At 40.7% G+C, this 246,260-nt stretch overlaps 6 protein-coding genes across 8 annotated transcripts; 3 read left to right on the top strand and 3 right to left on the bottom strand.

Moving 5' to 3' along the window:
* Window positions 1–8,044: 8,044 nt before the first annotated feature.
* LOC310938627 (transmembrane protein 132C) lies at window positions 8,045–156,741 on the bottom strand (the record flags this gene model as incomplete). Its single annotated transcript, XM_083903167.1, has 9 exons — window positions 8,045–9,127; window positions 9,654–9,845; window positions 17,130–17,436; window positions 20,137–20,345; window positions 24,392–24,535; window positions 42,970–43,159; window positions 70,588–70,731; window positions 104,376–105,300; window positions 156,675–156,741. 9 exons carry the CDS (start codon window positions 156,739–156,741, stop codon window positions 8,045–8,047), a joined length of 3,261 nt encoding a protein of 1,086 aa, XP_083759293.1.
* Window positions 156,742–201,758: 45,017 nt separating this feature from the next.
* Window positions 201,759–204,461, top strand: ube2g1b (ubiquitin-conjugating enzyme E2G 1b). Its single transcript, XM_083903004.1, has 6 exons — window positions 201,759–202,146; window positions 202,926–203,028; window positions 203,118–203,215; window positions 203,541–203,719; window positions 204,119–204,229; window positions 204,336–204,461. Exons 1-5 carry the CDS (start codon window positions 202,104–202,106, stop codon window positions 204,203–204,205), a joined length of 510 nt encoding a protein of 169 aa, XP_083759130.1. The 5' UTR covers window positions 201,759–202,103; the 3' UTR covers window positions 204,206–204,229; window positions 204,336–204,461.
* Window positions 204,462–205,395: 934 nt separating this feature from the next.
* Window positions 205,396–209,657, bottom strand: arpc3 (actin related protein 2/3 complex, subunit 3). Its single transcript, XM_083903003.1, has 7 exons — window positions 209,552–209,657; window positions 209,072–209,171; window positions 208,123–208,199; window positions 207,711–207,779; window positions 206,977–207,103; window positions 206,383–206,477; window positions 205,396–205,829 (listed from the first exon to the last, which is right to left on the bottom strand). The coding sequence occupies exons 1-7, from the start codon at window positions 209,555–209,557 to the stop codon at window positions 205,767–205,769; spliced, it is 537 nt and encodes a 178-aa protein (XP_083759129.1). The 5' UTR covers window positions 209,558–209,657; the 3' UTR covers window positions 205,396–205,766.
* Window positions 209,658–209,758: 101 nt separating this feature from the next.
* On the bottom strand, window positions 209,759–212,118 carry gpn3 (GPN-loop GTPase 3). The gene is made up of 8 exons (XM_083903283.1): window positions 211,879–212,118; window positions 211,633–211,741; window positions 211,204–211,371; window positions 210,976–211,100; window positions 210,746–210,861; window positions 210,420–210,516; window positions 210,192–210,320; window positions 209,759–210,095 (listed from the first exon to the last, which is right to left on the bottom strand). The coding sequence occupies exons 1-8, from the start codon at window positions 211,924–211,926 to the stop codon at window positions 210,030–210,032; spliced, it is 858 nt and encodes a 285-aa protein (XP_083759409.1). The 5' UTR covers window positions 211,927–212,118; the 3' UTR covers window positions 209,759–210,029.
* A 213-nt stretch (window positions 212,119–212,331) lies between these two features.
* rnf170 (ring finger protein 170) lies at window positions 212,332–215,889 on the top strand. The gene is made up of 7 exons (XM_083902191.1): window positions 212,332–212,482; window positions 213,446–213,588; window positions 213,705–213,780; window positions 213,871–213,985; window positions 214,082–214,155; window positions 214,255–214,386; window positions 214,959–215,889. The coding sequence occupies exons 2-7, from the start codon at window positions 213,449–213,451 to the stop codon at window positions 215,238–215,240; spliced, it is 819 nt and encodes a 272-aa protein (XP_083758317.1). The 5' UTR covers window positions 212,332–212,482; window positions 213,446–213,448; the 3' UTR covers window positions 215,241–215,889.
* A 1,467-nt stretch (window positions 215,890–217,356) lies between these two features.
* Window positions 217,357–235,240, top strand: hook3 (hook microtubule-tethering protein 3). Of its 3 annotated transcripts, XM_083902996.1 has the most exons (25): window positions 217,357–217,498; window positions 220,801–220,886; window positions 221,154–221,226; window positions 221,369–221,419; window positions 221,510–221,642; window positions 221,746–221,813; window positions 221,924–221,986; window positions 222,133–222,216; window positions 222,922–222,984; window positions 224,836–224,999; window positions 225,094–225,234; window positions 225,622–225,709; window positions 225,830–225,943; window positions 226,028–226,138; window positions 226,239–226,323; window positions 226,420–226,489; window positions 228,337–228,477; window positions 228,817–228,904; window positions 230,705–230,739; window positions 230,918–231,000; window positions 231,121–231,221; window positions 231,327–231,431; window positions 231,522–231,593; window positions 231,962–232,098; window positions 232,304–235,240. In XM_083902996.1, the coding sequence occupies exons 1-25, from the start codon at window positions 217,442–217,444 to the stop codon at window positions 232,314–232,316; spliced, it is 2,226 nt and encodes a 741-aa protein (XP_083759122.1). In that variant the 5' UTR covers window positions 217,357–217,441; the 3' UTR covers window positions 232,317–235,240. The 3 variants fall into 3 exon arrangements, with proteins under 3 accessions (XP_083759122.1, XP_083759123.1, XP_083759124.1); XM_083902997.1 differs by lacking the exon at window positions 222,922–222,984; XM_083902998.1 differs by lacking the exon at window positions 222,922–222,984 and having other exon boundaries at window positions 231,962–235,240.
* Window positions 235,241–246,260: the final 11,020 nt, after the last annotated feature.

Raw genomic sequence — 246,260 nt, 5'->3', positions numbered from 1 at the left:
TATAATAAATGATCGTCATCCCGACCTCATTCAATAATTTTCAAACATAATTAGTTTTATACTGACACCTGGAATCATTAGTGTGGTATGGATCTGATTAATATTCAATACTGAAGCGGATATTGCTTACTCTGTACGCTGGGTACAGACTAAATACTGTGGAGCAGCTAATCACATTCACTCTCGACATCTTAACGTGTATTTTTTTTTCCGTGATTAAAATTTGACACGCTGAAATCCTAACTCAAGTAACACCCTGTTGTGATTCACTGGTGGCTTGTAAAGAATTACAGGTCAGGATGTCAAATGGTGGTTTTAAACAGCTTTTAATATCTGTACTTTGTATTCTGAATGAATGAGCCATTGTGTGGTCTCACTTAACTCCCTTTTGAATTCAAAACAGCTTTAATTCAGCACGTTAAAACATACAGCTGAGATATTTTGTGTTATACACTTGTATTGGTAGAAAAAGTCTTATATGAAAAGTGCTCACTATGCTCCAGTGTAGACTGACGTGGAAAACCTTCCGCGTGTGCAGATTGACATATTTTTGACATATCATGTCTTTTTTAACCGCCAATTATCTATTAAATGCAGCTCAAGATCAACCCATGCAGGCTGCAGCAGGTTCCTTGATTCCTGCACTCGACAAAACTACTTCCACCAGCAATTTTCCTGTCAGTGTAGCATTGTGAGAACAAAGGAAACCAGCGAGCAAGCCAACATTATCATTTCAGGAAGCCAGCATACACTTCACCCCTATAGGATGATGGGAGGGAAAAAACTAGACCCAAAACCAAAATTAAATCTCCCATACATTACTTACAAAAACCTCCTAGTTGCTGCAAACGAGCGGATCAAAATCTCTCCTCACTGAAGCTCTCGTCAGTCGCGCTGTTTCAGACTGAAATCTCACCCCCAGACTGTGTTGTGATTGGCCAGCCAACAAGAGCTTTGCCAACTGTCTTGTGATTGGCCAGGTACCCGGAAGTGACGTAATTAGCACGTCAGCTCTCAGAAGCACAGCTCCCCCCTCTGGAACTGTGGATGCACTGCTACTCATTATCAAAACATTGTTTTAACAATGTTTAAAAATGGCTTCGTCACGACTCCCCACTGCAATCCCTTTTACGACTTTGACCCGGAGTCGGACCCAGAGTCAGAAGACACTGTCGCTCGTGAAACACCTCCACAACGGACGTTCTTCTTCTGTGATTCAATATACCCAACCGGATGTGCCCGGACTAGTGCCCGGAGCAGGAGGATCTGCTGTCCTTACATCACAATTTCAGGCTTTTTCTTGCAGAGCCCGAGAATACAATAAAACCCTGCGCTCTCAGCAGTGGCTGAACTGTTCGTTTCATAAGCGAGGTAATGGCACAGATACACACCAAGAAACAGCGCTAATTGGAACTTCCGCTCTATGGGAGCTTTCAGCAAACATTTTAGTCCAAAGCAGAGCAAAAATGGTGTTCTGTTTTTAGCGACAGTGTGTGTCTGTAAACAGCTACAGCAGCCTCTCGTTCTCGGACCACAATGACGCCATTACCACAGGGACTTTCAGTGATCAACTGCACATATCTCAAATGCCATGATTCATTTCCCTCAACTGTTCACCATCTTTCAAGGCTGCATCACATCTGTGAGTGACATTTTCCAATTCTCCAAGGTCTAATGCGTATAACGTAGATTTGTGTGTAGACAGGGCTGAGGGCTGAGTCACAGAAATTCTCCCAAATAACAAATAAAACGACTAAATTTTTTTTGTTTCTTTGTTTTTTTTTTGGCCGCCTTTATCTACACCGAGAGCTGTGTTTCGGTGTCTGCAGAGTAAAGAAAGCAATCCATTCAAAACTGGCTTTAATTGCACCACATATAAGCCATAAATCATGTTGACACGCACTCAAACGCAGAGAAAGAGGGTGCAAGATTGAGAGAGAGAAAAAGAGTTTTGGGGAGTTTGGAGAGACTTGCATCAATTTTCTCGAGACCGGTCAGCATTTAACAAATACTTGTCTAAGTCAAACCTTTCTTTTATAGCAACCACACCCCAAATGCAGCTTTTTCCTTGCAACTGGCACCTCACCATCTACCTGCCTTTATTCTGAAATTGGCCCCCAACTCAACTCCAAAGGTTGTTACATACATCTCAATGGAAACATCATCACTGATGTTGAGAAGCCTCTACATCCAACAAGAAGCCTCTACATCCAACAATGGAGTCACTCCAGGTCCATCCTTTGCTTCGGCATTCGCATGCCACCTCCTCATACTTGGCCTTCTTCCTCTCAGTCAGACCCAGTTCTCTCTTCTTCCCCAGAGAACGGTCAACTCCAGTATGACCACTTGTCTCCATGTTTCCGACACAAGAACTATGTCTGAGTGATGTCTCTGCGATGGTATGTAGCAACCCTGGGCTGTTGGCCCAAATATTCTCAGCTCTCAAAGTAAAAATAAAACATGAAATACAACGTTTTTATGTCTAATGAGACGAGTGAAGCAAGATAAATTCTTAAAAGGATGTTGATACAGCGCCTATAAGAATTTATGCGAGTATGATGCCATGAAATAAAACGATATTTCCCTCACATCTTGAGTGCACTGGCATAAAAGGACAAGGGTGTGTTCCTTTCAGTGTAGAAGGAACTTACTGTGTTTGGCTTGTGTGTGATCCCTGAACAAGACTTGTTTTAAACAATTAAACCGTTATCTACAGGCTACACAATTATTTGAGTTGAGTTGGGTGGGAGATCATTTTCTTTTTTACTGTATTGCTTAAAAATCCTCTTCACAACCCAATTGACAGTTAACGCAGCAACGTTATGGCAGAAAAGATGTGTTGGTCGCAAACGAAAGACAGTTTTTGGGTGAACACCGGCTCTGCGTTTGAACGGTGGCGACAACTGAAAGCTCACAAAGCCGTTTCTACTGGACAGGTAAATTGACTTTATGTCTTTGAGAACTTTGTGAGTATTTGTTGGTTTTCGGCATCACGTTGTCATTCGAACAAGTGCCCAAAAAAGTGAACGTCACCAAAAAGTACCGGAAGTTACCGATACTGCGCAGCGCTGGTGAATCTGTGTGCGTTGGGCGTTCCTGTGCTCTGGAGGTGGCGCTTGGGAGGGAAGTCTTAAAGCGGACCTAGACCGGACGTTCCAATTAACGCTGTTTTTTAGTGTGTATCTACGTCCTTACCTTGTTTAAGAAACCCTGGTGGGTTCTAAACAAACATTTCAGCCACTGCTGAGAACGCTGTGTTTTATTGTAATCTCGGGCTCAGCAAGATCTCTGAAAAAACCTGGTCCGGTTATGTAAACACCGGTTCTCAGGATCAGCAGATCGTCCTGGCCTGGGCACTAGTCCGGGCACATCCGGTTGCGTACATTGAACCGCAGAAGAAGAATAACGTCCATTGTGGAGGTGTTTCAAGCGCGACAGTGTCTTCTGACTCAGGGTCTGACTCCGGGTCAAAGTCATAAAAGGGACTGCGGCGGGGAGTCATGACGAAGCTATTTTTAAACATTGTTAAAACAATGTTTTGATAATGAGTAGCAGTGCATCCACCGTTCCAGAGGGGGGAGCTGTGCTTCTGAGAGCGGGTGTGCTGAATATGTCACTTCCGGGTACTGGCCAATCACAAGACTCTGTCTTCTGGGTGAGAGAGTTGAGTCTCAAATCTCGGGGCTGGGAAACACCGTCAGAAAATAGGATTTCCATCGGCTCGTTTACAGCAACTAGGAGGTTTTTGACCATAAAAACAAGTTAATGTATGTAAGTAGACCTCCATAACTCACATGTATGTGCAACAGGACCACTCTAGGTCCGCTTTAAGAAAGGGGCTTGGACTTTTAAATTCAAAATGTAGCCCTCTCTAATTCTTTTCCCAGGATCGCCAACTCTACCATTTCAAGTAATACATCTGTAATTATTAAAATAAAAAAGAGCCTTTACTGTATTTCTGTGGTTTTGTCATAATTTTACTTTCATTTCAAGCCAAAATAGAGCTGCTATACATCGCACTTGTTTTACTGGAAACCTTGCTGTATTTTGTTATTTGGTATCAGCTTGTAAATTGTAAGCATTTTTGTCAGCATTGACAGACAGATATGACTAAAGGAAAGGATTGATGCTCGCTCCAACCGGCACGTCAAAGAAAATGAGAAACAAAGGGGGAGAGAGAGGTTTATGCTGAGGATTGTTGGCATAGCAATGATAGGGAAATCTGTGAAACGGCACACTGGCAATATATCAGCGGAGTGAATGTCAGCAGAGAGGGGTTGTAATGGTGACAGGTCTCTGTTCCACTATACCTGATAGGAGCTGTCAGTTATTGGCCCAGACCTAGAGATCCCTGCATCAGCAAGAAGAGAAACCTGGCAGTTCAGTGTCGAGGACACAGGCACAAGTCTAAGTGATTTAAGACAGAGAGGGGGGAGAGACAGTTGAGCAGAGTTGGGTGTTTGTGGTTCAGTGTGATAAGAATGTCCACTGAGGTGTTTGTTAAAAAAGTTTTGGGAAAAGCACAAAAACTGAAGTTTTTGAAGTTCTTGCAAAGATGGGTACATTAATGACTGGAGTCCGGTTGTATATAGGGTACAGCGAGAGGCTTTTAAAAGGAGAAGTTGACATAAAAAATGAGTAGTTAGTTAGTGCTGGCCTGTAGGTGTAAAGAGAGGCAGACAAGCTGTGGTACTTTATCTGGCGAGAGAGCGAGAGAGAGAGACGGAACAGTCTGCGGGGGAATAACAAGACATACTTTGAAAAATGACAGTAGAGCCAGAGGCTCGCTAATGGTAGATGACAGAGTTTATCCCAGTCTTTCACCCTCCGCTTCGACTGAGCCCTTTTTTTTTTTTTTTTTCTTAAACTGCAATACTTCATCTTGTAATTAATAATGAATACCTCCAGAAGAGCACATAGCAAAGCTGTGAAAAATGTGTTAAATGTATTATAGAAACAGTAACCTTATAGATATTTCTCAACTTTAATTATTAATAAAGCATTAAACTACATTTAAATTTATGTTTGGCGATCACATAATCGTTGTAAGACCTTGTTGAGCTGCCCCTTATTAATTTGAGCGTATGAGACTGTATTGACTGTTATTGAATTACAAACTACCGACTCGCCCCAGGCAGGTATGTAAAAATACCATTATTGATGATGTGCTTCTTCTTTTAAATGAAATGTTTAAAACCTTTAAACCCCCCCCCCCCCCTTCCTCATTGTAACCTGGGGACATCTCTGGTGCACGGGTCCTTAGGTTGACTTTAATTACCGAGCAAATTATAGCTGCTTTTAAACGTACAGTGTAAGTGGGCAAGACAAATTGTACTGGAAATTCCATATTAACATGTAATAAGACTGAACTGAGTAATCTCTAATGAGGTTGCCCTTTCAGAAATGGGAGCTTGTCTGTGATCCTGCAGTAAAAAGACTTAATTGTCTGAGTGGCTTCGAAAGCTTTTAAGAGTTCTGACACGACACGGCCTACAACTTTTTAAATGCAAATTATGATAAACAAATTTCACTAATCAGTGGGATGTTTTCTGCCTTAGTACACTAAGGTAAGATACTTCACCGATTTGAATGTGGCTTTGTATTGCTAGAATAGCAGTAGTATTTTTTAGAAAATGTGCTTCCCTCCCTCAATTTTTCACTGAGTTGTAAAAACATCTGTTTTCCATTTTCAAAATGTGCCCTACTGTGATGCAAAACTCGTCATTTGACTCACAGTAGGGCACATTTGGATAAGGGAAAACAGATTTTTTTTACAAGTCAGGGAAAAACTGAGGGAGGGAAGCACATTTTCTAAAAAATACTACTGCTGTTCTAGCAATACAAAGCCACATTCAAATAGGTGAAGTATCCCTTTAAGTTTAACATAAAAACCCGGTCCCTAGAAAACGTACCGAACCCTACAGAGTCTGGCAGGTGACGTTGTTTGCAATAATAATGCGTGGGATCGATACACATCACTCGTTGCCACACATTAATAATGCATGTTATTATGTTATGGTTAACGTTAGTGTCTTTCCTCCTAAACTAAAGTAAACAATCAGCTACAACCTAAATAAGCTCCATTATGAGTGAACAGGGACGGTCTACAAATTGCAAAACCGACAAAGCAAATGCTCCCCATAATCCATCCTTTTTGTACCGCTTATCCGAGGTCGAGTCCCTCTTCCTCGGGCCACTTCGTCCAGCTCTTCCGGGGGAATCCCAGGCCGAGCCAGAGACTCTCCAGTGAGACCTGGGTCTTCCCCCCGGGGGGAAAACGGGTATAAACTTCATCAGTCTCCTGTAGATTACACTATACCTACAGTATTAGGCAGAAAAAAGAAAAAAAAAAAGTTATTCATGCATTGCTACATGATTTTTTTCCCTCCCTACATATGTCCATACTGCACATTCCTTTTACATTTTCTATTTTGCATATAAAGACCTTTGCATTATGTGTGCGAGTATGAGTGGCGACATTCACATTTCAATTTGTTTGTTACCTTGGCCTGCAGCTCTGATCACACACACGTTTGTGTAGCTTTTGTCCTGCCATTGCCTTGACTCACTCGCTCCTCCATGTTGTGGGCGATGCTCCTGTCGCTCTCTCACCCAGACGCACTTCCTGGTTCTGAAATTAGGCATCAGTTAATTTGATGTGGATCTCCTGCTCAATAACTTATCTCGTCTGTGTCAGCTGACAGCTTGCGCCGACCGCTCTCCGACAACACCAGACACTTCATTTTGATATGTGACGAGGCAAAAGATCACAGACTAAAAAAAAGAAGAATATATTAGACAGATCAATGACTCAGACGGCAGCGTGATGGAGAAGAGTCACCTTCAGTTTTAATTAATCCAGCAGCCAGTTTTAAAACAGAGAGATTAAAAAATGGGCTTGACTGTTACTGACATATGACAAAAGTAGTGAAGTGAGATTTTAAGCGTTCATTTCACAGTTTGTTTCCATTTATTCGGCGACTCCTTCTAAATATCATGTAAAGTAGTCAAAGAAACCACATATTACCAACTTATGTCCAGCATATTAGCCGCAAAATAGACTGTTTTTAATGGAACATTATGAATGAATGCAGTTGAGTCATATGTGATTGTCTTTTGATAGTCATGATGGTTGTCAGTATACACATTTTTTTTTTTTTTTGAAGGACGCAACAGAATCAAAGGCGGATCACACATAAAACAACCCATTAATAAAAACTAATGAGGGAAATGCAGGTGCTAACAAACAGAAAACAATATCAGCATATTGAACCAATCCAAAACTCAGCTCCATAATTAATGCAGTAACACTAAACCGACTTGTCTCCAGAGGTATTAGCATTAGTTATCTATACACTTTCATTTCAAGGACCAGTCCAGACACACATGCCTCATCTTTAACAACATCATGCATGGATCTGGTTTCCGGAGACGAAAACTGAAACAAAATAACTAAAACCAAAAAAACGTAACTGAACAGCACTTTTACAAAATGTTACTGTACATATAATATCTGCGAATCAAACTTGTCTATATACAATACAAAATAGCTTTTTTAACTCTTCTCTCCTAGAGTCTATAATTGCGGACAGGTGGCTCGGGTCATATAGCAACTCTAAAAATAAAAAGCGACAGAGTGCAAAAAATACCAGAGATACAACACTAAAACGTGACAATTTCAAACAAGGGAAAATTATATTAATTATAATGGTGCATAGTGAAGAAAACTGAACTGCAATTGAGGACAAAGAACAAACATTAAGCAACAACTATCAAGTTCACATTTCGCCCCTTTATAACTACGCTGTGGTGTCATGGTCGATCATGTCCTGTTTCTCGGCCACGTCTGAGTGCTGTCATTCTGACAGAGGCTGAACGCACCACGCAGCTGTTTACATTAAACAACAGCCCGGTCTCTTTTCTCTCTTTTCTCTCTTGCACCCTTACTCTTCTTTCCTTTAGTCTCTCCGGCCCTCATTCCCTCCTTAGTCTGAAGGCATTCAGGTGAGTTTCTCTGTAGTTCGTTAGAAATACCCAGTGCCGCCTACGCAGTGCTCTTAATTGCATTCTCATTCAGCTTTTCCATGTAGTTCCTAAGATCCTTTGAGTCCCCGAGCTCAATGTCCGGACATACCCATTTTATCTCACTAGTCTGCACTAGTGCTAATGGGCTGAGCACAGGACATCCATTACTGGACTTGACGTTGGAAAAGGTCGTGAACTTCACCCTTTTTCTCTTTGTCGTGGGTGAGTTAAGTGACTCACTCCTGTGATCCTTGCCACATGAGCTAAAGCCTCCCACACCGGCGTTACCGCGCTGGGCACCTCCGTTTAATAGCTGGCTACCTTCCTCTAGAGTGCCTCCCAGCTCGTCATGCTGCTGTTGCTGCAGACACAGCCCTTCCTCTTGGCCCAGCCAAACCCAGTCATGGGCATGTGGCATGGCCTCGGGGGCCTCCAGGGACAGCTGCTTGCTCCGGTATTTGTATGTGTAAGATATGCAGTTGATTAGAAAAACCAAGATGGCCAGGCAAAAGACTCCCAGCAGGGCGTACATACCAATCTCCAGGTCCGTAAGACCTCGACGAGATGGTAACAAGTCCTCATCGGTGCTGCGGCTGCGAGGAAGCTCCGCCTGATCTGGAAATTCAGAGAAATCACTCGGGACTCTTGCCCCACTGTCTGCTGCTAGACGGCCCCCGTTAGGCCTCACTGGAACCTGGCCCCGGATGGTAGTGGCTCCCCGGTTGATTAACCCAGTTTCCATGTCAGAGATAGATCCACCATAATACGGAGGGTCAGGCCTTGTTCGCCGATCTCCTGGTTGTCTGTACGGCCCGTCAGGCTGACCAAACCTCACCTGCACGTTTGCCATTCCAGTGGCGAGAACAGCACGCCGCTTGCCCCTCTGGCAAACATCAGATGGCGTCATTTCAACACGCACAAGCAAACCTTGGCCTTCGCCCTTGGCGACAATAATAGGCCACTTCCATGCCGCAGTATGCTGCACCGCCACCACTCGTTCATCCAGAGAGGTGGCTGCCAGACTAAAATGGGCAGGGTTGTAATTGTCTAGTGGAGTCATCGATCCATCACTGAACTGCAGCCAAGCACTGATGAGGGACTCCTAAAAAACAGACACACAGAACAACAAGAATTGGTACAACAGGAACACAATGGAGCAAATAGCAGACAGAATAACTCCAAGCTCCAGCAACGTGTACAATTCCTGTGAATGCATAATAGCAACTGGAAGCAGAAGTACTTGGTAGAGTGAAAAAAAAGAAAAGAAGCTTTAATTACAATAGACAGCTAGTTGAAACAATTGGATAGAGTGGATTTGTAACTATTCTCCTGAAAGCCAGATATTTCTCTCTCTAAGGGAAAAGACAGTAGCCATCCTCCATTTGAAATTATAATTGCATGAATAACTGAGCTGTTCAGTGGCTGGATATGGAAATCAAAGAGATGGCTTCTCTATATCAAGAGTGAATTCATTATAGAAGGAAAATAACCCTGATCCAACCCTGAGCTCATAACCCACAAAAGAATGCAGAGTACGATGCAGGTGCAGTAAACATTAGACTACCCCCCCCCCCCCCCCCCGTTTATGACAGGTTAAAGAATGATTAATTATGTGAAGTAGTGAATACCTGCTTGAGTGATTCACTGACTTCCTGTGTGGTTGCGGTGGCGACAATGGCCCTGTTACTCCCTGGGCTGAGGTGCAGGGACAGAGAGAGTCCTGACACCAGCTGCACCCCGAGCTCTGTCACACTCACTCTATCATCCCGCACCCTGATGCTCTTCTCAGCCAAGACGGATGATGTCAGTGGGGACAGCACCTGCAACACAGGCAAACTCAATTCAATTCAGTTTTACTTGTATAGCACCGAATCACAAACTTACATTATCTCAAGGCACTGTACATAGACGACGTTATCGAGAGCAGAGGAACCCAACAATTCACACAATGAGCAAGCACTGGGCATCAATGGAGAGGAAAGAAGAAGACATCTCTGACAGAACCAGACTCAAAGATGTGCGGCCGGATGCCTCAACCGGTTGGGACCAAAAGAAAAATGAGGGCCAGAAAGAACAAGAGGGACCTAACCCTGAGGTAGATATACAACAATTATATCAAGTTATACAGTTCTGAATCAGTTAAGCCATGTTTATAGAACTACAATGTCATGTATACAAGCAGCAGCAGCGATTGTTGATACATTATACTGCTATCAACTTTAACTATAGCATAATAATAATGGTGATATCATCATATGATAAAAATAGTAATAATAATAGCCTCGAAAATGGATCTGGATCCTGCAAGATGAGGACACAAGATGAGGTCAGGGTTAGGAGAAGACCATGGAAATATGTGACGTGTATAATATAAAGTCTATAAAGAGATTGAAATGAACTTAAACTGAAACACTGGCTTCAGTAATAACAGCGGTGCAGTCAGCGCGTTCACAAATGCATTTTCATCTGCGGGCAGCACACTGTGCTTAGGTTTTGGTTTGGAGCTTTGGTCTGTTGAGCCACCCATTAATGCAGAGTGAGCAGAGAGCAATTAGCTGCTTTAAATTACACCACACATAAAAAGGCCTAAGTACCTTTCTCAAAAAATGGTCCTAACCAGAGGAGAAGTAAAAACAAGGGTCTGCAATGGACATGAGTAAAAAATACGAACTCTGAAAATGCAGGGGAAGCGGGAGACAGACTGCGACAGACATGCTAGAGTGGATACTCTCGGACAACGAGGCAACATACAGAATTTTGATGAGGTTTAACGCTCTCTCTCTCTGTCATATACAAGTCTATTACATTTTAGTTAATACATTGTCCTAAATGTTACCCTTTGAAGTCATGAAAAGGTATAAAAGGCCCTGGTATACTCCAGCTCGAAATGCCCAGATTTTGGAACTGCGTGCAAAGAACGTATTGGGTGCACGTGCACTGAATTCCCACCCAACCAGTAGGTGGAGCATTAAGCCCCACTCACCAAGCAGAAAAAAAGATTTCAACAACAGAAGAAGAAGTAGTCGCCAAGCATAGTCATCTGAGTCTCGCCCTGGCAACCCTTGAACCGGCTGACACCACGACTCCCCTGCACGGCGGCCTTTCAGCTGTGAGCTGCTCGAACCAGCCGATCGAATCCGAGGGAGCTGTAGCATCGTTATCTTCTTCGTTGGTAGGAATGCGTCATATTCCCTGCGTCCCAGCGACTCGAACCGTCACCTGATGGTAGAGTGGGATACTACAGGACCCTGACGCGCATGTATACCAGAGTCCGTGTTATCCGACACAGATTTAAGGGCATGTGGCATGTAGTAGTTAAGGCCCAGGGACCTACAAACCATTTTTACTATAACATCATAACATAGTTTGGAGGCCTTTATTGTTGTGGTTAAACTACATTGCTGTTACCACTTGATACAAATCGAAGTATCATGGATAAAAATAACAAAAGATGGCAGTTTGGACACCTCTGACCGTTGATCACTTCTCTACACCTCATACTCAACGATATTAGCACCTGACTTCTTCCTTTATAGCTATTGACAAAGACATTACATTGTTTACGAGCAATTTCTCAGTCTGGAAGGTCAGACTGCACTGCTAATAAAGATCTACATAAATGGGGAGAAAAAAACAAAGATTAGATTTTCCGAAGCTAATTGAAATTCATGTACACTGCTTTTTTTTTTTTATTAATGGAGCCTACATGCCCGAGAAGCGCTTCGATACAGAAACATTGTGATTATATAAACAGGCACACTAACACAATCTCCACCCTCCTGAGTTGCCAGAGGTGCACGCATATAAATTGTTGTGATATTGTTATGAGGAGAGAATGCCTCCCATCCGCTCCAATTAGGGCTGCGGTCTCTTCTCCAGCTGCCCCTGCACAGCAACATTTAACAGCCATAATGAACTGTCAGCACGGATCACTGCCTCATTTGTACAGACACTTTCTCCTGTTTTCTTTCCTTTGGTGTACCTCTTTTCATCCCTTTATGGCCCCCACACTGTCAAAGTGATGTCTTTGAATGATGAAACGCATACGGTCTCCAAATATTGGAATATGGTCTAACCTTACGTGATGTAGGCACAGACGGGTGTTGTTTTCAACACTAATAGTTCAGTGTGCAAACAAATGATTTTCATACAGATGAAAGGAACTCAAAATAAGTAATGGAACAATATGAAAATTGAGATATATTTCCAGCTATATAATTTAAGTTGGCAGCCATCAAAATACTTGATGATTAGGGAACACCTATTCACCATTAAGTAGGCGCTTATTAACATAACATAAGTAGCATTGTAGCCCTGTAGCATTAGTAATCGTTAGGCACGTAGTAACGCCTTATTCTACATAACCTTGATCTACCTCTATTACAACATGAAGTAAGATTTTTCCAACATAAGGTGTTAATATGTGATTAATATACTAATAAGGGCTAGAATGCTACTTATATGCATGATAGTAAGCACCTAGTTAATGATGAATATGTATAATAATAATATGAATATGTGTTCCCTAATATAAGTGTTACCCTGTTCATATCGTAATAGGTGAACATTGTTACTCGATAATTGATCTTTAAGTAAAAGCCTCCCAACTTCCTACTATGAAAATAAAGCACCGTCTTTTAACTTTTAACGATATCAGGATACAAAATCTATAAAAGTAGCTCTCAGCAAGGTCAGACACATTTTTTGTATCCCTCAAATTGATCAAAACTGACAAATGTTCAGAATGTATACCATGGTGTCAAGACTATTTTCCTTCATCCTGTGGAAAAAAACGTCTGCTCCTTTCTCATCCCCCTTTATCAAAGAGTCCTTTGTCCAGTTTTGTGGAAATGTCGTGCCTCTTATCTCCTCCGTTGGAAAGATAGCAAAATCTGTCTTTACCTTGAACATCCATAGTTGTAAAAAAAAAAAAATGGAGTCAGGTCCCTTCCTCACACCAGTCCCAGAGTTTCCAGGTTTGCTCCATTCCACCCCCAGAGATCAATTAACTTCTTCCCATTCAAAGCTGTCAGAATTCTGTCTTGTATGATATCTGTCTACAACTGCGAATACTTCCATTGTGCTGAAATCCCAAAATCCCATTTGCACCTGGATCTAGTCATGTGCGACCAACAACTTGAAATCCAAACTTTCCAAAAGCCACTACTCGCGACCCACGATGTAAGGACTTTGTTATGAAGGGTATTGTGCATGCAAGTGATGGATCCATAGTACATAGTCCACAATATTACGATTTAACTACCAGCCTATTATATTCATGATCAAATTGTAATCACTGCACAAAACGAACCCAACAATTGAGATTCTCCAGTTTAAGAAAAACAAAATTCAAGTGGGTGATTAAATCCTTGAGAAATGTAGACATATGCTGTTACGAGAGCCGTTTTTCTTGTGTGTTTGACAATAACAGAGGAGAAAGGACAGAAATGGGGGAAGAAAAAAAACCTTCAAAATTCACAAAGTCCTTGTCACAGGGCCTACATTTGCTCATTGTGTGTCTTCAGGGTTTGGCTGTCTAACGGCACAGCTCATGAAGACAGTGCTGGGTTTGGCAGCCCACTCTCATCTCAGATTTTGGGAGCTTCTCAAACGGCACATGACAATGCAATAGGTGAGTGAGCGGGGGGAGTGTTGAAGATTTACATCTCGGACATAAAATGAAAAGAGACAAGTTGAAGACCGTGAGACACTGTATAAGTATAAGACTGAACCACCTTGGTCTAATAAGACGTTAATTACTTACCCAAATATGACAAATATTGAAGATTTAGTCAAAACTACTCCCAGCGTCTTATACAGAAAATGTAAATGTTATACAACCAATATGCAATATGTTTTGGCCAGATGTTTTTTTTTTATCTTTTAAGGGTGATGTCATGTAAAATATGTACAAAAGTGACCTTTATCACTGAAATCGTAGTTAAAAACATTGCAGGAGTGTGCTTGACTTGTTACATATATTTTCATGAATGCATAAATACGACTTGCATATAGTACAACAGACAACTATTTGGTTAATTTTCAGTGTGACAGCAACACATTTAGACTGAAAAGTGAAAGTGTGTCTGTTGCTGGTGTTGCTGGCATCTCAAGTGATACTAGCTGTGTTAATGGGGCGGGTGGGCGGCGAGTGTTACAACCGACCAAAAACACCAAAACCAAAACATAAACAGAGTTTGAAAATGTGTTTTGTGGAAAACACTGGCTGCACCAATAAGCCCCCCCCTTTTTCCACCAATAGGTTGGAGCCACAGTGGCTTTAACAGCTGCAAAATGTGTTCCACCAATCTTCTAGGTACTTCTTTGGGTGAAAGTTTGGGGTCTAAGGAGAGTTTTTCCCCAGGGAATTTCGGTGGGAAACTCATCAAAGTTTTTCCAAATCCTGGGTAAATGAGAGAAGTTCCTGTGGTAGAAAAGGCGGCCTTTGTTACCAGTGAAGCCATTATCAATTATTTTTCTTCATGGTCATTTTATGTGACTATAATACATTTATCACATATGCCACCTTTAATAGTGTGGCTGAAATGCACTGACAGAATCAATAAAGGGAGGAATGTATTTTTTTTTTTGTCTTTGTCTTTCACATTGATCAAGTAAATGACAATAAATGAGAAATAAAAGGTCACAGAGAGTGTGTTGTAGTGTTGTTTTTATGAAAATTGGGAAAAGCTATTGGAACATGTGACCCCAGTCAGTGGTTCACCCATTTCACTAAGTGTTCACACAATGTCTCTGGATTAAACCCAAAAGCTTTGTCCTAAATCAGGAGCATGTTTTCATTTAGAGTGACTTTAACCTTACCACAGACAGACTACCTGACGGGCATACCAACGGCTAGAGGGAGAACTTCGCCGACTCTTTAAACATACGAACGGATGATTAAATAATAGAAACATTCACAATCAAATCATGATTGTATTTAATGGTACAATTAACCTTTATGTTCAGCGAAGCAATTTGCACAACTGGCAATTATGCGTTGATAAATGAGATCTAAATCAAGCCACACTGTAGATAAGAAGCAAAAGCTCATTCCAATCACGGCTGCTTGGACCGGCATTACTGTGACTGTCAGTCAAAACCCAAACGGCAAAGAAGAAACTTCTGTCTGTCAACAGCTGGAAGGCAATTGATCCGAATCAAAACCCTCAAAGATCAAATGTCTTCACAAATGTACTCGTCAAAAATCTGGTTTAAAATCAAGGAAGCGATCATGAAGTTTTATGCATTTCAAATGAGAATTCTCAATTTCAAAAGTGAGCAGATACCACGACCATGAACGGAATATGAAGGCAACGCATTAAACTGGAAGGTATTCTGTATTAGGATGCACCCACAAAGTAGGAGTTTGCATACATTAGTACACGAGATGAGCGGAATGCTTAAACGCAATTGGGTCCATTATGTTGTGAGCCGAGTTTGAAATACGGTCTACATTAATCCCTCTGAAGTAAATCATGTAACGTCATAGTAGAATGACAAACAAATGGCTGCACACATTTTTTCAATTTCCCAGCCATTTTCCCCTCCCAGTTTCATCAATATGGAACAGAAACGCAAGGTGATATCGTCCATTTCTTTGACCTTTCATTCGGATCAAACTGCGTCCTGGACCGTCAATGAGGGCGGCGGCATTAACACAAAATTAGTCTCGCAGTACAAACAGCTCTGTTGATAAATAAAGGCGAGGGAAGATTATGATTGCAATCCAACGTTCTGTGTTGTGCTGTCTTGTAAATGCCAGATTGGCATTTATTTACAGTGCGAGTGGGCACTCATTCTGTCCTTGAGGCGAGGACCTGGTTGTTTTAATAGATAAATAGATTTCTCTTTGTGTGTTTGTTTGTGTGTGTGACAGAGGGAGAAAAAAGTGACCGTGGAGATGCATGTTTGTCTGTTTTTTTGCCATTCCACAGTGTGTAGTGTGCCCGGCCTTCTACCAATCTCTTCAAAAAACGTACTTACGCTTGCATTAATTAACTTTTGCCGCAGCGCCAGAACTCAACAGCCACAATCCGAAAAAGGCACAGACGCTAACACGTTATTGCTTTATGAAGTTATTATGTATAAACCTGACCACTTCATACATCCAGCAGACACACAGAGCGACATTAATATTCATTAGGCGTTATATTTTTTTCCCCTCACAACATGATGAATGTGGGGGGCCACAAACCCGCTGAAAGAAAATATCTAGGTTTCTTATGATTACCAGCTAGTTGTCATTTTTGTTGACTGTGTTGTAGAAATGATCTGATGTTAGTGAAGAACGAAATAGGGAAGTTCTGCCGGCTAACACGAGGAAAAGGCCAAGGAGTGATCCTAGCTGGAGAAAGACCCAGAGCACTGTGAGCCTGAAACATTTATACCTGGGGAACATCCCTTTCAGATCTCTTTGTCTAGGGAAGGGTCTGCCTCTCCAGGCCATGCTTTCACACCCCTTTGTCTACAGGGGGCGACTCCCACAGAGGTATCCTGCAGATGTTGTAGTTAGATGCGAGTTGAGTCTGGACATCCTAATTTGAATACACAAAAGGACCTGGTATCTTGTGTTAGAAATATTAGAGCTCTATAAACAAAATAGTGACTCAAATATATAATATTTAACATTTCTGTATTGAAATCAAGATTTATGTTAATTCTAATGTTCTATAATTCGTCTGGTCATATACTTTCATTGGCCGGAATGTTTTCGCTCTTTAAATCTGCAGAAATCTGTATTTCTGTTCGAGGTTTTTTCACGGATTGTTACATTTTATTCGCTTTTAAATGGCGTCATCCACTTAATCCGTCTCTGCTATAACTTCCAGGGCGAACCCCTGAGTGTGTTTGTCACTAATGATGGATTCCATGAACCCGCACAGCTTCGCAGTGTCATTATCAAACTATGTTTTTGTTATTGTTTTGATTGAGAGACCATGCAGCAGCAGCAGCAGCAGGAGCAGGAATGATGCACTCTGTGTTTAAATGAGGACCAAAAACAAGCCAAATAAAGGAAAGGCAAGATGGAGGAATGAGGTTATTGTTTACCTATGTTGGAGTCAGAAATGGGAAGTGATGCATGCACTACACAGATGTACAACCTGAAGCTTGGAGGTCCCTGCGCTCAGTCCGATGAGGACGTCGCCCTCCAGCAGCTGAGCGACCTTCGGGTTCTCCACCCTCAGCGAGTCCTTCACCAGCTGCGTCACATCCACTTGCCAGTCGCTGCCCAGGAGGAAGTTGGGCTGGCCCGCGGCGTCTTCGTCCATGGCTCCTCTGACGTCTCCGGTATCGGCCACGAAGTGCGTGAGGACGCGCAGCGTCGTGCTCTGGTACTGCGCCGTACAAACGTTATCTGTCCTCTCGTCGGGTGGATCGCCTGCCTTGTCATCTGTGACTCTCTCAAACCTAACGCAATATGGGAATAAAACAAGTATGAGTAAAAAGTGCAGAGGGAAATAAAGTTTGAAGGTTAACACCATTGAATTTCTACTTTAAAAAAAAAATCACTATTAATTATAATTCTTATCATCCTAAATGCCCACAAAGTCTCAGATGTATTTTCCCGCAGTCAAAGTCTACACTGTCTATTGTACTGACCTCCTCAAAAGTCACTGGCTCCCACTGTTTTTCAAAAAAAAAAAGAAATCCATTATAACAGCTCGCAGAGAGACAAACTGCTGCTTTGCTTGGTTTCTCATTTCCTTTAAAAGGGCAGTGTATATATTGCTGTATGACTGCTATTTATTTGGCCAACTGCAGACACTTTGTAGTCGTACATCTCGGAGTGTGCGTACGTTTCGGAGCAAATGAAATGTTTGCAAACCCAGCCACTGAATTTTCTGCATATATATATATATATATAATATGAAAGGCTATTCTATCTGCAGTAATGAAAAACAGCAATTCATATAATCGGGTGATTGTACACTAAGACATTTCTTCCATTTCTGCTAAAAAAAAAAACAATAATTTCAGGCAAATTTACACTGTGGACAAGAACCAAAGTGGTGGGGTGGGATGGGAGGAAATGGGATTGAGCAGAGTCATGACGTTTAATAGTATAGAATACAGATCTGCTCCCCAGACTCAACTATGTTGACGACGTAGAGACACATTGCTGTGGTTGTTAGACGCGTGGATGACTGTTATCTACCCCACTCTTCGTCATCTATCACTCACTCTCGTCACTTGTACGGTTCCGATTGCGTGCATGCCCATCGCCACACTCTCTCTGTCTCCATTTCCCTACATCAATTCTTAACATGACTGTCTCTCCCCCTCACCTTTATTCTCTTTCAAGCACTGCCTTCCTCCCTCTCTCTCTCTACCGTAGCAGAGGGGAAGTGACAGTGACAGTTTTCATTAAGTTTAATGAGGCACGGCCGGTCAGGCAGAAAAACACGTTGACAGGTTAACATGCTGTGGCCCAATGGCTTGGCATACTTCCTAACCTCCCTTTCTGCGTCCTCTCTTACCCCCTCCACCCTTCCCTCCTCCCTCTTGCCTGAGTCCACATCAGTGAAGGGACGGCAATCTAAACCAAGGTGACATTTGTGGCTGGGAACAAAAACATAGGGTCAGGTCATGTTTGTATCGGTGAGTGATAGGTTAGCCAAAGTGTTGTTGGAGTGTAATGAGGTGGCTTATGTGCTTTATTTGAATGAGTGCACTCATAGTTGGGGAGCACACACACACACACACACGCAGAGAAAGACACAGAGAGAAAGACACAGAAACCTCTGGAGGTTTCTCTCTCTCCTTTTTTTAAACTTGCAAATATGCAGATTAACATATTCACATATTATGCAGTCTTCACATGCAGTGATAGTATTGACAGACATGACTGATGTGACCAATCATGCGTTACAGAAGGGGGTATTTGTGTTACACTGCCACCCTGTGGGTTGAAGGACGTAATAAGTCAATGGCAAAAAAAATGACAAATGACAAATAAACAACAAATAAAATAGATAGATAGTATCAAGCCTTTAACGCTTGAGCCTCAAAATGTCCATCTGGCCTTTTTTTTTTTGCTTATTCAAACCATAAAAGGGCCATAAAAAAATATAAGTGCTTTTGTCCATTTTTTCCAGAATAACTTTCAATATCTGGCAGTAGTTTACAATTTAATGCATGTTAAAATAGTGCATTAACAACAAAAACACTGTAGCTGTACACGGACACCAGATTTTTGTCCGTTAAATTTGCAATATGAAGGAACATTTGTTTCAGTTTTGTCTCAGGCCCAAAAAATGGAGACTATGTAGAGGTGTTTTTCCATCTCTCTCCTCTCTGGCGGCTAAGAAGCTGATTCTTGGGCTTCCTGCAACAGCACGAGGGAAATTACCGTAATAACCACATGTTGACTTTGATGCGCGACTTCTCATCTTTCAGAAACCGTTGCGTATTACTTACGCAAAACGCGTCGTCTGTGATACGCTTGGTGTTAAAGGGTTAATCCGATAAGGAAAGTTTTATACATATATAAAGTTTTATATATTTATATACATATATAGACATGTATATATATATCATCAACATTATTTAGCATTTATAAATAGTATGTTAACAAAACACACCATCACTGACTGTGAATATTGTCATCATATTCGCATTAGGAGGAAAAGAAAAAATCCAAAGACTCTCTATTCAAACTGACGTGTGACACAGATCACTGTGCACTGTGTGACTTCTCTTTAGTCTCCGGAAATTGTGTGTGACGCTGAAACCTATTACTCATTTTCTTATAACCTTTTAGGAGATGAGGCGGGTGAATTACAAGACACTCGTGACACTAACTCTGCCTCTGCACCTGCATTTAATGCCTCATGTGTCCGAATCCGTATATTTTGCCATGTGAAGAATGCTATTCGGGATTCTTGTGGATTATTAACGACTACATAGGTTACTGACCCAAATAAAGACATTTTCTTTTGCTGTTTTGCCTCTGCAGCAACAAAAAAAAAATCAGTATTCAGTATTGGTTCAGTATTAAATTTTGTTGTGTTGTAAAGTGCCTCAACAATGCTGCCATCTTACCAATATTTAAAAGTGGGTTTCAGTTTAGTACTAAAATGTAATACAGCATGCTACAGTGCTACTAACCTCCTGTTCCCGGTGCTGACAGGGACCCTCCAGCCTTTAATCTGGCTGAGATCAGGGTCAGCGATGTCGATGAGCAGCGGCAGGTGAGGGATCCATACGCTCATCTCCAACTGTGCACTGAGGAAGCTGTAGGTAAAGTTGAGCATCACGCTACTTTTTCCTCTCGACTCTTTTCCGTTGACGTAGACGTAGTCACATCGCTCTGACACCTGGAGGTAAAAGGGAAAGGCACAAAGAAAAAGAATACTTGGATTAAGTATTTACCCTTACGATAAGACCATTTTTAATTTCCGATAGCAGCTCTAAGAGTCAGATTTAGTCACTCTGGTCAGTAGCACTATAGTTTCCCCTGAGTAAAAAAAAAAAAGCTTTGACATTTCTTCAAAGAACACCATAAGTCTGCTTACTATAAGCAGATACTTTTTTCATGCATCTGGAAGAATGTGTGTGTAAGTAGAAGGACTGCGACAGATCAACGTAACAGATGGACCAGAGAGAGGAGGCACAAACCTGCCTCATCTTTACAGGGGGGAGGGGGGTACAAAACAACAGCTACTTTCTCAAACCTCACAAAGATTGGCTGGATAAAGTACAACTCGGATCAATGGCTGAGATTTCTCAGATGCGTCTCCAGCGAGGAGAGATTTGATGCGGCAGGGACATCACAAGTGTCTGCCTTTATCTTCAAAAGCACCAGCGGAATCTTCTCATCGCACATTCTTATCCTCGCAAACGGCCAAGTCGTCGAACTTTGTTTGTAATCACTCGCATTTTTAATGCGTTTCTATATCAAACGCCAGCGTAAGCTTGACTGGCACAAAGGATAACTTCAGCTCGTGCCTTCAATACTGAGAAATGCTTTTATATATATATATATATACACACACAACCTGTTAAAAGGAGAATGTCATCTGTCTCCACTTATTTGTATAAAACCTGGCAGCTTTACTCTCAAATGATGTCAAACCAGCGTCTCCCTGACAAACAAAAGAGCTTGGTATCTCCCTTCTTCTCTTCCATCTTCCTGAACAAGAGAGGCTGATGATTCTTAGGGCTGAAATTAAAAGAACGTGAAGGCTTCAACTGGACGATTTTTGCTCAAATTTTCATTTTCCTAGATCAAATTATGGTAAAATACAAGTCATATACGTTTTTATTAGTTGGAATGCAAATCATTTAAGCTATTACTGTATCATTATTATTACAATTTCTACCTTTCGGTCTCGAGTTTTGTGCGATTTTATACAGTTCCTGTTGTCGCTTCACCGCGGAAACAATCCATCATAATAAGATCCACACATACTTGGAATCTACCCAGAGTGCAGACACAGATTAGGACATCACTGAATCCAATTGTAAGTGAGGACTTGGAGGACATCTGAGTCAAATGGACTCAATGAACAGACAAAGATTATCATTATTTATTTGTTTTTACTTGAAGATTGTGTGTTTTAAAGCTTCTGTATAGGCAACTTTTTCATTTTTTTTGCATTATTCTTGACTACAGAAGCAAACGTGTGCATTTTCATTCATTATTTGTTGAGCTTACTCTTTATTAACACAGGAGTTAAGTTTTTTTTTTTTTTCTTTTCAATATTCTAACAACATTTTGTTTTGCCCGGTTCTGAAACAGCGACGGTGGAAGCTGGTGAAAAAAAAAACTCAGCAAAAGGTCAACTGACCTGTGTGAACCCGTTTTTTTGAGATACCGTGTGCTTTCTGACCAAGTCTGGCATCAAAAAGGAAAAACACACAAACACAGTGGCTGTTTCAACCCAGCTCATCAGCATGGATCAGAGGGAAGACCACGGCGTGCACCCCCCCCGCACTACATCACGTCTCGCCGAGGACATTTGGACAGAAGAGGGAGGACGTGCCACCACCAAAAAGGCAGAATTGGCTGCAACTCGTGCCGCTAATTGTAACACATTTGCAGAAACGGGGGCGATGATGTCTTTGTCATTGAGAGACATGACCACAAACTATTCTTATTCTCACCACATTTTCAGTGTGTGTGTGTGTGATTTGACCGCTAATATTGGATACTGCAGCTTTCTGGAAAATTCCACAAAAGAGAGACTTTTCAAAAGCAGTTCCCCCGGGGGAAGCGCAGCAACAAATCAAACTCTGGTCGTGTCTTTTAACCTTGGCAAAAACAAAATAATAAATAAATATATACATATAAGCTAAAATGTAAACATACAAAAGAAAGCTCTCACTGTGAAAGATTCTATACGTCGAGCCACTGTTAGTGCCACAGTGTATAAATATGTGTTTCTCAATTAATACCCATAATAATTAATATCATATAATATAGTTTGGAGCATAATTAGAGGCAAAGAATTTGCATCATGTTTTATAACAATTTAGTTAAGTTAAAGATGACACTAAACCCTGACATTTAGGACAGTAATGTTGTCTAATAATTAAAGGTGCATTATGTAAAAAATCGAAAGCGACTGGCCGTAAAATCCTCCTAATATGTCACAGAGACTCAGGAATAATGTTCATATAACATATTGAACTCACCAACAACAACAGTACAGCCAAAATATTTGCATTAAAAATAATATTTTGCAGACTGCAAATCAAGTTTATGTTTTGAAATCATGTTTTGTCATGTGGCGCCACCTACTGCCGTCTACCAATCATTACAGTCAGTAGAGTCTCAGCCCAGTTACGTCTGAAAACGAAACCTAAAAGACCTCGGTGTTTTGAATTTGAATGTAGTCACCGTTTTTGGCCACATTCTTACATATGGCGCCTTTAACCAAAATATTTGAGCGCTACACTCAATAAGAAAACTATTGCATGTGTTTGGTGCTGTTTATAGTCGAGGTAGAAATGAGAAGGACGTAACCATCAAAACCTCGGCATTACCCAACAAAGAATCATAAAAGGTCTTTATTTCGTGGTTTCTTTGACGAAGAGATGGAGAGAGAGGAGGTAGAGCGTCCCTCGCTGTTCCATAATCAGATGGGTATAGGGCTGTGGCGAACGCTGCCGAGGTCAGCGTCACTATGTGTGCTACTACTTAAGAGGATAATTAAACCCTTTGAGAGATCTGCATGCTCTCACCCTCTCTCTCTCTCTCCGATATGCATGTGCACAACACAGACAACATACAAGAGCAGCTCCTCAGTGATGACACTACACACAATTAACAACTGCTCCCACTTTATCTTTTGCGTCGTACAACGGTGACAACGGTGAAGGGCAGATACTGAATCTGAATCTTGATAACATTACTACATTACTATTATTATTAAGTACTGTATGTGTTACTGCGTAGAAATATGGAGCACTTTGAAAAGCAAAAACCCAGGGAGATGGATGGGAGTGGCAGTAAACCACCACGGGGCGACTCCATATATAATATATTATTATACTGAGCTTTCTGATAGCCAATGGAAATCCATTTCTTTGAGACAGGAACTTAAACGTGGGTCATATTTTGTCAACCTCATTGCTTGTCTTTTGTTGACGTTAATGCAGTTGTAATTTACAATCACATTTTATGGTGCAATATCCTTTATAAGTATGTCGAATAAAGATAAATTCAAGTTCTGATTATGTTATATTTGTAATGAACTACATTATTCATTGATAAGTTATAAAATGTTATACAACTAATAATAGGACTGATCAATAAAGAACAACCATCAGTTGTATCTGATCGTAATACGTAAATAATCTTAGAGGTTAAGGTGCTTCCTTCCTCCCTTCTGTCCTTCCTTGTCTAATTTGTTTGCCAAATAACGGTAATTTATGGGTTACAGACTTTATCTTTATCAAAACATTTCTTCACATAATTGGTCCCTATGAGAAAACCCGTGCGTCGTCGATAAGAATAATGGCTTCCAGTCAGTGTAGCAAAACATGCGTTTACAGGCGCCGTTTCCCCCCAAATGATTGCTAAATACGCCGCCGATTTCACTCTACATAGAATTTCTGTGGTATTGATTTGTTAACTGAGGAGCAAAAAAAAAAAAAAAAACTTGTTGGCATATTGTTTCTCAAAATAAATAAGCAAATACATAATTTATTCATTGGCAGATTTTCAGGACCTGCCTCCGTAACGATGCGCACAGAACTACTTCTACACCCCAGTTACTCTTTGTTCCTTCTGCTGGCCTTGCACATGCTCCACCACCACAGAGCTAACAACCAGACAGAAGGCAACAAAGATAATTAAAAAAAGGAAGAAGAAGAAGGTAAAATTAGAGCAGCTGCTCAAAGCGCACTTTCCACCAACCTTGATAACCTGCTCGTCGGTTGACTTGCACTCCACCGACTCTGTCACGTCAGAGATGGCGCCGTCTGTTCCAACGGTGACTACCTTCACTGGCATGGCGACTGTGCGGCCAGTGAGGACGGCCGTGTTCAGGATCTCTGTGTCCTGTGAAGACAAAATTCGTATTTTTTACAACTGACTTTAATGTAGAGCTATTGCAAGACTATTACTACTTTATACCAGGGCTGTGAAAGGAAACAAACTATAATCAATCGCTGAAGTTCAATAGAATAATGGCATTTTTTTAATCATATTTTGCAATTCACAATTATTTTTATAGTCCACATCAGAAATGTAGAGCAACTTGGAATCCAGAGAGAGCTACTTTATGAGCTTGACTTTTAGATTTATTTAATTATTTAAAGGTCCCATATTATAGTTAGCATTTAGCAGTTAGCATTTTGGAAAAGTGATCATTTGCAGGCTCTAGCAGGCACATTGCTGTCATATATAACACGTATCCACTGGACAGATAAATCCTCTGAGGCTGGAAGTTTGTGTAGAACTCTGTGCTGCACTGTGGAGCCAAGAATAGGACTTTTTACTTCCGGTTTTCAGATGCCGTTGCCCTCACCAGCACTCTTGCGTGTTTTACGGACAAAAGCAACATCGTGTGTTTTATCTCCTGTACTTAGACTGAGGAGGACCACAAACACATGAGTGAGTCATCTTTTTATACACATTGGCGAATGGTAGGGCCTCCAGAGTCCCAAATATAAGGATTTAAATGATTAAAAAGTTGATTTTCCATAATATGGGACCCTTAAAGAAATGCATATGCAACAGTATTTGTTTTGGTTTAATTTTCTCTTTCATACAGGCTGTATATTAGGGTCGGACAGATGAATGAACTGGGCTCAAGTGTTGGTCTATAATGATGCAGGCAGAGGGTTTCTGTACATGACAAAAACAGCAGCTTTATAGTTCTCAACCATTCTCAACAAATGAAGCTTATTTTCCTTCTTTTTAAAGTAACAAACATCAACTGTTTTTAAAGGTGTGAAACCCACAAACACCGTCTTTCCTTGCATCTCTCGGTCCTAAATTAACATGTTAATGCTGACAGCCCCAGTTCATCCCAATGAGAGCGATCCACAGTGGACCTCACCACTTCTAAGAAGGAAATCGCCTTCATCAAAAGCAGAAAAACATAGCAGAACAACAGCTCCAAATATCTAATTTTCAACATGCAATTTAGTAAAAATTTGAGAGAAACTGTTAACCCCAAGTGCAGTCTGTCTTGTGCCGAGGAGAGTGCAACACTAACTGTGTTTAAAGACTCATTGTTGATAATCTTATCTCACAATTTTTTTTTTTTAGTTTAAATGAATATTTCATTCACATTTGCATTAATACTGATTGCATTGGATTTCTTATGAGTGATTTCTTATGAGCTCTCTGTCAGTCTGCTTGTGTTTTGGACCGACTTGATCAGATCGGAACGTATCTGCGATGAGACACTTATTTTTTGTGCACTTCAAAACAAGAATAACATCAGTTCAATAACAAGAAACAAAGCGGGACTTGAACAACAAGACCCCCAAACAATTTACTTTAAGTGCAATGGTTCTTGAAATACAACCACATAAACAGGGTAAGGAGCACCACAATGCGTAACATATACTTTGAAAGAGTATCTGCACAGTATTTGACCCCACATGTTTATTTGTCAGGGGAATCAATGCTGATGTGTGTATTATACACACAAATAATCTTTAATCTCATTTCTTTCAATGCCACATCAATGTTTATGCTGTTGCCATCGTCATTCATGATGTTGTTATGAGTCCATTCATAACAACTGTAATAATGAGCAGACATGAGCAATAATATATATATATATATATACTACAACATTATTATACTGCATAAATCACATGGATGCTCCTGTTTATGCAACTTTAATATATATGATAGTGTAGCATTTACTAAATGAAGGACAAACACTACTTAAAATGATATTAATCATGGCATTAATCAAGGCATTTACTGACATGATTTTCACATTTTGTATATTAATTGATCAAAAACTAGTTCAAACGAGAGCTAGTTCAAATCAAAATGCATTAGGTAGACATTAATACACAATTAGATTCTTCTTCTTTACTCAACTTCTCCTTTTAGTGGCTAATCTGCCTCCATGTTGCCCTTATCCCCTGTTACACCAACTCTCCTCACAACATCCCTGAACCTTCTCTGTGGTCTTCCGCTTCCATCTTCAGCGTCCTTTATCCGATACGATCACTGTCCCCCACTCTCTCCCGACTGCACGTGACCAAACCGTCTCAACCTTTACCTCCAAACCACTCAACCTGGGCCGAATATGCTCTAATTTCTAATCCTGTCAATCCTGGTCACTCCCATCGTAAATCTCAGCATCCTCAGTCTCTGCCACCTCCAGAGCCAGCGTCTCCAGGTCGTACATCACAGCAGTTTTCACTACTGTCTTGTAGACCTTCCCTTTCACATTCCATACCCTGTTATTATTCATGATCCTATCGGTCGCTGTATTTGATTTGCTGTGTTACTTTGCTTCTTTCTCCATTTAGCCTTTTTTACTTTGGGCTGACGGTTGTTAAATGTCTTTATAAATGACATGCTTAATTGCAGTTTGGTGCTGCTTTTGTTACCGACGATAGATATTTTTAGATGAATAAATTAGAAAGCTTTTTTACCAAAGCATGCTTTCGTTCAATTAGTTGTTCATTAATTAACCGCTTTATTACCCTTTATCCATAAAACATTATTTGGCAATGTGTTCATTTTCCTGACAATTAAGAACTGGGCAAAAAAAACATGATAAATCTAAGGTTTACTAACAAAACGTTCGTTTCAAATTTCTCTCACTCCACACTGTAATTTTCTCTCATCTAATATCTCAGTGATTATTGTCATCCACTTGACCACCTTGCATATTAGTAATTGACCGTGTTTAGTTTGGAAAGATGTTTTTTATAAGTACCTAATTGCATGAAGCTTAAATCATTTTTTCCCACACTCTCTTAGAAATAAAAGTGCTAAGTGGAACCATATAAGGTTCTTCGGCTTGTCCTCATAGGAGAACCCTTTTTTGGCTCCAGGTAGAACCTTTTTTATAAAGATTCCACCTGGAACCCTTTTGGAGGGTTCCACCAAGAAACCTTTTAAAACCCTTTATTCAGGAAAGGGGTTTTAAAGGGTTCTCTGGATCAAAATGGTTCTTACTGGAACCATTAGTGTTACCAAGAACCCTTGAAAAACCCTTTCTTCGGGAAAGGGTTTTTCAGAAGCAAATAGTTCCAGGTAGAACCTCAGCCCTTGTAGAAGGACCCTTTTGGAACACTTATTTCTAATAGTGTATTATTTATCAGTCTGACGCATCATGACATGCTTCATGGCAGGAGTTGGGGGTGATAAAAAAAGAATAACCTCACTGAAATGTGTGTGCAGCTCCTTCTGCAAACATTACATAATAAAAAAAAAGTAAACCCTCGAAGACCTGTAAACATTGTTGAATGTGCGCTGGAGTTCACCGCTCAACTGAAATGATTAAAAGTAGAATCTACTCTATATTCAGTTTATTCCCAGCACTAATTTGAAATGAGTGGAAAAAAACAGGCAAACAAACAAACGCTGACAGTCAAACTGCAGGCATTTCAAGGTATCACGCGATCATTTTCGGAAGTTTAATGCCTGTGGAGAAGTGAGGAGAAAATGAGATCAATTAACATAATGTCTGTAATCCTTGAGCTCTCACTTAACTGGTTTTTTTGTTTTTTTTGTTACAGAGGATTTGCTTTACAGTCTTTTTTTCCCTTCAATAAAATAGTATTAAGAATAGTAAAACATAAAAGCTGGTTGACAGATAGCTCAATCAAAACTGATGCCGATGTTTGCTTTCTTCCTTCAATCCATCGTCATAATATGCCTAATTTCTCCTGTCAGCTTTTCGCGACTCTCTGTATTTCTAATGTACAGCAGTTCTCTTGCTGCACTATAGCTGTATACACAAAAAAACATGCTCCCTCCCCAGTTAGGTCTGATAGTATTGCTTGACAGAGACAGATTGCGGATAAAGGATGCAGCAAACAAATAATATTTGATTGTTTCTGTCCACGACGACCAGACAGAGGCAGAACTAATGTGAAGCTACATTATTTTGAAGAATTGGTGTTTCTTTTTGTCTTCAGCCCTACTCTGTTCGTAGCGCACAGTCCATCACGCAAGAGTACTCCAAAATAATGGCAACAACAATTTCACCACAGTAGATAAACAAAAGGCTCCTGTGTTTTGTTAACTCTGACCATGTATTGAAAGTAAATTGCGAACCTCACACTTTGAGTTACTTATCAAATATATATATAAAAACACCTTATTTAACCACTACCTTTTCAAATCAATGAAAAGTGTGAACTGAAAAAAAAAGACTGCCCTTTCTCATTCAAATAAAAATCTCCTTGAAAACCCCTCAAAGAAACCTGCATGCTCTTGACACGTTATTATAACCTGTTCACTATAGTTTTTTTCCTGGCATGTATTCAGGATCTTCTGTTGTCCAGTCTGAGTTTTTTCTTTAACTGAGGTTACCTGGATAAATCAATTTCACCTTGATCATGCAGAATATATTTTCGTGCTTTCCCTTATCGCACGCTTGCGGTTCAGTGATTTGTGAGCAGACGACCTACAGAAGCACTGCTTAGTTCTGAGCATCTGCAAACCCAATAACAAAATCTGCTCTCGGTACACAACTGGAGGATTTCTGAATGCACTTTTTGGATTTGATTTCCCAGTCTGCGCCCGAGCCGTTATGGTTTTTACATAATTTCAAAAACTGTCACAGTGTTTATCACAAACCTTTCTCTCTCTCTCTCTCAAAGCATCTGTGAGTTTTGTTTGGTCTGCCAAGAGGGAAGGAAAATCTGTTTCTGAAAAGTTAGGAGGGGGGCAGAGGAGAAATTACTTTAAGTATTTTCGCGTGTTTTTCCTAAAGTGAGCTTTTTTAGCACTCTTTTGTGTTGAGGCAAAATCGTGCGTCCATTTATCCACTTATCCTCTGAGAGTAGCGGGCAGACTGGAGACAAATCCAGTGTCAGTGAATGAGCAGGGACCAACACAGAGACTAACAAGCGGTTACGCTCATGTTCACACCAACGCATAAGTGAGGGGGGGGGGTCTTCAATTTACCAAACCTACATGTCTTTGGACTGTGGAGGAGGTAGGGGTGGGAATCTTTGGCTGCCTCACGATTCACATATGATTCAGGGGCCGTGATTTCGATTATAACACAATTATTGATGCATCTTGACGCACTTTCAAACAGCCTTCAGAAAGGCTTTGTCTCACTGTGTGATCCCTCACCACTTATACACCGTTATTTTTATCAACAGAGAGTTTAACTCGTTTACATTAACTTTTTAATAAACTGAATGAAATGTGTCCCCATAAAGTGCTGCACCATTCAGAATAATCCATGTCTGAATCGCGATGCATCTAACAGTCAATGTTTTTCAGAACATGCAAATGCCTCAGAGAAATGTGGATTTCAGGTTTCATAATGACATCTTAAGAGGTTTTTATGGTAAGCTAGATGTGTTTCGGTGAATGTGTAGAGGCAACACAACAGCTGCTGTCTACATTTCACACAATTAAAGTTAGTATTTGTTCAGTTAAGGTTGCTCTCAGTTTCCTTTAACAAGTAGACGACGATGATGATAATGATGATGATGATACTCCCTTTTAGTAGGAAGTCTTTTCAGTTATTCCTTGTATATTTGTAAGTTTTAGTTGACCTCTCTTTTGAGGTTTGGGCCCTAATCTTTATTGCTTACTTACTTCAAATAACATCCATGCACATGTTATAAAGCTGACATCTGAGACATTGACACCTGTGAATCTTTCATATCATAATAACTCGAAATGCACGGTGTCCAGTATAACAAATGTTTAATATAAAACGTTCACCTCATTAACCTAAATTATTATTATTACTATACTACATTAACAGTGAAACTGCACCACGAAGAGAGAACTTCTCAAGCTCCAATAACTGAAGCAGTGATTCGAATTTCAAGTAAAAAAAGATCACAAATACACAATTAACATATGAATGATGCTCAGATTCGACAAGACAGCTAGCAAGAAGCACCAGGTTCAAAAAGCAGTATCTTTTTTTCCCATGAAACCCCTCCACCTCTCACCAGGCATCGCCTTGGTTGTCTAATACCCTCCCGAGGTCATGGAGGGTGTAAATGCTCGTCTTACTCCTGAAGCCAATTTGTGCTCAGCGGCAGATAAATACTCCAAATGTGCGTCTTATTATCCAGCGCACACACACAAACGATTCAAATTTATGCAGAGTCAGGACCACGCCACACATGCAGACATGCTAACTTTGACACAAACACATCCAGGCCGCCGGACCTTTGAGAAATATGATACGGCTTTCTCCTCATGCAGCAGCTTATCTCAACAACCTCTCATTGCGGTGCAGAGAGCGGAGAAAGAAAAGAGAAGGAAGGCGGCGAGAGGAGGAAGAATCGATAAAAGGCCATTATGCTTCACTGCTGCCAGGGTACATGGGTGGAGTGTGGGGGCTGTTGTGGTTGTGGATGAATGATGTGTAAGGCAGCAGACGACCTACAGAGGTGCTGCTTAAGGAATACTTAGTGTATGTGAGCCTCTGCACAGCTCAAGGACAAACTCTGCCAGTTGAACACAACTGTAGAGCAACATATTCCACCGATCGGTTGAATGGGCGGCCATGGAGGAAGTTTGAAGTCACTTCTGGGGGTGTCATACAACAAAAATGTTACTAGCAACCACCTGTAATGTGTCATTTTAGATTTAAGTCGGACTAGGACGAAAAATCAACAACAAAAAAACAAAGAGTCTTAGTCAGACTAACATACACGGATAATGCGATTCATAGTCTGATTACTCCTGTATGTATACGCTTAGTAGGACTGGGTGTTCTGTGCATGCTCCAAAACTTACTCTTCATAGAGTAAGGTTAGGGTTAGGGTTAGGGTTATTGGGTTAGGGTTAGCCTAACCCTACGAGTCAGCAACCACAAGAGCCATGCTAGCCCATCTAATTTGATGAGCAGCAGGTACGGAAGATACAGAACCACAGCACGATACAATTTCACGTGACATAAAGGTCAATAGAAAACTGATTCAATACGCACTAGCTTACAGAAAGATACAGCGCCACCTAGAGAGGTGGAGTCAGATGTACAAGGACGATAAATCAATTTTCTCCTCCGCATGTACACTCGGACTCTGCAAGACGTCCGATTGCCTGTCTTAGTCGGACTATGGCCTTAGCTTGATTAAACTGTGCATGTAAACGTACTGACTGATGAGGTTTTATTAGCAGTGCACTAGCCTCATCAGACAAACAAGTGAGAGCTTTCAGTTTTCAAGTGGACGCTTACTGTGCAAATGAAGAAGAAGGACATCCTTTCTGCAATGTGTTCTATTTTATTCTTCAATAATGAGGCAGATCCTCATTTCACTGTGTGACAAATAAACATCCAAATTCTAATCAGTGAGTCCTAGTCAATCTGTTGATATATTTCCTGAAGGAGTTTTTGCTTTTTGCATCGGTCACATCGACCTTGATCTTTGACCAAAATCTTGTCAACACATCCTTGAATCCAACTCAAAGTTAAAGGAAATCCCTGAGGGCATTCTTGAAATAGCAAGTTCAATAGAATAAGACATACCTACTTACAGAACATACAGAAGGACGACCTCAGACAGTAATGGCCACAGCCATTTGCTGCTGCTGCCAGATGTGGAGGAAATAGGAATCTTTATTTTCCATCCACCGAGCAAACACAAAGTCTCACCCTGTCACGCACAAACATGTAAACATCCCACAGCATGTAGCCGGAGATAAAATGAAAGCAAGGCTGGGGAAAATCAACACCTCCTACCATTTGATTTATTCATTTCTTTTCCCCCTGTCTCACTTCTTTTTCGAGCAGTAGTGATACAACAGCAGTGCTCGTAGAACGTAATCTTTTTTTTTCTGGTTATGGCATAGCATGCAGTGCACTGTGGAAGTCAAAGAAAAGTCAGGGCAAGGTGCTGATAACTGAAAATGAAGTGGCACATGATAGAAAAAATACTTTCTTCTCCACCAGTGAAGAGAATGTCAGTGATTTCAGCAGCTGAAACTTTTTTTTTTTTTTTCTGAGAGAAAGGTGAATAAAACACTTTACTACACAGATACTGCATCCTTACTTCAGGGCTTTATCATGTGAATGAAATTAGCTAAATAATAAACGCCTTTGTCTCCACTGATTTAACACAACTGGCAAAGCAGATACGACTCTGCAGTGCTTTACCATGACCACGGTGGTAAGGAATACCACTACTGATTATTAAGTCCTCCAGTGATTTATACTCTCCTCATTAATTAGATATTGATTTATTACATAACTTGTTGGCCTGACAATCTGTTGGATTTTGTTATCGTGTGTACTGCGAGTTCTACGTACTTTTAGCGAGATTAAATATTAAGTGCCTGTGTTGTTCTTCCCTCCTCATATTTTTACTCGCTCTCTATCATTAGGGAGAGGAAACGCCAAAGTCAGCAGTGGTAAATCGGCCTCTGCTGACCGATAAAAGACTCGACTATATTTTAAAGAAGTCTCTCCTGTTGTTGGAGGTCATTTGGTTGGAATTAGTCAGAGAGCTGCTACGCCGCTGCACAGGCTGCTGGACCTTTGCCGGCCAAAGTAACGATTCTCGAGCCAGGCTGACATGAGTCGGTGAAAGGGTAAGGCAAGGCCAGCCAACGGGAAAATAAACAAACAACACAGCAACAAATTACAGAATGGACAGGCTTAGCTTCAAAGTAAAGCCTGACTGACAAAGAAGCTGCAGCAGCGCGGGTTCCCGAGGGAGGGAAGAGAGAGAGAGGGAAAGATGTTGGGCGGCAGCAGAGAAATAAAGTTTGTGTTGCGGCTGCTGTGTGGAGGACATACGCGGTCTTATGTGTGGGGTCTCCATCAAAGGAGAGCTGCAAACACTGTCCTGCGCTCACACAGTTAAGAATGTTCACACTTGGACGACGCCGTACTTCCCTGGCTACAGTGTTATCTGAATTCAAGGGCCGTCGTCTGCTGTGTTGTGAATCAATCTACCAAAACATTTCCCTGCCCTACTAAATAGCTTGAAAGCTAATTTCACTTCCATTCCCGTGGAAACGTGTTGAGAACAGCTGCGTAATAAAGACATTATACGCCTGTAGTTTGTTGACCACGGGGATAAGTTGTGTTCACAACCTTTCAAACTGCTGATTTCTTATGTGAGCGTTAACTACTTTTAAACCACGTTTATTGAGAATGGTTTTTAAAATTCAGTAGCACGGTGATTCTTTGCCTCTCTGTTCTTAATTGTACATTTTCTTTTTCAATTTTATTGATTCGTATTTTATTGGTTTCCCTTACTGTTTAATGGCTGTATTTTACTCCTGCAAACGTATTGAGTGTTTTTTATTCCTTCCTTTTATGTGAAACACTTTGAGTACCTTACAGATATTGTAAAGTGCTTTGTAAATAAACATTGATTGACTGATTGATTGATTTTTATGATGCAGTTGTGTAAATCATGTCTCCACACACGTGTCCCCATGGAGTCCCAGTCTTTCTGCTGTAGGAGGTTATACGTCCCTTGTGCTAAAACATTATTATGTTAAGTTGGTGAAGGAGAAGCACGGCTTTCTATGGAGGGTATAAATCTATCTATAAAGCAAGTTGTGTCTGTGACAGGCATTTCTCACTGACCGTTAGTCAGATCACCCTAAGACTTTGGATATGGGTTGAGCATGGCCCGATGGTGTGCATCATTGATATTCGATTTTTTGGAGGAATTTAAATTTTCACTGATTTATCATGCTGCACTTTTGCTGTTTATCACGCTACACCAGGCAGGCAGAGGCTCATCAGCAGCAGCTGCGCTGTCTGGAGCGGGGAGGTGGAGGTGGAGGTGAAGAGGCTGTCCTCACGGTGGGTGAGACATTTTCACACGGTTCACCACAGAACATGGTGTTATACTGAAACAACGGGGTGTCCATTCACCAATATGCAAGCACATATTTATTTAGCATTAGCATGTTACTACTTCGCGGCTAACTTGGCGAACCTGTTTCCAAACGCAAGCTAGCAAATCTAGGATTAGCATTAGCATAGGGCTAACATAATATGTATAATATGTGCAACCTCATTAGGCACAATGCAAATGTTTTCATTTTCGATTAGCCTTAGCGTAGCTAGCTGTTGCAACTGTCAGCCACTCCACTAGTAATATTACAAAGATAAAAGATATCATTTTATATTATCTTAGATCCATATCTTGTATGCACAATGCATTATCTTGTGAAAAAATACTTTTAGGGACTTCGTCCTACATGTAGTCCATCCTTTGAAATCAATCGTTCTTCTTGCATTTTTCCAAATGCAAAGCAGGAAAGACATACATCGATTCCCTGGCTTTTGACTCATGTTAACAGGTAATTCAATAATGAATAAATTATTAGGTTTCAGGTGAAAACAGGGACTCTGTAGTAATGACTTCACAGAGAATCGTCATCTGATGATGTGGTTCATCTCAGGGTTAAGGAGCTTTGCAGCTATGCTGTGTTGGCTTTTCCAAATCCATGACTGCACAGTTTTTTTGTTTGCAGACCAAATTAGAGAGTGTAGCTGGTGAAAATAGTGGGGCATTCAGTTCTTTTTTCTTCAGCCTAAATAAAACCATCTAGTAGTAAACAAACAATGGAAAAAAAAAAACTGTCATTAGGCTGAACAGAATTCTGTCTTTCTGTCGCTCTCCCTCTCTTATAGCTCCAGTATTGGCTGAATCCACCAGTGGGGGAGAATTAAATGGAGAATTAATGTTGTCAAAATGCACAGGAGAAAAATAGAGCATTTAATTAGACGCCCATATACACACAGGGACTTAATCAAGCTATAAGGAATGTAATGGCTGCATGCAGATGGCTAATGCTGCCTTGAGGACACTTAACATACCAGTGGATAACTTTTCTATGCAGCCTATTATTGCTCTGCCAAGCCATTTCCAAACACAGCTCCAGACAGAGTGACAGTGTGACTGATGGCCGTGGCAAGAATATCGCTGGCTCCTCCTGATGCTGCGCTAGCACTGTGTGTAAATTACAGATATGAGAGCTGCTTTCTTTTTTATCGGCTTCTCTTGCCTGCAGAGGACACAACTTCTTAATACTGCTGCCGTCCCTGCTGCCTCAGTCTGTCCGACAATGACGCGGAGACCAAACTCTAATCATCACTGGAGACAAAGCAAGGACTTTAGATTAAAAAAACGGTCCAAGTCATCTGGTTTGAAAAAAACAGCAGGAGTCTCTAATGACCCTAATTCTTACTTGATTTGCAACAGTGGACAATTCCTTGGGAAGTTCACGGTCTACTTAAAATGCATTTTCATTTCAAATTTTGAAATTATTTTCCCATTTAGAGGAAATGATGATAAAGTACAGCACATACGAGCGGACACCAGTGTGACGACAGCTGGTTTGGTGCAGTAGAATTAGTTTCATACATGGCAATAAGTAGAACCATATAAGGTTCTTCGGCTTGTAGGAGAACCCTTTTTGGCTCCAGGTAGAACCTTTTTTATAAAGGTTCCACCTGGAACCCGTTTGGAGGGTTCCACCAAGAACCCTTTTAAAACCCTTTATTTAGGAAAGGGATTTTAAAGGGTTCTCTGGAGCAAAATGGTTCTTACTGGAACCATTAGTGTTACCAAGAACCCTTGAAAAACCCTTTCTTTTAGAAATATGTGGTTTTTCAGAAGCAAATGGTTCCAGGTAGAACCTCAGCCCTCGTAAAATGACCATTTTGGAACCCTTATTTCTAAGAGTGTAGTGAATTTGACCTCTGCATCTAACACATACATTTTAAACACACCAGTAGTGACCATGCACAAACTGGGCACAGGCGCAATAGAGGGTTGGTAACTTGTTTGACCGTTCACTGGATTTGAATTGAAGTACACACCATTAGCATTAGTTAAGCATGAATAAATATTGAATTCATCATTTATAACACATGGATACTCTATTAGTATGTAGTTTATAAACACAGTTAAACACTGTTCCTCAGCTGATGGGACGAGTAAATAACTGTGTTTATAAACTACAGACTAATGAGTATTCATGCGTTATAAATGATGAGTTCAATATTTATTAATGCTTCACTAGTGTGTACTTATTATAAAGTGTTACTCAATTCCCTTCTGCTTGACCATCGGCTGCCTATATGATTTGAATTCCTGCAGAATCTTGAGGCACCACAACAAAAAAAGAGTTTGTTTTGCAACCGAATGACACCGCCCCCTTTTTTACATACGGTCCTTGAGTTCACTGGTGACCTAATTAAATAAAAAAGGAAAGAGGAAAAGAAAAAGAAAAGTTACAGTGAAGCTTCCTTCTCGTGTCCCCCGGTCGCAAAGTTGTGTGCCAGTGATCACAAAGCTAATGTTACCAAGTCTGAAATGCAGTGAGTTTTAGAGGCTATGAATATATAAAAAAACTAATGATTGCATTTGGGATGTACAGTAAACAGTGATGGGGCCACACTAGCTGTCTCTTTTAATGAGAGAACAGAGAGGCACGGCGCAGTGAGAGAGAGAGATCAAAAATTCATGGGAGGATGCAGTAAAAGCAGTGTTATCTCTCTTGGCATGCTCTCTGCATGTGCTGTCTTTCAAGCTTAAGAAAGAAACAATGCCGCCGCTACCTTGTTGCGTTTTTAGTTGCACTCTATCTCTTTAGAATCCAAGTAAACAATATCATAATAGGCAAAGAAGACACAGGCGCTGATATCTGCGACCCCAGAGCAGGCTTTTTCAAGAGCAGTTCAGCGAGGTCTGTTAGTCAAGTCTCTAAGAGGTAAAAGCTATAATGGGGCAGTGTTTCTATATGTAAAAACAGTTTCTTCTCATCCTCTCTCCTTCATTTCCCACTTTTGATCATCCGAGAGCCCTCGTGTCATTAAATCTATTTTAGAACATTTCAAAGAAAAGTATCCGAGGAACCGCTGAGGGGGTAACAGCCTCTAAAAGATACACCACGGTACAGACAACTCTACATGTGAATACAATATTCAATTTGCTCAAATCCACACACACACACAAACAACGTCTTATACCAATTCAAGACTGAGTCCTTTTTTTTTTTTCAAAACAAATCAACTTGATATTAAAAGTTCTTCAATATAACGTGTCATTTCCTGATATCAGCAGAGCGATCTCTCTTACTCCGCGCAGTCGGAAGATAACGATTCATCGGACAGCTCTGACACGGCAAAATTGCTTTGAGAACAAAACAAAGTTAAATTGAATGTTTAATTACGCTGTGTTTTCTGCAGCATATTGACCACTGAGCTCGCATTTCCAAAAAATGCAGTCAAGCCACAAAAGGCACAAAAATAGTGACTAATTGATTGAACCACAGCCTACAACCTTTTTTTCTGAATTGATGGGCTTTCTTTATTGCGGCAGGGTGAAGGCTTTATTGTTTGCTGGGAAAATGGGTGTCCTGCTCAAATCGCCACAGATTTTCTGTCTAAAGTCAGACAGACTTAGATTACGACCGTTTTTACCTTTATTTTACCTTTGTAACAGTTTGACGCGAGTTATCCTCGAGCACAGTTTGCAGCCGTTAATTCGAGACATTTAGAGAAACCTCAGCTCTCTGTTTCATGTCCGGCGGGCAGATATCACAAGAACATGTGTGTGTGTGCACTCTTCTGGTGAAGCCCAGAGGTGATCAGATTGTATTCTGTGCACAGACAAACTCTGCAGACAACTAAGAAAGAAAACAGGTTGTCTGCTCACAGGCTTTGCTGCAAAGGTGGAGTCCAATTTAATTGTTGTTTCTGATTAAAATTAAGTACAGAAAACTCTACTACCTGACTGTGCAAAATGCCAGGTAGATGTTTTTTTTACTTTACAGATGTGCATTACATTCAAACCATTGTCAAATGAGTTCACATCACATCAGCTCCATATGACTCTCTTTTAAGCATGACGTGTTTGGATCGTGTGTAAAGCTCGGCGACAGTTTACCGTTCTTCGTTTTATGTCGAGACAGATGGTGACAACAGCGACATAAACGAGTAAAGCGAGGTGGCCGCAGGTTGTGGCATGACTGAAAACACAAAAGAGGCGCTGACAAAAGTCTGCTGCTCAAAAACGACAGCTATGTAGCAGCTTCAAGGGACTCCGGTTTCTTGAAACAACATCCCTCCCACATCTCCGAAACACTGTAAATTGTTTGTGTGTAATGTAAAAAGTCACACAGTTATCTGAAGTTGGAGCAACATGTAGCAGCGTCAGGGGACTCTGTTTCTTGAAAATGGAAAATCTCCAACCTTTCCAAAATAATGTAAAATTGTTTGTGGTGAAGTAAAAATCACGTTAACTTGGAGCAACAGTTGAAAAACTGGTATTCTACTTATCCAGTATTTTAACGTTCAGATTGTACTGCATGTGTATTATCACATAAAATAGCGCAATTCATTACAGGCATAGAAATAATTTTCATCGTTAATCTCTTTCATTTGTCTCAGCTGATATTACACTCTTAGAAATAACAGTGCTTAGTAGAACCATATAAGGTTATTCGGCTTGACCTCATAGGAGTAGCCTTTTTGGCTCCAGGTAGAACCTTTTTATAAAGTTTCCACCTGGAACCCTTTTGGAGGGTTCCACCAAGAACCCTTTTAAACCCTTTATTAAGGAAAGGGGCTTTAAAGGGTTCTCTGGATGGTTCTTACTGGAACCATTAGTGTTACCAAGAACCCCACCCTAACCCTTTTTCGGGAAAGTGTTTCTCAGAAGCAAACGGTTCCAGGTAGAACCTCAACCCTTGTAGAAGGACCCTTTTAGAACCTTTATTTCTAAGAGTGTAGAGAGCTGAACTCCACTGGTGTCTTTACCTCTAGACTTAAAAAAATCTCTATCCATTTATCATCAATTTTAGTCTTTTTTTTTGTCCATCATGGGCAAAGTCAGTCTCTAGTTTGAGATAGTTTTACATTTTTAAACTGAAATGCAAGCAAAACAAATGTGTCTCGTTGATATGTTGTCAAGTTTTGTGTGAATCTGGCTATTAATACAGCTGCAGCAGATCAGGTTGGTATTTTTGTCATAAGCGTAATTACACATTAAAGGGGTTTGTGCATTTAATTTGATAAATAAATGTTAGAATCAGTGTCGAAACTATTAAAAGTCTACACTTTTCACATTATTATCATGTTATGTTATTGCCTGCAGTGTTTCTTCATGCACTTATTTAATAAGTGATGCAACCTTTTGAAAAAAAATAAAAAATAAAAATAAATTAATGATTACAATTTGCTGCATCTGCTTTCCAGATGTCTATCAGACAACATTTAGTTTGTCTCTCCATCAAAATGTCATCACTTCCATGTGGACAAAGACAGCTGCCCACCTTTAAAAAAAACATTAAAAGTTGAAAAGTGTTGAAGTCAAAGTCTCAAGGCTACTTCATTGGCCAGAAACCATAATTTGGGACTGTACTGCTTGCCTCATCAAATTGCCATAATAAAAGTTTACGAAGTGCTCGGAGGCATTTGATTTTTTTTAATGTGGCCATTATCTTGAAGGAAAATTAAAACTATTCTTACCTCTTTCCTGCATACTGAGTAGTTTTCCCTTTCAATTTGAGAAGAAGGGGGAAAAAAAACAATTACACGACAATTGCTCATGTTTACAGAGTAATTAGCAATTACTCTGTAATCATCCATGTTTGGAGTGTTGAAATCCAATTAATTAACTCATCAGACAGTTGTCCAAAATGAGGAGTGGACAGATTGCGTGCAATTTAAAACCGACAAGCTTTGTGTTGGAAAAAAAAACAAAATGCTTGTGACTCCTCTTCTTTTGAAAGGGAAAGTTATAATTTATTATAATTTCCTCTAGCATCGATCTATAAAGCAAGTTGTGTCTGTGTGTCTGTGACAGGCATATCTCGCTGACCGTTAGTCAGATTGCCCTAAGACTTTGGATATGGGTAGAGCATGACCCGATGGTGTGCATCCTTGATTTCAAATTTTTGCTGATTTATGGAGGAATTTAAATTTTTGCTGATTTATCACGGTGCACTTTCACTGATTTATCATGTTACACAAGGTAGGCAGTGGCTCATCAGCAGCAGTTGTGCTGTCTGGAGCGGGGAAGTTGGGGGTGAAGAGGCTGTCCTCATGGTGGGTGAGACATTTTCACAAGGTTCACCACAGAACATGGTGCTAAGCTGAAACGACGAGGTGTCCATTCACCAATACGTAAGCACATATTTATTTTGAATTGGCATGCTACTACTTTGCGGTTAACTTGGCAAAACTGTTTCCAAAGGTATGCTAGCGAGGCTACGATTAGCATTAGTGTAGGGCTAACATAATACAAACACTGTGCAACCTCATTAGGCACAACGCAAACTTTTTAATTTTCGATTAGCAGTAGCGTAGCTAGCTGTTGTGACAGTCACATAACATTTGCGTTGTGGCTAATGAGGTTGCACAATATTTGTATTATGTTAGCCTTTACGTTTCTTATCATTAGCATTACCATAACTGAAAAATCTTCTTCACCTCCCACTATAGGAATACATATTTCCCACGGGCACTGCGTTGGTTCACAAAAAAAAAGAGAAGAACGTTCAATTGTGCACCAGATTTGTCAAGTGGCATGAAAAAAAAAATCCACCACAAGCTGTGCGATTATGAGAAAACATCTCATGGTGTCATGGTGAGGAACGCTTCTCATTCACGGAATTCTAATGAGGTGCATGTTTGGCTTCTATTATGTTTACCTGTTCTGCTCTTTCTGTCAGAAATGTGCAATCCACTTTTCACTTTTCCTATGATTTATTCCCCTGCTTTATTTTGCTTCTAACAGTGGGAAGTCGGGGGGATATGAGGACAGTGAAACCATTTTCTTGTGCTGCATCACTTTTCTTTAACCAGTGCGCCAAAAGTTTTGAGATGAAATAATAACTATACCCCGGCTTTAATCTGAGCCCATTAAATCCTCAGTTGAACTGTGCAGAAATCATGACCTGTTTACGTCAATGTTCCCCCAGTTTTAGGGACAGTAACTTCAAACGGAAACACGGATCGCCCTCACAGTCTGAGACGGAAATAAATGCACTAAGGCTTAGAGACGTTGTTATATTTCAGAAACAATGTCCCAACAATCCTATTGTGATCTGGTCTCATTTACGTTAAGGCTGCAGTGCCTTATTATTGCGCCTCTGATCAGTCGTTGAACAGAAATGATATGTTTGCTGTCCTAGGAGTGGGGAAAACACTGATCCTTAGAGGCATCGCAATTCAGACGAGGACGATTCTGAATCGATTCACAATGTCCAAATTCTGATTATTTAAATGTTCAATAACGTAAAATAGATGGCATGATTGCTTTAGCGTCTTAAACGTGAATATTTTTCTCTGTTCATCAATCATTTCTTTGTTCAAATCATTAAAAACTGAATAATTTTGGTTTGTGGACATTTGAGAACATCATCATTTCCAGGTTTGACAAACACAATGATCAGGTTTTTTAACGTTTTCTGACACTATATGGAACAAACAATTACCCGAATAATCGAGAAAATTAATGGACATTTTAATTGATTACGAAAATAATTGTTAGTTGCAGCTCTAAACAAAGACGCATGAAAAGCGAATTCACTGACCCGACGATCGCGACATTACAAAACCAAAAGAGAAGTCATGACCTCACGGGGGTCATGTAATGACATGTGATGCTTGGACATCTGTCGCCACTGTTATCACCGATGACTGGACGCTAAATATGTGATTCAAGACGTTACGTCTTTGCAAAGCAGTTGTAACTTTCCAGTTTACTCATTTTCATTTGGTTTAATAAAAGACAATTGAAAAGAAATTAAACTCTTGTTTCTCATGATAAATGCACTGTTGTTAAAAATAGCGGTGGGTAATCGGTGAGTGATGACAGAGTGAGACAAAGACTTTCAAAAGACTGATTTAAAGTGCATCGAGATGCATCAATAATCGTCTTATAATCGAATCGCGAGGAACCTACAGATTCCCACCCCTACTGTGTCCTTCAACCGCAAAGGGGCTCTGTCAAGCAATACTATCATACCTGACTGAGAAAGTGTTTGACTAAGCTGGATGGATACTTCTTTGTCTTTTCACTTCCTGTGTGCAGCTTGGGGAATGTTAAACATAGCTACAGGGAGAGTCATGATGTTTGACCATCATTGTGTGAACCCATTTTATGACGGTTTGAATGTGATGGACATCTGTATATGTTTAAAGCTCACATAGAGTGGTCCTGTTATTAATTAGAGCCTTCCCAACTGTCTTGTGATTGGCCAATACCCGGAAGTGACATAATCAGCTTAGGACGTCTTTCGAGTCACGATCATTCAGATGCACGAATGTCTACGCACAAGATTAGCTTCCCAACCTTCACAACCCTCAGCCACCCAGTCCTTACCATGGCCAGTGGCACGATGCCACCCAGGTCCTGCGGTGCCAGGCGGATGTGGGTCTGCACCTCGCTGGTCACGGTGCGAGTGAGCGGGTACTCCACCTGCCATGTGACTTCCCTCCCTCCCTGAGGCACCATCAGTCCGTTGACTTCCAGGTCCACCTGCAGCACTCGCTGGTAACCCGCCGCCTCCACTCTGCAAGCAAAGAGAGAGACAGATGATGAGTGTGTGTCAGGAGTGGGTTTAGATAAAAAAAAAGAAGGAGGGCAGAGAATAATGAGTAGCAATCAGAGAAGCACACGTGACAAGAGTGACCTAAAGAGAAATGGCTGAAAGAAAGATAAAAGGTTTGTTTATTACTGAAGAAAAAGAGAGGAACACAGAGGAAGAATCACGTTAAAGAAGGGCAGAGGAAAGGGGAGAGAGTGAGAATAAAGGGAATTGGTTGTTATTGTCCATTAACAGGAGTGTGTAGTGGGCGGAAGGAAATGAATAGTACACTTTAATCAGGTGTAAAAAAAAACATGTAAGATGAATTCTTTGTGGTGGTAATGGCGATGCAGCGCTGCAAGCAGATGCACACGTGCTACAGGGTTTGAATATTTCTTCCTTAAAATGTAAGCAACACATTCCCCATCTCAGGATCTGATATGAAACTAATCGCAACACCATTGAAATTCATTCTCACATCCACACTCGACCAGCATGCTGACAGGAAAAAAAAAAGCTATTTATTTTTTCCATATTTGCAATATGGAGCCTCTCTTGCAGAGATTGCCAAGGCCAAGCGAATAATTTTCTCTTAGCTGATGGAGATGCAAACAAAGCAGAAAAACAATGAATGCAAAATAAAATCCTCCAAACTTATTTGATTTGCTGAGTGCTACGTTTGATCACGCTGCAGCAGCCCTCCTCTCTCAGGTTATTCCTCTGTGGAGTCCAAAACTTTGCTTTGTGCAAAAACATCTTTTCCAGCAGCCAGACACCGGATAAACACGGTGTCTTGAAAAACACAATTTGCACTTGGGGATCTCGAAGTGGCTCACAGACCCAAAACATTCACGCTATTTCTGATGCTAGAAACACAAGTAAAGGGCGATTTGAGAGCCAACAGATATGTTTCCATGAGATTCACCAGCCTTTGCTGTTTGGTTGTGAGACGACTTAAACGAGGCTGGAGAGACACCCAGACTGAGCATGTGTTGGGGTTGGAGTGTGTGTGTGTGTGTGTGTTCGAGATCCAAGGATTCCCTTGAACATATTTTAGCCAAGCTTGCATTTAAACCCCCATCTCCCTCTCTTGTGTGTGTTCAAAACTCAGACACTAGCCCGACTTCAAAGTGCAGATTTAAGGATCCACTCTGGTGAGAAAGCATGAGAAGGAGAACAGCTTTGGAAACTGGATGAAGAGTGAATAGAAAACAGCAAAGCCTCTTTTTTTCTGTAATTATCAATTTGACTTCCTATATTTTTTCACTTGGAAAGTCTGAAATTCAGAGATGCAGTTTTCCTATATAAACAGCAGAATTACACAGGTATAAATTGAGGTCTTGTACCTCATCGCTGGTTGAGAATTCATCTAATTATCTCACAGTTCACACAAAAACAACAATTAATTTCACTTTAGTGTTGGTTTTAACCAAAACACTAAGTTTAAGCACTTCTGGAAATACTCTGTACATGACAGAATTATTCATAATCTCCAAGTGAGTCTCAAAAAACGTAAAGACCATTGAATAACGCTTGCTTAAAATATTGATGTCACCTGTGTTTAAAGGTTTATGAGAGGACTGGGTAAAATTTACAGATGTACAGAACAAAAAATCATTTTCTTCTGGGGATTTGTAGATCGGAAGAACATAACATAATAGAGCTGTTTTACTTTTATGATTCTATTTACCATGCAAGTAGTTTTCAGTAAAAGAAATTACATCTGTTTTTTCGCAGCTCATTAACGCTCTGTCTCTATATTGCATCTTTCCTCATTTCACATTTATGCTAAATAAGATAAACCTTGTTTCCTGAATATCCCTATGAAATCTGCAGTGATTAAACTACCAAGAAAACGTTATATTATAATGAGTACGTTAGCAATGTTGAAATCACGACGTACACTCTGGCACGTGATTTCCTGCCGCTCGAAATCCACAATCAAAGTGAAACGTCCAAAGTAAAACAGAGGGAATAGAAACGCCGAGAGCAAACATCTCGCACTGTAGACTGGAGTTATATATGGTTTCACAGCTCAATGGATTTGTTGAGAAATCCCCCACTTTTGGGATTTCGCTGTGGAGTATCAGCCACTTGCCGGTGCTCGAGTACATCCATCACGTCAGGTTCTTTCCTCAGACAGAAACTCGGGAGAGCGCTGCAGAGCCGCAGTGGGACATCCTCGACCGTGCTTGACAGCACGCCGAGCCCAGAGGTAGTGACTGCGGTGATTATGTAGGTTTATGCTTGTGGGTGTATAATTACGGCCAAATCAATTATCGGGCCGATGCGCGGTCCTGCTTTAAAAACGTAGACGTAGACGGACAATGGTTTAGTGCTGAACAATATACAACTCGCCCTCTGTGCATATTCAGTCTGTCCCTCCAGTCCTCCCTTACCTGCAGTGCTGTGTGGCCTCCAATAGAGGGCGGTGCTCTCTCTCTCTCCCCTCCCTCCCCCGCAGCCAACCCCCCCTTCTCAGCCAGAATGTGTTTGGGATGATAAATGTCCACAGCCCACCGGTTGGAGAGGTCAGCCTGCTTCCTCCATGTCTCATTAGAAGCGTATCTGCACCGTGTGCCCTTTCCTCTGCACAATTACCATACAATTCAATACACATCACTTCCTCTGCCCTGACTCCTGGATGGAGATGGGGAACAAGAGGTGAGTGCAGAGACAGAGGTGGAAAATACACAAAAAAAAAACACAAAAACAACAATAGAGCGGAAACAGGTTTAGAAAGGTCTACCTTCCTGAAAGCACAGATCTCCACTGGGATCACAGAACAATGCCCGAGTATCGTTGTAGATTTGTTGCGGTGAACTAAGGCAGAAAATCCGTCATGTCATCTTGTGGAAGCTTTTGAGTTATCTCCGTTTGTCGGTGCTATTGTCTGCGCGCGAAAGCACAAACGGAACAAGGTAAAAGAAGACACTCGAGAGGAATAGAAAATGTACACTTTTTTTCTGTAACCTACATTTCAATTACACCCTCATAACAACAAAAGCGGCCCTGGGTGAGGGGGAAAAAAAAGTGGTATCAGTGGCAACAATAAAAAGAAAAAGAAGAAAAAAAGGGAAATTTCTATTATTTGAAAGCAGAAAAATAAAAGAGTAGCAGAGGGAACACAAAAGCCTGGTTAAACTTGTAACCGTGTTTCTCTCTCAACACCTTTGTGGATAGTTGGCTCTGAGAAAAGTAGTGAAAGAGAAGTCTGCTGTCTCTCTTAGACGCCCAAAGGGCTTCCTTTCATGCACAGCAGTGATTCAGTTAGCGCTGACAACAATGATGCATCAAAGACCTGCGTTCATTTCAAAACAGCGAAATCACCACGAGTTTAGCAGGTCCGCGGTGTAAATGCTCTAATGGCCTATGCAGATTTTTTTTTTTTTTGGAACCAAGGTCATTTTTTTTTATTTGTACCAGTTGGAAGTTTTCCCTCCGACTGGTCCAAATGTAGCCAATCAAGAGCCTTCTGCGGTGTGACATTGAAATATTCAAATGAGCAAATGCACACAGCTGGGACAAACAAGACTGTCCTCTTGAAACATGAAACTCTCTGACAGGGTGTGTTCACGCCCAACAGTCCTAACCTGACGTGATGCATGTGTATCATGTTGTTGGCTGCTTTATTTTGTTCACAAAGGCAAATCAGTGGCAGGCTACACGGTTGGTGTAGTTGTTAGAACTTTTTGCCTTTGTAGCAAGAAGACGCCGGTTCACAACCTGATCGTAGCAAGGGTCTTTGAGCATTAGGGTTGTTTGTCTCTATGTGGCCCTGTGATGGACTGATGACCTGACCGGGGTGTGACCCCGCCTTTCGCCCTATGTCAGCTGGAATTGGCACCAGCGTCCCACACGACCCTCATGAGGAGGATAAAGCGATACACTCTTTGAAATAAGGGTTCCAAAAGGGCTGAGGTTCTATCAGGAACCATTTGCTTCTGAAGGGTTCTTGGTAACACTAATGATTCCAGTAAGAACCATTTTGATCCAGAGAACCCTTCAAAACCCCTTTCCCGAATAAAGGGTTTTAAAAGGGTTCTTTGGGAACCCTCCAAAAGCTTTCCAGGTGGAACCTTTATAAAAAGGTCCTACCTGGAGCCTGAAAGGGTTCTTCTATGAGTACAAGCTGAAGAACCTTATATGGTTCAATTTAGCACCTTCATTTCTAAGAGTGTAGAAGATGCATGGATAGCTCTCATCTAAATCCCCCATTGAGGAAATGGGTGAACTGCTGATAAATGGCTCTGAGTCAGAGGACTTGTGGCATGAACGGCATCCATCATCAGGCTCTAGGAGGACCCAACTCGTCCTCCTCTTCCTGGTCCAGATTAGATAACACCTGTAGACCAGCAAGCATCATCGCTGAACATCGATGTTCTTCAGCATCATCGCCCCAAAGCAGCAAACTCGAGTCACCAGCATTCTTCTACCTCACAGGCTATGAACCTCTCAGTGAGAAGTCTACAGTAGGGCTGCAAGTAACGATTATTTTCAAAATCGATAAATCTGTTGATTATTTCCATGATTTATTCACTAATCAAGTTATCGCTTAGTCCATAAAATGTCAGAAAATTTCACATTTTGATCTGTGTCTTGTTTTGTCCACAGATCAATTTCAGTTTTTAATTATTTCTTTGTTACATGGAGAAAAGAAAGAGAAAATATAAGCTGAAACAATCAGAAATCTTCTGACAATTAATGTAGTAATCGATTAATAATCGATCAATGGAGTAATTGTTTCAGCTCTAGTAACGACTGTTTTCAAAATGAACAAGTTCATCTTTTGCCTAATTGAATTAAGTCGATTGGTGCAAAAAATGGTGAAAAGTATTGATTGATGTTTCCCAAACTTAAAAAATTATGGAATCCTCAAATGTTCACTTTATGGAAACATTCCAGCTCAGATGAGTGAACATTTGCAGAACAGAAAAAACTAATTTATCAAAAAATAGTTATGACATTGATTTATGAATCAATTCATTGCTTAATTGTTTCAGGTTTAATCTTAAGGCTTCTGTTCTGGGTTTTCACTCGAGAACATTTATTTATTCAGACGTTTGTGGCTCTGCACACACAACATTTTCTGTGTGACTGTGGCTCAGGCGAAAACAAGAGGGAGAGGACACCTGCGTCAAAAATGCAATTCAAGACGGACGTGCTATAGGACCCATTGAAGGAAACTCTGACTGGAGTTTCCTTCAATGCACTGGGCACTTTGTTGCTATTTATGTATGTGCAGCTGGGAGCCAATGCAGTGGTGTGTGTTGCATCTAAGACCTGCCAATGGCAAGCTTGATAATTATGTAGTTGCGAGAGAGAAACAGATGTATTCTCTTACCAAACCTTTTGTTTGTTTTGTTGTCTTTAACATGTCATAGCATATTCAAATGTAGTCTTGTTTTACCAAGAAACACACACGTGTATTTATTTTAGCAGTGCAGTATGTACATCTGTCTCGGGCCATAATTTAATCCTAACTTGAGACCAGCAGTAATTTAACAAATCCTGTGTGACGATGGATGAGGATGAGGAACTCCATCTGTCTCCTCACAAATAAGCACCTTCTGCTTTTGACCCCTCCTGTGTTAGGGTAATTCTTCTTGTTCAGAAATCTTAATTAGCAATACTTTACAGGTCTAAATAAATACAACACAAGCAGAACTCCTACACGCTCTAGGTTGTAATCTTGGATTTCTAACTCAAGATTTTACTCAGCAACTGTGCACCCACAACACACAAATATTCCAGGTGTTGATAGGGACACAAACGCTGGCGCTTGGAATCAGTCATGCAGGTATAATCTCCACTTGTTGCTTTGTAACCTCACGGTGACAAAAGCCCAGGAAGTCGAGAAACAATTTCAGGAAATCTCGACTAAAACCAAAACTCCACGCTTCCAGGTTTTCTACACTCACGGACGGCGATATCGGATTCCCTGTTTTTTTTTTTGTATTGATCACATTACTCTCAGCGGGAAAGCAAATAAGAATAGTTTCCTTTTATCATAATCCGCAGTTACTACGGAGTTTGACTGAGATAAAATGCGACGACTGCTCCGTCCATCACTCAGCGAGCGTCCGCGTGATTCTCTTTTCCGTAAGCCGTGTTAATTATTCGTCGTTCGCTTATTCGCCAGCTGTGCTGCAAAAACATGGCCTTTGTCAGTGGCTCCTCAAAACAGAAGTTCATTTTGATTTTAATTGGTTTAGGGCCTCAAGGGAAGAATTATAATAATAATAATAATACTACGTCTAATAAATAAAACCTGGTGTCAACAAGATCCCCGTCGGCGGCGTGTTTTAGTGTGTAGATATAAAGGTCAGATTAACCACAGATGCAACCCCTGACTCCAGTTCAGCGGGAGCCAAACTGAATGTGTGTTTAATGAGGTCATTTAGCCCGGCGCAGTTGAGGGTCATTAGAATATTATGATTTAAAATCATAATATTCCACACATCCTAATAAATTAGGATGTGGTGGAGCAGAAACCATATTTTGCGAGCTTGTGTGTGTGTGTGTGTACATCTCAAGGGAGTCCAGGGCCCTCCTCTAATGAGTTCCACTATCTCAGGTCTAATATCTGTCTCTTCTTTCCAGTAAATGCTAATGAGATCCTATTGCAAGTAGCAGAGCTCGACCCCGACACTCATCATCCTCCGCCGCGCTGGTGGACAGCAGAACCGCTCTGAATGAGGTGGTTTGGAGACGCTTGTTATTGCGGGGGTCGTTAGGAGTTATTCAGCCATCAGGGCCGATGGAGGCCCCCGCAGGGGTGGAGAAGGTTGATATGCAGGGAGGCGTGAGAGCGAGAAAGAAAAAACGCCATAAAATAAAACAAAAACAACGCTCAAGTAATGGTAAGTGATCTTGATTTATTCGACGTGAAATTTTTTCCCCAAAGACAGCTCACTGAACCAAGTCACAGTTGTTAGTAATAAAGGTGCGGCACCTATAAAACACTAATCCTAACCTTGTGCTGTCTGCAGGGAGGGAGGGAGGGAGGGAGGGAGGGGTGGTAGCGGTAGCGGTAGCGGTAGCCTTCCGGCCAGTGATGCCTGTTTCATCTGAGTGGAATGGAGCAATAAACATTGACATATGACGGACAGATAATGAAACAGATCATAAAATCAAATCCATGTCAGGAAGCAGGTGAAATGTAGAATAACCAATTTATGTTGGCAGGGAGATTTCCCTCAGGATGCATCAAAGACATCAGCCTTGTCCATGTCTGCAGATTAGGTTGTAAGACTGAGCTTCACCTGGAAGCTGTGTTGATATTTTTTGTGAATTATTATAATTAGTATATGCTTTATACATGATGAAATATAATTCTAATTAATTATATTGTTATTGCTGTCAAAACGAAGGTGTTAATTGCTGCAAAAACATGTCTTTTTTTTTTTTTTAACATTTTGTTTACATTTTTGGTGAATGCCACCACACCAAGGAAAAGGAAGAAGATTGCTAGAAGACGTGTATGAGGAAAATCTCTGGGGGGTTATGAGCCATGTCTAATCTTAACACTTTACCGGGCAAAGAACTATTTGGTAACTTCTGGGGACATTCGAAACTATTATGTTACCTGTGTGTTAACCTGAAATCTTAAAAACACTTTGATTTCAACAAACCAATCAGCAGAGATTGTGAAGTTTTAAATGTGTTTTTGTTTTGTTTTTGAACCGTATCAATATACCTTGATTTTCTTCATTAATATTTAAACATTCTCCATAACAGGCAATTGCAGAATGCAGCGCCAAACGCTCTCTCAGTTGACACCAGATCACTGAAAGTGTTTCCGTATTCCAATATAGGCTAGCGTTGAAGTCGAAAATTGAAAGGGAGCTGCATGGAACGCCATAGTCCGTTTGGAGACAGCTCTTATATCAGCAGCGTGATGATGAAATGTCAGACTGTTACCGACTTTGGAGATGACGTCACAGGACAAGACAACTTTGGGGTCAAGTACTGGCTACACAAACTGTCTGTACACTTGCAAAGTTATGGACTCTCCTCACTACCACAGAAGCAAAATGTTGTTTGGAGTGGTTTAAAAAATAACGGTTTGTCTAGTTTGTCAAGTCGAAATTCGCAAAAAAAACAACACAAAGGATGAACCCGTTATGATCCGAAAATAGACCTAGAATGTTTGAAACTCTGGATTTTGCCTTTAATTGCTTCCTCTTTTTTTTTTTAGTTAAATGTTTTGACAGCCATCGTAATTAAAATTCTGTTGTGCACACATCTCTGATGTTAGGTTACTGGCACTGACTCTGGGGCAGTGATATGTACGTGACTGGCTTTGCAAGTTACAACAAAAAAAAAGCAACACCCCCCCCCCTCCTCCTCCTCAGGAATATCTAACAGTAATTGTCACCGAAGCCTTGAAGCTCCAAAAATGATATTTGGGACAGTCCTTTTAGTTTGCTTTCACAGTGGGCCTGCAGAGTGAAAATGGGGTTGGGGCAGAGGATGGAAAAAAAAAAAACTGAAATTCTGCAGTTCTTATCTTTGCTCTGTCTCCTCTTCGATATGTTCCGACATAACCCCCGTCTTTTCTGATCCCCCCAGTTTTTTCCCTTCTCCTCTTCCCTGCACACCTTTCTTTCTCCCATCACTTTGCCTCTCTCAACTGCCCTGCTGATCTTCTCTTCTTTTCCTCCTCGGCGCTATGTTTCTCTGATATTCCTCTCAAACGGTGTGTGAAATGAAAGAATTCGAGCTTCTTACATGAAACAGATGTGGCTCCATGCATCGGCCAATCAAAAAGCAGCACGGGCCACTCTGTGCCATATCGTAGCAAAAGCCAATCAGAGCCTGAAAATCAGCTGAGGAAACACTGGAAAATTGGCTACACAAACAACATAGTGCAGAAAGCAGTGGCGAGCTCGTCTCCTATGAGCTAAACACACAACAACAGACAGACACTGTCACAGTTATCGCCTTATTTAAAGTGTGCAAACGCGTGATTTCTCATTTAAGTGCTACAAAATTGTCACAGACGAAAAATCCCCCCCCTCTCAAGATTGTGTCAGGAAAAAAAAAAAACAGCTTGTCACATAGCAACAGGGTGCCTGAAAATGTATGCAAATTGATTTTAAGTAAAGAAAAACACGCATATCAGGGGAAACGGCTCGACTGTCTCATCAAACTGTAAACCCTGAGCACACGGGGTGTAAACATTACCCATCAAACACTGACACATGTCACAGATTGTCCTGTAAGTGACATTTTTTCTTTGCCATAAATGCACATATGAATAATTATATTGTCTTTTTACGACGACGTCTGCTTAAAAGCAGCATGAACAACATTATCATACTGTGGTGTTAGTATAGTACTGGTATGGCATTGTGCTTGTGAGGGGGTTTATGGAGTGCAAAGCTCTTGGTTAAATAATTAAAAAACATCGGTACTGCATTTAAATAATAAGAGAAGACAATGTTTCCCAAAAAATCGAACTGCATGCAAAGCTGCATTACCTTTGGTTGATTAACTGCCGTAAAGAGTTTAAGTGACTGAGAATTCATTTCTAAGTGACCTCAAACTTCTGAACGGTAGTGTAACTGACCCTAACCCGAACTGCTCCTTTGCCAGGACAAAACAATTCAACTTGGGCAGATGCTTCAGCTTTACTCTTAGAAATAAAATTCTTACTGAAACCATTAGTGTCACCAAGAACCCTTGAAAAACAAATGGTTCCAGGTAGAACCTCAGCCCTTGTAGAAGAACCCTTTTGGAACCCTTATTTCTAAGAGTGTTGTGGACCACTACATTTCAAATGCATCTTCCAGTTCTGAAAGAGTAAGTAAAAATCATGCAAACGCACCACATTTCCCTAAGTTAGTGAGGTTAATATCTGCGTATCCGACAAACATCTGTGTCATTTCTCCACAACTGGGCCACAGCTGTTTCAACAGCCTCATTGCTTTATCAAGCTCGCATAACTTATACGCTGCTAATGTACAATGTTTTTTGTTTTTTTTTAAAGTTATTGAAGAAAAAGACTTAATTGAGCTTAATGTTGCATCACAACTGTTGCAGTTCACTAACACTGACAACATGTGGGAAACAGAACAAATGGATGCCACCCTGTCGCTATTTAACCTCCTCTTGAGGCCAAAGCTGCCGGTTACGAGCCAAATCACTCTCTCGTGGTCGCCACGGCAGACGATTTGGCTGAGATTTCTCCACTGGATGTCTTTCCTGACACCACCCTCCCATTTATCCAGGCTTTGGGAGGCTGGAGGTGAATTTAGAGTGTCCAATTAACAATGAGCAATGGGGATTGGCTACCCTTGCTCAGGGGTTCCCCAGCCCATGACCTGGCGGGGGACTCAAACCAGCAAACGCATTGGGGTCACAAGCCAAGTTCTCTTTCCCGCTTGGGTACGGAGCTGCCACGTGTAAAACAGAGAAAACGACGAAACACAATCAACCACCTTATAAACAGCAGATCTTCTCTTCCCTTATTGATTCCTGTGAGCTGTAAGAGTGTTAGTAAAATTCTCCAGAGGGCTGTGGTGCTCATCCTTTTATCCCGGACAATAAGATCAACTCAGTGTGACTGGCTAATCTCCCCTCAGAGTCTCAACTCTTCAGCAGAAGTGACACTTCCTCTTTTTTTCCCCCTCCATGACGTGCACATGTACACGTAGATACGGCATTCACAGAAATGACAAGGGATTAGATTAGCTTGCCCTTTCCATTATTTGCCTCTCGGTTGCAGAGTGGTACTTCTAAAGCCCATGATGTCAATACATTTAGGTTTATTTGCAGCTAGAGATGTACGTGTTGATCTTATTTTTTTCTTTTTAGCTAATTCCCCTCTCTTTATTCACCTCTGCTCTTCCAAGGACTGTCAAAGATCTATACAGTAAAAGGTAAAGCAGAACATTTAAAATACCTGAATGTACATCTTGCTCATACCTCAGATCCTTTTTTTTTTTTTTTTTTTTAAGATGTAACAAAACATTGCTGATCTGTGAAGTCTGAGCAAATGTGTGCCGATGGTGAAAAGCTTTGGAAAAGATTGTGGATACATTTTAAAATGTGAAACTTCAGCGTTTGCTTTTGAGGAAGATTTTACCGCACTTCACATTTACTTGAAATAAAATGACCGACCGAGGAAGAGGCTGAATATGGCAAATGCAGCCTGACATGAGGGAAGAACTGTGGCCTGAACATTAGACATGCAGATCCACATGTGGCCATGGACTTCACAATGTGACCTTAAGAGATATGAAAGGGTTTTCTTCATTTCGCCAGACGGGGACTGTTTGAATTCATTCATTCATTCATTCATTGCTTAAGTTCTCTAGCTATTACAACCCAGATAATGATGTTCAACCGTCAAACTATAAAGACACAGCGAAAAGAAGACACTGGTGATTTGGAATAAATATCTAATTAAGTGATTTTAACGTGTGAGTTAAGGTTTGAGTAAATATCATTCTGCCAAATACTTGCAAACATGGTGAAACATTAATATATCAATGAAAACGTAAAGATATTGTATTTTTTTTTCCTAACACAGAACAATCAAATTTAGAGCAATTCAATTGCAGCCTTTTGCGAGTTGCGTCAGATTGCGGTTTGAAAATGACTAATTCTGACCCAGAAGTCACACACACGACACACTTGAGCGACAAGACAGCGATCAAAAGCTATAAACTTCAAGTTAATAATAAAGTTAATATGGTTTTGGGGTAGTTATCACAACCTCATATATGCCCAATTGCTCATTTTAGTGAGTCACTTGAATTTAATAATTAATTTAATGCTATAAAAAAATGGTAAAATGTCCTGATTGATCGCCGAGACTAACCCACAATCACAGTTTAATGTGTGCATATTGCGGGCTTCGGCTCCAGCGCAAGATGGAAGCGCCCACACTGGGGCTATTTTGGCTATTTTAGATGGGAGAATGTGGAGACCCATCTTTACAATAATACATGGTCACCGTGTCCATATTTGCCTCCAGTACTCAGTACTTACTTATCACAAATTAACCTTCTATCACATTAGGAGCAGAACAGTGGTGTGTGGGTGGCTGGGGGAATGTGAGCAAGTAAAGATCAGCACTATGACAACACGGCGTGGAGTTAATGAATCGCTGCTAGTTATATGATAATGTAATAAGGGTCAGGCTATCGTGTAAATGAAAGGACTGCAGGGACTTTTGTATCATGACCTTAACCCTGCCTTATGTATTAATAAAGTCATCAAAAACATTCATTTCACACAAGTGATTATAATTAATTCCCCCCTTAATGAAAAAACCTTTTTACCTCAAATCAATGACAATTTTATAGATAGCTGCATTCACAAAAAAAAAGAAAAGAATTCACTAATGCAAATTAACACTGTATTTCTGTTGCCAGGGGCGTAATTCTTCTGTCTCAATATGCTGTTCTCATCACAAAGGACCCGTGTTTACTTCAAAATTCAACAAATAAAATGACAAAATTCCTAATGTACACCGAGATTAAAATGGCATTCTGGGCTTTATCTGTGAAAAGGAATAAAAACTGACAGTGACACACCACAGGGGAGAGTTAATAAAAGAGTTCTTTGTGTTTTTTTGCTGCGTGAATTAAAGTAAAACATTAGCCTGATTTGGTATTTCCAAAGTATTACAAAGGCACGTGTCTATTGGCCGCCTGCTGTTGTGCTTTCACACTTTCATTAAGGTGAGGGAAAGTACCAGTCTATGTTGGGTTATTTTATAATACTAATTGGTCATTACTAGGCTTTAAAAAAAAAAAAAAAAAGCTATAACTTTCTTCTTTGCTTTTTGAAGTGTAGTTTTTCTATTTTCCCTCACCGGTTAACCCTTAGAACTCATAGAGTATATACAGAGGGTATACGAATGTGCAATATAGAGTGTCTTATATCCTTTTTTTTTTCAGCACAACTTCATGAAAAATACATCTCATTTTCACCCAATGTATAAACACACCTGAGCAAAAAGTCCTCAAAATGTTTCAAAAAAGTCACAGTTCAAAGTTCACATGGTTCATGGTTCTGAACAAAGAGCAAAGAAAAACAGTCTAATTTTGTAGCACAATTATTGCTACTTTATATCACGACTAAAAATGTGATATAATGTTTCATAACTTTGACTCAACAACACGTAAAAAGACATTTTTTAAAGCCTGAATATGTGACCTATAAACACACATCCACAGGATGTCCATATAAGGAGTTGTGTATTATCCCCTTGGCAAATTTGGGTGCACCTGCGTGAGTTCTAAGGGTTAAAGGTCGCATATTATATCCTATTTCACCAAGTTAAACTAGTTCCCTGGTGTCCTAATGAACATGTCTGTGACATGCTTTGGTAAAAATACAAACAGCCCTGTTCAGAACTCTCTGTTTAGTAGTATCTCTTAAAAAAAAAGCAGTTAGCATTTGGAAAAGTGATCAGGCTCTAGCAGGCACATTGCCGTCATATATAACATGTATCCACTGGACAGATAAATCCTCTGAGGCTGGAAGTTTGTGTAGAACTCTGTGCTGCACTGTGGAGCCAAGAATAGAACTTCTCGCGGACTTCCGGATGCCGTTGCCTTCACCAGCACCCTTGCGCGTTTTATGGACAAAGCGGAGCTCCGCGAAACAACAATTCCAGGAATTTTGCGTCTTGTGACATCGCAGTGAGTGCGGAAGTCACCATCACATGTTTTATCTCCCGTACTTAGACTGAGGAGGACCACAAAAATACGAGTAAGTCATCTTTTTTCACACTTTGGTGACTGGTAGGGGCTCCAGAGTCTCAAATATAAGTATTAAAATGATTAAAAAGTTGATTTTGCGTAATATGTGACCTTTAAATAAACCTCCAATACATTTACTAACTCACTAATACAGCACATGTTTGGCAGTTTTATTAAAATGTGCTGCAGTGCAAAAGTATTTTCCTGCTCTTTTTATGTGCTCTTCTAATATGCATCTCAAAACACGCTCATCCTTGAACTAGTCCTGCTCCATCCATCGCACCTGCAGTATTTTTGTCCATAGCGATCTCATTCCCGTCTCTCTCTCTTTCACACTGCACACACACACACCGCACCTGAAGGTACAAATAAAGAACATTGAAATGGCCTACAACCCCCACATGCGTGTGGCACGACCAGATATAAACAAACACGAAAACAAACCACTCCCTGTTTCACTTTATTAAATTGGTGTATGTGGACAGGGTTAATAAGAATGCCAGTCCTACCGTGACCCTCTTTCTGACCTGGACCCTTGCTCCTGATCCCTTGCCTCATTAATCTGTCAAGTAAACAGAAACCTTCTCCTCTTATACCCACAGGAGGCCAGAGGGATTTGAAAAGAGAGAAATGTACACAGACACTAATTCTACCACACCAGTCACTTCTCTCCCTCTGGTGTTGAAGAAAAACAAAATAGCACAACAACAACTATAAGAGGTTGTAGTCGTGTGATTTGCGGTGATTTTCACCGTGCGCACACACACACACACACACACAGATAAACACATGAATTCCAGATAGGGACTGATGAAAGGGTTGTTTTTTTGCGTTGAGAGAAACTTAATAAATGCTGCTATGTCTTTAAAAACTCATTAGCTTGGCAACAGCTGCAGAAAACCCATATTGGTCGACCTCTACTCTGGCTAATACTTCAATGCCAAATTTAATTTTAACCTTTCTAATTCTGGGAAAGAAAGAAAAAAAAAACACAGACTTGGCCTTGAGTCCATTCTTTTAATTTCCTTTTCTCAGTTTAATTTGGATCCACAATATGTTATGACTCGCTGTAAGGAGACCCAACAAAAAAAATCTTACAAAATGGAACAAAGTGCTCGAAATCACGAACAAGGGCCAAGGATTCGATTCAGTGGGTGATTTATTAGAAGGTGAAGTGGATCACAGGGTTGGAGCCTAAGGTCCCAAGGCCAATAACCAGTGCCTTATCAAACACCAGCAGGCTTCATGGCCAATCTTAAGCTTGTCTGAGGGCAACACCACACCGGTGCTCGCTTTGGTTGCTGATGGGAGTCAGATAAGAGCTTTGTCAGAGGAAGGAGTTACTTCAAAATACTTTGTAATACTTAGTTCCTGGCACACAAAATGATGCTCTCCTCCATATCTTCTATGTGACAAGAGAACATCCGAAAATGACTCTCACGACAGACAGATAAGAAGTTAACCTGCTGCATCGTGGGCTGCATTACCTTGATTAGCCACAGAGCCGTGGCCTGATTCACAGTCCCAGACTCAGGCTCAATCGATGCTGTTTTTACGCCACACAGTTCTTGTCCTATAGTTCAATGATACAACTCAGGTCAACAACGATGATACACAGCAAATATCTTATTCATGTTCTGAGTCATCAGGACATTAGGGTTAGATGAAGGTGGAGAGGAGGAGGAGGAGGAGGAGGAGACGGAGCGGCTTCTTAGTGGCTTAAGAGGAAGGTGGTATAAATCATTCCTCTTTGATTCAATTAATTATATTTCATTAGTGGCATCATGTCCATTCTGATTTGCATTGACGGTGGGAGGTTTGAGGGGCATAAATAAGACTGTGTTTTTATTTTGATCGTATTAGACTCAGGGAGCCGTTTTCCTTGATGGAGCCTTTATGATTGAATAAAGCATGAGCGGGCCCCGGCAACACATATATGCCACTTATGCAAATTAAATTACACACAATCAATACTGCAGATCCATCTAACGATCACATAGTTGCACGTCTTGGAGTGAGTCTGTGGAGTTTATTTTTTTTTTTTTAAATAAAAGGGAGGCCCATCATTTTCTCAAATGCATTACAGGCCCTGCGGGTAAACACAGGAAAATAAGATGTCTGGAAGATTGCTTAAAAGGATTACAGAATGTATTCAAATATTTTCTTTAAACCAAACTGCACGCTACCTGCGCTCATGATAAGCCAATTGAAGTAAACAGCGGTTCACAAACATATAAATTAGACCACCTGGAAGGGTAATTGCTTCGCTTCCTCTGTCTGTCCATCTGTAAAACGATACTTAAAAAGACCATTCGTACACACACAAGGACAAGCTTTCTCTTATACACACAAATGCATCTTATCTCTTTCATGCGCTGCTTTTTTATTTATTTTTTTTCAATAGACATCTCCTTCTCCAAAACACACACGCTCTCCAAAGCGCTTCGTTTTGTCTGCATTGTTTTCAACCGAGGCTGATTACGCCGATTACGATGCAAACTAATCAGAACTGCCACAGTCTTCAAGACCACAACTAATGGTAGTCTATTCTTTAATTTCCCCTCTTAATCAAATACAGATAAATAGGTGCATATGTGCACACACACACACATGCACAGACACTGAGGAGCAGTCGGCCTGTTAACATCCATGGATCTCACTGATGGATGGAGAGTTTTCTCCATTGGAATCAGATTGCACTGAGGGGACCTTTGATTTAAATCAGGTTGTAAAAGCCTCTGGTCCATGCTTGGTCTGACCATTGATTGTGTGTGTTCCCTTCCACATGTAAGCTAAGCTTGGCGCAATCAGAAAGAACAGCACGCGGCCCCACTGACCTCTACCCGTGCAGTAAAGAGAGCTGAATATTGAGCTCCTTTCCCGTCCGATTTTCACTCATCATTGTTCTGTCAGTTCCTCCGGGCTCCTAACAACTCTCTAGCATGAAGTAAAGCTGCCTTATAGACACATATTCACTAAACCCAAACGGTGTGCATTTGCATGGACCCCACAGTTCATGACGTGCAGTTAAATGTCACCAGCGAATGGACCAAACCATCCTTTATTCAAAGTGGCTTTTGTGCATGTAGAAAATGCTCAGGCTGTGGCTCTGCAGCCTAATTTTACACACACTAATTCTCAAATGACATGTCCACCTAAAATATGGGATATAAAGTCGTATCCACCGTGAGACGACGCCATCGCTCACACATAACAAATGCGCACGCGAGTGACAAATTCCTACTATTTTCCGATGACAGGATTTCCACGAGAAAACCCATATAATAATAGTCCTGCGTTTCATATGAAGGAGAGATTCATATATGGAGAGAGAGAGAACGTGTCATTGAGAGGAGGCGAAGAAAGTGATGAGGGCAGGGGAAAGATTGCGCCCAATACAAGGCTCCAGGCTATTATTACCATATCATGAGATCCATCAATCAAATCAGGTTAAAATGTACATGCTGTTTCAGGGCCACTTAGACTTGCATAATGAGATCATAAATGGCCTCCAGCTTCCATATGTGGCGTGGAGTGGGCTGTTCACACCCCGGGTGCCACAAGTCCTCCATGTATTTAAAAAAAATGAAATTCATAAACCACTTAAATGTTTGACTCAAGTTGAGTTGCACCGCAAATTCCAACCTGAATTTAAAGGAGCGTCAGTATGTATCCAATATGTAGCGACACAAAATGACAATAATGTTAGTGTTTTTGCCTTCATTCTTTGTGTGAACTGCAAGGACAAAAGTGTGGCTGTTGGAACCAATAAACCTGCGGATTAAAATACTTGAAAACATTTCCATTGAGACTCAAAGGTTATAATGATGCAGGGTCTTATCTGCATATGTCGGACGTTCAAAAACATTTTTACTGGGTGATTTTTTTTTTTTTTTTTTTAAAGCTCCCATTTTGTTCCGTTTTGTTTCCAGTGGGTGTTCTCAAAAAAACCAACCCTGAAACAAAGTTGTTGTTCTTTTTTTCTTTTCCAGCCTCAATAATCCAGAGGGAAGAAGAAAAAGAAAAAGAATTACATTGAGGACCCTTCGGGGGCCAAGTGCCATCAGCAATGACCTTTAACAAGCAGCAGTGAATGGTAGAGTCTGACGCATCTGAATAGCGCAGGACAAGAACAGTGGCAGATACTCAGGGCTGAAATACACAACGGCAAAGAAAAGACAACTAAAACACAAGGGCTCCAACCTGAACGACCACACGCGTGTAGGTCATCTGTCGTCACCAGTAGATGCGAGATGTAGCAGTATACCGTATACGACTGAAGATGTTGATAAGATAGAACACGTTGACACTGGTAGAGAAGCTTTTTCTTTATACCTACGCACTGTATATCATTGTTATGGAAGCCAGCAAAAAAAAAAAAGAGATAAAAATAAAAATATCCTCAGAGTAAGTCGAAATTATGAGAAAAGAAGTGTGCATGCACCCTCAAAAGCAACGTTTGTAGTGGCCCCTTCTTCCATCGCCTCGCTGGCCTGACCACGCTCACGATGTGCAATCTTAAATGATAACAGGCTATAACGGGTGACTTTAGTTACATCAGATGTCAGACATCATTTTTTATCTCATAACTTCAACTTTTTATCTCATAATTATGACTCTACCTCATAGTTTCGACTTTTTATCTCATAATTTCGACTTTGAGGATATTTTTATTATCAAGGCTAAGTTTTACCTCCTTTTTTCCTTCCATACATTCTTCTCATTGAACATCCCAGTTCAATCTCTGGGAAACAACACTATGGAGGTTATTATTAAGTATGAGGCTATTGGAGGTAATTATAGTATTATTATTATTATTATATAGTTATACAGTATATTCATTTATTTATATACACGTGGAAAGCGATAAATTATAATAATAACTGACATAATGTGCTGTCACCAATCATACTAACCAAAAAAAAAAATAATGTTAATGTTTCCATACATTATTGTGATATATAAATAGAGGTTAATTCCCTGCTTCTTTTGTTTCCATGGTGATGACGACAGCTTGTCTCCCTATAGAGCATATTCCCAAATAATTAGCCATTTTCACATGGCTGCACTACTGTCTCTATTCATCCATGCATTTTTGCTAATTGAGCACAAGGGGCGGAGGTTGTTTATGAGAGGATGATGAACATGCTAAGTAAAACTGGTGCAGAGGTTTAGAAATAGTTGATTCATTTTTGATCATCTCTATCATTTCCTAACTAAATCCACCCTATGTCGCCTGGGATTGGCACCAGCGACCCTCATGTGGAGGATGAAGCGGTCTTGAATTCTTGAATCATCATCCAGCAACACAACTATACACATCTGAGTAGGTGAAGTTATATAATGATAAAAAAAAAATAATGGTAAAGAGAATGGGAATCTTAACACAGAGCGTATCACAGACGACACGTTTGCACAAGGGCATTTTGTTTTTTACCGTAAGTACGTGGCGGTTTGAAAAATTCCAACATTTCTGAAAGTGGAGAAGTTGCACGTCAAAGTCAACATGTGGTTATTACGGTAATTTCACTTGCGCTGTTGCAGGAAGCCGGAGAATCAGTGTCCTTTTCAACAGAGAGGAGGGTTTTGGAAAAACGCCTGTACATAGTTTCCATTTTTTCAGACACTGAGACTAAAACTCAAACAAATGTTATATATTGTTTTATTCTATACTGTTTCAACTTCAAATTTAACACGCAAAATCTGGCGTTCATGTGCAACTACAGGTTTTTTTTTCTCAATAAAATACATTTTTTCTTCATTTTAAATTGTTAATACACTACTAACGTGCAGCAAATCGTAAATAACTGCCAGATATTGAAAAAATGGGACATTATCTTGTCCTTGGTGAAAATGAGCAAAAAAATACGGACATTTCGAGGCTTAGGTGCAATCTTATCTAACTTGCTTTTTCTCCATTTTCAGACACATTGCTCAACGTCCCAGGCTAACAGTAGCTTGGGGTTTTTCCATTTCCTCATTACTTGCTTCCTCAGTTCCACAGAAAGACCCTCAGAGGCTCCCGTCACCCTCAGCAGATGGCGTGGGGCAAACTCTGAATGACAAGACTCGATTATAGCAGCGCTTACAACCGCCCGGAAAACAGCATTTCCACAACACAAGTCTTTACCCTCTTAAGACTGGATTTCTTCATCAAAGGCATCAGAACTATGAGACTTTTCACACAACTTTTTTTTTTTTTTAACTCACATCCTGAAAATACATTTCACTACAGCGGCAGTAAATGGAAAAATGCGATGAAACGGATCCTGGAAAGCGTACATTTCAGCTCCAATTTTATTCCATTTCTGGCGCTGCTTTGTTGTGTGTTTTTTTTTAGATTGCCGCAGTAAGAAGTTTGCATGACGGACTTGCATCATCGGTGTTGTAAGTCATTGTTTTGTCAGTCTTGTCGGGTAAACCTTCCTCCCACTTGCTCACAGTGGGAATCTTCTCTTGCAGTTGCAGACAAAACAGCATTTGCTGACATGTTTCATGATCCCATTGAGTCTGAAGGTGAAAACATGCTGGAGGGTTTGTTTGTTTGTGTCGTGTGTTTGTTTGTGTGTGTGTGTGTGTGTGTGTGTGTGTGTGTGTGTGTGTGTGTGTGTGTGTGTGTGTGTGTGTGTGTGTGTGTGTGTGTGTGTGTGTGTGTGTGTGTTTGCATGCCCTCAGTTAATATTTACAGACTGATAAGAATACATCTGGGTTTGGAGAAAATAAGTAATTGTGATTTTTCTAACAGATAATTGCAATGTGTTTTCAACATGTATGAGTTAAGGCCACATTATACTTCTCCGACTGCGTATGCGTTATCCGTCTGCGTCACCACGGAGACTCCTCGTGCCTTTATACTTCTGCGTCGTGGTGACGGACACGCGCTGCAATTTCCCGCGATCAGTAGGGGTTGCTGCGCAAGGTTGTTCTGCTTCAGGCTACAGTGAGGAACTGCACGTGATCTTATTCCTCAACGACAACGATTCTTCGGCATTTCATTTCACGAGCTGCGTCGCGATAAACAATCCTATTTTCCTCTCGCAGTTTCTCACCCTAAATGCAGTTTTTGCTGCCGCCTTCTCTCTCAACACACGACGTGCCTTTACATCACGTGATTCAGTGGATATCCAGGCGGAAGTGATGAGAATCGCACGACCACCCGACCCGAGCTTGTGCCAATGAAAGGTTTGCATACGACTCACCGCTCGCGATCGCAGTGCTTGTCGTACAATACACTACAAAATTATGAGATTTTAGACATTTCCTTTGCTAAATGTTGGCGATTAAACCCACATGTTCAGGATTGTTAAGACTTTTTAACTGATCTACAGTTCGGCATTGTTCGGTTTGAACCTTGTGCCTCTTCCTGTGATGGCACTCACTAATAATAACAATAATAAGCCTATTATGCAGGACCATGTTCAGGACCCAAAGAAATCACACTTCACCTGAATGTCCAATTGAATGTTTCTAATCTTTTGTTCACAATTTCGATTTGTGAAAATATCGTGCCAGAGAATCTTGATCCCAATTCTCAGCAAAAAAAAGAAGAAGAAAAAAAGTGATTCACATATTTTCCCAGAATTGTTCCCAGATTCCCTACTTCAAGGTAATAAAACCAAACCACAAACTGTTGTGAAGGTAATGTAATTTTTAAACTTTCTTCCACACCAGTAGCCTCCCATTTGATTAGCCAGCACAAAAATATACAGTGGCTCACAAGCAAAGAGGATGTAAATGAGAACCATTACCCAAATGTCATGTCATTTTTTTTCCCCCCATAATGCTTGGCTGCTTTCCTAATATAGAGTTCTGCTCCCACCATTTTATGATAGTAAACTAAACATCTTGGTGTCGGGGTTTAGACCGATGATCATATAATACAGATGAGTCAATCGGGAACATGGCAAGGGATCGGATCAGTTGACATAATGTTCCGCAGATTAATCACCAATCGCTCTGGCTTTAATATACAAAAAGGGTTTTTAAATCCATCATTACAACATATTAGTTCAGAGAACACTTCCTTCCAGAGGCCCCTTCTTTTTTTTCATTATTGTTATAATCGCCTTTTCTGTACCAGACACTCAGACATTCAGTCGCAGCGTGACTTCATCCATGCCTGCTCATGTCACGATTGAATGGATCCAAGACGTCCAAATCTTCGTCTTCTACGTCCACATCGGAGTTTCTCTGTGCACGTGTACGGGCAGATTGAGAAAACGGTGGCCGTTAAATTCCGTTTACTTTAATTAGCGGTGAGATGCCATGCCTCACCTCCCTCAATTACAAACTCAACTCCCACTGCAGCAACTGATTGACAAGCCGCGGTACAGGCCCAGTGCTTCTTTCAACTTTTTTTTTCCAAATTGCATTAGCTTTCATTACGATACGACCAGAAGTGGCTCGAGTACCTAACAGGCGACTCTTGTTTTGATTTTGCGACGTTATTATCTGATTGCAACGACTGCGTTTACACAGAGGACCTATTGCACATCAGCATGGGCAGACACGGTGTGAATGTGGTTCCCAGGAGTGTGTGCTTTCCCCTTGCTTAATTAAGCCAACAGCTGATGGGATTTTGAACTCTGCGGCACTTGCAGCAAAAAAAAAGACTATGCATTAGCTTAATGGTGAGAAAAGGCAGTCTCTCCTCCCATGGTAACAGAGTGCTGTGAGGACACAGAAACAGAGGGCTCTCTGGTGAAGGACACCATTTGAATGTCCTAATACATCTTCATAACAGAGCAGGCAGAATTGCTTTCATGACCACTGCGCCACTTTAAACCCCCATCAGTCAGCCTTATTATCGCCTGGAGACTTGCAAGACCGTGTATATGGTGCTATCTGTGGCTAAATCTGCTAAACATGGGACTTGTATTAAGAATGAAAAATGCACTACAGCACGCGGCATCCTGTCTGATGTTTTACAGAAGTTTAATCTGTTTACTTTTCACAAGAGTATACGTCCCATTACTTGAGGAACTGTGGCGTGCCATGGCAGCTATATGCACAGACACAAGCTTCCAAATAACTTTTATTTGGATCAACTTAATGTTCAAAAAGTTTGGGGTCATTTAGAAATGTCCTTATTTTTGAAGGAAAAGCACCTTTTTTCAATGAATATAACATTAAATGAATCAGAAACACACTCTATACATTGTTAATGTGGTAAACGACTATTCTAGCTGCAAATGGAATATGTACATATGTGTATAGAGGCCCATTTCCAGCAACCATCTCTCCAGTGTTCTAATGGTACATTGTGTTTGCTAATCGCGTTAGAAGGCTATTGGATGATTAGAAAACCCTTGTGCAGTTATGTTAGCACAGCTGAAAACAGTTTTGCTGGTTCTTTGACGAAAGCTTGAAGGGCAAAATTATTATTTTGAATAAAAATCATTATTTCTAATCTTGTCTTGACTATATTTTGTAACTTTTTCAACATAAACAAAAGTCTGTTACATGAAATCGTTGTCAAATTAGTTCTCACAATGCCGATTAAGCCTCCACAAAGCTCTTTCTTCGTATAGCAGTCAGATTGATTCCAGATATTTGTTTGTACTTGCGTCTTCAGTCGTGTTATTACTCGTAATTGCCAAGGTAGAATTACATATTATAGGAAGATAATACTGTAAGAGAGCCCACTGGTATAGAGCTAATTCTTTTTGCATGATTAAACATCAAACATGGCAAGACAGAGAGCGAGGCAGCAACAAAACGTTAAAAGCAAGTGAAACTCTAGCCATATCGTTCAGTATCCTCTCTCCAATCCTTCCTCTTCTCCTTATTTCCTGCACTTTTTCTCATTTACTTTCATTTCACACCCCCGACTCGCAGCTGCCTCCGTACAGTAGATCAGAGAAGTGAACGTGTAGCTACGAAAGTAACTGGACTAGTGGTTTGAAGCAAGCCCACACAGGTTTTCGACCCCCACTCAGTGTTCACAGTATACAATATGTAGAAATGGGAGAATCTAAAAAATCTAAAAACGGGTCTGGAGTAGGTTACATGTTATTTTAAGGGTGGATTACCAGAAGAGTGATACATGCCTACACAGGAGAGTGCAGAACACACATGTTCATGTATTTTCATGATGGAAACCTAGCATGGTGCAAATGCACCTGGATTTTGAAAACCCGCAAAAACTAAAGCACATTTTCAACCAGGTTCTTGTTACAGAGAACTTTTTTCTGTTGGTTGACTTTTAAAAGGGAATTTGAAAATATCATGAACAGACCTGCAACATGTCGGTAGATTTAAAGACGCCCAGATCTTCAGACAAGACCATTGCCCAGAGAGGATATATCCTGCTGCCTATAGATTATTTATGAGTCTTCTGGTTCCTTGATGAAGTTCATCAAGTGAAGATTGATATATTGAACAGTGACTCTACCGGTCGCAATAAGAGCCCCATTTGAATCTGAAAATGCCAATATGATCCTACTCTTGACTGGTCTCAATCACTAGTTTTGGGTCTTCTCCAATACCATATGATGCCAGTTATTTTTAGGAAAATTGATTATATTTACAGCACATTTGAGTGTACACCAGTGCGTGATTTACACCTGGTATCACTGAAAATGGATAAATTGAATATTAATCGATTACTAAATTAGTTGTCAACTATTATGATGATCGATTAATCGGTTTTAAGCTTTTTTTTCTACTATTAAAACAAGATTTCTGATTGTTTTAGCTTCTTAAATGTGACTTTTTTCTTTGTTTCTTTGCTCCACGTAACAAATAAAACATTAAAACTGAATAATTTAAAACTGAAAAAAGTTTGTGGACAAAATTCGAGAACATCGTCATTTCCAGGTTTGACAAACACTGATCATGGCTTCCATCTTCACATATTTATAATACCCCATATACTGAAGAACAAGCCCTTAGCCTGACTGAGTGCAGTATCTATCTACACACAGACTGTACCAATCGAAAAAGTCACCCATTGTGTGACCACCTCTCTCAACCTAATCTTTTGGTCTCATACAATAAAGCATGGTTACACAACTGGAACAGCGATTCATTTCCTGGGAGAAAGCAATAATTTACAAGAAAAGTAAGCGCACAGAAAGAAATTGTTATTCTCTTTTGAGAGCGGCACCAACTAGAGTGCGCCTAAGAAAAAAGGAAACTAAAAAAGGGGGGGGGGGTCACAGCAGGTATTGTATTACCGCTTCAATGCTCTAAGGCAGTCTTTTGTTGGGTGCGGTATTGCCACGGATAACACTCGACTCAACGTGAATGACCTTGATTTGAACAGTCCTATATAATTCAAATTCCTCTCTCCTCAGCGGGGCTTGTGAGAGAGAAGCATGTAAATGATAGATGACTTGTCATTCATCACTGTCATCACCTTGACACCCACAAGGAAATCATAGACCAGCCAGGGTGTGTCACTTCCTGTGTGCAGGTACTTTGTCTTCGAACCTGGAAGCGCTTAGCTGCCGATTTGAATGTCAAATACTGGGTATTCACACATCCACAAGACACACAGTTATTATTCATCAATGCTGGACATGCCACGTCATATGTAATAACTCAGCACAGAAGCTGGGATTTCACAAACTATCCACAAAATGGCTTTGAGTAATTTCCCTCCTTAAGCCACACAAAAATGGAACACCCAGTGGATTTGGTATTTTAGCCGTTTCAAGCAGTTTGCTGTTAAGTTTCTATATGGTTCCAAAAAGTAATCGTCAACTTAAATGCACTGATGGAGCTGGAGGACAGGGAACTTCAGAATCCATTATGTGCATTCAAGGAATCACAGGAAACACTATATTAGGTGTCAGCAATTGTTGTGCAGCAACAAGAGTCATCTTCATTCTTTTCACAAAATCCAGCTTTTATCAAATTCTACTTTTGGCGGTGAGTAAAACAGCTGGTAAAACCTCCCTCTGTATATCTATCTTGACCGTTAGTCAGATCGCCCTAAGAGTTTGGATAGGGGTTGAGCATGGCCCGATGGTGTGCATCCTTGATTCTCACATTTTTTGGATTTATTTAAATTTTCGCTAATTTTTCACGTTAAACCAGGCAGGCAGCGGCTCATCAGCAGCAGCTGCGCTGTCTGAAGCAGGGAGATGGGAGTGAAGAGGCTGTCCTCACAGTGGGTGAGACATTTTCACACCGTTCAATGCAGAACATGGTGATATTATACTGAAGCGATGAAGTCGGAGTCCATTCACCAATACGCAAGCACATATTTATTGAGCATTAGCATGCTACTATTTTGTGGCTAACTTGGCGAACCTGTTTCCAAAGGTAAGCTAGCGAGGCTACGATTAGCATTAGTGTAGGGCTAACATAATACAAACACTGTGCAACCTCATTAGGCATAACGCAATGTTTTAAAATTTTCGAGTAGCATTAGCGTAGCTAGCTGTTGTGACCAGGCAGGCAGTGGCTCATCAGCAGGAGCTGCACTGTCTGGAGCAGGGAGGTGGGAGTGAAGAGGCTAGGCTAACTTGGCGAACCTGTTTCCAAAGGTAAGCTAGCGAGGCTACGATTAGTATTAGTGTAGGGCTTAACATAATACAAACACTGTGCAACCTCATTAGGGACAACACCATTTTTTTAATTGTTTGATTAGCATTAGTGTAGCTAGCTGTTGTGACTGTCAATCGAACATTTAAAAAAATTGCGTTGTGCCTAATGAGTTTGTTTGTATTATGTTAGCCTTTACGTTCCTTATCATGCATTACCATAACTGAAAAATCTTCTTCAGCTCCCACTATAGGAATACATATTTACTACGGGCACTGCACTAGTTATATACAGTGTATATTTATGGATCACCCACTTAAAAGTCTTTAGACTTTAAAGTCTCGACTGGCTGATTTTCTTGCCACATTGAAAGGCAGGTTTGTTTTTCCAGTAAGAAAAACACCTTGTGAAAAACCTGAACAAAATACTTGACTATTTGCATACTTTAATTTGAATTACCGTGTTGCCAGATGTAAGTAATACTGCTAAGTTTTGTCAGAAAGTTTATTTTTCAGTGTCGCATTATGCCGGTCACTTCTCTGGAATAAACCTTTCCAATTTATTCTCATCAGCTACTGATAAAAAAAAGAGTAAACCAAGATAATTACGGAATAATTGCTGTCATAAAATGTCACTTTGTTTCCTGCCTATTTCACATCAAGCTGCCAAGTTAAATTTGAGGTGATGTGAATAGCTTCGCAATAATATACGGCTTCGCATTTGACACGTTTGACACCACTTCTTTCAAAGAACCGAGCGCTGTGAGTGAATGTGACTCCAGTAGCAGTGCCATTTTTTGGCTTGTTTAATAGTATTTTGCAGCAGCGAAAAAAGGAGTAACGCTCATGTCCAGTGTAATAAAGAACAGGTCACCTTGTGCACTACAGAGTGACTCCATGATGTATTTAAGTAGAGCAGTGGAAATCTACAGTGACACCGTTGTACTGAACAATACATTTTATTGAGTACGCGAGGGACTGACCGCATACCTGCATGCATGGCAGTGCCAACGAATGAACGGGTCAAATGCTGAGTCATGCCTTCTTTCACTCTCTCTGTCTGCACTTGCCCTCTACTGACCAGCTGTCGCGAGAAATAAAAAAAAAAAAAATAATGTGCCTCTGCTTTTTGGTTGTTCAGCATTCTTTTCTGTTCATATTTCAAAATATAAATTCTATTGATCGATTCCGCTCAACGTACCTCTGACTAAAACTGTTCTCCTTCCTCCTGCAGTGGAGGGTGACGATTCTGTGACCTTCGCTTCTCACATCCTGGCTCACCGACCACGCGACGGGGTTACTCGCTCTCGCTCCCAGGAAAGCCACGCCGTCTTTCAGCTTGATCCTGAAACACACACAAAAATAAACATTTGCAGAGATTATAAGAGAAAGAAAAACAACATTATATGAGGCGATACTTGGAACTGTCAACAAATCTGAAGAGAAATTTCATTCCACTTTGAAAGACGCACAAGGACTCGTTTTTTTCTTGGTCTTCGACACAAAAACTTCAAAACCAACACCGAAGGAGGTCACGCAGTGAATAGTAGTATACAGACGAAAAACAAACATTGACTATTTTATAAAAACAAACTAGAGCTAAAAAAGATGTGTTTACAGATGCAGTCTTGGTTGACTAGTAAAAGTAAATTTGGAAATATCATGAATAGACCTGCGACCTCTGAGTATGGTTTAAAGACGCCCAGATCTTAAGACAAGACCATGGCCTAGAGGCGATGTATCCTCCTGCCTATAGATTATTTATGAGTCTTCTGGTTTCCTTGGTGAAGACAATCAAGTGAAGATATATTGAATAGTGAATCTACTTTTCTCCTGATTTAGAAGGTTATTAAACCTTTTCCTTAAGAGATAGAGGTCTCAATCGCTAGTGTTGGGTCTTCTCCAACAGAGCATGATGTCAGTTATGTAAAATTACCATTTTGAGGAAAATAAATTATAAAGTATGGCACATATGAGTGGACAGCATGGTGTGATTTACACCTGGTATCACTGACTGGTTGCAGGTGAGCAAACCTCAACGTGGCATTCTGAAAAATTGTGAGTCTTGTGGGTGATTTCACAGCCTATTGCCACTTGATCCTGCTCAAGCTCTTTATCCGTCACGTTGTGGCACTGGCATTGTTTTAACAGATAAAAACATTAGCTACACGATTAGAAATAAAAGTGCTAAGTAGAACCATATAAGGATTTTCGGGTTGTCCTCATAGGAGAACCTTTTTTGGTTCCAGGTGGAACCTTTTATAAAGGTTTTACCTGGAAACCTTAGTGATACCAAGAACCTTTTATTCAGGAAAGGGGTTTTAAAGGGTTCTCTGGATCAAAATGGTTCTTACTGGAACCCCTTTCTTTAGGAAAGGGTTTTTCAGAAGCAAATGGTTCCAGGTAGAACCTCAGCCCTTGTAGAAGAACACTTATGAAACCCTTATTTCTAAGAGTGTACAGTGACAGGTCTTCTTCACCTCTTTGGCTTCCATCTTCACACATTTACATTACCCCCCCTATATAAGATCTTAAGGCACTTAGCCTGACTGGCAGTATCTATCTACACACAGAACGGACAGAGCCCACTGACCGCTCCGATCGAAAAAGAACGACACTGAATGACGTGGTGCTTTAACTGTGTCACACGGTGAACAGTGCAATACAGACGTTACAGCAAAAACAAACATTGACTCTTTTATAATAATACTAAAACAACTTGAGCCAAAAGAGATGTGTTTGCAGTTGCAGCATTAAAAAAAAAATCAGTGGTGAAATGCTGCAAAACACATGGCGTGTGCTGGCTAAACCTAGCCGGTCACGTGTTGCGAGTTCATCACAGAACACAGAATGTTCCTTGTCCTATAACAAGAGCAACACCAACAACAAAAAAAGACATGTACAGTTCAATTTAATTCTTGCTTGTCTTCCCTCAGACCTTTAAGAGCACTCCAATCTCTGCCGCCTTCACACCACTTCTGCCCCTGCACCGTCCCATTTGTCCCCCCCCCCAGTCACTTCCATTACTCATGGTCACAGTCTGTGGGAGGCAGAACAGGTGCTGAGGAACCATGAAGTGCTCCTCTTCCAGTGGACTGACACACTGTTACTCTTCCTCTCCTCCTTTCTCAGATAAAGTTACCGTGAAGTACATGAGCTGCTTTTCAGTGCTTCCTTTTCCCCACCATGACAAATTGCTCTTGTTCAGACCACTGGTACAAATGGGACAGAACATTTTATCTGGTGGTGGAAAAGAAGGGAGGAAAAAAAAAAAGATCTGAAGTATAAACCCCAGCAGCACAAAAAAAGGTGAAAAGAAATAGTTCTATTCAGTAAAACACGAACGGTGAGTAATTTATCCTCACATCAAAATAATTGGGAGACTGTGCTCATTCTGGCACTGAGAAAGACCCAATCTCTGAAACCCTGAGCATTAACATGGGGATAATGACATGATAAACCATGTACCAGTCCTTAGAAGTGCACAGCCATTTCATCTTCCACGTACAACCCCGTCTTCTTTGATCTCGTCCGAGCAGGGCCTGTAATAACTGGCCTTGTGTTGGCCACCGCCGCCGCCGATGCTTCTTACGAGCCAACATAAAGGCTTGCGGGTGCGGAGGATGTGGACAATAAATAGGAGGAGACGACTGATTGCCATCGGCCTTTCTGTGTCCCAGTCGTCACCTTAACCACAGCACAATAATTACTACAGCTTCACAAGCATTATTTGGCACCGACGTTGCTGGGGAATGACAATCGACTCATCATCACCAACACTGTACTTTTATGTCTTTTTGAATACATTTCTAATTCAGATTTGAAGACGTGCGTTTTCTTACCATTTTTTTTTTCCTGGTTTTGCTAACTTGTGGCGAGGGATGAATTATGCTCAGTTTCATGGCCAACTGATTGTTTTAGTCATTTAACAAATGAGACTAAGTGATTTTGGCTCCCTGCGGGGTTTTTGTCATTATTTTGTCAATTTGGCAATTCAAAGAGTAAATTATTGATCAGTAAATCAATGTAATGGTTTGATCAATATCAATGGAAGAAAGGCAAGTCCTGAACTGCACTTTGCAGTCCAATCCTTTCTTTCCCACTCGTTTCGCAACTTGACATGCACACCAAAAGCATGTGCTATCGCCGACGAGTAGCCGGGCTAAATTAACAAATGGCATTTTGTAAATGAGATTGGTTTGGCTAATATGATTTCGGAGCGAGGGAGGATGGAGAGAGGGCAATGAAGGAAAGCAATTGGAAGGGGATTCCCCCCCTCCCTTTCCCTTTCCCTTCCCCTCTCCCACCCGACCCCCTCCTCATGCATCAGCACACGAAGCTGCCTCATTAATTCCCACGAAACCCTGCATCAGTGGGATGAGTATTTACAGACGAGAAGAGGCTCCCATTGATCGACGCTCAGAAATTACGCCGTAGGTGGGCCACTGCCCGGGATCACATGTCAACACACCTTGCACTTTAGCGTGCCGCTCGCATGCGAAATGAAATGGCAGAGTGGATTACTGCGTTAATATTAGTAATGTTTGTTTTACAAAGCAGGGAAATTACACGAGCCACAAAGAACTTGTGAATAACATCAAGACTGTTAAGACCGGATATACCAGATACCAGTGCATCAACACGACAATAAAAATAACAAAAGGTAAGGGATGTAATTCTTTAAGCTCAACTTTTTCTCTGAAAGGTGTTTTATACAATGCACTAAATGCGTCAGCATGCCAGTATACTGGAACATTTGCTATTCAGTGCAACATGAGGAACATCTAAAGCAAATGACCGAGCCATTAGTCACCATTAGAACACAGAGCATTCCGGCTGCTTTTTTCCCATTACTATGTTAAAAGTATTACAGAGACTATAAGAATGTGCAATATAGAGTGTCTTATATCAGTTTGTTCAGCACAACCGAGACAATCTGATGAAAAAAAAAAGTAATTCTCATCAACTATTTAAACACACCTGAGCAAAAAAGTCCTCAAATGTTTCAAATGTGATTGAATTTGTCAAATTTGGAAACACGTCAAAGTTCACTTGGCTCGTTTTTTTTTCATCTACTTTGTGACTTCTGCACAATTACTGCTACTTTATACCACAACTAAAAATGCGATATAAAATGAATCATATCTTTGACTCAACAACACATAAGAAGACGAAAAAAAATAAAATATAATAAAGCCTGAATATTCAGGCTTAATTATTATTTATTGCTATATCGTGTGTGGATATAGGTCACATATTATTATCTGACCTATATCCACACATGCCCAGGATGTCCATATAAGGAGTTGTGTATTACTCCCACGGCAATTTACCACAGGTGCACCTATTCTTTTCAAAAATGTTCCACAAGTTCACTGATGGTTGCAAGTTGCCATCAAGTTGGAAGACTTCAACCATAATCCAAAAAAAAATCCAATGCGAGAGAACTAAACAAATACAGGCCCAGTTGCTCTCACACTGAGACGATTCTAAAAGACGAGATTATCTCATGGGTTCTTGCCCATCCAGCTGGTTAAGAACTAGAAGATGCAAAACTATTTATTCTTAACTGGGTCAACAAACACTTGGGTTAACAAAAAAAAAAACTTGCTGACTTCTCAGCAGCGTTTAATAAAAAATTTAATGTACCTGATTGGCTTTTACAACTGCTCTTAAATGTTTTAACAGAGAAGAAGCAGCAGGTTTTGCGATGTCTCACATACTGGTCTCTACCACATAACCCCCCCCCGCCAGAGGTGTGTTCTGTCATCTCTTCTTTTTATCTTGCACACTGACATCTGCAGGTGTAATAAAGAGAGCAGCTAAATTCTCTGATGACACTGCGCTCCTGTCCAAGTCAGATCACGGTAGCACCTGTCCAGCTTTTGTTTTTGGTTAATCTAAATCATTTGTTGCGATGAAAACTTTGATCTTAACGTGTCAAAAAGAAAGGAGGCCATCTGTGGTTCTTTTTTTAAGGAGGAACAAAAAGGACAATAAAGTGAGCTCTGTTCATGGTACGGACGCTGAGGTTGTCTGAGACTGTGGGGGGAACAGCGTTTGATATTTGATGCCAACGTAGACGTTATTGTTAAGTGTTTTAACCATTTTCACCTGAACAGGATTCAGTGCATGTTTTATCAGTCTTTTATCGAGAGCCTTTTAATGTTTTCTTTTATGTGTTGGTTTAACGGTCTGAGTGTGAAGGAGAGGATGAGGCGCACTGCAGAGAAGTTTATATTTTCTCTGGGAAGAGCGTGTGATCAAAAAAAAGCAAAAAGCATCATTGACCATAGGGCTGAACAATGACTCTAAATCTTACTGCAATTTTCAGAGATGCAATATTTATTCAAGCCAAAATGTGTCAAAATATAATTTTAGATGAATTATTGTCTCGATCTATACACATCTTATACTACAGACTGAAGAGAACATCTTTGTTTCTTACATGTTAATCCTTTTAAATATGCTTTTTTTGAATGAAAATTAGAATAATGATGTCAAAATGACCATCCCCTCTGATATCGCGAATCATATCGCAATGGCATTTCCTGTTAAAATAATCGCAATTCGATATTTATTCAAAATCGTTCAGCCCTAATTGACCAACACAACCACATTTACACCTGCTCACTGTTAAACCAACACAGCAACAAGTTGTAACCTCAAGTAAAATGAGTTGCAACAAATAAAAATAAAAATACATTAATAAATGGAAATTTATAGTGCTGTGCACTAGCTTAATGTGCGTTAATGCATGACATGTTTCCATGACGACTGGGAAAATAGTTTGAGGCAAAGAAGGGAAGAAGGGGGCAGTACACTCTTAGAAATAAGGGTTCCAAAAGGGTCCTTCTACAATGTCTGAGGTTCTACCTGGAACAATTTGCCTTCCCTGAAAAGAGGGTTAGGTTTGGTGTTCTGGGTAACACTAATGGTTCCAGTAAGAACCATCCAGAGAACCCTTTAACACCCTTTCCTGGGTAAGGGATTTTAAAAGGGTTCTTGGTGGAACCCTCCTAAAGGTTCTACCTGGAGCCAAAAAAGATTCTCCTATGAGGACAAGCCGACAAACCTTATATGGTTCTACTAAACAATTTTGTCTAAGAGTGTAATATCAGCTGATTTTTATGCCTGCAATGAATGGTCACTACTGGTGTGTTAAAAATGTATGGGTTAGATGCAGAGGTCAAATTCACTCTTCGAAATTCACTCTTTGAAATAAGGGTTCCAAAAGTGTCCTTCTACAAGGGCTGAGGTTTCCCTAAGAAAGGGTTTTTCAAGGGTTCTTGGTAACACTAATGGTTCAAGTAAGAACCATTTTGATTCAGAGAACCCTGTAAAACCCCTTTCCTGAATAAAGGGTTTTAAAAGGGTTATTGGTGGAACCCTTCAAAAAAAGGGCTCACCTAAGAGGACACGCCGAAGAACATTATATGTTCTACCTCGCTCTTTTATTTCTCAGAGTGCATGGATTTCTCTGAAAGCACCTTTACCCAGTTGACAAGTGTGTGTGTGTGTGTGTGTGTGTGCGTCTCTGAGGAATATCATGGGAAAGGTCTTTGTGGTGAGCACAGGTAAGGGAAGAATAGCTTGGCGTTAAAGGTCTTTGAGCAGAAAGTAATTGTGGTGGACAGAGACCAGCCAGGCAGATTAGAAGAGACAGCCATTGTATTAGGGTGGATGAAAAACGACAGAGGACTCGAGCAAACAGTCAGGAGAGAGTCGGGTTTATTGGCTGAGAGGGTAAAATAACGGCTTGCAGTCAGCTCCACTGTGTGTGTGTTGTCTTATTCTCGTCTTACGGAAGAAGGAAGGATATATGTCAGTCATCCTCAGGAGGCCATTTGCAAGTTTTTTTTCCCACCTTATTCGGCTTCAAGTTAAAATAATGTCAATAAAAACGAGAAGAAACTGGAAGAAAATCGTTCCCTTTGTTGTTATCTTGAGCTGAGATGGAGACAGATGTGAGAGAAAAAAAAACAATCACTCCACACACACACACACCTGGGTCTGTGTCTATATCTGATATAATGTTAACTCATTGTGTGAAAGAGTATAGGGGCGGTGGACAAAGCTAGCCTTTAGCAGAGATAAATTAAAGTGTGAACAATTGCTCTTATATCAGCTCCAACACAAAGGCAACACCTTTGGTTCAGAGCGGCAGAGCCAAGTGGAGAATAGCTGTTATAGAGACGAGCCACAGTGCGTCCATATATAACCTACAATCAGTTCCACAGGCATCATTAACTAACCCCTGCTGAAAAGCTTCAATCCACTGAAAGACACATCACAAAGTGCTGTGTATGTGTGTGTGGTGGTCCGTTTGGATAAAGCGAATCGCACGATAATTCAGGGTTTAGCATGTTTTCCAAATTAAATTCCAAAAAGAAAAAGTGTAGTTTAACTGAATTTAATTTCCCGACCGCGGGTGAAATTGGCCAAAACACATTGAGCGAGTTGAGTTGGCCTGTGTCCCTTAATTCTCAAACACCTGCAGCTAAATCCATTTATGAAATAAACACACAAGCTGTTTCGTGTTCTCCCTCCCTCCCTATGTTTTCATCCAGCACCAAAAAAAAACACACACAGAATAATCTCTTTTACCTCTGGGTGAAATTAAATGACATAGTAGCCAATGGCAGGTGAGCCAGTCTGTGACTTTGGTTTTAATAAATTAGTGAGAAGAATCAGGGGTTTTTTGTGTGTGCGTGTTTTTTTTGTTTTTTTCTTCAGTCAATTAGCAGAGGAATAGTTGTCGGTTGAGTGTTTTTAGGGGCGAGTGGACACAGTGAGATGTGCAGATAAAGAGCGAGCTAATTCAATTAATGAGTTTGATGCTGTTCTTCCCATTATCTGAGCTAGTTAAAAGTGCTGGCGCGTGGCACTGCTGCCAACTGAGGACAAGATTAACATGATCAGATAAACACTCTCGCCAAACACAAAGCTCCCACCACCACCCATGCACCAGCCATAATTCTCCCCGTCCTTTTTCCCCCCTTTTGTCTCACTTTTAGCGCGTCTCTCTTTCCCTATAACACCTCACTGTCTGTCTTTATCTTCCGCCCACTGAATCCTGTTTTCCTTCACTACAGACACACCAACGCTTTCACTCTCAATCACGCTCTTTAACCAGAGCTTGCTCGCTTGTTTGGTTCTTTTAATTTGAACATTTCAAAGTGTCTGCTCCTGCACTGTTGGTCACTTTAATTTCCTTCATATAATTACTTGATTTCAGTTGGTTAACCTTAATCAGGTAATATGAAGGTCTGGATTTGAGATGTCGTAATTAAGCGAGAGCAAGTGAACAGCAGTGTGTGTGTGATTTCGTTATCCTGCTCTGTAATTAAGACTTTATTGTGTACAATGACAAAGGTTTTGATGTAACTATTTTCATCCAGGGACAATTATGATTGTTGAATAACGTTCAAATTGTTCAGGTGATAATGACCTCCTGATAATGTTCTTACTGGATCCACAGACCAGGTCAATGTGAACTTTATTAATGGAGAACCATCTTGTCTCAGTATGGTTTTTGTGTTTTTATAGCAATTTTCCCTTCTCTGGAAGATTATTTGTTTCCCCCCCAGAGTTGAAATATAACATTTCCTGCTGCCAATTGTTCATAAGAAAATAATAAATACGAAAATGAAACTGAAAACATGATTTTTAAAGGTCCCATATTATCCCCTATTTCTCCAAGTTAAATTAGTTACCTGGTGTCCTAACCCTAACCCTTTGGTCAAAATACCATAAGGATGAAGCACCACAGCAGTTCAATCACCCTGCCAAAAAAAAAGTAAATTGACACCTAAGGGACAGGAAATGACATCACGCACAGAGGCTTGTGGGAGCTAACTGCAGTTAGCATTTGGAAAATAGATCATTTGCAGGCTCTAGCAGGCACATTGCTGTCATATATAACATGTATCCACTGGACAGATACATCCTCTGAGGCTGGAAGTTTGTGTGGAACGCTGTGCTGCACTGTGGAGATAAGAATAGAACTTTTTACGGACTTCCAGTTTTCGGATACCGTTTCCCTCGCCAGCACTCTCGCGTGTTTTACGAACAAAGCGAAGCTCCGCGAGACAACAATTCCAGGAATTTTTGCGCATTGTGACGTCCCAGTGAGTGTGGAAGTCAACATTGCGTGTTTTATCTTCTGTACCTAGACTGAGGAGGACCACAAAAACATGAGTGAGTCATCTTTTTTCACACTTTGCCAACCGATGGGACCTCCAGAGTGATTTTACATAATCTACCCTTATACTTGAGCAATAACCTGGTTCTCTTAAACCTGGAGTGGAACCCTAATTAATGTTATTGTTAACACCGGTGTTTGTCCTACTATTTCATGTCTAACGATATCTGCTGTGAAAAAGTGCTTGCTTTTTTTTTTTGCTTCCACATCATTTCAATCCAAATTCCAATGATCATAGAATATAAAAACAACACAGCTAATGGGAGGATATTGAGTTAATCTTGAATGCTGAATTTCATACCCAATTTTTCACCTGAAAAGGACTTTTATTATATCGTTTTCATTCAGATACTTGTATTATAGTACAGTTAAAGTTGTGGTACAGTTAAATTGAGTTGAACTCTGCAGTCTGAACTCCCGAGTGTGTACTGAAAATGCCCTTCAGTCATGAAACTCATTTGTTTTTTCCACTACTAATGCTAAATGTGTTCCCGGAGCTCAATCAATGAACACATCCGCAGACATGTCTCACTTTAAAACAAAAACCGAAGAAACCAAGAAAATGGACCCACCGCGGATTTATAGTTCAGAACAAACACAGTGACCTTTTCGATAGGTTCTACGTCGTGACCGAACTGAGGATAAACTCCACTGGAACTTTGCTGAAGTTAAAAAACTTAAACTTAAAATTGAGTCACTATCTGCTCAGATTAAATGAGGGACTGGAGGGAAGCAGTCGTCGTGATACGGTCAAGAAAGCTATCATCACCGCACCTTTATCCACGCCCTCTCATTTCCTCGGGATCTCGCTATTTGAAAATAAAGCCTTTGCATGAGACTTATCCTGTCCTCCACTCTGCCCTTGTCAAATGTCAATTTCCACTCCTCTCCCGCATTGACCACCTCCCTCATCTCACCTCTTTTTTTTTTTTACAGATCAATATCTGTGTGATCCAAAAAAGACGGTGAATGGATGGATATCAGCGCAGCAAAGGGTTAAGGACAAAGATGATCAAAGGGAGTACTCCTTAAAGTGCTACTTAGTCATTTCAACGTGAAGTGGATTGCATTGAGTGCTACCTAATTGAGGAGATGCTGACTGTCACCACTACACGATACGGTCAGGTAGCATATAATGTATATATGGGAGTACACTGTCCAAGAGAAGAGTATATGTTTTTCTCACAGAGAGAAAAAATAGAATATGATAGCCTTCAGCCAAATTCTTTCTTCATCCATGTCTGGATTCCTGAAAAACACACAGTGTAGTGGTGCTTCATCTAACATCTAAGCCTCTTTTTTTTTCTTTTTTTTTTTAATTAAAAGGAAAAGCAACCAGATGCCTGACAGACGGAGCCTGAATGAACCTCAGCACTGGGAACAAACTTGCGCCTTTAAAAGAAAAGCAGAAATAACTGTCAGAGAAGTGGGGCTGACTTCAAATGAGGAAAAAAAAAAAAAAAAAGTTCAAAATGTGAGCCGGCCATAGCCTCGTGACATGAACGTATCCTTGACAGATCAAGAGCAATCATATGGGCAGGAGCTCTGAGGAACGAATTGAGTTGAAATCAGAGAAGCCCCAGAGCTACTCGGAAAAAAGGGAAAAGGAATACGTTATTTGCAAGTCTGGCAAACGTTTTACACACAGCACACATCTTAAATGCATCTTTGCGATCATTATCGCTCCGTCAATAAACCAAAAAAAAACTAATATAATTTGGATTCCAAAGGCCTGTCGGATTAGTGTCGGGACTTATCAAGGACTCAGCTGAACCACAAACAAACTAGATACAAGCTAATTTAATCATTAAATAATCTAAAATGAAAAGCAGCAGCATCGCATTACTGTACGCGACACTAATGTATTGCCCTTTTGTGCGTAATGCATGGCTGCTGTTTCGGTCTGCTATGTGACCTCTGCATATAGACGGGGTGTAGGATGTTTATTAAGGCAACAAGGAAAGACAATGAGACTAATGTTGATGGAACAAGGAATCGCTGCTCGTAAAACAATTAAAAAAAGTAAAAATTTACCAAAAGCCCAGAGCCTGGAGCAGTCGTTCGCTTTGTTTTCTTTAACCTCCCACAAGCTCAAATTTTCTCCTCATGTCTAAGATTATTTTTAAAACTCTGAGGGTGTCAAAAAACGTGTCAAAGAAAGAAGCAACAAATAATGCATGATATGCTGAATAAAGAAACAGGCTCGGTGTGGGTGGGCACTGAGTGAAATGACAAGAAACTTTGTTAGTGCAGAGACTGTGTGTGCACATGAAAGCCGACCAGCCGTATGATGACACTGAGGGGCGGGACAGCGCAACATCCACTGTGGCTAAAAGCCAGTCTCCTCCAGTAAATCACAGAACTGGCTTTCCCTCACGACACGAGACTTCGTCGTGCAGGATTCAAGGACATTAGCAATCCACGGCGCCCTACATGTTACCGTAGGATATTCCAGCTTTCATTTTTGTTGATGGGATTTGTTGAACAAGCATGAGATTTCAGATTAACCCAAATTTGTGTCATGATGATGTTTGCAGGCATGTTTACCTAGCAGTATACTTAATAAATCCCAACTTTGTTTGCCTTAATACTGGGTTTCAGGAAGTAACTGCTATTGCTGCTGTAGATTAGCTGAATGAATGAGGTCATGGAACACATACAGGAAAAAATCTGACTTTTGTTAGTGTCTGGGGGTAACTGATTTAATATTTGGATGGATGCAGAAAGGGGCCAAGCAGTATAATCTGTGGGAGTGGAGGGATTATGGCAAGTTGGTAAACCTGATGTGAGAAGGGTTACACAGATAAGCGCTAATGCCCTGTGTTGGTGCAGCGAGCGGGCACTTACAGTGGCACTGCAGAGGTAGACTTGAGGCTCTTTTATAAATAGAGGCCAAATTGACCTCAAAGCACAGCAGTGTAACAGAATACAGTGTTATTATTTATCCACGTTCTTTCATGACACCCCTCTGTTTAAGTAAGGCTAAAGGGTTTAAAATATAGGATGGACTGTTATCTGTAGGGTCATTTTTTTATTTTTTTTTAATTAACTTGTGACACATGAGGCAGCGTAGTGGAAACGTTCAGGGCTTAATGCATTAAGCGACACTGCTTTTCTCTTAATCCGTGTTGGCGTCATATATACAGTAGTTTTAACATGTAAGTGTGATGGTGTGTCAGTCAAAATGAAAAAAAAGTATTTCACATGAATTCTAAGGTCTCAGTGGGATTAATTTTGCGAGAAGGACTGCCACAGTACTGCCACAGTATTGCCACACCCCCCCCCCCCCCACACACACACACAGACATTTGATTTAATCATTGAGGTTTTGATAAGCAAAGTCCTTCATACCCTTCAAAAAAAAAAAATCTACCAACTTCCCATTCTTAATGCATATTTAATGTCAGTACGTCATAAACACTAATGACTTTGGTGATAACATTTTTAATTACCAAAAAAATTATAATTTATATATTAATATATTCAATTATTCGATGGAATATCTCACCATTAATGACTGGGATTGGCAGAGAGTTTTTGATATTGAATGTTTATAAGACACAACATATTTGCATGTCAACAACCTCAAATTTGTGGTGACCAAAGTTTGACTTTAACGTCAATATGCCGTACCATGACGTAGTTATTAAACATTTTTAATACATTGCATTAGTTTGGACACATTTCTGACACACATGCACTTTTATGGACAGCAATATCAAAATGGTGAGTCCGAGCACTTGACTACAGTCGCATATTTGACTAAAAACTACGTTACAAAAAAGTTTCAATGTAAACGGACACGGTCAGAGAAGAGCGTTTGCCGCTCGCCTGTCAAGAAAGAGGAGGAGCAAACAGTTTCATAATAACCATATGTATGCAAATGACATCAATCGGAAGCCATTACCAAAACAATTAATCTTTCGCAATCACTGAAACATTGTAATCATGATCGTTACAAATGGTTGACGATTCATTATGCCCGCTAATTAGATCATAAATTGTATTATTAAGCTGCTGTGGGAGATTTTGAAGGATGTGACACGCTGGGGACAAACACAAAAGCCAGCGAGGACTGATGAAGTCTGCTGCATTAATGCCGCTGACAGCCACCGGCTACTGACGGAGGATTAAGTCCACGTTCTCGTCGGACTTCAGTGATTTATTGACTCGGTTACTCCAGGTTTGAGTGCAAAGGTGCGTGATCAGGTGATGCAGGTCACAGGGATTGAGATTCAATCATGGAACTTACCTGTACTGACACTTAGAAGGGTTGGTATTGCAGAGTAAAAAATGCTACCTGCTGCTGGTCGTGTGAGTGAGCCGAGTGAACCCTGGTGAGAAATAGTTCCAGTTTTTTGGGTCTAAATGTCACGCGCAACCTTACTTGTCAGTGTGGTGCAGAGAAAATTGGTAGTGCAGAGGATTGGCAGTTTGGCAAGAAAGATGACAGCTTTCGCGCTAACATTTTAGACAATGTCCGTCGACAAACTGTCTCAAAAGTGTCACAAAATAAATGTTACTGAAAAACCCCAAACTCCACAAATACACTACAAGTCTATTTTGGTTTCATTGTTTGAGTTTTTATCTGGAAAGTCCACACATTTTTGTCCTTTCATTGCAAAAATTAAAGGTAAAAACTACTCTGAGACCCTTCAGACCAAGGTTAGAATAGTTTGGGATTTTATAATAGTCGAATTTTGACCTTTTTGATCCAACATTTGTTAGTTTTAATTAGTTTTTCAGAGCCAGTAGGTGCAAGATTTAAAAAGGTGATAATAAATTAAATTAATTTACGAAGACGAAAAACTAAGTGCACAATTTCGCTACAATTTCAATTAGTTTTACAAACATACAATTCAGTTTCAGTTAGTCATCATCAACTATAATAACCTTGCTTAAAGCTCACATAGAGTGGTCCTGTTGCACATAATGTTAGTTATGGAGGTCTAATTACATACATTAACTTGTTTTTATGGTCAAAAACCTCCTAGTTGCTGTAAACGAGCTGATAGAAATCCTCTTCTGACGGTGTTTCCCAGCCGCGAGATTTGAGACTCAACTCTCTCACCCAGAAGACAGAGTCTTGTGATTGGCCAGTACCCAGAAGTACACCCGCTCTCAGAAGCGCAGCTCCCCCTGCTGGAACGGTGGATGCACTGCTACTCATTATCAAAACACTGTTTTAACAATGTTTAAAAATAGCTTCTTCACGACTCCCCGCCGCAGTCCCTTTTATGACTTTGACCCGGAGTCAGACCCAGAGTCAGAAGACACTGTCGCTCATGAAACACCTCCACAACAAACGTTATTCTTCTTCTGCGGTTCAATGTACGCAACCGGATGTACCCAGACTAGTGCCCGGACTAGTGCCCGGAGCAGAACGATCTGTTGTTCCGGAGAACCGGTGTTTACGTAACTGGACCGGGTTTTTTCAGAGATCTCGCTGAGCCCGAGATTACAATAAAACACAGCGTTCTCAGCAGTGGCTGAAATGTTTGTTTAGAACCTTCAGGGCTTTTTAAACAAGGTAATGACGCAGATACACACTAAAAAACAGCGTTAATTGGAACTTCCGGTCTAGGTCCGCTTTAACTATAATAACTTTGCTTAAGATGAAACAGGGGAAAGTCACTACGTCGTCATCTGACAGGAGGTAAAATTTGAGTAGAGAGAGAATCTCAAATCTGAAAGGTGTGATGGTGACTGAATGAAGGGGAAGCATTCAAAGATAAGACAAGAGGAATGATTTATGGTGTGAATATTCGACTTTGATGAAGGCCTTATTTTTCCCTTTCTTGCAATAGAATACCAAAAAAAATAGACATACTGTATTTTGTTTGTTTTCATCGGAGTAAATATCTCTCCACACACGCCCAAAATAATCTCGCAAAATCTTCAGACAAAATTGAGCTTTATTATCAATCAATATCAAATAAGACTCTAAAAATTCTGCTCCCTGCATCAACATCTCTTCTTCTATAACTCACATTTTAAATCACGACTTCCCTCTCAGGGACCTGATCAAAGATCTAAGCCTCGGCAGATCTATACGGGGAAGGAAAAGAAAGCCTCCTTATCACTGTGACTCTGTAAAAGTAAATATTGCATTTTTTTTTTCTTTCTTTCCTCAGGAGCAGAGCTAAAGTCAAACTGCAAAGCACATATTTGTGTCAACACAGGTTTTGGATGCAGCCTCGAGCAGGTCAAATGTATTGGAGTCGGAGCAAAGCTCGGTTCCTTGGTCCCTGAGCATTCAGTAATGGTGGGACTGACATTAAAAGTGCACAAAAAGAAGTGTTTACCGATGACTTCTGGGTTTTCATTGGCATAACTCTCAGCTATTGATTTCAACTGTGTAAAAACCCCACAAAAAGAACCCCCAACAATTTGACCCCTCCCCGGTGCATGGCGGATAGTACGCTGCAAGGAAATAAACTCAACTATTTATTGCGGATAAGACCCGTGCTAGACGACTTTATCCTTGCAAAATGGTTTCATCATGCACACTTCAGGATGTATTCAGAGAGCTTATCTGGCACTAACTGGGAAGTGTATGCTCTACATCACCAGAGGAAGGGTGAAATTTGGGGATTATTTTGCCGCCCAAATGTTGGTCAACCAATTTTGTTGTTCAATATTGACATGTCACACATCCTTCTTTTTCTTTTTCAGAGCTGCAAACTGAAAATCACAGGTTATTTCTTCATATGTGGAGATAACATACATCTATTTTTACACATAGACTTATGAGCAGTTCTTTATTTATTTATTTATTTTTTTTAAATAACATTTCAGGTTTCAATTTCACTCCCAGAGAACACAGAATTAATCATCATGTGATGGGGCGTTTTATAGTTTCCTGGCTTGATAGAGGTTGTGGTTGATGGATGGGATATGAGTTTGCTCCTTTTTGAAATTCTGAAAACCTCTTCCCAGCCCAGATTGTAGCCAATCAATTGATGCATTGTTACAGAAATAAAACAAATTCAATCACCTGTGGAGCGGACAGGCCTGTAAAAACACCATCCAATTAATTAATTGGATTCTGATGCATCAATCAAACTGCCATCTGCCCCCCCCATCGGTGCTGAGTTTGAGCGGTTAGCGACAGAAAGGGCTGCAAAATAATGCCATGGTGGTAGTGGACAGGTAGGTAAATTGTATGTCTTTGTGATCTTTGGAGAGTATTTGTTGTTTTACCGCATCACGATGTCATTTGAACAAGTATCCGAAAAAGTTAGCGTCACCGAAAAAGTACCGAAGGTTCCCGATGCTGCTCAGTGCTCGTGAATCTGTTTGCTGCTCGTTCCTGTGCTCTGGAGGCGTAGCTTCACAGGTCTAAAGAAAGCAAAGGCTTGGAATCTGAATTCAAAATTAAAATATTTTCCAGGATATCCAACCCGAAAGTAATCCAAACTTGAAAAAGTACATTACCTTTTAAACCCACAAAAAATGTTCCTAACCCGATTGCCAAATACTTTCTGTGCCTAAACCTAAACCATGCATGATATTTATAAAAGCTTAGCATATGTATTATTGACATAAATATAGTGACACGGTTGTTGCTGTGTTTTATTATTGCAACCATGACAACAATGTGTACTCTGACTGAATTCTACATGTCTACATGTTTTAATTGGGCACATAAACCTCTTCACACCTCACACACCGATCCAGTTATATATAACCTAGTTTTGTCCAAGCGGTATAGTGCAGTTCAGCTCGTCAAGGTGCCGTTTGGAACAATACACCCTGATCTGACCGTGTTTGGGACAGATACCTAAATCACATGATGCTATTTATGTAGCTGCGTCAACTATTATCACGATGTCATACCAGCGTGACACGGCGTAGCTTGCAAATAAATTCCACAAAGAAGAAGACGACGCGGTAAACAAAGGGCAACAATGGAGGTCGTGTTTTTTTCTTATTGACATGTGGCTCTTTATCATAAAAAGAAGGTTGGCTTTGTTTGTCTAGAGAAGGTCGCAGGCTGTATGTAAAAAAAATTTGCGGTAATCCCGCATCTCATCTCATACCGATAATGCATTAAACTAGACCGTTTCGTCGTATTTGGTTTGGTTGCTTCCACACCAGAGGAACCGTACCAAAGTAGGGCAGATAAAGCAGTCCGAGACCACCCCTTCAGACCGGTCTCGGACGGGTTGATCCGGTGCGCACCAAAGTACCGAGATTACATTCACACCTACGCAAACGAACCGAACTAGGGACCAAACACGTTTGGTACGCACCAAATGCTGTAGGTGTGAAAGCACCCTTAACAAGCACCTAGTTAATGGTGAATATGTGTTCTCTAATCTAAAGTGTTACCAAAACATGTTGCATGTAAGTGATCATGTGTCGAGCTAGCATGGTGGAAGTGCGGCTTAAGTCTAACTTAATGGTCGTGTGTGTACACACATGAACCTGCACCATACGTACAGGATGTGTGATGCCCTCACCCCACATTTCACTTTCCCCGCAGGCGCCTGAGCTTCTCCTCGGTGTGATGCAGCAGTAATGTGTTGCCAGGGGAATGGGTGGCCGGCGGTGCTCTAACAGGGATGACCAACTCACTTCACTCCTGTACGTTAGTAGTGCTTATCTGCCAGCACCATGCCCAAAGCCTCGCTTCCACTTCACAGGGCCACCAACACCTCGACTGCCACGGGTTGTTTACACTGATCCCTTCATAGAGGACTCCCCTGGGCTACTCTCTCTCTCTGTTTGTGTGTTCCTGTGTGTTTGTGTGTGTGTGTGTGTGTCTGTGTACACACGACTCCCTCCGGCCACAACACAGCTTGTCTGCATTGAGCCTTGTAGCGTGACAATGTCAGGTCTGTTCCTCCACACCACAGTCAAACACTGTGTGCCAGGGAAATGAAAGAAGGGGTCATTCAGGCCTGACCGACCTTGATGAGAGCAAAACGCTATAAAGCACTGATAAAACGAATGGTTAGCGGAGTCACATTTCCAGAACTCCTCATGATACGCACAATTTGTCCTGCATTTTCTTTTGATTTCCTAAAGCAAGTATGCAAATTATTGGATTAACACATCCAACACCGACAGACACACACACTGTGCTTTGAAATGTGACTCTAGCCATGGTCTATGATCAGGGCATGAATTAAATGTCATAGCTAATTACTATGAAATTATTAATTAAGCTGTTTAGGGGCGAATACTCTGATGCATTTGCCTCTTGGTTTCAGTTTGTTTATGTTGTACAAACTCAACAAACTATACCAAAAAACAACTTAACTTGTATTGAATCCATCAACTGACTGTGGAATGTTAATGTGACAATAAAATAAAATTAGAAAAAGGGTTCACCTGGTAATTTCTGTGTGATACCATAAATGTTCTCGGTTAAAAATACCACTGTTAATGCAGTCAGTTACATTTCTTTTCCCTTGAGTCTTGTGTGACACAAACACAGCTACTTTCAGGACAGCAAAGTGCTGCAGGCACTGCTGTCAGTCACCGGATTTGGATTCCACCACATGCGGCGCTGATAATACAAGGTGACTGTCAAGCACCGCTTTTTACCAAATATGTTATAAATCAGCGTGACAAGAAAACAACAAGCCCCGTTTCCAGCAAAGTTTGGACACTTTTTAAAACCGCAAAACACTGAAGTCTGAAAGTATGGTTTTAATTATTCTCGTGAACCTAAAATAACTTTCCACTTTAAATGTCTGGCAGTTATTCAACCGGACAGATCGGCACGCCATAGTTTTTTTGTTTTTTTTCTGTGTCACAAACGGTCTAGGAGTTACGGTAATGAGAAGTATGCGTGCCAAATCCTGTCGGCGATGACAGCATAGTAACAGAAGGGTTAAGTGAAAAGACAATATGAAAAAAGTCTTTCCATAAAGCAAGCTCAAACTTGGACTCGTCTGACCACCGAACATGTTCCCACTTGTCCCTCAGTCCATCTCAGATGAAATGGGGGCACAGAGAAGTCAGCAATATTTCTGCATAACATCAATACATGGCTTCCTCTTTGCATAATACACTTTCAGGTTGCATTTCCCCATGCAGTGGCAGTGACTGCGTTAAGTGACAACGATTTTCAAAAGTACACCTTAGGCCTCAGCATTGTTTTTATATAAAGGTTTGACCCAAAATGGTGGCCCATCCTTGCTTTGGCGGATTTTCAAGGTCTCACCTATTGCCAGGTTACATGCTTTTGTGGAACCGTCCAAAACAGCATTACATGGATATGCTTTTCAGTCCCTGAAAACCTTTTTTTTTTTTTAGTGTGTTGTAGCCAGTGGTTAAACAGCATTAAAATTAACAGTGTTATATTTTTCAGTAACTAATTACTGTTGTTACCTTTACTGACAAATAAACGTGGCTTGTTACTGTAATTAAGCTCATTAAAGCTGTTTTCAGGCTCTCTCAGACACGCAGGAGCTGCGATATTTGGTGAGGAGGGCGGGACTACTGCATAAGTAATTATGATTGGCTAAGGAAGTGTAATATTTCCTGGTAAGACACAGAGGGCTCTGCGAAACCTACATAGAGCACCGTGGTAACTAGTTGCTTTTACAGTAACTCAGTTACTAACGATACAAATTAAGTTTCAAGACATTCCACAAATGACATATTAAAATCCATTTATTTTAAGAAGTGTGCAACCTTGATATGGAGTCTAAGTGTGAGCATAAGAAACCCAAAAATGAAAAATAGGTCATGTTTTTCAGGTAAGTCTCATTTTATGTGACTGAACTTAAAATGCACCTCATGAAAAAGGCTTGTGTGATATAGATCTAAAAAAGGCAAACTGCACTGGCAGAGTGGTCAGTGAAAATGTGAAGTGATCTTTTATCAGCATCCACAAAAGCCACACACTCAGCCAACTGTATCAATTTTAGGATAGTGATTCTTGTCACTGGCATTTGCTCTTGAGTCCGTTAAGTAGCACTTAGCTACGCACTGAGCAAGCAGTCAATACACTGCAGCTGAGGCACACACATACAACAACATTCAAAACATTCATTTTTCTTTTGCAACAACTGGTACAAGTATTGAATTAGTTACTCGGCAAATAAACGGACAACGGCGCCTCAGTGGGCCACTCTGTCACTAAAACAGCATTAAGTCATGTTGCTCATTTTACTCTCACTCTTGTTCAAGTGGCCAGAAATAGGGCCGTTAATTTCATCTCAGATTATTTGCGAGAGAGCGAAATGATGAAGGAGCATCAGAACGCAACAAATTCACGTTTATGACACGCTAAGGTTTGTGCGCTCTTTTTTAAACTACACACATTTTCAAATTTTCTTTTCTCCCCTCACTCGCTCATTAACGCTGAGATCAGATTCAGCCAAACGACAAAGAAAACCTCCCCCCCGATATTATTAAAACAAAGAGTTGAGAAAAATGACAAGGAGAGAATGAAAAGGTGCGATACTGAGGTGAACTTCAAAAAAAAAAAAAAAAAAACACCAGCAAAAGAACAGTGCGATACTGAGGTGAACTTCAAAAAAAAAAAAAAAAACACCAGCAAATGTCTCAAAAAGCAAATGATTAAAGTATTTTAAGGCAAGCTTCACTGCAATATTGCTTTGTTATAGTTTTAAAACAATAATGGAGCATTGCCACATGACATACCATCAAAATATTAACATTTATAATATAAACCTAGAATATAGGGAGCCGCAGATATGACATTGCAAGGAATCATTATTACCATTATAAGTTGAGTAATTAGAAATATTATTAAGTGTACAATGTTTTATTTAAATGTTATTGTTAAATCCATGAATATCTTTCTCACTTTACTCTGGTACACAGTTTCAAGCGAGCGTGCGCTCCATTTGCTTACCCATTTGTCCAAGTTGTTGATGGGAACGATAAAGCCACAAATTAGTATTTGTTATGCTTATTTTGTGACCATAACTTTGAGGGCTTTATTTCCCCCCAAATGTCATGTCTGGGGCTGTAGGAATGAGATCTTAACGCTTACTCCTCGTTACCGTAACTCCTATTGTGACATCTAGAAAATTCAAGTGCCGATCTGACCGGGGCGTGACCCCGCGTTTCGCCCTATGTCAGCTGAGATTGGTACCAGCACCCAGCGCGACCCTCATGTGGAGGATAAAGCGGTAGAAGACGGATGGTTGGATACCAGAGAGCAGAGAAATAGAGTTTTGCACCCATATACACTACCGTTCAAACGTTTTGGGTCCTTATTTTTGAAGGAACAGCATTACTTTTCAATGAATATAACATTAAATGAATCAGAAACACACTCTGTACATTGTTAAAGTGGTAAACGACTATTCTAGCTGCAAATGTCTGTTTTTTAATGGAATATGTACATAGATGTTTAGAGGCCCATTTCCAGCAACCATCTCTCCAGTGTTCCACTGTTCTACATTGTGTTTGCTAATTGTGTTCGAAGACTATTGGATCATTAGAAAACCCTTGAAAACCCTTGTGCAATTATGTTCACATTTTTTTGAATAAAAATCATTATTTCTAATCTTGTCAATGTCTTCACTATATTTTCTATTCATTTTGCAACTCTTTTGATGAATAAAACGGTGACTTTTAATGGAAAACACAAGAAATTTGTATTGGTGACCCCAAACTTTTGGACGGTAGTGTACTCATTACGGCAGAACCTCATGACTTCCAAGGAACGACAAGATTTGTGACTATGTTTGTGACGTGAGCTTATTCCTAAACGGTTGAATAAGTGCATCCAGATAACGGAAGTGAAAGTCATTTTGGAAAATGGGGCAGAAAGGGACAGAAGCGCACACATACATACCAGCTTGGGCACTTGTAGTTCCTTACAGCGCTACTGTGCATTGTAATTTCAGCGTGGACATGAAGCTGTGACCCTGTACAGGGAGACGGCTCGTAGATGGACAGAAACACATTTCATGATCTTCATGAATGCGCCTAAGCGCCCGCCGAAGCTTTGCAAAAAACAACATCCAAAGCTCTCCGACGTGTGTTTGTGTGAGCGAACACTCTTTGCTCTTGCGTCTGTTTTTTTTTTTTTTCTATGTCAGGAAAGAGACAAAGAGAATCACAGCGAGTCCTCGGGGCCACAACACAGCTCGTCTGTGCTGAGGAAAGAGTGCCACTCCTGCCAAGATATCCTCCAGTCAACAATAGTGCGCTCCAAAAAAAAAAAAACGACCAACGGAGGAGTGAACTAGGTGAAACAGTCGCACAGGACTTCACAAAGCCTTCACATGAAAGACAGTAGACTGCATAGAAAACATACATTTTGCATTGAGGACCATACAGGTTCTGTGATGCAGCATTTGTACCTTGTCCGACCAACGCAGCTGAAAGAGATGGCTCTGCGTTACACAAACTCCGTTTTCCTGTTAAAATTAGACTTTAACATGAGGCACATAACAATGTTGTCATTCAGCCATAAAGAGTATTCATAAATGGAGAAATCACTGTCATATTATCCACGTATATTTCATTTATAGGATGTGCAGCATAACTGCTTTTTTTCTCTCTCTCTTTCTCCCCCAGTGGATTTATTTCAGAATTGGTTTCAGTTCTGCATCCGCTAAAAAAAGGAGAGGCTTGATAGGAGGAAATACTATTCATTTGAAATGACAACACTGTCAAATAGAGAAGACACTCACACTCTTACACGTTTACAGCGATATGGAGTCGTTTGCTTCAAGTGGCAACAGACCGCGGTCGTGTAGCGAGCAGTTTTATTGTTGTGTCACTGTTATAAAGACACAGCAGCAGCGAGATAAGGACGCACGTAGTTTTCCTTAGACCCGGTGTTGTATCATAATAAGCACCCGAGTGTGAAAAAGAGCTATTATTATCATTATTGTTCACCTTGTTTTTATCCAACCTGTTGAACAGTTACACAACGTTTGACTTACTATTATTGTTAATTTTGTTCTATCTGTTTTACTTTGTCTGAACTGGGTTTTCTTTGAGAGACGTCCTTGGGTGTTATTGTTCGAATCAAAGAACACCCCATTGTGCACCACAATAGATTTTTATTGACAATGTTATGAAATAGCTACGAAAATAATGATAAATAATGGTTAGAAAATTCCAACCATGTAATCTCAGCAAACCAAAGAATTGTCTGTTTCACACTGTCAAGTACACACCACCACCTCTGTGCACACACACTTCTTTTTATTCTGTTCGATCTTATTTTTCCATTAAGTTTGAGTGTTTCAATCATGTGCACACATTTATTTGGATCAGTTGATAACACTCACATTCTGTCAATAACCCTTAGAACACAGGACATTATTTAGGCTGCTTTTTTTTCCATTACTATGTTAAAACGTATACAGAGTATATTAAATAGTGTCTTATGTCCTTTTAGGCAAACCAACTATACAAACACACCTGAGCAAAAAAAGTTATCTAAAATTGGATTGAATTTGTGAAATTTGGAAATGCGTCACAATTCCAAGTTCACTTGGCTCGTTTTTATGAACAAAAATAAAATAAAGACGGTCAATTTTGTGACTTCTGCACAGGTATCACTACTCTAGAGCTGCAGCTAACGATTCTGTTCATAATCGGGTTAATCTGTCATATATTTTCTAGATAATTCGAGTAATTGTTTGGTCCAGAAAATGTCTTGTTTTGTTAACAAAATGAAAATGATTCTGTTTTTAATGATTTCTTTTTTATGTGGAGCAAAGAAACCAGAAAATATTCACATTAAAGAAGCTAAAACGATCAGAAAATCCCTCAAACCAATACATAGATTATCAAAATAGTTGACGATTAATTTACTAATCAATTATTCAAGTAATTGCTTGTTCGTTTTTTGAATTTGTGATGTAAAATTAACCATTACATACTCAAAAAAATGCATTTTATAAAGCCTGAAGACGTGATCGATAAACACGCACACGCCCAGGACGTCCATATAAGGAATTGTGTATTATTCCCACTGCAGTTTACCAAGGGTGCACCTGTGGCACAGATCCGTGCCGCGTAAGGGTTCGTTTGATTTTTTCTTTCTCTGTCTCTCTACCCTGTCACCAAAAACAAAGTCATGCAGAATGCATATCTCACACACTAACAGCCATCACAGATGTCTTACTCTCGGCCTGCACACATACTGATACACACTACCCCCCCAAATCCAAAACCTCCCCTGAGCAGATCAAGGCTTATCCAGCCACAGTGGTGTTAACCCCACAGGATGATAAAGGCTTGGATCCAAAGTACCGGCTTATATCTGCAGGTCAATGGCTGACCTGCCGACTATCTACAGCCAGACTGACCAACACTACACAGCTCAAAGCTCAGCCAAAGGCACAGCTCCAAGCCGCGAGCTGAATATTATATCAGCCTAATGACTCTCCCACAGAAGCCCAGACTCCGTCACTTTGTCAGTTCCTTTTCTTTTTTCCACTTCTCTGTTACTCTCTCTAGGTTTTTGTCACTGCCATCTCCCTTTCTTTTTTTGTTGTTGTTGTCACTGCCTTGGCTGTGTGTTTCAGCTGGAAGGCAACCTGTTCTGGGAATAAAGGCTAAGCACATAAAAGATACTCTAGCAGAAGGTAAAATTTTAACAACACTTATGTCATTTTAATTGCCCTTGCTTTGAAATGGGTGAGACCAGGAATGAATGACACTGTCATATAAGGGCTGTGAGCATCTCGATGGAAAAGTGGCAGCAAAAAAAACACTCCTCGAATCTGACAAGAGAGCAGAAAATACAATTTATAGAACATACGATGTGAGAAGGAAGGACATCCAACCATTCATCCATTTTCTACCACTTTATCCTCCACAGGAGGGTCACAGGGGTTTGATGTGTCAATCTTGGCTGACATAGGGCCACATATAGAGACAAACAACCAGTCAACCATTCACTCTCATGCCAACAGTCAATTGAAGCCGGAGAACCTGTAGAAAACCCACGCACACAAGGGGAGAACATGCAAACTCCATGCAGAAAAGCCCTTATTCCAACCGATCTAACCGCTACACCAGCTGTGTGGCCAGAAAGTAGGAACATTTCAGAAAATCAGACAGAAAGAATCTGTTTAACAAACAAAATCAATTGCAAAAGCAATGTATTTCTTTTTTTTAAAGTATCCAAATACTAAAAGTAAAACTTTTCCAAAGCCATCACAACTTTCTAAAACTGTGTGATATGACAACAAGACTCAATCACTGCTGTCAGGTTTGTCTCGAGCACCGCCAACTCAATAGCCACCATTCAACTGTGATTTTGTTTTGCTATCCAAAACCTTCGAGAGTTTAATTAAATCTCTATTGAGGACCCGGTTTTTGTGTTTCTCAACCTTTTTTCATCTTCACTTCTACTCCAAAAAAATGCTTTATTTATTCACCAAGGGGCAATTAAACGTACAAACAAAGACGAAGACTCAAATACAGAAATTCATTCTTCCACTGTTTTTTTTCTTTCATCGTTTCAACGCTATTAAGGAGCGGTACTTTCACAGAAGACCAGCGATTATTATGGCTGTGTGGACGAGGATTCTAAAACTGCTGAAACACAGGTTGAATAAAATCACATATAGGGCTAAGCTCCTCGGTGGTTTTGCTTCTATAGATTCTATAGCATGTTCCTGCAATCGTTTCCTCATACGTGTTACCATCAGGCAGCTGCCAGGAGGAAGTTCCTCCCTTACACTTGCCTTAATGTTGCTGTCAGTCTCTTCTCTGCAGTGTCAATCGACACCTTTTTTAAAATCCACATGGTCTGGGAGTGATGAAAATACACTCGCAATCCCAGATATAATGCCATCACATGATCCATGGGCATCCATGTTTTAGCACACCACACCAAACTGAGCAGAAACATTTTTATTCTGAAATGAAAATTGACAGACTATCGCCATTTGCTCCTTCCACGGGAAAATGAGCTTCTACTTCTACACGAGCCTATTTCTCACTTGATTTATAATAAGTGTAAACATTTTTTCCTGAGGAGTTAATGGTCTCATTTGCAATTTTCAGAGGATAAATCACAGCACGTAGAGTGGACAATAGGGCTGAACGACTTTGAATAAATATCTAATTGCATTTATTTTGACAGGAATTGCAATGGTGATATGATTTGAATATCTGCATTCTCATTTTCAATCAAAAAAACATATTTAAAATTATGACGTGATGTGATATTTGTGCATATCTGGCAGAAACAAAGATGTTCTCTTCAGTCTGGGGAATAAGACGCGTAAATGACAATAATTAGCCTAAAATGATTCTTTGATCCACATAACGCCTCCTGTGATTTTGAAAATTGCAGTTGGCTGTCTTGCAATTTTAATAAAAATTGACAGACCTAGTGGACACTACATTCAAAAGGTCAATCTGTGAACTTCTGCTTCCAAAAACTCAACATGGGGCCAATTGTAAACCTCTAGGCCTATCACTAATGGTTGCCAATAGGGGTGGCAACCATTAGTTTTGTGCATTTGTGCATTCTTAGATGCACAAATTTGTGCATTCTTAGATGCACAAATGTGTGCGTTCTTAGATGCACAAATTTGTGCATTCTTAGATGCAGTTTTAAAAGGGTTCTTGGTGGAGCCCTCCGAATGCGTTCCAGGTGGAACCTTTATAAATAGGTTCTACCTGGAGCCTGTAGTTCAGTAGTGGAGTTTCCAAACAGAAAGTCAGGTGTTCAATCCCGGGCTCCACTTACCTACATGCTGACGTGTGTGAAGGCAGCATGTAAAATGACTGTGATAGTTAGGGTAAAAGAGGAAAACGCTGAATATAGACGTGCTGTATGAATGTGTCAGTGAATGGGTGTGAAGGGGTGAATGGCAAACCTGTAATGTAAAAGCACTTTGTGAGTGTCATCAAGACCAGAAAAGCACAATATGAATGAAAAGCATTTACCATTTTGAAAATGCAGAGTATGTATGTATGGTTCTGCCCTGCTCAGTGACTCAGTAATAATCAGAGTAACGTGATGGATCTCTTTTATACGCCTCAGCATAATCATAGCACATGGATTTCACGTCAAAGTGAATTTCAGCCACTGCGGCGCACCTCTCCTGCCAGAACACCAAGTTCAGCTGCCACTCTCTTATTTTTTTTGTCATTCATAAGCATCCACCCACTCTCCATCAGCAATCATTAACTGCCCCTTCCACTAGGATACTTTTTTTTTTGTTTTACACCAACCGCTAAGACAAGACGCTGATGTTAAGCTTTTATAGCAAGTATTTTGAGTGAGCACAAACGGGAGACAGCTAAAGCAGCGAAGGCACTACGGCAGGAGAAAGTGCCACGAATCCTCAACAGACATTGAGGTAACAGGCTCGCACAGATAACACCAGGCCCGACTGACACAATCAGTTTGGTTGCTGTTTGGAGTAATAGCGCCTTTGATTCCTCTTTTCAAGCGAGACAGTGTTTTCCATTACACGTCGAGTCCGTCCGACATTCCCCTCCTCTCTTTCCTCGCAAAAATTAAGTTTTAATGATTGAAAGTTTTCTGAATAAAACCAGAAGTGGCAAGCATGTTTACTGCTCTCAGGCAATCAGTAAATGCTATTCACTGAAATTCTCTTACACCCTCTCCCCGTTGTTTATCGTGTGTCTGACTGTGTTTCAATCTTTGTACATCTCTAACTCCACAGTGGGTGTTGCCGTTTCTTATATCACCGAGATGAGATTTTGTGGCAGCCTGTCAGTCTCGAAAATGGGCTACCACAGGATTTCATCATCCCTCTTCCCCCCTCCCCCCGCCTTCCCTTTACTTCATAGCCTTGAGTCCGCATTAAAATATGCATATTCCGAGTTTGTGTTACAGCTGTCAAGTCGGTGGGATCAAACTAATCAGAGTAAATCCTTATGAGAAACATCGAGGATAAACAAGCGATTGCGAGGCCAAGCTTATGATTGTCTGAGCGCGAGTTAGAGAAAACCGCTGCTTCACCAACTAATCCCCACCCTGTTTGTCACCGCCTCAAGCCCCACATATATCATCTACAGCTCGTGGAGCAAGAGCTGGAGGTAGCAGTGGTGCAGAAGGTCTGAGCAGCAGCGTGATAAGATACTCCAGTAGATTTCTAACCCAATGAAATAGCTGTAGTAGTTTAAACTGCAAGACAGTACTTTCAGAACAAGGTAGTGAAGTCATGTCGAGTTCCTTTTCACTGCCCTTAACCATAAGTGTAACTCAGAGGACTTTACACGCAACAAACCATATTCATAACAGTGCACGTTTAAGAGCAGCCATTCATTATTTACGGAAATCATGTTATTTGAGTGTTTGAAGCACATTAGCCCGGTGTTGATTTATGTAAAAGCATATGACTGTGCACTTTCCTGTGTGTACCTTGAGTGAAATAGGTACCTATAAATGTCTAATGGACAGTAAAAATTTGAGCACCTCATTATTTTTAATAGGAAACAAGTGGTACACATTCAAGGACAACATGAATCTATGAGCGTATGTAAGTCATGGCTGTAGACCAGAGGAAAAATAATGTGTTTGTACCGATGAGCCAAAGAAACAAATATATTTGTTATATAATATATGTATGTCTTTTTTTATTTGTTATTCGGGCTAATACACAGGATTAATTCATTAAAAGGGTTGTGTTGCATTTGGCATTTGCAAAACATCTCAATATTTTGTTTGCTATTTCTGCATTTTTCAATAGGATTTCACTTTAGTGTAAACAGCACATTATATTGTATTTATATTTAAATAAAAAAAATGACCTAGGTTCCTTTCCCAGAGAAGGGACAGAAGCAATGAGGTCTTCTAATGTTTTCCCCACAGTGCTTTGGTAAGTTATGTGTCTTATAACCTTGTATTACTTGTCCGGACTGCATTAAGGAAACTTAATTGGAGCTGCATGGTAAAGGAAACAGCAGCAGCTGTGAGTGGCACGTGAAGGCACATAATTCAGGGAGGATTTGACGTCTGTCAGCAACGCACGCAAGTCCTACTGAACATTCAAGTTTATTTTAAGCTGTAGAATTAACTTTGTTGGCACTGACATTTGTTTATATTTATAAGTTATGCACTGCAGCATAAACAAACCTGTTGTAAAATAAAATAATCTGGGAGGAATAACTCATCTGTACAGCTGCAGTGCCTGTAGTGTAAATAATTTGGTTTTTTTCCATTGTGTACCAGTAAATGTATAACTCATGTAAGAGTTTCAGTATGTTTTTTTTAGTATTATTTATTATACCTATGAAGCAACCCTAACCCTTATTAGAGTTGTAATAATACTATTATTGCCTACTTCCGCTGATAACAAAGACAAGATCTGATACAACATCAGAGATTGAGGTGAAATTAATGCTTTTATGGACTATACAGGCTGAAACCTCTGTGATGGATAGATACAGTCTTCTTCTCTTCTTAATGCACATAACTTCAGTAATTCACTGGACCAGTCATGGAGCACAACTCTCCTGGGAAGACCCACTACAACTTCCTTCAGTTTCTCTGCTACCATACATATCTATATATATATATATAGGCATAAAAAAGCCTGCAAGACATTCACAAGTTCAAAGTGAGCAGAGAGAAAAACCGAGACAACCTCTGGCCCTGTCAGTACTGAAATGTATTGGAGGCATATGTCACTCTGAATGGTACGGCTCACTCTCATGACCCTCTGCTGAGCAGGGACATCACAAAAATTCCTCTGGGACAAGCAGCCACACTCCAAAGGCAGATGGACAGGGCGAGTGCAACGAAAAATAAAAAAAAAATAAAAAATCAAGACAGAAAGCAAGGAGTAACACATGCTGCGCTTCCAATGTCCAATAAATTCATCAGTTTAGACACAAATTCAAAAGAAGAAATGGCAGAAAATACGAGGATTTAAATGACTTGCTGAGGGGAACAAGTGATTGCTTTGTGGTGTCAGGGTTCAGCGGAGAGTGGAATCTACAAAGTGAACATAGGCTCCCCAGGCTGCAAATCACTAATTACTTATTAATGAGTAAATGAATGTTTTCAAAGTAAACACTGGTGAGTGGGACAACTGAGTGAAAGCGGCAAAGGGAGCTTGGTAAAGAAGGGCGGAGAAGGATATTCCGAACTTTACATGAAGACAGAACCGGATAGATCTCAAAGACGAGGGACGACCAAGGTACAAAAAGTGTGACGGGAGAGTACAGCACATGCACTGCGAGGGAAAGGTTAAAAAACACAAGAAGCCAAGACCGAGCAGAAGATAGAATACCAGCGAAAAAGTACAGACAAGTACAGAAATGGAAATGGACAGGCAGCATACATATCTCGGGTGACCTTTTCACGAAGAACTGAATCACAGGAGTGCAGTCAAGATATGGCTAATACATTGAGGACATCTTTATTCTAACCTTTTCCCCTGCTGATATTTCAACAAACAATAGGCAATACCGATTTTCCCCCAAGTCACACGACTTGTCAATTCTGAATTCTGTTAAGGACCGGAATCCGCAATGTAGTCTGCATCGCACCTGAAAACACTAAAACTGCTTTATTCCCAGCGAAGCATTGACTCCTTCACCTGCTCAAATCAAAAAATCTCTGAATATTAAAACAACTCATGCTGGCTTGTGTGGTTTGGCACAGTGTGAAGAAACCCATACTTATACCTTCACACTCTCCGAGAAAAATTAGAAATTCATTTGCATTCATCAGCAACACCGCCCCTGGGGGAGGATCCGTGGAAACATGTTGGATTGTTTAGTCAAAATTACAATACAGCTGGGGCAATTTATCTTTTGAAAAGCCTGTTAATTTGTTCAGGAGGAAATTATTCTTTTCATTTGCATGTTGAATAAGGAGTGGAACGCTTTCCAAACCTGCTACACCGCTTTCTTTGTGGCTAATGAGGCAGTGAGCAGGGAATTAGCGAATCCACCGGGGAGTCTTTAGCTTGACAAACACCCCGTGACTCTACAGTTGGCACCGAGCAGGTTCATGCATGTATATGAGTGAGCGTCGCCGTGTATGTGAACATCCATGACTCTGTGTGTGCGTGTGTGTGTGAATTCAACATTCAATAATTACATTAGTTTAGTTTTAATTAGTTACACTGCAGCCAGTTTAACAATCGTGCAAAGAGAGAAAAGTTCTGGCTCGTAAGATAACTTTTTGTTTGTTTTTTGACGTAACTGGCAACCCGTGGTTGCTCAGCAGCTGAGACTCTACTGACTGCAATGATTGGTAGACGGCGGTAGGTGGCGCCACATGCCAAAACATGATTTCAAAACATAAACATGATTTGCAGTCTGCAAAATATTTTTTTGAATGCAAATATTTTGACTGTACTGTTGTTGTTGGTGAGTTCAGTTTGTTATATGAACATTATTCCTGAGTCTCTGTGACATATGAGGAGGATTTTATGGCCACTTGCTTTAGATTTATTACATAATGCACCTTTAAAGAACTGGCTTGACATTGGCATGTAAAAGATAATCTTGCTGATCATTTAAATGAGTCTAGAGAGTCAGAAATTTAGAGTGGGGTAAAAATAAAAAATCACTATTTAATATTATAATTTGAGCTTGTTCATCAAAATTGACTTTGAACTTAAAATTCTGAATGGCTAATTAAAATCATTGAGAGCCAAAAATCTGAATGAGTTATTCAGATCAATCAAATGGTTCCTAAAAACAAGGCAGAGTAATTAGTCATAATGGACACTGATGCAACTTCAAAAAATCCAAACTGTACACAACCTTCAAGCATCTCTGCACCGCCCATGTGAGGATGTGAGGATTATACAAAATCTTATTTCTTTAAGGTTTTTTGCATTTGTGTCACTAAAGTCGACCTGAATGTAGCCCAGTAGCTAAACTGGTTTAATTTGAAGGTCAAAGGTGTAAGAATTTGAGAATTTGAATTTCAAAGCACTCTTCAACAACTTCCGTTTTGGCCAGTGTTCATTTTCATGACAGATTTTTACATCAGCATTTTTGTCAACATTTGAACCCAAAGGATTTTCAGCAATGATGCAGCTGAAATAAAACTCTGTAATAAATCATAATATCGGCTCACAATATCAAATTAAATTGACTGCTGAGAGAGACTTCTAGTATTTTTGTCAGAGTTTTATGCTGTAGCAGGGAGTGAGGGTGGAGAGAAGGATGAGAAGAGACAAACTCCACGGAATATGAATAGTTGATGGCGCCTTAGCTGGTGGGAGGAACACACCAAAGCTACTTGGTAATGTAAGCTCTCAACCACTTTAATGAAGAAGCAAGCGCTGGTTTACATTATGCAAACACATACAAAAGCAGAAGAGCTTGCCTCGGCTTGCAAATAAATGTACAAACCCCCAAACTGTCCTGACCGTGGACCATGCAACACACACTCTCTCACTCTCACACTCTCCAAACTGAAAAGAGAACATGAATTCACACCACCACCATCAAGAGTCAGCTAATATAAAGTAGCCAGTTATTTTCAAACACTTCGAGGTTTAGTCTTTTGGTTCCTAATGAGGTACTTTGGTTGGATTTTGTAAATCTGGTCTATCCCAATGGGACACACAAAAAGACAAATTTCTGAATGATACAACCGCAACCATGCTACGAAAAAGAAGAAGAAGAAGAAGAAGAAATACCGCCTTTACAGCTCCCGTTTACACACATGCTGACAAATGTGATAAACACACACTGCGAGAACTAATACTTCATGGGAGTTCATCATCACTGGAGTGGAAAAAAAAAAAAGCAATGAGGCTTTTTGGCAGATTTCCTGCTAACCCAGGGTTGACAAATCGCCAAGGCTGTCTGTCACAGGTCCACACACTGAGCCTGTTAACTGTTTCATCTGCCATGATTTAGATCTCAGGCACAAACGTAGCCCAGTGGGGAAAAAAAAAAAATACAAAAAATAAGAAGCATATTCCCTTACACCTTCATTTGCATCAAACAACTCGAAGCAATTACAGTCACTTTGAACAATAATTTGTCTGAGACAGCGCTCAGTGTATCAATGAACACTTTGTTGTGGTGGAGTCACCTCAGATATTTAAAAAAAATAATTTGCACCTCCAACGGGGCAACTTGAAACAATTTTCATAGATAAAAAGGAAGGTATAATTACGGCATTATCCGGTCAAAACGATCCTGCCCAAATGCAATTTGAAAAGCTGTTAAGCACCGCGATATCCCTTCTATCTTAATTGGAAGGCCACAATAAACAACTAGATATTGCACTTGATATAGGAAAAAAAATTATTTACAGCAGCAAGCAAAGCTTCTAAAAAGAGGCGTACGTGGTAAAACACATTCTCAGACTTCAGGAAACTTTTAGATAAATACCAAGAGGCTTCAGGTTGGTTTAGAGCCAAGATCTGATATGCAGCAAACTCCTTCTTCATCACCGAAAACACACAAATATGTGTTCCAGCTTTGTTCTGAAACAGTCAACCGCAATAAGCAACCCAGTGTTTGTATGTCTCCATTGTCTGTGCAAACAATCATATAAGGGTAATTTATTAGGCCTACACGAGGACCTCGTCTCGCTCATATTCCCATTCATCAGTGAGGCTGAACAAAGCAACTGCTGCTGAGCAGCAAAGGCGAGGAAACTTTGTACTTTGTGGACTTGAGGTCAAAAGTTTAAATTGCACACATTCTCTAATCTTAATTGCCGTGAGACTAATTTGTGATTTCTCCAAGAACAGATTATTTTTGATGAAAAGGGGGTTCTGATCACAGGAACAGATTTAACTCCACCTATATTCTCCCTTAAAGTGGGATCTCTTCAACAACAAGGCTAATTTAAGAATATACATAACATTCATACATACTGTGATTGTACTTAATGGAGTAAACTTACTCACCTAAGGGTGAAAATCTGCACGGAGGAGAGTGTAGACAACGCCAGAAATGCTGTGACCGTTTCTCTTTGCCGTATGGGTTTGGAGGGAGCCATCACCACAAAGTTATTGTCCAGCTTGAGCTCCGACAGTGGCTGAAACAGCCTGACACTCCCGATGCGTTGCATAGGTTTATGTCCTGCAAATAAGCCCATCGGCCCCTGCTGCTCCGAGCGAACGCTGTTGCCCTTTCTGGAATCCTCGGCGTTGCAGTCTCCATTGTCTGTGGTTTGAACCATGTAGTAGAGCTCCACAGGAGTTCCCTGGGCCTGGTCGGAGACCCGCTGCCTGCCCGGTCTGACTGTGGGAGGGCTGAACCAGCTGGCCAGAGGCTCCAGCTCCGCAACGCACATCCCTAACTCGCCTTTTAGCCGGCAAGTGCCGCGCACCTCTTGAGTCTCGTGGAAGGCAAACATCCTGACACAGGGCAGCTTGTGGATGGCACTGTAATCATCCCAGTCCCTCCCTGCAACGTAGAACAAAACTTGAACCTTCGGCCAACTGGGGTGAATCCGCTCGCTGATGATGTAGGTGTGGACCTTCCAGTTGAAAGCAAAAAGAGGCGTTGTCGACGCTGATGTTGGCACCGATGATGACGCACTGGAGGGCGCATTGAAGGGCCCCGGCAGGGTCTGCAGCAGCTCTAGGGGGACGGGCTGCTGTACAGAGAGTGGCCCGTAGCTGGCATTGACAAAGGGCATCTGCCGGGTCTGATGAATGAAGAAAGACTCTGTGCGAGCCTGCAGGCTGGAGTTCCTCATTATGTCCTGGTTTGCCTCTTGTAAGAAGAACGCTGACTCGGCGTTGAGGATCTGGTAGCTGACAGGCAAGTAGATTGGTGTGGGTCCATACCTCTGCAGGCCTTCCAGGACCACCTTGCTGTCTACCACTGAAACAGAGAGGGAAAAATGACAAAATGCACCTGGTTAATTTAGGTTTCTCAGCACGCTTGTGGTATCAATCTGTAGCAACACATACTGTACACTGCCGTTCATAAGTTTGGGGTCATCTAACGCTATTAGCAAACACAATGTACCATTACAACACTGGAGAGATGGTTGCTGGAAATGGGCTTCTACACACGTATATAAACAAGACGTTTGCAGCTAGAATAGTCGCTTACCACATGAACAATGTATGGAGTGCATTTCTGATTAATTTTATGTTATATTAATTGAAAAAAAAGTGTTTTTCCTTCACAATACTCTCTACATTTCTCAGCATAATAGTGATTAGAGGTCATGTCGCCTGGAAACATTCTTTCTCGGTGTACACACAGTAAGTGATTTGTTTTATTTCAAGACAGACGGAGGCAATAGAATTCTACTGCTCAATAAAAACCTTCAAAAGTCTGTATTTGTATAGAGCTGCTGCACATGAATGCACCCTCAATCAGGTCTGATAGTATTGTTTGGCAGAGCCTATTTAAGATGAAGGATGTGGCATATATACAGTACCTAGAGAGGCATAATAACAACATCAACAAAAATCTCCAAATGCTACTGCAGCTTTAAGAATCACTTGACTTTCACAGATTCATTAGCAAATCCATATCAACACAACCTGTGACAGAAAAATTGGATAAATTAAATCCTGACCTGGATGGCGACGGCGGCGCTACACATTTAACATAACATTTGCATGCATTGCCTACAACCTACGGCAATCATATCTACAGTCAGATCCAGTGGGGATTTAAAACGGTACGTTGGAGTCATTTCCATACGATAGTACTTTCATGAGCTGCTGCTCTTATTCAAAGGAATTTGTTTAACTAAATTCAAAACACAGGCGCCGTTCTGAGTCGCTTGCTTATCGGGCTTGTCCACCTTCCCTCGTGGTCTCGATCCTGTTCATTATGACACACTAACTCAGTCTGTCTTTTCCTGTCCTTCAACGTCCCCCACCCCACACACACTTGAGTCTCATCCCTGCTTTCCTCTCTGTGTCAATCAAACCTTCACTCACTTTTCACTCCTGTCAAGAGTGGAAAGTTGTCATGTGGTCAGAGATTACATTAGTAAGTGTTGAGAATGTAGAGTGCTTAGGAAGGAAGTACACAGAAGTAAACAAGTCGTGGGAATCTTCTGAAAAGCAAACTTGCTTTCCTGAGAGTTGTTTAACTGACTTTTTTCAACACAGCCGTTTCACCGACGCGAGACTGCTCTTGTTACGCATAATTTCTTGTTAGCACAAAATATTACTGCTGCAGAATAAGTCTGCCTTGACAATTAGTGCACAGGATACAGGATCTGTTTCCTTTCATTAGTTATTAGATTACATATTAGATCTGATTATGATTCCTCTGTGCTCATCTTCTTCCATTATTCAGACATCAAACGGAGGTGCGCTGAGATACTTGGCATGAAACTTAAATGATATTAATGATAATAACGTGGTAATATAGCAATAATATTAAGGCAATGGTTATGGCTCAAATTTGCTGTTCATTTGCACTAATGTTCTTAGTGAACACAAGCACTAGCGGGGAATTGATTTATTGACTTAAGTGTAGAGCTGCAACCAATGATTATTTTAGTAATCGATTAATCTGTCAATTATTTTCTTGATTTATCGATTAATCTGTTGATTATTTTCTTGATTAATCAATGAATCATTAAATGATTCATTTCATGGACCAAATTTTGGTGTCCCATTCCAGCTTTTTAGCAGCTTCCGTTAAGTTCTTTAAGCTGACAGAGCGTTAAATATAAAATGTGTATCAGCCTATAATTCCCTATGTTTTTGTCACTTTGTGTACCAGCTTATGCTCTTATTAACTGGATTTAAGGGATTTGTAAAGTCCTCTTTTAGTCGGACTAACACATTTACACAGTATAACAGTAAATGTTCTGACTGTGGACAGAATGAAACTACTGAAATGACTAAGACCACCCTTGCTCATACAAATATCAAAACAACTTGATTGTCATAATTATAATGGGACCACTTTTCTCTGTCATTTCCAAGTTGATTTAAGGGTGTTTCTTTACAACAGACCAATAACAATAATGTCAGCGTTTTCTGAACATGCGGGTCAAAAAGGTCACTTTTATGTCCGTGTGTAGATCTGATTGAGTTATATTTCCAAGAAAACATCCATTAGTCCACAGCCCACTCAGAAACATGCCCACACAACCTCACCTGACCTTACATGACCCCCCCGAGAAACCTGTCTCCATGCCTCCCCCTCTCCATCCTACAAATCATTTCCACTGCCTCTCTTTCTCTTTGCCATCAGACTCCAGAAATTTGGACTGATGGAGTAGCCCATGAGAGCACATTGATTTTCTGTCCCGATCCCCCGTCCCCCCGCCCGCGCAGGTGACGTGGCGTGGAAGTGATTTGTGACGATCCGCGGAAGCAGAGCGACGATCGCCTGACCTCATGGACAACTACAGCATCAGGCGCAAGGTCAGTACTTTAGCAAGGACCGTCCCAACTCTCAGACAGCCGGGGGGGGGAGTGAATACGGACCTTCTCAAATCCCTGTTTAAAGGAGTAAAGCATGATCCTCAACAAACTGCAGAACAGTCAGGTTTTTCTGCAACTCATCTGCCTTTCTTTGTGATTTCAGTCATACTCCAACCTCATTGCGCTTGTCTGCCTTTATTAGTGCAACATTGCTGTTGCCTCCATCTGTCTTGACATAAAATTAATCACTTCATGTGTGCAGCATAAGCTGGAAACTGCCAAGAAACGCAACTGATAGGCTTAGATCACAATTGTGTAAAGTCGTGCGATAATGGTTTGCCTGTGACAGATGTTTGTTTATATCCCGTAGTATAAGCGCCACGCTCGATTATACAACATCGAGTCATGTTCGTATAATCAGCAGGATTTTCTTCGCTGCTGAAAATGACCTTAACTGCATCAATCTGTTAATCAATACCTGTCATCAGTAAAGAGACACGCAAAAGGAAATCATGGATTTTTGCCGATGCGCCAGTCAATTTACAGTGGCTGCATTTCATTATCCGCCCTTCGTTTGTATTTATTTGAGAGACGTCTGTTATCAGAAGCTTCCATCTTTGACTGTAACTCAGTCAAACAAATACTTCTGAGTGTTATTATCCAATCCTTCATCTACATTCTAACAGGTATAGGCATATTTTTATATATATATATATATATGTCACAGGTCTGGGCCTGGGACTGATGCTTCAGTGGCAAGAAATCGAGAATTACCCACCCAAGTCCATTTTGCTCCAAAATAAATACAGAAAACATTCAAACTATTAACTGTGCCTCCACTGCAGTGATAAACATTGTACCAGCTGCCCAAATGAAAAACAGCCACACAACTGAACCTCATTACAGACCACTCTTCTCTGTGATCATATGCATTTATAGTAAAATGCCAGACGGCGATATGGGTAACAAAGCCATTAAAGATAATAAGATTGGATTGAAAACATAAATTAGTCGCACTATTCTCCACACAATTTGCTTTTCTGTTTGTATTCATGTCGCTGGGCTAATTCATTCACCGCTGCATTTCAGATGTGGGGGAAATACTAAAGGCTTCTCTGTGTCAGTGCACAGCGAGCGACTACTCGTACACACTTCTTGACTGAGAAAACAACGTTTACCCTTAGATATGACAATACGGGAGAGCGATGTCAAGACGGTTTAGTTGGTTCTTGATCATGCATACAGCACAGTGGAGGATTTGCCTGTCTCTTTTTTTCCACCCTCCCTCTATGAGTTGTGACACACTGTCCTAGTTTGCACTTGCTATGACACAGATTAAACTAAATACCTCATTACAATAAGAGATCCTGTAATTTTTTTTAGGTTTTCCATGATATCAACAGGACGTCATACATAGGCAGGCAAAGCCAGAGTGACTTGCAGCCCTGGGTTGCCCTTGGAATTTCATGTCTGCAGCTACTGTACTTGTAAATCATGTCTGCAGGACTGTTTCTGCAAATGAAAAAGGGATTGATTTGTGCAGATAACTTAACCCCTGTGGTAAATCCTAGCTGTAAACTCTTTGTGGTGGATTTCTTAGCAGTGGCCAACCAACCCCTTAGGATGCAGACTGAGGAGCTGGATGACATATCAAACATGCGGCTGAACCAGACTGGCCTCATCATTAGATGGATGCAAGGTTCAGGATTTAGAGTCTTGATGTTATATTCATGCAGCGTGAAGCAGAAAAGCCCAAAGGAACACCGGGATTCCAAATGAAGACTGTTGCATTTTCCATGGCAATCCTACGACATGCAACAAAAACATGTGAAATAAACTATTCAAATTGTTGTTAAGTCTTGTTAAGTGCCATCGAATCAAAGAGACTGGAGAAGCTCATCATATCTTTATCCTGCACCATGTCCATCTCCTTGATTCAGCATAAGTTCGTTGGACTTCATTTATTTATTAATCAATCAGATTTTCTTATATCTTATCTTTCTGCATAGATCTGTGATGAACGTGGGATTTTCATATGACTCACAGAGGCAAACGGAGAAAATAATCAACTTGATGAGCTCCATATATATAATATATAAATATAGAAGATATTAATTTATTACAACATAGTTCGTTAATCCCTGGTATAGTGTAGGTCACGCACAGACCTCATCAACAATCAACCGTTACATCTGCGTAAACTGAGACTCTCACGGTTAATCTCATCCCAAAGCTGGAATGCAACGTTCTCAAAACTTTGTTTAGGCATAAAAATACTTTCATACAAGATATTTGAGATATTAAAACAAGCATCAAGGTTAAAATTTCACTGTCGTGTGAAGAGAGAATGTGACCGAGGTGGGAAGAGTGGAAGGTGGTGATAATAGTGGGTTGTCTTTCTTCTTTGGAATATATTTTTGATTCAGTGTAAATGTAGCCTTTTTTTTTTTGCAGAATCATCACAAGAATTGTGAATTGTTGCATTGGTCTGTGTCCGCATAAAACCATATAAAGTAAATTGATACATCTGTAAAAACATATTCCATAACCATTCATGTGCACTTAAGCTACATATGTAGGTGTAAAGAGGTGTAAAGTGGTGATGGGCATAAATTGATATTTGCAGCTAAATTAAATTATAAGTGCCAAAACTACACATTGACATGTCACTTTCATGCTGTTTGATGCTGAAATTTGTTCCTTTCTGTCCCGATGTTTGTATCAGAAAGTGCCAATTCTCTTTTCACTCTGCTGATAATGTGTTTTCAAAAGGAAACGCACCTGACAATGTTTTTTTTTTTTCCTTTGTCAGTCTTCTAATAGTGACATTTAAACAAAGCTTTTGAAATCCCACATTTTCATAAGTCCACACGGTAACACATTAGGACCTGATCTTTATTTGGCATTTTCTTTTGTTAAAATATTTGCTCTGTGTAGTAGCTTGCACTCCAAATGAACTACAGAGGGGGACCTTGAAGTCGCCAATGAATCTGTTGCTGATCGGTACGAGAGACAACTTTCCCATTTTCGAAACACAGGACAATGAAATGAAAGGGCTATTTTCGGCTCTTGGAACTTTGGATATAAATGTCAGCTGCTGCTAAAATGGAGAAAATGCCATTGTGTGGTCAAGACCCTTGTCAAAGACATTCTCTGATAAAGGGTTATGGGGAAAACCACAACGTTATTTCAAAAGCTGCTCTGAGAATATGTTTTTGAGCATTTAGATAGAAAGTGTAGCCTGCTAATATGCTAATGCTAACTTTTCCACACTTACAGACCTTTGTCTGTACCACATAACCACATAATTAATTTTAAAAAAAGTATTACTAGCAATCAGTTAGCAAATGATTCACTGCAACACAATTTGTAGAAAGTGTGGTTACTAATGAGAAGTTTGCAAATTATTCACAGAAAACATATTCACTAACAGGCTAGCCTGCTAATGCTAGCTTTTCCATTCGTTTGAAGAGTACATTAAAATATTGAGGAAATATGTAACTAACGTTAATAAAACGCAACTCATCTAAAAAAAAAAACGCATGGTAGCATTTTGTGGGACCGTACCTATGTTCCCCGGGTCCTATGTTCCCCGCTTTGTATGTGACCGGGGAACATAGGACCCTTTTTTGGGAAAAACGGGGAACATAGGACCCAGGGAACATAGGTACGACCCCCATTTTAGTGAGTCATAGGAGAATTACCTGGAAATTGCAGTCAAGATTCCCAGTTCCAATAGAGACAGTGACTTCCTGTGTGTTTGTACATTATGTCCTATAAAGTACCAAGAAGATGAAAACCCAGTGTCCATTATTTTATAATCTGCAAGTCTCAAAAATCATGATGTAGAAAATTGGGCCATCTTAAAGTGAGTGCAGCCACTAGATATGGAGCCATCTTCAGTGGCTGGGCATACAATCCTGCCGTTAGAGAAATGTTCTCGGTGATATATCAACACAAACAAAACACACAGGACCACTAATCGCTCTAAGTGCCCATCGCATGCACCCTGACACTGCAGGAGAACCAAAAGCAGAGCAGAGAGCCTACTCCCAGCTGGAGGTTAATCGGATCACATAAAAGCAAGGCACACCTCATCTTTCATCACTAGGCAACACATTTATGCAGCAATCGATAGGTGGAATCATATTTCCCCCCTTTCAGAGAAATGAGGGAAAATGAAGTGTTGTGACACCACGGCGATGGATGAAGCGGAGCCTCATACCTTGCAGATCTTGGCCATAATTCAGTGCCTTGTGTTTCTTCAAAACTTGAGTTGTTTTCATTTCTGACAAAGCTCTTTGGTTCCAAAGTGGCCTCTGGGTCATTCCTGTCGATACAATCCTAAAACTGAGCCTAAGTAATTTACAGCGTGCTCTTCATCTCTCTCTTACCCAGAGAGAGAAGATGGCGCCCGTGTTGGCAAGCCGTCCGCCTCGCTCCTTCGCTGTTATGTCTGTTTTCCTGCTCCTACTGCTTTTTGCCTTCGGATATGTTTCTGCTCTACTGGCATACGACCGCCAAACCCTCCTCGACCTCAGGGCTTGGTCAGAGTCCCTGTTGCCATCCGATCGCCCACTTTTCGATCAGGAAACACCGGTGCTGGCGGACATTCCCGATCACCTGCGCCGACTGCCTACTGTCTCTCCCCGGAGGGATCGTGACCAAAAGTCCCGCTCCAACGGACCCTGCGGCTCCAAACACCGATGCCGGCTGTTATGCCCTCTCCCCCAGAGAAAGCGCTCTAGAAGACGTGGGAAACGTGCCGGTGTGATCGCCCGTCTCAAAGCTCACCTGAGAGTCTTTTCCTCGGCTGAGCTGCGCCTAGGATCTTCTCCCCCTGTCCGGTTCGTATGCAGCCGATGGATCCGTCCTATCTTCCCGGAGCCAGCGCCGCTCATTACTAAGGTAAATGGACCCGCCACCCTGGCACAGCTTACAGCTCGAAGCTCGCGGAGAAAGTTTATTTACACCCAGCCTCCCGACACCGGCTCCATCTCATCCACCTGGCTCGCCGCTCTTCCTGTCGCATCGCGGATACGTCATCAGAGTGCTGCCACCGCGGTAAGGAATATCGCCGGCGGAAACATCGCGAGACTGTGCCATGTTGTGCGTGATGGAAAGAGAGGTGTGGATCCCAGCCTGCTCTGTCCCATCCAGAGGTCTACTGATCAATCCCACATTAAAACTGAACTTTTGAATGTCCAGTCCCTGTCTAATAAATCAAGCCTGGTTCATGATCACATTCTTGATAAAGATATAGACCTGATGTGCCTCACTGAGACCTGGCACCAACCTGAGGTTTTTTCATCATTAAATGAAGCCTGTCCCCCTGGATACAGTTACCTGCAGAGGGCTCGCTGCACTGGCCGAGGTGGTGGCCTGGCAGTAATTTACCGCGACACACTCAAGCTGTCTCCTCTGTCTCTACCTGATGTGTCCTCGTTTGAATATCTGGCCTTCAAATCAAAACCCCCTTCCAAGATCAATGCTGTACTGATCTACCGGCCGCCCAAACCACACCCATCCTTCATCACAGAGATTCACGACCTTCTCACTTCGCTCTGCTCTCTATCCTCCAATAACATCATACTTGGTGATATGAACATTCACATTGATAATCCCTCCTCCCCCCTGGCAGCTGATTTCCTTCATGTACTGGACTGTCTCAACCTCACACAGCACGTTGATGCACCTACACACACCAGAGGGCGCACTTTAGACCTGGTCATCACAGACTCTCCTTCCATCAAAGATCTGTCAGTATATGACCTGGGCGTCTCTGATCACAGCATCATTTCCATGGACATTTCCTGCCCATCTCTCCTCCCCCAGCCTAAACGCGATATTCATTTTCGCAACATAAAAAACATCAACCCTGCCATCTTGCACTCTGACCTTCAACTGCTGGCCTCAGTCAACCTTCCATCAGTCAACAAATCGGTCGATCACTACAACCATTCTCTTCGCTGCCTCCTGGATATACATGCCCCTCTCAAAACAAGAACTGTGTCTTTCTCCCGCACTGCCCCCTGGTTCACGAAAGAACTGCGCAAGATGAAGGCTGCTGGCCGTGCCATTGAGAGGCGTGTCAAATCATCTGGCCTGGTGGTACACAAGCTGGCCTACAAAAATCACCAGAAGGCCTATGCAGCGGCCCTTAAAGAAGCCCGGTCCATCTATTACTCCAACATCATCAATAACAGTCCAGGAAATTCAAAACAGCTGTTTTCCACCATAAACTATCTCCTTAATCCCAAAAACCAAAACCATACAGAACCCACAGTAGAACACTGCAACAGGTTTCTTGCATTTTTCAAAGACAAGATAAATTCCATCCGGTCCCAGCTCTCAGGCTCCCCAGCTCCATTTCTGCCATCTGCCTGCCCTCAACCTGCACTTTTCAGCACCTTTGCTACAGTCACACAGACCGAAGTTGAGGGTTTCATCAAAAAGATGAAGCCTTCCACCTCCCCCCTGGACCCCATCCCTACAACACTCATCAAATCTAACCTGTCTGTCATAAGCCCTCTTATCACACAAATAATAAACCACTCGTTAAACTCCGGCCATGTCCCGCCCTCACTCAAGACTGCCGTTATCAAGCCTCTCCTGAAGAAACCCAACCTCGACCCAGAATGTTTCTCAAACTACCGGCCCATTTCCCATCTTTCATTCCTGTCTAAAGTGCTTGAAAAAGCTGTTGCCGCACAGCTACAGGAACATCTACAACTTCACTCACTGTTTGAAATATTCCAATCTGGTTTCCGCACTGCCCATAGTACAGAGACAGCATTGTTGAGAGTCACCAATGACCTTCTCATCTCTGCCGATTCTGGATCCCCCTCCCTGCTCATCCTTCTCGACCTTTCAGCGGCTTTTGACACTGTCGACCACCATATCCTCCTAAGCCGCCTCCACACCGACATTGGTCTCCATCATTCCACACTGGACTGGTTCACCTCATACCTCGCCGACAGGACAGAGTACATCAGCCTGGGCTCTGCCAGGTCCCAAACAGCCCCTGTTACATGCGGTGTCCCCCAAGGATCTGTCCTAGGACCCCTCCTCTTTATCCTGTACATGCTGCCACTGGGTCGTGTCATCAGCCGGCACGGCATCTCTTTTCACTGCTACGCCGATGACACTCAGTTGTACCTCCGAACTGACCCCAACCTACGTTCAACCCCGGTCCACTCATCATCACCTACTCTAGCCCTCTCCAACTGCCTGGAGGAGATCAGGGCGTGGATGAGTCACAACTTCCTCCAGCTGAACAGTTCCAAAACCGAAGCCATACAAATTGGTACCCCTCATCAGGTCCAGTCATCACCCATAACCACCATCTCCTTCTCTGGTCAAGACATCCCCCTCTCTACCTCAGTTACCAACCTCGGTGTGAAGCTGGACCCACAACTTACCTTTGTAAAACACATCAAACATCTGTACAAAACCTGCTTTTTCCATATCAAGAACATTTCTAAACTCCGCCCATTCCTCACCTTCTCTGATGCTGAAAAACTCGTCCACGCCCTGATCTCCTCCAGGCTTGATTACTGTAACAGCCTGCTCATCGGTATACCCAACAAACACCTTCAGAAACTTCAATTCATTCAGAACTGTGCTGCCCGAACTCTGATGAAAACCCGCAAATACGACCACATCACCCCCATTCTTCAGAACCTACACTGGCTTCCCATAACCTCAAGAATCCAATACAAAATCGCCCTCATCACCCACCTTTGCATCTACAGCAACGCCCCACAATACCTGAAAGACCTCCTTACCCCTCACTCATCCACCCGTAACCTCCGGTCCCAAAGTACCAACCTCCTCCATCAGCCCCGCACACGACTCCGCACCATGGGAGACCGAGCCTTCTGCTCCACTGCCCCCCACATCTGGAACTCCCTCCCTGAACACCTACGACAACCCCAGTCTGTCGATGCCTTTAAAAAAGGGCTTAAAACATTTCTTTTCGAACAGGCTTTCCTAGGTCGTTCCTAGATGTTTTTATTTTCTTTTCTGCACTTTCTTCTCCTCCTTTAGCTATTCTTTCTTCTGCTGATTTTAATCGTGTCTGATTTTAATCGTGTCTGATTTTTCTCTTAGTCTTTTGTTTATTTTGTTTTTTGGTTTCTGTAGCACTTTGAGATAACTTTATGAAAAGTGCTTTACAAATAAAATGTATTATTATTATTATTATTATAATTACATCTAAACAGATATATTAGCAGGACCATGCACACTGCAATCCTATGTGAATGCTATTCTGCAAGAGGAGATTTAATTGGTGGCCATAGTCTTATAAATTCAGCTGCTGGTAGATAATAATTTACTTATTATCCTTTTGCATTATAAAAATATATATTTTTTTAGATTAGATTAGGCATTAGTCTTTGTAAAATATGTCAATGTATATCAAACAATGATTATTTACTGTTTGCTGCAGACTCAAATTACTAATTAATTCAAATAAATGAAATTAATAGCGCCTGACAACAGAATTTAAATAATAGCAGACACAGTTCATTATTCCTTGATGATATGCTCTACTACTTTGTGGTCTCGGTAACAGTGGTTACCTCCTGTTTTCTTTTTTTTTGGCAGATTTATTGAAAACTGAAAACATTTTAGTTGTTTTGTTCAACATTATCATCAAAGAAAAAACAAAGATCTCAGATTGCCTCTATGTGGAGAGAAATTGCACAAAATATGGGGGGAAAATAAGTCGTTTAAAAGCTTTGCAAAAGCTTCCTTCATCAAGCTACTGTGTCTTGCACCACAAGCTGTCTAAATTAGACCCAAAAGGTAACTGCTGCTAAGAGTGACATTTAAAATCCATCCTCCATAAGTGCCCACCTGGAAATAATGCATTTCACCGCAAAAGGAACCTTAAATTAACACTTATGGAAATAAAAAAAGATAAACCTCCCGTCTAACCATTAGTTATGCCCAAATGGGAAAAACATTGAGCAGCTTCCAGACAATTCTTTGTCTGCCTAAAGAACATTTTTCCCACTCATTCTATGAGGCATCATGTCTCCCTGGTGGGGCTGCTGAGCAACGGCAACGAGCAGCACTGCACCAGTTGTACAGGGAGTGAGAGAGAGAGAGAGAGAGAGAGAGAGAGAGAGAGAAAACACTCAGCACACGCTAGCTTGAAGACACATTTGAGACATGAATGGGCTTTTTATGACACTTCAATTCTGCCCGTTGCCTGTGGGCCTAGTGTTGTGCATTGTACAGTGTCAGGGAGGGAGGAGGTGAATGGCGGAACAGGGAGCCACTAAGGAGCCGGTGGTTGTTTAGATGAGATGGAGACAAGAGCTCTTGAAGGAACGGGGCCAAATGTGCTGAGCGGAGCAGAGCACGGAGCGGAGGAGCCGTTAGCGTGCGAGGGCACCCATAGGGGTAATCGAGGACTTCAACTTTAACAATGAGGGTTCTGCTCTTGTCATTTAAGACCACAGAATAGCTCGGGGAGCGTATGAATGTGACCGGTGCGCTTTATTTTTTTCTTCTGTGAAGTAAATGCACTTTTGAAAGTGAGTCAAATAATAAAAAATAAAAAAAAGTGACAGTGACTGATGATGTGGTGGCGCACTTAGACGGCGGGAGACCTGTGCTATAAATAACAACAACTTCTCGGGCACATAACAGTCACAATATCCAAGTGAAACCATTTTAAGATATATTGTTGATTATACACTGGGGGGGGTGGGGGGGGGGTTGTGTTTGTGCAAATATATGAAATCAGGCACAGTTAAGGAGGGGAGAATAATGCAGCGAGTTGGCACATAAAAAAAAAAAAAAGTAGCAGCGTGAGTAATGATCCGGCATTTTCAGCAAGGTTATGTCGTGAGGGAGTCTGTGGGAACTCAAATAACGCAAGTGATAATGTGCAGATGAGGGGACGGGCAGGCCTTGCATCACATCTCACGTCTCAAAAATAGAAGTCTGTCTGCTGTTATTCTATATGCGTCCAGGATATTGGACATTAGGGGTAACAGACAGGGGTTTTAATATCTCAATTTACTCATCATAAATCATCCCTGCAGATCCACAACTAATCAATCCGTACATGGAGGTAAATCAATCAATAATATTATGTTCATGTGTGCTTCGCAAGCTAAGATGGAAAAATAAAAGCACAAATGGTGAGAAGTGAAGATAAAAAGAGGTCGATACATAGCACTTGACAGATGTCTCCTGCAAAAGGTCTAGGAGTTTATTTAAACTTTAGACAGGTAGAATAAAGCAGAATGACTTTCATCCTCCGCTATAAGTGGTCGTGTTTCCTTCCCTGTCACACAGGCAGAAAACTACCTCTGTTAGGCCCTACGTAATAACAGGGTGTAGAAATGTAAAAAAAAAAAAAGGCCAATTAAGGTATGTGAATGTCTCTTGAGCTACAGATGCACTCGCTTGAGCTTGAGGAATCTGTGTTGTACAGTGATACTAAAAAAAACAAAAAAAAAAAAACAATGAACTCTCCGACTGTGCATGGCAATTTTGTAGAACAGTCAAGTGAAACAATGACATTTCACTACCATAGCTGTAGTCAAGTATTCAAAGATGTTAGCGATGCGGTCCGTGGCCAGCTATAATTGCACAAAGCTCCTTCAGAAGACATTTGTCACAGCTCAAGGATCTGTATCTGCCACTTGCTGGAGGGGGATTTAAACATGAGTTAGGAAGATGGGGGGGAGGGGAGGGGAGAGCTTGTGTGTGTTTGTGTTTGCGTTTGTGTGTGTTACAATAAAATGAGGGCTCTATTGTTTGTGTCGAAGGTTTATGTAGCTGGGAGTCGAGGAGCCGGAATGATCAATCCACGAAACGCAGACGTGCAACACAAAAAAAATTCAGACGAGTGGAGGCGTGCGCGTGTTTGTGGTGTTGTAAACATATGTGAATGTGGAACTCTTTCCACTGTATTATGCATTTAGAAATTAATGAAAGGTGTCAAATGAAACGATAAATAAAAAATAGGATAAGGTCGAAAAGGAGCAGGATTATATATGTTTTCACATATTAGTTCCTACACACTTTTTAACTTTGCAACTTACATATTATCCCTTTATCCATAAACATCCATTAACTGTCCATTGAGAAATACTTTTAACTGTATTTATAAGTGTACTATGTTTGAACTTGGCTCTCTTCTAAAATTCTAACTATTTTTCTCATTCCATTAATATTTTTCTGCCCATGTGTTTTGTAAATCCGTGTGTGTGTGTGACAGCGTGTGACGGTTAATGCATGACCACACACACACACACACACACACACACACACACACAGAACTCCGCAGAGAAAACTGTGACTCAGCCTCGGGGCAAACGCCATTAATATAAATTTAGATTTTGGAGCTCCACCACTGGTCAAAGCATGGATGATCAAAAGTTTTAGTCTCTAAAGCTCCGTCTGTAATATCTGTAAGTATGGCTCACGCGCCTCTTTGTGACTGTGTGGTGCAGTGAAATGCCTGTGGCATAAGGTGGACTGTTGATCAGTCGCACAGGGGGGGGGGGGGGGGGGATAGCTGTGTGAGCTGTGTGCCTCTGACAGAGACGAGGTGGTAAGCAGCATGGAAGAGAGGAGCTCGGTCTCTCATGGCCCCGAGGAAGTCCACTGCACGCTCCAGCAGGAGCAGGGGGGGAGACAGCAGACAGTCATTTCACTTCTGCTCAGAAACTCTGAAATGAGATGAACTCGGAGGTCTCTCCCTGCATCGAGCAAACGCTCACGGCGTGCGGTGCTTTATCTACGCCCTCCCCTGCCCCGCGAAAAGAAGCCACAGAGAATTTTGGAATCTGTGCGTGAGCTTAGTGTTTAGTGTTTAGGGGAATATAAGCAGGAAATGGAAATAAAGATGCCAAGAGAAAAGCTGTCTATCATTTCCACTCAGTGCTCACTTCTTGCTTTTATTTGTCAGCTTCCAACCCGTCTCTTGCCAGATTTTGTGACTAACAGAAGCCGTTAAAGGTTTAGGCAGATAATTACCTCACGATCGCCTTGGGTTTTTGCTGAGAAAAAGCTTTTCGAGAGAGTTTCTTCATTTTTTTATCGCCGCCCATAAAACAAGATGCCACGCGCCATAAAACGTCTTTACACCGCCGTGGCACTCCTTAAAAAGCCGTCTCTCTTTAGTACATCACGAGTGAATTGTGTGCTACAGGGGGGTACACAGCATAGTTAAAAGAATAAATATGGAATAAATCCGAGTGGCGCGTTGACAGTGTGTTATTTGAGGTTCTTCTTCTTTGTACGACGCAATTATCAGAATTGTTTGTTTTACTCCCTCAGTTTCCAAAAGGTTGAGCACGTCCAGTAAAACAAGCCGCGAAGAGGACGGGAAGAGAGAGCCGTCGAGGTAGAAGAATCTTAACTTATAGAGACATCCTCGCGAGTACGGCGCAAAAAATGTTCCCCTTTCCAAGACGAGAAGTCTGAGGTTGGCAAAAGTAAATTATCTTGTAGAAAGAGAATAGGGACGTTGAAATGCGGAGCACCCCGCGGTTCGGCAGCATTGAGAAGATGAATTGCTGTAGCTTCTCAGCGAGAACGAGGAATAAATGAAGAGTGAGGAAGTGATATTCTCGACCTATGTGTCTAAGAGGTGGGGGAAAAAAAGGTGCTTTCTTTTGTTGTGGGCTTGAGGGAAAAAAGTCTCAGAACTCTTTAAATCACTTCGAAGAAATTACTTAAGTGGCTTTTCACTCCATGTAAAGGCACCTTGTTATTAGGGAAAAGCCCTTTCCTGAAATGTGACTGCCAGGTGAGAGTCTATAGCACAATGCATTACATCAGCAGCATTCAGTCAGGTTTTCTTCACAATGGGCAGCAGTGCAAGTCTGAGGCGAGGACAGAGGCATTAAAAGAATTTAGAGCGAAATTGATCCAATTATATTAATACTTTTAAAAAGTGCTTGTATGTGAGTTTAGCTTGATCTATAAATGGAGTACAATAAAACAAGGTCAAGCGATCGTACATCAGAGCTGCCGGCAGGATAATAAAGCACTAAACTACAGCAGATCCTGCCAGCCAGATATAATAATCTTTACAGGGCTGTTTCTTGTGGTTCCTTAGTTTACAGGTATCGACTGGAGATTTGCTCGTTCCCTTCAAATGGAAGCGATATTGTTCGAGATTATATAATTTAAGAATTCTGGGTGTGTGTGTGTGAGTGAAAGTGGTAAAAAAAATTCTGACAATAGAGCAGGTAAGTTAAGAAAAAAAGAGATTTTGGTCTTTTTAGACTGTGATTTGTACCATTGAAGCTGAACCTGAATTTGCATTGATTTAAGACACACAAACACACAGACAACTCTTACTTCTTCCTCTTTTCTTTCCACTGTGCTTTGGTGAATTATGTGTTTTATATCTCTATTTATATGGCATCAGCTGCGCTGTATTTGGAATTGGCACATGCAGGCAGTGGTTTTGGGCAATTATTTTCAATGTCAGACAATCATGTTCGTGAGAGGCCAAAATTAAAATAAGATTGTGAAGTCATACTGAGCGTGCAGGTTTATCTTTAGCCCTACAATCCACTTCTGAACCGGGTGCTTTTGAGAGCTTCCAGGAAGCTGTCTCGCTTTATTAGCGCTGTGTGCTTCTTCCACTTCAACTGCACAGTTGATAATTACAATACATCCCTGTGACAAAACACAGCACTTGAGGAGCTGATAGGCTTAATCAGCAACATGCTAATTAAATTGTCATTTGTTTGAACATAGCAGACATTTGTGAATTTTTAGGCATTAGTATAAATTTAAGTCCAGCATCAATTCACAGACTGACAACAACATGCTTCAGTACCATACAATCTAGTGCAGGGTATGTTAACACACGTTAACGCATGACGCATTTCCATGACGACTAACCGGAAAAAGACGATTGTGACGTCATGTTTACGTGCCACGGCACCAGAGTCCAGGCACCGTTTACCAGTTAGCTCCGTTAGCTATGCTAGCTTTTTAGCGCCGTTAGCATGCCTACAGTAGGAGCACTCGAGCGGTCGGTTTATTAAACGAAAAGAGCAGCGCTGCAAAGCATGTGTGCCTCTGTATTTAAAGTTAAGCATTACTTTAGAAACTAATTTTAAAAACCGGGAGTCACGTAAAACATGACGTTCACACACGTTTTTTTCTGGTCAGTCGTCATGGAAACGCGTCGTGCATTAGTGTTGACGCGGTTAACGGCGGTAACGTGCCCAGCACTAACAAAATCATATACTACAATCAGACTACCGCTTCAAGTAAATGTACAACGAACGCTGATCTTGAACGCCTCCAGCTTCATTAAAACTTATTCAGTTGACTTTATCGACTGACTTGGTCGGTCCACCTCTTTGGCCTAGCCTAGAATGAATCAAAAGACTTTCAGATAGATTGTGATCAAATTTAGTAAAAACATTTTTTGTATATATCACACTGGCTTTGTTCATTCCCTGAATATCATCTGGCTCCACCTTCAGGTCAAGCTTTTTTCATTTCTTCAGTGAAACAGCCCAACATTTACATGATGAATAGACACATCGCTTAAAATAAATACTCACAGTTGCCAGAGAATGACGAGTCACTGCTTGACTTTTCATCTTTTCCACAGTTACTCAGTGGAATTATATACAATATGCCCCCCCCCACTGGATGAATTATGATGACTGTTTTCCCAACACTAACAGTGTTCCTTCACTCACCATTTTGGTTTATGAAAATTAAAATGATAATTCTATCTGTGTCAGCTGTGTTTAGTCTCTCTATTGCTAATTAGAAATAATGCAAGCTGTTATTCTAACGTACTAAATAATGATGATTAACACGGAAAACATTATACCAGTATGCTATCATCGTCATTAGGAGCATGCTGACTTATAAGCGTTTATTTCAAAGCATATTGTGTCTTCTTTCTTTTGAGATCAGCTGTCACACAGTCTCTTTGTTTCCTATCTTGTTTTCTTTCACAGTCTCTGCCCCCGTCCTCTGCATTGGTGGGGATGGCTGCTTTCATGTATATGCTTTCATGACGACGTGTACAACATGCAGCTGCAATGACATTTTATGTCCCAGTCTGGCGCTTCCGTATTGATTGTTTTCCGTGCAACTCAGTAAAGGGCACGTGGAAACTACCTGTTTCTTCCTTTTTGGGGTTATATTTGTGCCGTTCATCATCCAGATGCCATTTTGGGAGACCGTTTGACGGCACATAAAAATAGAATAGAGCTAGACTTGTAGTTGCAGACACAAGATTCGCAGGTGGGCCAGTGTCATATACATTTTGTTTTAGACCAGAAATTGACAGACTTCATCTGCAACCAGGCAACTATTGGATGACACCAGCTGTCAATCACACTAATGTCCACTCAAATAAGCAGTGCCTTATCATCTATTGTGCATCTATTGTGACTTCCATTTAAATTGAGTTATTTTTGCAACCCGTGTAGAAGCCCCCTAGTGGCCACCTGCTACTTCCCTTATATGGGCTTCACTTTTCAACTTTCAAGACAACGTCCACTTTCATATACAGTGGTTGAACCAGCTGGTTATATACTGAGTACACTCTTAAAAAGTGCTAAATAGAACCATATAAGGTTCTTTGGCTTGTCCTCATCGGAGAACCCTTTTTGGCTCCAGGTAGAACCTTTTTTATAAAGGTTCCATCAAGAACCCTTTTTAAATCCTTTATTCAGGAAAGGGGTTTTAAAGGGTTCTCTAGATCAAAATGATTCTTACTGGAACCATTAGCGTTACCAAGAACCCTTGAAAAACCCTTTCTTCGGGAAAGGGTTTTTCAGAAGCAGATGGTTCCAGGTAGAACCTCAGCCCTTGTAGAAGAACCCTTTTGGAACCCTTATTTCTAAGAGTGTTCCTCTTTAGGAGCAAGTTAAGCCAGTAAAGGTAAGGCTGTTTCATGCCTGCGTTTCATTCCGATACAAGGAAATGTTGCACTTTAGCTTGACTCTTTTTCACACAGTAGTCTAGACCCGACATGCCCTCAATGCTACATGCTTATAAAAGGTTTTGTGATTGGTCAGAATTTGGATGGAAATTTGACATTCTCTGGATGGTGATTCATTCACCAGTGTTCAGAATATGAACATTTACAATTTGAGTGAGCAATAAGGCTATGCAGGGAAAACAATGTGATAATATGATGATGATATGAAGATGCACTGATGCTGCAGACACCTCAGAAGGTGTTCTGGAGGCATATAATGACCTATTCACCGGAGTGTTTGTACTTCCAAGATGCATGAGGTAATCAACATGGTTATATAGCCCATTTATAAGCCTTGACTCTGTTCAATGTGAAGCTCAAACTCTGTTTACACATTCACGATGACAAAGATCCACTGCTTTTTTTGAGCCACAAAATTGGAAGCAGCCAAAGGTAAACAAAAAAGAAGCCTTATATCTTTTTTTATACTGGGTTATCAGCTATTAACAATTGTCCACATGTATCACCAAGAACAAGTATAATCAGAATAGGTCTAAACAATGGCAGACTTAAGTTAAAATCAGGCTTTGTAAAGATCATTGTGGTGCAACCAGTGCTTGGGGGGATCCATCTTCCCCTCTTCGCAGTTTCTCCATAATAACAACAGCCTGTGGGGTAAGAGGTTAACTAACAGGAATTGGTGTATAGCATCATCCAGCTCTTATGGCGTGTGGTTCAGCAGAAACTCCTAATGAGTGCACTTGAATTTACTCTCTTGATTTTCTTCCTCTAACGTGCGCGCGAGTGCATTTATGCCTCGAACGCATTGGTATTCACGTCACATGTCCGGGTGTCCAGAAAGCAGAGCAGTCTCGTGGAGAAAAGCACTCTGTTGATGAGAGCAGATCAATATCTCTAAGCCACCTATTATCATCACCAACCAAACTGGGAACCCGAAATTATCCCCCGTTCAAACTTAATGACCTTACCCAAATACAAACACGGAAGAGCTCACTCGTTAATGTTGGTTTGCATGAATACAACACAAAGTATGTGGCCGCGGGCAAATTCAGTATTGATGCAGGCTCTGGCAAAACTGGCTGACTTTAATTATGGCTCTTAGGACGAGATGTAAAAAAAAAACAAAGAGCCGCTGACCAGCCAAGCAAGATAGAAGAAACAAGCTGGGGTGTTTTTTTCTTTCCCTCATGAGACACCGCAGCTGATTTACCATCCTTACTTAAGCCTCACATTCAATGGCTAGTTGTGCTTTAACAGCCCAGCTGATCAGTTCATAAGCATCATATTGGGCATCATGCCGTGTAACTCTTGGCAGCGTCGCACAAATCCTGTGGCCACCAGAACACTTGTGTTGTGTTTTGTTTTTTTTTTAGATTCACACTTCAGCAGCAAGAGCCATCAAAGATAAAAGCACAGTTGGTCTTTGTCACACAGAGACAACAGTCATGAAATTTTAACCGACAGAAGAACTGATCTAGGCGTGGAAACAAAACTAAGTCCCTGAGCAGAGCTTGAATTCGGTGACACAGATTCATGCAAATAAAGTCAGCCTGTAAATGCAGTGATTAGGGCGGCTTGTTGTGGTGTTTCCAAATGATAAAATAAAAGCTGCAGTCACTGTGAAGAATCTCCATACTGTATATCACGGGCGTCAAATTCCGGACCATTAACCTCCAGTTAATAACCTATTAACAACAAGAAAGTCCAACTCTTTTTTTTTTGTTTGTTTTAAGTAAAAAACCTGAAATTTCTTGAGGAAAATAAGTGACATTTCGACAATATTATGCCTAAATTTACCATGTGCACTACAACTTCTTACAGATCACAGTGGATCTACAAAGGCACAAAACATTCAGTCACAGGTATCTGGCAGTGAAATATATAGTATTTCACATTATTATTATTATTATTATTATTAGAAATGGTCACAAACTCATCCTGCGGGCCAGATTGGACCCTCCAGTGGACCGGTTGTGGCCCACGGGCTGCATGTTTGACACCCCAACACTTCAATCACTAAGGAACACGGTGACGTTCCTATAAATGCTTATTGTGCATTAGATCAGAAAAGAAATGAGGCTGCATTTGTTTTGTTTCCATTAATGTATGTATTGTTTTGACAAAAAATTGTCCCTTATAAATGAATAAAGTGAACATTTAAGTGTTTGTTTTTAACTGACTTTCAAACACCCACAGACATATAATTCAAAATGCAACAACTCACAATTAATTTGCAATTACGGAGTGAATGTTTTGCATTTTTTTGCTAAGAAGAAACAACTGAAATTCATTATATTTTCTTAAAAAAAAACTAAAAAAAACGTGGGTTCATTTTCTGTCAATCAATTAATTTTCACAATTTACTCAGCAAATGAATTTGTCATCATGTAGATGAAAAGCCGAGGCGGAGAGACGGAATGCGAATGAAAAACACGAGACGTCGTTAGGGTCGGCTTTTAAAAACTTGGCAGCGGCTTCAAACTACACAAAGCGTCCATCTATCACGGCGCATTACAGTCTGTCAGTGGCCACACAACTCTGGCCTGAAATCCCCCGCACGAACGCCGTTCATAGCCGCGCACAATCTCTCTAGGGCTCTCATTCTCAACCCGGCATTACTGTGGAATCATTTTCTGAGCCGCACAGGAAGTTTCTGCGTTCCTCATTCAGTCAGAGATGAGATGACTTCAAAAGGTCACGCTGTTTTTCAGTGCGAGGGGGCTCTGCTGTGCTGCTCAGGCACGGTGTGTGTGTCGGCATGTGTGTGTGTGTGTGTGTGTGGATGTGAGCAAACACACATTACACAATTGCACATGTACCACATATGCAGCGTGTGTGTGAGTAAATATGGTCGTAGATGAATACCTCGAAACATAACTTACTTTATAGGATTTGTGTTTGTGTTTAGCAAGAGTGTGTGTGTGCGTGTGCATGCGTGTGTGTCTGTGGTGTGTGTGTGTGTTCCAGATCTTTGCTCAGCTCCCTGTAGAGATCAGTGGGCCATGTAGAGGAGTGCTTGTTCCTGCCAGTACACACTGCTGCTGAGCTGACAACACACACACACTGCTCAGTGGCTTGGATATGAAAAAGAATGTTGGGGAGCACCCCGGAGGGTGGGGTGGGAGGTTTACACACACACACACACACACACACACACACACACAAAGGAACATCCACAGTCCCAGTGGCTACAGTATCTCTCTTGATCTCACTGGTGAGATGAAATTAACAGCAGGTCTCCCTGTGGTTCCTCAGTAGCTCAAAAGCCCACTTTTCCTAACTAACGACACCAGGATATCAACTAAAAGAAATGACCAAAAAAAACTGTTGCAACGTTCTCTCTCTATCACTCTCAAGTTCCACTTCAAATTCTCTCTATCTGTTCCTTTCATGTATCATTTATTACTTCCTTCTAAGGGTCTGTTTTTTTGATTTAATTGCATTCCGATGTCACTTTGCAATTTAATAGTTACGTTCTGTTATCTTTGTATTTCAAAATGTTGATTACTGTGGGTTCTTTTAAATTAATTCAGCCATCATTAAGTTAATTAAATGACAAAAAGTGGTGAAACATATACGCCAGAGGAATGTCTCTAAATTATGAAGAGTGACAGTTTAATCAATAACATGTTTATTCATTCAATGTATGTGTTATATTAAAAAATAAACTGACAAGGGCATCTTTTAATGATGTGGCACTGGTTTGATCGAACCACATGATTTCTTAATGATTGTTTTTGTTAATTTAGTAATATTTTAAGTTTGTGAAATGATTGAAAACAGTTTCTTCTAATCAACAAGCAATAACTATGCTGCAACCACTTTCTTTCCTGTTAAAACCTGGTGCTTTTACTTTGTAATTATGTCCGTCCCAACAGAACCATTGCACCTTCTAATGTAAAAAAAAAGGCCTCAAGCCACAAGACACAAGGAGTGAGCCGAGGACTCTGTAAACGCTCTTGTTTCTAACGACACAACCCCACCACGCTTGTTTTCACTTTCAACCTCATTGTCTTCGGTTACGACCATTGCTGCCGACTCAAATTGACGTAATCTGCGATAGTTTATCAGATTTCGCACAGCTCCCTCTGGAGCCACAAAAAAAGAGCCTTTATAAGTCGAGTTCTAAAATCAGTGGACTGCTGAAAGATGAAATAACAGTTAATCGAAGTTTTATCAGAATCGCGCTACGGCCTACTGCAACTTTCAAATCGCAGGAGGTGCAATATTAGCCAAAAATGTGTGTCAAATGACCATTTTAGATAAAATATTGTCCTGACATATACTGCATACATCATATTCTACTGCAGTGGGTGGCCACACTTGATAATGTGAAGATTTCTGTGGGCAAATTGTCCCTTCAGACCATTTTCAGTGAAAGGATGAAAAGATTATGCCTTTCTTTCTCATCTAGTCAAATAACAGGAGATGAACACATGTATCTGTCTGTTTCTCACAAATCTGCACAAATACCACACAATTATTATTTTAAATATGTTCTTTAAATGTAAATGAGAGTAATTATGTATAAAAAAAATGCCATTCCCTCTCAAAATCATCGCAATTAGATATTTATTCAAAATTGTTCGGTCCTAATGTGAACGTCTTAGTCAGAGAAAGATAATATAAAATCCCTCTGCATCCATGCAGTGATTGTCAGACATAAATGTAGGGTTTTAAGCACAACACAAGCAAAATACTACAGGCTGTCGCACGCAGCAGCGAAAATAGCAACACACAAAAAAGCCAGACTGAAATAGAGCAGCGACTGTGAGGGTTGCGGCACAAAACAATTATTTATCTTAAAATGATTAAAAGAATGTACGGCGCAGTGAAAGATTAAAATGTAAAAAAAAATATTTTTTTTAAAAAAGCTCAATCATATGAGAATAGAGATGTTTTTAAGGTGATTAAAACATGGTGTAAGGCCCTGAATGCAGCTCAGCTGAGTGGGTGCACCACAGGCGGAAGGACACTAACAAATATCTTTTCATTGCATTAAAAAACATGCCGACATGACACACAGTCGGATATGCGAGTCATCGCGAGCGAGGTCATGACTTGAGAGTAACATCAGTCGAGAAAAAAGGTCAATTCAGCCATGAATGCATTGATGAATTTGCCGTCTTAATTCTTAACTGTTATAACTGTCTTCATACATTATTTATGCACTGTATTTTAGATTAAAGTTTTCAACAGATGATACAAACCATTACACTCATTCATTATTTATCGTCAACCTTGAGCGTGCAGTTCATTCAGTGAGTTCCTTCTAATTGTGTTTGATCAAAACAAGCTTTTTTTTCCTCCTCTCGTCTTTCATCACTCTCCCGTGTCTACTTTTTCCAACCTCCCACTGAATGCAATGTCTGTTTCATCCTCGCCTCCTCCTCCGTCTTCCTCTCTTTCCCCCTGTTCTTCCTCTCTCCTCCGGTGTCTTCTTGTCTATCCCTCGCTACCTCAGCCTGTAGCTAAACCCTGGAGAAAGAGGAACTCAACTCCCCCGGGAACTTCACCAGCGCCACATCACAAAGACTGTGCAGTGACACCACTACAGCCTGGCGTCCTGTCAGTCACACACACACACACACACACACACACACACACATGCACATAAGAGTGCACATAGACTTATGCATGTGTGGCAATCAGTATAAATGACTTTTAAAACTCACCTGTGCTTGTTCTTGTACTAAATTTAATTCCTCAAAGTGGGACTAACATACACAGGGTCTCTGCAGGTTTCAACAAGTCAAATTTAAGACTTTTTAAGACTTTTTTAAGACCATAATGAATACAATTTAAGACCCATTTCAAATCCATACTGGCAAAAAATAACATAAGACATGAAGGAGAATTGGAGCCACAAATCTTTGAAATTCTAGCTAGTGGTGCTCGATAAATTCTCACCGGGGAACATAGGTGACCTACTTTGGTTCCGTGTTGTAGTTGTGTTATCGCATCCTCAAAAACGGAAACATTTCAAAGCGATTCTAAAGTTCATGCATGTTTTAAATAAAAGTAACTTTGATAGATATTTAAGACCTTTCAAAAGTGTATCTAAGACCTTTTATGAGATTTTAGGAGAATTTAAGACATTTAAAGGTGAAGTAAGTAGTTTATAGTGACATCTAGAGGAGAGGCTGAAATTTACAACAACGAACTGCTCCTCTGCTCACCCCCTCCCTTCCCTGAGCGCTACGGTATCCTCAGCCGGTCAAATGTCGTCCTCGTCGTCTTTCTCCGTGGTGCGGGCGTACGGTCAGGTACTGGTGTTCCTTTATCCGCTGCAAAATACGTGTGGTCCTCCATTCTAAACGCGTAAAAAGATCCGCTCTCAGCCTCGTCTCGGCGCTCGTTTTGTTCTCTCGGGTTTGTCTATACAGGCTCCCGTAGAAACATGGCGTCGTGGCGATGCAAGGGCGGCCCGCGACCATGTTATTTTACATGACTTTTTGAAACACTACGAAAATGAAACAAAAACTGTTATACAGCGACTAGACAATGCAGGAGCACATAATATGTATACAAAAGTGGATTTTGGGTCATATAAACCCATAAATACTAAACAGTGTCCCTATAAGGCCTTAAATTCAAATTATTGGATTTAACTGATACCCTGCATACAGCTAATGCAATCAGTGATTGGATTACTACTGCATGTTCAGCTGGGCTCAATCTGGCCAAGACAATCCGTGCCATGCTCCACTGTTCCCACCTACGACTTTGACTAGCAAATAACAAAAGAAGAGGACAAAATCTCACGTAAAATAAAAAAAAGCAAAATCCAGGTTTTTGGACTGACAAAAGACAAGGTTCATGCTCTGCCACCTGGTTAATAGCTAGAAACCAGGAAGCCGCTCATGGAGTCAGACACACTTGTATACTTGGGGCCAAGGACAGCGCCGTCGCGCTACAACCGTCACTCACTCTGTGTGTACGCACAACCACAGAGAGAGGCAGACAAAGGTAAACAAGGACTCGTGCATAGACACAAACACCGCAGATCAGCGGCTCTGTCCCCTGACACAAGCGCGACGGGCGAATCTGAGTGGAAGTGTACAGCGGGGGCTGCCTTGTCAACCGCCTTCCCCGCCACATCCGACCCACAGCCACCAATCTGCAGCAGTCAATATTTACCGCTCACCATAGGAGATGCTTCCCGCTGCCGAAAACTAACAGTTTTATTGCACCTGCTGCCTTCCCCCGAACATAGGGAAGGCATCAATGGTAAAATAATAAAAAATAAACAACAACAATGGAAAAAAAAAAAAGGTATCATATCTTGAGATGTCAGTTTGTTAAGTTAAAGTCAGTGTGTTTTCCTTCTATTCAAATGGATAAATGCCAATGTTTTTACTGCTGCAAATTATGCTTTCACGATCATTTCACAGTGTTTGTGTAGGAAGTGCAGATCTGTACAGTGTTCCAGCTTTTGGGAAATGTGTGAGACTGGGTGTGGCTGGGTGTGTTTGAATATGGATGAGTATATTCCTGTGATTCATCTTTTTATGCATTGTGTTTTCTGTACAAAGGACACCCTAGAAAATGAGATGACTCATCTCCAGAGGTTTATCCGAGTCATAAATCAAATAAGGTTCTGGCATCATTGATGAAAGTTTATCGTTAAGAGACAGAGAGAGGGAAGGAGAGAGAGAGAGAGAGGTCCACAATGAGTTTACATTTTCTCCATATTTTGCCTCCTAAATTCATAAATGTATACTTTTAAATATGCAAAATACTCATAAAAATGACGGGTCTCATCCATCAGTCTGAGAAATATTTCACAATAAAGCTTTGCGGACTAAAGAGAATGGATTCCGAGTACTTTTAATGTGAAAGAGAAACAGGACGTGTTGTATTTGTGACCCACGTGGCAAATGGAGACATCCAAAGATAATCTTCAGCGTCTTTTGTCGCTGTGAAACGCACGCTGCTCGTGGAAAATGAATTACATTTACGAAAGCCTCATGTGGGGCAGTGTGGCTGCTCTAATCAGTCAACGTGTAACATGGATGAAAAGCAAAGCCTGTTCCGTGACGCAGACACAGACGGGCCATACAATAACCTCGATAACCTATGGGCCTTGGAAAAACAGCCAGTTTACAACACTGCAGTCTGTGTGTATGTAGTAAAGCATTCTTTACCACTAAACAGTGTTTTTTTTTTATTGTCACACAAGGTTTTTTGAAACAAATCAGGCTCATGTCAGCTTGGAAGTGTGGTGTGGATTCTTTATTGACCTTAAGGTCAAGTGCTGAATCCACACGTCAGTGTGTAATGTTTAGCTTGAGTAAGATTCGAAATCCATCCATTCATCTTCTACCGATTTATCGCTGGTGCCAATTCCAGCTGACGTAGGGCGAACGACGGTGGGGTACAACCGTGGACAGGTCGCCAGTCCATCACAGGTCCACCATCCACTCTCATACTCACACCTAACGGTCAATTTTAAAGTGTCCAATTTGCCTAATCCCCAAATCTGCATGTCAGAAAACCCACGCACAGATGCAAACTCCATGCAGAAAGGCTCTTATTCCGATCTTGGTCTTCTTGCTGCAAAGGCAACGAGTGCTAACCACTACAAGCACGACAAGCGAACAAATGTAATGTGTGACCTTGGCTTGTACATCTGATATTGTTTCAAGCCTTACAGACACTACGGGTTTCCATTTACAAGGAAAATGCATTTGAAGTGACATCACTGCGATGTTTAATCATTCCACTTTTCACCATTTTCGTGTGTTACACCAAATCAAATATGCAACCCCTAAACACAGATTAAGTCGTGGTGATGTAAACTGTCTGCCTGAGTGAGCAGTGTTGCTGTTAAACCCCCGGTTAATTCTCTTTTTCATCAATTCCCCCCCATGTCTAAATTGTGATGATGTTTTTTTTTTTTTGTTCCTGCTGCTCTCAGATTTCAGCCTCGGTGATGAGTCCTGTCACGCCACATGAGCCGCGTGAAATCAGACATGTTTGAACACATCGTGTCAGCACTCGGCGGCCACGCTCCGCCGTCCGCAGCCTGTTCACACTACGGGATAATCTGCCCGGGACGCCGGGATTGTCAAGTCAGGTGTAGAATTACTGTTGAAATCATCTCGCGTGACCTTGGCTCCGAGCGCAGGTGGGGAGGGTTTCCTTGTTGCGGAGTATCATGCCAAGATCGTCGAGGCTGCAGTGTCTTTCTCAAATTGTTTCCATCAACTTATCTCACCTTGTCCAACACTAAAAACCCCAAAACCCCAAATGGTTTTTTTACTTTTACATTTCAAGTCCAGGTTTTTCTAATCGAGGTGAGAGCTGTGGGCAATCTCAGTATATAGTAAATGCCTGTGGGAACGTTTACCTTTGAACCTGTTGGCAGTAATAAAATGAAACAAAAGTGCCTCTCTGACTTTAGCTCCAGTATATAAGAGAGAGAGAGAGAAAAAAAGATTTTAACTTTAATTCATCCATATTCATGTGTCCATAATAGAGCAATTAGTGCAAGCAACTTAATTGCTGCTGGCAAATTAAGGCTGCAAAAAAATGCATGTTCAAAAGGTGCTGGGCTGCAGGATCAGACTAGGAACATGATTTCATTTAATTGCTCATTATTGAGGAAATGATCTGCTGTGATTTAAGGTTATCAATCATACAGGCAGTGAAGATCATTAAATCTAAAGTTTAAAAAACTCATTTTGCTTTTAAAGTGTAATTAAGCTTCTCCTATATAGTTTTTTCTTCAACATTATCCAAAATTCAACACAAATTTTTAACACAATAAATGTGTGTTATTATGGAATAAAGTCTTAATATTATGAGATGAAAGTCTTAATCTTTCGAGAATAAAGTTGTAATATTGTGAGAATAAAGTCGTAATCTTTCAAGACTAAAGTTGTAATCTTTCGAGAATAAAGTCGGAATATTGTGAGAATAAAGGCGTAACATGAGAATGAGTTGTAATCTTCCGAGAATAAAATCACATGAGAACAAAGTTGTAAGATAATGAGAATAAAGTTGTAATTGAGAATAAAGTCATATTATTATAGAATAAAGTCTTAATATTATGTGATTAAAGTCGTAATCTTTCGAGAATAAAGTCGTAATATTGTGAGAATAAAGTTGTGATATTATGATAATAAAGTTGTGATATTATGATAATAAAGTTGTAATCTTTCGAGAATAAAGTCGTAATATTATGAGAATAAAGTCGTAATATGTAATCTTTTGAGTATAAAGTCATAATATTATGAGAATAAATTGTAATCTTTGGAGAATAAAGTCATTATGAGAATAAAGTCGTAATATTCTGAGAATAAAGTCGTAATCTTTTTAGAATAAAGTCGGAATATATAATCACTATTCAAGCGAAATCTCAGATGATCTGATGAAATCTGTGTCAACGAGGAGCATTTTGTGAAGTTATATTTTCATTTGGGCTTCACAAATAAGGAAATGTTTGGGCACACCAGCACCACATTATCTTTAGCATCAAAAGATTGCTTTGAAGAAAAAAAAAAAAAATCACACAGACTTGGAGGAAATCATTTCTTTTGTGGAGAAGGAAATACCGCAATAAAGCTGGTTGCGTGCTGTTCAAAAAGGTTTTGATTTAATTAAATAATGATAGAAAAATAAAATATTACGCCTTTATTCTTTCTTTTCTCTTTATTCTCTTCAGTTTGGCCCTGATTCTCCATCGTACAAAACACACCGAGTCGGTAGCAACTGGATTTGAAGTTTCTTCGGTTCATGGAGAAGCCTCTCGGATGAGAGGTGAGGCGTCTTCTCGAGAGAAACTCAGTGTGTTTTGGATAACGATGATGTGCATGAATGAGAATCCTTTAACATTGTTTTGTTGCAAAGGGAAGTGAAGATTCTAATGAAAACACAAATCTCACACTCTCGCAGCCCTAAAACTGCACTGATGGGGGTGATATTAATAGTAGACGGCTGCAAATAAAAGACGAATAATAAAAAGACAATAGTCGTAAAGTGGTCAGCCACAAATGAAGGATGCCACGTATGTTGTAAATACATTCTCCCTGGCTTGTAATTTGAGGGAAGTTTTATATTTTATTCCGACCTGAATAATCCTGAGAGTTTTACTATTTTTCATTTGGGGTGAAGTGCTAAAAAAAAAATACACTCGCCAACATCACACAGGAAGGGCCGATGAAGGAGGAGGAGGTGTGGCAACACACGGAAATGACTGCGGCTCCACTGACAGCAGCGAGCACGCAATCTGTTTAAGCCCCAGTCTGTAAACTACGGCAAACTGACAGCATCGGACTCTCCGATCACCGCTTCCAGTTGATATCACTGCCTGCCACCAAAATATGCATTAAAGTGGGGGGGGGGAAAGGGATGTTTTATTTATTTTTTTATTTTTTTCCCCTCACACTGGAAAAAAGAGAGAGCGCGGGTGAAAGAAATTGGCACTCACACAAACCTGGATGGATTCTACACACTTAATTAAGATAAAACGATTCAATTCTGGAGAGATTGAGGCAGCGATTCGATGTGTGCCGGCACGTGGGATCCATTCTGATTAGTAGCCAGTCAGCGCATTCCTCGACATTTTGATGCTAGACAATCTTTTGCATTTTCAATTACACACTCCAACAGCCCTCTAACTACCAAAACCAAGCTCATTTGCATGATTGAAATATAATTATGGTGTGCCAAAAAAACACAGCTCAGCTTCAGTTCCTGTTACAATCCCTTTTTTTTCTAGACTACTGTTTTCTTGCTGAAATCAATCTCATGGCGATTGGCCCATAAGCAAATGCATCGAGATAAATCTTTTATTGTACGGAGAGATAATCACGTTTTTTCGCAGTACACTGAGAATAAAGAACATACAGTGTCTGCAAGTGACTCTCCTGAAGGGACCTCAATCCACACATAACACATTATTACAATAAGACGAGATAACTCCACTTACTTTCCCCCCCCCCCAAAAAAAAGAGTCAGTTATTCTGTGTACAAGCACACTATCTGCCAAGTTTGGTCCACTGGTTTGATTTTGTGTCAGACAACACAACAGCGTTGTGATTTGTTTGGCTGTTGAAAACACGCCTTCAAACTCAAAGTGGTGCAACTACAAAAACATGAATTATTCAGACAGATTATGTGAGCCACTATAGGAATTCTATATTTTTTGTGGAGTCACCCTCAGTGCGTGGCATTTGTCATCATCATTATTGCCTCTATATAGTCTCTCACACTGCCTCAGCATTCCCAGACGGCAGCTGGCAGAGGAAGGTATACATGCAGGGAAGTAAAGGTAAAATTCCCGATGGTGGTCACCATATTAGTTTTAATCACCGGAGTCGATAACCACAGTGTGGTTATTGTTGTAATATATGTTTATAATGACTGTTGTTTTTATTTGAACATTTGTATTACTTATTCAAGGTTTCATCAGCGCGATTATTATTATAGTTAGTTTTGATGTCTTTTTAAATATGTATTTAATGTTTATTTTCGCAGTGTTTTGTTAAATTTTTTGGTTCATGATCCATTATAGTATATAACTGGAAAAGCACTGGGAGAGCGGAGACCTCCGCCAAGGCAGCTCAGTGCCTACAAAATACACCCTGCCGGCATGCAGCGTGTACAGATCACACCCAAAATGTAATCACTTGTTCCTGGTCCCATTGCGGACATTTTTTCGGAGAATTTCATCCAAATCTGTCCGTTACTTTTCGTGTTATGTTGCTAATAGGGAGACAAACAAACAAACTCCTCGGCGAAAACATATACCTCCTGACGAAGGTCAATAAATCAGTGCCTTGTCAACATTCTGAGCATAATTTAACAATACTACAGATACTAATGGTCCTAATGAAGCAGAACTCTTATTATTGAGGACCTGGTTAAATTTAAGGTGAAAATTTAGGTTATGCGATGGTCCAGGTTTTGGAAATAACACTTAATTTAGGCTGTCCAAATGAATGATAGTCAATGCAGAGTCCTAAGACAAAATAGTGTGTGTGTATATAAACAAGTGAAAGAGAGAAAGAGAAACTCCGGAAAAAAGAATCCTCAAACATCAAACGGCTGCATGCCCTCCTCTTCTCCTTCTCTGCTTACTCAGGAGATTTATTAATAGCACCAAAAAGAGACAGATGCAGCAGATGGCTGTTATGATACTGTCATATTTTTTCATGGGTCACTGAGCAGCTTCTGGGCATTAGTCTGTTGTCTGTTAGCAGCATGCTGGTCATTTCCCCACAACGCACGCTCGGCAAAGGTGAAGATTTCTCACCAGACGCGCAGATGGTATTGACGCAGCTTCTCAATTATCAGCAGCTGGGTGCACCGCTGCCACGATCATTTAGCAAGCGGGCGCTCATTTATGTTTGGTTTTTGTGTGCTTGCGTGTGTGTTCATGCTCTCGTATTTGAACATCCCGGGTCAAGCTCTTGTTTTTGTTGTCCTACACTTGAGGTTAGGGTGTTAATTTGCACACTAAACAAGAAAAATGAGGAACCAAATGTTGCCCAGCTGCTAACAGTGGCGACCTGTGATAAACTGTGATAAGCAACATTAGCTGGTCGTATTAAAAAATGACTGCGTGAAAAGTAGCATGTGAAATAAAGTGGCCGTGCAACACTCTCTGCTGTACGCCCTGGAGGGATGTTTAAGAATCAATTGCGTGTTGAGGGTACGTAAGAGATGGCTCCTCAGTTCAATTTTACCCGTTCATGTTGCGGCGCAGAGTTCTGAGGGTGACCTCTGTGCTGCGGGCTGCTGGAGGTGCAGCATCTGTGTCAGAGGAGCCAGCAGAGTCTGTAAACGCATTCACAAGGCGAGGACAATGATTGGTCAGAACCAATAGGCATGTCTGAGTCAGTGGGGAACAGAAGGTCACTGAACAAACTGTTTTCCTTCATAGTAAATTCATCCCACCCACAAAACACCGCAGAGACAGACGGAGATGGTTTTCAGACAGACACAAGGATTATTTCAGGAAAATCCTCCCTACCATTCAACAGATATCAGATTCAACAGATTCAATACTGCATGCAGTATGCCCTTAAACAAGGGGAATATGAACAGATGAAGATGAATAAATCACAGAAGCAGCTCTTGCCTTCACCCGACTGTATTGAATATTATTTTACAACAATACAGCTAACACAAAATACATTCAGTCTCAGAATCACCACAACTATTGTGTATCTTTTCTTTACATTTCCTGTCATAAATTAAATAACCTTTTTGAATAAATTACGCTACTACATTTCAGTCATGAAACAACAACTCAACTGCACCAACAACACTCTTAGAAATAAAAGTGCCAAGTAGAACCATATAAGGTTATTCAGCTTTTCCTAATAGGAAAAACCTTTTTGGCTACTGGTAGAATCTTTTTATAAAGGTTCTACCTGGAACCCTTTTGGAGGGTTCCACCAATAACCCTTTTAAAACCCTTTATTCAGGAAAGGGGTTTTAAAGGGTTCTCTGGATCAAACATAGTTCTTACTGGAACCATTAGTGTCACCAAGAACCCTTGAAAAGCCCTTTCTTCGGGAAAGGGTTTTTCAGAAGCAAATGGTTCCAGGTAGAACCTCAGCCCTTGTAGAAGGACCCTTTTGGAACCCTTATTTCTAAGAGGGAAGTGTCTGCATCCCGTCTGTATCCCTTTCCTCTTTTATGCACACGTAATGCACCAATAAACAAATTTGAAACTACAAATGCCTTCTTGTATTTAAAGTTTGACTTAAATCCTTTCTTTTTGATGAAGCTTATAGTTCGGGCGTTGCTTAGTTAGGCTGCTTTAGACTTAGACTACTAGGGGAAAATCTGCGTTGCATTCCTGTACTCTCTCTTTCCTCATCTTGCAGGCTGCAGGATCCAGATCCAGTTTTGAGGAAAGTATTATTATTACGGGCAGCCCATGGCCAAGAGGAAAGGATTTGGGCTTGTAACCAGAAAATGCAGTGTTCAAATGTGTTGTGATTTGGCCCTATACAAATAAAACTAATGAAACCAATATTGCATTTATAGCCATAACATAACAATGACATCAGACACACAACTGAATCACCTGTCCCCAACTAGTGATGTCTGTTACATACCACTTGTCACACATGCACAACAATGATGTTCTCTGTGTGCAGCTCTGTCAGTCCCTGTAAAATAAATAATATTTTTTGACTCCGTTTGAGAGAGAGAGAGAGAGAAAGAAGAAAAGACTCCTGCTGTGAGGCTGCAGGTAACACTGACAAAGAGGGAGGTGGAGGGCAGGGGAGTCAACAGCTTTCTATTAGCTAAACTGCCGCTGTGTTTGTGTACAAAATGTTGTTAAACTGTAACCATACTGGAGTGCTTATGCTTATATTCTGAAGCAATGATGAATATTGTTCTTGTAAACCCGGTGCTGTCACCCACTGTGTGCACGAGCACACCAGACAGAGATGACAGGGTGAACTGGAGTGGATAAATACGAGGCATTGTATGAATATATGACTGATTCCATCAATTGCAATCAATTTAATAAATGCCCAGATTGACTCTGAGCTAATATTTGAGATTGGGATTGGGACAGCCCTAATTATAATACAGTACCAGTTGAGACTGTGAAGTGTGTAATACTGAATTCTGTTATTTTTGTGCTCAGAATATTTTTTGGGGAGTTATTTAAATGTACTAAAGCTACTACTAAGCGACTACTACTTTGGCTTGTTAAGCAGGTATGATTTTGTCATGGGAACACATCGACCAATTTTTAGCACAGTCTCTTATTTTTACATTTTGGGAGAATGAGATGAAGCTGTGGATCGATGTAAGGAGTCGTGTCGATTGAAAGCTGTCACCAATTTGCACCAGCTTTGTTGCAAACTATCAGAGAATGCAAGTGCAAATTGGATTATTCTCACTATTCAGTTCGCAGGTACTTCATGGTTGATTTTTTGTGAATAGCATTATTTATTACTGCTTTACACCAACTTTAAGTTGCCACTTCAGTTCAAGTTGTATTTCAGTCGCACTTTGAAATGTAAATCAGAGGTAACCTAATTGTCTCGTTTCTTTGCATGAATTCCACACATTGTTCAACGTTTATGTGCCAGTGATTGACTAATAGAAAACTAACTGGTGGTATTAGCTGTACGTTTACAAGATAAAAAATTAAAGCTCTTGGACATATTCGTTCAAATAACCATCCATTATCTACCGCTTTCTGTGCTGTAACTATCTCAGCTGACATAGGGCGATAGGCGGGGTACACCCTGGACAGTTCGCCAGTCCATCGCAGGGCCACATATAGAGACAAACAACCATTCACTCACACACTCACACCTATGGTCAATTTAGAGTAACCAATTCACCTAATGCCCAAATCTGCATGTTTTTAGACTGTGGGGGGAAGCCGGAGAACCCGGAGGAAACCCACGCACACACACACCGAAAGAACATGCAAACTCCTTGCAGAAAGGCCCTTTGTTCTAACCAGGGCTCGAACCCAGGAACCAGGGTGGTTCACCAGAGCGCTACACCAACCGTGGGCCCTCATTCAAATACCATTGGTGCAAAAAATGGCCATTCAACCCAAGAAGGCGGCCTTCCCGTAGGAATTACGGCAAAGTCGTCATTGACTTTTTGGACCGTCCTGACATGGTTAAGACGTGTCCCAACTTTCATTCATGTACGTGAAACCGATCTTTCAAATTTTTGATGCACATTTGCCGAACCCCTTTCAGACGTATATCTCCACCAGGATTGATGCAGTTGCAAAAATGCCTGAGTTCTGGGGCATGGGAAAGGCCTCATAAACGTGATTCATTTGAGGGGAAAAATAATAGTAAGGAAGAATAATTCCTTGCATTTCAATTGGGTCCTCCTCCGACCCTAACAAGTGCAAACTCACATTAATCACAACTCGTTTCGAGCGAGCTTTCCCCAAGATGAGAACTTATTTCCTATTCAATTGTCAGTGGAAACTGCCAGGAGCCTTTTAATGTGCCAACTCTTCAACATTCCTCAACGTTCTTCTTCATTACAAACGCCGCAACACCACAAACATGACCCTCACAAATAAAACATTCCATTAATTTAATCACAGCCCGGAATAGATTTCCCGCAATCCTTGTGCTGAGGCAGGGATTCAGCAACAAACGCAGTGCACTGCAGTTGGCCCTAAATTATCATACAAAAAAAGGAAAAACCAATAATAAAGAATAATATTTCTTTATTTCACACAGCTTCTCGTCAGACACGTGTGCACACAACACAGCTGCATCAAAGCAAGAAATCAATTTATTTTCCTCTCTGCCTTTTTCAGTCACCGCATGGAGTCCCCAAGTTTTATGAAGACACACATTATAATTAGTCTACAAAGACTCACTGAATATTCAGTGGTCCACATCCACTGTTTCATTTCACCACAATGTGGAATGAAAATAGATGAGCGCACAACACAAGTTTGAGGCTGATTTTTGATTAGCTGAGCCAAACACTGTGTGCATCATAAAAATAGATTAAGAAAACAGATGAAAATAGATTCAATTTACTTTCTTGCGGCGCTTTGAAGGAGGCATCCATCTAAATGTATTACGTCACTGGTAATATACGGAATGAGCCTGTTTGAAGATAATAGAATATTTATTGGGATCAGCTTCAGCTACCTTGAACCCAGTAAATCAGTCTTCTTGAGCCTTGTCTGGCAGAATAACATTATCAGCCCCCCGTCTTTTCTTCACATCGGTGTGTGTTGTAACATAATAATAAATAATCCACCTTTACATTAGACTGGAGAGGATTTTTCCACAGACAGTACTGAGCCACAGTAGCATCACAATTGCCATCAAGCACTGATGGCTCCCTCTCAGTGGCCGATTGTCCGTGTCATGCGTCCAACAGACCATGTGCCCTTCACTTTGTCCCCAGCTTCCAGTTCTGGGAAAGTGCACTAGGATTATATACCGAATGCTCATCGCAGTGCATGAGCTAACACTTCACACCGAAAAGGCCTAACGCCTATTGAGAAGCCTGTAATCCAACACCTGCAGAGCTCGATAAAACCCTCAATCCTCCCTTTTTTTATTCCGCCACTATTATCCTCATGTCTATTATTGTATCAGCAAGAGGGAAAAAAAATCCTTATGCCACGAAACAAATCAAAAAGCAGTGACAATTTATGAAGTCAACACGCACATGCGAAGGTGCATGCACAGCAGCTTATTCAACCTTTAAGTTTGAACTCTGAATCTTAATTGGCGCACCGCAAGACTAACATCACAATCAACTAACGGATCATTCCTGTGGCAGCTGGAAAGATGAAGTATTATCTTTGCTATAAAACTGCAGTCGGGGGTGGCGCGATGCTGCAGAGGTAATTTGACAGCAAGAGAAACGGGAGCTTTGTGATTGATGGCTACCTCTCTAAAAATTTTTCCCGACGATTAGATCCGCAACATTCTTGAAAAAAAAAAAAGTAGTCAGTCATGATCCGTTTTATTTATCCGTAAACCACCCAGCTCAAACCCGTAAAGCTCCACTGTAAAATACAATACTGCGCGTGTTGCTACCGCCTTTCTAACGAGGAGTGAACAAGAACAAGCAGAGCGGTGAATTCATCAGACTAAAGGTAGTTTTTTTTTTCTCCTCGATTACAATCTGCAGACAGACATGATCTGAGCTTCTGCAGTGAGCGACGGAGAAGCTGCTCACGTCATCATCTTCTCCTACTGCAGCTTGGTCCTTCACACCAGCGCTTCTTAATCGAAACCTAGTTCATTTGCTCGTAAAGTCCGTTCGTTTGGGGAGGGGTGAATGCGAACTCGGTTTGCTTCATATGCAAATGCAGGAAGCGGACTACAATGCAGGGCATTGTGGGTAAACACAACCAAAAACATACGATAGGATTGTATGCAGCTCCATGTTTTGCTCTCATGTGGCAGGAAACGGGATTTCTGGAAATCCGGCATCAGACAAGCGAAATGTCATGTTCATTGTTCATCCTTCGGTAATTCTTGATGCAGCGCCGCCCTCAGGCGAGGAGGGGACTATACATTATTCAAGTCAGAACTGGGATTAGGAGAAAACTTTGCAAGGATGCCTCTTGGACAAGGCAGGCAGTGACATGAGCCTGCAGAGATTACTTAATGGATAACTCTAAGTTTGCGTGACTGGCACAAATTTGGTGTCTGGACTCTACACGGGCGATATGGACCAAAATACTGATTGTATCTACCAAAGAGGCCTTTGATCTGCTCTCTGACCCAGTTAATGAACCAGCTAGACCCATTACAAACCCACAAGAGTGTTTAATACAGCAAATTGAACCATGTATTTCAAAGCAGCATGGTGCCATTTCCTCGCTTTGATGAGCAGACATGACTTAGTGAGTGTGCGGCGCCGCAGCAGTGGCCAGGAAATGTCAGGTCATCAGAATCCTGTGATTGCAGCACACTTGCAAGAGGCTTTTTTTTTTTTTTTCAAAATGGGCCGGAGCACAAAAACATCTCTAAATGTAAATCCAATTCTAATGAGCTCACCATAGCATAATTTAATCAAATCTACATATGAAAGAACTTCTGCCCTGTATGACACCGGGGTGGAAGTGGTAGTAATTAGATTTACAGGATTAGAGGTGGTTCCTGACTTGTGTGTAAACCCAACCAAAGAATGGAGAAGATAAATATTTGCAAAGTGTATATAGCGTGAGTGCAAACTGCAGACAACCCAAACAGAGCAAACACTTTTTTTTAAAGATGAGTAGATTAAAGAGAGGCAAAGTGTTTGATGCAAACGCTCCAAGTCTCCAGGCACCGGCATGATTTCCCCCCTCTGTGCGATGTGATGAAAGGTAATATGTTTTTTTGTTTTTGTCAGGCTGATTCCATTTGTTGCTTTTTACTTTATCGTTTCTTCTTCAATTTCTATCTACTGATATTAAGGTTCAATTTGTTCTGTTGTCGTTTTTTTTTTTTTTCTTCTTCTTCTTCTCTGTTTCACCGATGGAATTCTAATTTGTCTCAATTTGCTCTGTATTGATAGGTTTATGTTTTGGGGATTTACTGCTCGTCATGATACTTCACGATCTATAAAGTGTGATTCATAACATTAGTGAATTAGACTGCATATTATTGCTACAACTGTGAGACAATTAACTGATGCATAAATGATCACCGGGACGTTAATCAACGACAGTTTGAAAATGTCATGTACAGTGAATATATGCATGTATGCCACTTTTCCACTATATAGGTATAGCACGGCTCTGCACGGCTTTGTTTGTTTTGAGTCGTATTCCATTACTATAGTACCGCCTCAACATGGGCGGAGTCGCCGTGAGTGCCAGGAGCCTGCAACTCACGATTATTTTGGTAGTCGACTAGACAAATAATTATCTGTTCAATGTATGATTATTCAGAATAAACTGATCAGTAACGTTGACTGATGACAGCTCACTGCCTTTTAAGAATCCTGTAAGCTGTAGTGGTAGTTTTAACTTTTTACATCTGTGGTACATTATTGCATGCGTTAAAGTGTATTTTGCAATGCATGAACATGATATCAATATATATTGAACCTCTGTTACATTATAATGAATAAAGTTATATTGTGATATATATTGTTATAGAATTATTGCCAAACCATAATTAAAATACATTGCTGGACAAAAAATGTGCCCACCTTGTGTAAGTGGAGGAAGAGTTAGGGAATCACCCGAGTCGACCTCTTCATCCCCGGGGGACCATGAATGTCAGTGGGGAAGCATCTATCTGTGCAGTTCATCTATTGCTGTTACGATATATCAGTCTGGACTCACAGGCCAGCACTGTTTGCGCCTGCAGCCACACTGCAAACATGACTGAAATCAATTCCCAAGTTATTTATCAAGGAGAAGAGCCAAATATCAGACAAAAACAAGCAGCTCAGATCACCACCTCGTGATGGCATCGCCTAAAAAAACTACATATATCAATTAAGTGAGAAAGATTGCTATCAGTTGTGATAGATATAATCGCTGTAGCCCTACTGGATATGGGCTTCCAACGGCCCTGCCACAACAACCGCCACACGTCTGTCACTGAATCAGTCATATCCATTATGTTATGATGTGGATTGCAGTTGAAACAGAGGCTCTGCGGTTTTTACGGGAAGCGGTGACTGAGCAGAAGGGAATCTATCAGACGCTGCTGCCGCCGCCTGCCCCGAGAAAGGAGATTGAAAAAAGATTTTATCGCACAAAAAATCTAAAATACTGCTCTGACAGGTCTTGTTTACTCACCATCACTACATATCACGATTTCTCCACATTTCCTGTTCCTGAGACTATATGTTGGGCCCTTTAAAAAATCTCATGACCCCAGCAGTTCAGAAGTTGGCAAGTTGTCAGTTGAATCCAAGTTTGGCATACTTCAGATTCTTTTTTATAGATAAAGCGCGCAGGAGTTCCACAGAGATTTTATTGAGGCGGTGATTTATGATATCCCCCAAACCAATTTTATATGACATTATTTAAAGTGTAAATCAGTTTCAGTCTCTGAATCCCCTGGGAATCCATCAAGCAAACCCCCACACGGGGACCCACACAGACCGCAGAGGGAAGAGAAGAAGCAGAAACAAAATGAAAGTGCTGATAGAAATCACACCGTAGGCTGTTCACAGCGTTCTCATGTACAGTAAGGGGAAGAGGGTTTTAGTCCAGCTGTCTGCCTCATCCGTTACCTTAAATAACGGTGGCATGTGTCGTTTCCCTTCTGCTTTGGAAAGTGAGGGGTCCGTGTCCTCCTCACTGGATTTGTAGAGATTACACACACACAGAGAGACACTCAGAAAGGCCCAATTACCTGCTGGAAAATGCTGGCACTGAACAATCCCCTCAGACTGGTACCAGGAGCCCACACAAGGCTCACTCACTCGTCTTCATGACCACAGCAAAACAAAGGGGATTTCATGTCCCTGTTTAAATCCTTGGAATTTGGATATATTTCGGGTTTACCCCTATATAGACCTTTTAAGAACAGATTTATCCTCCATTACTGAGGCACGGGGCCCACATCAGGCCCTGGGCATGCTCAGAGCATTTGGGTTAACAAGGACATAGTGACTAAAAAAGGATACACCTTTGCCTTGGATATGGTTCAGGCATGTGTTAAACATGGATTAACGCGATGAAAATACACATTACGGGCTAAAAGTTATCAGATATTAAGTGTAATCTGGTAAACCAGTTTCCCCCAAAGCCTGCAAATCTCCGGCGTGTAGAGACAAAAATGTTGGGACGGCATCCAAATGAGGCAAAAGCTGGTTGTTTTTGTGCTTCACTGGAGGCAACAAAAAAAAAATTGGAGCTCAGAGCCCACAAGCTCTTCATGTCCGAGGGTCAAGCCAACACCACTTAGCAGCATCTTCAGCTGAGATGGATTCTGGTGAGAATTCATGTGGGTCAGTCCGGTTACGCACGGTAATTACATTCTAAAAGAGAAGTAAAGGCCACAGATGGCCGCAGAGTAGGAGTAATGAGTTCATGGAGACAGCGTTGGACACTATATTGACAAGGAAGGGAAAGTGTTGATCTTCCATTGGACGACAAAATATAAAGCACGGCTGGCAAGAGATTGCGCCCCGACAGAGGCCGAGTAAACTACACCGCAGGGCGATAAAAAATGAAGGAGACTATTTACAGCATATAGCTGAAACAGATCATAACCATGCTGGGCAAAGAGTATAAACACTAACTCACTGGCCACAACAGGCAGAGAGCTGCTGATGGAAGAACGCTAACAGGTAATTTACACTGATCTGGGTTTTTGTTTTCTTTTTTAATTTGTAGCATTTTACAATTATCCATTTACTCATTTTTAATTTGCGCTCCACATCGTTACTGAACCACAGCTCATTATTTGAGCCAACATGGAAATTAAAGTCAGATTTCGACAGTGAGGTGTGCTCTCTTGCCTGGAGGAAGAAGATGCTAAATATGTATTCTAAATATGAGTCACAGGCAGGAGTGAATTATTTAGAGTTATTTTGGGACTATGACGTCATGAAACAAGGGGGGGGGAAACTGATAACCAGGGCTAAATTACTAGCTTGGTGTTCTCAGCATTGGCAAGAACATTGGTTACGCTATGATTTGCGGACGTTATGCTGATATTTTGACTGTATTTACTTGTGTAAAGTGTTGTTTTTTGGGACTGAATCAGGATGGCCAAAATAGAATGGCGCGTGCAGGCCAGGAAATCAGGGACGCCCCGTCTGTGCATTAGTAGCACGTAACATCTCCATCGTTTTTTTAAACCCACCTCTTCTCTTTGGCCTTCAACACTTTGCCAGATGTTATGTTTTTATAATTATTATTTATTTTAATCTATTTTATTATATTTCATTTTGTATGTTTTTATTCATTATGTGTTTCATGTACTATGTACAGCACTTTGGTCCACTGGGGTTTGTTTAAAGTGCTTGACAAATAAAGTTGGATTGGATTGGATTGGAATCACCCAACCCCACTAATTTGCATTATTTTTTATGAGGTAAAAGAAACAAAGTTAAGTGTTAATTAGACACTCGCCGCGCCCCACTCTTTGAAAGTGGTCAAATTCACAAAGTCACAGTTCTGGCACATCCTTTGTGAAGGTTTACACACTGCCAAGAAACAAAAGGTATAAAAAGAACCCATCAAGAATATATGGTGTAAAAAGAACAAAGTTCCCCTTTGGGTACCCTTAGAATGGACAATTTTCACCTTAAATTTTCAAAAGCTACTCACCAATTATGCAACCAAACACCCTCCACCTTCCCACCCCTTTGGTCGCTGCGCTCGCTCCCCGTCACCATTAAGCAAAAATAAAATCCTGGCTAGAACCCTGATATGAATTCACAATTAATTAATCACAGAGTGTAAATGTGCAATTAAGATATTCTATGTTGGGTTACTATGTTTTTTTGGGTTTTTTTAGAGAAAAACATGTTTATCTTTCTTTTATGGAGAACAAGAAACCGTGAAAATGAGAGTAGAGAAAATGAAGAGGGAAAGAAGAATAATGTTGATGGATTTGACAGTGCTAGAAAAAAGGTGAAAGTGAGAAGGTGAGGAAGAGCGATGGTGACCAGATGTGTGAAACCAAGTTTCTGATTGAGATCTTGATAATAGATTCTTTTTTCTTTTTTTCTCCCCCCACAGGCTAGGGCACAATTGAGGAGGTGACACTTTTTCTGTCAACTCTGCTAATAATACACACACACACACACACACACACACACACACACATGCATCCCCCACACAAACAACAACGCTCAACTACAGAAGCTCAAAAACAGATTTTTCTCATTCCGCGGTGGTGACATCTGTTCCACTGCTGCACAGATTGCAATTTTCTCACCTAATAGGTCCCCACCAACTGGCCATCAGCACATTTAATGCTAACTAGAAATTGACCAATAACAGTTTTTTAAGGCTGCTCACAATTTGGTGTCTGGGCTGAAGCCCGCGAAGATCAATCAATAATATCTTTTGTTTCGTTCTCCGAGCCGGTGTATCACACTGCCGAGTAACACTTTGCACACATCTGTGGCCTAAAGTCTGCACCTACACACAAAACTATCATTAAAATGTCTGGAGGCAATCTCGTATACACGCTGTGCATGTTTAGCACCTTCAAAACAAAAGCTCTTATTTAACGTCGCCTATTCAGAGTTTACACGCACAACTGTATGTTTCTGATAATGCCAAGCCAACGTGACACAATTATTGTTAAGTTTTGAGAAGCGCAGTCTATTTATTGCCAGGGCTGAAGTGCTGTGAGCCTCACTGCACGGACGTATTAACACCTACACAGATATAGGGGCGTTTGGAAGATGGGAGACCTATTGCTAATACATTTTTTTTTATTGCCTGGAGCTCACAGCAATGTTTACCTCTCTTGAGGCAGTGTTGCTGTAAAATTGGTAAGGGAATTGAGTCTTGGTTTGGGAACCGCATTCCTAGAGGTGTGGAATAAGTTTGCCCTCAGGATTCAATTCCGGAGCGCCCATCAAGTTTGGAATTAAAATTCACCTATCTCTCTCTCTGTATGTGTGTGTATGTGTGTGTGTGTTATTTATTTATTTTTGCTGTGTCCTGAACTTTTAATATAATAACTTCTGATGTGTCCTCGTCCGCCTCTTAACTTCCGATGATCCTGGTAGTAAATCAATCGGCGAGGAGCAGGAGCACTTCAGATAAACCAGGCAATTACAAGATAGAGATGGATGCCCACAGGCTGAGAAATGTTACATATTGTGTGTCCGCGGAGAGCAACGGGAAGAGGTTTTAAAACCCCCATAAGCAATAGTTTTTGTGCTCTGACCCTGGTTAGATAACTCTCCCATCGCCGCTGTCATCATCGCTCACAAACCAAAACTGACACAACTCTCTCCAGAAATGCAGGAGACGAGGAAGGGTTATTGGCTTTCTCTGACAACTTGTTTCAAAAGTTCTCCGCCGCTCGTGTGTAGCGGTGATGCATTGCGAGGCCTTCTCAGCAGGGGGGGGTGGAGTGTTGAAGCCCGAGTGCCAGAAGAGATGAGCATGTACTCTACCTGCACCGGCTTATGGGACCAAAGCCGGTGAAGCGAGAGAGAAAAATATAAGATCTCTCTCTCTCTGTCTATCTATCTTACACAGGGAGTGCTGTTCACGTTCTTTCCCCTGCTCTGTGTTGCATTGGTTCATTTCCGTGTCCTTCTGATTCGCCGGGTGTGCGCTGATTGTTCTGTTAGTTATGCTAATTGTCTCAGGACCTCCCGCGGTGTGCGATCCTCTCCCGGTTGGATGGCTGTGAAGTTGTTTGCCCAGGGAGATGAGTCTCCTCCGCGTGTGTGCGTGTGTGTGTGTATTTACAGTGTGAACTCGCAATGTGTCACAAAAGCTTTAGCGATGCTGCGCACTTGTGTTTGTGTGTGATTATGTGTGTCGGGTTGCATCAGCACAGATCTTCAGGCGCCAGCCATGGTTAGGCACGCCGTATTCCCAATCCACCAAACGCTCCAAGTGAAGGAGGAAACCGGGGCAATGTTTCATCTTAAAGCTGTCATATATCGATTATTCTCCCTTTTATACTTTTCCGCCTTTGATCCTATTAGTCAGGCAAAAACCTGTGGGAAAAGAAAAGACACTTTTCACATCCCCCCCCCCCCCCAGAGGAATATATCCTATGGATTTCTGGGAAATCAAATGACCATGTCCTATGAATAAAGAAGCAGTTATAGAGGGAAATTCCTTTTATTTGTCATGCTGTCTCAAACTGGAGCTTTTCTGACTTCTCAGGTTTAACTCGTATGACTTTGCAGTTTGAAAAGAGTCAATCAGACCAAGGTCTTCCATGTTTTCTCTTTCTTTTTTTTTTAAACATCAGTACGATCAATAACTGCTATAAATTTGATTAAATTTTGAAAAAGCTGGTTTGCTGATGTGCCTCTGCTGCTCTTAGCGGTACACAAATCGCAGCTGAAGATCAGAGGGGATCGAGCTTTCGCAGTCGCAGCCCATGAATTGTGGAATTGACTGTCATTACATATGAGGCACACTGTCAAATTTTAAATCTCTCACCTGTTATATTATAATTTAATGTTGAATGTAATACATTTAATAATGCTAGTGTTGCTGTTAGATATTTCTAATAAATCTATTTACGTATGTATGATATTCTGTCATTGTTCTATCACCTCAAACGCTGTGTTTAAAGGGCTATAACATGATATTAAGTGGCTGGCCACTGCAATTTACCAAGGGTGCACCTGTGGCACAGAGCTGTGCCACGTGAGCACTAAGGGTTAAATGTGCTTTTGTAAATTAATTGGACTGGAATTGTACAACGATGAAGAAATAACACCAGAAGAAGGCGCACCAAAAAAAACTTTGACTTTAAATTCCAGAGGAAAAAGTGCTGGACCGTCCTTAATCACTGTGCAGCATCAAAGGCGCTTGCCGTCAATTACTTAGCTTCCACAGCGATAATGCCATTAGCTAACGAAAGAAAATAAACGTTCATCATCCATTTCGGTGACAGAGCTCCGAGCCTGATGGTATTGATGACATTTTCCACGGGATGAAACACCAAACCTTTTCATAGAACACAACATGAAAAGCGGAAAAAAAACATGAAACCATGGCGACGTTGTTATCTGTGGTGGTCAAAGCAGTGCGTCTTAAATTCATCACTTCGCTGGTCCGTGCCAACACAGTTCATTCATTCACTGCTCATCGTGTCGCGTTTGCCCGCGTTGGAGCTCTTCTGAGCCAGTGCGGCGATATGAGGACGTCGCGGTAAACAAAAAACGTGAACCTTCAAACACAGCGCCTTGCCTTGAAATTGTCTTTTTCTCCATCAAATTTCTGACACGCGAACATTAAAACCTTTGCCTCGGAAGGTTAAACAAGCAAACATTCTGTATTCGTCTGACAAATTACTTTGTTGACCTCTTTAATTAACCTGCGCCGAGGAACGACTATTGTTGAAGTCGCAACACTCCCGACGCTTCCTCGCTGTATTTATTCACCGTCATTGTGTGTTTACAGGCGCGTAAACAGCACAGAATGTGCAGGACACAGTGCAAATATGTTCTAGACTCGGGAAAATTGCCCTCCTCAGAGTTTGTTGATATTGAGATTTGTTGTGCAACACTCCTCTTGTACATTTTTTAATTTTCCCTCCTCGTTCCAGGCGGCACAAACAACTATCGCGCTACCGAGCCTATCTCTGTTTGAACGAGCGCGTCGGCTAAATGTTGAATCAAATCCAATTCAAATTACTTTATCCATCACACATTTGTTTTTTTTGTTTTTTTTGTGGTAGGGGGAGGGGGGTTGCACAGCAAATATTAAAAACTTTACAAATATCACTTTACACAAACGCTCAAATTTAAACTTGTCTTTGTGCTATGGCCCATTTAACATGACATATGGCTCCCCAGTGCAGCATTTCCTCCTGCTTCTCTCTGGAGCCTCCTGCAAAAAGACAGTGTCACATGGGCCAAACCGGGCTCCATCCATCATTTACTGGTGCAGCATTTCATTCAGAGATAGTACACTGTTGCAGTGGAATTGGCAAATTATTATTAAATGTGCATCTGTCTGGGGGGGTCTCCCAGATGATACGTGTGTCCTTTTCCAGTGACACAGACTTTGAATTTGTGCTTTCGTGTTCTTTAAAAGAGCGAGAGACTAACAATATTGAAGTGACCTGCAGGTGCTGGGTTTAGTCGTCCAGTAACAAGTTCCCTAGTGCTTGGTTTATGGTAATAAAGCTCGGAGGAGACGCCTCGGGAAAACCACTTCAGGAGGAAAGGAAATGAAAAACGAGCAACTTAAAAGGAAAGAGGAATTTTGCACATTAAGAGTTTTCTACCAACTCAGCTTATTATTTGCTGCCCAGAAATAAGCACACAGTCCTGCCAACACCCTCCAAGAATTAAACCACGAGATGCTCAGAGCCAACAAGTATATAATATCCCACGAGACTCTGTCTCTCCTGGAAGTCGACGCCGGTTGAAATATCACTTCAATACATCATATGTTAACATTCCGGCATTAAAGTATCACAAGAAATTTTTCAAAGAAGACTTAAAACTTATCTTATTACTCTAGCCTTCAACAGTTTTTTGTTTATTTTAAAGTTAAAACAGGGTTTTTAACCTCTTGACTCGAGCCTTTTCCAATTTTATTATTTGCATCTTTTGCTTTATTTCAAGTTAAAACAGGTTTTTTTTTGTATTACTTTTTGACTTTGAACTTTTCCTTTTCGTTCCACCCTGTGTTGTGTTTTATTGTTGTATTTTTGCTTTTTAAATTGTATTAAGAAAGGTGCTATACAAATAATGTTTATTATTATTAAATATCTTAAACTGACAACTCCAATAACCCACATTTCTCATGAAGGGTAACGGACCTTTTTAAACGCTGCCTTTTAATGACGTGTTTTACATAGGGTTTGCATTTGAAAATCTATAAAAATGATTATATTGAAAACCTTCAAATGCTTCCATGTGCTCAATAAAATGCGAGGACGTTTGGGTGTGAAGCCACTGGTGCTGCAAATACTTCACAGTAAAAGCCTTGGGGGAGGGAGAAAACTATAAGCAGAAAAGGTTTGGAGAGTGTTTTCACTTTGAACTTTACAGGTACAGGTACAGGACATGACGGTGTTGGTGACACATGCAAAAGTCACTGACACGCTGTTATGTGGCATATGCAAATTGTTGGTTTAAATTGGTGGATTACACAGATTTAGGGGGAAAAGTCCAAGAGGATCAGTCACTTAAACCAGGATATGAGCTGAAGCTCATGATCCAAATCAAACTAGGTTTTTTTGTGATACCCCTTCCCCCAGCACAGGATGATATGTTTAGTAGGGACGCACATTATTATCAGCACAGTATCAATATCGGTAGATTGGCTTTAAAATGTTTTGACGAACACACCAAGATCTGTTGATATGACTCATGACTACAACAGTAGGCTAAACTCCTTGACTTCTATGCTGGTGCCTTCTTCAACTATTTTTTTACCTTTATTTATTTTTGCTCAATGAAGAAAATGTATATATCTGCTTCTGCTGCAACATGAGTCTGAAAAAGATGATGTTAATTTAACCACAGGAGAGACTAAATGACCTCTGCAGCTGAGCACAGGGCTGACAGATTTTGAATAAGAATCTAATTGCGAATATTTTGACAGGAATTGCGGCTGCAATATGATGGTACTTTTTACATCATTATTCTCATCTTGATTCAAAAAAACATGTTGAAAACGATGACTGTGTGATGTTTCTGTGTTGCAGAGTTGTTCTCTTTGTTCTGTAGAATAAGATGTGTATAGATTGTTTAGATATTATGACATATATTTCGACACAAATTTTGTCTTGAAAAGATATTCTCGTCTCTTGCAATTTGAATATTGCAGGAGGCCGTATTGTATTGCACTCCCGATATATCAGTATGTCAGATTAGAGCTGAAAAAAGTACTCAAATAATCATTTAACTAATCAATTACTAAACTTTTCATTACCGATTAATCAGTTTAAAGCTTTCTTTTCATGATTAAAACTGAGATACTCAGATGCTCCATCTTCTTAAATATATAATATATATATATATATATACAGAATATTTTCTGGTTTCTTTGCTCCAGATAACAAAGAAAATCATTAAAAACTCAATCACTTTGGTTTAAGGACAAAACAACCTGCATAAACGCATAAGTGGCAAGGAATTCATCAAGGCAACACGCAGCACAACTACAAGTTTCATGGAAACAATTCATTCAAGAACATCCCTGAACTTTGACACAACAGAGGAAAAAGCTAACAAACAGACAGACAGACCAGATATAACTGTTTTATAATTCTGCTTTTGTAACTTTTCAACTTTACGTCCCAATCCACTCCGGCAGAGCCCACACACACACACATATCAAAGAGGAGGGAGAATCTCCGATTGGGAATCCTCCCACACAGAGCCCTTTGTACCATCCGTACCATTTTTTTTATCATAATAAAATCATTTATAAGTGCTTCACAAATTTAGCAATAAAACTGTTGTGTTGCCATTATTTAACTCTTAGTGCTCATGTGGCACGGATCTAAGCCACAGGTGCACACTTGATAAATAATACACAATTCCTTATATGGACATCCTGGGTGGTGTGTGTTTATAGGTCACATCTTCAGGCTTTTTAAAAAAGGTGGGGGGGTTTTTTGTCTTCTTATGTGTTGTTGAGTCGATTCATTTTATATCACATCTTTTTTAGTAGTGATACCTGTGCAGAGGTCACATAAAAAAGTCATTTTGTTCATAAAAACAAGCTAAGTGAACTTTGAATTGTGACACATTTCCAAATTTCATAAATTCAATCAAATTTTTTATAAAGTTGACTACTTTTTGCTCAGGTGTGTTTCTATAGCTGGTGAAAATGGAAAAAAATCAGATTGCCTATATAGGTTCCCTCTATATTGCACATACCATAGTAATGGGAGAAAATCAGCCTAAATGCTCCGTGTTCTAAGGGTTGAATAATATAACGCATAAATAAAGAATAAGATTTAAAAGCATAGTATTTAGTCTAAAGTGGATGATGTCATAAAAAGACAACCAAAATGAAAGGGTCCATTACCCCATGTGTTGGAAACCCTACTCAACAAAATGAATAACATCAGTCTTGTCTGATATTTAAGTTCAGAATTTTTTTCCTGTGAGAAAGACTGGTCAATAAAGTTTCAACACACCGGGCAACTTCACTGCAAAGTGGTAACCAGGCAACATTTCACTCACGGAAACTTTTTTCAAACTCAATCCTCCAATCTGTCTAAAAATAAGAACAGCCTATATTGCATGCCAGCCAGGCTATTTCCAAATGTCCTGATGGCCGGCCTGACAGTGTGTGTGTGAGTGTGTGCAGGTATCCTCTGCAGTGTTATGCCTGTCAGTGCGTGTGTCTCATATAGAGACAACTCAGAAGCTCTCAGTGAAAGCAATCAGATGGCTGGAGAGTTACAATATCCTCCAGCACTCTGCCACACCAGGAGGTTGACTGACTCGGACAGAATTCCTTTTCTTTTCTTTTTTTCCCCCCCCTTTCCCTCTCCTCTCCACTGTCACCTGCAAAAGATTAAGAGACTGACTGACCAACCCCAGAGAGATATCCATCAAATCTACCTCTGTGTGTATGTGTGTGTGTGTATTATTTTCATATGCTCTTCCAGGCCAGAAAATAAAATATTTACTCATCAACATTTTTTGCTGAAATTGACCACACATATCGTCCACTATGGGCCAGGCTGTCAGCAATCAGACAGCATGAAACTATTAGTGTTGCTACTGTACTGCAGAGCCAATGTGTGGAAGCAGCAGGGGGGAGTTTGTGTTGGTATTAATGTGAACGCTGACCTCATTCTCACAAGTGTTCATTTACTTGATGATAATTGAGGCGCATAAGTGCCTTAAATGATATCTGATTGCTCTTGTTAATGGGTCCCGCTTCGGTGACTCTCTAACGACAATAGCACGGCGACCTCAGATCTCGGGCGAAATGGATGGACTTTTTTTTTTTTTTTTCGCAATTAAACATCATCATAACTGGACAAAATGACCAAAACAATATGAAGCGTATAATGTGCCTGCAAAGCACAGAGCAGTCGTTGAAACGCGGCGTGTAGGTCGTTTCATAAGCAGGTTTTCACATTCATGCCTTTTGATTGACAAGTTACTGCTAATATAAACAGTGAATTAAGTTCTGCCCACATATGGATTTCTATTTTCTCTGCATATATACATCCACATAAGCTCACCTCCACCCAACCGTCCTCTCTCGCAGGCAAACATATACACTTGGGCAACAAACTCGGCCCCCATACTCAAATTTCACCAAGTGCAGAGATTCACACAAACTTCTTGGTTTTTTTTATAAAAACAGCATGGATGTGTCTGCAGCCTGTTGTTATTCCATTTGCTCTGCAGTGCCATGCTCAACACACTGCATCCCAATTCATTCATACAGTGCTGCTGGAACACACACATACACACACACACACACACACTCCTCTCTCTATAGGGAACTGTCACAGATCACTCATGTTAATGTAACAAGTCATTCTGTATTCTGCCACAACAGCTAATTATGTGTCTCATCAATTATATGTGTCATCATATCTGAATGGGGATAATTTGCATTCCCCCCCCCCTGTTTTTTTTCATCCAATACACGATCACACACAGTAAATAAAATCACTCACTAAAGGTCAGTGCATTTACCATCATTATCTTCAATTTCCATAATCTGTTGCTCAGCAGTGTCTTGTGCTCACTGACATTAGAGGGTTTCATGTGTGGAAGGATGCGGGTGGGGGAGGTGGGGGGGGGGGGGGGGGTGTAGGGGTTGGTGGTCATCGCTTTCTTACCTGTGCACAGGAGAAGCGCGGTGAGTCCCACGCACCGGAGCGGCCACGCGTCTCGCCGTGGACTCATGTTCACTCACTCGCTGGATGGATGACCTCTTTCTTTCTCTCTCTCTCTCTCTCTCAGCAGAAAGCCGCACCACTTTGCGCGCAATTTATCCTCTCTGTGCGGGTCCCCATTTAGAAGAAAACAGTTGTGGTCCGTGCGTCACCACCTGACACACACATGGAAAAAAAAAAAAACACCACCTGTGTTACGTTTTCTCTGCCCAAATAATATGTCAATCATGCATGCAACAATAAATCAACTTAAGGTGGATGTTTCTGCTCTGATTCTCATCAGTGCGTTAAATTCACTCGTTTTCTGGTGGATAAAGGGGGAGCTAAAGCAACACAGACACGTCCTTAGATTGGAACACAAGCGCAAAGTGTGACAAAGTGGTGCTTTCTTACCATTTGTCTTGTTGCACAGGATGCGGCGCCGCCGGTGTCCAAATGTCCAAATTGGTGGCACCAAAAAAATAAAGCAGCGCCTCTTCTCTCTGCGTGTGTGTGTGTGTGTGTCACTGACTGTGCAGCCAGCGAGATTTCCATCAACGACCACACGAGAGCAAAGGTGGGGAGGAAGAAGAAAAAAGAAAAAAGTCTGCAACAATTTATGGATTCCACATAGTGATTTTCCTTCTTCTTCTTCTCCTTTTTCCCAAAGAGCGACGCCTGTGGAAAATCCACCAAGTTGGCCACCGGTGAGGATTGCGGCGTCTCAACGCACAGTGCGCACAACTTTCCACGCGAAAGAGAGAGAGAGAGAGAGACAGAAGGGGACTGAGGCGTGAGCAGCTCTGCGCCCTGCTGTGGCTGACTGCTGCTGTGGAGAGGGAGACAGCGCTGGCGCAGAGACGGAGCAGACCGAGGGGGTCGGAGGGTTGTGAGGTGGTGATGGTGATGGTGGTGGTGGGAGGATGAAACGCGCGCTCCTTGGCAAATTAGTGGTGGTGGGGTTCTTGCTTTGCGCACATCATGTCACCTCCCCTCCTCACATCACTCAGGATTGTGCTGCTGTATTTAAAAAAAAAAAAAAGGCATGGATAAAGTTGGCATTTTAGATTGGGAGCTTCACGCCTCATTGGCGGAACATGTTTAATTACATTTTCGCTTGAGTGGTGAAGCTGCAGGAAGACAATGATCGCAACTGGAACAGGATTTGCATCTTTATCAGGTGCAGTTAAGCTGCCGCTGTCGCACAAAATGAGATTTTCCAGCAGTGCAAAACGCTGAATGTGAGAAATTAAACACACACACACACACACCTGCGCTTTCACGTGGTTTAAAGTAACAGAAAAGCAACACATGTCCATTCTGATCTCCACTGCCTATTCCTGCTTTTCTCTGTGCTGTCCAGTCACACACACACACACACACACACACACACACACACTTGGAGAGTGCTGCAACCTGTTGTGCCAGCACTGCTTGAAGATGAGAAGCCACAGTGCCCCCTATGGGTCACCACTGACTGCAGTCTGCACTCAGTGAGTGAGTGAGACTCATGATGACTCAGACAGACAGACAGACAGACAACAGGACTGCATATAGACCATGATCATGTTAATGTGTGTTCTACATAAAGAAGAAGATGCTTTTAAACCTGTACATATTTTTATAGATTATAATTCGTATTAATTGTGGCACTCAGGGCCGGCCCTATGCATTTTGCTGCCCTAGGCAAGATATTTTTTTGGTGCCCCAGTGTCTCCTCCATCCACTGTCACCCAACACACACACAACAGTTGTTTCTGGAAACAAGCTTTTAAGCAACAAAGCATTTTCATTAGAAAATTATTTTAAAAAAGAAAACTGTTTTGTTACAGATCATTAAATTTGACACGTCTGAGCGTCCGTACACTCTCTCTTCTATCTTTTTTCTATCTCAACTATTATTATGTTATAATATAATGTTTTCAGCAAAGTGAGGCACCAATGGGTGGATTTATATTCACAGTTTTGTTTTTTCTTTGTGGTCATCTGGTGGCCCCGTCCAGCAGATGGCGCCCTGGGCGACTGCCTCTATGGCCTATCTTTATTCATCTGTAAGATGTTTTTAATTGAACTGACTTCCATGGAGCTATCTTCACCTACTTTTCTTGATCTTTGGTCTGTCCATAATGCACAATACAATCTTCTACCGCTTTATTCTCAACATGAGATTCGCGCGCGGGGGGGGGGGGGTTGTGGCTGGTGCCAATCCCAGCTGACACAGGGCGAAAGGTGGTCGCCAGTCTATCACAGGGCCACATAGAGACAAAAAAAACATCCACTTTCACATACCCATACCTACGGTCAATTTAGAGTGTCCAATTTGCGTAATAGCCTTGGAACATATTAGTATTAAAATGTAAAGGCTGAATGATGCTAAGTTATTGCTTTATGGAGACATAAATGCAAATTGTTTTGTGTTGTAGGCTGTAAAAAATATCCATTAAAATGGTTCCTGCTATCAGACTCATATCATCAGTGTTTCTTCTTCTTTTACTTGCCTGAACGTGTCCTTCATTTCCACTTCTGTTTCTCAAAGTCGATCTCTGATCTTCATTTTACAGTCACAGGAACATTCTGAGCTCCACTGATGCTGACCTCTGACCTTTCCCGGTCCTTGTTGGTTGCCTGGAGATGTAAGAAGTAAACTTTAATGCAGTCGGTGTAACGACGAGAACATTTGCTGCGTGTCGAAAATGTAAAGTCTTTTCCGTGTCTGCCCTGAGCGGCGGGAATGAAGAATGTGGGGTTTTTTTTTTTCCTTCTTCACACATAACCAACAACTGCAATTAAAGACAATCGCATACCGCACATGGCTTTTCCCTAAAGGTTGCAGTGAATTTCATAACGCTGAAGTCATTCTTTCACCTCATGGTTCCCATGGTGACCGTTTGAATCGCGACTGATGAAAGAGGCAAAACAAAACAAAACACATAGACTTAAGGCAGATTATGTGAGGGCAGCAACCTGGCAAAGACGCTTAAATTTTGCACCAGCGTCGACCTCCTGGTGAGCCGAGTCCTGTGGGATGTCACTCGTTGGCACAAAAGCACCTCCTGCTCTCTCTCTGTCTCTGAGCCAGGTTGCTATAGTCGCATACATCTTGGCAGCAGCTCAGCTTGCAAAATAGTGAAAACATCCATATAGAATGAGCTGACTTTGTAGAATTCACTCGGATAAAAGAATCTTTTTATTTATTCTTCTTTTTTTCCCCCTCCCAAAAGAGAGGGCATTCATTGTGCACTATTCACTCAGCGAGCTGAACTCTACTCGCGGTGTCACATTCAGCTAAAACATCTTAAGTGGCTTCGCGGCAGATGAGTCCTGTAAGAAACCTGTAAGGTCAAGAGATACAGTTTGTACGTGTATGTGGTTGTACCCGTGTGGCGATGACACATATATGTGTCTGCTCTTCATTAATGCAGAGTTTTCCTCTCCTTGTTTGCATTTAACCTTTATGTCAAACTGATTGAGGGAGACCCTCAGTTTCAGTAATGGTGCAGATTAACAAACACAAGAACACAGTGTCATTTAAAGCTCTCTCTTTGGTGTGTATCTGCGCCATTACCTCGTTTATGAAGCCCTAAAGTTTTGAAACAAGCAGTTCAGCCACTGCTGAGAACGCTGGGTTTTATTGTATTCTCGGGGTCTGCAAGCGGTCTGAAAAAGCCTGGAATTGTGACATAAGGATCCTGCCTCCTGAACAGCAGATCCTCCTGCTCCGAGCACTAGTCCGGGCACCTCCGTTGTGGAGGTTTTTCACTGGTGACAGTGTCTTCTGACTCTGTGTCTGACTGCGGGTCAAAGGCGTAAAGGGACTGCGGCGGGGAGTCGTGACGAAGCCATTTTTAAACACTGTTAAAACAATGTTTTGATAATGAGTAGCAGTGCATCCACCGTTCCAGAGGGGGAGCTGCGCTTCTGAGAGCTGACGCGCTAATTATGTCACTTCCAGGTACCTGGCCAATCACAAAGACAGTTGGGAAAGCCCTGTCTGGCTGGCCAATCACAACACAGTCTGTCTTCTGGAGGCTGATGAGAGCTTCAGTGAGGAGAGATTTCGATCGGCTGGTTTGCAGCGACTCAGAGGTTTTTGACCATAAAAACAAGTTAATGTATGTAAATAGACCTCCATAACTCACATATACTGTATGTGCGGGAGTTGCAGTTCTAATAAACCCTTTAACACCGAACGTATTGATGACATTGATGCCTACTGTTTCTGAAAATCTGAAGAGTTGCACGTCAAAATGTGTAGTTATTACGGTAATTTCACTTACACTGTTGCAGGAAGCCGGCGAATCAGCGTCTTTGTCACCAGAGAGGAAAGAGTTGGAAAAACGCCTGTAGGTTCCATATTTTATGGCCTGTTTGGACATTGAGAAAAAAACAAATTTAGTTACTTTGTTTCATATTTGACATGCAAAATCTGGTGTTCATGTACAACTACAGTGTGTAACTTTTTTGTTTTTCTCCATTTGAAATTGTTAATACACTATTTTAACATGCAGTAAATTACTGTTAGTTATTGAAAGTTATTCTGGAAAAATGGGCAAAAGCACTTAGTCTCAGGACATTCTCTGCCCCTTTTCAAATAAGAACATTTTTTTAAAAAAATCCAGATGGACGTACTCAGATCCAACATTTTCATTCAATTGCCAATTCCAATTTTCAAATCAGATCCAGTATCAGCACTGAGCGTTGATGTAATCTAAAGCGGTTTTTAGAATCCTTTAGAGTGAGATCTCACTCACATTTAATTTGTGCGCGATAGCTTCCCCCTTTCTGAATATCACTGAGGGGGCTTTTATTTATTTATAGTTTATTTGGAAGGGACAGCGCATGTTAATGAACAGTTCAAGAATGTAAACACACCCGATTATAGCCAAAGGCGAGTTCCCATCTGTTGTCCCCAAAGATGTTTACAGAGGCAAAGATAAAAGGTGAAAAAAAAGATCCGCAGATCAACAACAGCTCGGCCCATACACACACACACATGCAGTACATTCACGTACATGTCAAAGTACTTCAGCTCATTAGTACTGTATTAAAGGTGAGTGCCGCCCTGATTCGACCCCAGCAAGTTTTTCAGTTGGGTTTTAAGAGTTATACGTCTCATTATTTTCAGAAATCTGTCTACAAGTCAGCTTATTTGTCAATTTGTACTTGACATACAAAGGAACAGTACAAACAGTAAAGTGCACATGCACAACAAGACCATATGCTAACCACTAAGTAACAATAAATGAAGTGCAAGTAGCTTCAGGCTTATACTTTTACTGGTACTAAGAATAGCAAAGATATAGATGTAACAATAAGGTGTGTTACAGCAGTGTACTTACAAAAGAAGTGTACTGTGAAGTAGCAGCCCAAGTTGTATGTGTAAGTGTTGGTAAGGGTTTTTTCAGTGCAAAATACAGTCAAAAGTGCAACACGCCAAACAAAACCTCAGCATATGCCATCAATTTTCAGGTAATTTTAAGTGCACAACAAAAAGTGATTAAGATCTCTCCCACCCGGCTCCAGTCTGAGCTATAAATACGGAGGAGGTACGAGTACCTGAAATATGAAACTGATTGTTTTTAGTTTTGTCATGTTTTGAAACTTCAGAAGGTTATGCTTTGTTAGAATATGGCAATGATGAAAGGATAGAAGGCTTTTTAATCAAATACTTTAAGCCAATAAAAATCTATCTTATTTTATCTCCTGCTTCAATCCCCCCCTGTACAATGGTTTTTCATCGCTCGATGTGAGGGTCTAAGGATAGAGGAGGGTCACTTGCTGTAGAGACAGTAAAACCTTTCGAGGGAAATTGGGCTGTATAAAAGAAATCGACTTGACTTTTCTGTCGTTGCTGTTGTTGTTGACGGCACATGCAAAAGATGCATGATACTTGTAGTTATGGATGTGAATCATTAAATGTGGTCTGTGATGAATCAGATTTGAACTTGAAGAGGAATTTGGTTTTAGCTCATGCTGCATTGACAATGAAAGCAGTTCAAGTAGTACGATATGAAGGTGATTTTTCCATTAACTATTGTGAATCTTATCCTTTTATCGAGGTGTACTGTTTGGGGCTCTCTAATCCCCTGACCACAACACAAAAGCTCACAGGAGCAGTCGTGTGCTCTTCTGCATCGAGATGCGTTCCATCCTCTTAATTTTTGCGCCACTACTGAGCTTCTCCTTGACGTTTGGAGAGTATTTGTGACAATGGCGACAATGGAAAATGATGGTAAAGAACACTCAAAAAAAAAAAAAATTTGGGGGAGAAAAAGTAAAAAGGTTGGTATTTGCACTTGAACAAGAAGTGTTTTTTCGAATCAATATTTTTCAAACATCCAAGTATGAGGACTAACTGTGTTGAACGGCCGCATAACTTAACCTTTTCAGATAAAATGCGGCCCACAGCTACAGCTGCGTATTCAAGGATTCAGACAGAAAGCTTTGCTGCTTTAAAACAGCGATGGCAGTGGTACATTGTGAATGATATGCCTTTAAAACACATAAACACTGCAAGATTGTGATCATTTCACAGGCTATTTTTAGAAGCCCGTTTGACTTTGGTGTCTATTAAGCTCTGACCTCATCACTCCCCCCCCCCCATATATGATTACATAGTGATAATAAGTGTCGGACTCTTGCAGCTTACACTGACCGCCGAGATGGGAGGGTGCATGATTGTGCAGTCGGAGACTTGTCACACGAGTAAAGCAGTGCAGCTCGAGCTGATTGCCCTGTACCAGCTCGCGGGAATAGGTTCATTTAGAGGCAAAAAGTAGAAACGTGGTGTTCACTCTACAAAGTCTTTTCCACCAGGAGTGTGCGCCTGCACTTATTGGATTGGCCAAATACAGGAGCACAGTGTGAGATTGTATCAGGAGTCCAGCCCGGTTTGTGTTCTGATGCCTTCTAATAATTTTCCGGCAGGACAACGCTGAGAGTGTGACGTTCTTACTCCCAGTATGATGCTTGTAATCAGCGGTCAAGCACCTAAAAGGGATATTTGAGTGAAAAGTACAAGTATCGTACCAGAAAATGACTTTGGTAGAAGTTGAAGTCAATTTTTATAATATTACTTGAGTAAAATTCTTAAAGTATATGACATTTACTGCACTTAAAATTGGTTTTCTGATATAAAATGTACTTAAGTTTTAGAAGTAATAGTATTAAACGTATTTAAAAAGTGGTAGGACAAGTTGTCTTTCAACTGGAAGGTCGTGGGTTAAATTCCTGGCTCTGCTAGTCTATATATCTATCGGTCAAAAGTTTGGGGTCACCAATGCAATTCTTTTGTGTTTTCCACTAAAACGCAAACTTTTATTCATCAAAAGAGTTGCAAAATGAATAGAAAATAAATAAATAATGATTTGCATTCCAAATAATACATTTGCCCTTCAAACGTTGCTTTTGTCAAAGAACGAGCAAAACTGTTTTCAGCTATGCTAACATAATTGCACAAGGACTTTCAAGGGTTTTCTAATCATCCAATAGCCTTCTAATGCGATTAGCAAACACAATGTACCATTAGAACACTGGAGAGATGGTTGCTGGTAATGGGTTTCTATACACCTATGTACATATTCCATTAAAAACAAGACGCTTTGCAGCTAGAATAGCCGTTTACCACATTAACAATTTATAGAGTGTATTTATGATTCATTTAATGTTATTGAAAAAAAAGTGCTTTTCCTTCTAAAACTTCTAAAACTAAGGACATTTCTAAGTGACCCAAAACTTTTGAACAGTAGTGTGCATATATATTTGTGTGTCCTTGAGCAAGACACTTATTACAAACCCCAAGTTGCATGTGATCATCAAGACTAGAAAAGCTCTATATAAATGCAGACCATAATACCTACTTTCTTATCTCATTTTACTTTAGTAACAAAGAGATTTAGAGGAAATGTAGTGGAGTAAAAGTAGAAGTTGCTAGGAATATTAATAGCAAAGTAAAGTACAGATATGTGAATTGTGTACTTAAATACAGTCATGAAGTATTTGTACTACACCGGTAATCACAGTCCTCTTTTCATCACCATTCAAAGCTCTAAAACGAAGCTCAATGCTCTTCACCCTATCCTTCTATTTTCTTCTGGTTTATGTGAAGTAGCTTCTCAAAACCTGTTTTGGACCTTTTAGATGTTATTATCTCAGACGAGGAAAATTAAAGATAAAAGCAAAAAATTGTATTCTTCACAGAAGTTAGTAACCAGAAGGAAATTGGACTCTCATCAGCAGTAATGTGCACAGACATGGCCAGTCAAACTCAGCATCCCACAAGACACCCACACACCTGCACCTGTCACATGATACACGACCGTTTGCATTTGGGATTCTCGTTCCCTTGTTCACATTTTGTTTTTCCGCGGAGTCCGCGCGTCAAGTCTGGTCAATGTTTACTCCTTCTCCATCTGCCCCGGACGCCACATTTCAAAACTTTTGCTCGCGTGTCCACGTCTGACAGCGCTGCCTGGAAGAGCATTTGGATATAACGCGTGCACACACCAACATGTTCGATCTGTTGGTGCTGTGCACTTGTTGGCATTACAACTACAGAGTCTGGCTGCAGAGATGTATTGACGAACAGCCACTGTGGAATTACCGCGGGTGAAATCCACTAAATAGTGTTGTCAGTTGAGCTCGCCCTGGTCACTAATGCGGCATCGAGATGAACAGAATCATCTCCGCCATGCGGCGAGCCATCCATCATAGTAGAGCAACACAAGTGATCCTGTGGAAGGAATCTTAATGGCTGAAACATTAAGGCTTAGTAAAGTATTAATCACAATGCTTTTTTTTTTCTCTGTAAATGTTACATTTCAGCCCGGCTTTAGCAGTTAAGCTGTTTTCTTCATAACGCAGAAGATATTAAATTTACCTAAACACCAGGAACAGAGGAATGAGACGGTAAAAGCACCACTAATGTCCCTAAATCTTTTCTTTCCCTCTGACACACATGCAGTACATGCACACGTGATAACAGGGTTCATTGCCAGAGGCTGACCTGATTAAGGATTTAAAAAAAGGAAGCAGCTCTTATGCACCATCTTACAGTGCCAAAAACAAAACAGTATCATAATGGCGTGCTGATGAATGGGAGTAGAAAAGCAGACACGGTGACAGCAATATGTTATGAATAAAAGATCAGATGCTGCATTGAAACATGTCTCCCCTCACAATGCAACGTGGCTTTTAGGTATTCTCCACCGCGCGCGGGAGGACCAAAGAGGTCAGAGACGGGGTGTCGCTAAAATTCATTGAGAAATGGGAACAGTTGTGGAGAACCATTAGCGAAGTAAACAAGTTGTCAGGCGCGCTGATTTAGCTCACCTCAGAGCTTTCTATTAGTACATTACATGCAATTTATTCGCAAGACGCCGCTGTAAAACCGAGCTGGCAACAACGAACGGGAAATTAAATTGGCTCATGTTGAGGTTGTTGATGGCGCGGAGGAAAATCAGCTTCCTGTTGACCCGTCCTCAATAACGGCACAGGTGGCAAACAATCAAGCTGTTTCTTAATTGCACATCATGGATTAACGTCTGCCACCGCACACACGCGGCAGTGTTCTGGGCAGCTGGAGGAGCACGCACAGAGACTCTGAATGAACAACACAGGAGGGCCCTCACCTCACGTGCTGTGACCATCATCTGTCTTCTACACATCACAAGTCACTATTTAGTGATGATTTATTGCGAATCTACACTGCAACTTTTCCCTGTTTCCTTGCACATCTGTGTTGATGAAGGAAGTAGAGACACCTTGAATGTTTAATTTGCAGTTTCTACAGTATTTATACCTTGCACATCACTTGAAACGTTTCTGTTGACCACTCTATTCGACTCTACCTTGATTTCTGGAGCACCTTTAAAACGACAGCTGTCGACTTAAGCGCTGAATAGAAATGGACACAGGTGACGTTCGAAAATACGTAAATACATAAATAGATGATAATAAAAACTGAGAAATTAAAGTAATCAGTAAAAACAATAAAATATAACATTTTGCCTGTGCTCATTTCATGAAATGTCGCAGAGAAGAAGTGGGTTTTAAGGGAGGATTTAAAAGTCTCTATAGGGTCTGGGAGGTTTCTAAGACTGTTCCAGAGTCTGAGGGCAGCCAAGGCCCCGTCACTTCTAGACGTACGTTTGGTTTTAGGAACCTCCAGCAGCAGTTGTTAAGGCTCTGGCACCAGGGACATCATCACAATGTGATATTATCACGATATTTAAGTCACAATACGATATTATCTTAACCCCACGTTGCTCCTGAGCAGGACGCGTGTAAATGGGTATGAAATTATTCTTTTCCACAATGCAGTTTGTCTTGACTCTACACGATTTGATTTGGTTTTCCACTACCATAGTACTTCCTCAACGTGGGCGGAGTCATAGCAGTGGTCATAATAAGTACCAGGCACTATCGCCAATGGAGTGATAAAAATGTCCAGTATGAATGGGTGAATGGCTGTAGTGTCAAACAGCTTTGATCGAAGCAAGAGAAGCGCTACATAAATACAGACCGTTTACCATTAATGTGTTCCCATTCTATCACGGTTTTCATTTTCTTTATGAGTTTTTTTTTTTCTCCCAACAGTGGGCAAAACAATTTCCTCGCAGAACAATTTTCTGTCGCTGATACTTAGCTCAGCGAGACATGGATGAGTAACATGCCTCTGCTGTCACATCCTTTTTCCCCGTTGACACAGCGGAGCTTCAAATCATCCACATATGCATGGCACATTTTTGACACGTGTGTGATTGATATCCTACTGGTTTTGATAAAGCAGTCTTTCCTATCTTTCAGTAAATTCCTACTTTTGTTTGTTGACACAGACTGAATTGTGCCTTTTAATTGCCTTCTCTCTTTATGTTTTCATAGACGGTGTGAAGGATCGTGTGTACCTTGACTCGTTTCAAAGCGCTAGATATTTTTTGGCACATGTATTTATTTATTTATCAAAGCTTTGGACAACTTCCAAACTCCTGCTATGTTTAGAAAGACTTAATTTGTGTAAAAAAGTAAGAACAAGGAAGCAAGAATTCAAACTGTGCTGCAAAAACACAATGGACACTTGCTCTCGAAATACCATTCTATCCATCTCGGTGGTCACAGGGGGCGCTGCGTCAATCACAGCTGACATAGGGCGATAGGTGGGGTCACACCCTGGACAGATCGCCAGTCCATCACAGGGACACATACACTCTTAGAAATAAAAGTGCTAAGTAGAACCATATAAGGTTATTCGGCTTGTCCTCATAGCAGAACCCCTTTGGAGGGTTCCACCAAACCCTTTATTCAGGAAAGGGTTTTTAAAGGGTTCTCTGGATCAAAATGGTTCTTACTGGAACCATTACTCTTACCAAGAACGCTTGGTAACAGGGTTCTTGGTAAACCCTGGGTTTAGTGGAACCCTCCAAAGGGGTTCTGCTATGAGGACAAGCCAAATAACCTTATATGGTTCTACTTAGCACTTTTATTTCTAAGAGTTCTTGGTAACAGTAATGGTTCCAGTAAGAACCATTTTGCAGAAGCAAATGGTTTCAGGTAGAACCTCAGCCCTTGTAGAAGGACCCTTTTGGAACCCTTATTTCTAAGAGTATATGGACAAACAACTACAGTATCTACTCTCACATTCACACCTATGGTCAATTTACAGTGTCCAATTTGCTTAATCCCCATATTGCATGTTTTTAGACTCTGGGGAGAACATGCAAACTCCATGCACAAAGACCGGGTCTCTAACCCAGGTCTTCTCGCTGCAAACACAAAAGTGCTAACCACGACACCAACCGTGTGAACCTTCTTGAAATACATGGGTGTGAAAGTTGTCCTGAGCAAAAAAATACGTCAAATGTGTATGACTGCCATCATTAACTGCACTCAGACTGGGTTGTGTAACCGGCCGTGGCATAAATACGATGATATTAGCCGTAAAAAAAATGTTCTTATAATATTTTCTACATCCATACGTGACGCTACTTTGTTGTGTTTATGGATAAACACATTATGGCACCATGACGGACTGATAGCATAAACACAATGTACTTTCATTGAATTGGATTCTGTAAACAATCATGTACATATGTGTCTAGTAATGACTCATTTTGTGAGAACAGACGAGGATTTGACCTCTTGACGTCAGCTGCTTCTCCCACAGAACATGTGTTTTCTTGCAGGGGGGAAAAAAATCATTCAAATATTGATTAGTTGTTTTCCACCCTTGCAGATCCAATGGGCCAGGCTTGTTAGCATTGGTTAATGAGAAACAATATATTGAAGATATACTGCTTTAAAGCAGACATATACCTTATCTGATGTCCTTCATTTTCAGCATTTTGTGCTGTTTGTGCTGAAATGACTATATTTATAAAAAGCCAGTCCTTCACCACCTTTGATTGGGTATATTTTATACTCGATTTACCAAAATAAAACAAACTCCAATTCAAAAATAGGAGGGCTAATTTGTTAATTTCCCCCGACTCCATCAACAGGCTTCTTGTTTCCTGGGTTGTGTTCTCAACTGATGTCAGAGTGGAATAATTAACATTTATCAGTCCGAGAGACCTTTCCCAAACAAGCAGGGAATGATGTGTAGCCTGCCAAGGGCTTCGCTTGCCCACTGCACTGTGTTCTGACAGCCGTCACCAACAACAGGCGCCCAGGAAATGAGAGCGGATCAAGGCCAGACCATCATCAGCTGCCATTACATTACAGCAGGTCATTACGAGGAACTGACCAATGGTGACAAAACAATGTCTGTAAAGATAATAATGACAGAACTGCCTGATCATTACTGAATAACTTTATGCTAACACTAATAATAATTAATGGTGCATGTACTGTGGTTAAGTTTTGACTTGGAAAACATTTGAGAATGACGTAATACAGTACTTTTACAGTACCTGTTTAAAAAAAATAGTAAAACACATTATTGTTTAGTTTTAGTGTTATTCATTTCTGACTTCTGAAGCCCAAGTTGTGGGTATAAAAAGTTGAATTCACTTTGTCATTTGCCAAATAAATAAAACATTTTTAAAATGTATGTTTTAAACGTTATTGAATATAAAATATTCATGTTTTTATGACAGCTGGTCGAATAAATGTGTTAAGCACTGTATGTATTTATCGTTTGGTAAACTTTATGTCAGACCACTTGTGCATGACTAAGGTCATCAAATAGTCACAGATATTGTGAGATAAAATAAAAAATAAAAAATTGCCGGAAAATGTTAGGTTATGCTCAAATTGGTAACATTCTGCAATAAAGTATGCAAAAACTAATGATTAGGTAATGATTATTTAATTATTTGCATTCGTTATTATGAAGTTTTCCCCTAAATCTTGCTGTATTCACAATTTATATAGTGTGTAACAGTGTTCTAGATGGTATAGGACTATTTTAAATACTGTGTCTGCTGGTTGGTTGCATGTTAGTTATGTTATTTATAACTGTTGTAAAAGTAAAATCTTTACATTCCTGCTCACATGGCTGTATAACCTTCGTCTTGTTTTGCATGTTTGGCAAAGTCGTTGTGTTGCACTTGACTTGTTGTGATACAAATGCAGACAGTTACGCCAGACTTTATAACACTGTCGGAGTAGTTAACCGCCTTTTTTGGCAGAAACAGGTGCAGAAATCCACTTTTTGTTGTGGGCTAATGAGCGCGGAAAAGGTCAACGCAAAGCTCCCTTGGCTTTGACACATTGATTAGCGCGACTGAAATAAGAACTGCTGGTTGAGCCTGAATGGAACATTAAACATAATATTTATATGCTTCTCCCAACTATATAAACAACTGCACGCCATACATCTGAACTGAACAGCTATTAAAGTGGCAGTCGTCGGGATAGAAGGCCCGTCTATTATTGTTGTAATCACTCTGGAAATGTACTGTTATTGTTGAGCAAGCAAGAGATTAGACAGGAGCACGATGATTACTATCACCGGTTTTATTGTTTTCTCGCAGGCCCCCACTAATTCAAGCACAACTCTAATTTACAGCCCAGTGATAACAAAGAACAGCTTAATAAACTTTTGCTCATGACTTCCACAATGAAATTACCGCTAAGTAATTTGATCCTCGCATACGAGTATAATTAATGTGCATTCAGGTTAAGCTTGCTTGAGAAATTGTGTTAATTATCGAGACAAGCCAAGGTTTTATTTGGGGCGGAAAAGTCCCAAACAGCCTTTGAATGAACGTATAATCTTCAAATCCAGGCAGTAAATTAAGTCTCCAGCAGGATTCCGTACTTCGTGAGACAACACCGAACAGTCTACTTAAAATGTGCTTGATTAGTCTTTGTCGTGAAGTTAACCGAGTCATAAAAGCAAAGGAAACCTAGCAGCGCAGGAATACAATCTGACAAAAGTCGATTTTTATCTCTTGTTTGTTTTGCTTCCCAGTGTAGGTCCGAGACAGTGATAATGTTACTGATACTGAGACGACAACAAATTGTAGTATTGAAGTATTTGTATGTGCACATGACTGAATTATGAAAATTGAAAATCACTGGCCGAACATTTCTTGTAGCGACAGACTGTGGTGAGAGGAAGGTTTTCCCTCTTCCAGCTTTGTGACGTGAAGAATAACAGCTCAGTATTTGCTCAGGTGGCCAAAGCCTCATTCAGCAGCTCTGTAATCCCACTGTTGCACTCGCGCCAAACACTGGTTCCACATTACAGACTCTGGCTCAGTGGCATAGACGGCAACGTATTGCGCTGCAGCCCATTTACCTCCAGTACTAAAGGCCCCTTTGATCCACTTGGACTTGGCCGTACCACAACCACAACACCCGCAGCACAAATCAGAGATGCACGTTCAAAAAAATGAATCAATTACCATTGAAAAACACCTCCAAGCACAAGTGGTAATTGGAAAACATTATGAATTTAACATTTCTGGGACAGCCATGGTACATATGGGGACTTTCTCTCTAAGGTACAACTTTTATTTTATCATTGTGACCTTACAGACTCATATGTAGCACAATAAAAATGACAGCCCATGTAGAGCAAGTCCCTTGACTGGACTACATATTAAAGGCGTATTTTAAGGCAACAAAAACCAAACTACACGCTTATTCACACAAACACACCGGTAATATATGAATGTTTACAAACTGGACCATTAGGCACTCAGACTTTGTGTGAACTGACATTTCACTTACTTCAAAAGTGCAACAGAGGAGGTCAGTTATGTTCATATTCTTGCTGAGGACGGACAATGCAAATGTACGTTGCACTGCACATTAAATACAGTCATGGCATGCCCCATGACCACCTGGTACTTTGTGCAGTTGGACTCACAATCTGTGCCTTGGGTGCACTTACAGTTTCTCTTTTTTATTATGTGGTCGCATGCTGATTGCAACCCACTCCCACGAGATGCACACTAATGGTCTCTAAAATCATTTCTAGTCTCATAACAGATGTTTGGGAACTCAGTAGTGACTAGATCTGGAACTGCATTACAGTTTTTTATGCAGCTGCAGCAACCGAGCAATCATTTTGGCTACTTTTTGCTGAGATACAAAATGTGTCCTTATCAACAATTAAGCACTTTTACGTTGTTTTTTTCCTTCCCACATGGGAACCAAAATAAAAATATATTTCATTTAAAATGTATGGGTTTGTATTTTAATTGAGTATGAAGCAATCCCCCCTCAAAGTTAATCCAAAAATAACCTTTTCAGGGTGTTCTTTCTCCATATGGGAGGATAAAGAGGTAGAAGATGGATGGATGGAATCCTCTGCTGGTAGTTTTCTCTTAATTTTGCTTTGTTCTGCTCTAGATCTGGATGTTTATGGGCAGCAACATTTGGCAAATGTGTTTAAATCCTCAAGCCAATAACAGCAAGGGGGCAGGACAATCAGATTACAGCGATGCAGGTATCAGAAGCTGCAGTAATGGCTGATACGGCATCTAAGCACAGGTGGTTTGAGACTGAAGTTAAGTTAAGTAGTGTAAGGTTGGTAGGTAGGTAAGGTTGGTAGGTAGGCAAGGTAAGGTATGATATGGTATGGTATGGTATGGTAAGGTATGATATGGTAATTTATGGTATGGTATGGTAAGATAGGTAGGTAGGTTAAGGTACGCTAAGTAGGTAGGTAGGTAGGTTAAGGTAAGGTAGGTAAAGTATGATATGGTAATGTATGGTATGGTAATGTATGGTATGGTATGGTATGGTATGGTATGGTATGGTATGGTATGGTATGGTATGGTATGGTAAGGTATGGTATGGTATGGTATGGTAAGAGGTAGGTAGGTTAAGGTAAGCTAAGTAGGTAGGTAGGTAGGTTAAGTTAAGGTAGGTAAGGTATGATATGGTAATGTATGGTATGGTAAAGCATGGTATGGTATGGTATGGTATGGTAAGAGGTAGGTAGGTTAAGGTAAGCTAAGTAGGTAGGTATGTTAAGGTAAGGTAGGTAAGGTATGATATGGTATGGTATGATATGCTTAGATATGATATGATATGATATGATATGATATGATATGATATGATATGATATGATATGATATGATATGATATGATATGATATGATATGATATGATAAGGTAGGGTAAGGTAAGGTATGATATGGTAAGTTATGGTATGGTGTTGTGTGGTATGGTATGGTATGGTTAGGTAAGGTAAGGTAAGGTAATGTATAATATGGTAAGTTATGGTGTGGCATACTATGGTAAGGTAAGGTAATGAATGGTAAGGTAAGGTAGGGTAGGTAAATAACGATGCGGAAGCTAAAGTATCTACATTTTTACCATATACGTAACATCCCTATAATGATACAGATTGTACAGAGTACGCAGTGTACATACCAATAATGACTGCTGATAACTGTGAGTTCTGACAAACTCACAAAATCCTGTACGTCTGTAAATGCTGAGTTTGAACTTTGAGTCATAGAAAGCCACCGCTCTTCTCTGGCTAATGCAAGCTACCGCGTCTGGGTCAGAGGAAGTACAGCCGGCCTAATCTGTTTACATGCCGGGCCTGTGAAAAGCTGTTCCGGGCACAGATCCACAGCCAGTGAGAGAGCCAGGTGTTAGTGAGTTTATCATCTGTGACTCTGTACTTCTGCTCGTGAGCAGAGGAGGGGGCCACCTTCCCTGGACACAATTCCTGTATAAATTATGCACTTTATTGTAATGCAATATGAAGTGATTCGTTTTCGAATTGGGGATTGTGGATGAATAGTTTTTAGGAAGGCAAAAGAGAGCCTCACAGATCTTGAGTATCCCACTGTCCACTACACTCAGAATTAATCACAGTATCAAATAAAATGTCTAACAAAGGAATGAAACGGGTGCTTACGCTGCATGTAAATGTCACGGTAAGAGACTATATGCATGTGCTTGTACCCAGTAAAAGTCAAGGAGGCAATGGTGGCATCCAGTGGAGGCTTGCAAGGTGTTCATCTGCAGGGCCAGTATTTTTGTAATGAGAGGAGAACAGAGCTCACTGCAGCGCCATAAAGAAAGAGGGAGCTCTATTGCACATTAAAGTCTGGAATGTTTTACAGGTTGTAATAAAGCCAGCGGCTAATCACATTCACCAGAAGTACACTATCCTTCAAGCAATGACCATGTACAATCATCGAGGTTTACCTTTACAAGCAGCCCTCTATTTCTTCTCCGGCGCGAAAAGAAAAACAGAGGGGGAACAGGGAGATTTGGTGCTGCGGGTATAGATTTTCAAGTGTGCCTCTCATCTTGCCAGATAAAATGTAAATTATTTTTGACACGGTCATGCTTACACTGCAAAATAACAAAAAAGCCTCTGCTGTTGCTTTCGGGCACTTGTTTTGTCACAGACGAGAAGTCCACGAGTGCCACGGTTGCATTCGAGCTGTCACATGTAAAGGTTAATTTTAAACGTATAAGCAAGTTTAAGATGGCGTTAATTAGTCGAAAGGAGAACACGCGGGAGCTTGAGTTGCAGTATCGCCGTTGATCCTGCAACATGCAAACATATACTCTGACAGCACGTGACCCATTAAAAAAACGGAAGGAAACCCAGTGCAGTGTGTGTGTGTGTGTGCGTGCGTGTACATGCGAGGGGCTGTCAGCTCATTAGCAAACAAGTTACCATGCAACCCCCTTCACCGTGTCACTGTGATGTAAATGCAGCGTTCCCTGGTCTGTTGTTTAGTCAGCACAGTGGTGACACAATCACACGTGGTGGATGTGTTGTATGATTCATTTGGCTCTGGAGGACGCGGGCAATTAAGAGCCTCATTCGTTCCGCGGAGCTTCCTGCTGATGGTAAATTGAGGCTCTTTGGGGGTGGGTGAAAAAATTAAACAGGTTCCCTGCTTTAGACTGACATAAACACAAAAGCGAAATTTAATCAGAGTTAATTCAGCGCTGTATGGAAGCAATCCCCCCTCAAAACCAAAGTAAATCCAAAAATAACCTTTTCAGGGTGTGCTTTTTCTCCATATGGGAGGATAGAGAGGTAGATGGATGGATGGATGGAATCCTCTGCTGGTAGTTTTCTCTTAATTTTGCTTTGTTCTGCTCGAGATCTGGATGTTTACGGGCAGCAACATTTGGCTAAAGTGTTTATATCCTCGAGCCAATAACAGCGAGGGGTGCGGGGCAATCAGATTACAGCGACGCAGAAGCTGCAGTAATGGATGACACGGCACCTAAGCACAGGTGGTTTGGTGAGACTGAAGTTAAGTTAAGTAGTGTAAGGTATGTTGGTAGGTAGGTAGGTAGGTAGGTAGGTAGGTAGGTAGGTAGGTAGGTAGGTAGGTAGGGTAAGGTAAGGTAGGTAGACTGACATTACTGACTGACATAAACACAAAAGCTAAATTTAATCAGCGTTCATTCAGCACTGTGTAATAATCTCCATCAGTAACACTTTTCACTCCCTCTTTACAGTTACTTCAGTCTGCGCACTAACTTATGGACTTTTCTACTTACTTTAATCGTAGATTCTTGATGGAATATTCCGTTACGATCCATTGGTGCTTTCTTTGTGGAGAATGGGGATCCTGGTCCTGGGGAACCCACTGCTCTGCGTCTTTTAGATGATGATGATGTTTCCCTGCTCAAACACACCTGATTCCAATCAGCTCATCAGCAGGCACTGCAGAGGCCTGATAACGACCCGTTTATTTGAATCAGGTGTGCTGGAGCAGGCAAATACACCAGGCTCCCATGTTAAATATTGAGATTTTAGAAATATCCTTGCTAAACGTTGGAGATTAACACATGTTTTCAGGATTTTTAAAGTTCTTTTTAACTGATCCACAGTTCGGCATTTAATTCTTGCGTCGAGTTCATGACTTTCTGACATGTATCGGCTCAGCTCACTTAGAACCTCCCGAGAGCAGGAACTGGGTCGTGGAAACTCTCCTAATAAAGTTTTATTCCCTGTAAGAACATGTCCTCACATATAACCTCACTTTCTTGTCGCTTGTTCTTGTTCAGTATGAACTGCATTCATAATAATATTCCGGTGGTGCTTGCCAATTGTGGGGACTACCTCTGTATAATATTGTGAGGTCCTGTCGCCGGCACAATATAAATTAAATGGAATTATTCAAATTGAATTAATAACTTGTCGCCTTAAGGTTTTTGCCTGAGCTTCCACCTCAGCTGTGCCTATTTGTCCCTAATGTTAGGCAAATGTTAGCAGAGTAACATGTCATTTTATATTATTTTCTTGCATCCACCTCTAAGCACCATGGTGCCTAAGTGCTGCAGACTCTTAGTCTTTTTTTTTTTTTAAGCACATGTTGTCCACAGTCCACAGCCTCTTTGAATCTTAAATTTCTCCAATGTATAATTTAATGTTGCTTACTTTCCTGCAGGCTTTTGTGCAGCAAGGCTGTCTCCAGCTTCTCCAAATGTCTTTTTAAGAACAAGGTTGGGCCACTGGATACATTATGAATTTTCAGATCCATCTGCAGCTCAGCTCCTCTCCTCTTTCTCCCAGTTTTCTCCCATCGCTTTTTACCCAGTCATCGGTCCTCTGATGGCCGTTTGCCTTGCTCCCCCTGCATGCTGGCTCCCATCTATTGGGAGACAAGATTTGTGGCGTCCTAAACATTTTATAACCTCCGATTCTTGCATGAGTACACATCTCTTTTTGTTGTTGTTGTTGTTTGTCTTTAAGACAGAACTGAAAACTCATCTGTTTACACAAGCTTCTCTCGCAGCTTTTTAATCTGCCTATATATACATAATGCACCTGGCTATCCTTGACCCGTCCTTTTGTGTTTTTCATTTCACATTTGCAGTGTTTTCGGCTTCCTTTGCACATATTTGCTGACCTTTAATCTCGAGTCGGGCATTTTAGCCCTGAGGTGGCTGACTTGAAATGGACTTTTTTGAATAAAAAGGGGTTATTATCGCACTAAAAATGAAATGTGGAAATGTTTGCGCATACTTCCAGTTCCAAGAAATGAAGCGACCTCAACACCACATTTTCATTTGTTGACTTTGTTCCAAGACAAAAAGAGTACGTTATTGTTGTTCAAAGTCTGACTCACGGATAGTTGGAAAAAACCAGTAGATAAAGAAATGACTGGCAGCAGCACTGACATCTGGCTTGAAGTATTATGTCACATCTTTACAGGTGTGGTATGTGGACATCGCCGGGGTCGTACCTATGTTCCCCGGGTCCTATGTTCTCCGATCAGGGAGCATCTGATCTTTTTTTTTTTAAAAGTGTCCTATGTTCCCCACTTTGTGGAAGCCTGGGTGTGGAGCTCCAGGGTAAAGGGTTAGGGTTAGGGTAAGGGGTAGGGTCCTATGTTCCCCGGGTCCTTTTGGGTGAACAGCGGGGAACATAGAACCATTTTTAGAGAAAGGGTCCTATGTTCCCCGGTCTCATACAAAGAGGGGAACATAGGACCCTTTGGGTGAACAGCGGGGAACATAGGACCCTTTTTTAGAGAAAGGGTCCTATGTTCCCCGGTCACATACAAAGCGGGGATCATAGACATCGCCAAGTGGATTGATCACCAATGAAGTGTAACTCATTATTTACTACACAAAAGGATTCATCTCCTACAGAAATCTGAAGTGGCTAAATATAATCGCTCTACTAGAAGTCCTTGGCTGGTAATGTAATGCAGAAAAAAAAGAAAATTCAAGTTTTGGAGACAGATATGAGCATTTTCTTTCGTTTACTGTGAGGAACAGTGGCCACTCTTGCCCTCTTGATGGTAATATGAGGTGCTGTGTTGCAGAAACACTCCAGTGCAGGCCTTGGTTCACTGAACAGAATAAGATGAAAAAAAGATGAAATCTGTTCATTTATATTGACACGTGAAGTACAGAAACATGGCTTGGCGCCAGAGTGGAAGGGAAAAAAAAAATGAAATTCTAGCAGCAGCAGCGCTCCTTGAAGCAGATTTAAATCTTTCAGTAAAATGAGACAACACATATTCAAATGTGCTCTACAACAGCCGAGCACAGAAGGGCATCGTCTGCAGATAGGCATCATGAAGGAGTGAATATCTCCCCCCTCAAGCAATCATTAGGACATCACTGTGGGTTTAAGGCAAGAGCGAGGTTTTCACCTTCCGCCCAGCAGGGACTGTATGATTAAGTCATCGTCACAGTCGCGGGGCAGAGCGCTGTGCAAAGGTTACCGAACAAATTGGGAAAACACTGTATGTAAATTGAACTCAGAAATTGGATCACAGCCCGAGCTTTCTCCAAAATGCTAAGTCAAGTGAAATGAAGAAAATCTTTATTTCACCAACCTCTTGTTAACAGAAAACTGTCAAGAAAAAGCTTGAGGCTACGTGGAAGAGAGGGGGGGGGGGGGGACAATTCGGTCTGAGACAAGGCGGTGTGAAGCTTAAATGACAAGGAGTGGCTTCAGGAAACCAGGCAGGAGACAGTTCCAGGTACAAAGAGATAATTGAGGGCATGGATGTGTCAACGGCACCTGGCAAGTTAAAAGATTTCTTTTCTTTTTCTCCCCCCCCTTTTCTTTTGCTCTTTTCTCAGTCATCATGTATAGTTCCACTTTATGTAACACGCTGATAAGACGATCCGCTGATATTGCCAGGTTCAAGTCCAACAGGTTACAAGGAACGGCCTATTCTTTAGGAGATAGAGAATAGTTACAGCAAGAAAATTGTTTTTAGAGTCCTTTTGCCACCGTGTCTTACATCGTGTCACTATTCATTTCTTATTAGCTGTTCATAATGTCTGATGCATTAATGTACAACTCTCTGTTTTGCTGTTTTATGCCATAAAAACATACATTAATGAGCGTAATGTGCCAGATTGTAGCCACAGGCTTATTTCCAACTGCGGTTCACAGACAGGTTGATGTTCCATGATGATGTAAGAACACACTGCAAACACCATAAGTGCATAGTATATAAAGCACATAACAATGTAAGGTGCCAGTAAAGTGTAAAGTGCCACTGGGAAATACCCTTTGCCTTGTATAGTTCAGTGTACTGTGCATATTTATCATAGCTCATTGTCTGTTTATACTGCATATAATCTGTACAATTTACTGCATATCGCTCATCTCTTCGGTACAGCTGTACGATTTACACGTAGGGAAATATTAAACAGTCTTGTATAACGTACACAAAAAGGTAAAGTATCTTAGCAGAATATGACTTTGGTAGAATGAGAAGTCATGACTTTTACTGTATTTAAGTATCAAAAGTCATTTTCTGATATAAAATGCGTTTTTAAAAAAGTGAGAAGTTACGATTGAGCCGAGATGTATTTTAACTGGAAGGTTGTGGGTTCAATTCCTGGCTCTGCTAGTCTACGTGTGTCCTTGAGCAAGACACTTAACCCCGTGTTGGCGCATGTGAAAAGTGAAAGCATCAAGACAAAGGTCAATATAAATACACACCATTACCAACTCTTCTTCTTCGATTGTATTTGGTAGTAACGCGTATAACAAAGGTAGTTAGAGGGAATGCAGTGGAGTAGAAGTACAAGTTGCTAGAAACATAAATAACAAAGTAAAGTACAGATATATGAATTTTGTAATTAAGTACAGTAACAAAGTAGTTGTACTTTGTTACGTTAGGGTTAGACTGGAACACTGGAAATCGTCAAAAACACAAAAAGAGAAGAGTGTCCAGAGAAGAGTGATCGGCATATTAAGGCAACTCTTATATGAACCCTGTCACTGACATCAGCTGCATATTCTGCCTCTCGTGTCAAAACTTTGTCAGGCAATAACTTTGTATCCTCAACAGCCCTGTGACCACGGGACCCCGGGGTGTACAAACAGAGTGGTAACCCCACTGAACAACAAACTTTAGGTCAGTTATAATGACGTGGGCCTCGCGTCGTTACGCTATTTATTCTCCTCCTTTGTATCGAAGAAGAGTATCTGGCACACATCAACGTGTCCCGTCATAATGCTTTTGTCCTCAATTCTGCCAGTTAAATCACACATGGTGCTAATTACTCGCCGTTCAGGGACTGAACAAAGAAGAAGTAGACGACGGCGCACCCCCCGGGGGATTTCGGTAATTTTGGGTGCTTGACTTTTTGAAATTGAAAAGATACATACGCAATTTTAAAAAAAGACACATTTCTCCTGAGAGCTCGGCCTGTATGCCGGTGCTTTTAGCGCATGTGGGAGTCCGGGGGGGTTTGATCTGGGTAATTCAGCGGTAATGGCCACGTTTCTCACTCTCCTGCAGCAAGCAGCACAGTTAAAATGGACAGACAAGGCATCAAATCTGCAGATTTCTCTCAGCGAGCCCGAGTCTGACATGTCTCCCCCTCTTGTTATGAACAGTGTGAGTGTCAGCCTATGGGGAGGTTTCGACGGGCAGCCGAAGTGAATAGTTTTACTTTACAGCAGTTGAATTGCGCCCATCAAATGGGATAGTTAATATTCTGTGTACGCTCTTCAGCTGTCGAGCCCTCACTCATTTTTATTTTATTTTCTGACATAAAAACCTGAGTGTTGCTGTTTTAAAACAACAGGATGTATGCTTATGATCAACGTTAGCCTCAGTGTCTCTTTTTTACTGTGCCTCGTTTGCATTATGCGCTTCTTTGCCTCCAGTCTTGTTTTGCCGTGGATTGAGGAGAGGACAAAATAAAGGCGACTGCTGCAATTTCATCCCTATTGGCCCCGAGGCAAATTGGCCCTTTATCAAATAGGGGGCCTCATCTATCAAGCCAAAGACGGGTATTGAAATTGCCCCACCAGCCACAAATCAGACCAATGGATTGGCCTTTATCTCAGACAAGGCCGTCATCACTCTGTAGTGGCTGGAAGGGGAGGAACCGGGCCATTTAAGAGTCTATCCTGCGTTTCTTTGCTGATGGATGTGGCCTGCTTGACCTCCCTGTGACCAGGATGAGCCGAACCTGTGCTTAACCCAGATCATTATCAGGGTGCGTGTGTTTGATTCTCTATCGCCGAGAAAGTTTTTGTCGCTTTTTTTTTTTTTTCCTAATCCTGACGTACCTCTGCGGTGTGTTTTTCACCCCTCTGTTCTTTGCCGCCTCTGTTCTCGTTCCACTTTTAAACTGCTCATTCTCATCTGTCTGCCTTTGCCCATCTTCCCTTTACTCCCTCACACTCAGTATCTCTTTCCTCCGCGGCATCCCCCCCCCCTCCCCCAAATCCTTTCTCCTTACTGCACACATTCATTTTCCCGCAGCCAATCAATGCAAATAGAGAAGGACCATAATGAAGGACAAGACGAATGGATGCAGTATTGCCAGCTGTGTCTCCCCAGTTTTAAATATTATCCTGTCCCGTTTGATTGATGGAAAACTGCATCCGAGTAATACCTCATTCATGCTGTATTCAACAAAAGCAGCTATCCATAATGGTGAGACATCCAGACTGTCTGCCATAATGCTACTGCTGCTGTTGATATGTATATCATACGATTTTGCTGTAAACTCTACAATAAAAAGTATACAAACCATTTCACCTCCTCTGCTGATTCATCATTAGGTCAAAAGTTACGAGCAAATTTGCGGCCGACAAGTTTTGATCGCAGAAGTAGCGTGTGACAGAGTTTCCCAGCGTGCCGCGCAATGACCCGCGATCTATCAGTCACTGGCACCGTTCCTCTGCAGCCAGCGTCCCCGCTCATCCACTGATCAATTCCATGACTTATGGGTTTAACTAAAAGCCCATCCACAATCTAATCCTTCTCTTAATTGTGTTTTAACTGCTCTGCTTTTATTTGATTAGATTCAATCACGGCGCAATTAACCCACTCTGATTTTATAATTCATACTCCACCAAAGATAGCGGTGTGGGGGGGGGGGTATTATCTTTATGTGCGGAGTCATTACCATAAACCTACTTTGTGATATTTACTTGATTGGAAAGGCGCAGAGACGGAGAAATGATAAGTGCACGGATGATATTTCAGCTTCTTACAACATTTTATTACCCGCCATCCTCTCACATTGTTCACACCTGACAGAAGAAGAGACAGACAGTGACAGCTTCTGCACAGACACCAGTAATCCAACTGCTCGCCTATAAGAAATTGCTACGATAATGATGTATACAGTTGCTCACGTAATATTCACTCATACTCAGCTTGACGCAAGTCTCAAAACACAACTTGTTAAGTCTTCATAAGATGCCTGAATCTGATTATTCTAAATATTAACCACATTTAGGTTAAGGTCATAAGACACTGCTGTTCGTGTGGTAGCATCTTATTCTGACTTGTTTTTGAGTTAACCCGTTAACACCGAGCGTTGTGTTACCCCTTTCCTGAATAAAGGGTTTTAAAAGGGTTCTTGATGGAACTCTCCAATAGGTGGAACCTTTATAAAATGGTTCTACCTAGAGCCAAAAGGGTTCTCCTATGAGGACAAGCTGAAGAACCTTATATGGTTCTTCTTAGCACTTTTATTTCTAGTGTAAGCAAAAAAGTCCAAACATTTTAAACCAAATCACGGTGAAGAAGAACAACAGATTAACCAGATTACATCTTAAGTTGGTAGTTCAACTGAAATGCAAAACTATGACAGGTGTAAACTATAAGTTAAACATTTACCATTACATGACGGCTGAAAACCTCTTTAGATACGTTGTTTTTCCTTTCAATTTCCAGCGTGCTGAAATCACTGTTTATGTTTCACTGCCAATAATATGAGAAGCTACTCGGAATCTGACGCCCATTGCGTTGTACAGAGTGACTAACACCGAGCTAGCAGTGCTTTATAAGAAAAGTATTTCTGAAAAAAAATTAAAAAAATACTGACACATATGAAGCGCACTGCATACTCCCACTGCTGGCCCTTGGTGTAAGGGGCGAGAGAAAATGGAGCACCATGAAATGTGAATCAAATTTAAGGGGAACCAATTCTGAATTCTGAACGCCTTATCCCAACAGATCCCCTTGACTCAGTATGAGTGAGGTTTTATCAGTCCCTTGAGGGAAGCAGGGAAACCTCGGCCTGCACAGTGTTAGGGAGGGCAAAAAAAAAAAGCCCGGGAGTCTTCGGAAGGGAAAGGAACACCCGCATACAATGGACGCCTGCAGAAAGTAAAACAGGTCAGGGCTCCAGTGGTCCGATAAGGCTGAAAACTCATGAATTAAAGAGTGGGAGCATAGGAATTATGACATTTTTCTTCTCCGTTGGGTCTATCGGGATTGTAGTGGCTTACCACTGAAATTACCTAGAGAGAGGCTGGTATGATAACGGAAAGCCAGAGACGAGATTCACTACAGTAATAATTTCCCTCTTCTCATAAGGGCAGGTTGGCATTGAACATTTTAAAACACTATTACTACGTTTTTGGGGAACTTTTGAGAGACAGGGGAGTGACATTATCACAATAGATCATTTGTATCTGCTTAAATACCTTCTTGTCAGTTGTGTAATGGAAGCAGTTCTGCAAATCATTCGCAATAAATATCAGATTTACAAGGCTCACTGCGCTCATTTAAAGCAGCCAGTGAGAGTCCCTGCTCCTCTTTCCCAAAACGTACATCTTTTTATTTATATTAATCCTTCAAACACTACATATAATATCAATTAATATTCAAAGCATCAGTGTTACCCAACTTAACATCCACAACTGTTTTTATTCGAGCAGAAAAATGATGAAAAGAACCTTATTGTGTTGCTTCTGGGGTTAAATGAGGACTTTTGTTCAATCTCTGCTTCTTCCCCAGAGAAGTGAATGATTTATTTAGAAGTGGTAATGGCAGAGGAGGGCAAGGATGCGATGGGTCTTCCTTCTCTAATGATTGGTTTAAATGAGTGCTGTAATGGGCTGGGGTGCCAGAGCTGGTGATTTATTTCATCTTGTCATCAAGCCATTGAGGCAGCTTGGAGCGGCTACACAGAGAGTTCATATGTACATATATACAGCGGATTACTCATCGCGGCAAAAGCTCGAACAAAGCCAAATGTCAAACTATGCAAGATAATGTTCTCCGTACTTGTGACAGAGTGGAGCAGAGAGGAATGGCCGTGTTCCAGACTAACCTTTAAATAACTAGCAAGTGTGGGTGGTGGCATTGAGGCGCATCTGTGGCACATTCTGTTAATATCAGATCAATTATAACTATTTCAAAGTAGCTTCAAATGTTTTTAAAGTGGTGTGTTGCTCGTTAAACGTAGTGTAGCCGCCATTTTGTGTCTATTGTGTGTTCTCATGTTGTGGCAGACGTTGATATTTTACAGTTATATTAAGATCTAAAGCACTTTTATGTTTTATGTAAGAACTGATTGTGTATACTATTGTTTTACCTTATTTGCGAAACTTTAAATTACATCTCAATGAAAGCTAAAGGAGTTAAGCAAAAGCCTTAATTGCTATAGATACAGTTAAGCATCCATCTTCTACCACTTTATCCTCCAAATGAGGGTTGCAGGGGGTGCTGGTGCCAATCTCAGCTGACATAGGGCGATAGGCCTATGTCCAATTTAGCTAATCCCCAAATCGGCATGTTTTTGGACTGTGGGAAGAAACCGGAGAACCCGGAAAAAACCACAGTGAAGTGTACGCTGTTATAATTTTTGAATTCCTCAGTGAGGAAACCCTGTTGCACTTGTCATAATTACCTCCCCATTTCTAGGGATGTACCACACAGGTGCTATAGTGGTATAGCCCAGCCACAGCAGCCTGAATTTGCAACTTTGAGACAAAGTTTTTGAGCCCCCCCCCCCCACCCCTTTTTATCAGTTGCCTCTGGAGCAATGAAGCAGTTATTTCTCACTTTGAAAAAGGGTTATAATATCCTCCATTGGGGTTTTTTTTTTTTTGGTGGGCAAACAAAGTGAAGGGGAGCTTGAGGGGAGCAAAGGTGGGTAAATTGCTTCACTAATGGAGTCCTAATCTGTGGAGGCAATCTGCAGAGAGCTGCCTCTGGCTGTGCCAGTTGCTATGATGAGATAGAGGTGACAGCCTGGCAGTTATTATTAGTGGTATCATTGATCAGACAGCAGCAGTGGCGTGGAGTTGGAGAGGGATGATGGATTTGGTAACTCCAGACAGCTAAGAGGCTGTCAAGAGTGACTCAGGGAGGGACTCAGTGGGCTCATGAGGAAAAAAAAAGAGTAAGCAAAGGGGGAGAAGTGACGTTCTATACTGTTTTACCCCCCTTGTGCTCTCATGTAAATCAGGCGGGGTGCTGGCCACAGTCCAGGGGGGAGTTGTATTCACTAGAAGTCATCTATCTCAGGCGATGGACATGTTCCAGAGGAGGGAGTTTGTGTTTTTAATTTGGACAGCAAATGTTTGCTGTATAAGTATTCCAAGCACTGATTAGCATTTTTCCACTTCTTTTTTTTTTTGTCTGAACCTTCACCCGGTTTGATCCTCCTGTGAGAGGTCAAAGTCTGCCTTCTGAATATGCAGCTGAAAGTTTAATTAAATTTCACTCCGTGTAGAAAAACAGAGGTCAACTTTGTAGCTGGAAGTATGTCCTGTCCCATATATCCAACATGAATAGGGAGCAACGTTTCACTCGTGACTTGAAATTCAGAGTTACTAAAATTCATCCCAGGCCCATTTATACTGCACGCAAAAGATGGAAACGGATGGAGCACTTGATTTCGTCCGACATTGTGTGGCCAAACAGTGGAGCATTACCACTGGAAAATCGTGTGGGCAGCATAGCGTCAATGGTCCAGTAAGTCAGGAAAACGACCTACAGTTGCAGTGAAACATCTGGAAAATATGCTGCCAGAGCTCTCTGGTTTATCCGAGCAGCCAGAAAACAGAGAGTGTCGACCAGACGCTCGGCTTCACTCGCTGTCGTTTATTCGAGGGGTGATTCAGTCTATTTCGGATCAAGCATAATAAAAATAACCCTTATTAATCATCGCTATGTTGGTACTTGCAACTTGGTACTCGGCACTGCCCTCTAGAAATATTTTGTAAACGTTCATACTAGCGTAAAAACACACCTACATACCGACATACCATAAGGGATGTGTAACTAAAGCTTTATACCACTTTTCCAGGTGAAAAACCATGTATACTATCCATGTATACTTGGGCCCTTGATCAAGCATTTGTGTTTTTTCTCCCTCATCATGTCCGTGTGGTATGTTATAGCACGTAATATTGTGTGAAGACCTGCGGCCGTGAACGCATCATTTAAAACCAGGAAGCGTATCGTCATTAGCAACATATGCGTTCATGGAAGCGGATCTCAGTGGCTGAGTTATTGTTGTAAATTAGACTGTGGCAGCAGGTACAACAAGCTCCCGCTGTGGGGAAGACGTGGACGCACGTGTACATTTACGGCTCACGCATTAAAAAAAATTGTCAGGTTTAAATCGGGCCAGGCTCGGACACAACGTGGTCGGGTCGGGCTTGATTTTTTGGGCCCGATCTAAGCTCTAATATGGATAGTAATACATTATGTGTTGAACAATGTGCAAATCTACACAGTTTAGAGTAAACTATTCAAATTATACATGCTGTGATAGAGCACCCGCCATGAGAATTTTCCACAGCTGCAACCGATGCACCCTCCATCTTTCCTTCTCTCCCTCCCTCGGCTCTCAGCCCGCTTTTTTGGCATTTTTTTTTTAAATCAGACACTGGCTATTTAATGACTCAATCACATTGACCCCCTTGTCTCTAACTTAGCCGTGTTGCACATTCTCGTGTAGGCGTAGGGAGTCTAATTCTATTCTTGTTCAGGTAGAAGTGTAGGGTGAAGTGTGAGAAAGATTTTTCAAGGACAAACTGACAGAAAAGTAACAAAACAAAAACTTGTTTGGAGTCCATTGTACATATCATATACAGATCTACCAGAATTTCCAGGAATTGAAAGCCTTCTGCTGACAAAAACCTATAGTTTTTTTTGTGTGTGTTTTGATGAAGGTTTGTTGAATCCCCAGCAAAAACATGTAACATCCACTCACATAAAAGTCACATGATGTATCACATTCTCTTCTGTTGTAATAACTCAGTTGTAACTCCAAGTTCCAAGAGGCGAGGGGGGTGTGCACAGAAATGAGAAATGGGACTAGGCCAATATGTGTAAAGACATTTTTCACCAATACACAAATGCGAAACTCATAGTGGCGTAAGGGAAAGCGACCAGTTATTCTGATTTATCATCTGCAAACCATTATGTCTACACAAAATATCGTGCCAAATCATCAAGTCAGTCGTCCAATCAATTTGAGGTGAGGCCAGGAAAGAAGATTTGAGGCATCACCAAAGTCATTATCATGATTCCATGCCCCATGTAATAACTCCAAAAGCTATTTCCCCGTGAGTTGTACGATGCTGAATGAAGCGATGGACCAACTGAGAGACGTGTCCTTTTTTTTTTTCAAAAAGGATATAGTGACACTCTGTTTCAATTAGTTATTAGTCAAACCTTGTTTAGGTTGGAGCAGTTCATGCCAAACCGTAGCGCGGTTAATCAAGCATCTTACGCGTTTGTATCGATTTTGTCCGCGATCCATTCTTTAAGATTATCCTTTTTGCAGTTACATTTTGATTGATTGGGTTACTTGTTTACGTCGCTCCTCTCATTACGTTTAGAGACCGTTCAATCACGACAGACAGACGCAGACGCGGACAATAAACATAAAGCAGGGACAATCCGTTTTGTATTATAGGTGCTTCTTTCCCTCAAAGACTGAGAATGCCCTCTGGATTGACAGTAGGTGGTTCCCTTTGAAATGCTCAAACACATGTTTCACCCCCCACTGAGACCAAAGACACTGGAAGACGCATGTCCTAGGACGATAAGAATTTACTCTTAAATGTCAGCGTTTCATGATGAATAATTCCATATTTTGGCAAAATAAAAAAAAGAACTTGATCTTGAAATGAGTTCAACAAATGATACTTAAGCATGCCGCAGACCTTCTTTGTGGGGATTAGTCTGAAAGGCAGGCTCTTTTGAATACGCGCAATTTGATTTCTATGGTAAACCGATTGCATTCATGAAGGCCTTTTGTAGTCTTAACAACCACTTAAAGTTTTTCTATTCAATAACTCACATTCATGCAGGACTTTATACGGTATAGTGCTTATCTATGACACACCATACATGCTGCTAGCACTGCCTTCGATGTCTTGAGCAGGGGACTCTTTCAATACGTGAACTGTGACTGCAGGAGGTGGGGATCGAACCGCTGACCTGGCGAGTGGATGACTTGCTCTAGCTGCTCTTTTGAAGGCGTTGAGCTCCGCGTTGCAACTGACAAAATGAGATTTATGGACAAAAACACTTCCAGTAGACTCACCGAAGAGAAGATATTACCCTTAATGATGGCGTATTGTTTTTAACGCTCTGCCTCAGATCTGGCACTGCACTTAAAGGTGCCATATGTAAGAATGTGGCCAAAAACAGTTACTACATTCAATTTCAAAATACCGAGGTCTTTTAGGTTTCGTTTTCTGACGTAACTGGCAACCCGTGGTTGCTCGGCAGCTGAGACTCTACTGACTGCAATGACTGGTAGATGGCGGTAGGTGGCGCCACATGATGATTTCAAAACATAAACATGATTTGCAGTCTGCCAAAAAAAAATGTTCATGCAAATATTTTGGCTGTACTGTTGGTGTTGGAGAGTTCAGTTTGTTATGTGAACATTATTCCTGACTCTCTGTGACATATTAGGAGGATTTTATGGCCACTTGCTTTAGATTTATTACATAATGCACCTTTAACACGCACTTCAGTTAACCCCAAGTGGCAAATGGTGGTGAAGTCACCCAACTCACGTTTAGAAGCCTCGAGATTCCTTGATTTGACTGGCGAGATTGTTGAGAAATGGGAACATCAATCCATCCATCCATCCATCCATCCATCTATCCATCCATCCATCTTCTACCGAGGGTCGCTCAGCTGACATAGGGCGAAAGGCGGGTACATCCTGGAACATAATTTACCTGAAATTAGTGGCTGAGACCAGTAACTCCACAGGAAAAAGTTTACTGGTGTGGTAAATCAAGTGGGAGTACAACTTAATAGCAACTTAATGGATCTTAATTTTCTGTTTGGCTTCAGGAGGAACCCATAAGACTGCGTCCATTTAAATTTTACATACGGCCTAAGCTCAAACCCTGACATACTGAAGGAGAGAAACAAGAGAGAATGAATCTATATATGAACTACTAGTTTTAGTATTCTCCTCATGTTCTTTTTTTTTTCCCTCTGGTGAAGAATTAATTAATAATTTTTTGGCATTTTCAAAGTAGCTTACGCAGTCGTGAACAATAAGCTTGTTTTTTTCTGATCAAATTCATATATATATATATTTATGTTAGAATTAAGGTGCACTCATTCAGTTCACTCAGCATTAAAAAAAAAACATACAGATAAATATCAAATGGTCCAGACTGAGTTATGGGCAAATGTACGGAAATTATATAATGCATTTAACAAGATGGTTACCGATTCATCTTTAATCATTACTTTGACTATAAGTCTTCACTAGCTTTTCCGACTGTAATTTTAGGTAAGACACGATTATAACAGTACGTGTGTACCATTAACTGGGCTACATTCATAGGGGTGACCTTATTTTCAAACCCCCACATCGGGATCCTATAGTGTACTACATATTCTCGCATGTTCTCAGGTAGTATTTGGCATGTGGTACATTATTAATGTTGTTTATCCTTGTAAAAGGGCTCACAGAGTGTACGTGTAAAGTCAACTGCTTCATAAAGCCACAAACGCATGTGTGAAGAAATCAATGTTAAGATGAAATGACAAATGATGGAGGTGTGTGAGAAATGGCTTTAGGTTTCTTACACAAGATATTACATTTATATATATATATTTAGAGTTGGGACAAAAGAACGAGTTGAACACAGGAACTTTGACGGCAAAAAGGCAATAATCCTTGCTCTGACGGCGCCACCTGTGTTCATTGCAATCGCGCTGCGGCGCAATACATCAAAAGTCATCTCCTCGCATGACAGATATTATTATATTATCTTGTTTCTACCTCCTGGGTCTCCTCACTGTAGGAGAGGATTTGCAAATGCATGAGCTCCAGCAGCACATCAGTGTTGAATACATTTAGATTGTAGATTTTTTTTTTTTTTTTTTACAGACTGACCATTGAACCTATATTTCAAGAGTAAATAAGTGTCCAGGATGTAGAGAGAATGGCTTTTCATCGAAGAAGAAAGAAAAAAGTAAAAAAAAAAAATGGATGGAAAATGCCATTACTGCTGAAACAAATGTCTGTGGAAAAACTGCAGCCATTGTAACTGTATCATATTTCATCTTCTCTGTTAACAGGGTTTTGATCTAAAACATTTGAAGCGGGGTAAAAAGAGGAAATGAGAAGCCTTCCTTTTAAAAATCAATGGCTCCCTAAATCAAGCCCCCCCCCCTCACCTCAAATTCTCATGTGATAGAGTATAATCTTACTTTCCCCCCCACCAAAGTAGATTAATATATCAAAGTGCAGCGCTCTTTCAGGCGGATTTTAAACAAATTTTACACACCTGGGATCTGATTTAACCCGTTTGTGTGCATGACTGATCTCTATGAGACGCCGCGTTATCCAGGCCAATCTTGTTTTCATCCTGAAATCTTGGGAATCAATTCTGTTTTCCTCTGGTGTCATAGCTTGCTGTGCACCAACATAGGTGAATAAATAGGAACATTGATGAACACTGAGCACTCTCATTTGTGGCCACCAACTGTGAGAACAATCAGGACAGCAGCTATTCCTGGTCGTGAGAGCCGGAGGCAGCCCTCTGTCTATTACTTTTCTAACATTTAACGCTTTATTGTGCTGGTTCTTTCACATTTGTGTTTACAGTAGTGGTTTTTCCGACACGTCAGAGGTCTATTTTGCGTATGAATGTTCATCTATTTTCACATAATATATTAAGCATGAGACCCAATTATTATGTTTCCAAACATGTGGCTTGTAACCAGAGGTGGAGAGTGTACTGACATATTCTACTCTAGTAAAAGTACCACTATTCTGAAAACAATTTACTTATGTACAAGTAAAAGTGCTGTTCTAAACATGTAAAAAAAAAAGTAGCTTGTGTAACATTTAGAGTAAAAGTACTTGTTTAACAAGGTTGGGGTTCTTTCTTGTGTCCTTATCATTCAACTGTCCACATTATTTACCTGTCCATGTCATTCACCTGTCCTTGTCATTCACCTGTCCTTATCAATCACCTGCCCACATCATTCACCTGTCCTCATCATTCACTTGTCTCCATCATTCACCTGTCCTCATCACTCACCTGTTGGGGTTCTTTCTTGTGTCCTTATCATTCACATGTCCACAATATTTACCTGTCCACATCATTTACCTGTCCTCATCATTCACCTGTCTCCATCATTCACCTGTCCTCATCACTCACCTGTCTACTTCAATTACCTGTCCTTGCCATTCACCTGTCCTTGTCATTCATTTACCTGTCCACATCATTCACCTGTCCTCGCCATTCACCTGTCCTCGCAGTTCACCTGTCCTCCTCATTCACCTGTCCTCCTCATTCACCTGTCCTCACCATTCACCTGTCCTCCTCATTCACCTGTCCTCACCATTCACATGTCCTCCTCATTCACCTGTCCTCCACCATTCACCTGTCCTCCTCATTAATTTACCTGTCCACGTCATTCACCTGCCCTCCTCATTCACCTGTCTCCATCATTCACCTGTCCTCATCATTCACCTGTCCACATCATTCACCTGTCCTCATCATTCACCTGTTTCCATCATTCACCTGTCCTCATCACTCACCTGTCTACTTCAATTACCTGTCCTTGCCATTCACCTGTCCACATAATTCACCTGTCCACATAATTCACCTGTCCTCGCCATTCACCTGTCATCACCGTTCACCTGTCGTCATCGTTCACCTGTCGTCATCGTTCACCTGTCGTCACCATTCACCTGTCCTCGCCATTCACCTGTCCTCCTCATTCACCTGTCCTCCTCATTCACCTGTCCTCGCCATTCACCTGTCCTCCTCATTCATTTACCTGTCCACGTTATTCACCTGCCCTCCTCATTCACCTGTCCTCACCAGTCACCTGTCCTTATCAATCACCTGTCCTCGTCATTCATTTACCTGTCCTCGTCATTCACCTGTCCAAAGTTTCCCGGGGTGTGAATTTAAAAAAAATACTCTTAAAGAAATGACTTTTAAAAAGTGCAAGTACACAAAAAACCTACTCGTAACCCATTAAATTGTAATTGTAATCCATTAAATTAAAGTGTCTGAAAGAGGTTTTTTAAATAGACCTCTTCACAAATGGAAAAAAAAAACAATTTCATTCAACAGACGGCCTTACTTCTTTAGTGGCAGCTTAAGACGAAAAAAAATCAATGGCTTCAAGGGGAAGATCTCCTGTGATCCTTTCCATAATTCTGCTGCGACACTAAAGCCAGGTGATACTGGAAGTCTGAGTGTGCTGCGTCAAGTTAGATTTATTTACCAACCATTTATTAATCATTTCAGTTGGCCCACTAATTCCCGGGCAGCACCGGGAGGGGATTCTGATGATGTTTGTGAAAGATGGGTGCATTTAAATCAAAGCAGGATGTAATCAGCCATGCAGGGTGTTGAGCTGTCCCTGAGGGATTTAATGCATCATTATTTAAGGCCAGGCACATCCCGGTGAAAATAAAACATACACTGTGACAAGAGTTAATGCCAGAACTGCAAAAACACCCAACTGTATCCCAAAATCTAGCAAATGTGTAGCTACTTTCTTATTCTTCTATATGGAAATATTTTCTTTTTATTCACTTTTCATTGTTTTCCTCTCTGCGTTTCTTTTAAAAGCTGTAATTTATGCAACAACAAAAACAACCAAAACATAGCCATTAACACATTATCACACAGTTTCAGCCTAAACAGAGGCTGAACTCGTATAAATCCAGTCTAAAACTCTGCTGACTGTGTCCAATAAAAGTGGGTTGTTACCATTAGAGTTGTATACTATCATGAATAATTATTGCTAATTGGGAGATAATGAGCCTCTGAGCCCTGACCCGAGGCTAAATCTTTCTAATGTACATTCTACATTTTCAAAATGAAATGTCTGGATATTGGAAAGCAGGAAACGGTTCTGTGAGTGCAGTGTGCACTTGCAGATGATCTGGGAGTGCGTGTGCTATTCAAAGAACGATGTCGAACGGTGATGAAAGATGTTCTTATCTCACAAAGTCAGTGTACGGTAAAACCAGTGGTCACAGGAGGCTGCTCTCCGGTGTTTGTTTACGGAGATTAAACATTAAAAGTGCATGCTCGGCGACCTTCTGTGCATAGAGGGGTGAGATTAATAGGATCCCTGTCAAACAATTCAAATTACAGCAGTCGCAGGATGCAAAAAGATAGAAACTGTGTAAAAATCGACTGAAACTATCTGAAACGAACACTGTCTGGTTAAAATTCCCATTATTATGTTCGACTGTAATTTTGAAAATCGAAAATACATAATTGAATATTGAAATGGGTCCAACGGCAATCTACAAATATGATTGTAACACATTACCCTCAAAGATAAAACAACAATTTCGGACACTATTTCCTCATTTGCGCGGATTGACTTTTCGAAGCGTGAGAGTAAAATGAAGTTTCACATTTACAGTGCATGTAATTTCCTGAAGGAAATTAAATCCCATAACCCCCCCCCCCCCCCCCCCAGAAGCCAATCAGACGCTGGCGTAGAGACGCAAGACATGCATTTTAAAGACAACGGCTTTTAACTTGAGGTGGTACGGTGCGCCTCAGGTTGACTGAAGACCGTTATGTCTTTCATATTCGACAGTGAAATCCATAGGGAGCTTAGTGGACTGGAGAAAGAAATAGAATTCAGGAGGGTTTTTTTTTTATGTATAATTAATATGTATATACATGCATTTCTTTTTTTTGTACAAATCACACATAGTTGCACTATGCCTACACAACACCAGCTCAAATAAAGGAGCAAAAATTCAGAAGAATAAATAAGCTTACATAACGAAGGAGAATAACCTAATGAATGAGGGAGTCATTGAGTCAAAGTCATTATTCACCTTCTGTCTTTCTGTCTGAGGTGCTAAGACAATCACGCAGGTTGCACTCAATTATATAACCCTCCTTCCTTGAAGTTCTCAAGGACTTGAGATACCGATTTCCCGGGTATCAGCCACAACGGTTGTCCACAAATTATTCCCGATTGTGTGGAAGCAAAATTATACAGGGAGAGGTCAAAGGGTCAGGTGAACCAGCCACATTTGGATGTGGAAACAATTCCAATTCCAATTAATGAGTTTTTCTAACTATAAACTATATTTTATTGGCTAACGAGCTGGAGATAAACTAAGCTGTTGTCCAAGACTTTCGGATGGCGTTTGACAAGGGAAGTAAGCCAAAGTTGGAGTGACCCTAATGAGGAGGAATTCCAAATAACACCCACAAACTAATGCCAGGTTATTCAACTGGTGATCCACTGCTGTGTAACATCCATCCATCCATCCATCCATTATCTACCGCTTTATCCTCCACCAGAGGGTCGCGGGGGGTGCTGTGCCTATCTCAGCAGACATTGGGCGATAGGCGGGGTACGCCCTGGACAGTTCGCCAGTCCATCACAGGGCCACATATAGAGACAAACAACCACTCACACACTCACACCTACGGTCAATTTAGAGTGACCAATTCACCTAATCCCCATATCGCATATTTTTGGACTGTGGGAGGAAGCCGGAGAACCCGGAGGAAACCCACGCACACACAGGGAGAACATGCAAACTCCTTGCAGAAAGGCCCTTGTTCCAAAGATGTTCCAAACGGGGCTCGAACTCAGGAACCCGGGTCTTCTTGCTGCAAAGGCAAGAGTGCTAACCACTACACCAACCGTGGGCCCGCTGTGTAACATGTAAATTGGTAAATAAAGCTTTGCGTTGCTTATAGGCTGTAAATGCGCCTGCGTTGTCAATTATTTCCTCCACATCTGATAGAAATCAGCTAAATAAATAACCTGAAACATAATTATTTTTTTTCCACGAGTGAGTCACGAGTGTGCTTAACCTCGTTACTTAATACCAACAAAAAGTTGAAATTAATAACGTTTCTCAACACCGGCTGCCACGGTCAATAAACGATGATAAATTCACCATATAAGGACAAAGGAATTCGTCCATATCGATCAGCGTTTACAGCCTGGAAATTGAGGCAGTAATTGGGACTCCTGAGCCTATAGAACCTGCAGTTCTTGTGTAAGTGGTTAACAAACAGTGCTGCAGGAGAAAGTCAAAAGGTCGCTCAAAAAAATCAATGGTTTTTCCCTGTTTTGCGGGTGGCTGGGTGTTCACAGTTAATTTTATGGCAATAGTTTTGCGCGTCATAAGCTGGAAAACAACAACCTCACAGGGATCAGCACATGTAACCCTTACATTATAATCTTTTAATTATTATTTCACTTGCTTTCCTAACGTAGTTTGTTCCAGGCAACGAATCAATCCAACTGTGTTTTTTTTTTTTTTTACAACATTCATAATCCCAAGAGAGCGAGAAACCCCGCTTGCTCTCAGTGCATTAGTAGCACTGACACTAACCTTTTCACTAATTACTTCAGCACCATGACACTGACTTTCTGCCACGGCACTATTTTACTTTCATGCGTTGCAGTATATCACACACTGGTGCTTATTCGTGGCTGAGAAAGGTGCAATGAGCTGAATCATCTAATTCAGGGAGTCTTTCAGAACAAGGACCCCCAAACTGATGGAGAGATGGAACAGGGAGCCCCTACAGTACAAAATGTACGTTTTTATATTAAACTGAGCCTACAGTGCCATATATAAATGTACCTTCTTATGCATTCAATACTGACACAGGTTCATATGTTCAGTTTCAGTCAACCTTGTTGACTGAAACTATATATTATGTTGTCAAATTGGCATGAAAATGTCAAAAAAAGTATCATGTTGTCGAACTGACTTTCACATTGTTAAATACATAGCATAGTATGTTGTAAAACAATAAAAACTATAATATGACCATTTTTTTAAATAGTTTTTGACAACTATGACCCTTTTTTATCGTTTTTTGAAACTATGACCTTTTTTTTACTATACTATGACCCATTTTTTTACAGTTTTTGACAACTATGACCTCTTTTTCTACTATACTATGACTTTTTTTACAGTTATTGACAACATACTATATACTATGACTTTTTTTTTACAGTTTTTGATAACATAATATAAACTATGACCTTTTTTTTACAGTTTTTGACAACATACTATATTCTGACAATTTTTTTACTATAATATGATTATTTATTTTTTTTTTACAGTTTTTGACAACTATGACTCTTTCTTTTACTATACTATGACGTTTTTTTTACTGTTTTTGACAACTATGACCATTTTTTTTACTATACTATGATTTTTTTTTCTTTTTACAGTTTTTGACAAATATGACCCTTTCTTTTACTATACTGTGACGTTTTTTTACAGTTTTTGACAACATACTATATTCTATTACCTTTTTTTTTACTGTTTTTGACAACTATGACCATTTTTTTTACTATACTATGATTTTTTTATTTTTTTTTACAGTTTTAACCCTGAGAACACACTATACTATGACTGTTATTTTATATAGTTTTTGACAACACTGTGCCTATGTCTGTCAACTGCATTATATATAAATATATGTATATTATATATATAAACATTCTCCACGCTCTCCAAGTGAAACATTTGTACTTAAAATAAAAGCAATTGAGGGAAAACAAAAGTGTAAAAATATTTTTTTAAATGGTCTAATCAACGAACCGCCCCGCAGAACCTCCACGGACCCCCTGTTGAAGATAATTTTCAATCTGTCAATTATATTAATTATTATTAAAAATGAGTGCTTGTGAAATCAGAAGAATTAATAAGGCATTCGGCAAGACACACTTGGTATGAAAATTGGAGAAAGAAGCCATCTGTGGCCAACACGCGGACAAAAGTGATTCCTTCAGATTAAATACGTTCAGCCTTCACACACGCCAACCTTGGAATTGTGGTGCAGCTTTGATCATATTTTCATAAATGACGAGGCATCCGCGTTGCGTTGCACTTCACCTTGACTATTTTCATCAACAGCAGCGCCCAAGGTTTTCAAACTTTTGTTTACTTTGAATCCCTTTCCGTGTTCAAAGACACAGAGTTAGCCGGCGAGTTCAGAGAGCCTAACGCTGTAATGTTTGTGCAGTATAGGCAGACTAATATATGTTCAGATCTCCTCCCGACTACGTGGCTGAACAGAAAATGCACACGCAGTAAAAGTCTGGAACCACAAAAAAACGCTACTTTGACCAACTTTTGTTCTCCTGTTTTAACTGGAACGGCAAGTCTTTCGCACTTTTGAAGGAGTTGAGTTTACTTCCCTCAGGCCTATAGAACAAAAGCAAAGTGTGCCAGAGCTTATTTTATCCCCGTGGCTGTTGAAAAGCTTAACTTTCATGGCCGACTTGCTTTCTTTTATGATTTTTAAAATGATTCTTTGTCTATTTTATTAATCGTTTACATTCATTTTTTTACCTTTTGTCACTGTGCAGCACAGGATTTGACCAGGTTTATGCTTATTATTATTTGCCCTCCTGGATAATAATGATAGTAAAAGCTGAAAAGTTGAAAGATGAAACATTAAGTTGTTTGTATGAAAACTCTGATCTTTAAAGTGTGTTAGGGATTCGCTCTATACACATGCCTGGCAACAACAACAACAAATCTATTATACTATAAGCTAATAAATGTATTGTTATGAAAAGCTCTATCTTCTCACAGGCTGAGACTTCCTCATATTGTGGCATTTTACTGAAAATATAGTTGCTATATATTTCCAGCTCACACATCATTTTAGGCTCATATCTGAAGCAGCTTAATCTTCCATTTCACAGTAAACCCTCAAGTAAAGAGGTACAAGTCAGCAACTCACTTTCGCAGTTTAGAGCGTATCAATAGTATACTCCAATGAAGTTTCGACCTCAGAACAGGGATGAGACAGCTCTAATCAATGCAACAAATTACCTGCTATTAGCTACTGACCACGGTTCTGTATCTCTTTTTTTTTCACTTCAGCCTGCGGGAATACGTGCAGGAGGAAATAAACTCAGCATTTTTTTTTTTGAACACCATTGTACTATATCATTGCCTAATGATACAATTTTTAATAGCGACATTTTTTCATGCAAAAAAAACAATCAATATACAATATGTATATAGCGTCTGCCTTATGTAGAAGTGGGGTTGTTAGAGCACAGAGCTAAGACCGAATTTCCCATTAGACCAATTAACATTATGTTGCTGCTACACTGCAGCCTTGGCATTATCATTGTTGCATTTTGTCTTTACAATGTTAGGTTATAAGCAACATTAGGAAAGTGCTGTGACTTTTATGGAGCCGTCACTTAGAGTTTAGAATGAGGCGTATAAAAAAAAAACATTCAAAAATAAAAAAGGGGAATCTCTACCGACAAGTGTCACTTTCAGTGAAATTCTCCTTCATCAAGGAATTGACTTATGTGGCTACACAGCTGGAGGAAAACCTGAGTGAATGCTAAATGAGTCCAAGGAGCAAAAAGGACTAAAGCTCATCCTCACTGAACAGAGACATACAAGGACATTGAAGTTAATTAAAGCTGCAATAAGCAGTTATTAAAATATCGTCAGGTTCTTGGTCCTGAGCTCCTCTTGTGAACATAAGTAACCAAGGCAATCTGGCCATCTATGAAACTCTGACATGTGTTTTAATTGCTCTTTTAAGACTCCTATTTTTAGATTATTTTTTGCCATGTAGGAGGTTTTATTTTTGGACCACATACAAAGATCAACAACATATGAAACACTTGCATCCAGAATCTTCACCACAGTTTTAAACTGCAGGGTTTAGGGTTGACTAGGTTTTTTTTACGGTTGAAGATCAAACTCTATATTATGCCAAGTATCAGGCGCCCAAACACCTAAAAGCTATCTTCCCCACTTCAGTTTGAAATTGAGGCAGCACAAATCACAAGAATGTCCAAAGAATAAAGAGTACGACTTTCACGGTTCCATTTCGAAAGAGAAGATAAGTAAGAAGGATTCCATCCTCCCCCTCCCCCCCAGTATGGTTCCGTAGATAAATGCATGCCGGTGACTGAGACAACAAACGACCACACAATGACCAATCCACAATACACAGCGGTGATTAAAAGTGAGCAAAAGAACCACATTTATGTCCAACAAACCTCCATAGTCAACAACGGACAAAAAGGTCAATTAAACCAAACTTTTTCTGCCAGAGATGCTGTGCCATTGAAAGGGATTTCCTCCACTGTTGCCAAGTGCATATTAAATTTGTGATCCGTTGGGTTTCTCTTTCTTTCTATGATGTAATTTGATTACATGAATATGACTGAATTGTCAGCTGATGGCCAAACATCCATGACCCAATTACTTCGACACCAATCAGCGACTGAAAGCCTAACCGACATGACGCCTCGGAATGTAACAAACAAGAAATCTTGTGGATTTTTCGAGGTTTGGTAATAGTCTGCAGAAATACAGCCGGCGCAAAGACTTGTTCCTAAAGCGAAGGTGACGGCAGGGTCTGCGATTGTGCAGGTAAAATCGCACCTTAAAGACCAACCCTAGCGGAAAAACTCCTCCTGATACATATTTTATTTTTTTAAAATGACTTTTCTCTGCATTTCTGACGGGTGCCTGTAGGCAAAAAAAATAAAAAAACACAAACACAAACAACTAAGTAAAAAGACTTGAGGTGACTGGGGCACTGGTTGAAGAAGCAGGGAAAGTTCCTGGATTAGTTAAAGGTTGTTGCAGATGAAAAGTACAAACATGTGAGGGAGATACAGCTGGTTTTGTCAGGGGAGATCGACAAAATGTGAGCGAGAATGTCACTCAAGGTGCAAATAAGTTCAACGCACAGATATTTATTGCGGGTGTGTTGAGTATCTCAGGGCAGGGATTTAGAAAAATGTGTTGATATTTTTGGAGGATACAGTGGTAATTTGCATGTTGTCGTGCCACATTATGGAAGAGTGAACGTTTGCAGACGGTGAAGGAACACAGCCTGAGAAAATATCCAGAAGAATAAATCATTATTATAAAAGTATAAGTACAAGAGCTGCGATTAAATCTGTTAATTAAAAAGTTGGAAGTTGTGGTGCGTGTGTGTGTGTGTGTGTGTGTTAATTCATGCAAGGCTAGATAATCCCACTCTGTGATAAATCAGGGAAATCTACATACAATACAAGAATGCCCCGAACAATAGGATGTTTTTGAGAATAGGTGTTGTGTTTGTGTGTAAATGTGAATGAAAAACATACATTTTCCGCTATTTTAAAGCAATTAAAGGATGCTGCGTGCTAAAAAAAAAGAAGATGTGCAGGAAAAACAAATATTGACCCAGGTTTGGTTAGTCTTGGACCTGATACATGCTATGTGTTGTGGTTCCTCAGGTAAACCACCTGGAATGTGGCAGGAATAAAAGCACATTTAAAAAAAAAACAAAAAAAAACACAGACCTAGCATTGTCTGCACCCAATGGGTTGGTATGAATACTGGCTGGAAACTGGAATCAACTGTGTGTGAAGGTGGGGAGGGAAATCGAGGACAGAGACTGGAAACAGGTGAGCGTGTGGAATTATGGGACTGGAAAAGAGTCTGGGGACATCTTGTGGGTGGAAGAAGAAGGGCAGGCCTCAGGGAGAGAACATGGAGTGAGAGGAACTGACAGTACAGGTCATAACAAGCATGTGACGTGTGTACATCATTACCATGTACAAAGTCTTAGATTCACAGAGAGGATGGGAAACACATCTCATAAAGGTGGTTAAGTGAGCACGGCAAGTGATGAGGGAATAGGTCACATAAGCAGTTGGCCCTGAATTGCTGCCAAATTACAGCATGGCTATAATTAAGGCCTGGAATAGAGCCATTAGTACTGTGGAAGATAAGAAAGTTTTGTGAAAGACCTAATAGTAATGAGGTCATGAAAAAGTTCCAGGAAGAGTGGGTATTGCACTTTCTGATTGATTATGATTTTAAGAGGAAGAATGCTGACAGAGTGGAACAGGTAGCACGTTTTTGTTGTTGTTTTGCGTTTTATCAGAGTCACCGCTTATGAGGCTTGACATTGTTTTAGTGCCAACTGTCATCTGGAATTAGTTTTGCAAATATACCCGGGCGCAGGAGCAGTGGGCAGCACATATCTGCACCTGGTTCTTCCTGGGATTTGAACAGGCAACCCTCTGTTGTGGGCCCAATTCCTTCCCTCTTGGCCATGGGCTGCCCTAAATGCTTAAAGCAGGACTGTAATGGCAGGAAAGAGGGGTTAGGTGGATTTGAACGCCACCTCATTGTCAATCATATTTATAATAATAATAATAATAATAACATTATCATTATTAGTAGTGTAATATTCCTATTACTACCTAATATTACTACTACTAGTATCTGATTTAAAACTGCCAGACCAGTAAAAGCATGTTAAGTAGTAGTACATGTATTACTTATTCATAACCACTTGAGACAGTAGTGCGCCAATTTGTGGGAGAACCACTGCCAACCCACGCGAACAAGTGAGCTTTCATTGTCAAAGGAATAGAATGCCCTGTGCTTTTCCTATCAGGCAGCACTTTCGAGGCTACGTGAACTCCGGGTTCCAGCTTTTTTTGACGAATTTGTGCTTTAATCGTCATATCTTCTCGCATGATATACTTTCATGACGGGCCTTAAGAAGGACAGTCCAGACCGTGAACGCTAGGTTCGCCTGCGAGGATAAACCGAGGGCTAAATATCCTTCATTCTACCTCTGACTTCAGTCTGCTGTAAATTTGACTCATGTTAATGCTATCACAGAGACAACGTGCTTTACCCTCATAGTTCTCAGTCTCATTTTAGCCGTGTTCACGTTCACTTAGTTAGGCATTAGTTAACACACACACACCACAGATATTTTAAAAGATATAGTCGTAAAATGACGGAACAGTCCTCGTTGTTGCTGCGTAAACAACTAGCAGGTAAGTTAGCATGCTAACTGTCACTGTTTGTGACTTTGTACTTTAAACCCGCTCATGTGGTCAGGGTTTCTTTTGTCAAACACACAGTACAACAGCTGTCTTTTATTTGGCCCTTGTGTCTGTTTAGTCTAAGTTTTCTTCCGCACAGATGTAATTGACAATAAAGTTGAAATGCACGTGTGTACAGAGCGTGCCAGACAGCTGTTAGCCGAGATGTGACGGTAAGATTAGCTGTTGTTGCGCAACAACTGAAGGCATTAAAAAAAAAAAACTTTAAACCAAACACTACAAATAACTGTGTTGTCAGTAAATTAATGTCCCATTAGCTAAAACACGGGGTGGTTTAAAGGTTATGAAAATCTCTGTAAATTAATACTGTTTACACAAATCTGGGATGTTTGCGGGGGATTTTCAGGGGCTCAGGACAGAGACACCCAGTGTACCCTTTACATTCTACCCCATGAGTAAAAGGACTAGTGTGTAATACAATTGAAGATGCCACTATATATAATTAGAAGGCTACAAGACCACTATGATTGTACTCTTGTACATAGCTAATTATGAAATCTCTGCCAGTACACCTCCCTAAGTGTTACACACTGGATTTGTAAGTTTCCTAACCAACAGTCTTTCCTACATATTGTAGTGGATCAGACAACGTTGTTATTGCTGTGGGCTAATGCAATCATGCTTCCTCTGAGGCACCCTCCCAACTTTGAGGGGGAGACTCAGGCTTCACCCCCTGCTTACCCTGTTGCAACCTTTGTCTTAAATTTCAGAGCTAAACAAGAACCCAGTAGAAGGCTTTTCTGCGGGTCTTGTCGACGATGATGACATTTATCAGTGGGAGGTAGTGGTCATTGGGCCTCAAGACACCTTATTGTATGTATTAACCATAAAACAATCTCTCTTTTGTGTACTTATACCACTGTGCACAAGTATAGAAAACATCTTTGTCCTTTTATTTTCAGTGAAGGAGGTTTCTTCAAAGCAACCTTATCTTTTCCCCGTGACTATCCTCTGAGGCCTCCTAAGATGAAATTCGTTACAGAACTCTGGCATCCAAACGGTGAGGAAAAAACCTCTCAAGTCACTGTATTGCTAATAAGCATAATACTAATAATAAAAATTTGTAAATGCTGTGAAAGTCAAAGTACAAATAAGCAATTTACTAACTTTTTTTGGCTTAAAAATGGGTAAATGATCACTTTTTTCAATTGTAAAAATGAACATTATTTCAAAATGTTCTGTTTAGCATCTTTGTCATAAATGTCTTATTCAGACATGGTAGTGCTCACAGATTACTGTAATATGGTCTTATACTGTAGTTTAACATTCAATCTTGTGGATTGAAGTGTGTCAATAATCGTCGTTTATACTTGTTTTCTTCCCAGTGGCTAAGAATGGTGATGTTTGCATCTCTATCCTGCATGAACCCGGTGAGGACAAATATGGCTATGAAAAGCCAGAGGAGCGCTGGCTACCGATCCATACCGTGGAGACCATAATGATCAGTGTTATATCCATGTTGGCAGACCCTAATGGAGACTCTCCTGCCAACGTGGATGCAGCTGTAAGTACCTATCCAAGCAGTGGTTAGTTAGCCGACACCAGTTTTCTAGGCTAGGATTTTACATATAAAAGGGCACAGAAAAATGAATCTCTCTTTTCCAATGGAAATCTATACACAGGCTGTGTAACGTGGGTCCCTGCAGGGCAAATCATCACCTGACAAGGTCAAGTTGTGTTTTGCTTAGGTTTAATGACCTTATCTTTTTGATTTTAAAGGCTGCCTGGAGTCAGAAAAAAAAACCTCAACAATTATAGACTCATGTTAGAAGTCAAATAAATACTTTTCCGTTCACTGCACTCTGGAATGTTGTGTACAAAATATTTGACCCAAGCAGCAAGAAGAAGCAAGTACGAGATGACGGTTCACAGCAATTAATTGAGCTTTGAATTGTGTCTGCAGAAAGAGTGGAGGGAAGATCCTAACGGAATTTTTAAGAAAAAAGTGGCCCGATGTGTGCGGAGGAGTCAAGAGATGGCGTTTGACTAAAGCCTGACTTCAGTCATCAACGTGGTGAGTCAGTACAACCACTTATTTGTTAGGATTAACCACAATGTATGTTCAGTCCCTTCGTTGAAATGAGCTGTAAAACTAACCTGAGGTGCATGTCTTCACTTAGGGTGGAACTTCAGAGGATTTGACAACCGGTAAGACGTCGGCCAGCCTGATGATCATGGGGCACAGTTTGTAACATCAGTCGCCTAAAGGAGAGAGACTTACGGGAAGAAACATTTAAAAAAAACAACATTCAGCTTGTGTGTATTTTATTTTTTGAACAGTCACTTATTTCTCTATAAATTTTTGTTTTGCCATTTGAGAGTTGTTTATTTATAAGTGTGGTTGGTTGGCAGAGGGCACTCATGTTGCCCCAAGTTCCCATTTTACATTCACTTTTACTTCCTCAGTGGGACAAAAGACACCGTCTCTTCCTTCATCAGAATTTCACTCACAGCAAGATGATTTATAGGTATTTGGTTCATATGAGGACAGTTTTTGGGTAAAGAATTACCCAAATGTAACATTTCTGAACTCATTTACTTCCTATGAACCTATTTATTTAGACCGAGGCTATTTTATGATGTGTACTGTCCGTTTTTGATGCTTTTTCTATTTTAATCCTGCTACACTGAGCCATCCAGTCTAGTCATCTGTCAGTAATACAGCTTAAAGACTATTTGCAAATATTGGAGCTGGAGATATGGACACTGGCTTGTCTTTCTTGCTCATTTTAAAAGTTAATTTCCCTGAAAGTGGAAACTTACCATCCATTGCTGCCTTAACTTTGACTGCCAAGGAAGGAAACCAATTTTCCATCAGGACTGCATCTGAAGGCTTGTTTTGAAGGCAGAACAATACAGTTATGGACAAACCAAAGAGAACACAACAATAAATATTTTTTTGTAATGAGCATGCTACATTTTTTACCTTTGTAAATATGAACTCTTTGTCCATGTGATACAAATATGCATGCGTCTTTCCTGAAGGGGGTAGCGTTGCCGTCGCTTCGTGGCTCTTCAAATACCACCCATTAAATGATCTGGTTCGCTCATCAGGGCTGAACAATCAAACCATGAAAGAAATTTAAATGGCTAGTAAGAAACAAGATTTATTGGATATGCAGGTCAATGACTGTTAGATTTTGAAGATAAGTAATAAAGCTCAATGTGGACATTGACAGATTTGTGGAAATGTTTTAATTGCAACAATGACAATCTTCATTTTTAAATTGATGTGTGCAGATTTAATCAAACGGCAGCTCATTCCCCAGCTACTGTTGATCCGAGATCCACCGATTACGTGCTTTTCTGTGACGAATGCAATAAGACACGAAACAACATGGCCACATTAGCTTTCTAATTTCCACGACTGCTTTATTGAATTAAGCACCAGCCCAATATGATCAACATCCAGACGATATCCTTGAACTCGAAGAGTATAAAATCATTTATTTAGCAACTCAAAAGTAAACCTCCCAAACCCTCCCCCCCCCTCAAAAAAAATGCATCCATGTTGCAGTTGTACAACAGAAACTGTGGGTCCTGAGTTGAACTCACTGTCCAGGAGCAGATAGACTCTTGTTCATGAACTGCTTCTTGACAAAGCACACCCACCACTGCAAGAAACAAAAACTGGGTTAAAGAAAAGTCTCTGAAGCTGTTGCACTCAAACTACCTGTGGCAAGAATCAAGCAAAACGGCAACAAACCACCACAGCTCATTAGTTGCAAGAAAGTGCTACTTACTACTGCCGAAAACCTTTACTCAACATTTTCATAAATAATAAATGTTGTTTGACTTAAAGTTTGAACAGTAATTACCATTATATCAGGTCTAAGTAGCCTCTGCATATCGTGTCATGTTCAGTGCATGCACTATGGAGGACTGCAACTGACAATAATCTATTAAGCGGTCTTGTTTCCTTTACAGATTAATTAGTTGTTTGGTCCATAAAAAGCAGAAAATCGAGGAAAATGCTAATTGGTGTTTCCCAAACAACAAATGATTGGTTTTGTCAGTTTAAAGTCCTATTGAGGAGCAGAGAAATTACAACATATAAAAAAAATTTCAGAGGCTGAAATCAGAAAATCAGCAAAAAAGTAATCAATTAATCATCAATTAATAATTGCAGCCTTAGTGCTGTGAGCATCCTGGGGATGTTGAACTGACCTTGCTGGGTTTGTCTGTCTGGGGGTCAAACACTCGTTCACATAGCCTTAAGCCCGTCTCCTGGCGGATCTGCTGCAGGTACGACCTCATCGTCTCTAAACAGGTCACAGAGTCGGGATTAGAACCACCACCATTTGTCATCACACACCATTTACTGAAAGAATACAGTGTGAAGAAAGACAAACCTGGACTGCAATATCACATCTGAAAAAAAGGCAACCTGAGGCGCTGCTTTAATTATTTAATTGTCCTTAATCTTTTTCTCAACTTGAATAAAAACCTGAACAACACCACATAAGAATGAATCAGCGCCTCTAGCCTCAGATCCTTAAATCTAATGGGATCTATTTTTGGCCTAATATCACTAGGCTATGAATTAGCTGAAATGTAAGAAGGGTACAAGGAAACTGGCACTAATTCAGAGCACAGGGTAGTGAAACAGCATAAGTGGACCTCCAGTAATTCATTGCTGAAAAAGGAATAGGACAACATTTAAATAAAGCAAGACTTGCATTTTGGTTTGTGTTCTTTTTATTCTTGGTTCACAGAAAGTCCAACACACATTAGAAACGTGTCAGCTGTGTAGGTTCTTACCTTCCTCCTGCTTGTTTGCAGGTTTGGCGTACATGGCGTTAAGAGGGAAGCCAGGTTCACCAGGAATGGGAAAGTTAGTGATTCCCAGAGTGTACATCTCCTTCTCCCCCTGCCCTCTGGAGCTGCACTGTAAAGAGCCAACACAGAGGGGTGAAATCACTAAATAACATTAAGTCTGATTAACATCCATCTAAACAGGCTTTTGAGCAGTGGATCACTTCTTGTGTGCAGTAAAAGACAATTTACGTGCAATGCATCATTTTATGGGCACTTAAAAACCGTCAGGTCAGCTACTGGAGGGTCCACACGGCCTTTGACTGATTTCTTAATACAGATATTAGGATTTAAAGCTGCAGCGCATAATTTTTTGTGGTTTATTCTTTGGTTGTTATTATTCTGCCTCAGTTTAGTCTCTGTGAACAGAAACAAAGTAACAATATTTCTTTCAAATTCAGTCATTCGAAATGTGTAAGCAACATTCCCACTTTTGTAGCACAGTGTTGCTGTTGCCAGCATCTGTTTTTATGCAAAAGAACAACTTCCAATGTGCAGTGTGGGAATGTTGCCAGGCAACACGAAATCTAAACATTGCGAAGCAGAGAAACACAAAGACACTCATGTGGAGCTGCTTGGTTTAAGCAGCATTTTTTTGAACAAACAGATATTTGTTTATATTTAAAAGTTGCAAACTACAGTTTTAAATAAAGCCAACAAGAAGCACAAACACATCTTACCTTCTGTAGCCGTTTTAGGCATTCAGAAATGTAGAGAGTGACATAGATCAGTGTCCTGTCTGCCTCATTCTGAAAAAAAAAAAAAAATCACATTTACTTATTTTAATTAGTACATCTACTTTCATGTCTTAACAGTTCAAAAAGTACATGGTTGAATCCTGAGTGACTCTGTAGTGTTGAGGGGAATGGGAGAAGCATGTTTGGACATGTGCAAGAATGAAGTGCACAGCCATTCCATGGCAAAGAAAGAGAGAAAAAACACACAGGAACTAAGACTGTGTTACTCACCTTAAAATCCTAACAGTCTAATAAATAAATATATACACACACACACACACACACACACACACAATACCAATACACATGAGGTGATGGATAAAAACAAGCTGCCAGGAAGTTGTCAATGTCTTACCTTGATTTCATAGTTCTTGAAGAAAACATTGGCTTTGAAATAGTAGATAGCCTCATCGATGATGTCTGAATCAATGCCTGAAAAGGAAAAACAAAATATATTAATACAAATGTTTAATGTTGCTACACGTACTGTAAAAATAATGTACTTACTCAGGTCACCAAAAACCTTCTATATTACTGTAAATAATTTCCTACAGGTAGTGTTTGCTTTAATCAGTTATTAAATGAAGTGAAGAGCAGTTAAGTTGGTGTCAGATTGATAAACAAGCTAACCTGGAGGATGCACTCTTCAGGCCATATATGGAAGTGAAGCAGAAACATGCATGAGGAACTGAGTAACATGTCATAAGAAAGTGTGAAACATGCACAGACGTGGCTGTAACACTCTTAAAAAAAAAACATGTAATGCTAAATATAAGTGTTTCCATGGGCAACCGTTGTTGGCTCTTGGGCTGCAAAATATATACTCAAAACAAAAAGATAGCAAAAGATAGAAACATGTTACAAAGACAGAGTGTGCTGCATTGAATGTAGACCGTTTTTATAATGTTTGTTTTGTTCTGCTTCAATATTTTTTATCCAAATATAGTGGCCTTGCTTTAATTAATTTACAATTTATTCACAAATACTTGGTGGGCAGAGAAATGAGAAGAGAATTGGTAACACAATTAGAAAATAAGGGATTGAAGTTGGGTTTAAATGAATGTGTTTACATTTATGTAAAGTGCAACATGTTTCCATAATTTCTCAAACTTCATTATTTAGTTAAAAATCAGGTAGTAAGGGTTGTTTGTATTTAAGAATTGCAGACAATATTTTAATGGAGGCATCACGGTTTTATTTTTTGTTTTTTAAGTAAAACCACGGTATTGATCAGGAAATAAGTTTTCACATTGACATGATTTAAAGGCAGGGAAGACAACACTGCAAATAATCTATAATCTCACCGTCTCCTCTGGCAGGTCCCTTGAACTGAGTTTTAAGGGGGAGCAGGGCCATGTTCCCCACCATCCTGGTGTCTGGGACCATCAGGCTTGAGTGATACGCCTTCAAGAAAAAGAGAGAAAAAGTTGCTGTCATGTCTATTTTAAGGGGGGTGGGGGGGACATCTCTGTCAGATAGCTTATACCATGATTAATATCAGCACACATGTTGTTATCTCACACACAACAACGCAATTCAAAGATAGTTAAATTCCCGACGCAGACAGCTGGCGTTATGGCTGCAAATTCGATATTTTCTCACATTTACAGGATCATCTCATTCCGACTACATGCTAACGTGGCTATGCTAATGATACCCGAAAACACGGTTAGCGCTAACTCGTCGGGCCTTGCGTCGCTACGCTACGTTTATGTAGTTGTTTACATCTTCTTAGCGCACAATAAAAGGTTACATTCGTCAATTCAGTTACATGTTTGACTCACCGGCATGTTGAGTGATAAATTATCAGTCCAACTGCTCAGCGACAGAAAAATACCAGCAGCACAGGACGCTACTTCCGCCTGTTCCACCCTTCAGATATACAGGAAGTAGCTACGTGTCATGTAGCGCGGCGGCCACATGAGGGCGCAAACACAAAAAATGCAAAACACACATCTGTAGTCAACAAAAAGTTTTTCTGAAGGGTTTTATTTAAAAATATAAAACTTTTTAATAACAATTTGAACTACAGCATTCTAAAAAAAAATGTGAATGGATTTAAATTAGTTTCATGAGTCATTGTGGCTCACAAAACAAAAAGATAGTTGTAATCTTTGTAGTCTTTTTTTCTCCCACACGTTCCTTTCTCTGTGTCCGTGCAGTCCCCGGCAGTCTTCCACTTGATGCATCTTGTTTTAAATCAGCATCCAATTTATTTCCTGTGTCACAATTTTTGTAGCATCTCTGGAGTCCAATTACTCTTCAACTGTTGGCATTGTCTTGAAAAATCTCATCATAATTTAGGTTTGATGGCTCGTCCTCAAGTTCCTATAGAAATGGAAATTAAAGGATATAAAAATAGTAAGTGAAGACCCCCAAAACAATAACAGTGGTAAAATGCAATTACTTTGTTTGTTTTTTCACCTTTGGTTCCTTGACTTCCAGGTCCTCTCCATACTGTATTGAGAAGTCTATGTGTTGCAGTACGATGTTCATCCCCTCCTCATCTGTGCGGTCAAAAGGAAGGAACCTCACCATGCTGTAGTCATCAATCTGGACACACAAGTGTAAAAAAGAGTCAGTCTCATTTAAATAAAAAACATAATTCTGATTCAAAATGTCATACAATATCAAATTAAGGAGGTCACTCACCAGCTCACAAATGGCTTTAGTCAGCTTCTTGAACTGCCTGCTTCTGATGGTATCCGAGTTATCTTCCATCATGGAGTACATATCTGGATCTAGATACCTAGTGAAGAAGACAGCAAACCATGATAAATACTGCTTTCAATGGAAATGCATAATTCATACACAGTTCAACTCTTCAAAAAGATAAAGTAATATAGAACCCAAATCTGAAGTTTTAGCTGACTATAATTGTTTCTTTGTTTAGGTTGTCGTACCAACATTAAAGGGAATCACTCACTGTTACACAGATTTCATGTAAACTGAATACACTGAATTCATACAAAACTTACTTTTCAATTTCCTTCTTGGCTTTGGGGCTGAGCAGGTCCATTTTAGTCATTATATTTACTTGGGGAATCTCCAATGACACCATGGCACTCAGGGCAGCCATGACTCCTGAGATGAACTGCAGTGAGGGAAGAGGGAAGATCTGTAACTTCAGGTTTGCAATCACTCATAACATAAAGAGTGTTTGGGAGGATTGTATTAAATAAACAGATTAAGATATTGAACGGACTACCTTAAAAGACTCCACCATGAACTGGGAGTCGACCAGAAAGACCCCACACACCCGAAACTCCCACTGCTGGAGCTGCTCCACAAGCTGCTTCATGACAGGTAGATGTGTATAAAGTTCAATCTGACCTGCAAAAACAACAAGCACAGAGTCAACTCTCTCCCCTTAAATTCTTTACAGCATGCCAGCATAAATAAAAAAGGAGCCATCGGCTGATCATAGGACATATACCTGGACAGTCAAACAGGATATAATCGTCTTCTACGTGACCCAAGGTTTCCTCCAGCCAGTCAAAGTTGTTGGCGAAGTACTCCATGCAGAAAACCAGGCCTCCGTTGGGACCGAATTTGAGAGAGGGGTCTTCCATCACATCATCCACCTGGATGAGCTCACGGATGTCTGAGAGCATTAAAACAATGAGGTTAGCATGTGGAACACACAGATCAAAACATTATGCTTGCCATTATTATTTAATTCCTCGAAATGTTCAGAGGGAACTGGGTTTATTCAGCATTGCGATCTGGGCAATACTATGACATAAGCTTTCCAAAAAGTTCACACTAACACTGACAAGCTATTTTAATCTCTCCTTTTAACTTTTGCCTACGTGTATTTTCATTTGCATTGGTATGCTGTGAATAATAAACATGCTATATTCACCTGCCATGACAGGGTAGTCAAAGTGCTCAGCTGCTGGGTCCAGGTTGACCACCTGAACTGAGCGGTTCAGAGATTCCACGTGTTGGACCATGGTGGAGCAGTAAGTACTCTGGAATAACACAAAACACCATTTAGAACAATAATAAAGCGGATTTCACGTGGACCTGGTCTGCAGCAGTCCAGCCTCATTGCTTAGCATGTTAGCCGGTTAGCATAAGCGATGTTATTAAGCGACTGGTGACGTACCTTGCCGCTGCCCGCGGGGCCCATCACTAACTGCGCGTAACGAGGCATTTTGCCTCAATGAAAACGGTGTTGTAATAATACTAAGTCCACTCTTTAGTTCGTTGGAGATGGGTGAAACTTGGGAAAAGATGCCGCATCACTTCTTCGTTGGCTTTTTGTTTGTCGGAGCCGTCACTCTCGCTCCTCGACTTGAGTTGTACTGCTGCCACCTACTGACCATCGCAGGAAATACAATGAGCCGCTGACACGTTCTGTTGAATGAATACGTTGGTTTAGTGTGTGACTTTTTGTTTAGAACTCGGAAGACGCAAAAGGGAAGGATGTATACATTTCTATACATTGATATATTCCTTTTTAATGTTGATGTTTTAACTCTCCGATGCAGTAGGTGGCGGTATGCGTGTAACAACTGACAGTGCAATCCGCCAAGACGAAGAACGAGGCGGACGAGAAGACCTAGAAGGAGAAGAAGAAGAAGAAACTGTAATATCAACAAACTGAAACGGCAGCTATCGTCAAGTCAGTTGTCTTGCTATTCACTCACAATGTGACAGCAAGTCACAAAGCAAGTCACGTTATTAGATAAAGCTCGAATTCTTATGAGGTGAGGTTAAATGTTCGACTCCGTATCGATCTGTAATTGACTGTATTAGCTAGATGTTGCTCTTGTATTCTTATTATTGTTATCATAAGCAGGAGCTACGCCCAAAACATTCGCTGCTAACTTTAAACTATACCCGTGTTTGTTGCGTTTGAGCGATAAAGACGTGGTTGAGTTCATGTTAAAGACAAAATAGTATTGTTGTGTGGTATTTAATTTAAAAGCTTCGAACTGCCCACAGGCGGGTGAGCTGTCCAGCTAGTCTACGTGTAAACAGCCATCTTATTTTTACGATAGACGAATAACGTGTACGTTTCTCACGTCATAGACGTTACACGTCAATTTAGTGGCTGACATTTTTTGGGAAAAATGACGTTGAACAACTGTGATATAACTTTCATTTTCACTCTTTAGCTACTTAATTTAAAGTTGTTTTTAACACGATACCGGAAATACAGCTTTTTTAACTTAATTATTTAAATATAAGTCCTTGTCAAAAGGTAAACCCTGACACCACTGTTTCCTTCCTGTATATTGGATACACTAAATGTAATGTTCAGTAGCTTTTCTTCAATATTGTATGTGGTAGATTAATACATCCAGATAGTTAGAATAAACTAATGATCATGAATTTGAATACACTCACAAACTGCTTCTTCAGCTATTATGTGTACTTAAAAAAGTAGTAATTAAAGTGAGATCTGCTGGGTATCTTAAACCAGTCTGTCTATTCTCCTCTGACCTTTAGCATTAACAAGAATTTTTCACTGGACACTTAGAGGTGTGACACTGCCCTCCACAGTTCAAAGTTCATTGTTCTGTCATCCTTTCATCTTCTCTGTCTCATCCATCTTTCATTCCAGTCAAAGCTCTTTATTTAAACGCAGGTCAAAGTGCTCCATTCCTATCGCCATGTTTCCATTTATGCCTTTGATGATTTCACAACATTGATAATTCCACATACAGGTGATGGAGGACAGTCAATGTGGGGACTTGAACCATCTAGTCCAAGATGAGGACACCCTCATCGAAGGAGTCAGCAACCAGGTTTTGTTTGTTGTGGTGCTCAGCATCACCTTCCTTGGAGGCCTCCTCACTTTGCTCTGCAGGTAAGGATCACATTCAGACTCTTCCGATGGTGTTGCCTATACATTTGGAGAATCGCTGATACACTCTCAGCTTTTGTATAACCATGCCAAATGTCTGTCCTCTGTCCTTTTTGTAGAGAAGAACAACTGAACATTCATCCTGAGAACCAGGAGCATGTTCGAGCTGTCCGACAGCAACTCCAGACCGAGCAGGTACTCATTGGAAGGAAACTTTTGAAACTGCATTGTTGTTTTAAGTCGCCTGTTCTGTGAACACTCATGTGAACCTTCATTTCCTGTCAGGGTGAAAATGCTCAGACAGAGGCCAGACAGCAGTATTACACGGACATGTCTTGTCCAGTGTGTTTACAGCAGGCTGTTCTGCCTGTGGAAACCAACTGTGGACACCTCTTTTGTGGTAAGATCCCAGAAATGACGGTGCTCAACTTCACATAATTACAAAATCAGACTTAAAATTATATACATTTTTGCCGTCTTTTTTTGTCCTGCATAGGTTCCTGCATTATAGCTTACTGGAGGTATGGCACATGGCTGGGTGCTATCCAATGCCCCATCTGCAGACAAGTGGTGAGGCCTGTTGTCTGTTTGCTTGGCATGGTGATGGTTAACTTGCTCGTTTAATCCCCTTTATCATCACTATATTGAGTTGTTTTTTTTTTTCCCCAGGTAACATTGCTCTTTCCATTATTCCACGAGCACGCTTCTCCTCAGAGTGTCCAGGATGGGGAGGCACAACCTCAGCTTATATTACAAGACATCCACGATTACAACCGCAGATTCTCAGGCCAGCCAAGATCTGTGAGTATAGCATGGCCAGCAGAGGTGGGTAGAGTAGGCAAAAAAATGTACTCAAGTAAAAGTACTGTTACTTTAAGATAACTAGGGCAGTGTCCATGCTCATTGTTACTGTTACACAACAAAAGTTCAGTGACGTTTTTAGTTGTGGAAATAAAATCGGGTGAACAGTCTGTGGTGGGGGGGGGGGGGGGGGCACTGCGTTTGTCGCCTGCCTCGGCCTCACGGTGCGTCGTCTGCCGTGCAGCTCGCTTATCCTCTGCGTTCGTCGCCTGCCTCAGCTTCGCGGCGCCTTATCTGCCGTGCAGCTTCACTTGCCCGTCGAGCGTTCGTCATCTGCCTCGGCTTGACTGCGCCTCGTCTCACTCGCAGTACTGTGTGAGTGATGTTATGTTGTGTATTTGACTTGGAAACACAGGGCATTTCTGCTGCCCTGTCATCGATGTTGAAGGTAAAAAACGTCATTAGTTAAATTAAATGTTTTTGTTCCACCTCTAAACGGCATGTATCCAGTATCACAACCAGTGAAACGTATTCATATCTGTAATTATATTTACTCTCCACTGTCTCTTCAGCTTATGGACAGGCTGCGAGATGTTCCCACCCTGCTTCGTCACGCCTTCAGAGAGATGTTTTCTGTGGGTGGCCTCTTCTGGATGTTCAGGATTCGAATTCTTCTCTGCTTTATCGGAGCAATCACGTACCTGGTCTCACCGCTCGACATCCTCCCCGAGGCACTTTTTGGCCTCCTGGGATTCATGGATGATTTCTTTGTGATCCTCCTTCTCTTCGTGTACATCTCTATCATGTACAGAGAGGTGGTTACGCAGAGACTGAATGGCCAGGCCATGACTTAAAAGTAAATAAATGAATTAATATATGAATAAACACAGGCTTTATGAGGCTTGTGTCAGGCTCAGGAAGAGGAGAAATCAGCAGTGGAGGTGGACATGCAAAGAATGTTGTTCAAAGGACACTTCACGATAAATGCTGCTCCTCTATGAAGGGTTGAAACCTTTGTCCTTGAAAATGAGCTGTAAAAAGGTTGAGATCTGTGTGTCTAATCTGTTGTGTAGAAGTCATCGTGACTGGTGTAAAGGTTTACAGAGTCAAAGCCAACACCATAACAACATAGGGAGGTTTGTGCTGCTGTAATCTGCAAGAGACGGCTGTAACCGAATAACTCGCACGACAGACCATCCGACGCCAAAATCATGTCACGTCTTTAATGCGCATACAATTGTATCCAAGACAAAATTGTAATATAATGTGATTATTGAATGTATTGTTTGAAATCTATTCATTTAAATTTGGCTGCCTGCTGCATCCCAGGGTGTCACCGTCCACACAATGGAGGTAATACAAGAACGTCGTAATGTCTAACTACATTAAAGAATATGCATACCCTTTGTGACATTAAATAAATTAAAAAATAATACAGCTTTTCTTTCTTGTTTGGAAAAATAAAATACAAGAGTCCTTTAACTGGAAACTACTGATTGCACTGAATAAAATCTGCCTGTTTTTATGTGAAATAACAAACCACTGAAGAACCTGACTGAAGCGTTCAGACTTGTATTGAATTATTAACACAAACTGTTTATGAAGTGGACTTCTTTTTGGGCTGTTAAAATGTATTTAATATTTTCAGATCGTAATGCGTCCAGTTTGTTTTGTCGTTCCAGATTACTAGAAATAGACCATCAGTCCCCTCTAAGAATGTCTTATGGGTGTGGCACCAGTTGTGTCATACCTTTCTGCCTTTCTGTCCTTTCGGATCAGCGTCTCCTCTGCTTTTTCTCCAGGGTGTCGACACAACCGCCGCCCTTTTTGTCTCAGTTAGGAAAACAGCCTGGGTTGTAAATGCTTGTGTTTTACAGCAAAGAACCGGTTCAATGAGAGTCTTAACCCTGGTGGGAAAGCATTGTTACTGCTTGAGGATGTCAATGCTTTGGTTGTCTTAGATAAACATGAAAATACTGTCAACAAACACTGTTCTTGACACTGATCCTCTATGATTGGAAGCAATAATCACTCAGGAGTCAAGTTCTTTGTCATTAAATGCACACTTTCTTGAGTTTGACGGTGTATTTCTGCTCCAAACAAATGTTTTCAAGCATGAGACATAGTCGACTTGTTGTCACAGAGTACGACCTCTCTGCCTCTGTCTGAAGGCAGTGAGTCAGCTGTGCACATTCTCAAACTTGGCTCTGACAGCTTTCAGTGAAAAGGGGCAGACAGACGAGACAGCTATTCATATTCATATAATGGACTGATTCAGATTTTTGATGCAATTATTTTTGCAATTTCTCCTCCACACTTGTGTACTTGACTGTAGAATGAGTTAAGATCTTTTAAAATATAAAGTGAATAATATAATAGTTTTTTAGGTTTTAACGTGAGTAGTTCTTGTAACTTGTGCATCCCTTTGAATTGTGGTATATGCATTTATTCAGTCTACCAGGTGTGACCTCTTCAACCAAGTCAATCAAGTTGTTTTTTTTTCTGCTAAGGTTGAATATAATTTAAAGCCCTAAACACAAATTATAGGCTTGTAAATAAATGTTTGTTTTTTAGAGTCATGTGTTTTGTGACTTATAATTTAGAAATGTGTTTGGTGATATACACCTATAATTCCACATGGAAAATGAATAGCTACCCAAGTTTACTCAATTAAAACTTGTATGAGTATGTATTATTTTTTCCATGATTATATGAGATGTTATGTCATAATAATGAGTACTATCTCATTAGTATGACAGTATATTATTATTATGACTTAACATATAATTATTTTGACTAATCATCTCGTTATTATGACTTAGTATTATATTGTATTATAATTATGAAGAGTTTTTTTTCTGTAATAGTGGGAACTTTCCTTTAACTGCACCGTAGACTCCGCCCACCCAGCGCTCCTCTGGCAGACGCCGGCGTAGCGGAGCGAAGCAGCGACTGGTGTTGGCCGACGGACAGCGAGAGACCTCGGGAGTGTATGAAGCCGACAGCTAACTTTAGGCTCACTTTGCCACACAAAGTCGTCGTACGTCAGTAAACGATGAGTACATCCGAGACTTTGGATCGAATGGAGCTGTGCGAAAGCCTCCTGACATGGGTACGTGGTGAAATAAGAAGTTTTTTTGGTGATTTGTTTCCACTGACAGACAGTTCCCCGGCGTCGGCTAGGCTAGCAATCAAACTGTTAGCTGAAGCTAGCTCGGTGAGCTAACGGGGCAGACAGGGCTACGCTGGTTACGTATGCAGGCCAGCTGTTCACTGCTCTAGCTGCTGATGTGTTGTTTGCTAGCCGCCAGCAAACCGCCTACCCACTCAGTATTTTTGGTTCTAGCTAGCTCTGTGCAGCCGGGCATGAAGCTAGCTCAGTTCTTGTTGTCGTATTTTGTGTCCAATGTTAAAACAGTAGATATATGGCGTTTACATCTGTATTGTGCATCTAACGTTCCATCGCTGTTTCCAGTTTGAGTCCGGATTCCTGTCATTGTTGCCCAGTGTCCTTCCCTTCCTTGATTCACTGCTTATTGAAACAAAGCCTAAATGCAAGGGAGCTCTTTGAGTCAAAGCTGGAAACAGACGTTCCGAGTGAAAATGGGCATCACAATGTGGGTCACGTGTAGCCTTTGATACGTTGTTTACATCATAGCATTTGTGCTGTTTCGATTGCGACTGCTTTGTGTGACATGTCATATGGAAACTGCATAGGCGGTTTGACTGTACACATCTGGCCTTAATGTCAGTGGTGGTGTATGCTGAAAACAAACATATGGCGTTGGTTAAAGTGGGGTTAAGCACCGGTGAGCTCCCCCATCTTCTGCATAGTCTTGTGCTTCCTCATTTGTCATGCAACAGCACTGTAAAATCGACTTGTGGATTCCCATTTTAAAAAATTGAGAAGCTGACACTCAAGAGTGTAAAGTGTCCCTGTCCACATAAACTTGCGCTTAAAACAGTGTAAAATCATTTTTTTGATATTGAAAAGTTAAGACATTGAAGCATTAAAGAACCAATTCAAAATTGATCCTTTTGTTGCAAAGCGTATTCAGTTACTACGACCTCGGCTTAGCTCAGAATGGCTTTTCTATGGCCCTGTTCAGACCTGGTATTAACATCTCTCCTGAGTGATTCAGTCACATGCATTGATCAAAGCTCACTGATTTTAATCTGGCAAGACAAACGAACACAAAGCAAATCTTAAACTAGACTATCTAAGTTATTCAGGCCCTGTGATGCTAATCGGTTTTCAGTTCATCTATGTTGCAGCTCACACATGTTAAAACAGTAAAATGTTAAATATGCCATATGACAAGTTAACATAGCAGTGGGAACGAGAGCACGACAGTTTGTGAAATTTCATGTGTAAGAGAATTACACTGAAGAAGTAGTCCATATCCAGTTACTTCATGGTCAGTGCTTCAAGGTTCAGCAATTAATTTGATACTTTATTTATTGGGAAATAATCCTAAGTGAGCTCCTGACATCACGTGACTCTGTGTTTACACCACCACCAAGTTTCTGTTGAAAAATTACAATTTCAAGCCGCCAAGAATTCACGGCATACTTTAAATCCACAGAGATCAAACCATGCATTGCCAAATTTGACAGACTCAATGTATGTGACCATAACTACGCCCCTGGATGCTTTTCATGTTATGGATGAGTATAGAGAGACCATAGCTCTATAATGGTGGAACATGACTAGCTTTTAAAAAAAAATCTTTTTCCACACTGATGAGCTGGTTACAGCCAGGAACAACTTAAAAGCCTAATGCAAAGGGCGTCATTCACTGAAGCCTGGTCCCCAACGTAATGTCCGAACACCACAAAGCCATTGATCTGCAGTGCTCCCCTGCACTTCACATTGGGCATACAATATGTCCTGTTTAAAGCCTTTGTGCTTCAGTGGTATGTGTGCCACAGTTTTGTTGATGTGACATGCAGCCAAGCATGTGCAGCTCACATGCCAATGAAAAAGTGTTGCTTCAATATGTAAATAAAGCAACAGAAACCAGAATAACTCATCGGCACCAGCCAATGTAGGTACTGATCAAGCTCCCAAATGTAAAAATCCATAAAGCATATTACGTTTACATTCTCAGAAATTCTTTATGACTCTCTGTTGACTGGCCATTTTTCTTCTTTCAAGGCCTTTTGTTGGTTGTCTGTTTTTGTGGTGGCCTGGCTCATGAAATGTTTTCTTTCCTTTCACGTCTTTCCTGTAGAAGGAAATGATGTGGATCAAAAACATCGCTGTGTGATGGAGAGAATGACCATGTAGTGTTTAGAACAGTGGGCCTGGTTGCAACCTTGCTTGTCTTGTCACTGTAAAGAAGTGTGAATAGATGGATGTGTGGGAAATTGAAGTGGGTGTAGTTTTTCTTAGTCTCTCATTGATGATAATCTCATATAATTATGGATATTGTCTTGTTTTTTTGTCTGTAGCCCGTTGTCTGCCTAATTGTTGGAGAAACTATCTTACTTGCTTCTTGAAATTCCAGTGAGCGGGTATAAAGAAGGATGATAATTCTGATATTTCAGGGTGGGCACATACAGTAAGGTGTTGTCAGGGGATATGCTTAAAAATGCTGCTCCATATCTCAGACCATGTTTCCAAATACATAAGCAGTAAATTCTAAAATAAAAGTAAAATATAAATGAACCGAGCACTGTAAATGCAGTTTCATCAGTTTGTTTATGAGTTTGAAATAAATCCATTGGTGCCTGTGAGTGTAGTTGGAGAGGGAGTTGTTCTTGCATCATGTTTATTTTCAGAGACTTGAGTAAACACTTAAACAGCCGTCATCTCCAATGCTTTGGCAATTCTTTCCAACCCAAACGCTCGGAGCTGCTCTTCGTTGAACGACTTGTTACGTTTGAGACATGAGATGAAAGGTGAAACCGACGGGATGACATGACATGCAGGCACAGATTCAGTCATTTACTTCCTGTTAAATCAAACATTCCTGCTCCCAGTTTCCCCTCCTATTTTGGTACGTGGACTGTCTGCTTTTACTTCTGTCTGAGGAGACTTTATGCCTGGAGTAAGAGTAGAATAGAAGGAAAGACGGGTAACAAAGTCATGCCATGTGCCGTAATTTAATAGAAAGACAAAAGTGGATGTGCTTTAGTCCACCCACTCATATATTTATTGCCATTCTTAATCCACCCAAACCCCTGAGCGAGGAATGTATCCGTGGTGTCCACAAATGTGTGTACCAACAAAATAGTTGAATTCAGGCTGTATTTGCGAGTGCAAGTCGTATTTTTTCTGAGAATGTCTCACAGCTTTTCAGGTGAATTGTTTGTTGACTGCTTGTCAGCTTAAATGAATTAAACCGTTTAACACCGACGTTGTTTTACCCTCGCACCCATCGCTGATATGTGTGTGTGTTTATTGTTTAGATCCAGACGTTTGGAGTGGAGGCTCCATGCAAGACAATAGATGACATGACGAGCGGTGTCGTCATGGCCCAGGCGCTGCAGAAAATGTAAGTTCTCACGCTGGAGAATTTGAAAATGGAACATTTTCATCGGAGTTGGCTATATTTCCATTGTTATGTTTATGTTTTATAAAGGGAGTTTTGGCTTTCCTGTCCAAACATAAATATATGTTGTAGAACAGTATACTTAAACACTGATGAGCACTTAGCGATCTTCCCGTTAACCCCATTTTATATGTGGTTATGCTCAACAGTCGACCACTGAATGACTCCCATCCCTGACTTTCTTGTTGTTGTTTTTGTGTTTCGTTTTAGAGATATTGTGTATTTCAGCGACGCTTGGATTAGTAGAATCAAACCTGAGGTTGGGGACAACTGGAGACTAAAGGTAAGCGTCGCACATTATTTAATATATGGGACTGAGAGGTTTAGTTGTAATCTGTATTGTAATTATTGTTGGTCTGAATTGTTAGTATTAATATTTCTGCTGTTTTTTTGTTTTTTTTGCTAAATGTGCTTTCTATTTTCAGGTCAGCAATTTAAAGAAAATTCTAAAGGGCATCCTAGACTATAACCAGGAGGTAAGGCCAATCTAAAAAAGACTAATTCTAGTTCCTGATACTCAGACCTTTAAAATAAAACAAAAAATTACATGTTTTCCTTCCGTTTAGATCTTGGGCCAGCACATTAATGACTTCACTCTACCAGACGTCAACCTCATCGGAGAACACTCTGATGCAGCGGAACTTGGAAGGATGCTACAGCTATTACTGGGCTGCGCTGTCAACTGTGAGCAGAAACAAGGTGCACTGTCCATCTTGTCCTGTCACATCTTCTCTGGTGTTGCATTGATGCAACAGCTGCACCAGGAACTTGAATTGAAGTGTGTTTCCTTTGTTTTCTCTAGAATATATCCAGACCATCATGATGATGGAGGAGTCAGTGCAGCATGTTGTCATGACAGCCATCCAAGAGGTATGGTAGGAGTCTGATTTATATTTTATTTCCTTTGTTATGACGCATCGCCACGATCAGCTGAACAGTCAATGTCCACCAAACACTAACCAACCTTTGTGTTTCCACAGCTGATGAGTAAAGAGACTCCAGTGATGGGAGGAAATGACTCGTATGTGGATCTAGACAGACAGGTATGAAGGATGCTGAATAGAAATTTTCCTTGCATCACACCTCAGAAAGAAAACACCTCAGACTCACGCTGTCACCCTTCAGTATCTGGATTTTCCGCCAAATTTTCATTTGTAATTTCTGTAAATTGTTGTTTCTCTGTTCTCAGCTGAAAAAAACTGTCGAGGAGCTGAACGATGCTATGGCCACCAAGGAGGAGATTGCCCAGAGGTGTCGAGAGCTTGACATGCAGGTTAGTTCTGCTCACTTTTAATCCCCATTTAAAAAAAAGAAAGAAAAGACCTTTAGAATACTCGTTTTTACATAATAGCAGGTGGTAATATATTCAACCAAATACCGGCTTTATTATTAATGTATATACATAAGATTTGCGCTCTAGTATAATTGGAACTGTTTGCGAATGGTTATTGATCATTTCCTCAAGATAATGCAGTTTTAAACCTTTAATCCTTATCTTTAAAAACAAGGCAGACATGTCTGTAAAAAAGAAAATATGAAAAACTAAAGTCATTTCATAATCTGCACTGATTTGTGCCAGTGTGTAGATTTCAACACCATGAATTTTTTGTGAGATCCTGTTGACAAAGAAACACACAAAGAAACAAACAGGCACAGATAAAATCAGACACAGGGTTCTCTTTTATTATATTTTACTATTGTTCTGACTGTCATTGAATATTTTTGGTCACGCCTTAAACATATGTATATTTCCGCCTGTGTAATTCCACATGATGCATTATTTACTTTGAGGTTGTTTTGGTGTTCTTGGATAATAATCGTAGTCGACATCGTTTGAATTCGTTTCCTGTCGGTGACGCAGCCGCTTCAGAAAAATGGAGCTGTATTTAAATCGAAAGTGTTACCTACTTTCAACTTGTGTTCAATCAGTTTCCTCACTATGCCTGACGATCTCAATGCTGTGTGCCTTGCTTTAAAGGCCCTCCATTTGCAAGAGGAGCGTGATAGACTGAGGTTAGACTTAAATGAGCTAGAAGAGAGGGTAAATCCAATCTTTCTTCTTTCCCGTCTTTTCCTTCCATCCATGCTGTGTGGTGTGTTTAAAAGTCCTGGATAGTTTTTTTGTTTTTTTGTTTTTTTTCTCAGTCTGCTTGCACCAGCATCCCTTTAGGAATCAAGATTCCCTCCTATTTCCCCTTATTATGTGTGCATGGGTGTACACATTTATGCACAAGTGTGTGTGTGCACACATGTATATACATTGTGTTCCCAGGACACACATCAGCTAGAGCTCTGTGTGGGTGTGTCAGATGTCATCCCTTCAATAATAACCCTGCTAGCTTATTGTGATTCATGCTATCCCACAGCAATAATAGGCAGCAAGAGGAATAGCTTGGTTTGAAAAATTGACTAATAATTCCAAATTTTTCACAAATCTGCTTTAGATCCCTCTCCCCCCCCAATCACGTGTTTGGTGTGAGCTTGTTGCAGTGAGAAATTTTTTCAGAGTGGTGCAAGTTCTCTCAGAGTGCTTCTACATAACAGTGTCACTGACATTTAAATGGCATACATTTTACACACTAGAGTGTTACACGAAAATAAAAATAAGAAAACAGGCGACCAGATCTGGAACCTACGGAAGAGGATTTGGGCCATGCAGGAAAAAAAATATTTGAGTTCTGACTTGAAACTCAGAATTCTGGCTTTACTCTTAGAATTTCTGAGAGTAAAGTCAGAATTCAGATTTCTGAGAGTAAAGTCCCTAATGTGGCCCTAATCCTCTTCCGTAATTAAGCTCTAACAAAAATAAAGAACTAGGACACAAAAAATGTTCAACACGAGTTCACGGGCAGTTCACGAAGTGCTGCTTGTGAGAATGCTGAATAAGATCCCTCTCACTTACTCAGTTACAGTTGCTGTATCGTTTGTGAATATACTGTAAGGCACACCTTACCATAATACTGTAAGGTTTTGACTATAAATCCAAAAACATGTAGGGCTTAGATCGTACATAAGCATAAGATAGTGAAATCAACCAGCTTCTTGCTTTTGCTTTGTGTGGAGTTTGATTCCCCGTCTCTCACACTGTGAAGACACTATCAAACCATATGTAGCCCTCTTTGCTGTGCTGGTGTGTCTGATGTGTCCTTGCATTCATATAGTGAAGTTGATACTGCAGTAATGTTTTCAATTATTAGACTGAATACTGTAAAGAAAATGTTAAATGTGCATTTAAGTACGTAGCTGCTCCCTTCTAAAGGCCACATTATACTTCTCCGACTGCGTATGCGTTATCCGTCTGCGTCACCACGGAGACGCCTCGAGCATTTATACTTCTGCGTCGTGGTGACGGACACTCGCTGCAATTTCCCGCCCGATCAGTAGGGGTCGCTGCGCAAGGTTGTTGTGCTTCTGGCTACAGTGAGCAATGGCGTCCGAGAAAGAAAGAGAGAGAAAGACTGTTGTTGTTGAAAAAGTGGCCGTTTCTCACTTTTCTGTGTCACGGAACGCAGTTTTAAGATAATTTGAGGCGAGAAATTGGCCATTTAGAGTCTAAACATGTGCTGTGTGTGTTAAGATATGACGTATTTATCGTTCGGCAGCGGCGTTATCGGCGGGGATCAGCTCCGCCTCTGTCAGGACGCCCGGAGCGCACTGAGAGCCGGCACAGAGCAGCTTAGCTCGGCCTGTCCTGAGGACCAATCGCAGCTCTTGCCGTCTCCGTAGTCCCTTGACGGAGTGACGGACACTTAAAAAATATTTCGTGCACCCGGAGACGACGCAGAGGCTCTTCGACAGGTTCTGCGTCGACGCAGAGGACTCTGCGTAGCTACGCAGAGCACTTTACGCAGGAGTATAAATTGGGCTTTAACTTGTTAACCCCCCCCCCCAGGTTGCAGCCCTGCAAGAGGAGAAGAGCAGTTTGCTGGCAGAAAACCAGGTCCTAATGGAGAGACTGAACCAGTCTGACTCCATAGAGGACATCAACAGCCCAGCTGGACGCAGACACCTCCAGCTGCAGACACAGCTGGAGCAGCTACAGGAGGAAACTTTCAGGTGTGCAATCACAAGGATGATTGATAATCAGAACTAGGATTAGTTAAACTAATGTCGCGAATCGTTGATGATTTTTCTCTCCGATTTATCTTAGGTTGGAGGCAGCGAAAGACGACTACCGGATTCGTTGTGAGGAGCTTGAGAAAGAACTTATAGATGTCAAGTCGCAGAATGAAGACCTTGTGACGCTGGCTGACGAAGCCCAGTCCCTCAAGGATGAAATGGATGTTCTCAGGTGAGGAGTGATGTAAAAAAAAAAAAAAACTTTGCCCGTGTAAACCGCACTAAACTAAACTAAACACGAGACAAGAGACAAGATTCCAGTGATTGTTCACAGTAATCTGGTTGATCTGGTTGTGCAAAGACTTGCACGCTTTTATAGAAGCATTCATTGTTTGGCAGATTATGTTCATTGGGTGCATTTTAAACTGCCTTAATTCAATCTTAAAAGTTGTTTGACTTTAATCAACCAATCAGTTGTTGTTGCAGCATAAATATTTAATTAACTTCATTTGCCTATTATCGTGTTATTTCATAGTCCCGTGACAGTAAAGCTTTCTGTCTCCGACGTTTTAGATTTAACCTTAACAAAGTGACACCTGCTTGTTGAATTCTCCTCTAGGCATTCGTCGGACAAAGTGTCCAAACTAGAGGGCACGGTGGAGCACTACAAGAAGAAACTGGAGGACATGGGACTTCTCAGAAGACAGGTACACAGTTTTTTTTCCCGAATTTGTTGTCACATTAAAGCACATTCAGCAACATTCATTTGAAAACTGTGTGGTTGGAAAAGTGAGGCATAAATTTCTGACGCTGACACTGATTTTCAGAATAAGTTAATGGAGGAGAAGAACACATTGCTAATGCAGACCAACGTCGGTTTGGAGGAAGAGCTACGAAAAGCGAACGCGACAAAGGGTCAGCTGGAGACATACAAGAGACAGGTACTCGGCCAACTGACAGCTCTGTCTGTGTGCGTCATGTCTCCTCTTGCACTTTCCTCTAACTGTTTCTCCTCCTCTGCACAGGTGGTCGAACTTCAGAACAGACTATCGGAAGAGTCTAAAAAAGCGGACAAGATGGAGTTCGAGTACAAACGCGTCAAAGAAAAAGTGGACTCCCTACAAAAAGAAAAAGATGTATGCACACGCGTATCACAGCAACATCCACAAAATATCACTTTCCGATGTGTGTTTGTGTTGCCAAATTGTCTAATTGTGTCTTCATGTCTCTCTGCAGCGTATGCGGACAGAGAGAGACTCACTGAAGGAGACTATTGAGGAGCTGCACTGTGTCCAGGCTCAAGAGGGACAGCTCACCTCTGGTAAAGAAAATGGCTAAAACCCAAGTGGTTATGCATTGACCTTTTGAAAATTACAGCTGAAATAATATTGGTTTAAACACTTATCCGTTTGCCCAGGTCTGTTCCCTTTGGCCAGCAACGACGGCTCAGATTCACTGGCTGCTGAGATCACCACGCCTGAGATCCGGTATGAGTTTTGAAAACAATAATGTGTGTGTGTGTTACTTCATCGATTAGCCAGATAGTTTTAAGTTTGCTCATCCTGCTCGAAAAAGAGAGCCATCTTTGTACTGAGTTATGTAATAGTTGTGTGCGAGTTACATCAGCCTGACTGCTGCTCTCCAAGAGGGGCTGGGCTTTTCTTCTGATAGCATTAAGTGGCTGGATTTTGCAAACATAAAAACAATGAGGATTTTCATTGAACTACTAATCTTCCAAAAAAAAGCTGCTCCATGAAAAGAAAAGTTACTCATGCTAAACTAATCCAGGTTATTCCGTACCCTTTAGTGGCAGATAATGAAAAGCTTCTGTCCCTTGAGGTGATGTCAGATCTTGCAAGAATTTGCAACAGTGCTGTTTCATGTGTGATATCTAAGAGATGGAATAGTGAGTGTGTGTGTGAACTGCAGAATTAGCTAGCTAACTTTGTGAGTCATGCTCATTTATGTCCGTCGCTGGACCTCAGCGTCCGCTGGGCGTGAAAACAGCCAAAGAAAGTTTTTTTTTTTTTTCCACGCAGCATCTGGAAGTGATTAGTTTTTGGCCGTGTTTGTCTGAACTGAACAGAGCCAGAAACACAGCTGGAATCACACTTATTCTCCGTCTACTGCAGTGTAGGAATCACAAGTCTAACCGAGGAAGTCCATGCATCAAAATAACTACTCGTCTGCACTGCAACTTCTCACCTCTGTCTTCTTTCTCTCCAACTTTTACTAGCAGCCTGCTGTGAGTGTGTTAAAACACTTAAGTCGGAAAAGAGTGAACAACCACACCCTAAAAACCCATATAACAGACTGTACTCTGTGCCATAAAATGAAAATTCATGCTAATCTGTTAAGTAGATGGCTTAAACTTGGGATTGAGGGGAGTTCACAGTTTTATTTGTTGATTCTCCGGTTTTTCCTGCTCTTCCTGCATTATTTTTATCGTAAATACAGTGTCATGATTAGGAGACAGGTAGCCAAGGGAACACCGTAGAGCTGAAACAGTTAATCGATTAATCGATTACTTAATTAATCGTCAACTATTTTGATAATCAATCAGTCAAATTTTATTTATATAGCCCACAGTTTACGAAACACAGTTTGTCTCACGGGACTTCGCAGGGTTGGTAGCATCCTCCGTCCTTAGACCCTCGACCAGGGTAAGGAAAAACTACCAGGGAAAAAACCCCTATAACAGGGAAAAAGAAAGAGGTAGAAGTCTTAGGTAGAACCACAGGTGAGTGATCCACTCCCTGGACGGACAGACGCGCAGTAGATTTTACCCAAAACATACAATACACAAAAATAAAGAGTAAAAAGTCTTTAAATGCCAGGATCCATCTGGGTCACTGGGTTTGTCGCAGCCTGTAGCGAAGGCTGTTGTAGTCAGAGACTTGGGGATGGCGGAGTCCTCCTTTCCATCCTGGGGTTTCTGTCCTTGACAGATTAATCGATTACAAAAATAAGGAGTTGCAGCTCTAGAACACTGAGGGTTGCAGCATCATCATCAGTTTACGTTTTGGTCTTGGGAATGTCCCTATGAGCGAGTTTCTAGGTGTCTCTGGAGCATGGTGGTGGCAACAAGAGATCCGTAATTCTGTTTACATTACGGGTGTATTCACAAATAATGCTAACACGAATAAGCTCTCATTCAACTGTGACTCGGGCTTACTTAATATGATTATATATAATGATTTGTGCAAATATTAGTTTAATCTGGAGAAGATAAAACAAACGCCTAATATGTTCTTGTCTTGAGGTTGTTTTTGTAACGTACGTGGGTTAAATTCTTCATCGCCTATCTTCATTTTTTTGTGTTGTTTTTATACAGAGAACATTTGATCCGTCTCCAGCACGAGAACAAGATGCTCAAGCTGGCTCAGGAGGGGTCGGACAACGAGAAGATCGCGCTGTTGCAGAGTCTCCTGGAGGACGCCAACAGGAGGAAGAACGAGCTGGAGACGGAGAACAGGTCAGCTAAGGGCACGGCTATGCCGTAGATTAGCGGCATTAACTGGAAACAAAGAGATGCTTGATTGTTTACAGCGCTGGCTTCAGAAAGTAACAGTTTGTATTAGTCAATTGGAATTGAGCTAATTTCCTTGTCTTGGTTTGTTCATGTTATTATTATTAATGTGTAACTCAATCTAGCGTTCATTCATTGCTCCTTAAAGACTTTCTGTGTCTTTTGTGTTTGACAGCCACATTCCTGCACCTCTTGTCTTACCACTGTGTAGCTTTGCTTCATTGCTTTGTTGAAACTATGTTGTCCGACTGGTCCTTTTTTTTTTTTTTCTGCCCTTTTATCAAGGTTAATCAATCAGCGCCTGATGGAGGAACAGAGTCAGGTAGAGGAGCTACAAAAGACTGTGCAAGAGCAGGGATCGAAAGCAGATGATGTGAGTTCCAAACTGTTTGTTGTGTTCGTCCCTGATATTAAACACCACAGAAAATCAAATAACCATTGTATCACACCTGGTAAATAGAGAGTCCTTGATTTACTTTTCTCTTAATTTTCTACTTATCATCAACATTATCAAACACCCATCATGTCCATGGCACGTTTTGTGTTTGTGTGTGGTTTGCAGCATTATAAAATTGTGTATTCTTCTGGCATACTGTACATAAATGCCTTGTTTTAGTTGGCTGGGTTAAAAGCACCAATGCATCAGCGAATAAATTCACTTTAAGAGCCTCATATTGTCACAAAAATACAACTTCATCTGATTTGCATAGTATTACAGCCCTCACTTATCAAATACGCCAAATTCAGTCATATTCATTAAAACATTGAACCAATGTCTGGATATATCATCCTACACAAAAAGAAAAATGTGTATTCTTCTCTGTTCCTTGTCTCCAGTTTCTAGTATGGGACTACTTGTATTTAGGAAAAGGAGGTTTGGATCTTCTCCCAACTGCAGGGCTTATGTGTGTGTGAGAGATCGCATGCGTGTGTGTTTATCATAACCATTATGTGTCAATCAAAAAATCTTTTAAAATGTGGCTGTTTCCGGGTTCCTTTCCTGTCGACGCGTCTTTGCACCCAAGATAAACGGAGCACTTAACAGTAATTTCATTGTTTTGAAAGCAGACACTTCCGTTATTAATTAAACCTGAATGGAGAAATGACAGCGACATCGATCTGAAACTAGCAAAATCACTCATAACAGCACTCCCAATTACTATCGCAATGACAAAAATGCAGAGTAGTTAACTGAACGTACTCTGTGATACTTTTTGTCTCTGTAATTCCAGCATTTTATCTTGTGTTTGATAGTTTTACAAAAAATTAGTCAACAAAGTACACCAAAGTTATTTGGGTAGAAATTTAAACAGACTAGAAACCTGAGTATAGGGACCTCCAGCAAGGCTATTATCTATAAATCTGTCTGTTCTATGCATTTGTTACACTGAGTTGCTGCACAGGGGCAAAGGTCTTTATGTCCTGCTAAGTTTGTAGATACTGTAGCTGACTGACACCTTCTGTCAATCCTCAATCAACACTTAATCTAGATTTTTTTTTCCCTCCTTGTAGAAAACCAACTGTTTGTTCTTGATGAGATTATAGAGCATGGAAACCTTTTTTTCTCATGTCACCATCCATGGGATTTTGAATCCACAAGGATTTGGTGGCACAGGATCAAAAAAAGAATAATCGAATTGTCTTTGTGATTATATCACCCACACTGCACTGGTTTAGTACCAATATTAATTATCTAGTAATTTAATCGAAAACATTTAAAATCTTTGATACAGGATCAGTTTTATGGTTATTATGGTTGTTATTTCCCCCATATTCGACTCTATGCTTCCCTCTGTTGGATGCCAAAAGATATATACTTTTTTTTTTTACCCTTGACCAACCATAATTTGGAAACTATATATATGTGTATATATATATACGTATATATATATATATATATGTATATGTACATTTGTATATATATATATACATAAATATATATATATATATATATATGTGTGTATGTGGGTATATATAGCATAAAGTGTCAACCATTTCATTTAGTTGTGTCACACACTAAAGGTATTAAAAACATTAGAAGTACACACATCACCTGAAGTGTGCTGTAGTTCCTGCATTTATTCAGCAGAGGAGCTGCTTGAAGGATCCTCTTTTGTTGAAGATGTATATTAATATATATGTAACACAATTTTCATTTTTTCGTCTGTTTCAGTCTTCCATTCTGAAGAAGAAGTACGAGGAGCACATGTAAGTCATTTTCTCAAAGATGACCCAGACCTGTGTTTTTACTTAGTCAGGATTGTGTTTAAATTAAGTTTCCTTGTTATTTAATTCTGGAGTGCTTAACATGAAATGCTAGACAAAAAAAAAAAAAAATCATCGCCCACAACTTCATAACAAAAAGGTGCTTTGTTCTTTCGACCAGGGAGAAAGTGCGGGAGTTGAACAACGAGTTGTTAAAGAAAAACACCCTCATCGACGAAATGGAGCCTAAATACAATGCCAGCAGTGAGTTTGTAGCCCTGTTAAATCAAGATCTGCTTATTTTGCTGTTGATTGTCTTCTTTTTGCAATCTGAAATGACTTGGGTCGATCAAACCTAAGCCTTTTTGTGTCGTTCCCCCTTAGCCCAACGAGTGGATGAGCTGGAAGAGGCCTTGAAAAAGAAGGATGACGACATGAAACAGATGGAGGAGAGATATAAGAAGTACCTGGAAAAGGCCAAGAGTGTGAGTGGATTTTGGAACGACAGCGTCATCAGAAATGTGCTTTGCATGCCTTGCTGTCGTATGTGACTTTAATGTGATTGAATATTTCCCCCCACCCCCCTCCAGGTGATCAGGACCCTGGACCCCAAGCAGAACCAGGGTTCAGGTCCCGAGGTCCAGGCCCTGAAGAACCAGCTGCAGGAGAAGGAGAGGATGTTACACTCATTAGAGGTAATCACTCCTGTCAACTAAGAATTCAAAAAAATCTTTTACCATCCAGCTTAAAAATCTTAAATGTCTCTTTACTTGTCCTTCAAACAGAAAGAGATGGACAAGACCAAGAGCCAGAGAGATTACGAGGAGAGGCTGATTGTGTCCGCTTGGTACAATATGGTGAGAAGGACTTAAAAAACTGTGACAGACTTTCTTATGCTACGAGAATTCTTCTTAACTGAATCACATCCTCATGTAAAGCTGGCGTTGTAAAGCCAAGAGTGAGTAATTAAATAGTCATAATGTGCAAAATGTACAAGATTTTTACCACTAGAGGGCAGCAGAGACTGTTCTGTGGCTTCAAGACACTGTTTGCCCCTTCTCAATATTTGATCAGTGGCTGGTGTTAATGGTTCAGAGTTTCTTACATGTTCACTAATCTTGTGTGTACTGAATAAACCTAAGCATCCTGCATAAATTCTGACGCAAACTGTGCTTTTTGAATCTCTTTTAAGACTATTTCAACTAATTTTTCCTCCTTTATCCAGGGTATGTCCATGCAGAAGAAGGCGGCTGAAGAGCGACTGGCCAACACCGGTTCTGGTCAGTCCTTCCTGGCCCGGCAGAGACAAGCTACCAGCACACGGCGCTCCTACCCCGGACACGTCCAGCCAGCTACCGCAAGGTAGATGACGGCCCAAAACAAAACAAACAAAAAAAAAACCTGCCACAAAAACTACCCTTTACAATGCCACTGAACTTTAATAATATACAGTACATGTGCTGTCTTTGACGCACATCTTTTTCCGTTCATTTCTAATGGAAGTTCTTGTTTTCCTTTCTGCTTATTGATTATAATTTTTCGTTTTTTTTCCCCCCTTCTTGATCAGATCCATGAGGTAGAGGTGCCAGACAAGGCTGCCCAAATCTTGCACCACTTATGTGTGTGTGTGTTTTTTTTCCTGACTAAGCATATTTTACCCTGACTCCTGTGATTCCAGGCTTCCTACCTTTTTTTTTATTTTTCAGCTCTCAGCATATTTAACAGGCTCTGACTAAACACTCTCTCCCCCTGTTTCAACCACTGAATTTCCCCCACCTGTGCTCTGTGGCAAAACCATATCAGGCAGTTAGTGTTTGACCCTGAGGCAGAGAATCCTTTTGTCTTTTTGTTTGAGAGGAACTCTTCTGCCTGTTCATGCGGAATTTATACACATCTCTACCTGTAATCACATTTGAGGATTCGTCTTGATGTTCGAGCAGGGTTGACAGACTCTCTGTCCTGTTTTAATCTGTTATGATGTAGCTTTAAGGAGGTTATTTTTTACACGTCAATCCATTTCCTAAGAAGTCACGGTATATACAGTAATCGCTTACTAATTAATTAATTTAATCGTCTCTGTTGTTGGTATTACATGGTTTGGAAAAGAAGGGCAACTTGGTGCATAGTACAGCAATAATTGTAAAAGCAAACTTGTTCCAGAAAGTGCAATCCACAGTTGCTTAAGTCCCCCATGTTTTCGTTGTGCACAACCGCATTAGTTTTTAGGTTTTTTTTAGCTTCACCAGCATTTGTGATGTGTGGTTGTCTTCCGGACAACACTTTGTGTGCCATAGTATTCGGTTGATTCAAAAGTTTTTACTTGAGTCATAACTTGAAGTTGTCCCTGCATCTCTGCTCCTCATACTGTCTGCTAGAAACAGGGTTGAGTGTGTGAGCAACCACAGAGAACGTAGACTTATGCAGACTTTACTTAGAACTTATCCCCCCCCCCCCCCCCCCCCCGCTGCCGTGTAACATGTTTTCCTTTGCATCTGTTGTCACCTGACCGTCATCTCTGTCTCTCCTCCCCTTCTTAACAGCAATGTCATTGCATGACTCGTGCACCAGTGAACTGGCCAAGCCTGGCTGTGGGCTGAGCCGCGTTCAGGCAGGCACTCGATGCATGAACCCCACCGACCTGCCTGCCTGCCTGCCTCTACTGTTTGCATGACTTCTTTTGCCTTGACTCGAGCCTGCGAATAACCAGCACGCCCGCCAACAGCATGAGCACTAACAGCCTTCTGCAGAGTCATGCGTCGTAACCTCGAGTCAGAGGAAGGGGACGCGGTCGGGAAACTCCTCCCTTCGTTCGATCTAATACTCCCCGCTCTTTGTTCCTCTCCATCTATAACCCGACCCTTCCCACCTTTCTCCATACCCTTTGTGGACATGTCTGCTTGTGCTCCCCTCTCCCCTCCCCCCTCCACCCGCATCAAGTCTGTTACGATTCAACCAGCAGTATGTTTTACGAACAGTTCGGGCAGAGGTAGAGCATCACAGTGTTATGTGTGACCAGCTGCTTCAGGATACCTCAGTGACACATCATTTCCTCACATCACTTCTGATAAACGTGGTCAGTGTGGACAGTTGGTTTTCAGTAAAAGAGAAGTATTTTTACAGAGAAAAAAAAAAAAGAAGAAGCCTTTTGCAATCTTAGAAGTGGTTTTACCATGAGTATTAGTGAGTACTACAAGTTGTGAGCCTCTGGGACATTACAGGTTTACCCCGCGAGGCGTCTGGACAGTTTGCAGTAGGAGCATAGGATGGGAAAAATGTTGTTTTATTTTTTAAATTAACAACTTTGTTACAGACCTGCTTTTATACACAGAAAAGCCCCCATTAAGCCCACTCCAATTTTATTTTTTAGTGTCTGTGTCATCTGTTTCTTCTTAATACGCACATGGAATACACACATATTGCACACCATTACTACTATTTGTGTTACATTTAATGCCCCTTTTCATTTAACTATGAATTCCTTATTTAATAGAAAGGTCAGACGATTAAAATAAATAAGGATAAGGAGCTGTGCGTTAGTCCTTGCAGGCTAATGTAGAGTATTTCTCTCAACGGAAAGGGATAATAAAAACAAATTGGCATTAATAGAAGGGGTAACCACAGAGCAAATTCAGCACAAATTACAGTATTACTTAGAGTGAATTTGAATTCATGTTGTACGTTATGTGTAGGTTTTTTTTTAATAAACAATCATCTAATTTAAATGTAATATTCCGAGTTGACAAATTGGGTTAGAAAGACTCCACCTGGACCTGAGGACGTATGCATATTATAGGCATAAATGCATATGTTTATTCAAATTGGAGATTTCTTTGATTTCTTCCGTGCCTTTTATTTAAAAAAAAAAGAAAGACTAGTTCTGTTGTATCATATTATATCAAAAGAGAGAAAGAAAATCTCCAAAATTGACTTAAATCACCGACATGATACATTTATATTGTATAGATTCAGTTGGTTTAATGAGGGCTCTCTGTTTTTAACCTATTTTACTCATAATTATTATTATATACTGTCATCTTTCAATTCAATATGTGCATTTTTTTTTTTTTTTTAATCTCAATTGCTTATTTATTATTTTTGCTGCTTTAACGGCAGTGCTGAGTTTGTTTATATGAGTATTATCATTATTATTATTATTATTATTATTATAATATTGCCACTGTTACAATGGATTTCCATGCGACTGTCAAATACTTGTCTTATGCAGCAAAGGAGATGGAGGAGGTGGCGGCTCGTCATAGTGTTTCAAAGATGTCGGCTCAGATCAAGTGTACAAAAAAAAAGAAATGCAAAGTCACATTTTTACCTCCAGTTGTTTCGGGGAAACTGAGTTTCTGCGACTCCTGCGAGAAGAAACGTACCATGTTTTAAAAAAACGACCGTTTCTTCCACACAAGCACATTTTTGACAATATCGTTGTTCAGTGAAGTTACTGTAAACCATCACGATCATCTCATGTTTTCCAGTATTTGTAAGTGACCGTAGCAAAGACCGGGGGGGGAGGGGAGGGAGGGGCTTTGTTTTGTTGGGAGACGTGTGTTCATTCGATGTTGTCAATGCATGTGTAACTGCATTAAAACGATGTTTGCACAGAATGTAATTATAATTTTTTTTTATATAAATTAAATCAGATTCCACATTTTTGGATTCAACTGCATTTATATTCCGGAAGATAGTGATTACAGTCGAGTACAAGTTAATTTTCAAATGAAATGGGATGATGTGTTTTTTTTGTTTTTTTTCCCTTTGGTTGTGTGTCTGTGTTTTGTAAACCACTTGCCATTAACATCAGCAGTTTGAGCTGTAAGTTTTATTACACAGAGCTCCTGACCGTCCACCCCCTCCATGAGTCTTTGGTTTGCTATAGAGAATCTGTATATAATGGAACACGTCCACTGAATGGTTGACCTGTTTTCAAGTTAAATCAGGGAGGAGTCGGGGAACTTTTAACTTGTGTTGTTATTTATCCCGTTTCCTGACCCTCCAATCAGTCACTGTATGTGTTGGCTTTTGTGTCTGTGTGTATTCCTAATATTAACTTTGCGGTCATTCAACCCGGAGAAACTAATGATTCTTTTTTGGACTGCATTCATGCCAAAATCTTCCCAGTGGAGAAACACAGAGGAATCCAGCATGATGATAACACAATTCAAAAATAGGCCATAGTTTGCTATATTACTTACATACTATCCAGTGTCATTTGACGACTATCTACAATGTGGTCCAGTCAAAAGTGTGTCACAAAGACAAAAAAACAACACAATTAACGGGATCTTATCACGGTGTCTGCAGTATTTTTCAGTTTTCCTCTTTGGAAAACCTTTTTCTTTCCATGCCGAAGTAGCAAATGACCTCCTGTTTGCCAAGTTTTATATACAAATATACATTTGTACATATTTTACGTGACGGTCGGCAGAGGAGGTGACTGTGTGTGTGTGTGTGTCATTTGAGGATAAGGAAAAGTGTCTCGGTGGATTTCATACTGCATCGGTCCAGTGAGGACCTGTCGATGTGCTTCCTACACTGCAAAACTTGGAAATGACATTGTAAATAAAGCTTGTATAAAACAGGCTGCTTTGTCTTTGTTCTGTGGAACTTGACCAATATGAAGGAAAAAAAAACAAAAATGTACCGCATGATATCGGTTACCATCTTGTGGAAATACTTGTTTTAGATAATGTACACAAATGCTTCAATCATTGACTTAATTTAATTGAGGGTTTTATTGTAGAAACAGAAAAAACTACCCTTAAGCATGTATATGAATGTATCACTTTAATGTCCCGGTTAATGAAATTTAGTTTAGGGCTCCATAAAGGTTAGCTTGTTAGCCCCTGGGGAAAAAAAACATGGACACAAACTTATCTTGGGTTTAGCCATGGTTAACAATAACAGTCGACAACAACAACAACAGTGTAGCAACGACATTTTAACACTTAAATGTGCACATTAATGCAATGTCAATGTGAAACGAATGAGACAGAAGTGCAATTAGCATTAGCATTAGTACTGTTACTATGGACATGAGCAAAAGCTGTCTTGGAACCATATTTCTGGGTTTTATTGTCCTTAACCCAGAGTTAGAACGTCCCCTCAACTCATTAAATTATAATTTCTGACAAATGAAATCCAGAGGTAGCATAAAACCTTAGTTTAACATGTACTTCATGTTCTTCAGACAAGGACTTTGCTAAAGAGTCGGCCATTTTGTGCCTCCATGTTTCTACAGTAGCCCAAACGAACAGACAAACCACAGTGTCTTTTATGGGAAATTATGATGTTCTCCAATGTCTTGTTCTGTCCACAAGCCAAAATGATTCATTCATAATGATTTTTTGTTTACATGGAGCATAGAAACTAGAAAATATTCACATTTAAGAAGCTGAAAAATCAGAAATATTTAAAAAAAAAAACTCAAACTGATTAATTGATTATCAAAATAGTTATCAATGAATCAAATAACCATTGTAGCCCTATTAGACTTGGTCGATCTGTTACATGTTTTGCCTTTCCCACTTCCACACGCCTCAGTGTCATCACTGTCACAAATACAGCCGTTTTTAAGAATCTGCTTCTTACACACAAACACAGACAGGTCGGTCATGGGAAATGATATCAATCCTACATGCCCCTCGAGGCTGCGGACACAGGAACTTCCCTGTATCAGTGTCCCATTCTTCATTCCTAAGAGTTTCTCTATTCTCTCTCTCTAACCTCAGCCTGTGGGTACTTCCTCCTGACGCCTGATGTCACGGCGGAGGTCCAGAGTCAATAAAAAATACACGTCTCTGGTTACGCGCTCAAGAAAGGAACAACATGATGGGTCTGAGTTAAAAGAGATGAGAAAGAAGACAGTGACACACCGTTTCCATATATTTATTTGACCCCTGTTAGATTTCAAATTCAATTTACAATGAATTTAGTGCGCCTTGTGATGTTGTTAGAAAAATTTGACTGATTGTGCATGTATGAGCAGAGGTGGATAGAGTACTGAAGTACTCTTCAAGTAAAATTACCTCTATTTTGCTAACATTTTTACTTAAGTACAAGTAAAAGTACTGGTCTAAAAGGAGTAACAGTTACTTTTTTAACAAGGTCGGGGTTATTTTTTGTGTCATGCAAAAGGGACACGGGAACACAAACCTCACGTTAATTGATTTTATTTAAAGGCAAACCTTTACCAATGAAAGTGCTGACAAAATAAGATATGTAAAGACATAATGTATCAGTCGAAAATGGGTCAAAGGTCACTAACACTTTAACTTTCTCATTCACTCAGGGACTCACTCATCATTCACATGTCCTTATCCTTCACCTGTCCTTGTCATTCACCTGCCCTCATCATTCATTTATCTGTCCTCATCATTCACCTGTCCTCCACATTGTTCACCTGTCCACATCGTTCACCTGTCCTCATCAGTCACCTGTCCTCATTGTTCATCTGCCCTCATCATTCACCTATCCTCGTCGTTAACTTGTCCTCATCATTCACCTGTCTTCATCATTCACTTGTCCTCATCAGTCACTTGTCCTCATTGTTCACCTGTGCCCATCATTCACTTGTCCTCATCAGTCACCTGTCCTCATTGTTCACCTGTCCCCATCATTCACTTGTCCTCATCAGTCACCTGTCCTCATCGTTCACTTGTCCTCATCAGTCACTTGTCCTCATCAGTCACCTGTCCTCATCAGTCACTTGTCCTCATCAGTCACTTGTCCTCATCAGTCACCTGTCCTCATCGTTCACTTGTCCTCATCAGTCACTTGTCCTCATCAGTCACCTGTCCTCATCAGTCACTTGTCCTCATCAGTCACTTGTCCTCATCAGTCAAATGTCCTCATCATTCACCTGCCCTCATCGTTCACCTGTCATCGTCATTCACCTGTCCTCATCATTCACCTGTCCTAAAGGCATTATTTTCGTGGACAAATTTTTAACATTGGTGTATGCTAGACTTTCAATGTTTACACATCTGTATCTCTTAATTTTCTTCAGAGAAAAACATTTAAATACATGTTTAAGGAACAATTTCTCCTGAACGTTGTGTCTTTAAAACACAAATATTATAACTCAATACAATGTAAGTTTGAACAAAAAAATAAAATAATGAAAGATTAATAAAGATAAATGTAAAATATATATATATAGGTTAGTAAAAGTCATAAAAACATTCAGACAGTGAGTCATGAGTTTTGTGTATACAGTGGACAACCTGCATCACTGACATTCCTCCACTACTGTGGTCCAGACCAAAAAACCCCCGACTCCTGAAACGTGTCCACATGGTGTCTGATTCATTCTTACTCCACAATGGTCAGACATTCATTCAAAAAAACAGATTAATCACGTGGATTAAACAGCAACAGCCGCCACAGTTAAACTGTAGCTGCATTGTGAGAATTTGACATCATAATTTGTGTGGCCTGGATGTCGACTGAATGGTCTTTTTGTTCTGGAGTTCTTCAGAATCCACCTTTTAAAAAAAGAATTAGAATAAAAGTTTGACACCTGCAATGCTGTGTCGGCTAAAAAAGAAAAAACGTGGAACAGAAACCCAACCAGCATCACAGAACATGACTTCTTTTACCCCGTAAGTGCTGTCAGAGTAAGAACATTGTTTTCAATATCCAAAGAAAATGTTGTCATTGATCCCAGATGTTTTTATGTTTTTTTTTTGTTTTGTTTTGTTTTTTACTCCTATGTTTCTCAATATTGAAGTAATTACTGAAAATTTCCACCGGGAGGGAAATCAGAGCGAGCTCAAGCTGTCATTTTGCCTAATGAAAGAGCCTGTTATTATTTCTTCAAACTTTAAGGTTTGGCTGACAATATGGGCTTTATGACACGTTCAATTTACATTTCAATCACACTGGTATGAGGAGGAGGAGGAGGAGGAGGAGGAGGAGGAGGAGGAGGAGGAGGAGGCCCTGATAACACAAGGCTCTCATTGATGCCCACACTTCAGGGCGCCTGACGACACGGGTCAGGTTTGTGTTTCAGCGCTTTTGAACAACAGCATGGTGAATAATTGACCTGTGATTTTTACACACACACACACACACACACACACACAGACATAGAAAGAAGGAAAGAAAGAAAGAAAACCACACACCCACTCAAACACAGAACACTTTCAGGCAACCTCTCTCCATTCTTACATTATCATTTTTGGCATGACTTCATTGAGACGTAGGTGAGTGGTGCACCGCAGGAAACCGAAACCTTATGCTCGGGCTGTTGACACAGTAAGTGAGAGGAAGAGGAAAGCAGAGTTGCTCGTTAGATTGCGATGACCTCTTTGAATGCCAGAGGTGGAGAGAAGTGTGACGGACAGTACTTGAGGACTCGAGAACGGTCATGAGACGACTGTGATTCCTTCATGATGAAGATGTTTTTGACCTTCACTCGGGTTTGTTATGCTCTTGTGGAATTGATGTGGTCATAAAGGTCGTGAGTTTGATTCCCAGCTTCACTACACTTAGAAATAAAAGTGCTGAGTAGAACCATATAAGGTTTCTTTCGGCTTATTCTCACAGGAGAATCCTTTTTGGCTTTAGGTAGAACCTTTTTTTTATAAAGGTTCCACCAAGAACCCCTTTAAAACCCTTTATTCCGGGAAAGGGTTTTTCAGAAGCAAGTGGTTCCAGTTAGAACCTCAACCCCTTGTAGACCCTTTTGGAACCCTTATTTCTAAGAGTGAAGTCGTTGAAGTGTCCTCGGGCAAGACACTTCAGGTGGCTGTGTGAATGGGTATGATCAGTCCTATAAGTATAAAGTACCTTAAAGGTGATACTTGAGTAAAAGTACAAGTATCTTACCAGTAAAATGTCTTTGGTAGAAGCTGAAGTCCCTTTTTTTTAATAATATTTATTATAATATTTAAAGTAAAACTCTTACAGTATATGACATTTATGGTACTTAAGTATCAAAAGTGTTACGTTTTAGAGGTAAAACTATTAAAAAAGTGAGTTTAGGATTTAGCCACGGTAGCTCAGTGGTAGGGTGAATTGTGGGTTCAATTCCTGGTTCTGCTAGTCTATATGTGTCCTTGAGCAGGACACTCATGGTGCGTTCCAGAGCCCATCCAAACCAGTTGGAGGTGGGTGCACGGGATCGCCTGTCGAAGTGGGACCTCCTACCAGTGAAGTCGAGGCCGATCGACCTACTCCCACTTCACCAAAATGAAGTTGGAGAAAAATGGCGGCGCCCACGGAGTCAAATTAATTGGCTATAAACTTTACTTTTTTGCGTGTAGAGCTGTTTTAGACACAGCAATTTTATCACAACTTGTTTTTCATGTTACATGAAATGATGCTGTCATTGTTATCTGTTCACATGAAGATATGCAGGCTACGGTAAAAGTATACTCATGACGTTACATATCGATAATGTACATGTACGGCTCGCTTGAGTATGTAAGTAGACTGAATTGGTGACAGTCAAAATGTCACGATCGTCCATGTTGTACACGGTGTCCAAGTAGGAGCGAGTACAATTCAGATAGGAATAGTCCCACATCCCGTTTGTTTGGATGGGCTCTGGAACGCGCCATTTACCCCAAGTTGAAGCGTGTGAATGTGTTTCTCAGGGTTTCTCAGTCCTTCACGTCCCCCCCCCCACTTTGAACACACCTGATTCAAATGAACGGCTGGACATTTGAATCAGGTGTGTCGGAGCAGAGGAAACATTTCAAACTTGAGAAATCCTCACGGTATCTATACTCTACTAAATATCCTTGGAGGTTTCAAGCTGGAGGTGAAATATTATACTGTACATAAGTTTTCTGGTTCCAAAACAAACTCCCGTTGTGAAACCGAAGTGCTATTTGACCATGGTACATGTCAGGTTTTGAAACTGGAAATTCACAGATGTAACTAGACCCCAACTATCCCTCTAAATGGAAACATGATTTGCAAATGTATGTTCTTCTACTGAAGAAGACCTGAAATTATATATGAATGTTTTTTAACATTATACAGTAGAGCAGTAGAACATCCCTGACCCCTTGACCCCACTTAAGTTTTAAAGGTGCCATATGTAAGAATGTGGCCAAAAATGGTTACTACACCCAAATTGAAAATACATAGGTATTTTAGGTTTCGTTTTCTCCGCCATTGTAGCTCAGACGTAACTGGCAACCCGTGGCTGCTCAGGAGCTGAGCCTCTACTGACTGCAATGATTGGTAGACGGCAGTAGGTGGCGCCACATGCCAAAACATGATTTCAAAACTTAAACATGATTTGCAGTCTGCAAAATATATATTTTTTTGTGAATACTGTGGTTATATGAACATTATTCCTGAGTCTCTGTGACATATTTGAAGGATTTTATGGCCAGTTAAGATTTAGATTAATTACATAACGACCTTTAAGTTAACAGATGCAGATTTATGCTTCATATGAACACAAACCATTCTTTTTTTTTTCCAATTTAATTCTATTTAAATGCAACAATACATGAAGTCAAAAGTCCTTGTATGTGTAAATGTACTTGGTAATAAATACTGATTCTGAAGCGTGTTTCCCTCCTGGTGCCTAACTGCTACTTCCATCCTACTCCCTTGAGTTCACTTTTTCACCCTATAGATCACGTCAGATCCCATTTTCAGCCACTTTATGTACACTTTTTTTATTTACAATTTCTTTATCATTGCATTGAAAACATTCTGGCTTTTACCATAAAGGTTTTCACCGCAGAAGCCAGTGCATTGTTTTTTTTTGGTAAATTTTTTTTTTTGTCTCTTTGTCCTAAAGTTGAAAAGTGTAGCACATCATCGGCTTAGTGCTTCAGTGAAAACAGAGAAATGAGAATCCTCCCGTAAACCATATCGCTCCCAAGTCATTTTTCTTGAGCAGACGCTTTACGATGAAAAATAGCACGTATGAAGTGGAAAACTTGAAGATCCAGAGTCATAGATCAGAACACTTTTTTATCTTAATGGGGATTAGTGTATTAGCTGTTACTGACTGTTGTGTTTTTATAGGATTCTAAGTGGTTCATCTAAGCTTTATGAATATGTGCGAGTCCAGGTGCGGCCGACACTGTACACATTTAAATTTCAAACTCATAGATACTCACACAAAGGCCGACAGAGGGGGGGAATCCACTGGAGCGGAGGGATGAACGTCTGAGTGATTGCCACGGTATTTGAGCCAGAGTGAGTCACACTGGGTGACCACTAAATCAAAGAGCTGTTTGAACAGCTGCATTCCTTCACACTCCTTCATCCTCTCTGTCTTGCTGTGCAGTAATACCAACTTTACTGTTTTTTTGCTGCTCATCCAAAAAAAATGCCCCCCCCCCCCCACTCCTCCGCCAGCTCCTGTTGTGGTGTGATGGAGGCCCGGGCTTGATGGAAAAAGAGAGCAAAAGTGTGGGGGTTAAGTCATCCTTTGACTGTGGACAGGTGTCTATTAAAAAGTCAAACACAAAGGTGAGACTCGTAGCTGATTTATGGGACTCTATGTGACAGCGGTGACTGTGTCATTATGTATAGCTTTCATTTCTTTGCTCGCATGCAGCTGCACCCTGCTCTGGAGTTATTTATTTATTTATTGATCGGTAATTAGTTTCCAGTGACAGGCTGGATAATTGCAGTTGTACAGACAGACAGACAGACGGACAGACCCGGCACTGATTAATTTCTTTTGACTTGCCACCTTTGCAAACGCTTTGGTTGTGTGGAATTGAATAGACAGGATGTGTAAACCATATAAAGCAGGGGTCTCAAACTCAAATGACCCCGTGGGGGCCACTGAGTGAGTGTGTAGTTTGGTCAGTATAGGGCCAGTTAAGATCCAAGTTTTATTATATATTTTTGATGATATTTCACATGATTTTAAAATAAAAGTGTGTGTGTTGATATGGAACGATAAATAGTTTGCAATATAAATCTATCCATGATACAAAAGAAGAAGACAGAAGACAGACAGCCGAATTATTTTATTTGGTCCTAATTTTTTAATTGGTCATACTTTTATCATAATAATATGAGAATTCAAAATTAAATAATGATGAGTTTCAAAACCTGGTGGGTTTATCTTACGTTTTAGAGTACCCTACGCTATTAGGAGCAATTTAAGATTACAAAAGAAAAGTGTAAAAATGCAAGAAAGGTAAGTATAGCTTTAATGAAATTAACTGTACAGAATAACTCAATATTCAGTGGTGAGTTTGAGAATTCTGATACAAAGTGTTATGAATTACTCACTAGTGTGGAATACCATATTGAGATTATTATTATTAGCACATCACTGCCCAGATTCATCTGTCGACACAGTCAATTGTATTATGTATTTTGTGTGTGTGTGTTGAGTAAGTCCAAAGGGCCAGATTTCATGTTATTTCTGTTTTTCTTACAATATTTGAGAACTATATTAATTTGTTGGTGTAATTTCTATGCCACGCCACAAGGGGGAGTGTTCACCCAGGTGAGTGCTGCTGTTCGCAGAAGACCTGGCTCGGCTCGCTCGCACAGTCTGTAGACAAACTGCAATAACGTCACCTGTCGCTCCTCTTTTCCTGCATTAAACAGGTTAGTAGTGTGTGTTAATCCATCACAACACTTCCTAATGATGTTTTAAAACGTATTGATATCAACACAACAATGTAAGTGTAGAAAACTGGATAGTCTGGTGAAATAACAGGCTCTTAATTAGCATGTGCATAGCTAGGCAGTTAGCTTTCATGCTAGGTCCGGTGATAGGTGGCCATAGTGTTGGCGTTTTTGTGTTTTTCTTGACATAAACTTGTGTTTGTGTTAACTAACATTTCTTTGTGTCACATGGTACACAAGTATATTTCATGGTACATTTTAAATATGGTTAAAAACCAAAATATGTTGTTACATTGTATAAAAATGGGTTTAAAGAGGTAAAGCAGGTGTATTTAATTTAACACAGAAAGGTTTATGATGTAAAATAGATCATATTTCAGTTTAGGTTAAATGATACAAATACTAGGACTCCAGTATGTTTATATTTAGACAGTATACAAGATTTAAGGGAATCATGAAATGTGTGAAGTTAGTTTGATTTTGACCATTTATGTTTAATTAAAAACAACAACAGAGCACAGCTTGTAGACAGACCGCGTCTCCTACTCTTGCATTTGTATATTTTATATTTCAAAATAATTATACGAATATGAAGATATATATGAAGAGCTTTTTGAATTTCTGCCCATAAAACCTCCAGTATGTAACACACAGGGCCTTACGTCAAAACTCCAATTGTTTTCCAATTGTTTTTACACTCTCTTTGCACTATATCTGTTATCTGCTCTGCGATGGCTCATCAAAACCAAATTTGAACACTTTTGCTTTGTGTAGCTCTGACTTGCTGACAGCTATTAACTCAACAATTCACACAACAACTTGCCTGCATAATATTGTCAGAGTTCAGTCCAAAATTCACAGACTTTGCGTGAGCGATGAATAATTGTATCTTAATTACCTCTCTCAAATGCTCACGTAGCCACTGATTGAAAGATTGTTGGGTTAAATGAATGTATGTTGGAACGTGTGAATGGAGTATCTAATATATTATAAGCAACTCAAACAGTTTAGCTGCATTACATGAGATGTGATTACAGCATTTGTTTGTCTATTTCTCCTGGAAAGTGTCAAAGTCACCCGACTGTGACAGAAATTCATCTACTGTTTCATCTACTATTTTATGTGGTTTTCTTTTTTATTACAGACAAAAATTAATTGCTGTCACGGGATGTGTTTTTTACTGTATGTCTGACTGGTGGTTTTGTATTTATGAAGTGTCTCAAGGTCCATATTTGGCCCAGAGGTAGGTGGTTCTCCAGCCCTGATCTATGTTCTTGATGACAGTATAACTAAAGCTTCACTTTTCACATTGAATCAACAACCATTTTCTGTGTTTTCCTTGGCAAGCTTGTACACTTAAATCCTTGAAAGAAATGAAGCATGGCAGTGTCTCCATTTAAAAAGTCATCATCTGACTTATGTTTGATTGTGACGCCATTTACTCCTGTAACTGTGACCTTTAACAGCCCGGACCAGAAACCGATGAGCATGGTTTCCTTTCCAGAGAAGGATGAGCTTCAAATGAATGAAGACGTTTCGGTAAATTCCACACAGTTTGGAATTACAAAACGGGCAGAAATGAGCCAATTCTGAGTGGGTCATCATGAATATCTGATTCTATAATCCCTGGAGAAGTTGTGGGAATATTGAGATGTTGCTCTGGATCTGGTCATGTGAAAGAATTTACTTTGAACCAGAGGAAAAACACTGCTGGAGCAGTAATACTGAACAGATGAGGTCCTTCAACTATCACCTTCAATACTGCACTCCAACAACTGATTTTTAAAGTAATACAAAGAAAAAAAAACATGGGAACAGTCTTCCTTTTGGAAAAGGGCAAACACATTTTGACATTGTATAAATAAAAAAATAAAAGCAAACACACATGCAGCAGTAAAGTTTAAACCTCAACTTTTACTTCCAAGCCTCTGGCAGTGACAGCTAAGTGA

This window comes from Microchirus variegatus (assembly GCF_963457635.1).
Source record: "Microchirus variegatus genome assembly, chromosome: 16".
NCBI lineage: Eukaryota > Metazoa > Chordata > Actinopteri > Pleuronectiformes > Soleidae > Microchirus > Microchirus variegatus.
The sequence above is the reverse complement of the archived record's forward strand: the minus strand, read 5'-3'. Positions and strand labels throughout refer to the sequence as shown.

Excerpts from the sequence above, each read along its gene's own strand:
- ube2g1b (XM_083903004.1), top strand. The coding sequence starts at position 202,104 with ATGACGGAACAGTCCTCGTTGTTGCTGCGTAAACAACTAGCAG. Across the intron at positions 203,216-203,540 it reads AGAACTCTGGCATCCAAACG|TGGCTAAGAATGGTGATGTT; the intron begins GTGAGGAAAAAA and ends TTTTCTTCCCAG. Across the intron at positions 203,720-204,118 it reads CTGCCAACGTGGATGCAGCT|AAAGAGTGGAGGGAAGATCC; the intron begins GTAAGTACCTAT and ends TTGTGTCTGCAG.
- arpc3 (XM_083903003.1), bottom strand. Across the intron at positions 208,200-209,071 it reads GGGACCTGCCAGAGGAGACG|GCATTGATTCAGACATCATC; the intron begins GTGAGATTATAG and ends TTTCCTTTTCAG. Across the intron at positions 206,478-206,976 it reads TGCAAACAAGCAGGAGGAAG|AGACGATGAGGTCGTACCTG; the intron begins GTAAGAACCTAC and ends TGACCTGTTTAG.
- gpn3 (XM_083903283.1), bottom strand. The coding sequence starts at position 211,926 with ATGCCTCGTTACGCGCAGTTAGTGATGGGCCCCGCGGGCAGCGGCAAG. Across the intron at positions 211,742-211,878 it reads GCCCCGCGGGCAGCGGCAAG|AGTACTTACTGCTCCACCAT; the intron begins GTACGTCACCAG and ends GTGTTATTCCAG. Across the intron at positions 211,372-211,632 it reads TGACTACCCTGTCATGGCAG|ACATCCGTGAGCTCATCCAG; the intron begins GTGAATATAGCA and ends TAATGCTCTCAG.
- rnf170 (XM_083902191.1), top strand. The coding sequence starts at position 213,449 with ATGGAGGACAGTCAATGTGGGGACTTGAACCATCTAGTCCAAGATGAG. Across the intron at positions 213,781-213,870 it reads AGCAACTCCAGACCGAGCAG|GGTGAAAATGCTCAGACAGA; the intron begins GTACTCATTGGA and ends ATTTCCTGTCAG. Across the intron at positions 214,387-214,958 it reads TCTCAGGCCAGCCAAGATCT|CTTATGGACAGGCTGCGAGA; the intron begins GTGAGTATAGCA and ends CTGTCTCTTCAG.
- hook3 (XM_083902996.1), top strand. The coding sequence starts at position 217,442 with ATGAGTACATCCGAGACTTTGGATCGAATGGAGCTGTGCGAAAGCCTC. Across the intron at positions 221,643-221,745 it reads CAACTGTGAGCAGAAACAAG|AATATATCCAGACCATCATG; the intron begins GTGCACTGTCCA and ends TGTTTTCTCTAG. Across the intron at positions 225,944-226,027 it reads TGGAGACATACAAGAGACAG|GTGGTCGAACTTCAGAACAG; the intron begins GTACTCGGCCAA and ends TCCTCTGCACAG.